Below are 288,358 nucleotides of genomic sequence, written 5' to 3'. Positions count from 1 at the left end.
ATTATAGTAGATAAATGGCTTCTTCAGCAGTCAAAAACGTCCACGATCGGGATTATTAGCTGGTCAGATCATGCTCCCATTACAACTAGTTTTCTTGAAGAATACAATACCCCTCAAGTTTTTCAGTGGAGACTCAATAACTCCCTTTTATCCGATGTTCTCACAAGTTGGACCATAGAACAAAAGTTACAAGATTATTTTCAATTAAATTCCTTATCAGATACTAATGTTTTTACTCACTGGTGTGCCCATAAGGCAGTGTTAAGAGGGGAGTGTATTAAAGTAGCATCTCAGCAAAAAAAAAGATGAGATCCCAAAAAATCCTGTCTCTTTCGTCTCAAATTAAACAATTAGAGGACGACCATAAAAGATCCCCTAATAATACACTACTAAAAGACCTACAAACTTTAAGATTCCAACTGTACCAGGCTTTTCATTACAAATTTGACTTCTTTCTTAAAAAGACGAATACCCAATTTTATGGTCAAGGCAATAAGGCGGGCAAGATGCTGGCCAATAAATTTAGGACTAAAACAAACATCCAAAATTTCCCATATTTTTAATAGTAGAGGGGAAAAAGTTATAAATCCTAAGCTAATTGCAAATGCACTAGCAGAATATTATGAAAGATTATACAATTTGAGGTTAGACCCTGATACCCCCCAACCCCAGGAATCGCTGATAGATTGCTTTTTATCAAAACTCGATCTCCCATTTATAGATTCTAATGACTCCGAACTTTTAAATGGCCCCATCTCTGAATCCGAACTAGGTTCGGTCATATCGTCCCTAAAACTAAACAAATCACCAGGAGCCGACGGGTTTACAGGTGAGTATTATAAGAAGTACCAGGATATACTCAGCACACACCTTCCTTTACTGAATCATATCTTTCAGTCGGGTTACATCCCACCTGAAATGCTACAAGCAACTATAATTACGATCCCTAAGCCAGGAAAAATTCCTGAGAGACCGGAAAATTTTCGCCCAATCTCACTTCTCAACGTAGAGTTAAAAATATATTCCAATATTCTAGCCAATAGAATTAATAGTATTCTCCCATCAATAATCAAAAATGTTCAGGTGGGCTTCATTCAACAGAGACAAACAGTAGATGGGACTAGACGGTTCATTAACCTAGTGCACCACGTGGAATCCTGTCGAATACCTTCATTATTATTGACTTTAGACGCTGAAAAGGCATTCGACAGGATCCATTGGGGTTATTTGGGTCGAGTATTATCAAAATTTGGATTCTCCGACAAACTTAGATCTGCGATTATGGCATTATATACTCAACCTTCGGCCTCAGTCTTCACTTCGGGCTTCCTCTCTGATAAATTCCATATAACAAATGGGACCAGACAGGGGTGTCCCCTTTCTCCAATTATTTTTGCCCTAGCGATGGAACCCCTTGCAGAATGTATTAGAATCAACCCGGCAATAGGTGCTACAGAACACCGCATTGGTCTATTCGCAGATGATATATTAATAATATGCAGAGACCCTGTCAATTCCATTCCCAATATTGTTAAGGAGTTAGATAACTTTGGTAAACTTTCCTACTATAAGATTAATTCTTCTAAGTCTGATATTCTCAGCATGGGCCTATCCAATAAAGTAGTAGCCAGACTCAAAGACCTATATCCATTTTCATGGGCGGAGGAATCTATTTCTTATTTAGGCATCAAATTAACATTTCCCACTAGAAAGCTATTCGATTTTAATTATGTCCCTCTGTATAAAGATATAAAAAGACTTTACATCCCAAATGCCTAGTCTGGGAGTGTCGTGGTTGGGTAAAGTTTCGGCCACTAAAATGATGATCCTTCCTAAAATCCTATATACATTCAGAAATGTACCAATTGCTTTGCCTTACCAGTACATTCAGTCTATACAGTCACTTATGAGATACGTGTGGAGAAGAAGAAAATCTAGAATTAAAGCATCTTACTTATATCCATCTCTGAAAAACGGAGGAATAAGCTGTCCTTCTATAACATCTTACTACAAGGCAGTAATTCTGGATCAATTAAAGTCCTTGTGGCTCATAGACAAATCGAAGTTATGGGTAGAGATTGAGCGTTATCAATTGAATCAGACACCTATAGCACACATATTAATTGCTGCTCATTTATTTCACTCTAAGCCCTTCTCCGGTCACCCCATGATTGCCGCCATTTATTCTGTGTGGTCTACTTATATTCTACCACGACATTTATATGACATCGCACACCTGGAGACCCCCTTAGGGGTGCTGGAAGCCCTGGTGCCTCTCATCAGATTAAATACATGGAACCTATTGGGTATAGGTAAATTGGGAGATTTATGGGATGGAACAATGTGTGTACCTTTTGAGGATTTGCACCGCTCATTCTCTGTGTCTAACAGGGACTTCTATACATTTCTCCAGATTAGGCACGCCATGAGAACAATCCGGGTACCTATATCTACTGTTAATTCTGAATTACATAAATGGCTCTCTAGGGCGGGATTGCATAAAGGAGGAATATCTTGGTGCTATGATTTCTTAGTCAACAAAAATAACGTAAAAGAGGATGTAAATAGAACTAGATGGGAGCAGGATATGAACATGATGTTCACGGACGACCAGTGGTATGGAGCCCATTCAATTATGCCTAAACTCTCCAGATGTGTCGCTCATTTGGAAACCTCCAAAAAAACGACTTTGTAGGTGGTACATGGTCCCTGACCGTTTAGCTAAGTTTACTTCTTCCTTGGGGGCTTGTTGGAGGTGTGGAGATAGAGGTACATTCTATCACATTTGGTGGCAGTGCTCCAGGCTGAGTGTCGTGTGGAAAAAAGTTGGTAAATTAATCTCAAGCATTTGTGGTCTCCCTGTAATATTAAATCCAGCCCTGGCCTTACTAATATAATATAGACACAGACCAATACTCCTCTTTCCATAGATCTGTAATTTTACGTATACTTATTGTAACTAGATTTATCATTGTTAAATGTCGGAATTCACCTCGTACTCCTACTATTAGGGAAATTATCTCCAGGGTTAATCTTAATGGCTGGCACGAGTATAAGGTGGCTTCGGCTTGTGATAGGGAAAATTTGTTTTTGGCTAGATGGGATATATGGTTGCAAGGCCCTCACAACACAATACAAATATGACTGATAGTGGTTAAAGACTAGAAACCTTAGTAAAACCCGGTGTGCTTATATATTTAATTGGTTCTCTACGACTAGTTGTAGGATAAATGTACCTTTTGGTCCTATTATTTTATGGACAGGACTTGTGTAATGCTTTTGTTACTTTATTATTTTCTATGTGCACTTTATATAAGATGTTCTACCTTTTTTTTTCTTTATGCTCTTGATGTTTTCCTTTTGTATCTTTTAAAACTTTGAATAAAAAGTATTGTTATAAAAAATTTAAAAAATTAATTCGTCAAGAAATCAGAGTATGGCTTACTCTACAAAATCTGGAAATGGGAACCATGGTGACCGACAACGGGAAGAACATCGTGTCTGCGCTGCAAAAAGGAAGTGTGAAACATGCGCCCTGCATGGCACACGTGTTGAATCTGGTTGTCAAGCACTTCTTCAAGTCTTCACCCCATTTGCAAAACATCCTGACAATGGCAAGGAAACTGTGCATGCACTTCAGCCACTCGTACACTGCAAAGCACACCAGCACACCCTCCTTGAGCTGAAGCGCCAGAACGGTATCCCACAACATGGTCTTAATTGTGATGTTGTCACACGTTGGAATTCCACCCTCCATATATTGGACAGACTATACGAACAAAGAAAAGCCATCACTGATTTCTTGATGATCCAAGCAGATAGGAGTACTCCCCTGTGTAACTTCAACGTGAACCAGTTGCAGCTCATATGCGACACCTGTCGTTTGCTGAGGCACTTTGAGGAAGCCACATTATTTAAGTCACCGGGATTATGGCATGAACAACGTAATTCCACTCCTACATTTCCTACAACAAATGATTGAAACGATGGCTGGTCACGGCAATGGAGACATTGCGCCTACGTCTCAAGGCTACATGAGCCCTGTGGGGGCTGAACTGGAGGAGGCGGATGAGGGGCAGAGTGGAGCACAGTTTAGGTTGGATGAGATGGCCAGTGTTTCTAGTTATCGGACAGGAGAGGAGGAGCAGGAGCAGCTAGAGGGTTATGAGGAAAGCGAGAGAGAGGACCCAGACACACCGTGGCAGTATGCAGTGGAGATTGAGGCAGGTAGTCCCTCCGAGTCACTGGCGCAAATGGCACGATGCATGCTCAGTTGCTTGCGTAGTGACCCCCGAATTGTCGAAATTCATCAGCGGGATGACTTCTGGCTCTCCACCTTATTTGACCCTCGCTACCGTCCAAGAATGGGGGCCTTTTTTATACCCACTGAGAGCGAGGACAAACTGACCTACTACAGAGAGATCCTACGTAGTCAGTTGGCCGATGCCTATCGGTGACATGGTCCATCCACTCGTAGGTCTGACTCGGGGGGGCCCTCTGCGCTCACCTTCCACTGCCATGGCTGGGGAGGGGAGGGGTGGCAGAAGCAGTACCAGCTCCATCAGCAGAAGCCTGAGTCTACAGAACCTGATGAGTAGCTTTCTTCACCCGCATAGTGAAGCAACTCATCAGCAGCAGGTAGACATGGAGCAGGACCTGAACCAGCAGGTGGTGGCATACCTTGACATGGCCATGCCAACAAACATTGAAGATCCGCTGGACTTCTGGGCAGCCAAACTTGATTTATGTCCGCAACTAGCAGAGTTTGCCCTGGAAAAGCTGTCCTGCCCAGCCAGTAGTGTACCATCAGAGCAGGTGTTTAGTGCGGCCGGGACCATAGTCACCCCAAGGCGAACTCGTCTGTCCACGAAAAATGTGGAGAGACTGACCTTTGTGAAGATGAATCAGGGATGGATCAGCCAGGATTTCCAGCCACCAATGCCAGATGCCTCAGAGTAGATTGACCATGCTGCTACACCAACACTTCACAATTATGGTTATGAAACCCTCTTGGGTTATCAATTAGGGTTATGAAACCATCTTGGGTACTGCGAATGCCTGCTCCTGACTCATCCTGTGCCTTTCAGGAACTACTTGCCTCACTGATGCTTCGGTCCTTGGATGTTTAGCAGTAGCTTAATACATGCTTAATGCAAATTTGAACATTGATCTTTAACTGTAAGGGGTTATGAAACCCTTGGGTGTACTGCTGATGACTGCTCCTGTGTGTTTCAGGAATTACTTGGCCTACTTATGCTTCTGGGCTTGGGCCTTACATTTTTAGATGGTAGCACTACCTAACATGCATCTTCAATAGAGATTTTAACGTTCACCTTTTAATTTTAGGGGTTGTGAACCCCTCTTGTGTACTCATGCTGCTTCCTGCTCCACTATGTCAGCCCATTGGTCCTGTGACAGTGTGCGACTCATCCTCCACTGTGTCCTAAGCCTTCAATGCCCGGACAAGTCTCTGGGGCCCTTCAGCATACCATGTGTGCAGGGCACGGCGTTGTCACGCTGTTCTTCACATGGTTTGCCTTGGCGAAAAAGTCTTGGAAACAATGGCCAGTCAGGTCAATGGAAACGTTGCACCTACATCTCACGGCCACATGAGCCCTGTGGGGGCTTGTTATATTTGGTCCTTTGTACCCACACGCCGGGGTTTGGGACACTCAAAGTTCATTTAAATTTCAAAAAAAAAATATCACATTTCAATGGTCTCCTCATGCATCAACCAACTCCAGGCTGTGTCATTCAGGCAATATATGGTTTACTGATGCCGCTGCTGGGCCTGGGAAATTTAAATTTTATCATAGGTAGCACCCGCTATCCAAAATCTTCTTCAAGAATTTTTTTTTTCTTTTAGGGATTGTGAAGCCCTGGTGTGTACTCACGCATAAGCCAACTCCAGGCTGTGTCATTCAGGCAATATATGGTTTACTGATTCTGCTGTTGGGCCTGGGAATAAAAATTTTGTTATGGTAGGTAGCACCAGCTATCCAAAATCTTCATTTTAAATGTAAAAAATTCTTGTGTTTTTTCTTGGGGATTGTGAAGCCCTGGTGTGTACTCATGCTTCAGCCAACTCCAGGCTGTGTCATTCAGGCAATATATGGTTTACTGATGCCGCTGCTGTGCCTGGGAATAAAAATTTTGTTATGGTAGGTAGCACCAGCTTTCCAAAATCTTCGGTTTAAATTTCTAAATTCATCTTTTAATCTTAGGGATTGTGAAGGCCTAGTGCCTACTCATGCTGCTGACAACTCCGGGCTGTGCCATTCATCCACTATATGGTGTCCTCATGCTGCCAACACCTCCACGCTTTGCCATTTAGCCACTATGGGGGACATTTATCAATGTTTGCTTATGTATTCCTTTTTTAGTAATTTTTTTCTTACGTAGTTCCTCTCGGGCTTCTCCTACTGCTTTGTGACAAAAACTGGTTGCCTCACTGCAGGTGGGCGGGTATATCCTGCCAGGGAAGAGACGACTTTTCTTTTTCCTAGTGTCAGCGCTTCCTAGTGGCAAGAGCATATACCCATCAGTTAGGTGTTTCCCAATGAAGGCTATGAGAAAGAGATTTTACGGTGAGTACAAAAAAAATCCTTTTTTTTTTTTTCTTAATCGCTTAAATAGTCCCCAAAGGAAACTATTTATAGAAATCACTTGATTGCTAATGCTGTTCAGTGCTATGCGTAGGACATAGCACTGATCAGTGTTATGGGTCATCTTCTGCTCTGGTCCTGCGTCATTAAGGGGTTAATCTTTTCCTGCACGCCTGCCAGATACAGGCACTTCAAATAGCCCAGCTTTAAGATATCTCCCATATAAATATATTATACCAAAGAGGAGAGGATTTGTATATTTCTTGAATACCCAGGGCTTTCTAAGTTCAAGCTATGTTTTAGCTGTTTCCTTTCAAGAAGTTAGAAGATATTTTGATATTCACCTTGAGAGCTAGATATCAAATAATCAAAAAGTCCATCTGCTTGACTACTGGCTAGCCAACAACTTTGTGCTGCCAGAAAGTACCTTTTTAATATTTGGAAAAGACCAGCCATCCTTCATGTTCAAAATACATAATTCTAATTTCATTTTAGTTTTTTTTCAACCACACATAGGGAAGATGAACAGGGAGGGAAATTGTTATACAGGGAATTTTTTTTTTTTTGCAACAGCTGGAGGCACCCTGGTTAGAAAAAAAACTTGTTTCCATTATAGCATTGCAGCTCATTTATGAGTCGGGTGGCTGATGTGTGGGAGGGAGGAAAGGGACCTCACACTTACAAACAAGGTATTATGGGACTTTTAGTCAATTTACAAAAGAAACCACTAAGGAGACTTGAACACAAAATCCCTGTGGAAAAATATTTCAGCTTAAAAGTTATTTTCTGTTTAAACACAATTGTGAAATGGAATTTTCTGCTTATGGCTTATTTAGATTGCATGCATCAAAAGTATCAAGAATGAAAGCAGACTCCTTTACCACAGTAAACACAGCTCAGCTTAGTTCTAACTGTCCTGACCAACCTATACATTAATTTTTCATAGTGACAGGCTCCATCTGAAATGCCTGCAACCTGGTGAATGAAAACAAAAGGTTTTGTTCACACTACAGAATTGAGCAAGGAACAAAATGAAAAATTAACTTTACTGGCAAACTCCACCAAAGACTGAACATGTTCAATCTTCCTGTAGAATCCAATTCTTCACTGGATGCTCCACATGAACTAATCAGCATTAGAGATGAGCAAACTTACAGTAAATTCGATTAGTCACGAACTTCTCGGCTCGGCAGTTGATGACTTATCCTGCGTAAATTAGTTCAGCCTTCAGGTGCTCCAGTGGGCTGGAAAAGGTGGATACAGTCCTAGGAAAGAGTCTCCTAGGACTGTATCCACCTTTTTCAGCCCACCGGAGCACCTGAAAGCTGACCTAATTTATGCAGGAAAGTCATCAACTGCCGAGCCGAGAAGTTTGTGACAAATCGAATTTACTGTAAGTTCGCTAATCCAAATGAGATCGAAGGAAGGAATCCCGGTAGTGTGAATGAGGCCTAACACCTCTAAAGTCAGGAATTTAACCCCTAAAGTTTTAGCGTTTCAGTTTTTTGCATTTTTGTTTCTTCCTGCTTACCTTTTAAAGATCATAACCCTTTAAATTTTCCACCTAAAAATCTGTACAATGGTTTATTTTTTTTGCGCCAATTCTACTTTGTAATGACAGTCATTTTACCCAAAAATCTACAGCGAAACAAAAAGAAAAAAATTGTCCGACCAAATTGAAGAAAAAATGCCATTTTGTAACTTTGAGGCTCCCGTTTCTAAGCAGTAGGTTTTTCGTAAAAAATTACGTCTTTATGCTGTAGGTCCATACGATTAAAATGATACCCCTAGATTTTGTCGTACTTCTGGAAAAAAAATAACTACATGCTCGAAAATTTATACGTTTAAAAGTGTCCTTCTGACCCCTATAAACTTAAATTTTTCCGCATACAGGGCGGTACAAAGACTAAGTTTTGCGCGCTGTGATCTGAAGTTTTTATCGGTAACATTTGTTTTGATCAGACTTTTTGAATGCTTTTTATTCAATTTTTATGGTATAAAAAGCTACCAAAAATATGCTATTTTGGACTTTTTACGTGTACGCCATTGACCATGTGGTTCAACCTCTTAAGAACCCATGACGTAAATGTACATCCTGAGTCCGCTCCTGTTCTATGACGCGGGGCCATGGCGTCATAGCGGGTCGGGCTGGGCCTTCGTCTAATGGCCAGGACCCATGGCTAAAAAAGCGTGCGGTGCTGCGCGCTATTAACCCTTTAGACACGGCATTCAAAAGTTGAACACCGTGTCTAAAGTGAAATCGTTGCCAGTTAGCTCAGGGGGCTGTTCGGGATGTCTGCGGCGAAATCGCGGCATCCCGAACAGCTGTAAGACAGCAGGAGGGTTCCCTTACCTTGCCTCCTGGTGTCCGATCGCCGAATGACTGCTCAGTGCCTGAGATCCAGGCATGAGCAGTCAAGCGGCAGAATCATTGATCAATGATTTCTTATGAGAAACCATTGAACAACGTAAAAGATCAGCGTGTGCAGTGTTATAGCCCCCTATGGGAGCTATAACACTGCAAAAAAAAAAAAAAAAAAAAAAAAAAGTGAATAAAAATCATTTAACCCCATTCATAATAAGTTTGAATCACCCCCCCCCCCCCCTTTTTCCATTTAAAAAAAGTGTCAAAAATATGGAAATGTCTGAACATAAAAATATCATTAAAGTGCACGGTCAATGGCATACGCGCAAAAAAAATTCCAAAGTCCAAGTAGAATTTTGGACTTACTGTAAATTCTCTCTCAGAGCTTCTATTGGGGTGCTGCTTGTCACTAGGAGGCTGACACTAGGCAAAAAACAAAAGAAGGCTGGCTCCTCCCGGCAGGATATACCCGCCTCCTGGCTCTGAGCAACTCCGTTTTAGTCCCAAAGCAGGAGAGCCAACCCAGAAAAAAAACTGTTGAACACAACACCCAGAAAAGGGAAAACCGACCAAAAAGGGAGAACCCCCCTGCCCCGAAAGGGCGGAAACCAGCCGGCCGCAAACAAAACAATGGGTGGGTGCTGTGTCCCCCAATAGAAGCTCAGAGAAAAAGAATTTACGGTAAGTCAAAATTCTACTTTTCTTGAGCGCTTCATTGGGGGTAAACTTGGCAAAGATAGGCAGGGACGACCAAGACCAAACCTGCAGGGCAGAGGCACAGTGATAGACCACCCAGGAGGCCCCCACCGCTCGGGTGGAGTGAGCCATCACGTGGAAGGGAGGCACCTGACCCTTACAGCGGTACGCCTCCGAAATGGCGGAACGAATCCACCTGGAGATCGTGGACTTTGAGGCCGGGAGTCCCCTGCGTCTCCCTTCGGGGAGCACAAACAGAGTCACAACGCCGAAAGGTGACCGACAAATAGGTCCGCATGGCCCGGACCAAGTCCAGCTTATGAAGCCGGCGCTCTCTCGGATGGGAGGGGGACGGACAGAATGGGGGCAACAGAATGTCCTCATTCAGGTGGAAGGGAGACACCACCTTGGGCTGGAAAGAGGGCACCAGCCGAAGAACCACCTTGTCCTGGTGAATCATCAGAAAGGGGGCGGCAGGAGAGGGCAGCTAATTCCGAGACACGGCGAAGGGATGTGACCATGACCAGAAAGGCCATCTTCCAAGAGAGGAACCGGAGAGAAACCTGAGCCAGAGGCTCAAACAGAGCGCCCTGAAGGGCATCCAAAACAAGGTTAAGATCCCAAGGCGCAGTGGGGGACCGAAGAGGAGGGGCCTCATGGGCCACGCCCTGCAAAAAGGTGCGAATATGAAGGTCAGACACCAGAGGGCGCTGGAAAAGAACCGACAGGGCCGAAACCTGCCCCTTAAGGGAACTGAGGGCAAGGCGCATCTCCAGTCCAGACTGTAAGAAAGACAGAAGATTTGGCAGAGAGAAGGAGGTGGGAGAAAGGCAACGGGACTCACACCAACGGAAATACGCCCGCTAGGTGCGGTGGTAAATCCTGACAGACGAGGGCTTACGGGCACGGAGCATAGTCCAGATAACGCGGGAGGAAAACCCCCAAGCCTTTAAAACCGCAGTTTCAACCGCCACGCCGTCAAACGCAGCGGAAGTGAATTGGGGTGGCAGAGGGGCCCTTGGGAGAGAAGGTCGGGACGGTTCGGAAGGGAACGTCTGCCGCGAGGCTGACCACGTCTGCATACCACACACGACGGGGCCAGTCCGGAGCCACTAGAATGGCCGAGACCCCCTCCGCCTTGAGAACGACCCGGGGGAAAGAGGTAGGGAAGGGGGAAAGAGGTCCAGGGGACCACCAGGGCGTCCACTGCGAGCGCCAGGGGATCCCAAGACCTGGACAAGAAGAGAGGGACTTTCCTGTTCTGACGTAACGCGAACAGGTCCACGTCTGGAGTTCCCCACCGACGGCAGATCTGATCGAAGACCTCCAGGTGGAGGGACCATTCGCCCGGATCCGCAACTTAGTAAGTCGGCCTCCCAGTTTTCGATTCCGGGAATGTGCACGGCCGAGAGGGCCGGAACCTGAAGTTCCGCCCACCTGAGGAGCTTCGTGACCTCCCTCATGGCCGCCGAGCTGTGGGTGCCTCCCTGGTGATTGATGTATGCCGTGGCGTTGTCCGTCTGCACCCGGACTGGGAGGCCCCGGAGAAGGCGGCTCCAGTGCCGAAGGCATAGGAGGATCGTCCGAAGTTCCAGAACATTGATGGAGAGTTTGGACTCAGACTGTCCTGGGTCGCTGGACTGCGTCGGGTCCCGGAAGACCCCTCCCCAGCCGAGGAGGCTCACGTCCGTTGTCAGGACGTGCCAACGGAGGGGCAGGAAGGAACGACCCCCTCGGGGAAGGTGGGACCGGAGCCACCAAAGAAGGGAGAGGCGCACCTGGGGAGAGAGCCAAATCCTGCAGTGGAGAGACAAGGGGGACTTGTGCCACTGGGACAGGATGGCCCATTGGAGAGGACGGTATCGTAATTGAGCGAAGGGGACCGCCTCCATGGCGGCCACCATCTTCCCCAAAAAGGACATGCAGGTGCGGATAGGAAATGGACCCGGCGCCCGAAAGGAGCGGACCCCCGACAGGAGCTCCCGGAGTTTGTCCTCCGGCAGGGAGACACGAGCAGCCGCTGTGTCGAAGTGGAGCCCCAGAAAAACCAAGGACTGGGATGGGGACAGATTGGACTTCGGGTGGTTGATAATTCAACCGAAACTGGAGAGGGTCTGGAGGGTGATGCTGAGGCTGGCCCGATTCTGCTCCACGGAATGCGCCTTGATGAGCATGTCGCCCAAGTATGGAAGAACCGAAATGCCCCGAGAATGGAGAAGCACCACCACCGCCGCCAACGTTTTGGTAAATACCTGGGGTGCGGTAGCCAACCCGAAAGGTAGGGCGACAAATTAGGAATGTCCCTCGGGGGCAGCGAATCTGAGGAAGCGCTGGTGGGCCAGAAAGATAGGGATGTGTAAGTAAGCATCCCGGATGTCCACGGAGGAGAGGAACCCCCCCTGATCCATGGAGGCGACAACGGACCTCAGAGGCTCCATCCGAAAGTACCTGAGGCGCAGGTGTCGGTTCAGGAGCTTCAGGTCGAGGATCGGGCGAACTGAGCAGTCCTTCTTGGGGACCATGAAGAGGTTTGAGTATAACCCAAAGAAGCGGTCCTGAAAAGGAACCGGCACAATCACGCCCTGGGAAAGTAGAGAGCGGAGGGCCACCTGAAAGGCTACAGCCAGAGCAGGGGAACGGGGAGGGTGGGACTGGAAAAAACGATCCCGGGGCATAGAAGCGAATTCTATGCAATAACCCTGGGAAACCACCTCCCGAACCCAAGCATCCATGCGCCAGCCAAACATCCGAAGAGGGACCGCGACCCCCCCACCCGAGGGAAAGACTCAGATGGGGCGCACCCTCATGCCGTGGGGGGCTTGCGGGTCCCCGACTTGGAAGAGGGGTGGTTGGAACGAGGGCCCGACTTCCAGCAGGGTCGAGCCTTGAAGGACGGAGCCCTCTTCTCCCGAGAGGCCTGGGGCCGGTCCGTGCGGCCCGAGAAACGGAATGGGCGGAAGAAAAAAGTCCTCTGCGGCAGATCCAAACGGCGCGGCCAATTTTGAGGCAAGAGAGAACTTTTGCCCCCCATGGCCTCCGAGATGATCTCGTCAAGGTGCTTGCCGAACAACAGAGATCCCTGGAACGGAAGTTCAGTGAGGGAGCGCTTAGAGGCCGCATCGGCATTCCAAGCCTTAAGTCACACTGAGGGCCACCAAGTTACCCGAGGCGAAGGCCGCGCAGCGGGCCGACTCCAAGGAAGCCCAACAGAGGTAGTCACCTGCATGGGCGACTCAGTTGTGCCAGTGCCGCCAGGTCGCTGGAGGAGGCACCTGCCAAGATCCCTTGGCGCAGCTGACCGGCCCAGATGGACAGGGCTTTAGACACCCAGGTGGCGGCAAAAGCTGGGGACAAGGCCTAACCAGCCGCTTCAAAGGCAAATTTTGCCAGAGTCTCAATGTGCTTGTCCGACGGATCCTTGACGGAAGCCGCATCAGCTAGCAGCAGGATAGTGGACTTGGACAGTCGAGACACAGGAGGGTCCACCGTAGGAGGAGAGGACCACTTGGTAACAAGCTCCTGCTGGAAGTGAAAGAGAGCCCGGAGATTCTTGACACCATGTCCGGGTGCTTCCAGGCCACTTCCAACCTCATCAAATTCAGCGTGGGGACTGAAGACCTGGGGAGTCCGACGAGCGCGGCGGAAGGAGACTTCGGGGACGGCCCTAGGGGCGATTGGGGGACCCGCACCACAGGTACACCACCAGGCGCTGGCTGTTGGCGAGGAGGGGTTAACGGCCCATCCATAATGCACTGTGCCCCTAGCTCGCATGTGGGGGAGCAGTCGGCAACATGCTCCTGTCACCCCACGCTAGTTAAAATAAAAAAAGGAGAGAAAATCTAATTATACTCTAAAACTAGGAAAAAAACAAAAGAATGAAGACCAGGTCTGGAGAGCTCCAGACCTGCGTCTAGCCTCCTCAGACACTAAGCTAAAACTGAGTTGCTCAGAGCCAGGAGGCGGGTATATCCTGCCGGGAGGAGCCAGCCTTCTTTTGTTTTTTGCCTAGTGTCAGCCTCCTAGTGGCAAGCAGCATATACCCATGGTCCTGTGTCCCCCAATGAAGCGCTTGAGAAAGTGTATTTTTGGTCACTTTTTATATCATGAAAAAAATGAATAAAAACCGATCAATAAGTCCAATCAATCCAAAAAAGTACCGCTAAAAACTTCAGATCACGGTGCAAAAAATGAGGGGGTCAGAAGAGGACAATTTTAAAACGTATAAATTTTCCTGCATGTAGTTATGATTTTTTCCAGAAGTACGACAAAATCAAACTTATATAAGTAAGGTATCATTTTAATCGTATGGACCTACAGAATAAAGATAAGGTGTAATTTTTACCGAAAAATGTACTTTGTGGAAATGGAAGCACCCAAATTTACAAAATGGCGTGTTTATTACAAAGTAGAATTGGTGGTGCAAAAAATAAGCCATCATATGGATTTTTAGGTGCAAAATTGAAATGAGTTATGATTTTTTTAAAGGTGTAAGGAGGAAAAAACTAAAATGCAAAAAAACGGAAAAACCCCAGGTCCTTAAGGGGTTAATAATGATATTTTTATATTTCGGACATTTACGCACGCATTGATACTACATGGTCATTTTTGTTATTTACAGTTTTTTTTATGGGAAAAGGGGGGTGATTCAAACTTATTAGGGAAGGGAGTTAAATCACAAACTTTTTTTTTTTGCAATATTGTAGCCCCCATAGGAGATTATAACATACAGTACATTGATTGCAGGCACTGATCAATGCTATGCCATAGCATTGATCAGTGTTATTGGTGGTTGACTGCACAAGCCTGGATCTCAGGCTTGGAGCAATCAAGCGCCGATCGAATGCGCAGGAGGCAGATATGGGACCCAAGGACCCTCCTCATGCATCCCAGCTGTTCGGGACACCGCGGTTTCACTGTGGTGGTCCCGATCAGCCCAACTGAGCTGCCGGGAATGTTTTTTTTTTTTCTTTTTTAAACTTTAGACGGGTCCGACCCGATATCACGTGCAGGTAAACCCTGCGTCCTTAAGAGGTTAAAAATAACCAGATACATTTTTGACATTGATACAATTTTTAACAGACTATTGTAACATAGTATAGCCATCTGACACAATTAGGAAAAAGAAAATCAAGAGTCAATTTTTCAGAAATTTTTATTTACAAAAACAAAAAAAATGGTACCAATTGTGGAATAAAAGGGGAAAAGCTGCGATTCTCAAGAGACTGCACTCGCAAAATGGCTATGCTATGAGTCACTTTAAAGTAGGGAGAAAAAAAATGTTTAGAAATTTGGGTCAATTTCTACTAATAATGTGAAACCACAGTAGGGAACAGGAACCTACCTTCAAAAATTAGACCTCCAAAACCCACACCCCTTCATCACCCGAGAGGCAGCATTTCAAATGGCAGTTGATCCCTTCATAAAAATTGACTAAGCCAAATAGTTGGCATCCTTGGTATAGCAATGAAATGGGTGGATTGGGTAAATGTACATATGAACTTTGATAATGGCCACTATCAGGATGAATAACAGCTGAAGGAGGGGGACACACATGCTCATACTGAGGATTATTTACCTACCTGGAAAAAAAAAAAGAAAAATCAAAAATATCTTAAAAACAGGAAAATTCTTTTGAACAAAACATCAATACAGCAACAAATGTCTGAATGTTTCATAGATGGAAAATAAGATACATGGGAGGTAAAATGGGATAACTTTACAGGTGAAGGAAATTGACCAACTACCACCTCATCCAGGATGATCTCCCTTTTATAAAAAAAAAAAAAAAAAAAATAGAAAAATGTGGTCCTGAAATCATGTCAGCAGTACTGAAATTGAACATGAGGTATAGTTTAATAAAAAAAAAAAAAAGTACTGTTTTCTCAAATTCAATTTCTTGTTCTTGACCACACAGACCTGAAGGAAAAAAAAAGTATTTTACAAAACTGAAACCAGCTAAAAAACACTGACCCAATTAAAGGCTTACTTTCGAGCTGGTGGGGGTGGAGGTGGGGGAGGGGGTGGGTACTGATAACTAGCTGCTTGATTCATGTAGTTCAACAAAGGAGTACCAGGCGGGGCGAACTGCTGGGACATCAGCGGCTGTGGTGCTTGACCATATGTTGCGGCACCATAGCTGCCAGCTGCCCCTGCTGTAAAAGCGCCCTGCCCGTAGCCATATTGGCTAAGCTGAAAGTTGGAATTTTGCCCTGCATAGCCATATCCCTGACGACCCTGGTCTCTTCCAGTTCCATTGCTAGCAATTACACCATCACGGTTATTCCGCCCATCACGTCTACCACCATCTTTGCCACGCATTCTTCTGTCACATTCTTCTTGGTACATCATGTTTGGGTTATTGTTGGTTGGAATACTGCGGTACCTAGATCGGCCACCTATAGATAACAAGATAGAGATTATTCCATTTATAGGTTTAGCTTTAAAATGGGGGGTGGGGGGGGGGGGGGTGGTGGTGAGTTTGAGCCTAGAGAATTGAGGGCACAAGTTCCTTTGTAGTCACACGTAATAGTTTACTATGAATTAACCATCTTCTTAACACTCCTCCATTTGTAACCTCCAACTCTGCACTCAAGCTTGTAAGATTCTACAAGAATTTTATCTATCCACTGAATGTGCTGGAAGTCCAACTGTTCAAAACGAAAAGCAGTCAGCGTTCCTCTAGTGAATGAAGCAGTACTGCGACTACATATTCGCCACTATAATTACTGCTAAGGAACTGACAGTTCTCAGCTATCACTGTCAGCATGCAGACAAACCCCTCCCCCTTACAAAGGGCACTACAAGACGTCTGTGTCCCAGTAGTCATACCCCCAGAAATCTTTATCATTATGCCAAGAGATGATAAATTATTTTAGCCGCCCAATTTAAAGGGAATATGTAATCAGAAAATTACCTACCGTATATCCCGGCGTATAAGACGACTTTTTAACCCCAAATTTTTCTTCTGAAAAGTCGGAAGTCGTCTTATACGCCGGGTATTGGGGTCCGGCATAGGAATACTTAGGATTATCTGCCCGGGCCGGCACCTGTGTGCGGCTGCAGGCTGGGGCCGGCCAAAGCATGTACAAACTAATAACTGTATACTTAAAAACCAGGGTGCCTCCAGCGGTTGTGAAATTACAACTCCCAGCATGCCCGGACCGGCAAAGGCTGTCCGGGCATGCTGGTAGTTGTAGTTTCACAACAGCTGGAGGCAACCTGCTTTTTAGTATACATTAATTAGTTTTTACATGCTCTGGCTGTCCCCCGCTTGCAGCCGGCCTGGGCAGATAATCATAAGTATTCCTATGCCGGACATCCCTGTGTCCCGAAAAATCTTTTTGGGACATAAGGATGTCTGCGGGTCACTAACCATTTCCCGGCTGCCGCGCATCCTCCTCCGGTCCTCCTGTGGTCTTCCTGCGCTTCACCTCTCTATGGTTGTACGCACGGGACGTCAGTGACGTCCCATGCGTACAACCATAGAGGCGCAGGAAGACGAGCGCCGGCCGGGGCCTGGTGAGTGACCGGCGGCGCGTCATCTACAGTGTTCCGATCACCGCTCCTCCGGTCCCGGGATCGTCCTGGGGGGGGGGGGGGGGGGGGCAGTACAAATACATACAGCCTACAGCCATACACTCTATATGGCTGGAAGTTGTATGTCTGTGGGGGGGAGCTGCCTACTATTGTGGGGGAGGGGGAGCTGCCGACCTAATGTGGGGGGGAGCTGCCTACTATTGTGGGAGGGAAGCTGCCGACCTAATGTGGGGGGGGAGCTGCCTACTATTGTGGGGGAACATGCTGCCTACCTAATGTGGGGAAACTATACTGCCTACTTAATATGGGGGGGGGGGGGAACTACAAGGTACTGTACATCACGGTAGGAGGGGTAGTCTTATATGGCAAGTATATCCCAAGCTCTATATTTTAACTGTAAAAGTTGGGGGTCGTCTTATACGCCGGCATATACGGTATTATATAAATTGTTTTTATGTTAAACATATTTAAAGTGTAGCTGTCGTCAACAAAAACTTTTTATATAATGTAGATAATACCATTATATGTATATTTTTAATATACATTGGTAAAAAATGTGTATATTTATGGGTGAAAAAGTGCTGTCCCTGGAGCTATTGCCTGTGAGGAGTCCAAATACAGGAAGTGAGGGCAGGACAAGTAGGGCTCTGTGCAGGCGCCTGGCTTGTCTATCATCCTTATGTGTGAGCCCGTAACATGTCACAGAGCCTCACTGCACAGAGCCCTGCTTCTCCTCAGTGTACAGAGCCTGCTTGTCCACCCTCACCTCACCTTCCTGTATTTGGACTCCTCAGAGACACACAGGCAATAGCTGCAGGGACAAAAACATACGTTTTTTAACCAACGTGTATTACAAATATATATATATACCTTGCTCAAAAAAATTAAGGGAACACTTAAACAACGCAATGTAACTCCAAGTCAATGACACTTCTGTGAAATCACACTGTCCACTCAGGAAGCAACACTGATTGATAATCAATTTCACATGCTGTTGTGCAAATGGAACAGACAACAGGTGGAAATTATAGGCAATTAGCAAGACACCACCAATAAAGGAGTGGTTCTGCAAGTGATGACCACATACCACTACTCAGTTCTTATGCTTCCTGGCTGATGTTTTAGTCACTTTTGAATACTGGCGGTGCTTTATCTCTAGTGGTAGCATGAGACAGAGTCTACAACCCACACAAGTGGCTCAGGTATTGCAGCTCATCCAGGATGGTACATCAATGCAAGCTGTGGCAAGGTGGTTTGCTGTATCTGTCATAGTAGTGTTCAGAGCATGGAGGCGCTACCAGGAGACAGGCAAGTACATCAGGGGATGTGGAGGAGGCCGTAGGAGGGCAACAACCCAACAGCAGGGGGTTTGTGCAAGGAGCACTGCCAGAGCCCTGCAAAATGACCTCCAGCAGGCCACAAATGTGCATGTGTCCACTCAAATGGTCAGAAACAGACTCCATGAGGGTGGTATGAGGGCCCAACGTCCACAGGTGGGGGTTGTGCGTACAACTCAACACCGTGCAGGACGTTTGGCATTTGCCAGAGAACACAATTCGCCACTGGCGCCCTGTGCTCTTCACAGATGAAAGCAGGTTCACACTGAGCACGTGACAGTCAGGAGACGCCGAGGAGAACGTTCTGCTGCCTGCAACATCCTCCAGCATGACCGGTTTGGCAGTGGGTCAGTAATGGTGTGGGGTTACATTACTTTGGGGGGGACGCACAGCCCTTCATGTGCTTGCCAGAGGAAGCCTGACTGCCATTAGGAACAGAGATGAGATCCTCAGACCCCTTTGTGAGACCATATACTGGTGCAGTTGGCCCTGGGTTCCTCCTAATGCAAGACAATGCTAGACCTCATGTGGCTGGAGGGTGTCAGCAGTTCCTGCAAGAGGAAGGCATTGATGCTATGGACTGGCCCGCTTGTTCCCCAGACCTGAATCCGATTGAGCACATCTGGGACATCATGTCTCGCTTCATCCACCAACGCCACATTGCACCACAGACTGTCCAGGAGTTGGCGGATGCTTTAGTCCACGAAAGGATTTCATACAATTAGTTCATTCATTCAGATCTAGGATGTGTTATCTTAGTGTTCCCTTTATTTTTTTGAGCAGTGTATATAATGGAATTCTCTAAGTTATATAAACATTTTTTGTTGAGGACAGGTACACTAAGAATTGTTGGGAATGTTTTAATATCTATATAATAAAATCACCTTGAAATCATGCAGTTTTCATTCTAAACCCAATCATAAGGTAAAACTTCTTGTTCTCAAGAGATCACTTTGCAGCAGTGTGTTATCACAGACAAGATTACAGTGAAAATTAACACCAAAAAAAATAAAGAATCAGACCATAACAAGTGATGGTCAATGCTCAACCTCCCATCTTCTTTGCATAGGACACAGAATTTGCCTAGTGAATAGGGTCTGTTCCAGCCTATGATGCCTATGCCTAAACACCTTTGAAAACAGATCAGGCTCAAGTTTTTATTATCTGTCTATTGGTAAATAAAAAAAATGTAAGTGAAATGTTCACTTTAAGTGATCAATGATGTAATACATCTTTAAAGAATATGTTTACCCAATCAAAACTGACCTCCACCACCTCCACGTCCATGATCTACCAGCTGCATGAGTTTAGGGTTGATTGTCTGGTTAGCTTCTTGAAGAACCTTGACCAGCTCTCGAGCTTGTTTAAGATTTCCAGGAGTGAAGAAAGTGTATGCTGTGCCTTTGTTTGTGCTACGGGCCGTGCGTCCAATACGGTGCACATAATCCTCTGAGCTATTTGGATAATCATAGTTAATGACGAACTTGACATCTTCCACGTCTGTTCAGTGATCAGGATTATTGAGGTGTTCAGGGAAAGAATACCATTGAGGAGAGGGACAAAAAAAATAGAAAGTTAAAAAATTCTGAAAAAAAAAGGACTAAAGACACTTAGAAAAACACACAAACATTTACAAAGGCAAAAAGAGGTAGAGAGGAAAAAACAAAAAGTACAAACAAATTAACAGACACCTTCACTATGACTACAAATATTAGGACTACTAACAATTACACCTATCTTTGTAAAACTTCATATTTATATATATTTTTTCTACCAAAACATTTTACTGAACTTGTTCAATAATCCTGAGGGATCACTACTTCCCATTTCTGATAAAATGTCTAATTTCTAAGAGAAAGCTACATACATTTAGACAGAGGTTTTTCAATGATACCAGTTTTCAGTTGTATAATAAACACACACATATTGGTAAATTGTTATTTTACAACCTTTCTGTGTTCTTTAATGCTTTTCATCTGCTCTTTTGTCTTCACTAGCCCAGATTCCTGTCCTTTCTGTACACAAGCTCAGAATTCAACCAACTCTATCTCCCACCCCCTACATGGGAGGCTACTGTGGGTGGGGTTATAGTCAAAGTGGTAGGAGACAGTTGGCTGCATTCCCAGCTAAAGTGTACAGGAGGAACAGTCCATTACAGGATGTACACTAGACAGGAAGTAGGTTAATGAAGTGAACTTATTAGACAGTTGAAAATAGGTTTCATTGTCCAAACACCCCTTTAAAATATGTGAATCAACAACTGTAGTTAAGTACAAGAGCTTGATTTTTTTTCTTTTGTTTTTTAAATACAATATTAGTATCAAACTGTATACTATTTAAAGCTAATATGCTCAAACTAAAAGCCTATGAGAAATGAACACAACATTTTAATAAGAGGCACACAATTTCACAATCATTTGGTTCCTTATTATGGAGCTGAAGTCGAATTACTTCATGGGATTCATCCTCGGGTGAGCTTTTGTCCGGACTGATGCACACTCCCTCAGTGAGGTGGGGAACCAGCTGTCGCTAATCCCATCCATTTGGCATTTAGCGGTCCTACCGCCTTCATCTACGGACACACGGCCACCGGAGCAGGGAGCATGCATCAATGGTCCAGGCGCAGCAAGAGGTCCCATCACGTGCACTGGCTTGGCTAGATGCTTCTGTGGGTGAACCACTAGCTCCAGCTCCAACTCCAGCGAGCCTGTTAATATTCGAAGAGAGACCCCATCCTCCACCACTCATCTGTTGTGAAGAGTTAAAACTGAAGTGGAAGCCCCACAGTTTCTTATGCCCACTTAACAGTTGTGAGAAATAACAAAAATGGTGGCCTTGTACAGGTCTGTTTCTTATTACAGAAAGTTCATTTACAAGTGCTGCAGGCTATTTCAGCTTTGGGATATTTACGCTTGTGTAGAAGTGATAAATCCAGTACAATCTGCAGTGGTTTAGGTAAGGCAAATTTATATATACAAAAAGGTTATCAGGCGTAAAAATAACATGAGCTTCTTTAGGCTGGGGGTAAGTAAAATAACGGAAAAAGTCAATATAAATGGCACTTTTTTTTCTTAGGGTCACTAAGTTTAAAGCAGACAATGAAACATACCTTGCAGCATTCTACCTCATTTTAAGATAGAGAGAAGGGCTAAAACATTTTGTAAATGGAGGAAGTCACAGTAGTCTGTAGAAAGACAGCAGAAGGGGCTATTCTTCTGCTTCGAAAGCCAAGAGACTTCCCAAGTCTTCCTTGTTTGGAACTTTCCCACAGCTGCTCAGCAGATAGCACAGTGGAAAGCACCAGGTGATCTCCCTTCTAGAAAGGTGGTCCTTCTATTCAATATGGCATCATACCAGCAGCCATAAAGGGTAAGGGGGTGTAGACCTATCCCAGCTGTCAGGGTGGAAAGCACACAATTTGCACCCCGATGTGGAGTGGGAAAGTTAGGGGGCGGAGATGCAGACCCAAAAACTGTCTCTTCAGTACAAGACCTTTGCGAGGGAAGAGTGTAAGAAGCCAGTGCCCTTTTAGCGGGGCAGCTTCCAGTGTTCATCCCCCCTCTATTTTCGACAGGCAGCTGGCCCTGTACTGAGAGTGATCTGCAGCTTCTGTCAAAAACAAACAAAAAAAGATAAGATTTAATATTACAATCTACTTTAGGGATTTTATAAAGTATACATATATATATAACTTTTTAAAGTGAGCATAATTATTTCATTAACCAATAATAACTTACCTGTCACCTATTGCAAATAACTGAGGGATATTGCATGTTCAGCAGTTAGCCATGCATTTAAGGGTTCTCACATAATAAAAAGTATAACCACTAAATATAGAAGGCCCAGCATTCGTACTATACGGAAAGTGCTGTGCACTTAATCACTGTAAAAATACACATCCCACACTAGTGAACCACCTTTCCATTGGGGAGAAGGAAACCAGGAAGTTTTCTGTACAGGATATTATTTTGTTAGCCAATGGTGAACTTCCACCTTGAGCAAGCTTTCCAATCCTCAGTAATTCAATAAAACATTCTAAAGGCTTATCCTTCCAGAAAATAGAGCATAAAATGTACTAAATAAAAATGAAAAAGTAAAGTCTGTAAGTAACAAGAAACAGACTGGGTTACTTTTCTTATAATAAAAGCATAGATTGGGCACTGACCAAAAAAGTAGGGACTACACACAAAAAATAAAATAAAATTATCTACATAAAAACATTACTAGGCTTACACACCATAAAGAACACAGCAAAAAAAAAAAAATTTAAAAGTTGTATAGGACGATCATAATTTACTTCTGGCGTTGTAAAATAATTTTAAGTAAACTAATGCTAAGGTATAACCAAAAGATTGCTGTATGGGGTGAGATAGTATCAGTCATTACTGGGTTTTAAAGACATCCTTTAAATGTAGGCTCAGCTCTATAAAATTTCACCTGTTAGGAAGTATAACCAGCTTTATTTAACCCGTAAAGTTACAAACCTAGACCTCGTGAAGCAACGTCTGTAGCGATTAGGATTGGTGCTTTCCCACTGCGAAATTCTGCAAACAAACAAATGAACAGTTAAAAATGTTTATACTTTTACATTTTTCTGTCACTTGAGAGCAGAAATCATAGACACTTTGTTGACTTTGGCGTATACTTATTTTGATCCAGTTTTACTTTGTGATGTTGGTAAGATTGAATGTTAAAAGGAGAAGTCCTGTTCTGGCGCTTACCACCTCCAGGTAGCCATCTTAGCTTATGGCTCATTTAACCCAAGGATAGACATGTGTCTAGTAAAATGTGAAGACTAAATGTGATATGCATTCCATATTTTTCTGCTGATTTGAAAGCCATAGTGAAAAAAAATGTTGCTTATAACTTGTTACTTATCGATGCATTTTTTAAGGGGAAAGCGTTTCAGGTTACCAGGATGCAGTTCAGCCCCACTGAACGGAGGCTAACCAGTGTCTAAAACCTTGGCAATAGAGTGTCCCTTGCATCATTACACATATTGCACTGCACATATTTATGAAAAATATATGTTGGGGAAACAGGGACCAATCCTGGTGACTGGTTTTTCAGTCACCTTTCTATAAAATTCTTGCATTTCTATTGAAAAGGAATGGATGGAATCCAGTCTGGCACTAGTTTGGTGCATGCTGGATATCAGCAGGATTCAGCAGCCCTCAGTAGCCAGGATTAAGGCATTACTGCCATTTAAACAAACTTTTACATGTCACACAAACATATAAAAAAGTAGACCGAGCTGAAATTTTGACATGTCTGTGCCACATGTCAAACGTTGATTTAAATGACAGTAATGCTTTTAGCATTTCACGTTATGAAAATGGAACTGCTAGGTGGTTCCTGGCCTAAATGATTAACTCACCATTCAAGACCCAGTCTCGCTCCTGCTGACTCTTGTCACCATGAATACACATTGCAGGCCATCTAAAAGTATAATGAAACAACTTTAGAAACTGGGGGGGGCACACCACACAACACAAACAAAACAGCAGAAGAAATATTTTGTGGCTAACCCATCACGCCGCATTCTGCGAGTAAGTTCATCACATCGACGTTTTGTTTCTACAAAAATAATTGTTTTGTTTTCTTTTTCTGCCATAATTTCTTCCATTAGCTGGATAAGTCTGAAAAAAAGTGTACATTACTAACTATATCTTATTAACAGAATAAGATATCCTAAACAAATAAAATTGAACTTACTTGTGATCCTTCTCACTCTCTTGGCAAACATCAACGATCTGGAGAATATTGTGATTGGCAGAGAGCTCCAAATTTCCCACATTGATCTGCACATAATCCCTCAAGAAGTCCTCAGCTAGTTGACGCACCTCTTTTGGCCAAGTGGCACTCCACATTAGAGTTTGTCTGTCAGGCTAAATAAAATAGAGGCTTTAAGGGGTATTCAGGGAAATTAAAACATATCCCCCAGCCAAAGCAGTTGGATCCACACCATCAGAAGCTTAAGTTTTATTTTCCTGGAGTACCCCATTAATTTATACATGAATTAAAGTATATTTAATATGTTAGAATTCAAACAATAAAAATAACAAGTGCATTCTGGGGAGATAAAGTTAGTTCCCAATTTTTTTTTTATGGTGTAACATACTTGGGCAGATAAAATCCAGAGCTTTATTGGTTTAAGTAAAAAACACATCATATGCAGAGGACAAAGACCAAAAATACCAACCAGGAAGTCCTTCCTCATGGCTTGAGTAAGGACCTTATGTATGCAAGTCTGAAATACTTCTGCATTTTCTGTCTTTCTGTATTGCATGTACTCACACTTTCGTAAGATGTGCACTGGTATCTTAGTTCTGAGTGCTGTCCCAGCTGCTTTACCTGCTCCTCACTTTGTGGAACAAACATCACCCATTCAGCTCAGGAGTCTCCGCATATTTAGCAAAGCTGAGCTGAAGAAATGTTTTACGTGTGCAGAACAAAGGGAAGTAGCAAAAAGGCTGCAGAGTCGGGGAGTCACACAATAAAAACAGAAGTGCACAGCTTCTTTAGGAAGGGTAAGTAAAATTAGATCACACAGACTTTTTTGTTAATAGAAGCATATTAGGCTGGGTTTCCACTTGGTAGTTTTTAGGGAAAACTCCCACTGCAGTATTTGAGCCAAAGCCAGAAGTGGATCCATGAGGATGGAGAGGTTTAAGTCCTTCCTTTGTATTTTCCATTACTTTTGAAATTACTTCTGGTTTTGGCTCAAAAAAATAAATAAATAAAAAAAAGCTCAGATCGCCTGAATTTGTATCTATGCATGGATTGATACGGACAGATATGGAGCCATTAACTATTATGGGGCTGCGGATCCGATCGTGGTCAGCTAGTGAATACGATCTGGTCATTTTCTCAGGGGATCCGATTTTTGACTCTGACTGAAAATCATGGTCCGACACGATTTTCAGTTGGAGTCAAAAACCGGATCCCCTGAGAAAATGACCAGATCGTATTCACTAGTTGACAACTATCAGATCCGCAGCCCCATAATAGTTAATGGCTCCTTATCTGTCCGTACCTATCCAATGCACAGATACGAATTCAGGCGATTTAAGCATCCGAAATCGTAGCTGTGCATCGGAAGGTCAGATCATGGTGTGAATGGAGCCTAACTATAATGTTATCTTTCTGTAAAACCCCTTTAAATGTAGTTAAAATAGAAAAACATCAATAAACCATTTATACAAGTAAGTACCCTGATTTGGTCCACAATCTTGCGAATCTGCGGCTCAAAACCCATGTCAAGCATTCTGTCAGCTTCATCCAGCACCAGGTAGGTACATCGCTGCAAATTGGTTTTCCCAGCTTCCAGAAAGTCAATGAGCCTGCCTGGAGTGGCAATGCAAATCTCCACACCTTGACAAAAACAAAAAGTGGCATAATTATCTGTTTTGCACTAAACTATCATGCAATCTGGGTATACAAAAAGTGGAAAATAATGGTGGCTAAGGCGAGGTATGCTGCTGCTTGCTTTCTCAGCCGATGTGTAGGCAACGTGTCAAATGTTTTACTAGAAAAGCACCATGTTTCTATCTATATTAAAATTAATTCCTGAAATCTTGCACTTTTTATATTGACCACGGAGCCTCACAGTATACCTACACCTCCTGTTTTTATGTAATGGTCAAAGCTTGCCTCCTCCAACCCCCTCCCCACACAAGTCACATAACATGCATAGAACATTCTCATATAAGAATATCTCTGAAATGCTGCACAGCAGCTCAGGAAAGATGGCTGCTCCCAAATAAAATATACTTTAAATCTTTTTTAGCCACTACACTTTAAATCTCACCTCTTTCAAGATCACGTATCTGTGGACCCTTCGGAGCACCACCATAAATGCACGTACTCTTCAGTCGAGATGTTTTTCCATAATCATCAGCTACTTGCTGTACTTGCTGAGCCAATTCTCTGGTTGGAGCAAGGACTAAACACTGCAAAAAAGAAGAAAAAAAAAAATCTTAAAAAGGATAACATACTATTGCACCACTCACTTTAAAATAATCTCTGTACGTACAATTGGTCCATCTCCTCGCTCTAAGTATGGCTGGTGGTTGATGTGCACCATTGCAGGCAGCAGATACTATAGAAACAAAAAAACTAGTTAAGCAAAAAAATAACAATGCTAGCATAATCTATAACATTTGCTCCTTCTTGAGCCTGATCCCTAAAGCTCTGCCCAGATGTTAATCACCAAACTCTGTATTGTTGTAACATCAAATCATTTCTAATTCGTTTCTCTAAAATAGGCAACAACTACAGCTCTTACATATGAGGATGTTGTTGGTTTCATATATGTTTCAATTTCTATTCTATTTGACAGTATATATTTCATGAAAAATTAGGGCACATAATAATTTTAGTCAGTCTTTTTTTCCGAAACACAGATCAAAAGTAAAAATTATAGCTTTCTCTGTAACGGTGGCTAAAAATGCTGACCTAACTAAAAATGTGTAAATTCAGCTTGCAGCTTTTGAGCAGTCAAAATTGAAAGATAAATACCGCAAGTGTCTTTCCAGATCCAGTCTGGGCAATTCCCACCATGTCTCTTCCACTCAATGCAAGGGGAAATCCCTGGCACTGGATTGGAGTGGGTTCCTTAAATCGTTGATCAATGAGAACGTCCATAACATACTCTGTAGTATGAAAAAAATTAATATATGAGACACAGGTACTATGATTTAGGGGGGGGGGGGGGGGGGGGAGAAAGCACAAGACTGTTAATAGGGAAAATTATTTAACCATTGTTTGACAGGTGATTGCTCAATGAAAGGGACTTTTTCCAAGCACAAAAAATCAAAGGGGTTATCCAGCCAAAAAACAAAAACACCATCGCCTGCACACAGAACAGGGGATAAACATCTGCTTGCGGGGACTGACCTCCTGCGCTCCCAGAGACAGTGCATATAGCGCTCCATGAAACTGGGAGAGTGGGGGCCCTGTTCTGGAGTCTAAGCAATCAGATTCTTAACCCCTTATCCTGTGTGTAGGGGATATATTTAGTTTGGCTGGATAAGGGCTCCTTTATTGTCCTGAACCGTAAGGATTCCAATATTTAGACCCCTCACCACACACATATTGGTAGAATCTCTTAAGGGATATACCCCATTAATATTAAAAGATTAAGGAGGAGATGTAAAAAAAAATATAAAAAAGCATAAGTAAGGGTGGAAGAAAAGCAACTTACGAGGAAAATTTGAATGTAGGAAAGAGGCAACAGGTTTTGGGCAGTTCAACCCTCGGACAGTTATCTCTTTCTTTCTACGCAGTTCTTCAACTTCATGCTTTAGTAAGAGAAGAAAAAAAAAAAAAAAGGATCATTGAGGCATTTACCTTCCTGCACCAACCACAGGGGAAAAGTAGATTTTTATGCTTTCCATTAAATCTTTCTCGGAGGATCCATTGGGGCACACACAGACCGTGGGCATATGCTGCTGCCACTAGGAGGCTAACACTAGGAAGTAGGCCCCTCCTGGCAGGATATACCTGCCCACAGACTCTGAGCTAATCAGTTTAGTCCCAAAGCAGTAGGAGAGGACAGACAGGGAAAGAAAAAAAAAACAGCAACTGTCCGAGGAGACAGTCAAAAAAAAATTACCAAACCAACCACCGGACAGACAATACAAGGACACCAGAACAAATGGGTAGGTGCTGTGTCCCCCAATGGATCACCTCAGAAATTTTTTTTTACGGCAAGCATAAAAATCTACCTCTCTATCGGCTCCATTGGGGACACAGACCGTGGGTGTATTCTGCTGTCTCTAGGAGGTGTGACACTATGGTAATACAAAAAGTTGGCTCCTCCCAGCAGAATATACCCGCCTCCAGGCCCTGAGCTAATCAGTTTTAGCTTAGTTTCTTGCAGGAGGTGGACATGGTCTGGAATTCTCCAGACCAGGTCTTCTGATTTATTGTTGTTTTCCTAGTATAGGGACATGTTAGTTTTTTTATTCCTTTTTCTTTCATGTTTTCAGGTGGGGACTCAGGTTCTCTGTTTCCCCATTGCGAGTAAGGGGGCACAGACATTGCGTATATGCGCTGTTCACCCCCCCTCGCCAACGGTCAGCGCCTGGGTTGGTACCTCATGGGTCCGGGTCCCCCTATTCCCCTGCTCGCCTCGCTCGCGCATAGCAGCTAGTGATGATGCAGGCGACAAAAAGCTGACTGAAGACTTCACGGAAGACTCTATTTGGTAAGTTCTTCTGACGGAGGTAAGTACATTTCCCTTTTCTCCCTTAGGTGCGGACTTGCAACCTCTGGAGACCCTCAGTTTTTGGCAAACCTTTTCAGGTTTATGGGGCTGGCTTATACTGGGGCTTGACTTTTATTCTGGGGCGAGCAGCGGCATCTTAGGGGGCATGCATTCTGTTTTTACACTGTGTGAATGTGTTTTTACTGCTTCACTGTGTGTGTGTGTGTGTGTGTGTGTGTGTGTGTGTGTGTGTGTGTGTGTGTGGCTATGACCGCGGCACCTTATATGCGGCTGACAGCTGCGGCGCTCGTTCTGGCCGGACGCACTGAGCACCGGCTTACTTTCGTTTTCTCCGGCAGCCGCTGCCGGCGTTTGTGCCACCCGCTCACTCCCCCCCGAGCGCATATGCGGCTGACTTGTGCGCTTGGGACAAGGAGCAGGTGCCATTACAGTTTCTTCTCTGCTCTCCTCATAGCTCCGCCCCCCGGGGCTGTCGGAGCTCCCTATAGACGCGAAGTGGCCTCCAAACAGCGCCTGGGCGCGAATTTCAGTGGAAGGGGACAATCAGTTAGTGCCTCTCCCTCAGGCACGCCCCTCTCTGGCTATTGGCTGGCCCGTTTTACACTCTAGCTGCACGGAGCCCAGTTCTCCTCACTGCAGCTGCCAGCGGACACAGACTAGGGTGAGAAAGTTCCTGTCTTTTTCTCATTATGTCCGTACCCAGAGCTGTTCCTCCTCTAAACATAAAACTGGAATGTCTGTGTCTTATTTTGTCTGTAAGCACTGTACTGCTAAGATGCCTGGCTCTACTAAGCCTCCTTGCTTTGCCTGCTCCACTGCTCCCCCAGACCCCCTGGTACCCCGGATACCCTTTCGGTTCCGGTGGATTCAGCCGCCCCTCCAGCCTGGGTTTCTTCTCTGACCCAGTAAATGGCTGACTTGACTCAAGTCTCCCGTTCGGTGGCTGAGTCCTCCCGGGAAGTGGCGTCCGTCTTGAAGGGGTCTGCCCTGCGCCGGCCCTCTATGGGGGCCCGCTCCTCTTCCCCACATACTTCACTCTCTCACAAGCGTACTAGGGGTGCCTCGTCCGACTCTTCCATTGAGTCTTCAGATAGGCGTGGACGCTCCCCCCGTGGGTCCCGCCCCCCCCCATCATCTGGTCACGAACGTCGCTCCTCCAGAGGACGTTCTAGGAGTCGCCGCTCTGCCACGCTAGAGCTGCGTACCCGGTCAGGGTCACCACCCTCCAGGACTGCCTCCACTCATTCACATTCTCCTGGTGAACTGGCTGACGAGGCTTCCGAATCGGCATCTGACTCAGAGGAACGCTCAGGTACAGTTGAAACGGTGAACTCATTGGTCGCAGCCATAAGAGACACCTTTCACTTAGAGGACCCAGGATCTTCGGATGTAACTCCTGAAGTACCCTTTCATCGTGCTAAGCCAGCACCTCAAAGGTTCAGCTCTCACGCTGACTTTGACGCCATTCTGGAAGCTGCATGGAAACATCCAGACAAGAGGTTCCTGGGAATAAAGACGCTTCAAGAATGTTATCCATTTGACAAGGATCTTGTCACTAAGGTGGTTTCCCCTCCTTCAGTGGATCCACCAATCTCCCGAATTTTTAAGGCTACTACACTGCCACTGGCAGATGCAGCTGCCTTCAAGGATTCCACGGACAAGAAGGTGGAGTCCTTGGCGAAGTTTGCCTCTGAAGCAGCTGGCTCTTCGCTTCTTCCCATCTTCACCTCAACATGGGCGTCCAAGGCCCTATCGGAGTGGTGCCTAAAACTCCTTCAGGATATCCTAGCAGGATCCCCCCCAGAGGATCTGTCTGCTCTGGCTCTCTCCAATGCTCTAAGGCTGGGGAATTTCTGTGCAGAGCTTCCATGCAGTCAGCCCGTTGTTCTGCTTCTGCTGTGGGTTACCTAGCTGCTCTCCGCCGTTCTATGTGGCTTAAAGCTTGGAATGCGGATGCCGCTTCAAAAAGGTCTCTCACTGAGCTTCCTTTTACGGGTGGCCATCTTTTTGGCAAGCGCCTTGTCGAGATTATCTCTTAGGCGACGGGGGGGGGGGGGGGGTAAGAGTTCCTTGTTGCCTCAAAATAAGGCGCGCTCAACTTCCCAAAGGAAGTCATCTTCCTTTCAGTCCTTTCGGACCCCTGGCCCCAGCAAGGGGTCTGAGCAGGCGCCTTCGTGGGACAAGAAGGCTCCCTTGTTCCGGGCACGCCCGTCTTGGAAGTCGGACACCAACCGTTCCGGACGGTTTGCAGCCAAATCAGGCAACCGCAAACCCACTTCCGCATGAAGTGAAGCCCCCACCCACAGTTTTTTCTCAGGTGGGAGGTCGTCTCTTACTTTTTCGAGACATCTGGACCACACACATTCAGGACTCCTGGGTCAGGGACGTGGTGTCCAACAGTTACCGAATCAAATTCGCCTCTCTCCTGAGGGATCGCTTTTTTCGATCCCAGGCCCCCCGGTCTCCTCCTCTGGTGAAGCAATTTCGAGAGGCTCTCCAGTCTCTGCTTCTCCAGGGGGTTATCGTTCCCGTTCCTCCAGGGGAATGTTTTTGGGGTTTCTATTCCAATCTTTTTGTGGTCCCCAAGAAGGACGTTCTGTACGACCAAGCCTAGACCTCAAGCGTCTCAACCGTCATCTTCTCATCCACAACTTCCGAATGGAATCTCTCCATTCGGTAGTGGCATCCATAGAACAAGGGGAGTTTCTTTCTTCGGTGGACATCAAGGATGCCTACCTCCATGTGCCAATATTTCCAGGCCATCATCGGTATCTCCGCTTTGCGGTTCCGGAGGGGCATTTTCAATTTGTAGCCCTCCCCTTTGGCCTGGCCACTGCTCCTTGGGTCTTTACCAAGATCCTTGCACCAGTGATGGCCCTGTTGCGGTCGAGGGGAGTCTCGGTGATACCTTACCTGGATGACCTTCTCATCAAGGCTCCCACCAGAGCCCAGACTCTGGAGAATGTGGATGTCACTCTTCACACTCTATAACGCTTTGGGTGGATGGCCAATCGGGACAAGTCAGTCCTCTCTCCCACCCAGTCTCTGATCTTCTTGGGACTTCACTTCAACACGGCCTCTGCCCGAATTTGCCTTCCGCTGGACAAACGTCTGACTCTTATGTCAGGCGTCCGCTCCCTTCGGGCTCAGGTCCCAGTTTCCATCCGCACTTGTATGGAAGTCCTGGGTCAGATGGTGGTGGCCATGGAGGCCGTACCCTTTGCCCAGTTTCATTACCGCCCTCTTCAGCTGGCGATTCTCTCTCGATGGGACAGATCTCCTCTGTCCCTCGATCGCAAGATTGTTCTCCCTCGCAAGATCTGTCAGTCTCTGCTCTGGTGGCTCCGCTCCCCCCTTCTTCAGGGTGGGTCATTTCTTCCCCTTCACTGGCAGGTAGTTTCAACGGATGCCAGTCTGTCGGGCTGGGGCGGTGTGTTCAGGGATTGGACGGTTCAGGGACTCCCCGAGAAGCCCTTCTTCTGATAAACATTTTGGAACTGCGGGCGATTCGTCCTTGTCTTTTTAATTGGGAGTCCCGGCTTCGGTCCCGTCCGCGTCCAGTCGGACAATCCTAAGGCCGTGGTGTACATAAATCGCCAAGGCGGCACTCGCAGCTCGGCAGCCATGGCAGAGGTGACAAAGATTCTAATCTGGGCGGAAAGCAAGGTTCCGGCCATTTCGGCAATTCCCATTCCAGGGGTCTGCGACCTCTGGGGCATTCCAGACGTGGACCTCTTCGCGTCTCGCCACAATCTGAAGATCCTTCCTTTTGTGTCCAAGTCCCGGGACCTTCAGGCTCTAGCCGTGGACGCCCTAGTGATTCCTTGGGTGGGGTTTGCCCTACCCTACCTGTTCCCTCCCCTTCCGCTCCTTCCCAGAGTTCTGAGGAAGCTCAAAGCGGAGGACGTTTCCGCCATTCTGGTAGCTCCAGATTGGCCCCGAAGGTCGTGGTACGCCGACATAGTCAGGCTCCTGGACGACGCTCCGCTGCGCCTTCCGCTTCGTCTGGACCTGCTCTCACAGGGTCCTCTTTGCCACCCCAATTTACAGTCGCTGCATTTGACGGCGTGGCAATTGAGACCGCGGTTTTGAGGGCCCGCGGGTTTTCTTCCCAAGTCATTCACACCATGCTCAGGGCTCGTAAGCCCTCCTCAGCAAAAAATTACCACTGTACTTGGCGGTCTTATTTTCGCTGGTGTGAAGCTCAGGTCCTGTCTCCTGTGACTTTCTCGGTTCCTCGTCTTCTCTCCTTTTTGCAGTCGGGTTTGGAACTGGGGTTGTCTCTCAGTTCACTTAAGGGTCAGGTTTTGGCCTTTTCTATTCTTTTCCAGCATCCTCTGGCTTCTAATTCTCATGCCCGGACCTTCCTTCAAGGAGTAGCGCATGCTGTCCCTCCTTACCGGTCACCCTCTCCCCCTTGGGACTTGAATCTGGTTCTGAGTGCCCTCCAGGGTGGACCCTTTGAGCCCCTTAGAGAGGCGTCTCTGCGCCTCCTTTCTTGGAAGGTGGCGTTTCTTGTTGCTATCACCTCCATCCGGGGGGTGTCTGAATTGGCGGCTCTCTCCTGCCGTTCTCCGTTTCTGGTGGTCCACCAGGACAAGGTTGTTATCCGGCCAGATCCTTCCTTTTTGCCTAAGGTGGTTTCGGCTTTTCATATCAATGAGGACATTGTCCTCCCATCTTTTTGTCCTGCTCCTTCTCATCCTAAGGAGCATTTACTCCACAAACTGGATGTGGTTCGGGCTGTTAGGTCCTATCTCTCTATTACTTCTTCGTTTCGTCAGTGCGATTCCTTTTTCGTCCTCACGGAAGGTCGTCGTAAGGGACAACCTGCTTCCAAGGCCACCATTTCTCGGTGGATTCGGTCCGACATTTCGGAAGCCTATCGCTGTAAAGGGAAGATTCCTCCCTTCATGGTTGTGGCTCATTCTACCTGTTCTGTTGGGGCATCCTGGGCTCTCCAGAACAGAGCCTCGGCCTGGTCGTCTTTGCACACTTTCTCGAGGTTCTACCGGCTTCATACCTTCGCATCGGCTGATGCTAGTCTGGGCCGTAAAGTGTTGCAGGCGGCTGTGGAACGGCCGTCTGCCTGACTGCTTATCTGCCAACCCAAGGGACGGCTTTGGTACGTCCCACGGTCTGTGTGCCCCAGAGAAAAGGAGATTTTTTATTTACTTACCGTAAAATCTCTTTCTCGGAGCATCCATTGGGGGGGACACAGCTCCCACCCTTTGTTGGGGTTTTCTTCGGTTCTCTGTCCGAGGGTGTGTTCAGTTGTATTTTTTCTTCTGGTTCTCGGACAGTTTGGGTCTTCTTTGACCTGTCTGTCCTCTCCTATTGCTCTGGAACTAAAACTGATTAGCTCAGGGTATATCCTGCTGGGAGGAGCCGACTTTTTTTGTTTTATTACCATAGTGTCACACCTCCTAGAGACAGCAGCATACACCCACGGTCTATGTACCCCCAATGGATCCTCCGAGAAAGAGATTTTACTGTAAGTAAATAAAAAATCTCCTTTTTCTGGATAACTTAATTAGATTACATAGAAATGAATGTTATGTCATAGACTGATGATTTCTTTTCGCTCTTTTATGCATTTGCATTGTACTGTTCACAGGAATGTTCACATTTCCCCTTCTGGTCAGGTGTAGGAAGAGCACTGTAACCTTCATCCATCATCTCCCATTATTCATACAAGGCCAGTGGCAAACTTCCCAGTTTTATTCCACCACACTCTTGTCATTGACTTTTGGGTCTAAGCATCCCAACACGTTAATCTACAATATTCTTTCAGGTATATGATGGCAAAAAGTACCGCAATTATAGCATTTTAAAAATTGTGCCACCTGTACTGTATGGGGAGCTGGACTTTCATGCTTATATTTGTCATCTTTTTAGCAGTGCCCTACTATGTTCCAGTAAAAAGTTAAATTTAAAACCAAAACAAGTTCAAATTTCACAAGCTGCTAAAACTGGAGTTTTCTTACTATTGACATGCGAGCTACTTCAGGATGTTCTGAGTAAAAGTTCTTCTCAAATTTTGGAAGCTCGTTTAAGTCCCATCGCTTCTTACGGAGACGTTCTCCAGGGTTACCAAATTTTGGAAAACGATTGCCACCAATCCTAAATAAGCAGACAATGTTAAAACATGGGTTATTAAAGAGAATGTACAATAAACAGGCATCCTGGAATATATATTTGCTAGAAAAAAAAAAAGCTAAAAAACAAAAATATACTATATAGCAGACACTACAGAACACAGCGTGAAAGCAGCCTAAAATTAAACAATATGGACATTGATTTTTTTCCTATTTTAGGATAAATAACATTATTGTATTACATTTTTAAATGCTAAAATATTAGGCTTCCGCAGTGTATTAGTGTAATAAAACAAATTCCTTTATTCCTAACAGAGCATCTACACTTATAAGCTGCTCAAACCAGAAGTTTATAGAATTTTTTTTTTTCTTTCCTGATAACTTTCTTTTGGTGGAAATGGATATTAAAGTAAATATGTCATCAGAAAACGACCTACTGTTTGTATAAAGTTTTAATGCCAACCCCTTCCTGCTATAGAACGTATGCATACATCCTGACGCTCTGCAACGCGCAGCTCAGGAGATCGGCGGCAGGACCCGACAGTCAATCACAGCCGGGGACCCACCGCAGCTGCCGGGGCCGTGATCATGCCGGTCCCGGCAGCATTAACCCCATAGATGTCGTGATCAATCCTGATCTATGGTGTTGAGAAGAGAAGGGTGCTCCCCCTGTTCACCAACGGCAGGACCACGATACGATCGCAGGTCACAGTTGGTTGCTATGACAGCAGGAGATCAGATGATGACCTCCTGTCTGCCAGCTACAGAAGCCTGTGAGATCTAGCCAGGAAGCCTGTGCAATCCGCACAGGCTATAGTGTGTGCAGCTCATCAGGTCATACTGTGCTGCAGTACAAATGTATTGCAGCATAGTATAACCTGTAAAAAGTGTAAGAAAAAAATAAAGTTCTTCTATAAAAGTATAAAAATTTTTATAAATAAATGCCCCTTTTCCAATAAAAGCCCTGTATTATCATAAGAAAAAAAAATCATATACATACTAGGTATTGCAAAATCCATAATAACGTGTACTATAAAGCTATAATGTAAATTCTCCTGCAAGGTGAACGCCGTAAAAGAAAAGTAAAAAGCACAAAATTCGCCAATTTTGGTGCAAATAGCTAAATAAAAAGGTAGCATGTATTGCAAAAATGATACCAATAAAAAGCAAAAATAAGCCCTTACTCAATGGTGTCGGACGAAAAATAAAAAATTTATGCCTGTCGGAAAATGATAACAAAAAAAGGGAAAAACATTTGCACAGAAAAAACATAAAAAGCTATATAAAATGGGTATCACCAGAAATGTACCGACCCACAGAATAAATAACATTACTTTTACCGCACAGGGAATACCATAAATTTTTTTTTTTTTTTTAAGCTAGTAAAGTTCCAGTTTTATCACAAAAAAAAATGCTGCATGTGTCAACAAAAATGCACCACTTTTATAAAGTACAATATGTCACGAAAAAACTCACTCAGAAACTCACTCAGCAGTGGCCATGCTTTTACTGACAGAGTGGGTAGAGGAGACGAGGGGCAGAGGCTGTCCAGTGTCTGCCATCTCCTCAATTGACAACTCTGCAGCCACACATAACTGATAAATACATTGGGGGGGGGGATTAGGATAGGAGTGATGTACTGTCACTGGCATAGAATACCCCTATGTAATCCCTAATTTAGTCTTAAAATGCGCATGGCGCTCTCTCACTTCGGAGCCCTGTCATATTTCAAGAAAACAGTTTAGGGCCACATATGGGGTATTTTGAGGGGCTTTTTCTCCCTTTAACCCTTATGAAAAGGAAAAGTTGGGGGCTACACCAGCCTGTTAGTGTAAAAAAATTACACTAACATGCTGGTGTTGCCCCATACTTTTTATTTTCACAAGCGGTGAAAGAAAAAAAAAAAGACCCCCAAAATTTGTAACGCAATTTCTCCTGAGTACGGAAATACCCCATATGTGGACGTAAAATGCTCTGCGGACGCACAAGGCTCAGGAGTGAGAACGCACTATTAAGCACTACTCATTTGAGGCCTAAATTGGCCATTTGCACAGGGGTGGCTGATTTTAGAGCGGTTCTGACAAACGCAAAAAAATAAATACCCGCATGTGACCCCATTTTGGAGCTACACCCCTCAAGGAATGTAAAAAATGGGTATTGTGCGCCTTAACACCCCACAGGTGTTTTTTCACTAAAATGCTGGTGTTACCCTAAATTTTTCATTTCCACAAGGGAAAATAGGAAAAAAAAAAGCCTCCCAAAATCTGTAACCCCATTTCTTCCGAGTATCAACATACCCCATGTGTGGATGTAAAGTGCTCTGCGGGTGAACTGCAGTGCTCAAGAGAAGGAGCGACATTGGGCTTTTGAAGAGAAAATTTGTCCGGAATTGAAGGCCACGTGTGTTTACAAAGCCCCAAAAGTGCCAGAGCAATGGACACCCCCCCACATGTGACCCCATTTTGGAAACTACACCCCTCACGTAATGTAACAATGGGTACAGTGAGCATTTACGCCCCACAGGTGTCTGACAGATTTTTTGAACAGTGGTCCATGAAAATGCAAAATGTAATTTTTCATTTGCACAGCCCACTGTTCCAAAGATCTGTCAAACGCCAGAGGGGTGTAAATGTTCACTGCACCACTTATTAAATTCTGTGAGGGTGTAGTTTCCAAAATGGTGTCACGTGTGTGTGTGTGAGGGGTCCACTGTTCTGGCACCATGGGGGCTTTGTAAACGCATATGGCCCCGACTTCCATTCCAACTAAATTCTCTCTACAAAAGCCCAATGGCGCTCCCTCTCTTCTGAGCATTGTAGTGCGCCAGCAGAGCACTTGACGTCCACATATGGGCTATTTCCATACTCAGAAGAAATGGGTTTACACATTTTGGGGGGCTTTTTCTCCTATTACCCCTTGTAAAAATGAAACAGCAGCATTTTTGTGAAAAAAAATTATATATACCACATTTTTCATTTTCACATCCAACTTTAGTGAAAATTCGTCAAAGACCTGTGGGGTGCTAAGGCTCACCGTTCGACTTGTTACATTTCTTGAAGTGTGCAATTTCCCCAAATAGTATGCCATGTGTTTTGTTTTTTTGCTGTTCTGGCACCATGGGGGCTTCCTAAATACGACATGCCCCCCAAAAACAATTTCAGCAAAATTCGCTTTCTAAAAGCCCATTGTCGCGCCTTCCCTTCTGAGCCCTCTAGTGCACACGCAGAGCACTTTACATCCACATATGAGGTATTTCCTTATTTAGGAGAAATTAGGTTGCAAATTTTGGGGGACACTTTCGCCTATTACCCCTTGTGAAAGTGAAACATTTGGGGGAACATGTGCATTTTAATGGAAAAAAAAATTGAATCTTTATTTTCACGTCCCATTTTAACGAAAGTTCGTCAAATACCTGTGGGGTGTTTAGGCTCACTGTACCCCTTGTTACATTCATTTAGGGGTGTAGTTTCGAAAATATTATGCCATGTGGGTGTTTCTTTTTTTTTTTTTTTTTGCTGTTCTGGCACCATGGGGGCTTCCTAAATGCAACATGCTCCCCAAAAACCATTTAAGCTAAATTTGCTCTCCAAAATTTCATTGTCGTTCCTTCCCTTCTGAGCCCTCTATTGCACCCACAGAGCACTTTACATCCACATATGAAGTATTTCCTTACTCGAGAAAAATTAGGTTACCAAATTTGGGGTGCTTTTTCTCCTTTTACCCCTTGTAAAAATAAAAAATATGGGTCTACATGAATATGTGAGTGTAAAAAATTAAGATTGTGAATTTTCTCCTTCATTTTGCTGCTATTCCTGTGAAACACCTAATGTCATTTTAAATACTATGAGGGGTGAAAATTTGGAAAATTGCTGCTATACTTTGAAGTCCTCTAATGGGTTCAAAAGATAAGAACATGTCAACTTTATGATGCCAACATAAAGCAGACATATTGGCCCACATTTATCATTGTAGGTGTAAGTGAAGCTTTTTTTTTTTTAAACACCTTTTTTTGTGTGCTGTAATGTGTAGGAGCACCAAATTTATTAAATGGTCACAGAGCATTTGATAAATTTTGTGCAAGTCACATTTTCTGAAATTTCTCTCTTCACATAAACCAAAAAGCTAAGCTAAGTCTGGGCTGGTGTAGTTTTAGAGACTTTTCAGTGGCATTGCGCCTTTTTTGCTCCTTTTCACAAAAAGGCGCAGTTGATAAAACACTTTCATATCATGAGTATTACCAAAATCAGTGGATTGCAACTCAAAATCAGCAGAAATATGTAAACAAAAAGGGGCAAAAAAAGGCGCATATAACCCTGCTTGCTCCTTTTTTTTGCGCCTTTTCTAGACACAAAAAACAGTCTAAAGGCAATGATAAATGTGGGCCATTGTATATGTGAATCGATGTCCCGATGCCGATACTCAGCATTTGCATGGTATCGGGGACTCATTTAATGTCCCCGATACCATGTCCGATACCTGCTGCTGTGCGGCCACTGTCCCGTTCTCCCGATCGCATCATGGCGTTCCATGGAGGAGCATGTGACATACACGTCACTCCTCCTCCCCTGCGCCTAGCGTAACGCTACGGAGGAAGCAGAGTAACGTGTATGTCACATGCTCCTCCATAGGACGCAATGACGCGTTCGGGAGAACGGGAAAGCAGAGCGGCAACACCCGAGGACAGCCGCAGGTGAGCTGTCTATAAGGGGGGCGGCCTGCTGTCTATAAGGAGGGGGGCTGCTCCCTACAAGGGGGGACCCTGCTCCGTCTACAAGGAAGGGGCCCACTGTCTACAAGGGGGGGGGGCCTTCTGTCTGTAAGGGGGAGGGCCTGCTGTCTAAGGGGCGGGGCTTCTCCCTACAAGGGGGGACCCTGCTCCCTGTCTACAAGGAAGGGGCCCACTGTCTACAAAGGGGGGGGCTGCTGTCTGTGAGGTGGACAAGAGGGAGCACTGTCTAGAAGGGGGGGGGGGCCTGTTGTCTACAAGTGGGACACGGGCGCTGTCTACAAGGTAGGGGCTGTGGTCTTCAGGGGGGCTGCTACTAATGTCTGCAGCTATCTATACCAGTGTTTCCCAACCCAGTCCTCAAGGCACACCAACAGTCCAGGATTTTAATTTTCTGTTCTATTCCAATGGAGTAACTGAAAAAAAAACGTAATGTTGGTGTGCCTTGAGGACTGGGTTGGGAAACACTGATCTATACTACCTACAAGGGAATACTACCTACTATTAAAGGCAATCTTACAGCAGAGTCATCTGCACTAACTTCAATTTATATGTAGATAGTGCAGGTGACCCGGTTTCTACCGCTGCTCACCATGTGAACATCAGCACAATCGCTCCGGAGACATCGGTCTCGCCGCCAATGCAAATTCCCTGTTCTGTACAATGGAGAAGAGAGAAATCTTGTCTCATACTACAGCAGCCGCCTCCATTGTACATAACAAGGACTAGGGATCGAGCGATTATCGGTATGGTCGATATTATTGGCCGATAATCACGATTTTGGGCATTATCGGTATCGGCAATTATCTTGCCGATAATGCCCCGCCCCCCTAACCGCGACCGCGTCGCACCCCCCACCGTGATGCTGGGCGGTATACCGGTATGGATTTTTGCCCATACCGCTATACCGGTCGGGCCCCTCCCCCACCCTCTGAGTCAATAAAAAAATTAAACTTACCCGTAATGGGGGTGGTCCGGGCCATCCATCCTTCCTTCCTGTAGTGTCCGGGGGGGGGGGTTCCGGGTGGAGGGTGAACCGGTCCGGGCTGTCCTTCTCCGGCGGTCATCTTCTCCACTCCGGGCAGGCTCCGGCCTAGTACGCTGCATAGACGCTGCGTCGTCAGGTGCGTCGCTGCGCACGGGCGTCACTGCGCAGCGGCGTCTATGCAGCGTACTAGACCGGAGCCTGCCCAGAGTGGAGAAGATGACCGCCGGAGAAGAAGGACAGCCCGGACCGGTTCACCCTCCACCCGGAACGCCCCCGGACACTACAGGAACGATGGATGGATGGCCCGGACCACCCTGACAGGTAGGGGAGAGAAGCGGGTGGCGGCGGCGGCCTATGGCCCCGCAAAAGCCACTGCAGATCATTGATTTAAAGCGCCCGCTTTAAATCAATGATCTGCAGCGGTGTCGCAGGGGGTTAAATAGCCGATAACTTATACCGGAATATCGGTATAAGTTATCGGCTATTGGCCCTAACCTGCACCGATTATCGGTATCGGCCCTAAAAAAAACGATATCGGTCGATCCCTAACAAGGACCCACATATACGTTAAACAGCGCCAGAAACCTCATCACCCTCGTGTCATATTCCCTTTAAAATAAAAGTACTTGTAATTGGTATCGGCGAGTACCAGAATTAAACTATTGGTACTCGGTCTTAAAAAAATTGTATTGGGACATCCCTAATCAGTATATCATTTATTCGGCAGGTTTATTTTCCTTACAAGCAGAGAGTTTCAAAGTTCAAAAAAAGCTAAATTTGCTAATTCATAAATTAACCCCTTAAGGACTCAGGGTTTTTCCGTTTTTGCACTTTCGTTTTTTCCTCCTTACCTTTAAAAAATCATAACCCTTTCAATTTTCCACCTAAAAATCCATATTATGGCTTATTTTTTGCGTCGCCAATTCTACTTTGCAGTGACATAAGTCATTTTACCCAAAAATGCACGGCGAAACGGAAAAAAAAATCATTGTGCGACAAAATCAAAAAAAAACACGCCATTTTGTAACTTTTGGGGGCTTCCGTTTCTACGCAGTGCATATTTCGGTAAAAATTACACCTTATTATTCTGTAGGTCAATACGGTTAAAATGATACCCTACTTATATAGGTTTGATTTTGTCGCACTTCTGGAAAAAATCATAACTACATGCAGGAAAATTTATACGTTTCAAAATGTCATCTTCTGACCCCTATAACTTTTTTATTTTTCCACGTACGGGGCGGTATGAGGACTCATTTTTTGCGCCGTGATCTGAAGTTTTTATTGGTATGATTTTTGTTTTGATCTGACTTTTTGATCACTTTTTATTCATTTTTTAATGTTATAAAAAGTTACCAAAATACGCTTTTTTGGACTTTGGAATTTTTTTGCGCGTACGCCAATGACCGTACGGCTTAATTAATGATATATTTTTATAGTTCGGACATTTACGCACGCGGCGATACCACATATGTTTATTTTTATTTTTTTTTACACTGTTTTATTTTTCTTATGGGAAAAGGGGGTGATTCAAACTTTTATTAGGGAAGGGGTTAAATGACCTTTATTAACACTTTTTTTTTACATTTTTTTTGCAGTGTTATAGGTCCCATAGGGACCTATAACACTGCACACACTGATCTCTCATCCTGATCACAGGCGTGTATTAACACGCCTGTGATCAGCATTATCGACGCTTGACTGCTCCTGCCTGGATCTCAGGCACGGAGCAGTCATTCGTCGATCGGACACCGAGGAGGCAGGTAAGAGCCCTCCCGGTGTCCGATCAGCTGTTCGGGACGCCGCGATTTCACCACGGCGGTCCCGAACAGCCCGACTGAGCAGCCGTGATACTTTCAGTTTCACTTTAGAAGCGGTGGTCAGCTTTGACCGCCGCTTCTAAAGGGTTAATACCGCACATCGCCGCGAAGGGCGATGTGTGGTATTAGCCGCGGGTCCCGGCCGTTGATTAGCGCCGGGACCCACGCGATATGATGCGGGATCGCGGCGCGATCCCGCTTCATATCGCGGAAGCCGGCGCAGGACGTAAATATACGTCCTGCGTCGTTAAGGGGTTAAAGAGTAATAAAGTGTCAGTGGTCAGATTTGCAAACAAAATGCTGCATCCTTAACCCCTTAAGGACGCAGGACGTAAATGTACGTCCTGGTGAGGTGGTACTTAACGCACCAGGACGTACATTTACGTCCTAAGCATAACCGCGGGCATCGGAGCGATGCCCGTGTCATGCGCGGCTGATCCCGGCTGCTGATCGCAGCCAGGGACCCGCCGGCAATGGCCGACGCCCGCGATCTCGCGGGCGTCCGCCATTAACCCCTCAGGTGCCGGGATCAATACAGATCTGCGGGAGTTCGCGATTAAAATGAACGATCGGATCGCCCGCAGCGCTGCTGCGGGGATCCGATCATTCATAACGCCGCACGGAGGTCCCCTCTCCTTCCTCCGTGCGGCTCCCGGCGTCTCCTGCTCTGGTCTGTGATTGAGCAGACCAGAGCAGGAGATGACCGATAATACTGATCTGTTCTATGTCCTATACATAGAACAGATCAGTATTAGCAATCATGGTATTGCTATGAATAGTCCCCTATGGGGACTATTCAAGTGTAAAAAAAAATGTAAAAAAATGTAAAAGTAAAAAAAAAGTGAAAAATCCCCTCCCCCAATAAAAAAGTAAAACGTCCGTTTTTTCCTATTTTACCCCCAAAAAGCGTAAAAAACATTTTTTATAGACATATTTGGTATCGCCGCGTGCGTAAATGTCCGAACTATTAAAATAAAATGTTAATGATCCCGTACGGTGAACGGCGTGAACGAAAAAAAATTTAAAAAGTCCAAAATTCCAACTTTTTTAATACATTTTATTAAAAAAAAAATTATAAAAAATGTATTAAAAGTTTTTTATATACAAATGTGGTATCAAAAAAAAGTACAGATCATGGCGCAAAAAATGAGCCCCCATACCGCCGCTTATACGGAAAAATAAAAAAGTTATAGGTCATCAAAATAAAGGGATTATAAACGTACTAATTTGGTTAAAAAGTTTGTGATTTTTTTTAAGCGCAACAATAATATAAAAGTATATAATAATGGGTATCATTTTAATCGTATTGACCCTCAGAATAAAGAACACATGTCATTTTTACCAGAAATTGTACGGCGTGAAAACAAAACCTTTCAAAATTAGCAAAATTGCGTTTTTCGTTTTAATTTCCCCACAAAAATACCGTATATACTCGAGTATAGGCCGAGTTTTTCAGCACGATTTTTCGTGCTGAAAACACCCCCCTCGGCTTATACTCGAGTGAACTCCCCCACTCGCAGTGGTCTTCAACCTGCGGACCTCCAGAGGTTTCAAAACTACAACTCCCAGCAAGCCCGGGCAGCCATCGGCTGTCCGGGCTTGCTGGGAGTTGTAGTTTTGAAACCTCCGGAGGTCCGCAGGTTGAAGACCACTGCGGCCTTCAACATCATCCAGCCCCCTCTCACCCCCTTTAGTTCTGAGTACTCACCTCCGCTCGGCGCTGGTCCGGTCCTGCAGGGCTGTCCGGTAAGGAGGTGGTCCGGTGAGGAGGTGGTCCGGGCTGCTATCTTCACCGGGGAGGCCTCTTCTAAGCGCTTCCGGCCCGGCCTCAGAATAGTCACGTTGCCTTGACAACGACGCAGATACGTCGCTGTCAAGGCAACGGCTCTATTCCAGGCCGGAAGCGCGGAGAAGAGGCGCCCCCGGTGAAGATAGCAGCCCGGACCACCTCCTCACCGGACCACCTCCTTACCGGACAGCCCTGCAGGACCGGACCAGCGCCGAGCGGAGGTGAGTACTCAGAACTAAAGGGGGTGAGAGGGGGCTGGATGATGTTGAAGGCCGCAGTGGTCTTCAACCTGCGGACCTCCGGAGGTTTCAAAACTACAACTCCCAGCAAGCCCGGACAGCCGATGGCTGCCCGGGCTTGCTGGGAGTTGTAGTTTTGAAACCTCTGGAGGTCCGCATGTTGAAGACCACTGAGGGCGAATGATGAGAAGAGGATAATGAAGGGGGGGGGGGGGGGTGTGGGGATGATGAAGGGGGGTGGGGATGATGAAGGGGGGGGGGTGTGGGATGATGACAAGGGGATGATGAAGGGGGGATGTGTGGGATGATGACAAGGGGATGATGAAGGGGGGATGTGTGGGATAAGGGGATGTGTGGGATGATGACAAGGGGATGATGAAGGGGGGATGTGTGGGATGATGACAAGGGGATGATGAAGGGGGGATGTGTGGGATAAGGGGATGTGTGGGATGATGACAAGGGGATGATGAAGGGGGGATGTGTGGGATGATGACAAGGGGATGATGAAGGGGGGATGTGTGGGATGATAAGGGGATGTGTGGGATGATGACAAGGGGATGATGAAGGGGGGATGTGTGGGATGATGACAAGGGGATGATGAGGATGTTAATGACGGGTCTGGATGATGACAGGGGGGGATGAGGTATTTCCCACCCTAGGCTTATACTCGAGTCAATAACTTTTCCTGGGATTTTGGGTTGAAATTAGGGGTCTCGGCTTATACTCGGGTCGGCTTATACTCGAGTATATACGGTAGTGTTTTTTGGTTGCGCCATACATTTTATGATATAATGAGTGATGTCATTACAAAGGACAACTGGTCGCGCAAAAAACAAGCCCTCATACTAGTCTGTGGATGAAAATATAAAAGAGTTATGATTTTTAGAAGGCGAGGAGGAAAAAATTTAAACGTAAAAATTAAATTGTCTGAGTCCTTAAGGCCAAAATGGGCTGAGTCCTTAAGGGGTTAAAGGTTAAAGTGCACATCTCATGACCTTTTATAATCCTCCCAATTCACTGCCCCCATCATGATAAACCACCCCCTGCCTTTATTTTAATCATTTTTTAGTTTTCTACCTTGATATTGTTCTGTATTTTCTGCCTAGATTCACAGACTGGGAAGAGGCGTTCCTCAGCAGGTGTGATATCATCTGAAGCCATACAGGGGAGAACTTCCTCCCTCACTCTGCAACACACATCCCAAAGCTTTTCAGTGTGAGATGAGCTATGATTGGCTAAGGCTGCACACAAACCCCCCCAGCACTCCAGACTGGCGGAAGCAATTTTGCAGGGGACACAAATATGCACCTCACACCGGCCCAGAGATCACGACAATCAGACATGTTATCCCCTATCCATTGGAGAATGAAACAAGCCACAAAGAAAATCACCAAAATGAACAAAAAGCAATATAATGGCCTGCAGATGGATGTAACTTCCCCCACCCGGACCCTTCAATTTTAGGTAAACACCAAAAGGTGATGCAACCGAGAAAGGAAAAACACAGTCACAACAAGAACAAGGGGGCGAGACACCTCAAGAGAGGGAAAACGGAAGGGATAGAGCAGGGGTCTCCAACCAGCAGACCTCCAGATATTGCAAAACTACAACTCCCAGCATGCCCAGACAGCCAACGACTGTCTGGGCATGCTGGGAGTTGTAGTTTTGCAACATCTGGAGGTCCACAGGTTGGAGACCACTGGGATAGAGGATACAGAAGAGGGTCAGGTCAGCCATCGATTAGTTCTGCCTGCTAGAGCTGTCATTTTGTGGGGATGGAGTGTGCCGTTCGGGCATGCTGGCAGTTAACGTTTTACAACAGCTGGAGACACCTTGGTTGGGAACCACTACTTACATAACTGCGACAGTGAATCTGGAACAGAACCGCAGTTTGGAGTGGATTTCCAAATGTATATATACACATACACACACACACACACACACAGTGACGATAAATGATAATTTCAACATGCGATGGCATCTCAGAGGCCATTGCATGTTGAAGGCAGCATCAACATACGATGCTTTTGTATGTCGGGGCCATCGCATAAACGGCTATCCAGCAGCGCAGACTGCTTCAGCTGCCACCAGATAGCCATTTACGGTGCCCCGTCGATGGTCTCTTACCTGTTAAGGATCCCCTGCATCGCCGTTGCTCTCCTTCGTCGTCATCACGTTGCTGCGCACGCCGTCCCATCATCCTATAGGAGCGGCGTGCGTAGTGACGTGATGGCGGCGACGGAGAGAAACGTTCCCGGCCAGCAGAGACGGTCCGTAGCGTCGGGGACACCCCAGGGATGCGGCAACAGCAATGGAGGGCGATATCCAGGGCAGCGGTGATGGTCCAGAGCGGCGGGGACAGGTGAGTATTACGTCCTATACCTTACATTGCACGGATCCCTCAACATACCATGGTTTCAACAAACGATGGTCCATTTGTAACAGATTACCATTGTATGCTGAGGGATCAGAGTGTGTGTGTATATATATATATATATATATATATATATATATATATATACATACACACACAGTTCTGGTGGCTTTTTTTTTTCTGTGTGAACATAGCATAGGGTTTGCATCACCAAAAAGATTCTTCCTCATTGCACGACCACAGTAAGGTGTTTGAGCAGTGGGGTGGTCACGCATGCGCCCTGCCGCCCCAGCCGTATCTATGGCGCAGACGAAAACAGCCGAGTTCTATACTCGGCAATCTCCGTCATTTCCTATGGAAACAGTGAACGACCTTTGCGAATGGTCTCGCATAGTGAACGGCAGTCACCACAGATTTATTAATACTTCATTCACTGCCGGTCACGAAGATAATTAGTTCGGACTATAAAGCTAAATCAATTCCACACGAGAACAACTGCGCATCACGTAATGTCCTCACCCGCCGCGGTCCCGATCCATAAAGCTTCCCCTCATTCTGCTTCCGCCGCCGTGTAAGAAGTCGCTACTGTGTGTGACAGACTACGAGGTCCCGAGGAGCGGTTATCCTATGTTTCTCCGTGTGAGATGCGGTAATTGAAGAGGCAAACCACCGAACAGCCTGGAGTTCTCCTCAGAAAATGGCCGCCGCCGTCTTCCCTTTCCTCCGTCGTTAACGCGAAATGGAGCTACGCTGTTTACGTGGCGTAGTGTAGGCGAAAACCAATGGGAGCATTTGCCGGTAGGATGCGTAATTGAGTTGTAGAATAGCAGGCGGCCCCTGTAGTGACGTCATTCTTCACTATTGTATTTTTGAAGTAGGCGTGCCTATGGCGATGGTAACCAATCAGGATGACGGGGCGCGTAGTGTAGAGGACGAGGTCACGTGGTGTGAAGGCGGGAAGGCTTATGTAACCGGGCTGCTCAATGTTAAATCCTATATGGATTCTAAAATAAAGAGATACCTTATTATATTTATTTATGAAATGCATCATTCATGTATACGGAATAGTGAGAGGGGTTTAGGAGGACCACCCTGTTTAAGAAGTCAGCCAGTTTGTAAATGTCTGCCATTATTTACCAGACTTTTTACCCTTTTGGCTGGGACTCCACTTGGCTTTTGGATATTTTGGATATCTGCCGCCACTGAATCCACGAGAAAGGAGACGTATAAAGGAAGGACTCAGGGCCTGTTCACACTGTATATTTGCCAAGAAGAATCCCACTGCAGAAAATCTGTTGCAGCAGCTTCCCATAGTTTTCAATGTAATTGTGCTGCACCATTCACACTACGGAATTTTCTAAAATTAAACATGTTAATTCTTCTGAATTCTTTTGGCGGAATACATTTGGAAATGCATGTCTGTCTATGGAAACGCTGCATGCCCGAGAGGTTCTAGTGCAGGCTTGTTCTGCCAGTGCATGCTCTATAGTGTTATGTTTTTTAAGACATTATAAGCTTAGACCTCTATAGATGGGGGAAAAGGCAATGTGTGTATAGATATACACTGCTCAAAAAAATAAAGGGAACATTAAGATAACACATCCTAGATCTGAATGAACTAATCGTATGAAATACTTTCCTCTTTACAGAGTTGAATGTGCTGACAACAAAATCACACAAAAATCAATGGAAATCAAATTTATCAACCCATGGAGGTCTGGATATGGAGTCACACTCAAAATCAAAATGGAAAACCACTCTATAGGCTGATCCAACTGTAATGTAATGTCCTTAACCCCTTAACGATGCTGGATGTAAATGTACGTCCTGGTGAGGTAGTACTTAATGCACCAGGACGTACATTTACGTCCTGAGCATAACTGTGAGCATCGGAGTGATGCTCGGGTCATGCGTAGCAGGTCCCGGCTGCTGATAGCAGCCCGTCACCCGACGGTAATGGCGGACATCGGCAATCGCACGGATGTCCACCATTAACCCCTCAGATGCCGTGATCAATACAGATCACGACATCTGCAGCATCACAGTCACTAAAATGGACGATCGGATCACCCGCAGCGATGCTGCGGCGATCCGATCATCCAGAACGGCAGACTGAGGTTCCCTCACCTGCCTCCGCTGCCTTCCACGGGTCTTCTGCTCTGGTCTGCGATCGAGCAGACCAGAACAGAAGATGACCGATAATACTGATCAGTGCTATGTCCTATACATAGCACTGAACAGTATTAGCAATTGAATGATTGCTATAAATAGTCCCCTACGGGGGACTAAAAGTATAAAAAAATAAAAAATTTGAAAAAAACCCTCCCCCAATAAAAACATAAATTGTCCCATTTTCCCTATTTCACCCCCAAAAAGTGTGAAAAAATATATTTTATATACATTTTTGGTGTCGCCGCATGTGTAAATATCCGAACTATTGAAATAAAATGTTAAAGATACCGTAAGGTGAACGGCGTGAACGTAAAAAAAAAATCCAAAATAGCTGCTTTTTTATAACATTTTATTCCAAAAAAAATTATAAAAAATGTATTAAAAGTTTTACATAAGCAAATATGGTATCAATAAAAAGTACAGATCACAGCGCAAAAAGTGAGCCCTCATACCTCTGCTTATACGGAAAAATGAAAAAGTTATAGGTCTTCAAAATAGGGGGATTTTAAACGTACTAATTTGGTTAAAAAGTTTGCGTTTTTTTTTTTTTAAGCGCAACAGTAATAGAAAAGTATGTTATCATGGGTATCATTTTAATCATATTGACCCAAAGAATAAAGAACACATGTCTTTTTTACCGTAAATTGTACAGCGTGAAAATAAAACCTTCCAAAATTGCGGTTTTCTTTTTGCGGAGTTCCCTACACAAATAGTATTTTTTTGGTTGCACCATACATTTTATGGTGAAGTGAGTGATGGCACTACAATGGACAACTGGTCTCACAAAAAACAAGCCCTTATACTAGTCTGTGGATGAAAATATTAAAGAGTTATGATTTTTTGAAGGCGATGAGGAAAAAACAAAAATGTAAAAATAGTCCTTAAGGGGTTAAAACATGTCAAAATGAGGCTCAGTAGTGTGTGGCCTCCACGTGCCCGTATGACCTCCCTACAACGCCTGGGCATGCTCCTGATGAGGAGGTCCAACTCTTGGACAGTCTGTGGTTCAACGTGGCATTGGTGGATGGAGCGAGACATGACAGATGTGCTCAATTGGATTCAGGTCTGGGGAACGGGCAGGCCAGTCCGCATATGGTATATGGTGTCACATGTGGTCTGAGGATCTCATGTCGGTACCTAATGGCAGTTAGGCTACCTCTGGCAAGCACATGGAGGGCTGTCTGGCCCCCCAAAGAAATGCCACCCCACACCATTACTGACCCACTGTCAAGCTGGAGGATGTTGCAGGCAAACAGAACATTCTCCACGGCATCTCTAGACTCTTTCACGTTGTCACATGTGCTCAGTGTGAACCTGCTTTCATCTGTGAAGAGCACAGGGCGCCAGTGGTGAATTTGCCAATCTTTGTGTTCTCTGACAAATGCCAAACATCCTGCACGGTGTAAGCACAACCCCCACCTGTGGACGTGGGGCCCTCATACCACCCTCATGGAGTCTGTTTCTGACCATTTTAGTGGACACATGCACATTTGTGGCCTGCTGGAGGTCATTTTGTAGGGCTCTGGCAGTGCTCTTCCTTGCACAAAGGCGGAGGTAGCGATCCTGCTGCTTTGTAGCCCTCCTACGGCCTCCTCCACGTCTCCTGATGTACTGGTCTGTCTCCTGGTAGCGCCTCCATGCTCTGGACACTACGCTGACAGACACAGAAAACCTTCTTGCCACAGCTCGCATTGATGTGCCATCCTGGATGAGCTGCACTGCCTGAGCCACTTGTGTGGGTTGTAGACTCCGTCTCATGCTACCACTGAGTGAAAGCACCGCCAGTATCCAAAAGGGACCAAAACATCAGCCAGAAAGCATAGGAACTGAGAAGTGGTCTTTGGTCACCACCTGCAGAACCACTCCTTTATTGGGGGTGTCTTGCTAATTGCTTATAATTTCCACCTGTTGTCTGTTCCATTTGCACAACAGCATGTGAAATTGATTGTCAATCAGTGTTGCTTCCTGAGTGGACAGTGTGATTTCACAGAAGTGTGATTGACTTGGAGTTACATTGTGTTGTTTAAGTGTTCCCTTTATTTTTTTGAGTAGTGTATGTCTTTGTGCGCATTAAGCTGAAAGCGGTGCTCGCTTGCCTGAGCCAAATCTGGTGGCTATGGGTTCAAGACTCAAGGCTTCAGCCCCCTTAGCAATGTGATAGCCTGGGGGTGTAGAGTATATGGGGTGTAGCTGTGCGGTAATTAAAGGGTGTCTGATTAACCCTTTCTATTAGTGCCGCCAGGGTGGGGGCTCCTTTGCAATGCTTGTCCTACCGCCACCCTTCCCAAGAGCGATAGGGAGGTATGGAATAATTGAATGTCCACAACCGGAGAGTTTTCTGAAAACAGTGGGAACTTTTACAGAAGATTTTATGCAAGCTTCATAACCGGAACATTCTCTATACAGGCAAAGTCTCTTAGAGATTGACAGTGGTTGGGACTAGAGATGAGCGAACTTGCAGTAAATTCGATTTGTCACGAACTTCTCCGCTCGGCAGTTGATGACTTTTCCTGCATAAATTAGTTCAGCTTTCCGGTGCTCCGGTGGGCTGGAAAAGGTGGATACAGTCCTAGGAGACTCTTTCCTAGGACTGTATCCACCTTTTCCAGCCCACCGGAGCACCTGAAGGCTGAACTAATTTACGCAGGAAAAGTCATCAACTGCCGAGCGGAGAAGTTCGTGACAAATCGAATTTACTGTAAGTTCGCTCATCTCTAGTTGGGACCTTAAAGGAAATCTGTCATCAGAATCACCCGCACTAAACCTTTTACACAGGCTTGTAGTACGGGTGATCCTGATTAAAAAGCTTCTTACCTCATTAAAAACTGTGCAGCGGTTCACCAGATATCTTCATTTTTAGTTATATGGTATTCCCAGGCTTGGGGCTCAGTGGGAGGTCCGCAGCATCAGCACGAACTCACCTACGTCATTTTCGCCGGGCGGAGCGGCTGCCTGGCTCATGAATATTCATGGCTGCCTCATCGCAGTCTTCCTCCTGGTGTAGGTCACGTGGGTAGCGTCGCGCATGTGCCACGTGCCGTACACCCGGAAGCGGCGTTCTCCTGCATAGATAGATATTCAGGAGAATGCCGCTTCCGGGTGTACGGCACGCAGAGCATGCGCGGCGCTACCCACGTGACCTACACCAGGAGGAAGACTGCGATGAGGCAGCCATGAATATTCATGAGCCGGGCAGCCGATCCGCCCGGCGAAAATGACGTAAGCGAGTCCGTGCTGATGCTGCGGACCTCCCACTGAGTCCCAAGCCTGGGAATACCATATAACTAAAAACGAAGATATCTGGCGAACCGCTGCACAGTTTTTAATGAGGTAAGAAGCATTTTATTCAGGATCACCCGCACTACAAGCCTGTGTAACAGGTTTAGTGCGGGTGATTCTGATGACAGATTTCTTTTAAGCATTTTAGAGTCCGCAGACTGATATGCGCTGTTCCGCTGGATTTAGGGGATTTAGCTGAGGTCCAGCAGTCACGCTAGCTTTAGCGGGGATTTAGTTTAGGACTCACAGTTTGATTGAGGCAGAGGCCGGCAGGCTTCAGGCCTAGAGTGTCTTTGTAAGTTGTGCAGATCCGTCCTGATAGTCCGGCATCCACGAGAGCAGCAACCCAAGAGAGCGATCATTGGCTACAGCTCCCTTATATGGGCAGGGGCTGGGCTTAAGCGGATTGGTCCAGTACTTCTGTCAATCATCTTTACAAAGGGTTATGGGTAATCATGTGACCCAAGGACCTCCAAAGGTCCTCCAACATACCATAGAGGAATTAACATAGTCACATGACCGAAGGTCCTGCGACACTACAAAGGTAAGTATACTAATATGCATTATATTAAATATAACCATTATTAAATATGTACACATAAACATTATAAAATTAGAGAAGGAGGAGGCGACTAGGGGCTGTCCCACCTGGGGGACCCTATCTGAACGTAGTAACTCTGACTTTGGGGACCACCATACAAGGTACAGTATGCAATACGATACAGGGATACCACAGCAACCCCTCCACTTCCCCAGAAGCAATGCAGATTTTGCATGGAATTCCGCATGAAAATTCGGCATGAATTTATAGCCAATACACTTCAATGGGATTCCGCTGCCCCATTCACACAGCAGAATTTCTCCTGAACGAATTTCATTGAATGGGCAACTAATTTCTGTGTAATTTACTGCAGAATTTTCATGCAGAATTCCGTGCAGAAATTCTGCCATGTGAACATAGCCTTAAAGGAGAACATTCACTTCTATGGCAGGGCCGGAGATTGCCGAAGGCAGCACTCCAGCCCTGCCATAGAAGTGTATGGAGGGGGCGTATCGGCCGCAGCTTCGGCTGTGGTCGAAAACGCTCGGCTCCTGCATTGAGCAGGACGAGCCGGGTCTCCGTACAGGAAATCGCAGGGGGCCCCAGCTGTCGGACCCCCCGCGATCTAACACTTATCCCCTATGCTTAGGATAGGGGATAAGTTGTTTTTTCCCACCCATACCGGAGTTCTCCTTTAAGCAGTAAAATGCCCAAATAACAGAGTGCAGAGATACAAACCTGTTTATCCAGATCATTAAAAGTCCTAAAAGTATTTCGTCAGCCAACAATTGTGCAAGTTCTCCCACTTAAAAAGATGAGAGGCCTGTAATTTTCATCATAGGTATACCTCAACTATGAGAAACATCATGAGAAAAAAAATCCATTAAATCACATTGTGTGATTTTTAAAGATTTTATTTGTAAATTATGGTGGAAAATAAGTATTTGGTCAATAACAAAAGTTCATCTCAATACTTTACTCAATGCTTTATACTCTTTGTTGGCAATGACAGAGGTCAAATGTTTTCTGTAAGTCTTCACAAGGTTTTCACACACTGTTGCTGGTATTTTGGCCCATTCCTCCATGCAGATCTTCTCTAGAGCAGTGATGTTTTGGGTCTGTCGCTGGGCAACTCAGACTTTCAACTCTCTCCAAAGGTTTTCTATAGGGTTGAGATCTGGATACTGGATAGGCCACTCCAGGACCTTGAACTTCTTCATTGCCCAGGTGGTGTGTTTGGGATCATCAGAGAAGGAAGGTATCAGTGAGAAATATGGGGAAACAAGTGTCCCTAGGCATTTCTGTGACAAGAGACACCAGGTGTGTGAACTGAAATAGATGTATTAGAAGAGATCTTAGGCCCGAGTAATGAATATGTAAAAGAAGAAATTGTTACAATGGGGAGTCTTTTGGATAACAAGGTTGAATGCTCTTACTCCTAATGGTATTAATGAACAATGCAACTTTAATGCATTTTTGTAATATTGTGCTATTTCATGAAGACTTTACATCTTATGTTTGTATTTAATTATTCTCGTAACTCTCGTGAGAATTGCGGGCTATGTATCGTGGTGGAGGTCGCACTATTGTAGGCTTGACAAAGGGATGTAATCCTGAAACGTTGCCAACGGAGATCACAGGCGTGTGGGCTCTTTTTCTTATCCCCGAAGGAGAGGCTGGAAGAACAGCAAAGAGGACATTTGAAGCTCCGGCTAGAGCAATGGACTTCCATGCATATGCCGCATCCGTAATGTTTCACTAAAGCGACCAACTTGCACCTGGGTGAATATATGTTTTATGTACGTACATGTGATGATACTATACCTGTTTTTGTACTAAAGACTATTGGAGATAAAGCATTGAATTAATAGAAAACTATATCTGTGTCAGTGTACGGCTTGCTATGAATGGGATCATTGTCATGTTGAAAGACCCAGCCACGTTTCATCTTCAATGCCCTGCTGATGGAAGGAGGTTTTAACTCAAAATCTCACGATACATGGCCCCATTCATTATTTCCTTTACACGGATCAGTCGTCCTGGTCCCTTTGCTGAAAACAGCCCCAAAGCATGATGTTTCCAGTTGAGTTTTTACCAAAAAGTTCTACTTTGGTTTTATCTGACCATATGACATTATCCCAATACTCTTCTGGATCATCCAAATGCTCTCTAGCAAACTTTAGACGGGCCCGGACATGTACTGGCTTTACCCCTTAAGGACATGTGCCATAAATGTACATCGTGGCATAGTGTCACTTAGAGCACAGCACCGTACATTTACAGTGCGGCTGTAACGCGAGCGCAGGATATGTGCTCGCTTCATTTCCGGCGGGTTCCGGCGGCTGTCAGCAGCTACGGATCCATCGGTAATGGCGGACATCAGCGATCGTGCTGATGTCTGCCATTAACCCCTCAGATATCGTGATCAATATAGATCACGTTATCTGCGGCAGTGCGGCACTTATAATGGCTGATCAGATCAGCCAAGATGGCGGACGGAGGTCCCCTCACCTGCCTCCATCCGTCTCCCGAGGTCTTTTGCACCAGAACAGAAGATCGCCGATAATACTGATCAGTGCAGAAAAGTTAAAAAGTAAAAAAAAAATTTGAAAAAGCCCTTCCCCCAATAGTTTTAAATCACCCCATTTTCCCATATTAATACAAAAAAACGTATAAAAAATAAATAAATAAACATTTGGTATCATTGCATGCGTAAATGTCCGAATGTTAATGATCCTGTACGGCGAACGGCATTAACGTAAAAAAAAAAGTTAAACATTTCAGCTTTTTTGTCACATGAAACTGCTAATTTTTTTTTATAAAAAGCGATCAAAAAGTCACATAAACGCAAATGTGGTACCAAAACAAACTACAGATCACAGCGCAAAAAATTAGCCCTCACACATCCCTGAATACGGAAAAATATGAAAGTTTGAGGTGGTCAAAATAGGGCAATTTTAAACATACTGGTTTTGTAAAAAAAAAAAAAGTTAGATTTTTTTAAAAGCAGTACAATAATAGAAATGTAAATAACCATGGGTATCATTTTAATCATATTGACCCAGAGAATAAAGAAAACATGTAATTTTTACCACAAAGTGTACAGGGTTAAAATGAAACACCCCATACATACATTTTAGGGTAAAATGGGTGATGTCATTAGAAAGTACTTCTGGTCACACAAAAAACAAGCCCTCATATGGGTCTGGAAATGGAAATATAAAAGAGTTATGAATTTTAGAAGGCGAGGAGGAAAAAACGAAAACGTGAAAATAAAATTGGCTGTGTCCTTAAGGTCAAAATGGGCTGTGTCCTTAGGAGGTTAAGCAGGGGGACACGTCTAGCAATGCATGATTTGAGTCCCTGGCGGTGTAGTGTGTTACTGATGGTAGACTTTGTTACTTTGGTCCCAGCTCTCTGCAGGTCATTCACCGTTCTTGTGATCATTTTGACACTACGGGGTGAGATCTTGCGTGGAGCCCCAGATCGAGGGTCTTGTATGTCTTCCATTTTCTAATGATTGCTCCCACAGTTGATTTCTTCACACCAAGCTTATATGAACCGTCCCTACTTTCAACATCCAATATTGCTTTTTTCTCCTTAGTAATTTTACATCCCTTACAAGAACGGCATGGATGAAAGCCAGGTTTCTGGAAGAATATAGATTTGAATATTTTTGTAGTGGGTGCTATTCTGTTTCCAATATTAGATGTTTTCTGAAAAATGAAGATGGGTGCCTTTGGTAATGTCTCGCCCACTACCCTATCTCCTCGCAAAATCTCCCAGTGTTTACGCACAATTTTACGAAAAGCAGAGCTTTGACTGTTGTACGCTGTAATCATAGGAACCATAATTTGATCTTGTTTATTTTTATCCTGTTTTGTCCTTGTCAGCCAGTAGTAAATCTCTATCAATTTTCTGGACCTGTTTGTGTCCTCTAGAGCGTCCCTCTTATATCCTTCCTCAAGGAATGTTTTCTTGTAGTTCCATGGCTTCCTTTTTGTACTCCTCAATTTGTGTACAATTTCTATGAAGGCGGATAAACTGGCTTCTGGGGATATTATTAAGCCATGCAGGCAAGTGACAGCTATTAAGATCAATATAGCTATTGCTATCTGTTATTTTTGTGTAGGTTTTGGTGTGGATTCCATTATCCTTAATAAAAATGATGAGGTCTAAAAAATGTATCTCTGTTTGACTAATGGTAGGTGTAAAAGAGAGATAAAAATCATTTTTATTTAAATTATTTAAAAACAACTGCAACCCATGTTCAGACCCCTTCCAGATAAAAATGATGTCATCAATGAAGCGATGCCAGAGGACCAGGTCTGATGCCGGACCCATGGTAGGGAGGATATTCAACTCCTCCCAATGACCCATGTCAGGTTTGAATAACCCGGCGCAAATCTGGTCCCCATAGCGGTGCCCCACGTCTGCAGAAAAAATTCACCTTCATATAAAAAATAATTTTGATTTAAAATAAAAGATATGCACTCCCCAATAAAATCAATTTGGTCAAGGGGTAATGTGTTGTCCTTCCTCATAAAATGTTCCGCTGCTTCTCTTCCCTTCTTGTGCTCTATTATCGTATATAAAGATGTGACATCCAATGTACCTAATATGTACTCCGGATGCCACGTCAACCCTTTCAATACTTGAAGAATATGTTTTGTATCCTTCAAATAGGCAGGTAACTGCACCACATATTTCTGTAGCTGTGTGTCAACATACTTAGACATATTCGAAGTTAGACAATTAATGCCTGATATAATAGGACACCCTGGTGGGTTAGTGGTGGACTTGTGGATCTTTGGGATATGATAAAATACTGCGATCTGTGGGTTCCTAATGTGGATGAATTCAGCTTCTTTTTTTTTTTTATCAAGAATGCCTTTGTTTGTCCCAACTTGGATCAAATCCATAAGTTGCTTCTTAAAGGGGGCTGTAGGGTCACCCGGGAGTTTCTGATAAATTTTTCCATCCTGCAGCACACGCATTAATTCTTCATGGTAATCCTTGGTGTTCTGTATTACTATACTGCCTCCTTTGTCGGCAGGCCTTATTATGATGTCATTATTATCCTGTAGAGCTTGTATGTGTTTTTTTTTTGTAAGATTTCTGGTATCGCGTTTTATAGCATCTGATATCTCTAGTAACTACATTTTCAAATACTCGGAACGAGTCCGAGTATTCATTATATGGATGGAATGTTGATTTGTTTTTTATTGTAGCTTGTTGATACCTAGATGGACTACTGGTGTTACTGCTTATTGGGTATATTTTTTTATAGATAGGTTCCGCATAAACATTTTTATCCCTATATATGCCTCGAACGTGTTGAAGGTACTCGTCAGAGCAAATTTAAGGCCTTTATGTAGTAATTTGGTTAATTTTTTCTCCAAAGTATAGGTACTAAGATTGTAAAAAAATTTTTTTTTACAGGTAACGAGTGGAGGACAGAGGAGACTCTTACCCCTTAAGGACCACCTGTTTTTCCGTTTTTGCGCTTAAATTTTTTCCTCCTCACCTTTTAAAAAGCATAACCCTTTCAATTTTGCACCTAGAAATCCATATGATGGCTTATTTTTTGGGCCACCAATTCTACTTTGCAGTGACATCAGTCATTTTACCCAAAAATCGACGCCGAAACAAAAAAAAATAATTGTGCTACGAAATTGAAGAAAAAACGCCATTTTGTAATTTTGGGGGCTTCCGTTTCTACGCAGTACATTTTTTGGTAAAAGTGACACCTTATCTTTATTCTGTAGGTCCATATGATTAAAATGATGCCCTACTTATATAGGTTTGATTTTTTTTTTTATATTCAAAACACAACTTTATTAAAGGTTATAAAAGATAAGAAGATAAAAACAGGGCAGTGCAGTACAATGTCAGCAACATAAACAGTCAGGAGAGCACAATTCAGGAGTGTCACATCTACCATTTCTACTGGTAATGGGTAGCAGCGACGATCCAAGCAAGGAATGGTTCAGGAAGGTCAGGATTTGCGCTCTCGGTTGTGCATAGTAAGTTGTAGCACAAAGAGTGTGGAAGTAAAGAGTGTGAGTGAAGCTCTGATCGTCAGTAGGAACACTGAGTCGGGCAGACAGAGGAGCTCCAAACAGTGAAAACAGAATAAGAAGGTAGAAGGAAAAGGGTAACAGAAAGAGGGAAAACAGGGAGAGAAAACAAATACAAATCACAATAAAGAAAAAACATGAACAACGTCACTGACCTGATCTTGACCAAACCACTCGTCCTTCAGAAACTGAATGAGAGCTAGGGGTGTATGAGCCAGGAGCTGTAGCCGGAGAAGAGAAGCTCACTATCACCGTGACTCAATCTGCCCTGTACAGAGGGGATTCCAGGAAGGTCAGCCAGGGGCCCCATGTCGCACTATAACTGTCGGTTGTCCCCCTTGAGTCTGACATCAGTTCCTCCATACGACAGATAAAAATAATTTCCCTATACCAGTCAGACACTGTCGGAGGGGTGCTATTTTTCCAGCGCCGGGGGATCATCGACCTGGCCGCTACCAACAGGAAGCGCGCTAGTTTTTTGGCCGGAGTCCAGCAGGACGACAGCAGAATCGACAGCAGCAGAACCTTTGGATCGTTGGGATAGGATACCCCTGTAATATTGAGTATGCGTGAGACTACTGTCACCCAGAAGGGGCCCAGGGATGGACATGACCACCATATTTGGGACATGGTGCCCACATCTCCCCCACATCGCCAGCAAAGTGCCGACACTGTCGGGTACATCTTATTCAGGGCTGACGGCACTCTGTACCATCTAGAGATGATTTTATAATTTGTCTCTTGGGCCCTACAGGAAATTGACATTTTATGGCATAGGGAGAATGCCGCCGTCCAGTCTGAGGCCGCAAAGGTAGTGCCCAGTTCCACCTCCCACGCCCCCGTGTATCGAGGTAGCTCCTGAGCCATCGCGTCAAGCAGAAGGCCATATATCTGTGAGACCGCTCGGGGGACCGGGGAAGTGTAAGTGCACAGCACCTCAAAGGGAAAGAGGGGCCTACTCAGATGAAGGGAACCACCATCGGAGTTGACAAAGTGTCTGAGCTGCATGTATTGCATGTATCTAGCGGGGGATTGTAAGTGGCCAGGTATCAGTTCAGTATATGCACGTAGTTGTGTCCCTGTCAAGAAGACTCTCAGGGGGAGGGTCGGGGGATCAGTCAACCCTAGGAAAGAGGAGCTCGTCAGGCCCGGTGGAAAGCGAGGATTCCCCAACAAAGGGGTGAGGGGGCCATCAGGTGTCAGGAGACCAGTGGTGTGCAGGCAGCGCCGCAGTACAATTAGAAGCTCCCTCGAAACCCAAGGCAGGGCGTTGAGAGTGGATGTTGGAATCCTGTCACGTGGGAGCCAGGGAAAGGCCAAGACCGGGATGAAGTCCAGGTACCGGGCCAAGGAGGCTGCTATGTAGTAGGCTCTACAGTCTGGAACCGCCAGTCCACCCGCCTGCTTCCGCCTCATCAAAACTCTTCTGGATATCCTCGACGGCCGCCCGGCCCAGATGAACCTAGTATACAATCTGTCAAGCCTCCAGAAGTATGAGGCGGGGATAGCAATCGGCACTGTCTGAAACAGGTACAACAACCTGGGGAGAATATTCATCTTGAGGATATTGGTTCTGCCTACCCAGGTGAACGTTCCCCTCGACCACCTCTCAAGATCCCTCTCCACGGTAGATAGCTGGGGAAGGAAATTGAAAGAGTAAGCGTTGGACAGCTTTCTGGGAACCTGAATCCCTAGATACCTAAACGAGTCAGTAGCCCAGCGAAAGGGGTGTTCTCGCTTCAGGCTATTGACCACAGTCTGCGGGAGGGTGATGTTGAGAGCAGTGCTTTTGGACATGTTTATCCGGTGGTTACTGAAGTGAGAATAGAGCTGGAGAACGCGTGTCACTGCTGGTAAGGAGGTGCAAGGGGAGGTCAGATAAAGGAGCAAATCGTCCGCAAAGGCAGAGCAAAGGCGCTCGTCTCCCCCTGGAGAGTACCCTTTAATGGCAGGGTCTTGTCTGAGTGCAGTCAGGAGATGCTCCATGCAGATAACATAAAGCAGGGGGGAGAGCGGGCAACCCTGGCGCGTGCCGTTCCGGATTTTGAAAGGGGAAGACAGTGCACCGTTAACCCTCACTCTAGCCTGTGGATCCCTATACAGGGCAGCCACTCGGGTCAACATTGAGGGACCCAAGCCAATCTGAGCCAACGAGCTCTCCAGAAACTATAGGTTTGATTTTGTTGTACTTCTGGAAAAAATCATAACTACATGCAGGAAAATGTATATGTTTAAAATTGTCATCTTCTGACCCCTATAACTTTTTTATTTTACCGCATATGGGGTGGTATGAGGGCTAATGTTTTGCGCTGTGATCTGAAGTTTTTAGCAGTAAAATTTTTGTATTGATCGGACTTTTTGATCATTTTTTATTCATTTTTTTCATGATTTAAAAGTGACCACAAATATGTTATTTTGGACTTTGGAATTTTTTTGCACATACGCCATTGATCGTGCTGTTTAATTAATGATATATTTTTATAGTTTGGACATTTACGCACTTGGCAATACCACATATGTTTATATTTTAATTTTTATTTACATTTTTTTTATGGGAAAAGCGGGGTGATTTGGACTTTTATTAGGGAAAGGGTTAATCACAAATACCACAAATACGTAATCTTGGACTTTGGAATTTTTTTGCGCATACGCCATTGATTGTGCGGTTTAATTAATTATATATTTTTATAGTTTGGACATTTACACACTTGGCAATAAAACATATGTTTATATTTTTATTTTTATTTACATGTTTTTTTTATGGGAAAAGGGGGGTGATTTGGACTTTTATTAGGGAACGGGTTAATCACATTTATTAACTTTTTTTTATAGTGTTATCGGCGGTCGATTGCTCAAGCCTGCATCTCAGGCTTGGAGCAATCAATCGCCGAAGGGACACGCCGGAGGAAGGTAAGAGGACCTCCTCTCGCGTCCTAGAGATGTATCCAATACATCTCTTTCCTGGTTAATGCTTCAAACCTATTAGGGACTGATAAAGGAATGTTATTTCAACATTTGCTGAATATTTCTAGGCCCCCCTGAATAGGTTGTTATGAAATTTGTATTCTGATCATGTTTAGATGTCTTGCTATTCTGTGTTTTTGTTCCTGTTACCACTCCTTTTTTGTTTTCTTTCAGGTCTGTGGATCCTCGTGGTGCAGAAGACAAACAATGTTCTTGTGAGTGCTTTTGTTCAGAGGATTGTTAATAAGCTCTCTAGGATAACCTTTATCCTCAAATCAATTTTTTAAAAACTTTAGCTTGTTCTACAAAGGAAAAAATGACTAAATTGTTTAAAGATACACCGGGTTACAGTGCGGGTGAACAGGAGACCAAAGCGGGGTCTCAGACTGCTATACCTACCTGCACTCCAGAACCCTGATCCTCCGAAGGTCCCCCTCTTTCAGCGCTGACTTGCGGTCTGGAGGCGGGCACGCTGGCTGGATTTAAATATTCATAAGCATTGGTCACCTGAGCGCTCAGTAGGCACGAGTGCTCACGTGACCATCGCTTAGAAATATTTAAATCCAGCCAGCGGGCCCACCTCCAAAGTGCAAGTCAGCGCTGAAAGAGGGGGACCTTCGGAGGATCGGGGATCCAGACTGCAGGTAGGTATAGCAGTCCGAGACCCCACATCGGTCTTCTGTTCACCCGCACTATAACCCGGTGTATCGGGTTATAGTGCAGGTGAACGGGTGACCGTTTTCCTTTAATGATTTAGAAAACCTCTTATTAGCGGAACTAAGACACAGCATTTCTTACAGTTATATGTTAATGAAAATCTAGCACCGAGAGTTCAACATCTGACTATGGATCCCACATTTCAGAATGATGAGGTATATGAGAAAGAATGGGATCTGCTACTAAATGTTCAGATATGCTGATTTCACACATTAAAAATAAAAGGGAAAAATTACACAATTAATTAATGTGCAAAATAGAAGGCAGACTCCGGGAATTAGAACCCTCCATGTCACACGTTGAATATAATGTTCTTAATAATAAAATATCCACTCGCATACAGAAAATCCAAAGGGAAACGATTATAAAAAAAGCTCAAGAACTGAAAAGAGATAGGAGTGACAGAATCAATTTACAGGAGCTGGCATAAAAGCAATAAAAATAATATGAATAAGGATGAAATAAAAGGTATATCTGAAACATCAAACATTATATCACAAACACCGGCTACAACAACGGCGACATTTCCTAGAAAAGAACATCCAGGAGTTAACAATAGGAACAAGAACCATAAAAATGGGCACAAATATCATCATAATACTGGCACTACTTGGTGAAATTCCAAATATGTACAAAGAAGACACCCGCATCACACACACACGGCTCCCATACTTGCATAAAAGCCCACCGCAAGCTTCTCAAACACCTTCAGTGATTACTCGAACAACAGTCTCACCCCACACACCTAGAGATATGTACCCCAATATCGTTGAACATTTGAATGATCTTAGAAGCACCTTTACTTGTTGGAAAGAAAAACAAAAAAAGAACATTGTGTTCGACGTGGAAGACATTACACCCACCTCTCTGTATCTCTCTCCCTCACCTACCAAACCATCAGAGGTTGCTCTAGACAACTCTCTCCTTACTGTTCACAATTTCAGTCATGAAATCAGTAGCAATCCAATTAACAATCCAAAGGAATCCACTACTGTGATCCACAACACCAAAGCAGGAGATACAGCATTGGCTCCATTCTTACAGCCTCTCCTTATGAAGAAAAACACAGTGACAACAAGAGCTCTAATACATTATGCAGCTGAATCTATTACATAAGCTGCACCTCTGTCTTTAAGCCCATTCTGTATAAAGGGGAACCCTGGATGCTCTTCTAAACAGGACACAGAACAAGATTGCATAGCTCTTGTGATTGTGGTACTTGTGACCGTCTGCAGGCATCCTCCATTGTATGCAATTTTTGCTGGGGATATCGCCCTTAGCAACGGGTGACAAGTGCAGGACCTCCACCCCAGCGAAGGTGCACAATTGCACTTGGGGTTGAGTTTCCTGCTGTAGCCATATCCATGCAAATATAAGCCGGCAAGCGTCTTTTAAGGCTTATACCAATGCACCCTTTTATCTTATTGGGTAGCGTTGGGGGTTTCACCTGTGAGGCCTGCTATATATAAACCAGCAAGGGTGGGGCTTGTAACCTGTCTCCCCCCTCCCATTGTATGTGTGCCTAGTTCACACTGAAGGCGACTGGGGAGCAGTCTGCAAGTTGGACCTTAGGCTGCCTTATATCTGGTTCCTGGTTCTGTGTATCTGGCCAGGTAAAAAAGGTTAGTGGTTAGGTCCCGCATCACATGAGAAACCTTTGCGTGGTGTGCGGGCTCAGGTATGTCCTTCATATAAGGATATACTGGCTAATGTCTCATTTTTACATCAGTTTTGAGGATTAGCTAATGTCATTGTATATATTTACCACAGGATTGAAACCCCACTCTTGTCCATAGGTGCGGGTCCTCTACCCCATTGTATGTGTGCACAATTGCACTTGGGGTTGAGCACCTGTTATCACCTTGAGACTACGTTGTTTTTTTAATTTTTTTATAGCTCTTTCACCCCCTTCAACCACTCCATCTATATCTTTTTTAGGAGTAGAAGCATCAGTACCAGTAAAATTAAAAACAATCACAGATCCCACTCCCCCCCCCCCCACACACACACACACACACCCCCCAAAAGCCATAAAAAGAAAACTAGAAAAGGGAGAAGAAGAGGAACAAGCAACAACACACAGAAAAATAATAAGAAAGCAATAAATGCCACTTCATCCTCCAATAGCATTGTTACAAAAAAGGTAAAAACGAAAAAGGAATCCACTAATAAGATTTTGAATCTATTAAAAAATATTTTGAATGCAGGGGAGACCTCGCTATTACAAAAGGGCTTGTCTTATTGTCCTTACCATAACCCTAAGAAATTTGATACATTTTTGGATCTCCATCAATTTATAAGGCGTCTAAAGCTACAGCGTCATTTCTTACTACCAAGCAATAGTACTCTAAGGAACGCCCCACAAGAAGAACCCCTACCGGGTATACATCCTGATGTGAAATCTAAATCTAGATTTTATCCTATAGCAAGCCAGGGACATTTTCTAAAGTTGTTCCAAGAGTTAGTGGCCAACAAATTTAAGAATTCTCCGAACTCAAGGTCCAACCACTCAAAGGAAGGACGTTTTACAAAAGAGGAACATCAGGCCTTAAGATCACTAAAAGAGAACGAAAATATTGTAATCCGCCCCGCCGATAAGGGGGGCAGGATTGTAATCCAAGATTATCACGACTATGATGGGGAAGCATGGAAAATGTTGGGCGATGTCAATTACTATCGGCAGGTTGACATCGATCCCTTTCCCAAATTTGCAACTGGTAATTTCATCTCTTTTAAATGAAGGCTTTTCTAATCATCTTTCAAAAAAAGAAAGGAAGTTTTTATTTATTTCTAATCTGTCTGTCCCCTTTTACTATCACCTGCCCAAGGTCCACAAAAATGAAAAATATCCCCTGGAAGACTGATTATTTCAGGGATAAATAGTGCCACTTGTAATATCTCCCAGTATCTAGATATGACACTACAGACACATGTACAACTACTACCAAGCTACCTGAAAAATTCAGATGAGCTTATTTCTATTCTAAAAAACTACAAATTGGAAGAAAACATCATGCTACTTACTATGGATGTAACGGAACATTATACAAATATAAAACATGAACTTCGTATCAGGAGCACACAGTCCTTTTTACAAATAGATCCTCATATCCCCCCGGAACAGACATATTTTTTAATTTGATGCCTGAGATTAATTCTGGAAAATATTTTTTTTAAGTTTGACTTTCCATCAAACAAGGGGAACGGCAATGGGGACCCGTGTGGCCCCATCATATGCAAACCTATTCATGGGGTGTTTGAGGAGCAATTTATTACCAACAATCCAATTTTTCGTGACCATGCGATTGTCTAGATATAAAAGATATATTGACGATCTCTTTGTCCTATGGAGGGGACAAATGAACAAATTAATATGTTGGTACAACAGATGAATTCAAACGACTGGGGGATATCACTCACACCCAATTATTCCAGCATTTCCATTGAGTTCACAGAAGTTAAAGAGATCGTCACTTCCATTTATTTTAAGCCATTGGACTTAAATGGTTATGTCCCCTTTTTAAGTGGACATTACCGCAAATGGAAGGAGAATATTTTGTACGGTTAATTCCACAGGGTCAGAAAAAATTACACAAAAGAATCAGTCTTTGTAGAACACGTAAAAGTTTTAAAAAATTGATTTGAGGATAAAGGTTATCCTTGAGAGCTTATTAACAATTCCTTCCTCCGAACAAAAGCACTCACCCAAGAAGATTGTTTGTCTTCTGCACCTCGAGGATCCACAGACCTGAAAGAAAACAAAAAAGGAGTGGTAACAGGAACAAAAACATAGAACAGCAAGACATCTAAACATGATCACAATACAAATTTTATAACAACCTATTCAGGGGCATAGACAAATTCAGCAAATTTAAAAAAAATACATTGGGGTATCCTCAGATTGGACCCCTATTTGGGAACCTTACTACCAGAGAAACCCAGTTTTACTTATCGGAGAGCCCCTTCCTTGAGTAATATTAATGCACCTAACCGCATCAAAAAACAAACCAAAACTCTCCCCGCCACTACCACCATCCCCTCGAAGGTGCCTTCAGATGCGGGAAACCCAGATGTCTGTGTTGCTTTACAATTGAGCATCAAAGTACCATTTTCAAAAGCACATATACTGGAGCAACTCTTCTAATTACATATAACATGACCTGTCAATCTTCATACATCATTTATCTTATAAACTGCAAATGTGGCAAACAGTATGTTGGGCGCACGACCCAGCAACTTCATCAACGTCTCAATCAACATCGGAGCAACATTAAAAAAGGTTTCCTGCACCATGGCCTCTCCAGGCATATCATGGCATCACATAAAGGAGAGTCAAACATGATCTCGGTTATACCAATAGATTACATTCCTTTATCAGTCCCTAATAGGTTTGAAGCATAAACCAGGAAAGAGATGTATTGGATATATACTCTATACTCTTTACAGCCATATGGCCTCAATGAGGCCACCAAAATAATTTGCTAGCTTTACAGGAATTATGTATATCTATTTTATATCAAGCATTGGCATTAGTTCCACAATGATTCTTTTCTTGGTTCTGATTATTATGTTCATATTTATTCATATAAGTTAGCTGGATATTTATATATCTTTTATATATAATCTATGTAACATCTATTATTCATATTTATTCTCTATATCGATTCCATACAAAACAATGCATTTACCCTGATTATGCTACTTACCTGCTTGTTTGTGCATTCCTAATCTGGGCACCCGCATAAGATAACTGTTCCCTCTGTTCTGTTTGTGCCTGCCGTCTCCCATAGCAGCCTCGGCCAGATCTCCAGCTGTTCAGCTCCTTGTACGCTGGCAGAGGGAGTTTCCGGTTGCCAGACTGCTCTGTATGATTATTGGCATGGCTGCTAGTTATGAAGCTAAAGCCCTTCTGTGACATGTCATCACGTTACTCCGGCCCCATGATTGTGATTCATCAGACCCGGAGCAATGTTAGCGGAGTGTTGCATGAAAGATTGCGGGGGTCCCCAGCGGCAGGACACCCGCAATCAGGCATCTCATCCCCTATCCTTTGGATAGGTGATAAGATGTCTTAGGGCCAGAGTACCCCTTTTAGGACAAAATGTGCTGTGTCCTTAAGGGGTTAAGCGTTTTAAATCTGTATTGTTGCAACCATGATGGGAGTTGTAGTTTAGGAACAGCAAGACTTTCATTCCCAGACATGGTGGGCTGGGGGACCACGACGATGACCCGCACCTTATTTATTTTTTATATTAATAAAATGGTTAACGAGGGCTTGTGGGGGAGTGTTTTTTGGAATAAAAGTTTTTTAAACGTGTTGTGTTTTTTTGTTATTTACTTTACAGGCTTAGTAGTGGAAGCTATCTTATAGATGGTATCCATTACGCTTAGCGGTAGCCTCTAAAACAGCTAGTGCTAACCCCCAATTATTACCCCGGTACCCACCGCCACAGGGGTGCCGGGAAGAGCAGGTACCAAACAGGCCCAGAGCATCAAAAACGGTGCTCCTGGGCCTAGGTGGTTACAGGATGGCGTTATTTAGGCTGGGGAGGGCCAGTAACAATGGTTCTCCCCCATCCTGGTAACATCAGGCTAGTGCTGCTTGGTTGGTTGGTATTTGACTGAGAATGAAAATAGGGGGAGCTACCATCAGTAATGCAAAAATTTGTGGGGTTACCCATATTTTCATTCTCAGCCAGATAACAACCAAGCAGCAATAGCCTGACATTACCAGGAAGGGTGAGGAACATTGCTACTTGCCCTCCCCAGCCTGAATAACACCAGCCTGTAACCACCTAGGCCCGGGAGCGCCATTTTTGTCTCTCTGGGCCTGTTGGTACGGGCTCTTCCCAGCACCCCTGTGGCGGTGGGTACCAGGGTAATAATTGGGGGTTAGCACCAGCTGTTTTTGAGGCTAAAAGTAATTTATTGTTTTTTGTTTATGTAAGCCAAATTTATCAACCCCCTGAGATGATAAATATGTCACACTTAAGCAAAACTAAAGCAAAAAATATATAAAAATTTACTTCAGAACCACCAAAGCTAACAATGCTAAATGTCTCCCTAGTGTTTGTTCTTCACACTTAGTAGCATCCCATTCTCATGTCATTTAATGGTTGACCCCCAATTTCTGTATTTGGTCACTGCCACATATGTGTCCTCGGTTAAGATGTAATGTTTTATCAAAACACATGGGGCACTAGTCAGGCCAACTCCCTATGCATAGACCAGTGATGGCAAACCTTTTTGAGCCCGAGTGCCCAAACCGTAATGCACGCCAACTTTCTTAAGTTTAGAAAAAACAACAGTGGGGGGTGATGTGTGTGTGTGGTTGAGGGGTGCTGTGTGTCTAAATGTGCTGTGTGTGGGGGTGCTGTGTGTGTTTGAGGGGTGCTGTGTGTTTGAGGGGTGCTTTGTGTGGGGGTGCTGTGTGTGTGTGAGGTGCTGTGTGTTTGAGGGGTGCTGTGTGTGGGGGTGAAATGTGTGTGTTTGAGGGGTGCTGTGTGTGTCTGTTTGAGGGCTGCTGTGTGTGGGGGGTGCTATGGGTGCTGTGTGGGGGTCTGCTGTGTTTATGTGGGTGTGTGGGATGGGGTGTTGTGTGGGGTAGGTGCTGTGTGTGTGGGGGTAGGGGTGATGTGTGTGTGTGTGTGGGGGGGGGGGTTGTTAGGGGTGCTGCAGATTATTTATTTTTAATACATTTTTAGAAATGCTCATTTATTTATTTTTAACAGTTATCCCCCCCTCCTCTCTTCTTACCTTTGGACAGCAGGCCCCACCCTTGTAGACAACAGGCCCCACCCTTGTAGACAGCAGGTCCCCCTTGTAGACAACGTCCCCATTGTCCCCCTTGTAAACAGCACCGCCCCTTGTCTCCCTTCTAGACAGCGCCCCCCTTGTAGACAGCGTCCCCCCTTGTAGACAGCACCCCCTCTTGTCCCCTTGTAGACAGCACCCCCCTTGTAGACAGCAGACCTTCCATTGTAGACAGGGACCCCCCTTGTATATACAGGGACCTCCCCTTGAAGACAGCGCTCACCTGCGGCTGTCCTCGGGTGTTGCCGCTCCGCTGCCCTGTTCTCCCTTTCTCCCATCCGCATCATAGTGTCCTATGGAGGAGCATGTGACACACACATCACTCTGCTTCCTCCGTAGCATTATGCTGGGCGCAGGGGAGGAGGTGGAGTTACGTGTGTGTCACATGCTCCTCCATTGGACGCCATGACGTGGACAGGAAAATGGGGCAGCGGAGCCGGGCTGCACTGCAGCAGGTATCGGACATGGTATCGGGACATCCCTAATGGCGAACTATGGCCCGCGGGCACGCGGGCCATAGGTTCATATTCACTGGCATAGACCAAGCGGGAACAACAGGATGATCTCCAGTTTCAGAAAATATTAAAACTAAAGTTTGTTAATAGTTAAAATGCTGTACAGGGACTGATAAAAATACAACAGAAACGCTAATAAGATTTAAACTGGTCACACTGAAGGTTTGGAGAGGAATTTCCGCGAGTAATTCTGCTCGCTTATTCCTCTCCAATTCATTCAGCAGTGAAAAACCCCATAGTACGAAATTAAATTTCTGCTCCTCAGTTCACACTGAGGAATTTCCGCTAGCAGAATTCTGTCACTGAATTCCGTTCTGCATGAAGTATGAACACATTCTTTCTTCATGCGGAATTCGCATCCTAACCCCATAGAACTCAATGTAAATTTGCACAAAAAAAACCCCAATGTCTCATATTCCGTGTGGATTCTACACAGATTCTGCACGGAAAAAAACTAATTTCTGAGCGGATTTGTTCAGCGCAAATTCCTCGCACATATTTGTCAGTGTGAACGTACCCTTACAATTCTTATTTGTGGCATGGATGCTTGGTAATGTTTTCCCAGTAAAATATGTTGAATTCAATGGGAAAATGCTAAGCTCCAGTCGAGCCTGGAGGCAGATAAATCACATATAGATAAGACACAGTAGAAGAAGATAGATGTAGCAGAGCTAGATAACTCCTTTAGGGGGGGGGGGGGGTTGGGTTGTTGGAGAAGATCACTTACCAGCTTCATTCCTGGTCCGGGCCTCTTCCTGTAGCCCTGCCTCTAGTGATGACGTTACAAGAGGCAGAGCTACAGAAGAAGACTAACAGCCAGGAACGAGGGTTGTATAATGCATACCACCCCAAGCTGTTAAAAAGTGCTGCTCAGCAGTGCTAGTTAACTCCTTCCTTGCTGGGCCAACGCATAGCGATCAACCCAGCAAGATGTTACAGCAATGCAGCGATCTATAAAGATCGCTGCTTTAACTGTATTGCTAGGTTTGTCCGAGGCAAACCTGGCAATGTTGGCAAGCCACTGTTTCTCCAAAATTCAGGTCAAAACTAGGTCTGACGGATTTGCCTCGGTCAACACTACTTCTCAATCCTCATCACTCTCTGTGCTACTTTTTTTTAACCTATATTATGCTGCCCTTTCTGAGAGCAGATTACATGGGTATAGACATGCTGTTTCCAGCGGTCTGTCCCTGATGCTGCAGTGTAGAGTAGCTCAGTAGCACCTACGCCCGGAAAGTAGCTGTTCACTATCGGTGGCTCCACCCACCTACCAATTATTGATAGGCCCATTATGCACATCGTTGAAAACAGCATGTCTTCCCCTATGTTACGCTGCCCTCAGCAAGGACAGCATAACATAGTTGAAAGGTATTTACATAAAGAGGTACTCTATCGTTTGAAAATGTATTCCCTATGTACAGGATAGGGGATAAGTGTCTGATTTTAATATACTCGTCTTGCATGCTTGCCACCATTCCCATGCTACAGATTTGCTTCTGAATAGCAATTTAGCAGTACAAAACATTTCCACCCCAAATACCAAAGGGAGGGTAAAAGTTGGCCATTTTGGCCTCCATTACTGACATATGCAGCATAGACAGCTGGTTGCAATAAAGTGGCCATTCAAGCTATTAGGGCTCATTCACATTGGCCGATTCAACTGAAAATTTGTAGCAGGCTCTCTTGGCAGATTTTCCTGCAGCGGAACTTTTGCTGTGGAAAATCTGCGGCAGACCCCATTGCCGTGAGTTTGCAATCAAATCAGCCTGTGTGAACGAGCCCTTATACTGCACTGGATGCAGCAAAAGGAGATATACCATGCAGTATATGTCCTTTTGCGATGGAATTGGCTTCCATCATAAGTTGGATGCACACCTCTAGGACTTCCCAACACATATATTCATGGACACTGCTTAACGCAGTGTGAATCTAGCCTAACCATCACTTGTTCCGCACACACAGATAATTATTTTGTAAATTATTTCATTATCGAATGTTATCACTCCTTTGAGGTCACAACAGCAGTAGCAACATTAGTCAATTTACCAAACATTTGCTGGAAAAATGCAAGCATAGAAAGCTAAACAACTAAGGTTAGTTTGACATGTGCCCTGGAGCTTTGTTCGGTGAGGTTAATCACAGAATCTGTTTAATTAGCAGGACCTGAGTGGACAATAAAAAGCTGCAATTTTTGTCCATTCAGATCATACTAAGTAAACTGATACCAGATAGACTACATTAAAGACAATGGGATCCGTCTGTGTCTGTTGTGCAATCGTCCAGTTTTGTCTTCTGTGCCTGAACGAAGTCTATAACAGAGGCTCTGAATGAAGCCTCCTAAGCAGATGTGAACAAGGCCATGAGTGAAAGTGCATGGTTGGGTACACAAAATAATTTCGAAGTCATATATAAATATTACTTTAGAAGTATAAACATTTTTTATTTAATCAAACCAATGAACCAATTCCTAACAATATGTTAAAACATGTCTGCAGTAGTAATAAATAAAACAAATAAACTGCTACAGAACTTTGCAAAACTTTTTTTTGTTGTTTAATAAGATTTATATAGGTCAGGTATCACTCCTTTGCATCATTAATACCGCCTGCAGTTATTGAAAATGTGGCTTCATTTTCCGGCATCTCAGGGCTGAAAAAAATTTTTTATATTTAACATTGATATGTTCTAAATACTTCATAGTTAAGTTATACATTTAAAATGCAATGAAAATGTTTTGATACACTTTTGAATTATTTATTCCTTCAGTGAGTGTAATTCATCTTGGTTCTGAGGAAGCAAATCAGTCCCACACCATGTTTCAAAGTTCGGATGAGCTTTTGGAGTGCAGCATTGTGTGTCCCCAAAGGCTAAAAAAGTTTTTTTTTTTTGCAGTTTGTATTTTACGGCAACTCCGTCAGAGGGCGGGGCCAGATCGTCTCCGTACCAAATGCTGAGGGAGAATATGCCGCAGCATAACCAATCAGTGGGAGATTCTCCCCTAAGAAGGCGGATCAAAAAGAGCACATATGTAGGAAGTAATCCACATAGGCCTCTTGATATGTGGATTACTTCCTACATATGTGCAGCCAATCCTGCTCCAGCCCACCCTCTGACGGAGTTGCCGACGTATAAAGTGATCCTTACCCTGTCATGTGACATGGTTAGGTGACCGCTTTGGGCGTTCTCCGCCCTGCTGCGCTATGTCCTAGCTCCGGCATAGGAACTAGTGTTCTCGATACGACAGATGCACTAAGATTGCGTCACACACCGGCGTGGAGCGCATACAATAGGTATGATTGATTTCAGGTGATTATTATGGGCTGGAGCATGAACTCTGTTTTGCAAGGAGTGGAGGAATAAGCTGCCAATTTGTTATGAGTTGTGTGTGGATTGGCTGATGCTGGATATATATACCCACCTGAAAGGGGTTTAGACACGTCCCCTGATGAAGCACAACGCAAAACGTACGTTGGGGTTGGAGCTGGCAGGTGGCAATATGCATGGCAAGAAGTTTCATTATTGTTAGGCTGGTTTCCTCTTGTTTGCTCATTCAGTCCTTACTGCCCATTGTCCCTTTATAGCAGGCTTATCTGGTATGTTACACTGTTACGCTGTACCACCTTAGTGTGGACTAATTTCTGTGACTAAGCTGCTATTCTCACCTGGACTACTTTTGCCCTGTACTCCATGTATATGTGCCATTTATATCATCTCCACTTATCTGTACTTGTCATCTCTAGCGCCCTTATTTTAATGTTTCCTTATGCAGAGCTGTAGCTATTTTTTTTTGCTCCTGAGGCGAGAACAGAAAATTGTGACCCCCCCACCCCAGTTTGGCTTGGGGCACCCCTTGGAAAAGGAAAAAAGTTAGCGAATATTTTTTTATATGTTGGCTATATGAAGGACCCCTGTAGGTAGGTAGCTTGGCCCCGGTTTCACCCCTTTTACAGGTGTAGAGTATTACATGGGTGAATAGGTGTAGAGAAATGACAGAGGGGTGTACAGTGAGGTGAACAGGAGTGACAGAGGGGTGTATATGGGTGAAAGAGGGGTGTACATGGGTAACAGAGGGGTGTACTTGGGAGACAGAGGGGAAACAGGGTGCAAATGGGTGTCAGAGGGGTGTACAGGAGTGTCAGAGGGTTGTAGAGATGTGATAGAGGGGTGTACATGGGTAACAAGGATGTAAAGGTATGACAGGGGTGACAAAGGAGTGTAGAGAGGTGTACAGGGGTGACAGAGGGATGTACAGGGGTGACAAGGGGTGTAGAGGGGTGACAGAAGGGAGGGGGTTCAGTACCTCTGTCAGGGAGGGACCAGGGAGAATCCAGAGTCTAGAGCTCCTCCATATGAGGGGGAGGATACACAAGGATTGGAGCTGCAGCATCCCCCGTCCCGTCACTGCACACAGACTTCCCTCCCGCCCAGCCTGCACGCCTGTGACTCACAGGTACGCATGCCTGGGCAGGAAAATCTAAAAATTTGGGTGCCATATTTCCCACCAGAGTGTCCTGGCACCCCAGTTGGAAATCAATGCCTCAGTGTAATGTGTGCTGGACTCCCTGTGCAAGCAGGTGCAGCGGCCAGGGCCAATGAAGCCCTGGCCATTGCGCCCCCTTTCAAGAGCGCACCTAAGGCGATTGCATCACTTGCCTCATGGGAGCTACAGCCCTATTTTATGTTTCTGTAAATATAGAACAATAAGTCCAATAAAATTACTCTCTCATTTATTATTCACATTTTTAACTTTCAACAGGGGAGGATCCACCGATCCATCATGGTCCACAATTAATTTAATCCTTTCCCTTCTTCTCTTAGCCCTATATATGCAGATATTTAAAATGGTGATAAAAAATAAGTAAAATCGAAAAAATTAAGAGAGAAAGAGATGAATTTTCTTTTTGGATAGTTTGTCTAACCAATGATTGAGGTCTTCAGTAAAGCTTTTGCAGCCTTCCAGCTTTATGTGTCTAAATTAAACAAATGTTTGAGGTTTTCTAATAGTCACACTTCCAATCTTTCTTAAGAACTGTTTTTTCAGTAGTCAGGTTATGTGTGCCTTTAAAGGCAATCTGTCAGCAGTATTTTCTGCTAAGAGCTGCCGATACAAATGGATTGCTGATAAGGTATAAAAGCAAACTGTATGTTTCCTGGAGCTGATGGTGGTTGTCAAAAAATTCCCCTAAATTTCTCAGGCACATGACAAGGAGGTGGAGCCATGCTGCTCAAATGCCACAGTCAGGCACACTTTCTCACTCGTCTTCACCTCCCAGTTCCCCCTTCATTGACATACATGGCTGTAACCTCTTAAGGACCCATGACGTAAATGTACGTCCTGAGTCTGCTCCAGTTGAACGCCGCGTCTAAAGTGAAAGTAAATCGTAGCCGGTTAGCTCAGGGGGCTGTTCGGGATGTCCGCGGCTAAATCGCGGCATCCCGAACAGTGTAAGACAGCAGGAGGGTCCCTTACCTTGCCTCCTGGTATCCGATCGAAGAATAACTGCTCAGTGCCTGAGATTCAGGCATGAGCAGTCAAGTGGCAGAATCATTGATCAATGGTTTCCTATGAGAAACCATTGTTCAATGTAAAAGATCAGTGTGTGCAGTGTTATAGACCCCTATGGGAGCTATAACATCGCAAAGTGAATAAAGATCATTTAACCCCTTCCCTAATAAAAGTTTGAATCACCCCCCCTTTTCCCATAAAAAAAAAAAAAAAACAGTGTGAATAAAAATAAACATATGTGGTATCGCCGTGTGCGGAAATGTCCGAATTCTAAAAATATATAATTAATTAAACAGCATGGTCAATGGCGTACGAGCGAAAAAATTACAAAGTCCAAAATAGTGTATTTTTGGTCACTTTTTATATCATGAAAAAATGAATAAAAAACGATCAATAAGTCCTGTCAATACAAAAATGGTACTGCTCTCATACCGCCCCAAACGCGGAAAAATAAAAAAGTTATAGGGGTCAGAAGATGACAATTTTAAACGTATAAATTTTCCTGCATGTAGTTATGATTTTTTCCAGAAGTACGACAAAATCAAACCTATATAAGTAGGATATCATTTTAATCGTATGGACCTACAGAATAAAGAGAAGGTGTCATTTTTACTGAAAAATTTACTTTGTAGAAATGGAAGCCCCCAAAAGTTACAAAATGGCGGTTTTTTTTTCAATTTTGTCTCACAATGATTTTTTTTCCATTTCGCCGTATATTTTTGGGTTAAATGACTGACGTCATTACAAAGTAGAATTGGTGGCGTAAAAAATTAGCCATCATATGGATTTTTAGGTGCAAAATTGAAAGAGTTATGATTTTTTTAAAGGTAAGGAGGAAAAAAAGAAAATGCAAAAAATGGAAAAACTCCGGGTCCTTAAGGGGTTAAACATCAACCAAGGAGGGGCTGGGAGGTGAGGGCAAGCAAGATGGCATGACAGGTTCTGACACTTTAGCAGCTCGGGCCTGACTCTTTGGCTGAGAAATAAAAAGGCAGTTTTATAAAACTGGCAACCACCATTAGCTCCAGGAAATATACAGTTTGCATTTATACCTTAACAGCTATCAATGGTGTCTACAACTCTTAGCAGCAAATACAGCTGATATACCGTATATACTCGAGTATAAGCCGACCCGAATATAAGCCGAGGCCCCTAATTTTATCCCCAAAATCCCAGGAAAAGTTATTGACTCGAGTATAAGCCTAGGGTGGGAAATACATCATCCCCCCTGTCATCATCCAGACCCCCGTCATTAACACCCTCATCATCATCACCCTGTCATCATCCCCCATTCATCATCACCGCCTGTCATCATCCCCTTGTCATCATCCCACACCCCCCTTCATCATCCCCTTGTCATCATCCCACAACCCCCCTTCATCATCCCCTTGTCATCATCCCACAACCCCCCTTCATTATCCCCTTGTCATCATCCCACCCCCCCTTCATCATCCCCTTGTCATCATCCCACGCCCTGCCTTCATCATCCCCTTGTCATCATCCCACACCCCACATCATCCCCTTGTCATCATCCCACACCCCCCTTCATCATCCCCTTTTCATCAACCCACACCCCCCCTTCATCATCCCCACCCCCCTTCATCATCCCCTTGTCATCATCCAACACCCACCTTCATCATCCCCCTGTCATCATCCCACCCGCCACTTCATCATCCCCTTGTCATCATCCCACACCCCACCTTCATCATCCCCTTGTCATCATCACCACATGTCATCAGCCCCCCCCACCTTCATCATCACCGCTTGTCAATGTCTGATACAGTGGTCTTCAACCTGCGGACCTCCAGATGTTTCAAAACTACAACTCCCAGCAAGACCGGGCAGCCATAGGCTGTCCGGACTTGCTGGGAGTTGTAGTTTTGAAACCTCTGGAGGTCCACAGGTTGAAGACCACTGCGGCCTTCGACATCATCATCATCCAGCCCCCCCGTTAGGGTGCGCTGGTCCGGTGCTGCAGGACTGTCTGGTGGGGAGGTCGTCCAGTGGGATAGTCGTTCCTGGCTGTCATCTTCACCGGGGGGCCTCTTCTCCGCGCTTCGGGCCCGGAATAGAGGCGTTGCCTTGACGACGACGCAGAGGGACGTTGGTAATGAACGTCCCTCTGCGTCGTCGTCAAGGCAACGTGACTATTCCGGGGCCGGGCCCGAAGCGCGGAGAAGAGGCCCCCCGGTGAAGATGGCAGCCCGGAACCACTATCCCACCGGACGACCTCCCCACTGGACAGTCCTGCAGCACCGGACTAGCGCACCCTAACGTCCCGCCGAGCGGAGGTGAGTACAGAACTAAAGGGGGTGAGAGGGGGGGGGCTGGATGATGTCGAAGGCCGCCGTGGTCTTCAACCTGCGGACCTCCAGAGGTTTCAAAACTACAACTACTGGGAGTTGTAGTTTTGAAACATCTGGAGGTCCGCAGGTTGAAGACCACTGAGAGCGGAGAGTTCACTCGAGTATAAGCCGAGGGGGGTATTTTCAGCACGAAAAATCGTGATGAAAAACTCTGCTTATACTCGAGTATATACGGTATTCTCTTTAATTGGCAAATAAAAATATTCTAATCTATCTCTTTAACTACCTTTTGCCAGTTCTTAACACAGAAGTTTATTAACTTTTTCTGCTCTCTGGATGTTTACTCAAGTTGCTCAATAAAATACACAAACAGTGCAACTGTGTGTCTTTTGTCTAGTTAGAATCAGACAACATGCTATTAATAATCACATACATTTTTTTTGCAACTGAATACACTCCATATATAGAAGAAAACTACGGATGTAAATTTGACAGCCTCCGACTTCACCTGTCATAAATTTTTGCAATACGCAGCTCGCCTCTTCCTTTTCTTAAGCTGATTCTTGTTGTTGAAGCATGTGCTAGTATGTGGCCTCCAATAGGCTTTTTGGGATCTGCCTGAAAGCTAAAGCAAGGCAAAGGAGAACAAGCTTTTGAAGGCTAAGTATAAACAATAATGACTTTATATTGTTGTGTCTTATTTACTGTATTAAACATGTATCACTATTCTCTTCATGTTAGGATGCATTGACACCACGTTTTTGCTATCCGGCAGGAGAATTTAAAAACAGACTGCTTCCATATCCCCACCAGACCTGCGCCGCATCCCATTCATTTGAATAAACCAGATGAAGTCAGATAGTGACTCGGATCAGCTAATTTTTTAACTGTATCAGTTCATAACATACAGACCACGGTTTTCAGTCTGGCAACAAGTTTGGAATTAAAGTATTCCAGGAAAAAAAAACTTTTTTTTATATATATATCAACTGGCTCCAGAAAATTAAACAGATTTGTAAATTATATGAAAGAATGCACTCACCACACTGGTGTCAGGATCCGGACTGGTATGCAGCGAGGACACTGGAGGTGGATCCTCTGTGTCAGTGAGGTGATGGCGTGGGCCGTACCAGGGGAACGGAATCTAAGGGGTTACTGGTTTTCACCAGAGCCCGCCGCAAAGCGGGATGGACTTGCAGCGGCAGGTAACCCCCAGGTCGTTCCCCCCTATAGCGACTCAACCCCACTGACAGCTGAGACAGGCGCAGTACACAGGGACAAGGCAAGAGCAAGGTCGGACGTAGCAGAAGGTCAGGGCAGGCAGCAAGAGTCGTAGTCAGGGGCAACAGCAGAAGGTCTGGGTACACAGGCTTGGGAACACACTAAAACGCTTTCTCAGGGAACTAATGCAACAAGATCCGGCGAGGACAGGAAAGGGAAGTGGGTTTTTATAGGAATGGGAAGTGATAGACACTGATTGGGCCAGGCACCAATTAATGGTGCACTGGCCCTTTAAGTCTCAGAGAGCCTGCGCGCGCGCCCTAGAGAGCGGGGCTGCGCGCGCCGGGACGTGACAGCCGGGGAACGGGACAGGTGAGTGGACTGGGATGCGACCCGCGGGCAGGCGCGTCCCGCTACGCGGATCGCATCCCCGCCGGCAGTGACAGTGCAGCGCTCCTGGTCAGCGGGTCTGACCGGGGCGCTGCAGAGAAGAGAACGCCGCGAGCGCTCCGGGGAGGAGCAGGGACCCGGAGCGCTCGGCGTAACAACTGGTATGGTAGCTGGTCGTCGACTTGGATCTTTATTCAATCTGGGATTGCCAGGTACACAGCTATTCAAGCAATACAAACAGCAGGGATACGGGTGCTTGTGCAGGGGAGGTAATAGACAACAGACTGTTTCTTGTCTCACGGACGCTTCTTCCGGTCTGAATTCTTCACAGGTGAGTGATGCATTTATGCAATTACAAGTGACTAGGTGTGTGAAGGGTTGAAAACATTAAGTAATTCATTAGGATCCTGTGCACACATGACCTCTGCTACAAAAAAAGAGGAAAGATCGTTCTGTTCATTAAGCCCCAATGGGCCCAATGCCTCGAGGTGGCTAATCCATGCGGCTTAGTAATAAAAGGTCACAATCAATTCCTCTTTCTGTAGTTTCTAATTTCTCCATGCCTGCAAATTTTAACAATGCAGGATTTCCTGCATGTATTTCGTGCATATGACTTATAAACCTCATGGCTCCGGATCTTGTTTTGAGAGAATAAAACATGTTCTTTTATACATTTATACATATTTCTAATTGTATTCCCTATATAGAATATCCCACAAGGGCACACCAAACAATAAACTACATGTGTGCTTTTACACGTGATGAATTGTTGCACTCTAATTACATAACCGCCTAATGTGAATACCTTCTTAGCCAAATTCTGCTGACAAATATTGCAATTTCGACAAGGAAATATACCTTGAGGAGCTGTGCAAGCAAGTATTTTTCTTCCTATTATGATTTCTCATTTTATTTTTTATATAACTTGTTTTTCTGTGGGTGATGATAGGTTTTAATTTTGCTGTTTCTTGTAAATCTTTATCGCTCTCTATCATAAACCAGTTCTTATGTATAGCCGATTTTATTGCATTGTTCATGGGGGTGTTCTGGAAAGGAAATTAAGAAAAATTTGATATTGCATTACGAGAGTTCTCACCCAAAACATGTCCGAGATGCAATTCCGTACAGTCAATTCTTGAGAATAAAACGTATCAACAATAATCCCTACCTATATGAACAAGAAGCCCAGGAGTTAACTGAGCGATTATTGCAACAGGGATACCCCAAATCTATTATAGAAAAAGCATCAAACAGGGCCTGGCATAAAAATAGAGTAGAGTTAATTCATAAAAAATCACCCAAAAAACTTACAGAACAACGTTTTTTTTTTTTTTTTTTTCTAGAACACCCCCATGAACAATGCAATAAAATCGGCTATACACAAGAACTGTTTTATGATTTACAAGAAACAGCAAAATTAAAACCTTTCATCACCCACAGAAAAACCACTACAATAGAAAGTTATATAAAAAATAAAATGAGAAACCATAATAGGAAGAAAAATAGACAGTTAGAACAGACAGCTCCTCAAGGTAACTTTCCTTAGCCAAATTCTGCTGACAAATTGCAATTTTGACAAGAAGGTATTCACATTAGGCGGTTATATAATTAGAGTGCAACAATTCATCACATGCAAAAGCACATATGTAGTTTATTGTTTGGTGTGCCCTTGTGGGCTATTCTATATAGGGAAAACAATTAGAAATATGTATAAACGTATAAAAGAACATATTTATTCCCTCAAAACAAGATCCAGAGCCACGAGGTTTATTAATCATATGCACGAAATGCATGCAGGAAATCCAGCATTGTTAAAATTTGCAGGCATAGAAAAATTAGAAACTACAGAAAGAGGAATTGATCGTGACTATTTATTACTAAGAAGAGAAGCCGCATGGATTAGCCGCCTCGAGGCATTGGGCCCATTGGGGCTCAATGAACGGGGCTCAATAAGTGCATCACTCACCTGCGAAGAATTCAGATCGGAAGAAGTGTCCGTGAGACGAGAAGCAGTCTGTTGTCTTGTCTGTTACCCTCCCCTGCACAAGCACCCGTATCCTTGCTGTTTGTATTGCTTGAATAGCTGTGTACCTCGCAATCCCGGATTGAATAAAGATCCAAGTCGAAGACCAGCTACCATACCAGTGTGGTGAGTGCATTCTTTTATATTCTTTTGGACTATTCTATTATTGAAGCTGCTCGAATAAGAATAGCACCCCATATTTATCAAGCATTTTTGTGTTGCTCCACGACTGAGAGTAAGGCTAGCAGTGCCTAGTGACTACATTTCTTCTTCTTACCTACAGATTTGTAAATCAGCTGCTGAAGTTGAGTTGTTCTTTCCTTTCTGACAACAGTGCTCTCTGCTGACACCTCTGCTTGTCTCGGGAACTGTCCAGAGCAGGAGAAAATCCCCATAGCAAACCTCTAATGCTTCGGACAGTGCCAGAGACAAGCAGAGGTGTCAGCAGAGAGCACTGTTGTAAGAAAGAAAAGAACAACTAAATTTCAGCAGCTGATAACTACTAGAAGGATTAAGATTTTTTAATAGAAGTAATTTACAAATCTGTTTATCTTTACGGAACCAGTTAATAAAAAAAGTTTATTTTTTTTTTTTAACTGGAATTCCCCTTTAACGACGCAGGACGTATATTTACGTCCTACGCCGGCTCCCGCGATATGAAGCGGGATCGCGCCGCGATCCCGCATCATATCGCGTGGATCCCGGCGCTAATCAACGGCCAGGACCCGCGGCTAATACCACACATCGCCGATCGCGGCGATGTGCGGTATTAACCCTTTAGAAGCGGCGGTCAAAGCTGACCGCCGCTTCTAAAGTGAAACTGAAAGTATCCCGGCTGCTCAGTCGGGCTGTTCGGGACCGCCGCGGTGAAATCGCGGCGTCCCGAACAGCTGATCGGACATCGGGAGGGCTCTTACCTGCCTCCTCGACGAATGACTGCTCCGTGCCTGAGATCCAGGCAGGAGCAGTCAAGCGCCGATAATGCTGATCACAGGCGTGTTAATACACGCCTGTGATCAGGATGAGAGATCAGTGTGTGCAGTGTTATAGGTCCCTATGGGACCTATAACACTGCAAAAAAAAAAGTAAAAAAAAAAGTGTTAATAAAGGTCATTTAACCCCTTCCCTAATAAAAGTTTGAATCACCCCCCTTTTCCCATAAAAAAAATAAAACAGTGTAAAAAAAAATAAAAATAAACATATGTGGTATTGCCGCGTGCGTAAATGTCCGAACTATAAAAATATATCATTAATTAAGCCGTACGGTCAATGGCGTACGCGCAAAAAAATTCCAAAGTCCAAAAAAGCGTATTTTGGTAACTTTTTATAACATTAAAAAATGAATAAAAAGTGATCAAAAAGTCATATCAAAACAAAAATCATACCAATAAAAACTTCAGATCACGGCGCAAAAAATGAGTCCTCATACCGCCCCGTACGTGGAAAAATAAAAAAGTTATAGGGGTCAGAAGATGACATTTTTAAACGTAAAAATTTTCCTGCATGTAGTTATGATTTTTTTCAGAAGTGCGACAAAATCAAACCTATATAAGTAGGGTATCATTTTAACCGTATGGACCTACAGAATAATGATAAGGTGTAATTTTTACCGAAATATGCACTGCGTAGAAACGGAAGCCCCCAAAAGTTACAAAATGGCGTTTTTTTTTCGATTTTGTCGCACAATGATTTTTTTTTCCGTTTCGCCGTGCATTTTTGGGTAAAATGACTAATGTCACTGCAAAGTAGAATTGGCGACGCAAAAAATAAGCCATAATATGGATTTTTAGGTGGAAAATTGAAAGGGTTATGATTTTTAAAAGGTAAGGAGGAAAAAACAAAAGTGCAAAAACGGAAAAACCCTGAGTCCTTAAGGGGTTAATCTCAATGGGATTTGTGCTGCTCAGTGCACACTACCAAAGTTCTGTAAAAGAACTTCTGACATAGATCTGGATTCCACCTAAGGAGTTAACATGTCCATTCATTCATGGGACTTGCAATGATTGCAAGGGTTATTTTCAGCTGCAAATTCGGGAAGAAATTAAACCTGATTCCAGGCAGCGCAGATTCACTGACAGAATTCAGCAAAGTAATACTGTGTGTAGGTCCTCAAAATTCTAAGAGTTGGAATAAGATTTGTATTTTCTAGAAATTAAAATCAAATTTTAACTTACGTCATTGTTGCTCCTGGATCAGCAGTCATTTGATTTGTGATAAATACAGCAACATTGTACTCTAAAGAAATAAAAGGCTCAATCAGAAGAGCTGAGTTATAGTACTTTTGATTAACTTTTTCCTCACGTCCTCTGCAAAAACATGTGGATGGAGTATGTGTAGCAGTGCAAAGTATGTGTAGCAGTGCAAAGTCCTTTGCAGTAGAAAGGGAGCACTATCAGGACATATAATTTGGAATGGTACTAGTTGAAGTGATTAGTGTGGTCTAAAATAACAAGATCATCTACTGTCAGTAACTGTTTAACAAACTAAATTCTTACCTTCAGAAATTTTCTGAAGTCTAGACAACATCTGAGCTAGTTTTTGCTGTCTTTCAGCCAACTCTCCACGTCCACTGAAGTCCACTCGGAAGAGAGCCATAATAGAATCTATAATCTAATATATTCAGAAGATATACATTCATATATCTATATATTCATACATGCACAGTGGAAAATGCTATTACTGTTAAACATGATTGTTGGATACAGATATAAAGCACAAAGCAGTAGGACATGATTTAAAGAAAACCTGTCAACTATCACTCTCTTCAATTAAATAATGTCTACCTTTTGGCTAAGTTTCCACTTGGTTTTTTTTCTGGCAGTTTTTGGAAAACTGCCACTGCAGTTTTTGATCCAAAGTCAGAAATGGATCCATAAGGGAGGAGAAGTGTCAGTCCTTCCTTTATATGTCCTATTCCTTTTGAATACACTTCTGGCTATGGCTCAAAAACTGCAGTGGCAGTTTTCCAAAAACTGCCAGGAAAAAAAACAAGTGGAAACTTAGCCTTATAGTAGACTATTCTGAGACTAAAAAGCATACAGACTATAAATGTTAGTTAAATATTTGTCTGCACAAAAAAATTTACCAAAAAAAAAAGGTTTTTGTTTTAAATAAATAAAAAGAATTGAGTCTAAATAAACAGATATACACACAGAAAGACAGAAAGATAAATGTACAGGCAGACTGAGAGATCCAGCAAATAGTTAACGTTAAACTTAATGTTTACCAAAAGCTTAAAAACACCAGCTTCTTCATGAAATTTAGCTGCTACGTAATCCAAAAGCTCCATTTGATGTTCACCTGTGGGAAAAACAACAATGCAAGAAAACCTACTAAGGGTATGTTCACACAGGGCTCTATAAAAACCAAACTTTTACACGGTCTAACCACAACTCACTTTGATTGTTTCCATCCTGAAGTATCCTGTTTTGCTTACAGGATACAAATGCTTAGGTTATGTTGTATCTTTTCGTAACCTGATGTTCTTTGTTTAGAAAGATGGAAAGGATTCTTATGATTAATAATTAGATTACTACACTGTGACAACTAGCGCTCCGGCCGTACCCCCTGGCTGTGAGCGCATTGTTCCTCTCCCTTCCCCAGCTGGCGGGGCTGGAATTTACATCGCGGGGATGCTCGCATGCGAACCCCAACCTGTCACTCCCCTCAGTCCTCTGCTTCTTTCTTTAAGCTTCGGCGCGTGTGCCCCCACCTCCTAGGGCTCATGCATGCCGAAGCACTTAGATTTAAAGGGCCAGTGCACCCGTAATTATGGTTTGCACCTGACACACACTTATAAGTTTCTGCACCTCCCACATTCCTCTGCCAGATCTTTGTTTGCCCCAGTGCCTTAGTGAAAGCGTTACACTATGTTTCCTTGCCGTGTACCAGACCTAGTATTCCGTGACCTGACTGTGTACCTTGCTGCCTGCCTACTGACCTTCTGCTACATTCCTGTTTACGCTCCTGTGCCGCCTACCCTGACCTCCTGCTATCTAGACTACATCCTGTCTATTCCCTTCTGTACCTTGCATCACCTCAGCCACCTGTGTGGTCGAGTCGTGCCAGGGGTAGCAACCTGGGTGCCGCCTGCCCCTACAAGACCATCCCGCTTTGTGGCGGGCTCTGGTGAAAACCAGCGGCACCTTAGACTCCGCTCCCTGGCATGGCCCGCATCATCTGCCACACAGGTCCAGTGGATCTATGACCTCTCGTGTTCCAGACTACTGTGGTCCAGTGGATCTACTTCCTCCCGAGTGCTAGTCGACTGCGGTGAGTCTAACAGTAAGATCCGGCCATTGATCCCGCTGAGGTACCTCTGCCAGAGGTTTCAGACCTTCCCTCAATTGTGGTCCGTCAGTCGCAGCAGTTAGCCCGTCAGGCGCAGCAACTAAGTCAACTGTCCGCCATGATGCAACAACTACTGACTATGCAGCAGCAGCAACCACAACCTGTTCCAGCCTCTCCACCCATTTCTGCAGCCCCTTCTGGATAAAATCTTCGTCTTCCCCTTCCCACGAAGTATGATGGTGATCCTAAGTTGTGTAGAGGCTTTGTGACTCAATGCTCCATGCACCTGGAGTTTATGGTGTATCAGTTCCCAATGGAACGAGCGAAGGTGGCGTTTGTGGTCAGCTTCTTGTCCGGAAAGGCCCTAGCCTTAGCTACCCCTTTCTGGGATCGCAGTGACCCAATTTCCTCTAACCTTACGGCCTTCCTAGCTGAATTCCGCAGCGTTTTTTAAGAACCCGCACGGGCCTCCTCTCCCGAGACGGCTCTTCTGAACCTAAGCCAAGGGACTTCCTCCATAGGAGACTATGCTGTTCAGTTTCGCACCCTTGCTTCAGAATTGGCATGGAAAAACTAAGCCTTTTGTGCTACATTTAACAAAGGACTGTCCAGCAGATCCTCCGACTAACCTGTGTGAACTAATTCATTTAGCCACACGTATTTATGTGCATTTTGCCGAGAGGCAGGAAGAACTTCGCATGCAAAGAAAACTTGCCCGAACAAGGCATTTTCCTCGCTTGGCACCCGTGTTCCAACGTCCACCTCTACAGTCTTCTTTGCCTCTTGTCGAAGAGGCTATGTAAGTGGATCGTACTTGCTTAACGCAGCTGTATAGATCCCGACAACGCAATGAGAATTTGTGCCTATACTGTGCCAGTCCAGAGCACTTTCCCAAAGACGTCCGGGAAACGCTCGCACCTAGGGCACGTGGGAGAGGCGTCCCTAGGTGTGAATACTACATCTCCTCGCTTGAAGATATCTGTTCAAATCCACGCATCTGCCAAGACTTCATTCATCGCTTCTGCATTCTTGGACTCCAGTTCCGCTGGCAACTTCATTGATGCCTCTCTGCTACATGAATACCATCTTCCTGTAAGTCGCCTAGCCAAGCCTTTGTTCATTTCTTCAGTCAATGGACAAAATCTGGACTGTAAGGGGTTATTCTGCACAGAGCCTCTCGTCATGCAAGTGGCAGTCTTGCATAAGGAAAAAATTGCTTAATATGCAAAAAAGTTGGAAACACAAAGGGGAAGCGCAACAATGTGCCGTAAATGTATTCAGATAAAAAGAAAAAAGAAGAGGTGAAAGAAACATGCTCACCTTCTGGTGTTGTGCAGTGAGCACAACACCATATCACGCTTGTATCCCATTTCAAAGGGAATAGTAAGATCAGGGGGTGCAGCTCACACCGTGGCGTCCTGGGATTCCTGGACGTCTGGAGGATGCAAGTGATGAAGATCCCCGGGGCTCCGGTTTACGTGGTAAAAAAGGTGTGTTAGAGCGCTCACTTCTGTGGATTAGCTTGACTGGGATCGTAGCAGTATAGAGGTAGCCGGACACGGTTAAGTTTAAGAAATAATAACCGGATTTTATTAGGGTAGACATATATTCATAGTCATGGGTTGTGGGGACCAAGCTCTGTAGCCTCATTTAGCCAATGGATCTACAGACTAGAATCGCTCCAACCCCATGGGCTAAATGAGGCTACAGAGCTTATTCACTGAATGGGTCATCCTGTCCTCTTACCAACTCACTAGCCCAGTAATCAATCAAAGAAAACTTCATGGGAGGATGTGTACAACTGCACATATATATGTGTATATGTGTGGGCATATGAATGCGAATACAGAAAATACACACCATGTGTTTACAGACTTAGAATATATATCTCTGTGTGGTCACACAGAAAATCTGCAGGACTTGCAGAAAATAGAGTTCCGTCATTTTTGCAGTCCATATGTCTGTCATTGGCCCCCACAACCCATGACTATGAATATATGTCTAAATAGCTCACAGAATTTTCTTTAAACCATAGGACTTATACGGGACGCTACGATGACAATTAGCATCGTATTGCACATGATTGCAACATTGTGTGAATATTGTAAATACCTCAACACAATGTTTAATCTAGACCAAAAAAATATGGCTGAATATTATGACATCCCAGAAATATGACTATAGTTCCTGTACCAATTCCCTAACAACAGCATCTATCACTGAAAAAGTGAAACATGGATGGCATATGATAACACTATATCACCCCATGTACAACTAAATCTCAGCTATGGTTCCTGTTTGTTCCTGTTGTCTCCTGTAACCGGATCATTGGCATCACAACATACCCCAACACTATTGCATAAAATATGCTCTACTGTAATGCCGATGTCTGTATATATCAATTTCATCCAAACAGAGGAGATGTGCTTCCACTATCAACTTCATTGTAATTTAGGACGTTTTTCTCCCGGACACCCAGAAGAGGGGTCTCCCATACATGAGAGGACCACGATCCTGCTGTACCTCTATCTTTGAAATGCCGCCGTAACACGGAGAGCAGCGCTTGGAATTTTTTTAACTGCTCCGCTCCCCGAACGGAAGGCCAGGCTAATAGTAGTAACACCTCATTTGATCTGCAACCTAAATACTATTCGTGTTAAATGTAATTTGTTTTAAATTTATGTTTGCTTTGAATTTGAGATACCCTCAGCACCGAGCAAACTGTATTGCACAGATGCATATATTTATTTTATTCTGTACTCGGTAATTGCTGTTAAATTTTGCGGGCTTTTTTTGCATAAATCAGTGGCCTCCCACATCTGCCACATCATTGGATCTGACGAAACGCGTTATCTGTGATCTACCCTAATAAAATCCGGTTATTATCTCTTAAACTTAACCGTGTCCGGCTACCTCTATACTGCTACGATCCCAGTCAAGCTAATCTACAGGAGTGAGCGCTCTAACACACCTTTTTTACCACGTGAACCGGAGCCCCGGGGATCTTCATCACTTGCATAAGGAAAAAATTGAATTCTATGTGCTTTCTTGTCACGATTCGGCTGGCTGGAGGTGGATCCTCTGTACCAGAGAGGGATTGGCGTGGACCGTGTCGGTGGACTGGTTCTAAGTTGCGACTGGTATTCACCAGAGCCCGCCGCAAAGCGGGATGGTCTTGCAGCGGCGGTAGCAACCAGGTCGTATCCACCGGCAACGGCTCAACCTCTCTGACTGCTGAGATAAGCGAGGTACAAGGGAGTAGACAAGAGCAAGGTCGGACGTAGCAGAAGGTCAGGGCAGGCAGCAAGGATCGTAGTCAGGGGCAACGGCAGGAGGTCTGGAACACAGGCTAGGAACACACAAGGAAACGCTTTCACTGACACAATGGCAACAAAATCCGGCAAGGGAGTGCAGGGGAAGTAAGGTATAAGTAGGGAGTGCACAGGTGATGATACTGATTAGGCCTGCTGCGCCAATCAGTGGCGCAGTGGCCCTTTAAATCACAGAGATCCGGCGCGCGCGCGCCCTAAGGAGCGGGGCGGCGCGCTGGGACAACACAGACGGGGAATGGGTCAGGTACGGGAGCCGGGATGCGCATCGCGAGCGGGCGCGTCCCGCGTCGCGAATCCCATCCCGGCTGGGAGTAATATCGCAGCGCACCCGGTCAGCAGGTCTGACCGGGGCGCTGCGAATGAGAGGACGCTGCGAGCGCTCCGGGGAGGAGCGGGGACCCGGAGCGCTTGCGTAACAGTACCCCCCCCTTGGGTCTCCCCCTCTTCTTGGAGCCTGAGAACCTGAGGATAAGACTTTTGTCTAGAATGTTGTCCTCAGGTTCCCAAGATCTCTCCTCTAGGTCACAATTCTCCCAGTCAACCAAGAAGAATTTTTTACCTCTTACTGTCTTGGATGCTAGAATCTCCTTCACCAAGAAGACGTCAGACGAACCGGAAACAGGAGTGGGAGAAACAACTTTGGGAGAGAAGCAGTTAAGGATGAGTGGTTTAAGGAGAGAGACATGGAAGGCATTGGGAATACGGAGAGAAGGAGGAAGAAGGAGTTTGTAAGAGACAGGGTTGATCTGGCACAAGATTTTGAAAGGACCAAGATAGCGTGGTCCCAGTTTATAACTGGGGACACGAAAGCGGACATACTTAGCGGAGAGCCATACCTTGTCTCCGGGAGCAAAAATGGGGGGAGTTCTTCTTTTTTTATCAGCAAATTTTTTCATCCGGGATGAAGCCTGTAAAAGAGAATTTTGGGTTTCTTTCCATATGGTGGAAAGATCTCGAGTCACTTCATCAACAGCGGGCAAACCAGAGGGCATGGGAGTGGGGAGGGGAGGAAGAGGGTGACGGCCGTACACCAAGAAGAATGGGGATTAAGCAGAAGATTCGGAGACTCTGAAGTTGTATGAGAATTCGGCCCATGGTAGAAGATCTGCCCAGTCATCCTGGCGGGAGGAAACAAAATGTTGTAAATAGTCACCCAGGACCTGATTAATTCTTTCTACTTGCCCATTGGATTGGGGATGATAAGAAGAAGAGAAGTTTAATTTGATCTTGAGCTGCTTACAGAGGGCCCTCCAGAATTTAGACACAAATTGAACGCCTCTATCCGAGACGATATGCGTGGGCAACCCGTGAAGGCGAAAAATGTGTATAAAAAATTGCTTTGCCAACTGAGGCGCTGAAGGAAGGCCTGGAAGAGGGATAAAATGTGCCATCTTGGAAAATCGATCAACGACCACCCAAACAACTGTGTTGCCACGGGATAAGGGCAAGTCAGTAATAAAGTCCATACCAATCTGTGACCAAGGTTGTTCAGGAACAGGCAGAGGATGAAGGAGACCAGCAGGCTTCTGGCGAGGAGTCTTATCCCAGGCACAGACAGTACAAGCCCGCACGAAATTAACAACATCAGTCTCCAGAGTAGGCCACCAATAAAATCGAGAGATGAGTTGAAAGGATTTTTTGATGCCCACATGGCCTGCGAGGTGGGAGGAGTGTCCCCACTTGAGAATCCCGAGGCGCTGGCGTGGAGAAACGAAGGTCTTCCCTGGAGGAGTTTGTCTGATGGAAGCTGGAGAAGTGGAGATCAGACAGTCCGGAGGAATGATGTGTTGCGGAGATGCTTCCACTTCAGAGGCATCTGAAGAACGAGAGAGGGCATCGGCCCTAATGTTCTTGTCAGCAGGGCGAAAATGGATTTCAAAGTTAAAACGGGCAAAGAACAACGACCACCTAGCCTGGCGAGGGTTCAGTCGTTGGGCAGACTGGAGATAAGAGAGATTCTTGTGATCAGTGTATATATTAACTGGATATTTGGATCCCTCCAGCAGGTGCCTCCATTCCTCAAGTGCCAATTTTATGGCCAGTAATTCTCGATCACCAATGGAGTAGTTTTTCTCCGCCGGAGAGAAGGTCCTAGAAAAAAACCCACAAGTAACAGCATGCCCGGAAGAATTTTTTTGTAGAAGAACTGCTCCAGCTCCCACTGAGGAGGCGTCTACCTCCAATAAGAAGGGTTTAGATGGGTCAGGTCTGGAGAGTACGGGAGCAGAAGAAAAGGCAGACTTGAGATGTTTAAATGCGTCTTCTGCTTGAGGAGACCAGGACTTAGGATTGGCATTTTTCTTGGTTAGAGCCACGATAGTGTCACGATGCCGGCTGGCAGGTAGTGGACCCTCTGTGCCAGAGAGGGATTGGCGTGGACCGTGCTAGTGGACCGGTTCTAAGCCACTACTGGTTTTCACCAGAGCCCGCCGCAAAGCGGGATGGTCTTGCTGCGGCGGTAGTGACCAGGTCGTATCCACTAGCAACGGCTCACCTCTCTGGCTGCTGAAGATAGGCGCGGTACAAGGGAGTAGGCAGAAGCAAGGTCGGACGTAGCAGAAGGTCGGGGCAGGCAGCAAGGATCGTAGTCAGGGGCAACGGCAGAAGGTCTGGAAACACTGGCAAGGGACACACAAGGAACGCTTTCACTGGCACTAAGGCAACAAGATCCGGCAAGGGAGTGCAAGGGAAGTGAGGTAATATAGGGAGTGCACAGGTGATAACTCTAATTGGAACCACTGCGCCAATCAGCGGCGCAGTGGCCCTTTAAATCGCAGAGACCCGGCGCGCGCGCGCCCTAGGGAGCGGGGCCGCGCGCGCCGGGACAGAACAGACGGGGAGCGAGTCAGGTAGGAGAGCCGGGGTGCGCATCGCGAGCGGGCGCTACCCGCATCGCGAATCGCATCCCGGCTAGCAGCAGGATCGCAGCACCCCGGGTCAGAGGACGTGACCGGGGCGCTGCAGCGGAGGAGGTGAAGCGAGCGCTCCGGGGAGGAGCGGGAACCCGGAGCGCTCGGCGTAACAGATAGGAGCCACAATAGTGGAAAAGTGTGGAATAAATTGTCTGTAATAATTGGCGAACCCCAAAAAACTTTGGATAGCACGGAGTCCGGAGGGGCGTGGCCAATCTAATACGGCAGATAGTTTATCTGGGTCCATTTGTAGTCCCTGGCCAGAGACTAAGTATCCTAGGAAAGGAAGAGACTGACATTCAAAGAGACATTTTTCCATTTTGGCATAAAGTTGATTGTCCCGAAGTCTCTGAAGAACCATGCGGACATGCTGGCGGTGTTCTTCTAAGTTGGCAGAAAAAATCAGAATATCGTCCAGGTAAACTACAACACAGGTATATAGAAGATCACGAAAAATTTCATTTACAAAGTCTTGGAAGACGGCAGGGGCGTTGCAAAGGCCAAAGGGCATGACCAGATACTCAAAGTGTCCATCTCTGGTGTTAAATGCAGTCTTCCATTCGTCCCCCTCCCGGATGCTGATGAGATTATAAGCACCTCTTAAGTCCAGCTTGGTAAAGATGTGGGCGCCTCGTAGGCGGTCAAAGAGTTCCGAAATAAGAGGTAGGGGGTAGCGTTTTTTTACCGTGATTTTATTAAGTCCGCGGTAATTAATGCAAGGGCGTAGGGAGCCATCTTTTTTGGAGACAAAAAAAAATCCAGCTCCGGCAGGAGAGGAGGACTTGCGGATAAACCCCTTTTTTAAGTTCTCCTGGATGTATTCCGACATGGCTTGGGTTTCCGGAGCAGACAGAGGATAGATTCTGCCCCGAGGTGGAGTAGTACCCGGGAGGAGGTCAATAGGACAGTCATAAGGCCTGTGAGGAGGCAAAGTCTCTGCTTGTTTTTTGCAAAAAAACATCAGCATAGGCCTTAGGAAGACCAGATACCGAGGGAACAACAGGGTCTCGACTGTGAGTACTGGGAGCCGGTTTAAGACAGTCCTTGTGGCAAGAAGTACCTCAGTTCTTGATTTCCCCTGTGGTCCAATCAAGGGTTGGGGAATGGCGTTGAAGCCACGGTAATCCAAGAAGAATTTCTGAAGTGCAGTTAGAGAGGACCAAAAATTCTATTTTTTCGTGATGGGGTCCGATGCACATTAAGAGAGGTTCTGTGCGATAAAGCACGGTACAGTCCAATCTTTCATTGTTAACAGAGTTGATGTAGAGGGGTCTGGCGAGACTGGTCACCAGGATGTTGAACCTGTTGATGAGAGAGGCCAAAATAAAATTTCCTGCAGATCCGGAATCCAAGAAGGCCATGGCAGAGAAGGAGAAGGTAGAAGAAGACATCCGCACAGGCACAGTAAGACGTGGAGAAGCAGAGTTCACATCCAGAGCTGTCTCACCTTTGTGCGGAGTCAGCGTGCGTCTTTCCTGGCGAGGAGGACGGATAGGAAAATCCTTCCAGAAATGTTCGGTACCGGCACAGTACAGGCAAAGGTTCTCCATGCGGCGTCGTGTCCTCTCTTGAGGTGTCAAGCGAGACCGGTCAACTTGCATAGCCTCCACGGCGGGAGGCACAGGAACGGATTGCAGAGGACCAGAGGAGAGAGGAGCCGGGGAGAGAAACCGCCTCGTGCAAACAAAGTCCATATCCTGGCGAAGCTCCTGACGCCTTTCGAAAAAACGCATGTCAATGCGGGTGGCAAGATGAATAAGTTCATGCAGGTTAGCAGGAATTTCTCGTGCGGCCAGCACATCTTTAATGTTACTGGATAGGCCTTTTTTAAAGGTCGCGCAGAGGGCCTCGTTATTCCAGGATAATTCGGAGGCAAGAGTACGGAATTGGATGGCGTACTCGCCAACAGAAGAATTACCCTGGACCAGGTTCAGCAGGGCAGTCTCGGCAGAAGAGGCTCGGGCAGGTTCCTCAAAGACACTTCGAATCTTCGTGAAGAAGGAGTGTACAGAGGCAGTGACAGGATCATTGCGGTCCCAGAGCGGTGTGGCCCATGACAGGGCTTTCCCAGACAGAAGGCTGACTACGAAAGCCACCTTATACCTTTCAGTTGGAAACTGGTCCGACATCATCTCTAAATGCAGGGAACATTGCGAAAGAAAACCACGGCAAAACTTAGAGTCCCCATCAAATTTATCCGGCAAGGATAATCGGAGGCTGGAAGCGGCCACTCGCTGCGGAGGAGGTGCAGGAGCTGGCGGAGGAGATGATTGCTGAAGCTGTGGTAGTAGCTGCTGTAGCATCACGGTCAGTTGAGACAGCTGGTGGCCTTGTTGCGACTGCTGGGCGACCACCGTGGTGAGGTCGGCGACAACTGGCAGCGGGACCTCAGCGGGATCCATGGCCGGATCTACTGTCACGATTCGGCTGGCTGGAGGTGGATCCTCTGTGCCAGAGAGGGATTGGCGTGGTCCGTGTCGGTGGACCGATTCTAAGTTGCTACTGGTATTCACCAGAGCCCGCCACAAAGCGGGATGGTCTTGCAGCGGCGGTAGCAACCAGGTCGTATCCACCGGCAACGGCTCAACCTCTCTGACTGCTGAGATAAGCGCGGTACAAGGGAGTAGACAAGAGCAAGGTCGGACGTAGCAGAAGGTCAGGGCAGGCAGCAAGGATCGTAGTCAGGGGCAACGGCAGGAGGTCTGGAACACAGGCTAGGAACACACAAGGAAACGCTTTCACTGGCACAATGGCAACAAGATCCGGCGAGGGAGTTCAGGGGAAGTGAGGTATAAGTAGGGAGTGCACAGGTGATGATACTGATTAGGCCTGCTGCGCCAATCAGTGGCGCAGTGGCTCTTTAAATCGCAGAGACCCGGCACACGCGCTCCCTAAAGAGCGGGACTGCGCGCGCCGGGACAACACAGACGGGGAACGGGTCAGGTACGGGAGCCGGGATGCGCATCGCGAGCGGGCGCGTTCCGCGTCGCGAATCGCATCCCGGCTGGGAGTAATATCGCAGCGCACCCGGTCAGCAGGTCTAACCGGGGCGCTGCGAATGAGAAGACGCTGCGAGCGCTCCGGGGAGGAGCGGGGACCCGGAGCGCTCGGCGTAACATTCCTCACTGTACTTCTCAGCTAGTTCTTGGTCTTCCTTGGCTCAAACGTCATTCTCCGCAACTTGACTGGAAATCAGGAGAGATCACTCGCTTGGGACAGAGCTGTCATTTCTTCCTTTCCTCATATGCCTGGCCTGCATTCCCCTTATCAAGATTATTCTGATGTTTTCTGCGAAAAGCAGGCCGAGACTTTACCTCCACATCATCCTTATGACTGCCCCATTGATTTACCGCCTGTGACTATGCCTCCACGTAGAAGAATCTATCCTTTGTCAGCTCCTGTGTATTGATTATAGGGGCCCCAACAAAATCACAGTCAAAAATCTTTTTCCTCTGATCTCAGAACTTTTTGATCATCTCCGGGGAGATAAGGTCTTCCCTAAGTTTGATTTACAGGGAGCTTATAATTTGATTCGAATCCGAGAGGGAGACGAATGGAAAACGGCCTTTAATACCCGATATGGAGATTTTGAGTATCTTGTGATGCCTTTCGGCCTTTGCTATGCTCCAGCTGTTTTTCAGGAATTCGTCAATGATATCTTCCAAGATCTTCTCTACACCTGTGTGGTCATGTATCTTGATGACATTTTGATTTTCTCTTCCAACTTAGAGGAGCATCGTTCTCATGTTCATCTGGTTCTTCAGTACCTCCGGAGGAATCATCTCTATGCCAAAGTAGAGAAATGCCTATTCGAGAAATCTAGTCTCCCGTTTCTCGGTTACATAGTCTCTCATCAAGGCCTGCAGATGGATCCTGAAAAACTGTCCACGGTTCTGGATTGGCCTCACAAAATCACGGTCAAAAATCTCTATCCTTTTCCTCTGATCCCAGAACTTTTTGATCATCTCCGGGGAGCCAAGGTCTTCCCTAAGTTTGATTTACAGGTAGCTTATAATATGATTCGAATCCGAGAGGGAGACGAATGGAAAACGGCCTTTAATACCCGAGATGGAGATTTTGAGTATCTTGTGATGCCTTTCGGCCTTTGCTATGCTCCAGCTGTTTTTCAGGAATTCGTCAATGATATCTTCCAAGATCTTCTCTACACCTGTGTGGTCGTGTATCTTGATGACATTTTGATTTTCTCTTCCAACTTAGAGGAGCATCGTTCTCATGTTCATCTGGTTCTTCAGTACCTCCGGAGGAATCATCTCTATGCCAAAGTAGAGAAATGCCTATTCGAGAAATCTAGTCTCCCGTTTCTCGGTTACATAGTCTCTCATCAAGGCCTGCAGATGGATCCTGAAAAATTATCCACGGTTCTGGATTGGCCTCGCCCTACTGGCCTACGGGCTATACACCACTTTCTTGGATTTGCCAACTATTATTGTCAGTTCATCCCACATTTTTCTTATTTGGTTGCTCCTATTGTAGCTCTTACCAGAAATAACTCTAACCTTAAGTCATGGCCTCCTGCGGCCAAAGAGGCTTTCTCTCGCTTAAAGTCTGTGTTTGCTTCTGCTCCCGTGCTTTCAAGACTTAATCCGGAGAGACCTTTTGCTTTGGAGGTTGACGCTTCATCCGTAGGAGCTGGTACCATTCTTACCCAGAAAAATTCCAAGGGTAATACTGTAACCTGTGGTTTCTTTTCAAAAACCTTCTCGCTTGCTGAGAGGAACTACTCCATCGGAGATCGAGAACTTCTTGCTATAAAATTTGCCTTAGAGGAGTGGCGACATTTGTTGGAAGAGTCTTCTCATCTGGTCAGTATCTACTCTGACAACAAGAAACTCCTATACCTACAGTCTGCTCAGCGATTGAATCCCCGCCAGGTAAGGTGGTCATTGTTCTTTTCCAGATTACATTTTTTCATTAATTTCCGTCCAGCTAACAAGAATATCAGAGCTGATGGCCTTTCCAGATCCTCTGACGTCGTGGGTTTGGACTCCACACCCAGGCATATCATTCCTCCTGACTGTCTGATTTCTGCTGCCCCTGCTGATCTTCTGTAAGTACCTCCTGGGAAATCCTTTGTACCTGCCAAATTGAGACACAAAGTCCTGAAATGGGGGTCATTCTTCTTTATTATTTAGGTCATCCAGGAGTACGTAAGACCTTACTTTTAATCTCGCAACACGATTGGTGGCCGCATCTGGAATGCCATGTCTCCGAATGTGTCTGTTCCTGTGTCACCTGTGCACGTGACAAGACTCCTCGACAGAAGCCTGCAGGACCCTTACAGCCTTTGCCCATTCCGGAAACTCCATGGTCTCACATTGCTATGGATTTTATTACCGATCTTCCACCATCTCATAATAACACTGTCATCTGGGTCGTAGTTGATCAGTTTTCCAAAATGGCTCACTTCATCCCACTTCCTGGTCTCCCATCTGCTCCTCAGCTGGCAAAGCATTTCTTGCAACATATTTTCCGTCTACATGGTATGCCTGAACATATCGTCTCGGACCACGGAGTTCAGTTTGTATCCAAGTTCTGGCATGCTCTCTGTTCCTGTCATGACATCAGCCTAGACTTCTCCTCTTCCTATCACCCTCAGACCAATGGCCAGGTGGAGAGGGTTAACCAAATTCTGGATACCTATTTACGTCATTTTGTCTCAGCTCATCAGGACGATTGGGTTGATCTTCCTTGGGCCGAATTCTCCTATAACCATAAGGATTCTGAATCCACAAGGAATTCTCCATTCTTTGTTGTCTATGGACATCATCTCCATCCTCCTCTTCCAGTTTCTGATTCCATCGGTGTGCCAGCTGTTGTTGATTTGGTCAGTGACTACTCTTCCATCTGGCAACAGACTCTGTCTCAAGCCTCATCTCGCCTGAAAACCCAGGCTGATGAAAAAAAAGATCTCCTCCTCCATCTTTCTCTCCTGGTGACAAAGTTCCTCCAAGTACATCCCAGTTACAAGTTAGGTCATTTCCTGGATCCGTTTGACGTTCTGCAAATAATTAATCCAGTCTCATACAAGCTCTGTTTGCCTTCTTCTCTGCGAATTCCAAATTCCTTTCATGTGTCACTCCTCAAACCGCTGGTAGTTAACCGTTTTTCTCAAAAGAACACTGCTCCCACTCCTGTTTCTGGTTCCTCGGATGTGTTCCAGGTTAGAGAGATCTTGGCCACTAAGACTATACGAGGAAAAAAATTCTTCTTGGTTGACTGGAGAGGATTTGGTCCTGAGGAGAGATCCTGGGAACTTTTACATCAGTGTGAATGGGTTTCCGCGAGACCCGTTCACACTGAGCAATTTCAGCAGCAGAAAATTCCACAGCTGAAAATGTTCCGCACAGAGAATGAACATGTTCATTGGTGACGGCGCGGTGATGCAGGGTCCTACCGCCTATGGTGGCTGCCAGGCTGAATCTCCGCTCGCTGAATTCTGCGAGCGGAGATTCAGCATTCATTATGTAGTGTGAATGTACCCTAAGGTGGAGATATATCATTGTGTGGCTGTGTGCAGTCATTCCTCCTGCCTTTTTTTTACTGTGTTTTTGGCCTACTTGCGCCGCAGCCAGTGATTGGCTGTGTGGGCCATCTCTCCCGCTTCTCTTCAAGGGTGGGGGACAGAGTGCTCTGAGGAAAGATGAGTTGCTGGATAAGTTGACTTCCCCGGAGTCACCCTTTAAGCTATATTTATAATATAGCTAAATACTGGACATACACACATATATATATGTACCCTGTTAGAAATTGTTTTTTAATCGACTCTTACTTGTATAGGCACGGGCATATAACACATTATCAAGCATTGTGTCATGGTCCACGCCAAATCGATCAGCTATATCTCGAAGACGATCAGGACGACTGCACATACTGTTAAGGAGAATTTCTAAAATAATATTAGTAGCATGATACCAAAGAAATGGAAATAGAATAAGATGTTATGACAAATTTTAAAACTGTAGTAACTCAAGGTTAATACTGTAACTCAAATTTAAAACTGTATTACTTAAAGGGGTTATCCACCATAAGGTGATTTTTGTACAAACTGTACCTGCCAGACAGTAATGGAAATGCTTGGAAAGGATCTGTGCTGGTCTTGGGGCTAATGGCTATGTTGTGAGATTACCATATTGCTGTGGCTATCCTGTTGGAGTTTCCTTCTTTAACTACAAATACCATAGTTCCTTGTTTGTAAGTCAAACACAAATCAGCCACCCCACCCAATGAAACACAAATGAACATTTCATTCAAAAGATCAGTGTTTTCTAACCAGGGTGCCTACAGCTGTTGTAAAAATACAATTAGTTGCAGAATGCTCTCTCTCCCACCCAGTGGTCGCTCCACCTATTGAAGCGGGAAAGGCTCCATCTGAACACCTGACTAGTGATGAAATGTCTCGGCCGCACTGGGAAAAGCTGAGACAACGATCATTTTGTATGCGAGACCACCATCGCACACAGATAGACACTATATAATGAAATACACTAACTTTACAGCCACTGTAGCATAGTCAAATTAAAAAAATCCAGGAAAACCCCTTTAAACATTCTATAATATGCATGAATTCATGCCATAACTGAAAATATATATTTTTTGGTTATTTGATAAAATAAGCCTGAAAATACACTGTGCGAACATAGCCTAACTGTGTTGGATACAAAAGCTTATACATTGACATCAAATGTTGTAATGCATGAAATCCAATGAATAATACAATTCTAACATCATTTATAAATTCCTGGATGTCCTTCAGGCAGCACAACAACAAGGGGTTAAGTACATCCTCAGCCCTATTGGAGAGAACATATATTAGTAACAATAATAATATTAAGCCTTTAATTAGTCTCAGTTCACACTCCTGTAAAGGGAGACCATGTCCTACCATCATTGTGTTTTTTTCTTCTGTCCCTATTGGATCTGAAATCCTTTGTCTTTCAAGCTTTATAAACCACCTCTATTTATAATGGAAGTATGTACTTCTATATCTTAGTGGAATACAGCTGATCTCTGTCCCTCCACTATTGGGAACATATCCTTTCAAGTGAAAGTTTTTTCAGCACCTTTGACCCCATCCCTCCATGTTGGAGTTTTCAGGACATGCAGGACACAGTTGATGCCTGTCCCTCTGCAGCCCATATAGTGTGAGTACAGGGTTGGTGCAAGGATTTTTTCCACCCTAGGCGAAACCTAATTTTGCCACCCCCTTGACCCATGTCTCTGCTCTTTGACATGCCCCACCTTACAAAGTTTCTTGTGGTCGCAGAGCAGCGCCCTCCTTAAGAGGGCGCTATAGGTGGCTGCCTATTTCGCCTATAGGCAGAGCAAGCCCTGTGTGAGTATTAATGCACTCCTATAATTACTTACTATACACTTTTTGCGCTGCCAGTGTATGTTGTATACAGAGCTCTATTGCAGTCTCGGCTATCGCGAGACTACGGCCATCCTCGTCTGTGTTCTCGCATTAGGCGAGAGTTCGGGTGCATTCCTGCAATTGGAGGAGGGGTTTCTCTCAGCTGTGCTGAATAAGCTCCGGCTGTCTTTTTTACAGCCGCCTGGTCTCTGCTTCGGTCTTTCACCACGCCAAGGGAGCAAAACGCTGCAGAGACAAAGGTTGGTGGTAATTCTATTCCTCCCTATACATAGTGGGGGAGATTTATCAAAGCCTGTGCAGAGGTAACATTGTCCAGTTGCCCATAGCAACCAATCAGATTGCTTCTTTCATTTTCCACAGGCCTTCCTAAAAATGAAAGAAGCAAGCTGATTGGTTGCTATGGGCAACTGGGCAATTTTTACTCTGCACAGGTTTTGATAAATCTCCCCCAGTATACTTATGTTGTGATCAGAATCTTACACACACTTTTGTATGTGTATTCTTAGATGCCCATCCAGGATGGGAAAAAGAGAACCAGCAAGTCCAAGCATAGGCTTTGTCTCTCCTGCATTCGACCCCTGCCAGATGATTTTCCTGAAAGCATCTCTACTACCTGTTCTCCACCTAGAGCAGTGGTAGATTGCAAGTTCAAACAAAAAGGAGCAACTTTCTACATCCTTTGATCAAGTTTTGGCTTCTCAATCAAAAAAGAGAAAGAGGATTTTGGCTGGTCCTCCTGTCCCTAATGATTCCTTAAATTTGTCAGAACAAGAAATTGTCTCATCATCTGAGGATGATGAGGATAATGAATATGAGGATGAATCAGATGCTAAAAATATGTATTTGCTTAATCAATCCCAGGCATTTAAGTTAATAAGAGCTGTTAAAGGAAAACCTTCACACGTTGACCCCCACTATAACCCGATACACCGGGTTATAGTGCGGGTGAACAGGAGACTGGTGCAGGGTCTGGGACTGCTATACCTACCTGCAGTCCGGAGCCCCAATCCCCCGAAGGTCCCCCTCTTCCAGCGCTAACTTGCGATTTGAGGCGGGCCTGCCGTCTTTATTTAAATATTCATAAACGCTGGTCACGTGAGCGCTCGTGCCTACTGAGCGCTCACGTGGCCGGCGCTTATGAATATTATAGCAGTCCGAGACCCTGCATCGGTCTCCTGTTCAAACGCACTATTACCTGGTATATCGCGTTATAATGCGGGTGAACAGGTTACCGTTTTCCATTAAAGATACAGTGGAGTCTAAGTCTGATAACATACCTAAAAAAGATCAACTATTTTATTTTCCTGTCAAGGATTTTCCTGTCAAGTTTTAAAGCAATTTATGATCAAAGAATGGGATAAACCTGAAAAGAGAGTGGATTTAGGGGCCCGCTTTAAAGCAATATACAAGCTGGATCCATCTTCTTCTCAGGTTTGGGAGAACCCACCTAAAGTGGACCTTCCAGTGGCTTAATTGGCTGTGAAATCTATCTTCCCATCTGAAGAATCTTCTGCCTTGAAGGAGACCATGGACAGGAAGGCAGATGCATTTGCTAAATGTTCTTATTCTGATTCCTCAGCTATTAGCAACATTTCCCTTTCTGCCATTCCTATAGCTAGATCTTTGAGGATATGGTTGACACATTTGTCACAGGATTTAGAACAAGGTGTGTCTAGACAAGATATTTTTTTTTAAATGTATCCTTTTTAAAAGAAGCTACAGAATTTATTTGTGACACTCATGTAGATACTCTAAGGGTATGTTCACACTGAGGAATTCAAGAGGAATTCACTTGGAATAATTTCGGTCAGGAAATTGTTGCCTTCTGTCATTTTATCCATCAAGAAACCTGCAATATCTGTTCTAAGACATTTATGCTAACTATCAAGGAACATAACACTCAAGCGCTGAATGACCTAAGTATACAAATTGAAAAGACTGAGAGTGAATTGGCAAAAGCACTATCTAATAGTGATTTTGCCACTTTCAAACAAGAACTTGATGAATCCCAAACCATCTGGGAAAAACAGATCGAAGCTGTTAAATCAAAGAAGTTTCTGAGAGACTCTAATGATTTTTTGAATAACAAAGTTTATAAATGGAAACAAGGTACTACTGAGAGGCGACACCGATCTCCGTCAGTATCATCTATAGCATCTATGGGGGCTGAATCGGGTGTCTCCCATACCTCAGTCCGAAGCGACCAAGGCCAAAGGAGACGAACATATTGTGGCCGATCCAAGAACAAAGATCCTATTGGAGAGGGAGTCCATACTAGGAGTAGAAATCCTCCCACACGAAAGGTAATCAATTTATCTAATCTAACCCTCACCCCTGATCAGGAACAGGTCCTTAGCCTTGGACTATCATTCTCACCTGCTGCTAATTTTGACTGCTTAACAGCAGTGAAGGATCTTCAGCTATTTGCCAGAAAGTTATGGTTTAAAAAGATTTTCCACTCATCACAAACCGAGACACCATTTCACACTACTCAAGAAATTGAGGCTGTCCGTACATTGGAGGAGCTACATGCCGAACATTCATCTAACCAAGGTAAGTTCCCGAAACATGTTCTTATACCATCTAAAAACTTTCCACAGTTTACAATGTTTCTAAATATTGACATTTTGTCAAGTTGGTCACAGCTGAGTTTGAGAATATCTCCAATACTCGCAGCTCTGACAATTTGACTCCCAATGGACGCCGGGCACTCATGGATCTGGGCACATTGGACGACATTGTCATCAAACCCTCTGACAAGGGTGGCAATGTCGTCCTATGGCCCAGATCCATGTACGAGAAAGAGGCCAATAGGCAACTACGTGATGGTGCATGTTATAGACGCTTAACATTTAATCCCATGAATAATTTCAAGCAGGAACTTACTGACATTCTAGAACTTGGAGTAGAGAATGGAGTTATTAACAGAAGGCAATTAGAAAGCCTTCTACCCATGTTTCCATCTGTAGCCACCCTGTACTTGCTTCCGAAGGTGCCTAAACAGATTAATTGTCCACCGGGACATCCTATCGTTTCAGGCAACAATTCCCTTACTGAACCAGCTTGCAAATATATCGACCATTTTCTGAAACCCTTGGTGGAAGCTTTACCGTCTCACACCAAGGACACAACAGATATCTTAAAGAGATTAAACGGCATCCAGCTTGATGCAAATACCCTGATCGTTACTTGTGATGTGGAGGCATTATACACCTCAATCCGCCACAATGCTACCCAATTCTTCTTATCTACCTCGGACCTGGACTCTAACACATGTGAGTTTTTACTATCCCTTTTAAAATTTGACCCATAACTTTTTCTATTTTAACCCCTTAAGGACTCAGGGTTTTTCCGTTTTTGCACTTTCGTTTTTTCCTCCTTACCTTTTAAAAATCATAACCCTTTCAATTTTCCACCTAAAAATCCATATTATGGCTTATTTTTTGCGTCGCCAATTCTACTTTGCAGTGACATTAGTCATTTTACCCAAAAATGCACGGCGAAACGGAAAAAAAAATCATTGTGCGACAAAATCGAAAAAAAAACGCCATTTTGTAACTTTTGGGGGCTTTCGTTTCTACGCAGTGCATATTTCGGTAAAAATTACACCTTATCATTATTCTGTAGGTCCATACGGTTAAAATGATACCCTACTTATATAGGTTTGATTTTGTCGCACTTCTGGAAAAAATCATAACTACATGCAGGAAAATTTATACGTTTAAAAATGTCATCTTCTGACCCCTATAACTTTTTTATTTTTCCACGTATGGGGTGGTATGAGGACTCATTTTTTGCGCCGTGATCTGAAGTTTTTATCAGTATGATTTTTGTTTTGATCGGACTTTTTGATCACTTTTTATTCATTTTTTAATGATATAAAAAGTGACCAAAATACGCTTTTTTGGACTTTGGAATTTTTTTGCGCGTACGCCATTGACCGTACGGCTTAATTAATGATATATTTTTATAGTTCGGACATTTACGCACGCGGCGATACCACATATGTTTATTTTTTATTTTTTTTACACTGTTTTATTTTTTTTATGGGAAAAGGGGGGTGATTCAAACTTTTATTAGGGAAGGGGTTAAATGACCTTTATTAACACTTTTTTTAAACATTTTTTTTGCAGTGTTATAGGTCCCATAGGGACCTATAACACTGCACACACTGATCTCTAATGCTGATCACTGGCGTGCATTAACACGCCTGTGATCAGCATTATCGGCGCTTGACTGCTCCTGCCTGGATCTCAGGCACGGAGCAGTCATTCGTCGATCGGACACCGGGGAGGCAGGTAAGAGCCCTCCCGGTGTCCGATCAGCTGTTCGGGACGCCGCGATTTCACCGCGGCGGTCCCGAACAGCCCGACTGAGCAGCCGGGTCACTTTCACTTTCGAAGCGGCGGTCAGCTTTGACCGCCGCTTCTAAAGGGTTAATACCGCACATCGCCGCGATCGGCGATGTGTGGTATTAGCCGCGGGTCCCGGCCGTTGATTAGCGCCGGGACCGACGCGATATGATGCGGGATCGCGGCACGATCCCGCTTCATATCGCGGGAGCCGGCGCAGGACGTAAATATACGTCCTGCGTCGTTAAGGGGTTAAAGGGGTACTCCGGTGAAAAACTTTTTTTTTTTTTTAAATCAACTGGTGCCAGAAAGTTAAACAGATTTGTAAATTACTTCTATTAAAAAATCTTAATCCTTCCTGCACTTATTAGCTGCTGAATACTACAGCGGAAATTCTTTTCTTTTTGAAACACAGAGCTGTCTGCTGACATCACGAGCACAGTGCTCTCTGCTGACATCTTTGTCCATTTTAGGAACTGTCAAGAGCAGCATATGTTTGCTATGGGGATTTCCTTTTACTCTGGGCAGTTCCTGAAATGGACAGAGATGTCAGCAGAGAGCACTGTGCTCATGATGTCAGCAGACAGCTCTGTGTTTCAAACTGAAAAGAATTTCCACTGTAGTATTCAGCAGCTAATAAGTACAGAAAGGATTAAGATTTTTTCGATTTCAACACTTTTTATTAAAAAATTTTCTTCACAAAAACCACACTATTATGTTTACAAAAATAATCATAAAACACAAAAAAAAATAATAATAATAATAACACATAACACGGTTTGTAGAAAAGTCCCATTCTACTCTGTATTTCTGCTTCTATCTCCTTTTATTTCCTTTAATAGAACTTTCCATAGTCTATACTTAAAGGTGAGGATAACCAAATCAACCATCTTTTATTGAAACGGATAATGGACCCTGAACCCCTTGCTAATATATACTCAAAGGCGTATGTTAAATTAAGTCTGTCTATCATCAATTTTTGGTTTTGAATTTTTGTTGATTTCCATAGTTTAGCAATTTTGCCAGTGTATTCAAGATACAGAAAATATCTAACTTTATCAGGGAGATGCTGAATTCCAACTGATAACACCAGCTGTGGGGACCAAATAATTTAACTTTTCATTATTTCCTCCATTAAATCTCTACAATCCTCCCAGAATGGTTGGATTAAAGGGCACTCCCAGAATATATGCGCCATTGTTCCTCTCTGTGCACACCCAGGGCCGGCGTTAGAGGGGGGCATCCTAGGCAGTTGCCTAGGGCGCCCATCCAAAAGGGGGCCCCTGAAAAGTATTAGGGCATTACTAACAATACTGCATTTTGCGCAAAATCGCAGCATTTTTGCCGCGATTTTACCGCGATTTTCAGCAAAATGCAGTATTCAGGGCTTAAGGCACTAACACTCCTCCCCCTGTCCTCAGCATTCTGGAGGAGCACTGCTTGCGCTCCACTAATCAGACGTCACCATGCTCAGGCAGCGCTCCACTAGTAAACCCCCCTCAGTGCTTGCGCTCCACTGCTCGGGGCCCCTGGTGATCGCTGTCAGCACTTTTTTTTTTATTCTATTATGTGTGGCCCTGCAGGGCTGAGGAGGCTAGGGCTGCTGGGAGCCCCTACTGACGTGACCCTGGAGCAGAAGCAAGGCAGCCTCAGCCAACCCGATCTCCAGCAATCACCTCCTGGTGGTAAGAAGAGGCTTTGGGTTGGGGACATGTATTGTATTTGTGTGTATATGATTTTTTTATGTGTACATGTATTATGTGTGCATGATAGATGTATGTGTGATGTGTGTATGTATGAGGTTTGTTACAGTGTGTCACCCTAGTAGTAAGGAGATTACATGAGGAGGAGGTTTGTTACAGTGTGTCACCCCAGTAATAAGGAGATTACATGAGGAGGAGGTTTGTTACAGTGTGTCACCCCAGTAGTAAGGGAATTACATGAGGAGGAGGTTTGTTACAGTTTGTCACCCTAGTAGTAAGGTGATTACATGAGGAGGAGGTTTGTTACAGTGTGTCACCCCAGTAGTAAGGAGATTACATGAGAAGGAGGTTTGTTACAGTGTGTCACCCTAGTAGTAAGGATATTACATGAGGAGGGGGTTTGTTACAGTGTGTCACCCCAGTAGTAAGGAGATTACATGAGGAGGAGGTTTGTTACAGTGTGTCACCCCAGTAGTAAGGAGAGTAAGGATTCATTTCCCCCATCACTATTAAGGACATCCCTGTGTTCCTAAAGATCTTTTCGGGACACAAGGTTGCCCGCATTAACTCTCTGCGGCCCTGCATTAACTTTAAAAACACAGGGGTGCACGCCAGAGATAGAGCACGCCGGGACGTCACTGACATCCCGTGCATGCGCCCCTAGGAACGGAGGCACAGAGCATCGAGCAGGAGGACGCCCGCTGGCCAGCATGGTAAGTCACCAGCGGCATGTCATCTTCAGTGCTCAGACCACTGCTCCTCTGGTCCCTGGACCTACTGCTATGGCCTATAAGCCAGGAGGAGCGGTGATCAAAGCACTGAAGCAGCCATACACTGTATATGGTTGTTGGCTGTATGTCTGTGGGGGAACATATTACCAACCTAATGTGGGGGAACTATAATGCCAACCTAATGTGGGGGGACTATACTGACATCGCTGACCATGCCTGTACGCATGCGTGCTCTGCAATTCAAAACTTTACAACTTTATTGTGACTCCTTCTGCGCACGCGCACAAACTTGCACTTCAGCGCGATGATGGCGGCGGACACATCATTAGGATCCAAGATGGTGGCCGCCATCGCACTAGGAGCCTGTGATAAGGTAACTTCAATCACCTGTTTATTTCTTTTCCTTACTCTGATAGGCCAAAGATATATATATATATATATATATATATATATATATATATATAGACCCATAACCAGTAGTTAGATCACTCCCTGAGGAAGCCTTCACAGCGAAACGGTGTTGGGGTCTGGCGTGCTGCATAGGGGTATGTGTGTACCATGCATCTGATCCGTCACTCTGCTGTGGCAATTTACCTTTCAGCCTACTAGCTGACACTGGGTCTGATGTGGGTTTTGCTCCTTTGTCTTTCCCACCAACATCTTAGGTGTTCCCTTTGCCCAGCTCAGTAACGGATCAGATAAGTGCAGGCTTTTCTATTGTTCTGCCTCCTTCCACTGTGTCACTTTATGTTATGTGCAATATCAATTGGCTGAGGCCATAATATTTACTGTTTACATATTGAAGTGTTTACATTGTCTATATCTATTTTATGCTGCATGTTGGCAGCCTTATAGATTGCATCACTTTAATATAGTATTTATAATTTTTTGTATTTTTGCACACCAATTCTTTTGCACATTGCTAATTACCCACCTATGTAGCAGCCATGATTTGTCCCTCTTGTTGCTGTCCCTTGTTTTAATGTTTTTAATCATGTATGTCTAATAAAGATTAACATTTATTCGTACTCACTGTTCTGGTGTGTTTATGGGAGTTTATTTTATCCATCAAGCGGAATTTGAGCGGAATTCAAGCGGAATTTCCACATGGAAATGAAGAGGAATGAAGGAGGAGGCTATTTAATTCTACTTTTCTGAATTCCGGGTGAATTCCCCTTAAAAACGATGTCGGGCAAAAAATTTTATTACCATTGACTTCTATTGGATTCTGCTCGCGGATTCCGCTTGAAGAATTAACATCTTTCTTCAAGCGGAAAGGAATTCAGCGTCAGAATTCTGCTAGCGCAATTTCCGCAGTGTCAACAGGACAGCGAAAACAACATTAAAGTCAATGGGCATTAAAGGAGATGTGCATTAATTTGGAGCTGAGTATTCAAGAGGAATTACTCGAGTAAATTCCTCTTGAATTACTCAGTGTGAACGCACCCTAAGGTTAGCATCTAAAAGCATGTGCACCTCCAAAGCTACCAGAGGAGCTCTCTGGATAAAACAGTGGTCTGGAGATTCTCCTGCTAAAAATAATTTTTGTACATTACCTTTTGATCCAAATAGTATGTTTGGTCCTGAACTTGAAAAAATTCTTCCTAAAATTAACGATGAGAATGGGCCCCATGTCCCCATCACTAAAAGAAATCAACTTTTTGGCCTTTTCAGACAAATCTCAGAGGATCTCCAAAAACGAGAAAGGGGAGACATGATAAGCAGAGAAATTTTGACAAGAAAATTTTTCAATCCTCTAATAAAAAGAAAAATCGAAATCAAAACAAATCCACAGACCAGTGATACCAGGTTTATTCAGGGGGGGGGGGGGGGGAGTCTTTTTTGCCAAATATGGGAAGAAACTTCTTAAGATGCGTTGGTCAGGTCAGTCGTCCAAAGAGGATACTTACTGGATTTTGTTAAATTTCCAGAAGGAAAGTTTATATTCGACCATGAAAATTGTATAGTTCTTAAGCTAGTAGAAGAATTTCTCATCAAAAAAGCAATAGAAAAGTTCCATCTGCCCAAAAATTCCAAGGAGTTAACTCCAGGATATTTCCTGTACTCAAACCTGGTGGAAAATGGTATCCAATCATAGACCTAACATATTTAAACCAGTATATGGTGAAAAAGATATTCAAAATGGACACAATAGCCTCTGTAATTCCATTTATTCAAGTCCTAGATCATTTTGCTACAATAGACCTGAAAGATGCATATTTGCATATCCCCATAGCTGTTCAACACAAGGAATTTCTCAGGTTCAGCATGCAAACAGAATCTGGCCTTCTTCTTCATTACTAGTTCAGATGTCTGCCTTTTGGTCTGTTATTCTCTCCAAGAGTATTCACAAAAGTATCAGTAGTGGTGGCAGCACTACTGAGGAAACGGCATATTTGTGATACCGTACCTAGACGATCGGTTGGTGAAAGCATCGTTCAGAAGTCCTTTCAATAATCTAGCTACAGTCCTAGAGTGTCTTTCTCATTGTGGATTTTTAATAAATCATGAGAAATGTCCTGTGTTTCCTTCCCAAAAAATTTGATATTTGGGATTCATTCTGGATTCAGTGAACATGAAATTGTCTCTATCTCCAGAAAGGATATCTTCCATCAAAACAGCAGTGAAGAAAGCAATCAGTCCTCCGTATATGATGGTAAGACAAGCCATGAAGCTTTTGGGTCTACTTACTTCATCGGTGGAAACTGTGCCGTGGGCCAGAACCCATTTCAGGAAGCTACAAGCATCTATCCTAAGTCAGTGGTCCAGGAATCCAAGAGGTCTGGATTTGTTAATGAAAATCAACTACAATACTTTCCAAGATCTCAGGAAGAAACCTCAAAATACTCTCACAATGGATGCGCTCAACAAAGGTTGGAGGGAACACTGTGTCCAGAAAACATGGAACACAAAAAATATAAAACACTTTCCTCCAATGTGAGGGAATTGAAGGCCATAATGTTGGCACTTCTACATTTTCAAGATCTTCTTCAATCTCACAATTTTTTACTCCAAACAGACAACATGACATCGGTCTGTTAGCTAAACAGACAAGGGGGTACAAAGAGCAAAGTGCTGGAGAAGGAGTGTGCTCTAATTATGTCTTGATCTCAAAATCATCTCAACTAATTGTCAGTAGTCCATATAAAAGGAACAGTCAACAAAATGGCGGATAGTTTGAGTTCAAAAATGATCTAACCAGGAGAATGGTCATTAAACAAAGAAGTTTTCATTTAGATAACCAAGAAATGGGGGAAACCACTCATAGATGTGTTTGCAAACAAGGAGAATACGCTTCTTCCAACATTTTGCTCCCTCAACAAAAACGATCATCCATATCATCTGGTCGGAATGTCTCTTTCCCGGAAGAAAGAATTTCTTTACCTGTTTCTACCAACACCTCTAATCCCGAAGGTAATTCAGAAAATTTGTCAGAAACAAACAATCGATTTTAATTACCCTATTCTGGCCCAGGAGAATATGGTTGCCTCAACTGTTAAAGATTTCGAAAAAAATAAGAATATTTCAAGCTTCCCCTCAGGCCGGACCTTATTATACAGAATCATGTGTTCCATCCCTATCTGAGCAGTTTGTCTCTCACAGCGTGGAGACTGAGAGGAGGAATTTAGAATCTTCTGAATTTTCAACTACAGTTATCAATATTTTATTATCTGCAAAACGACCGTCTACTATTAAAACATACTCAAGAATAAAAAAAATTTGCATCACTGGTGTATAAGTAACATAATTTCTTTTCCTGGTGTACCTGAAATTTAACTTTTTCTCCAATCTGGTTATGAAGGACTCAAGTACAATACTCTCAAAGTGCATTTGTTTGCATTGTCTGAGACTGAGAGGAGGAATTTAGAATCTTCTGGATTTTCAACTGCAGTTATCAATACTTTATTATCTGCAAAACGACCGTCTACTATTAAAACATACTCCAGAATACAAAAAAATTTTCATCACTGGTGTATAAGTAACATAATTTCTTTTCCTGGTGTACCTGAAATTTAACTTTTTCTCCAATCTGGTTATGAATACTCTCAAAGTGCATTTGTCTGCATTGTCTGATTCTTTCCCTGGTCTGATCTCTAACAATTAATTTGTCAAAAGTTTTTTCAAAGCCGTAAAGAATTTGAGACCCCCAATTTATTCTCCAGTTCTGTCCTGGGATTTAGCCATAGTACTAAAACACCTGGCATCACATCCTTTTGAACAACTGGATAGTGTGGAATTGAAATACTTAACTTGGAAAACTACTTTCCTCATAGCTGTGTCATCATTAAAAAGAGTTAGTGAACTCCAAGCTTTATCTTGTAAACCCCCATATTTGAGAATTCTCCCAGATTGCATTATTCTGAGGACTGTACCTTCCTTTAGACCTAAAGTTCCTTCTCAGTTGGCATACAACCAAGAAATTTCTCTTCCTGCCTTCCTTCATTCTCAAGAAGATCAATCAGTGTCTCTTTTAGATGTTGAAAGATTAGTTCTCACATACATAGAAAGAGTACGTGATTTTAGGCAAGAAGTAATTTACTTCTTCAATACTCTGGTCGCAATAAAGGGAAGAAGGCAAGCAAAGCTTCTATTTCTAGAGGGATCAAATCCACTATTTCTCAGGCCTATGATAGTGAAGGTCTTCCTTGTCCTTTAAATCTACGGGCCCACTCAAAGCAAGCCACTTCTGCTTCATGGGCTGAAGCTAATTTCATTACATTGGATCAAATATGTAAAGCAGCAACGTGATCTTCACCTCTTATGTTTGTAAAACACTATAAACTAGAGGTTATCTCTGTAGCCGGTTCAACCTTGGCCAAAACGGTGCTTAAATCTGCGGCATCTAATCTTCCCATCCAATAAAATATTGCAACTCAAGTTCCTTTGTTATGCTGCCTGAAGGACATCCAGGAAGAGGAAAATTCTTACCTGAAATTTTCTTTTCCTGTAGTCCGAAAGCAGCACAGTAGCCCTCCCTCATATGGATAACATACTGCTATATACAAAACACAATGAGGGAGATTTATCAAAACCTGTGCAGAGGAAAAGTTGCCCAGTTGCCCATAGCAACCAATCAGCATGCTTCTTTCATTTTTACCAAGGCCTCTGCAAAATGAAAGAAGAAATCTGATTGGTTGCTATGAGCGATTGGGCAACTTTTCCTCTGCACAGGTTTTGATAAATCTCCCTCAATGATGGTAGGAGGTGGTCTTCCTTAATAGGAGTGTGAACTGAGACTAATTAAAGGCTTAATATTATTATTGCTACTAATTGGTGTTCTGTCCAATAGGGCTAAGGATGTACTGAACCCTTTGTTGTTGTGCTGCCTTCAGACAACAGGAAAAGAAAATTTCGGGTAAGAATTTTCCTCATATACAAATATACTGTACACAACAATATAATTCCACTTCTATAAAAGGATTCAATGTGTTTTCAGTGTCCACGAAAATGACCTTTCCTCCCGAGTATCCATTATGTCCAGTAAGCTGGGCAGTCACTGGAAGTATTAAAATAACACATTAGTATATTACAGAGGTATAATGAAAGTATCATTTTAGACTTTTTTACACCCTGCTCGGACAATAAGTCAAAATAAAAAAGTTTGGTTCAGAGTAAGCCATTTGCAAAATAGCAATTTTGTAAATAAGGTACCTTTTAACCCCTTAAAGGGGTATTCCATGCAAAAACTTTTTTATATATATCAACTGGCTCCGGAAAGTTAAACAGATTTGTAAATTACTTCTATTAAAAAATCTTAATCCTTCCAATAGTTATTAGCTTCTGAAGTTTTCTGTCTAACTGCTCTATGATGATGTCACGTCCCGGGAGCTGTGCATGATGGGAAAGTTTCCCCATAGGAACTGCACAGCTTTCGGGACGTGAGTAATCATTGAGCAGTTAGACAGAAAACAACAGCTCAACTTCAGAAGCTAATAACTATTGGAAGGATTAAGATTTTTTAATAGAAGTAATTTACAAATCTGTTTAACTTTCCGGAGCCAGTTGAAAAAAAAGTTTTTGCCTGAAATACCCCTTTAACAATGAGCGCCGTAAATGTACATTTACGTCCTAAGCATAACCACGAGCATCCGCGAAGCTCGGATCATCCAGCATTGCAGCCGGAGGTCCCCTCATCTGGCTCCGCTGCATTCCCGGCGTCTTCTGCTCTGATCTGCCTTCCCGTAGATCAGAGCAGAAGATGACCGATAAAACTGATCAGTGCTATGTCCTATACATAGCACTGAACAGTATTAGCAATCGAATGATTGCTATAAATAGTCCCCTATGGGGACTATTAAAGTGTAAAAATAAAAGTAAATAAATAAAGTTAAAAAAATGTGAACACCCCCTCCCCCAATAAAAACGTAAATTGTCCCATTTTCCCTATTTCACCCCCAAAAAGTGTTAAAAAAAATTTTATATACAAATTTGGTATCGCCGCATGCGTAAATATCTGAACTATTAAAATAAAATGTTAATGATACCGTATGGTGAACGGCGTGAACGGAAAAAAAAAGGCCAAAATAGCTGCTTTTTTATAACATTTTATTCCCCAAAAAATTTATAAAAAATGGATTCAAAGTTTTATATAAGCATATATGGAATCAATAAAAAGTACAGATCGTGGCGCAAAAAATGAGCCCTCATACCGCCGCTTATATGGAAAAATGAAAAAGTTATAGGTCTTCAAAATAGGGGGATTTTAAACGTACTAATTTGGTTAAAAAGTTTGCGATTTTTTTTAAGCACAACAGTAATAGAAAAGTACGTTATCATGGGTATCATTTTAATTGTATTGACCCAAAGAATAAAGAACACATGTCATTTTTACCGTAAATAGTACAGCGTGATAACGAAACCTTCCAAAATTAGCAAAATTGCGGTTTTCTTTATAATTTCCCCACACACAAATAGTATTTTTTTGGTTGCGCCATACATTTTATGGTAAAGTGAGTGATGGCATTACAACAGACAACTGGCCGCACAAAAACCAAGCCCTCATACTGTCTGTGGATGAAAATATAAAAGAGTTATGATTTTTTGAAAGCAAGGAGGAAAAAACGAAAACGTAAAAATAAAATTGTCTGCGTCCTTAAGGCCAAAATTTAATTTAATTGGCGCCAGAAAGTTAAACAGATTTGTAAATTACTTCTATTTAAAATCTTAAAGAGGTTATCCACCATAAGGTGATTTTTGCACGTACCTGGCAAGAAGTAATGGACATGCTTAAGAAGGATCTGCGCTTGTCTTGGGGCTAAATGGCTATGTCATGAGATTACCATAACACTGCGGCTAGCTTTTTGTGAACTTGTATTTCCTGTTTGACTTTTCTTTTTCTGACTACAAATCCCACAATTCCATTTTCCTCCCTCCCACACATCAGCCACCCCACCCATTGAAACATAAATGAGCTGCATCCATCAAAAGACCTGTGGTTTTTAATCAGGGTGCATACAGCTGTTGCATTAGTTGCAGTTGATCTCTCTCCCACCAAGTGATCGCTCCACCCATTGAAACAGACAGGCTCCCTGTCATCAACTGACTATTGAGTCAGGTCTCGGCTGCATTGCAAGCTGGGAAAAATCCGAGACAACAGTCATTTTGTATGCTGTTAAAAATAAATAGTGGGGTAAAAATCACAGAAAAACTGTGAGAAAACCGTCACACACAGGTACAGACACTATATTATGAACTACACTAACTTTACAGCCCCTGTAGCATAGTCAAATAAAAAAAAATCCTGGAATACCCCTTTAACCCTTCCAGTATTTATCAGCTACAGTATGATCCACAGGAAGTTCTTTTCTTTTTGAATTTCCTTTCTGTCTGACCACAGTGCTCTCTGCTGACACCTCTGTTCATTTTAGAAACTGTCCAGAGCAGGATAGGTTTTCTATCGGGATTTGCTCCTACTCTGGACAGTTCCTAAAACGGACAGAGGTGTCAGCAGAGAGCACTGTGGTCAGGCATTCTCCTACTGACTAGATCCAAATACTTGAACATGTTACTTTTTACTAATTTGTTTCTGTTTTCTAAATCCTTTTTTGTTTTACACATTTTTGTCCATTATTGTCTTAGCTTCTGTTCTGCTCTGTTAACAGCATTTAGAGGTATACTGTACAGCAGTCATATGGACCATAGGAGGCAAAAGCTTAGAGATACCATATTGACTTAAAATGTCGGAGGAGGGCCCCCTTACCTGCCACCTGCTGCGGATTTGATGATGTAGACTGGCTTAGCCAGGCTATATCAGTGAATCACTGATCTTACTGTGTACTGCTATACTATAGGCATGCTATAGTACAGTAATAGAAAAACTATATAAATTGGGTATTGTTATAATCGCGTTGACCTACAGAATAAAGATAATGTATCATTTGTACCATAAGGTGCACTGCTTAAAAAAAAAAACAAGTTCCAAAATTGCAGTTCTCTTATAAATTTCCGCTCACAAATAATAATTTTTCGGTTTTGCGGTCCATTTTATGGTAAAATTAACCCCTTAGGGACCATTGGTTTTTCTGTTTTTGCACTTTGGTTTTTTCCTCCTCACCTTTTAAAAATCATAACCCTTTCAATTTTGCACCTAAAAATCCCTATGATGGCTTATTTTTTGCACCACCAATTCTACTTTGCAGTGACATCAGTCATTGTACCCAAAAATCTACGGTGAAACGGAAAAAAAATCAATGTGCAACGAAATTGAAGAAAAAACACCATTTTGTAACTTTTGGGGGCTTCCGTTTCTACGCAGTACATTTTTCGGTTTGATTTTGTCGCACTTCTGGAAAAAACTACATGCAGGAAAATTTATACGTTTAAAATTGTCATCTTCTGACCCCTATAACTTTTTTATTTTTCTGCGTATGGGGCGGTATGAGGGCTCATTTTTTTTGCACCGTGATCTGAAGTTTTTATCGGTACCATCTTTGTATTGATCGGTCTTTTGATCGCTTTTTATTCATTTTTTCATGATATAAAAAGTGACCAAAAATATGCTATTTTGGACTTTGGAATTTTTTTGCGCGTACGCCATTGACCCTGCAGTTTAATTAATGATATTTTTTTATAGTTCGTACTTTTACGCGACGATACCACATATTTTTATATTTATTTTTATTTACATGTTTTTAAATGGGAAAAGGGGGGTGATTTGGATTTTTTTTAGGGAAAGGGTTAAATCACATTTATTAACTTTTTTTTACACTTTTTTTTTTTTGCAATGTTATAGCCTCCATAGGGGGCTATAACATTGCATACACTGATTGCCAGCACTGTTCACTGCAAAGCCATAGCTTTGCGTTGATCAGTGTTATCGGCGGTCGATTGCTTTGAACGCCGCGTCTAAAGGGTTAATAGCGCGCAGCACCGCGATCGCTGTCGCGTGCTATTAGCCCTGGGTCCCGGCTTCAATTACATGCTGGGACCGACCCGATATGACATGCAGTCACCGTGTGACCGTGCGTTATATCGCGGGAGTCGGCCACGGATGTAAAGATACGTCCGTGGTCGTTAAGGGGTTAAATATCCCATTTCAAAGTGCAATTGGTCGCACAAAATACAAAAAAGCCCTTCATATGGGTCTGTAGGTGGAAAAAAATAAAAGAGTTATGGATTTTAAAAGGGGAGGAGAAAAAAAAAATGAAATCGCAAAAATGAAAATAGTCTGTGTCCTTAAAGTCAAAATGGGCTATGTCCTTAAAGGGGTATTCCAGGCAAAAAATTTTTTTATATATCAACTGGCTCCCGAAAGTTAAACAGATTTGTAAATGACTTCTATTATAAAATCTTAATCCTTCCAATAGTTATTAGCTTCTGAAGTTGAGTTGCTGTTTTCTGTCTAACTGCTTTCTGATGACTCACGTCCCGGGAGCTGTCCAGCTCCTATGGGGATATTTTCCCATCATGCAAGGGATATTCTCCCATCATGCATAGCTCCCGGGACGTGACATCATCATTGAGCAGTTAGACAGAAAACTTCTATAACCCCTATAACTTTTTTATTTTTCCGCGTATGGGCCGGTATGAGGGCTCATTTTTTGTGCCGTGTTCTGAAGTTTTTATCGGTACCATTTTTGTATTGATCGGACTTTTTGATTGCTTTTTATTCATTTTTTCAAGATATAAAAAGTGACCAAAAATACGCTATTTTGTACTTTGGAATTTTTTTGCGCGTATGCCATTGACCGTGCGGTTTAATTAATAATATATTTTTATAGTTCGGACATTTCCGCACGCGACGATAACACATATGTTTATTTTTATTTACACAGTTTTAATGGAAAAAGGGGGGTGATTCAAACTTTTATTAGGGAAGGGGTTAAATGACCTTAACTTTTTTTTTCACTGATCTTTTAACCTGATCCCTGCAAAGCCACAGCTTTGCATGGATCAGCGTAATAGGGGGTTGATTGCTCAAGCCCGTAGCTCAGGCTTGGAGCAATCAAATGCCGATCGGGGAGGGGACCTCCACTCGCGTCCTAGCTGATCGGGACATCGCAATTTTATCGCGATAGTCCTGATCAGCCCGACTGAGCTGCCGGGAAGCTTTTACTTTTGTTTTTGATGCGGCGATCAACATTGATTGCCGCATCTGAAGGGTTAATAGCGTGCAGCACAACGATCGGTGCCGCGCGCTATTAGCCCAGGGTCCCAGCTATCATAAGCCGCCGGGACCGACCAGGTATGATGCGGGGTCACGGTGTGACCCCTTTTTAAATGCCAGGACCGGGTGCAAGGCGTACAGGTACGCCCTGCGTCCTTAAGAGGTTAAGAATGAGGTTACAAACTCAAAAATTCAATTAGATATAAATATAAGATATAAATGTAAAGAAAAATACATTACAATATGTAGTAGATAAATTACTATATGTTAACAAGGTACAGTGATCCCTTAACATACGATGGTAATTCCTTCCAAATGAACCATCTTTAGTTGAAACCATCGTATGTTGCGGGATCCGTGCAATGATAAGTATAGGAAGTTATACTCACCTGTCCCCGCCGCTCCGGACCATCACCGCTGCCCTGGATGTCGCCCTCCATCGCTGTCGCTGCGTCCCCGAGGTGTCCCCGCCGCTCCGGACCGTTACTATTGCCCGGGATCGTCGCTCTTCATCGCCGTCATCACGTCGCTGCGCACGCCACTCATATTGAAGGGACGGCGTGCGCGGCGTCGTGATGGCGACGAAGGAGAGCGACGGCCATGCAGGGGATCCTGAAGAGGATGGTCCGGAGCACCGTAGACAGGTGGGTGATCATCACTGCAGCACACGGGGCACCTTAAACGGCTATCCGGCGGCAGCTGAAGCAGTCTGCACTGCCGGATAGCCGTTTATGCGATGGCCCTGACATGCAAAAGCATCGTATGTTGATGCTGCCTTCAACATGCAATGGCCTCTGAGAGGCCATCGTATGTTGAAATTATCGTATGTTGGGGCCATCGTAGGTCGGGAGGTCACTGTATAGTGTGATATGACTGATAATAAATATATATATATATATATATATATATATATATAAAATATATCAAAATATAAAATAAATATATAAAAAAATATACTGGAAGAGCAGCACAACCCAGGAAAAGTGCAAAAAATAGGAGGGTGCAGGCAACTACTTGGGCCCGGTTAGAGACCCCAATACAGATACAGTAACAAAAAGTAGAAAAATATAAAGTGGCTTTATACCATCATTACAAATACAGGTGCAACATTTCGTCGGCCAGTGAAGCCTTTTTCAAGCATGAAAAAGGCTGCACTGACAGCCGAAATGTTGCACCTGTATTTGTGAAGATGGAATAAAGCCACTTTATATTTTTCTACTTTTTGGAGTGCTGCGACTATCTCTTGTTGCTGTACAAAATATAAATAATATATAAATATATATATAATAAAATATGAATGGGAAGGAGTGCAGAAAGGGGATTTGCTAGAAACTACAGATGGAATTGTCATAAGGACTAGGTTGCAGGGTCCTTTCAGGCATCGAGTACGCGACCAGGCTCAGAACGGACCATGTATAATTATTTGACACATGGGTTGTGTGCAACACAGTACACTCGGTTGGGATATTTTCTTGATCCATGTTGAGCTCCCACAACCCTATTTCTGTATAATTTACAAATCTGTTTAACTTTTCGGCGAAAGTTGATTTAGAAAAAAATTTTTTTTCCACCGGAGTACCTCTTTAAAGATGTGCCAAATATGTTAAGAGGCTTAAATTTCTTAAAATGGTATTCCGCTGCTCGGCGTTTGGAACAGACTGTTCCAAACGCTGGAGCCGACACCAGGAGCTTGTGATGTCATAGCCCCGCCCCCTCATGATGTCACGCCCCGCCCTCTCAATGCAAGTCTATGGGAGGGGGCGTGATGGCTGTTACACCCCTTCCCATAGACTTGCATTGAGAGGGTGGGGCGTGACATCATGAGGGGGCACCGGCTCCAGTGTTTGGAACAGTGTGTTCCAAGTGCTGAGCAGCGAAATACCCCTTTAATGGATTTGGAAAATCCTTAATCAGTGTTCTTTTCAACATGACTGGCAAAAGGAGCAATGATCTTGATAAATCCCCCGCAAAACCGCCCTAACCCCCATGCTGTTTATTTTTCTAAGGATCATTTTTACAGTATATGGGTACATTCACACGTACAGGATCTGCTGCATATTTTGTGCAGCTGATTTTGCTACCTAACGCAATGGAAATTGTGTAGCTCACTCCACGAGCTGGCTCGAGGTTAACTGGGTAGGTCTATATCCCACAGACCTAAAAACATGTAGGGGATTATATATAAGGAATTATATATGCAAACCAGTCCTCAAGAGTCAGTGGAAAAAGAAAAATAGTGAAGAAAAAAGAAAATTGCTGATTGTGGTATTTTGAACAATAATTTGTGGGGTATATTGTATAAAAAACCTGAATTATGATTGGAAACAATATGTTAGCAATATTAAATAACATTTATTAAATTAAAATACAATACACATCAGTGCAGGGCAATCACGTGTTGGATCGCGCGATCACGGCAGTGGTCCGGAACTGGGGGAGATGCTGCGCAGCAAAGGGCTATACCATAGATATAGGAATGTCCCAAAGGTACTGAGAGTAATGAATATATGTAGCAAAATGTGGCAAAACAGGGCGATATGCGTTTCAAGACCAGGGGTCTCATTCCTCAGTAGCCAAAGCTAAATAATTTAACTTTGGCTACTGAGGAATGAGACCCCCTGGTCTTGAAACGCATATAGCCCTTTTTTGCTACATATTGTAACACTCATGTTTCTGAAGTCAGGAACTCCGGTGTATGTGGATCCGCTGGACCTGTGTGGCAGATGACGCGGAGTCTAAGGTGCCGCTGGTCTTCACCAGAGCCCGACGCAAAGCAGGATGGGCTTGCAGCTGCAGGCGACACCCAGGTCGCTACCCCTGGCACGGCTCGACCACACAGGCGGCTGAGGAGATGCAAAGCACAGGAGGGATGAGACAACTTGTAGTCAGGATAGCTGTAGGTCAGAGCAGGCGGCACAGTAACGTAGTCAGGACGTAGCAGAAGTTCAGCAGGCAGGCGGCAAAGAAGCAAGGTCAAGGTCACAAGAGCAGGAAATCTGGTACAAGGCAAGGCAATACAAAGGAACGCTTTATCTAGGGCACAAGGCAACAAAGATCCGGCAGAGAACTGAGGAGGGTGGAGGAATTTATCAACAAGACACAGGTGGTTACACTAATGAGCGTACTGGCCCTTTAAATCTTAAAACACCCGGAGAGTGACGGACATGGGCTCGCAGCAGAAGGTAAGGGGACCATCCGCTCACAGCCAGCGTGTGAGGCTGGAGCGCATAGCATAACAGTATCTCCCCCCCCCTTTGGTCTCCCCCTCCTTTTACGAGAGAGGAAACTCCTGAGAAGGTCACGGTCCAAGATATTCTCCTCAGATTCCCAAGATCTCTCCTCAGGACCAAGGGAGACGACCTCGTGGACTCGGAATCCTTAAGATTATATGAGAATTCAGCCCAGGGGAGAAGGTCGACCCAATCATCTTGGCGAGCTGAAACAAAATGCCGAAGATAAGTCTCAAGGATTTGAATGACTCTTTCCACCTGACCATTGGACTGAGGGTGGTAGGTCGAGGAGAAGTCCAGATTGATGTCCAGACGGTTACAAAGGGCTCACCAGAACTTAGAGACAAACTGCACACCTCGATCCGAAATGATATGCTGTGGAAGACCATGTAAACAAAAGACATGCGACAAGAAGTACTTTGCCAGCTGCGGAGCAGAAGGAAGACCTGGTAGAGGAATGAAATGAGCCATCTTGGAAAACCGATCTACCACTACCAGATGACCAGTGTTATTATGAGAAGGTGGCAGATCGGTGATGAAATCCATGGCGATATGGGACCAGGGAGTCTCTGGAATGGGTAAAGGCTGTAAGAGTCCTGCAGGTCTTTGCCGAGGAGTTTTGTCATGGGCACAAGTTACACAGGACCGAACAAAATCAGAAACATCACGTTCAAGATGGGGCCACCAGTAGTGCCGGGAAATATTCCAGGATGTCCTGATGTCAAGGAAGAATGACCCCATTTCAAGACCTTGCGTCTCAATCTGGTGGGCACAGAGGATTTTCCCGGAGGAACATGCTGAATCTCGGCAGGAGTGGCAGGAATCAAACGGTCAGGAGGAATAATGTGCCTAGGCGTGGAGTCCAAACCAATGATGTCAGAGGACCTGGAGAGTGCATCAGCCCTGATGTTCTTGTCTGCAGGACGGAAGTGAATGAAGAAGTTGAAACGGGAAAAGAACAGTGACCATCTTGCCTGGCGGGGTTCAAATGCTGAGCAGACTGAAGGTATAGAAGATTCTTATGATCGGAGTAGATGCTGACCGGATGAGAAGAACCTTCCAGTTAATGTCGCCATTCCTCCAAAGCTAGCTTAATAGTGAGGAGTTCACAATCTCCAATGGAGTAATTCCTCTCAGCTGGAGAGAAAGTCTTGGAGAATAACCCACAAGCTACACTCTTGCCTTTTGCATTTTTCTGTGTGAGGACGGCACCTGCTCCAATAGATGAGGCATCAACCTCCAACGCAAAGGGCCTCTCTAGATCAGGTCTTGTAAGCACGGGAGCAGAGGCAAACAGAGACTTTAAACGGGAGAAGGCCTCTTTAGCCTCTCGAGGCCAAGATTTAAGATTGGATACTTTTTTAGTGAGAGCTACAATAGGAGTAACCAAGGATGAAAAATGTGGGATAGACTGACGATAATAGTTAGCGACTCCCAGAAAGCGTTGAATTGCACGTAGGCCCGAGGGACGAGGCCAATCCAAAACTGCAGATAATTTATCTGGATCCATCTGCAGGCCCTGATGAGAGACAATGTAGCCGAGAAACGGAAGACTAGACTTTTCGAATAGGCATTTCTCCAATTTGGCGTAGAGATGATTCTTCCGTAGTCTCTGAAGAACCAGACGAACATGAGCACGATGCTCCTCTAAGTTGGCAAAACAGGGCGATACGCGTTTCAAGACCAGGGGTCTCATTCATCAGTAGCCAAAGCTAAATAATTTATTTAACTTTGGCTACTGAGGAATGAGACCCCCTGGTCTAGAAACGCATATAGCCCTGTTTTGCTACATATTGTAACACTCACGTTTCTGAAGACAGGAACTCCGGTGTATGTGGATCCGCTGAACCTGTGTGGTAGATGACTCGGACTGTGCCAGGGAACGGAGTCTAAGGTGCCGCTGGTCTTCACCAGAGCCCGCCGCAAAGCAGGATGGGCTTGCAGCTGCAGGCGACCCAGGTCGCTACCCCCGGCACGGCTCGACCACACAGGCGGCTAAGGAGATGCGAAGCACAGGAGGGATGAGACAATTCGTAGTCAGGATAGCTGTAGGTCAGGGCAGGCGGCACAGTAGCGTAGTCGGGACGTAGCAGAAGTTCAGTAGGCAGGCGGCAGAGAAGCAAGGTCAAGGTCACAAGAGCAGGAGATCTGGTACACGGCAAGGCAATACAAAGGAATGCTTTCTCTAGAGCACAAGGCAACAAAGATCCGGCAGAGAACTGAGGAGGGTGGAGGAATTTATCAACAAGACACAGGTGGTTACACTAATGAGCGTACTGGCCCTTTAAATCTTAAAGCTCCGGAGCAGAGAGACGGAAGCAGAGGCAGGGAAAACACCCGGAGAGTGACGGACCGGGGCTCGCATGCGGGTGCGTCCCGCAATGCGAGTCCCAGCCCCGTCAGCAGCAGAAGGTAAGGGGACCATGCGCTCATGGCCAGCGTGTGAGGCCGGAGCGCATAGCGAAACACATATATTCATTACTCTCAGCACCTTTGGGACATTCCTATATCTATGGTATAGCCCTTTGCAGCGCAGCAGCTCCCCCAGTTCCGGACCACTGCCGTGATCGCGCGTACACAATCCAACACGAGGACGTCAGCACACTCCCAAGCCCAGGTACCTGATTACACCACTCAGGATTGCTTCGGCCAGACGCACGTCCATGCCCACCTGCACCCCGCCGGGACCGCTGGAGACACCATCCTGAGGCCGGACGCTCCTCCGTGCCATCCTTGCCGCAGCGCATCCTGCTCAAGATCGTGAGTGTTCTCTCCATTGCGGACTGCAGGTATCACTCTGTATAGCCTATTACAGTATCCTGTGAAACATTATCCACACATTGGGAATGACCTGGCATACTGATTCTATCCTCTATTGATGAAGCTATTACCATTTTGCTGCACGGATATCGCTTTCTTTCATACCATAGACTCTAGTCCCATTAGTTCACTTTTAAGAAAAGGTGGCTGACATTATTGTAATATTATAATATTATTTCATCATCATTTATCTGCATATTTTATTGGTTTTAAACACATCTTGTGCAAGGGCCCTGCACTGATGTGTATTGTATTTTAATTTAATAAATGTGATTTAATATTGCTAACATATTGTTTCCAATCATAATTCAGGTTTTTTATACAATATACCCCACAAATTATTGTTCAAAATACCACAATCAGCAATTTTCTTTTTTCTTCACTTTTTTTCTTTTTTTACTGACTCTCCACTGACTCTTGATTTTGCTACCTATTAACTTTAATGGGTAGCCAAACCAGCTACTGAAAATATGCGCAGGATACTGTACGTGTGAATATACCCTATAACTTTATTTTCAAAGATTTTGATTTAAAAAAAAACAAAGCCTACCACAAAGTGTATGGGACATCTGAGTTTTCCCTGTTCTGAATTCTAAAAAGTTACAGAAGAGAAACAAATAAAAAATAATTTGCATGATTACATTTTAATAGTATAATTAGATGTTATTATGATGTTTCTAATATAATACATAAAAAAATTATCTTCCTTTTATAGATATCATGGCTTAAAAAGAGGCCTCTAGGTGTCCCCATTCCATCCATAACATGGTACTGTCTGACTGCAGAATCATCATTGTCCCAGCTGAAGCACAGGCTAGGACAAAGGTACCGTATTTATCGGGGATACCACGCACCGGCCTGTAACACGCACCCTCATTTTACCAAGGATATTTGGGTAAAAAAGTTTTTTACCCAAATATTCTTGGTAAAATGAGGGTGCGTGTGTGTGTCCCGATACGCTGTTTCTGACCCCGCAGAAGCCCCCAGGAAAGGCAGGGGGAGAGAGGCCGTCGCTGCCAGCTTCTCTCCCCCTGCCTTTCCTGGGGTCTAGAGCCCTGCTGCCGCCGCTTCTCTCCCCCTTGCTATCGGCGCCGCTGCCCCTTCTCTCCCCCCGGCTATCGATGCCATTGCCCCATTGCGAGCGCCGATAGCCAGGGGGAGAGAAGCGGCGCCGGCAATGGGGCAGCGGCGCCGATAGCCAGGGGGCGAGAAGGGGCAGCCGCACCCATTGCCGGCGCCGCTGCCCCGTTGCCTCCCCCATCCCCGGTTGTATAATTACCTGTTGCCGGGGTCGGGTCCACGCTGCTTCTGGCCTCCGGTGTGGCGTCCCCTGCATCGTTGATGTGAGCTGCCAGACGTAATGACTCGTCATTGCGCCGCGCCGTGCAGCGCATAGCAACGGCGCATAGGATGCCACACCGGAGGCCAGAAGCAGCGCGGACCCGACCCCGGCAACAGGTAATTATACAACCGGGGATGGGGGAAGCAACGGGGCAGCAGCGCCGGCAATGGGTGCCGCTGCCCCTTCTCTCCACCTGGCTATCGGCGCCGCTGCTCCATTGCCGGCGCTGCTTCTCTCCCCCTGGCTATCGGCGCCGGCAATGGGGCAGCGGCACCGATAGCCAGGGGGAGAGAAGGGGAAGCGGCGCCGATAGCAAGGGGGAGAGAAACGGCGGCAGCAGGGCTCTAGACCCCAGGACAGGCAGGGGCAGAGAAGCTGGCACGTATCTGCACCTGCAAAAGCCGCTGCAGTTCATTGATTTAAAACGCCCACTTTAAATCATTGAACTGCAGCGGCTTATCGGCCTATAACACGCAGATAGACTTTAGGCTAAAAATTTTAGCCTAAAAAATGTGTGTTAGACGCCGTTAAATACGGTACTAGCACTATTCTGTGCTCACTCGGTCCTATCAGACTCCTGTCTGAAAACAGAGAGGAGGGGGTTACAGAGCAGCCTGCAGTGATTGGATGAAGAGACTCAGCACAGCAGACTCATGGAGGAAGTGAATGCATAGTAAATGAGGGTGTGCTTATTGCTTGTCTCGGACAGACCCCTTCCTGAGCAGTGGATGTCAGAATGAGTGAGCAGCAGAACAGAGGGATTTGTGGCCAAATATTGAAGCTAGACAGATAAAAACACATGAAAATAATCTGCATGACCTAGTGAGTAACATATATAAGAATTATTTTTTTCTCTGATATGCAGGTACACTTTAAACGTTTCTCCTTTTTGGATACATTCATAATTTGGCTAAAAATGTAAATCATACTGCAGTCTAATGTACCTAAATCTTTTGAAATTACAAGCAGCTCTTCTTCCACTCATTATTTATTGCATATGAAGTTGTCTGAATGTCATAGAAGTCACCAAATGTACCTACTTTGGCTAAGTGGGCTAAATGGGGTAATATACCGAATATTAACAAGTGTCTTCAGAAGTTTGAGAAATTCTGGTCAAGTTAGAGAGCCATGCTACCATGCATAACAGCAAGAAACTAGGTAGGAAGGCACTTCTCGGGGGTTTGTTTTTTTACAGAAGGAATGCGTGTATACATATATAAAAATTTATGGCAGTTAATGCTATATAAAATAACGGCACCTCCTCTTAAAGGGGTTATCCAGGAATACAAAAACACAGCTGATTTCTTTCAAAAACAGCTTCCCGTCTGTCTCCAGGTTGAGCGTGGTTCTGCAGCTCAGTTCCATTGTAGTGAATGGAGCCAAGTTGTAAAACCACACACAACCTGGAGACAGACGTGGAGCTGTTTTCGAAAGAAATTAGCTGTGTTTTTCTATTCCTGGATAACCCCTTTAAATACTGATAAAAGTGCATAGAATCTGTCATTCAAGCTGATTGTATTTACTCCATGTAAATAAATAAAAATACTGCAATAATGCATGAGTTACAAAATGCACAAAATAATGAGACACTTAGTATAAAAGTATATAGTTATGTATTTAATAGTAAAAAAAAATCTTTACCTCCAAATGTCTCTGTTATTGCCATGCTTTCAACGCCCCCTCCTAATAGCTTGCTAAAGGAAAATATAATTATGAATGTACACAAAACTGTAAGACATGCTGATAGTAAAAAACAGTCCTTAATGACTGCCCATATGTATTTTAATGCTCACCATTAAAGGGGTACTCCACTGGCCAGCGTTTGGAACATTTAGTTCCGAACACTGTGTGTGCGCTGCGATGGTCGGCCACGTCCCCTCGTGACATCACATCACGCCCCCTCAATATAAGTCTATGGAAGGGTATGTGACGGCCGCCACGCACCCTCCCATAGACTTGCATTGAGGGGTCCTGTCTATCAAGAGTGATAAAGCACTGTCGTAAAGCGCTGCAGCCCAAGGGCACCCCTCTTTGACAAATGAAAGCCGAATGAAACTGCAGTTTTTGGCACAAAAATACACTGATAGCTAAAGTAAAGGTTTTACCAGTATCCTTTTGGTTTAGTAGTGGAATACACTGATTTGTGGAGTACTTTGGCCTTATAAAAGCTTTAAATAAACTCCAGTGTTTTTTGAAATTTTTTATACAGTTTTGTGTGTTTTTCTTTGTAGATTTTGTAGGTTTTTTGTGTCGCATGTGTCATGTACCAGAATTTCCCAAAAAAATCGTAAAAACCATACTAACTCCAATCAGAAAACCCTACAAAAGGGTCTACAGCATTTTTCTGAAAAAAATTATTAATGTAAAAATGCTGGAAAAAAAAACACTATTTTTCTGGAAAGCATTATGAGACACCAGCCTAAAATTCCTCAAAGTACAGCAAGTTTTGCATGTGTTTTAAAAAGCCACAAAATCCCAGTGTGTCAGAGGTGGTAAGTCAGTTTAAGGGTAGGGTCACATGTGTCATATTTTGCTGCGTATTTGCTACTGCGTATTTACCCACCCATTGAAGTAAATGGGTAGCAAAATTAGCTGCAGAAAATATGCAGCAATATACAGCATTTGTGACCCTACCATAAAACCCAGGATTAGCAGCTTATTTGTTGCATTTCTTTTTGAGGTTTTCTAGTTACATCTAGGCTGAAAGTATATTATAAAATCAGAAAAAGTCTACAAATATAGGTCCAGATTTATCAACCTGCCTAAAACCAAAACTTTCTGGTTTTGCCTATAACAATCAATTAAAACCAGACAGTTTTGGTTTCAAACAGATTGATAAATGTGGGCCATAGTGTATGCAAAAGTGGCTTTTTAAATAAAGTTTTTAGGGAAAGTGGCACTTTTATCAACATACTAGGGGAATGCAGCTGCATTTTTAAATATAGCTTCAAAAATACCTGTACACTATAAACACATCAATGGTGCTCAAGGCCATGCATATCTCACTAACTCTTGCTGCAGCCAAGACTTTTTATGCTACAGCTGTGTCACATACATGAGTAGAAAGCTTCTTTGTACAGTGCAAACTACTCTAGTAAGGGCATGTATGGACTTTAGCACTGCAGCAATGTTTACATGCAACATCACATCAGTTTAATGGATGCCAGATGTTATAACATTTTTTTTTTTAAAAAGCCCAATATCCCCTTTAAAGACTACTAATTTACTCAAGTTCCTGGCTTCCAGTAGATATATGAAACACCATCTTCCTCTTTACACTGTATTCAAAGGCAGTAAGAAAACCAGGTTCCTAAGGAATATATAAACAATATTATGTCAAATGCATTGTTAAGATTAATATAAATGCACAATTTATCCCTCCGAGATAGATTTACTGGCCCGTATACGTAAGATCCATTCTTTGGAATCACTAATGGCTTCCTTGAATAACTCTATCCCTTTATTTCTCTCTGTCTGGGAACCATGGGACCACTTCTCTGATCGTCTGCCTCTGTGATTTACTCTGCTTTTCTTTCCTATTCTTTCTTTCTTTTTCTTGTCTTTTCCCTTCCCTTACTTGTTTTGTGAATTGTCTATTCGCTTGTCTCCCTGCTCCCCTTCTTATTTTTCCCATCCCCGTTCAAAGCCCCCCCCCGTTTTTTTCTTTGTTTGTGGCCCTCTTGGGCAGGTATACTTGTTACGGCCAGTGTGATACTTCCACGTATATACTCTCTTATGAGCTAGAATGTTTGCTCTACATCCATTATTTCACCTAATTGGAGGACTTGCTTTGCCACCAATTACCCCTGTCAACTTTACGTGGACTATCCTTTATGCTTGACTTCATACCGTTTTGTTGGCAATATGTCCCGTCCTTCTGATGTTATTTTTTTATTTCTCTTTTGTGTTTTGTAAAACTGAAAAATACTTCAATAAACATTACAGTAAAAAAAAAAAAAGCACAATTTAGGAAAGACAAGTGGCTTCTCCTCACATGTCAGAAAATCTTCAGTGTGAAATCTGCAGCGGATTATGTATGCATGTGGGAACATACCCTAGCAAAAGAATCCAGAATAGATTTTTCATGGGGAATACACAAATTCACTAATCCAGAAAGGGCAGGAGAGGTCACAGGTCCTCTTTAACTAAAAATTGTATTCACATAGGGGAACGATCAGGCAAACATGCCTATTATGTTGCAGAATATCAACATAATAGGAAAGAAAGATGTAGAATAGCTGAAAATCCACAGCGACATCTACCCGTCTGAACTTATATATACACATTTTTTAATAAGCACAGCATATAAAACAGCACATAAAAACTAATATGAGCATTAAAAACACATGTTGTAAGTATGTATAGACAATTTTAAATGTTTACAACTCACTTTATGGCACAACTCACTATTAATTTGTTTGCTGCCTCCTTTATTTTGTCAACTTTAGCTTCAGACAGTCCCTTAATATTACACAAAGCTTTTTTCGTTGTCATCTGAATCCCCTTTACAGTGCATATTCCTACAGATTTTAGCTTCTTTATATCTGCAACATTCTATGGAAAAAAATTGTATACATTTTGAAAACCAAAAAAAACGGAGACATTATTATAAAAACATTTCCCGAAGAGAAAAAAGATAACACTGTACCTCAAAACACTAGACCTCAAAATCTTAAATAAAACTTAAGATCATACCACTGAAATAAATATCAATAAAAATCAGGAAAAAAGTTTGGGATGTGTAAGATGGCGCCAAATCCCAAAGAAGACCAATATGGCAAAAATATTTCTTAAAAACAATTTGGCTTTTATTGGCAACGAGGGGTGCAACACAAAGGTTTCGAACCCGTACCGGGTTCTTCATCAGGCATAGAGCATCACAGCTGCACATTTGCAGTGGTTTAACCCCTTAAGGACAATGGACGTACTCCTACGCCCCCGTTTCCGAGTCCTTAAGGACCGAGGACGTAGGAGTACGTCCTGTCCATTCCCGGCCCCCCGCCGCTAGCCGGAGAGGAGCTGGTGCCCGATGCCTGCTGAAATCGTTCAGCAGGCATCGCGACATATCGCCCAGGGGGGTCATTATGCCCCCCCATGTCAGCGATGGCCGCAGATCGCTGGACAATTCAGTCCAGCAATCTGCGGCGATTCCGGGTCAATCGGGTCTCCAGTGACCCGGTGACCAGGAATTACTGGCTGATCGGGGCTGTCAGAGACGGCCTCGAACAGGCATAGCCAGCAGGGGTGAGGTGGCACTGGTGCCACCTCACGATCGCCCTGATTCGTCGGCCGGATTACTGGCCGACCAATCAGGGTGCCTGCTGCGGGTGTCACTCCCGCAACCCGCTCCGCCCCTTTTCCAGAGGACGTGAGCGGGTGCGGGACGTGCACCCCGGGTGCTGGGGACCCCGATCCCCGGCGTTAATGTTGGGCTGGGGGCCCCAGGAGCAGCGGCAGCGGCGAGGGACTGACCTGATGCGGCGTGGAGCAGCAGGAGGAGGTGAGTGACCGCCTCCTGCTGTTGCCTACCAACAGCTCCCAGCATGCAAAAAGGGCATGCTGGGAGCTGTAGTTATGCAACAGCAGGAGGCAGACCACCACAACTCTCAGCATTCACTTATGGGCATGCTGGGACTTATAGTTTTGCAACAGCTGGAGGCACATTTTTTCTATGGAAAAGTGTACCTTCAGCTGTTGTATAACTACAACTCCCAGCTTGCCTGTTGGCTGTCGGTGACTGCTGAGAGTTGTAGTTTTGCAACAGCTGAAGGCACACTGAGTTAAGTAGCAAACCAGTGTGTCTCCAGCTGTTGCATAACTACAATCCCCAGCATCCCCAGCCAAAGTAGTATGCCTTTAGCTGTTGCATAACTACAAGACTCAGCATGCCCTTCCGCTGTCCGTACATGCTGGGGGTTGTAGCTTTTGCAACAGCTGAAGGCACACTGGTTGCAAAACACTGAGGTTGTTACCAAACTCGGTGTTTCACAACCAGTGTGCCTCCAGCTGTTGCAAAACTACAACTCCCAGCATGCACTGATAGACCGTACATGCTGGGAGTTGTAGTTTTGCAACAGCTGGATGTTTCTCCCCCCCAATGTGAATGTACAGGGCACACTCACATGGGTGGAGGTTTACAGAAAGTATCCGGCTGCAAGTTTGAGCTGCGGCATATTTTCTGCCGCAGCTCAAACTGCCAGCGAGAAACTACTGTGAACCCCCGCCCGTGCGACTGTACCCTAAAAACACTACACTACCAAAAAATAAAATAAAAAGTAAAATACACTACATATACACATACCCCTACACAGCCCCCCTCCTCTCCCCAATAAAAATGAAAAACGTCTGGTACGCCACTGTTTCCAAAACGGAGCCTCCAGCTGTTGCAAAACTACAACTCCCAGCATGCACTGATAGACCGTACATGCTGGGAGTTGTAGTTTTGCAACAGCTGGATGTCCCCCCCCCCCCCAATGTGAATGTACAGGGTACACTCACATGGGCGGAGGTTTACAGTAAGTATCCTGCTGCAAGTTTGAGCTGCGGCAAATTTTCAGCCGCAGCTCAAACTGCCAGCGAGAAACTACTGTGAACCCCCGTCCGTGCGACTGTACCCTAAAAACACTACACTACACTAACACAAAATAAAAAGTAAAAAACACTACATATACACATACCCCTACACAGCCCCCCTCCCCAATAAAAATGAAAAACGTCTGGTACGCCACTGTTTCCAAAACGGAGCCTCCAGCTGTTGCAAAACAACTACTCCCAGTATTGCCAGATAGCCACTGACTGTCTAGGCATGCTGGGAGTTTTACAACAGCTGGAGGCACCCTTTTTGGGAATCACTGGCGTAGAATTCCCCTATGTCCACCCCTATGCAAGTCCATAATTTAGGCCTCAAATGTACATGGCGCTCTCACTTTGGAGCCCTGTCGTCTTTCAAGGCAACAGTTTAGAGTCACATATGGGGAATCGCCGTACTCGGGAGAAATTGTGTTACAAATTTTGGGGGGTATTTTCTGCTATTACCCTTTTTAAAAATTTAAAAATTTTGGGAAACCAAGCATTTTAGGTAAAAAAAAATGTTTTTTTTTTACATATGCAAAAGTCGTGAAACACCTGTAGGGTATTAAGGTTTACATTACCCCTTGTTACGTTCCCCGAGGGATCGAGTTTCCAAAATGGTATGCCATGTGTTTTTTTTTTTGCTGTTCTGGCACCATAGGGGCTTCCAAAATGCGGCATGCCCCCAGAGCAAAATTTGCTTTCAAAAAGCCAAATGTGACTCCTTCTCTTCTGAGACCTGTAGTGCACCAGCAGAGCAATTTTCACCCCCATATGGGGTGTTTTCTGAATCGGGAGAAATTGGGCTTCAAATTTTGGGGGGTATTTTCTGCTATTATCCTTTTTAAAAATGTAACATTTTTGGGAAACCAAGCATTTTAGGTAAAATGCCCCTTGTTACGTTCCCCGAGGGGTCTAGTTTCCAAAATGGTATGCCATGTGTTTTTTTTTTTTTTTGCTGTCCTAGCACCATAGGGGCTTCCTAAAGGTGACATGCCCCCCAAAAACCATTTGTCGCTCCTTCCATTCTGAGCCCTCTACTGCGCCCGCCGAACAATTAACATAGACATATGAGGTATGTGCTTACTCGAGAGAAATTGGGTTTCAAATACAAGTAAAAATTTTCTCCTTTTTACCCCTTGCAAAAATTCCAAAATTGGGTCTACAAGAACATGCGAGTGTACAAAATGAAGATTTAGAATTTTCTCCTTCACTTTGCTGCTATTCCTGTGAAACACCTAAAGTGTTAATACACTTACTGAATGTCATTTTGAATACTTTGGGGGGTGTAGTTTTTATAATGGAGTCTTTTATGGGGTATTTTTATTATCATGGCCCCTTCAAATCCACTTCAAACCTGAACTGGTCCATGAAAAATAGAGAGTTTGAAAATTTTGTGAAAATTTTCAAAATTGCTGCTGAACTTTGAAGCCCTCTGGTGTCTTCCAAAAGTAAAAACTCATAAATTTTATGATGCAAACATAAAGTAGACATATTGTATATGTGAACCCAAAAAAAATGTATTTTGAATATCCATTTTCCTTACAAGCAGAGAACTTCAAAGTTAGAAAAATGCAAAATTTTCATTTTTTTAATCAAATTTGGGGATTTTTCACCAAGAAAGGATGCAAGTTACCATAAAATTTTACCACTAAGTTAAAGTAGAATATGTCACGAAAAAAAAATCTCGGAATCAGAATGATAACTAAAAGCATTCCAGAGTTATTAATGTTTAAAGTGACAGTGGTCAGAATTGCTGTTACGCCGAGCGCTCCGGGTCCCTGCTCCTCCCCTGAGCGCTCGCGGCGTCCCTCTCTCTGCAGCGCCCCGGTCAGACCCGCTGACCGGGAGCGCTGCACTGACATTGCCGGCGGGGATGCGATTCGCATAGCGGGACGCGCCCGCTCGCGAATCGCATCCCAAGTCACTCACCTGTCCCGGTCCCCGGCTGTCATGTCCTAGCGCGCGCGGCTCCGCTCCTTAGGGCGCTCGCGCGCCAGCTCTTTAGATTTAAAGGGCCAGTGCACCAATGATTGGTGCCTGGCCCAATCAGCCTAATTAGCTTCCACCTGCTCCCTGGCTATATTACCTCACTTCCCCTGCACTTCCTGGCCGGATCTTGTTGCCCTTGTGCCAGAGAAAGCCTTTCCTTGAGTGTTCCTAGCCTGTGTTCCAGACCTCCTGCCGTTGCCCCTGAATACGATCCTTGCTGCCTGCCCTGACCTTCTGCTACGTCCGACCTTGCTCTTGCCTTATCCCTTGTACCATGCCTATCTCAGCAGTCAGAGAGGTTGAGCCGTTGCCGGTGGATACGACCTGGTTGCTACCGCTGCTGCAAGACCATCCCGCTTTGCGGCGGGCTCTGGTGAAAACCAGTAGCAACTTAGAACCGGTCCACCGACACGGTCCACGCCCATCCCTCTCTGACACAGAGGATCCACCTCCAGCCTGCCGAATCGTAACAATTGCAAAAAACGCTCTCGTCCTTAAGGTGTAAAATGGCCTGGTCCTTAAGGGGTTAAGTACACATAGATCCACTTTCACAGTTAGATTACTGCCGGCTCACAAGGTCAGCAGTACATCTAGTTTGCATAATAATTATAATAGCATTCATTTACATAAAGTGAAAAAGAGATAGTATTCTATGGTTCATAAATTCGTGCATATCATTGCAGCAGGGTATATTCCGGCTAACATCCGTACTCTTTTTAAAACAGACTGCAGCATGTAGCGCTGCATGTTGTTCAAGACACATCGGTCGGCTTTGACAGTAACGGGGTATGTTACGGCTGACAACTGTCAGCTGTGGTAATGCTTGTGAGAAGCAATATACATTCCAGCATTGTGCACTGTTGCAGACCCGTCAGTGGATGGCCAGTGGGGCTGGTGCGCTACTTGGTGTAGTAGTATTGTTGCCAGACTATCAGAAGTTTGCTTGGGCTGGTTCTGTGGGTCCCATATGGGCCCTGGGAGTTTAATGGGACCACTGGGTCGGTGTATAGCCATTTATGATCTTGTAACTCAGGCGGCTATGGAGAAGATGAGATGGTTTGTAGGGCACTTGCAGCGCTGAGATCACCGTCCGGTGCCCACGCTGAGTCCCTGAGTACTATTGGTATCATGCGCACATGTCAATGGTAGAACTACTTTGTATTTGAGCACTTGGGGTAATAAATCTGTGAGTTACAAGTTCATTTGTTCATGACATGCGCCTTTGTAGTCTCGCCTTTGTAGCCTTTGTAGTCTGATCCTGTTACAGGATCAGCGGAATTGCATAGTGGGTCCAGTTAGGACCTAGGGGTAACAATGGGATCACTGGGCCCTTTTTATAAATGTAGGCATTATTGGTTGGGTGGTACTGCGATGACGCGGGTCGTACTGGGGAATCGGTTCTAAGCAGTTACTGGTGTTCACCAGAGCCCGCCGCAAAGCGGGATGGACTTGCTGCGGCGGTAACTACCAGGTCGTGTTCCCCAGTAGCGACTCGACCTCTCTGGCAGCCGAGACTGGCGCGGTACACAAGGACAAGACAGAGGCGAGGTCAGACGTAGCAGAAGGTCAGGGCAGGCAGCGAGGTTCGTAGTCAGGGGCAAATGCAGAAGGTCTGGGTACACAGGCTTGGAAACACACTATAACACTTTCACTGGGCACAAGGCAACAAGATCCGGCAAGGAGAGGAAGGGGAAGTGGGTTTTTATAGGAATGGGAGTGACAGGGAGTGATTGGGCCAGGCACCAATTAGTGGTGCACTGGCCCTTTAAATTTTAGCTAGCCGGCGTGCGCGTGCCCTAGGGAGCGGGGCCGCGCGTGCCAGGAGGAAGCAGATGGAGGCGTGAGGCGAGTGACATGGGGCGGGCACGACCCGTGCCTCGGATCGCATCCCCTCCGGAGACCAGGGAGCAGCGCTCACGGTCAGCGGTGCCGACCAGAGCGCTGCAAGCAGAAGCACGCCGTGAGCCCTCCGGGGAGGCAGTGTGACAGTACCCCCCCCTTGGGTCTCCCCCTCTTTTTGGAACCGAGGAATCTGTAGATGAGTTCCTTGTCTAAGATATTGTCCTCTGGCTCCCAAGACCTCTCTTCGGGACCACAATTCTCCCAATCAACAAGAATTTTTTTTTTTACCTCTGATAACCTTGGAAGCGAGGATTTCTTTAACCGAGAAGACGTCAGAGGACCCCGAGACAGGAGCAGGAACGGTGACCTTGGGGGAGAAGCGGTTAAGAATGAGAGGCTTGAGAAGGGAAACATGAAAGGAGTTAGGAATACGAGGAGAAGGAGGAAGATGGAGCTTGTAAGAGACAGAGTTGATTTGACTTTTGACTTTAAATGGCCCGAGGTAACGTGGACCCAGCTTGTAGCTAGGGGCACGAAACCGAATATATTTGGCAGAGAGCCACACTTTGTCACCAGGGGCAAAGACAGGAGGAATTCTTCTCTTCTTGTCCGCATGTTTCTTCATTCGAGAGGAGGCCAGCGAGAGCGACTTTTGAGTTTCTTTCCAAATTGAGGAAAAGTCCCGGGTCAAATCATCTACGGCAGGAACTCCAGATGAAGTGGGAATGGGGAGAGGGGGAAGCGGGTGATGGCCGTACACCACAAAGAATGGAGACTTGGCGGATGACTCAGAGTTTTTGAAATTGTACGAGAATTCAGCCCAGGGTAACAGGTCGACCCAATCATCTTGGCGGGAGGAGACAAAATGTCGCAGGTAGTCACCAAGCATCTGGTTTACTCTCTCCACTTGTCCATTAGATTGCGGGTGGTAGACGGAGGAAAAATTCAATTTGATCTTCAATTGGGTGCAGAGTGCTCTCCAGAATTTCGAGATGAATTGAACGCCTCTAATCAGAGACGATATGCGTAGGCAGTCCGTGGAAACGAAAAGTGTGAAAAAAGAATTGCTTCGCCAATTGTGGCGCAGAAGGGAGACCAGGAAGCGGAACAAAATGGGCCATTTTGGAGAATCGATCAACGACCACCCAAATGACAGTGTTTCCATGGGATACAGGAAGGTCAGTGACGAAGTCCATCGCTATGTGTGACCAAGGCTGTTCGGGCACAAGCAGAGCAAGAAGTAGACCCGCAGGCCTCTGGGGAGGAGTTTTATCACGTGCACAGACAGTACAGGAGCGTACGAAGTCAGTCACATCTTTTTCAATGGAAGGCCACCAATAGTGTCTGGCAATCAACTGAATGGATTTCTTGATTCCAGCGTGACCCGCCAAGTGGGAGGAGTGACCCCATTTGAGAGTCCGGAGGCGAAGACGTGGGTGGACAAAAGTTTTTCCTGGAGGAACTGGCACCAGAGAAGCAGGAGCAGCAGAGATCAGACACTCAGGGGGAATGATGTGTTGGGGAGAGGTTTCTGCTTCCGTGGCATCAGTGGAATGTGATAGGGCATCCGCCTTGACATTTTTGTCTGCAGGACGAAAATGGATCTGGAAATTGAAGCGGGCAAAGAACAATGACCACCTGGCCTGGCGAGGATTTAAGGGCTGTGCGGACTGTAGGTAGGACAGATTTTTGTGGTCAAAGTAGATGGTGATAGGGTGAAGGGATCCTTCCAGGAGATGTCTCCACTCCTCAAGTGCCAACTTAATGGCCAGCAATTCTCAATCACCAATAGCGTAGTTCCTTTCAGGAGGAGAAAAGGTTTTAGAGAAAAAACCGCAAGTGACGTTTTTTCCTTTAATGGTTTTTTGAAGAAGAACCGCCCCAGCTCCTACTGAAGAGGCGTCTACCTCAAGGAAGAATGGTTTCAGAGGATCGGGCCTAGTCAAGACTGGGGCGGAGGCGAAGGCAGCCTTGAGGCGATAGTGTAGAAGTGGGGGATGAACTGACGGTAGTAATTAGCGAATCCGAGGAAGCGCTGGATAGAGCGAAGTCCGGAGGGGCGTGGCCAATCCAAGACCGCGGAGAGCTTGTCGGGGTCCATTTGAAGACCTTGTCCTGAGACCAGATATCCCAGGAAAGGAAGACAGGTACGTTCAAAGAGGCATTTTTCAATCTTGGCGTAGAGATGGTGAACACGGAGGCGCTGGAGCACTTGACAAACATGGAGGCAGTGTTCCTCTAGGTTGGAGGAGAAGATTAGAATGTCATCTAGATAGACCACCACGCAGGTATACAATAAGTCCCGGAAGATTTCATTGACAAAGTCTTGGAAGACTGCAGGGGCGTTGCAAAGTCCGAATGACATGACAAGGTATTTGAAATGACCATCTCGGGTGTTAAAAGCGGTTTTCCACTCATCTCCTTCACGATTTCTGATGAGGTTATACGCGCCCCTGAGGTCAAGCTTAGTATAAATCTTTGCTCTGCGCAGCAGGTCAAAGAGTTCCGAGATGAGAGGCAGAGGGTAGCGGTTCTTTACAGTGATTTTATTGAGACCGCGGTAGTCAATACAAGGGCGTAGAGACCCGTTCTTCTTGGCAACAAAGAAAAATCCTGCTCCAGCAGGAGAAGAAGACTTCCTGATGAAACCTTTTTTGAGATTCTCCTGAATATACTCCGTCATGGCCTTAGTTTCTGGAGCGGAGAGAGGGTAAATCCTGCCATGGGGCGGTGTGGTACCAGGGAGCAAGTCAATAGGGCAGTCATAGGGCCTATGTGGTGGTAAGGCCTCTGCCTGTTTCTTGCAAAAGTCTTGATAGGCCTTTGGAAGGCCGAGCAATGGAGAAGCAATGGCTGGTAGGTAGCGACTTAAGGCAGCGTGTGTGGCAGGAAGAGCCCCAGGATTTAATGTCCCCAGTGGTCCAGTCGAGGGTAGGAGAATGCCGCTGGAGCCATGGTAAGCCAAGAAGGATGTCAGAGGTGCAGTTTGGCAGGACAAAGAACTCAATCATTTCTTGATGGAGAACCCCCACGGACATGCGTACTGGGTCCATGCGGTAACGCACGGTGGAATTCAGTTGTTCTCCGTTAACTGAGGAAATGAAGAAGGGCTTGCGAGACGGATAAAAGGGATGTTAAACCGGTTGATGAAGGAGGCTTTAATGAAGTTTCCTGCTGAATCAGAGTCCAAGAAAGCCTCCGCAGAGAAGGAGGCTTTATCAGCTGGAGAAATCTGCACTGGAATAAACAGGCGTGGAGAGGAAGAATTTACACCCAGTGACGCCTCTCCCACGTTCACTAGGTGCGAGCGTTTCCCTGATGCTGAGGACAAAGAGGAAAGTCCTTTAGGAAATGTTCAGAGCTTGCACAGTATAAGCATAAGTTCTCGTTCCTCCAGCGAGTCCTCTCTTGCTGGGTCAGGCGAGACAGGTCCACTTGCATGGCCTCCTCAGCGGGAGGCACAGTAACAGGCTGCAAAGGATGCTGGAAGAGAGGAGCCAGGCGTGGGTATCGCCTGGTGCGAACAAGATCTTTCTCCTGGCAGAGCTCCTGACGTCTTTCAATGTAGCTCATATCAATGCGGGTAGCCAGGTGGATGAGTTCAGTCAGGGAGGAGGGTATCTCTCGTGCGGCCAGACAATCCTTAATGTGGCTGGATAAACCTTTTTTAAAGGTCGCGCAGAGAGCCTCATTGTTCCAGGCCAACTCAGAGGCCAAAGTACGGAATAGTATGGCGTATACGCCCACAGTAGAGTCTCCTTGGACAAGGTTCAGCAAGGCAGATTTCACGGATGAGGCACGGGCAGGTTCCTCAAAGACATTGCGGACTTCAGAAAAGAAGGACTGGACGGAGGCAGTGGCAGGATCGTTGCGGTCCCAGAGCGGCGTGGCCCAAGAAAGTAAACTGACGACGAACGCCACCTTAGACCGTTCTGTGGGGAATTGGTCCGACAACATCTCTAGGTGCAGGGAACATTGGGACAGGAACCCCCGGCACTTTTTAGAGTCCCCGTCAAACTTATCTGGGAGAGACAGGCGGACTCTAGCAGAGGTAGCAGCAGCGCGGAGAGGAGGAGATGCTGGAGCTGGCGGTTGAGGCTGTGGAGACAGAAGCTGTTGTATCATGGCGGTCAACTGCGACAGCTGTTGTACTTGTTGAGCAATCTGCTGGGACTGCTGGGCAACCACAGAGGTGAGGTCAGCGAGGCTTGACAGCGGCACCTCAGCGGGATCCATGGCCGGATCTACTGTCAGGGTCCGGATTTGCGGCTGATGAGGACACTGGTGGTGGATCCCCTGTGCCAGAGAGGCGATGACGCGGGTCGTACTGGGGAAATCGGTTCTAAGCAGTTACTGGTGTTCACCAGAGCCCGCCGCAAAGCGGGATGGACTTGCTGCGGCGGTAACTACCAGGTCGTGTTCCCCAGTAGCAATTCGACCTCTCTGGCAGCCGAGACTGGTGCGGTACACAAGGACAAGACAGAGGCGAGGTCAGACGTAGCAGAAGGTCAGGGCAGGCAGCGAGGTTCGTAGTCAGGGGCAACAGCAGAAGGTCTGGGTACACAGGCTTGGAAACACACTATAACGCTTTCACTGGGCACAAGGCAACAAGATCCGGCAAAGAGAGGAAGGGGAAGTGGGTTTTTATAGGAATGGGAGTGACAGGGAGTGATTGGGCCAGGCACCAATTAGTGGTGCACTGGCCCTTTAAATTTTAGCAAGCCGGCGCGCTGGGAGGAAGCAGACGGAGGCGTGAGGTAAGTGACATGGGGCGCGATCCGAGGGCGGGCACGACCCGTGCCTCGGATCGCGTCCCCTCCGGAGACCAGGGAGCAGCGCTCGCGGTCGGCGGTGCCGACCAGAGCGCTGCAAGCAGAAGCATGCCGTGAGCGCTCCGGGCAGGCAGCGGGACCCGGAGCGCTCGGCATGACAATGTTTAAATTTCGCATCTTCGGTACAGTTTTTTCTGACCCGCTTAAATTGGCTGTATGGTACGTTCTTCAGCCATTGCTTGTAGTGTCTACTGCTGTAATCGAGATTGCTGTTTACATCCACAGTTTTGAAATAGGTTGATGTGATGAACCAATGTGGCCAAATGCACAGGTCCCAAAAATTTATTTCTTGACTGCTTTTTTCCATTGTGAACTGGAGTCCCCAGTTATTATTAAGGTTTGTAAGTAGAATTTCAGGAGAATCTACGGGACCATCCCATATGAAAAACAGGTCGTCTATGTATCTGCGGTACATAGTGATGTATGGTGATAGTACCGGGTTATTTGAAATGAATTTGGATTCGAAGGACCCCATGAAGAGATTTGCATACTGAGGTGCGAGCCCATCGCGGTCCCTTTGCATTGTTGGTATATTTTATTGTAGTAGGTGAAGTAGTTGTTAAATAATATGAGCTCCAGTCCATTGATGAGGAATTGCTTCTGAACGGGTGGAATTTCCATATCCTATTCTAGGAAGCCTTGTACACACGCCAATCCTAGTTGGTGCAAGATGTTAATGTATAGTGAGGAGACGTCACATGTAATGAATAGGTATCCCGGTTTCCAGGGTAATTCTATGAGTGTTTCAATTAGTTGTGTTGAATTTCGTAAGTAGCTGGGCAATTGCAGTACTTACTTCTGCAGGAATAAATCGATGTAGTGAGATAAGTTGCTGTTGAGGGAGTTTGTGTTAGATATAATTGGGCGTCCGGGAGGATTACTGATGGATTTGTGTATTTTAGGTAGGAAATAAAAATACGGTTTGTTAGCATTGCTTGTCTTTAACCCCTTAAGGACACATGACGTTCTCATACGTCTCCATTTCCGAGTCCTTAAGGACACATGACGTATGAGAACGTCATGTGTTTTACCGGCCCCCCGCAACCATCTGGAGCGGAGCCGGTCCCCGATGTCTGCTGAAATCGTTCAGCAGGCATCGGGGCATATCGCCCAGGGGGGTCATTATGACCCCCCATGTCGGCGATGGCCGCAGATCGCTGGACAATTCAGTCCAGCGATCTGCGGCGGATTCCGGGTCAATCGGGTCTCCAGTGACCCGGTGACCCGGAATTATTGGCTGATCGGGGCCGTCAGAGACGGCCCCGAACAGCCAGAGCCAGCAGGGGTGAGGTGGCACTGGTGCCACCTCACGATCGCCCTGATTCGTCGGCCGGATTACCGGCCGACCAATCGGGGCGCCTGCTGCGGGTGTCACTCCCGCAACCCGCTCCGCCCCTCTTCCGGAGGACGTGAGCGGGTGCGGGACGTGCACCCCGGGTGCTGGGGACCCCGATCCCCGGCGCCCCTGTTGGGATCGGGGCCCCAGGAGCAGCGGCGGCAGCGAGGGACTGACCTGATGCGGCTGGAACGTTGGAGGTGAGTGACAGCCTTCTGCTGTTGCTTAGCAACAGCTCCCAGCATGCAAAAAGGGCATGCTGGGAGCTGTAGTTATGCAACAGCAGGAGGCAGACCACCACAACTCCCAGCATGCCCTTATGGGAATGCTGGGACTTGTAGTTTTGCAACAGCTGGAGGCACATTCTTTCTATGGAAAAGTGTACCTTCAGCTGTTGTGTAACTACAACTCCCAGCTTGCACAATCAGCTAAAGTGCATGCTGGGAGTTGTAGTGGTGCATCTGGTGGTTGCATAACTACAACTCCCAGCATGCCCGTTGGCTGTCGGTGACTGCTGAGAGTTGTAGTTTTGCAACAGCTGAAGGCACACTGAGTTAAGTAGCAAACCAGTGTGTCTCCAGCTGTTGCAAAACTACAACTCCCAGCATGCACTGATAGACCGTACATGCTGGGAGTTGTAGTTTTGCAACAGCTGGATGTTCCCCCCCCCCCCCAAATGTGAATGTACAGGGTACACTCACATGGGCGGAGGATTACAGTAAGTATCCGGCTGCAAGTTTGAGGTGCGGCAAAATTTCTGCCGCAGCTCAAACTGCCAGCGAGAAACTACTGTGAACCCCCCGCCCGTGTGACTGTACCCTAAAAACACTACACTACACTAACACACAATAAAATAAAAAGTAAAAAACACTACATATACACATAACACTACACAGCCCCCCTCCCCAATAAAAATGAAAAACGTCTGGTACGCCACTGTTTCCAAAACGGAGCCTCCAGCGGTTGCAAAACTACAACTCCCAGCATGCACTGATAGACCGTACATGCTGGGAGTTGTAGTTTTGCAACAGCTGGATGTCCCCCCCCCAATGTGAACGTACAGGGTACACTCACATGGGCGGAGGATTACAGTAAGTATCCGGCTGCAAGTTTGAGCTGCGTCAAATTTTCTGCCGTAGCTCAAACTGCCAGCGAGAAACTACTGTGAACCCCCGCCCGTGTGACTGTACCCTAAAAACACTACACTACACTAACACAAAATAAAATAAAAAGTAAAAAACACTACATATACACATACCCCTATACAACCCTCCTCCCCAATAAAAATGAAAAACGTCTGGTACGCCACTGTTTCCAAAACGGAGCCTCCAGCTGTTGCAAAACAACTACTCCCAGTATTGCCAGATAGCCGTTGACTGTCCATGCATGCTGGGAGTTTTTCAACAGCTGGAGGCACCCTGTTTGGGAATCACTGGCGTAGAATACCCCTATGTCCACCCCTATGCAAGTCCCTAATTTAGGCCTCAAATGCGCATGGCGCTCTCACTTTGGAGCCCTGTCGTATTTCAAGGCAACAGTTTAGGGTCACATATGGGGTATCGCCGTACTCGGGAGAAATTGGGCTTCAAATTTTGGGGGGTATTTTCTGCTATTACCCTTTTAAAAAATGTAAAATTTTTGGGAAAACAAGCATTTTAGGTAAAAAAAATATATTTTTTTTACATATGCAAAAGTCGTGAAACACCTGTAGGGTATTAAGGTTCAAATTACCCCTTGTTACGTTCCCCGAGGGGTCTAGTTTCCAAAATGGTATGCCATGTGGTTTTTTTTGCTGTCCTGGCACCATAGGGGCTTCCTAAATGCGGCATGCCCCCAGAGCAAAATTCGCTTTCAAAAAGCCAAATGTGACTCCTTCTCTTCTGAGACCTGTAGTGCGCCAGCAGAGCACTTTTCACACCCATATGGGGTGTTTTCTGAATCGGGAGAAATTGGGCTTCAAATTTTGGGGGGTATTTTCTGCTACTACCCTTTTTAAAAATGTAAAATTTTTGGGAAACCAAGCATTTTAGGTAAAAAAAATATATATTTTTTTTACATATGCAAAAGTCGTGAATCACCTGTAGGGTATTAAGGTTCACTTTACCCCTTGTTACGTTCCCTGAGGGGTCTAGTTTCCAAAATGGTATGCCATGTGTTTTTTTTTGCTGTCCTGGCACCATAGGGGCTTCCTAAATGCGGCATGCCCCCCAAAAACCATTTGTCGCTCCTTCCCTTCTGAGCCCTCTACTGCGCCCGCCGAACAATTAACATAGACATATGAGGTATGTGCTTACTCGAGAGAAATTGGGTTTCAAATACAAGTAAAAATTTTGTCCTTTTACCCCTTGCAAAAATTCAAAAATTGGGTCTACAAGAACATGCGAGTGTAAAAAATGAAGATTTTTAATTTTCTCCTTCACTTTGCTACTATTCCTGTGAAACACCTAAAGGGTTAATACACTTACTGAATGTTTTTTTGAATACTTTAGGGGGTGTAGTTTTTATAATGGGGTCATTTATGGGGTATTTCTAATATGAAGACCCTTCAAATCCACTTCAAAACTGAACTGGTCCCTGAAAAATAGTGAGTTTGAAAATTTTGTGAAAAATTTCAAAATTGCTGCTGAACTTTGAAGCCCTATGGTGTCTTCCAAAAGTAAAAACTCATAAATTTTATGATGCAAACATAAAGTAGACATATTGTATATGTGAACCCAAAAAATATATATTTTGAATATCCATTTTCCTTACAAGCAGAGAGCTTCAAAGTTAGAAAAATGCAAAATTTTCATTTTTTTCATCAAATTTTGGGATTTTTCACCAAGAAAGGATGCAAGTTACCATAAAATTTTACCACTAAGTTAAAGTAGAATATGTCACGAAAAAACAATCTCGGAATCAGAATGATAACTAAAACCATCCCAGAGTTATTAATGTTTAAAGTGACAGTGGTCAGAATTGCAAAAAACGCTCCGGTCCTTAAGGTATAAAATGGCTCGGTCCTTAAGGGGTTAAGTATTTTTCTTCATCCTTATTAACAATGTTTGCCTGTACTCCTTCCTTTACAAGCTGGTGCAGATTGTATTATCTCTCCCAACACCTATCTCTCCACACAGGGCAATGCTCTGCACTTACCAGATTATTTCAGACACCTATACATGATCGCCATACAGCGGCAGTTTCAAAGAATTTATGTTACTGCCAACCCTAAACAAACAAATTATGTTGCCACTTTCATTATCATGTTGCTACTTTCATCATCAAACCACACATCACTCTCTACTCTTATCCTACTTTCCATCTAATAGACCTTCTTGCTATATTGCGGCCCCCCGGCCATACTCTATCTCATATGTACACGTTAGCTCAGGGTGGGCACTATTCAGAGGTCCCCAGCGCTGCAACTGCACAACCAAGTTGTTCTAGGGTACTCTTACCACCCAACCAATAATGCCTAAATTTACAAAAAAAGGGCCCAGTGATCCCACTGTTATCCCTAGGTCCTAACTGGACCCACTACACAATTCCGCTGATCCTGCAACAGGATCACCGCATTACTTAAGAAAATTCAACTTACCGGCAAGTCCGAGACTACAACGGCGCATATCATGAACAAATGAACTTGTAACTCACAGATTTATAACCCCAAGCGCTCAAATACAAAGTAGTTCTATCATTGACATGTGCGCATGATACCAATAGTACTCAGGGACTCAGCGTGGGCACCGGACGGTGGTCTCCATGGCTGCAAGTGCCCTACAAACCATCTCATCTTCTCCATAGCCGCCTGAGTTACAAGATCATAAATGGCTATACACCGACCCAGTGGTCCCATTAAACTCCCAGGGCCCATATGGGACCCACAGAATCAGCCCAAGCAAACATCTGATAGTCCTGCAACAATATTACTACACCAAGTAGCGCACCAGCCCCGCTGGCCATCCACTGACGGGTCCGCAACAGTGCACAATGCAGGAATGTATATTGCTTCTCACAAGCATTACCACAGCTGACAGTTGCCAGCTATAGCATACCTACTGTCAAAGCCGACCGATGTGTCTTGAACAACGCGCAGCGCTACATACTGCAGTCTGTTTTAAAAAGAGTATGGATGTTAGCTGGAATATACCCTGCTGCAATGATATGCACGAATTTATGAACCATAGAATACTATCTCTTTTTCACTTTATGTAAATGAATGCTATTATAATTATTATGCAAATTAGATGTACTGCTGACCTTGTGAACTGGCAGTAATCTAACTGTGAAGGTGGATCTATGTGTACTTAAACCACTGCAAACATGCAGCTGTAATACTCTATGCCTGACGAAGAAACCGGCACGGGTTTGAAACCTTTGTGTTGCACTCCTCTATACGTTGCCAATAAAAGACAAATTGTTTTTAAGAAATATTTTTGGCATATTGGTTTTCTTTGGGATTTGGCACCATCTTACACGTCCCAAACTTTTTTCCTGATTTCTACTTACATTACATCGGTACCTGGAGGTCACATTGAAGGACGCAGAGGCTGCCTCCTACGCATTAGGACTACAAGCACCAGCAAGTCTACAGGCGATTACAGGCATTGTGCCCTCAGCACAACTGTCCACGGTAAGGTGCAACATCTTTGTGCATACCTTGCTCTATCTTAAGAATACTCCATTAGGAGCGCACCTCGGTTTTTTCTTTTCTAATCGTTCCCTGAAATAAATATAGACCTCAAGCCAGAGCTCCTGTAGTGGTGCAGACCTCAGACCAGACCCTTTAAATAATTTAAAACCTGAAATAAATTCAGAATTTCATACAAATAAATCTCTTGACATGTCACACAGACATGTCAAAAGTTTTGATCATTGGGGTCTCAATGATGACCACCACCAATCTCTAGATTGCAGAAGACATTCTCCATTCTAAGTCTATGGAAACTGTCTCCTGAGTCCTGCAATGAAATCAATCGAGGAGTGAGCCGGGGAGTGAAGAGTACAGCCATGTGCGTCTCATCTCTTGCCTATATCTAGTGATTAGTGGGGACATGTCAAAATGTTTTAGTTTTTTTCTAATGAAAATATTACTTTAAGGTTATTTAGAGCCCAGACCCCTAAAAATAGAGATCCCAGGATCTGTAATGACTGCATGGCATAAAAAGCTAATAGTAAGAATGTATTTGCAAGGATAGATTATACATTTCTGACATATCACTTATTTAGGAAGTAAAAATGGTGTCTAGTATAAAGATGCTAGTATGTATAAAGGTCTAGTGGTATATATATATATATATATATATATATATATATATATACATATACACACACAATATTTACCACAAAAGGGACAAACAACCACTATAACGACAGTGAAGTAAAAAGGAGATTTTTTAATACTTACCGTAAAATCTCTTTCTCGAAGGATCCATTGGGGGACACAGACTGTGGGTGTATGCTGCTGTCTCTAAGGAGGTGTGACACCATGGTAATAAAAAAAAGTCAGCTCCTCCCAGCAGGATATACCCGCCTTCAGGCTCTGAGCTAGTCAGTTTAAGTTCCAGAGCAATAGGAGGAGACCGATAGGTCAAAGAGAAACCTAAAACTGTCCGAGGACCAGAAGAAAAAACATAACTGAACACACCCCCGGACAGAAAACCAAAGGAAAAAAACCAAAAAGGGCGGGAGCTGTGTCCCCCAATGGATCCTTTTCTCTATCGGCTCCATTGGGGGACACAGACCGTGGGACATACCAAAGCCATCCCTTGGGTGGGCAGATAAGTATTCAGGCAGACGGCCGATCCACTGCCGCCTGCAACACTTTACGACCCAGACTAGCATAAGCCGATGCAAAAGTATGAACTCGGTAAAACCTCGAGAAAGTGTGCAAAGATGACCAGGTAGCCGCCTTGCAAATCTATGAGGCCGAAGCTCTATTCTGGAGAGCCCAGGATGCCCCAACAGAACGAGTGGAATGAGCCACAACCCAGAAAGGATGAATCTTCCCCTTACAGCTATAGGCTTCCGAAATGGCGGACCGAATCCACCGAGAAATGGTGGCCTTGGAAGCAGGTTGTCCCTTGCGACGACCTTCCGTAAGGACGAAAAAGGAATCACACTAACGAAACGAAGAAGAAGTGATGGAGAGATAAGACCGAACAGCCCGAACTACATCCAGCTTGTGCAGCAAGCTCTCCTTACAATGAGAAGGAGCCGGACAAAAGGACGGGAGGACAATGTCCTCATTGAGATGAAAGGCCGAGACCACCTTAGGTAAAAAGGAAGGATCTGGCCGGAAAACGACCTTGTCCTGGTGGATCACCAGAAACGGAGAACGTCAGGAAAGAGCTGCCAGTTCAGACACCCTCCGGATGGAGGTGATAGCCACAAGAAACGCCACTTTCCAAGAAAGGAGGCGGAGAGACACCTCTCTAAGGGGCTCAAAGTGTGCACCCTGGAGGGCACTCAGAACCAAATTCAAGTCCCAAGGGGGAGAGGGTGACCGATAAGGAGGAACAGCGTGCGCCACTCCTTGAAGGAAGGTCCGGACATGAGAATTAGAAGCCAGGGGCCACTGAAAAAGAACAGCAAGGGCCGAAACCTGACCTTTAAGTGAACTGAGTCTCACGAAAGGTTACCGGGGAGAAGTCCTGAGTCTCACACCAACGAATATAAGACCGCCAAGTACGGTGGTAAATTCTTGCGGAGGAGGGCTTGCGAGCCCTGAGCATGGTGTGAATGACTTGGGAAGAGAACCCGCGGGCCCTCAAAACCGCGGTCTCAATCGCCACGGTGTCAAATGCAGCAACTGTAAATTGGGGTGGCAAAGAGGACCCTGAGAGAGTAGGTCCGGGTGGAGCGGAAGGCGCAGAGGAGCGTCGTCCAGGAGCCTGACTACATCGGCGTACATCTGGAGCTACCAGAATGGCGGGGACGTCCTCAGCACTCTGGGAAGGAGCAGAAGAGGAGGGAACAGATAAGGTAGGGCGAACCCCGCCCAAGGAATCACTAGGGTGTCCACGGCCAGAGCCTGAGGGTCCCGGGACTTGGACACAAACGGAAGAATCTTCCGTTTGTGCCGGGACGCGAAGAGGTCCACGTCCGGAATGCCCCAGAGGTCGCAGAGCTGCGCGAAGAGACCACTCGCCGGGGTCGGAAGAGGACCGACTGAGGAAGTCCGCTTCCCAGTTGAGCACTCCCGGAATGTGAATCGCCGAAATGGCCGGAACTTTGTTCTCCGCCCAGGTGAGAATTTTGGTCACCTCGGCCATGGCTGCCGAGCTGCGAGTGCCGCCCTGACGATTTATGTACGCCACGGCCGTGGCGTTGTCCGACTGAACGCGGACAGGACGGGACAGAAGACGGGACTCCCAATGAAGAAGACAAAGAAGAATCGCCCGTAATTCCAATATGTTTATCGGGAGAAGAGTCTCCGGGGGAGACCCTGAACCGTCCAATCCCTGAACACACCGCCCCAGCCCCACAGGCTGGCATCCGTTGTAACAACCTGCCAGTGAAGAGGAAGAAAGGACCGCCCTTGGAGAAGAAGGGGGGAACGGAGCCACCAGAGCAGAGACTGATGGACCATGCGAGGGAGAACAATCTGACGATCGAGGGACAGGGGAGACCTGTTCCATCGAGAGAGAATCGCCAGTTAAAGGGGGCGGTAATGAAACTGGGAAAAGGGTACGGCCTCCATAGTTGCCACCATCCGGCCCAGGACTTCCATACAAGTGCGGATGGAGACTGACACCTGAGTCCGCAGGGAGCGGACCCCCGCCTGGAGCGCCAGACGTTTGTCCGGCGGAAGACAAATCCGGGCAGAGGCCGTGTCGAATCGAAGTCCCAGAAAGGTTAGAGACTGGGTAGGCCGGAGGACTGACTTGTCCCGGTTGACCATCCACCCAAAGCGAGTCAGAGTGTGCAGAGTGACGTCCAAATTCTCCAGAGTCTGGGCTCTGGTTGGAGCCTTGATGAGAAGGTTGTCCAGATAGGGTATAACCGAGATTCCCCTCGACCGTAATAGGCCCATCACTGGTGCAAGGATCTTTGTAAAGACCCGAGGAGCCGTGGCTAGACCGAAGGGGAGGGCTACGAATTGAAAGTGCCCCTCCGGAACCGCAAAGCGGAGATACCGATGATGGCCCGGAAATATTGGCACATGGAGGTAGGCATCCTTGATGTCCACCGATGAAAGGAACTCCCCTTGTTCCAGGGACGCCACCACCGAGCGGAGAGATTCCATCCGTAAGTGGCGGATATGAAGATGACGGTTGAGACGCTTGAGGTCTAGGATTGGTCGCACAGAACCGTCCTTCTTGGGGATCACAAAAAGATTTGAATAGAAACCCCAAAAACGTTCCCCTGGAGGGACGGGGACGATCACCCCCTGGAGAAGCAGAGACTGGAGAGCCGCTCGAAATTGCTTCGCCAGAGGAGGAGACCGGGGGGGGGGGGCCCGGGATCGAAAAAAAGCGATCCCTCGGAAGGGAGACGAATTCGATCGGGTAACCGTTGGACACCACGTCCCTGACCCAAGAGTCCTGAATGTGTGAGGTCCAGATGTCTCGGAAAAGCAAGAGACGACCTCCCACCCGAAAAGAAACCGCGGGTGGGGCCTCACTTCATGCAGAAGTGGGTTTGCGGTTGCCCGATTTGGGCGCAAAACGGCCAGAGCGGTTGGAATCCGACTTCTAAGACTGGCGAGCCCAGAACTAGGGAGCCTTCTTGTCCTGCGAGGGCACCTGCTCGGACCCTTTACTGGGGCCAGAGGTCCGAAAGGACCGAAAGGAAAAGGACTTCCTTTGGGAAGGCGAGCCTTATTTTGAGGTAACAAGGAACTCTTACCTCCCGTTGCCTCAGAGATAATCTCACCAAGAAGTTTGCCAAAAAGACGGCCGCCCGTAAATGGAAGCTCAGTGAGGGACCGTTTGGAAGCGGCATTCGCATTCCAAGCTTTAAGCCACATAGAGCGGCGGAGGGCTGCTAGGTGACCCACAGCAAAGGCAGAACAACGGGCTGACTGCATGGAAGCTGTGCACAGAAAGTCCCCCGCCTTGGCGCATCTGACAGCTAGAGCAGATAGATCCTCTGGGGGGGATCCCGCTAAGATATCCTGATGGAGCTTTTGGCACCACTCCGACAGGGCCTTGGACACCCGTGTCGAGGCGAAGATGGGAAGAAAAGAAGAGCCAGCTGCTTCAGAAGCGAACTTCGCTAAAGATTCCACCTTCTTGTCCGCGGGATCCTTGAAGCCAGCGGCATCTGCCAGAGGCCGAAGAAAAACTATCATGGCGCACGCTCCTTGTCCCGAGCGTACCTGCCTAGCCGTATATGCGCTCGGGGGAACAGAGCGGGCGGCCAGAACGCCGGCAGAGGCTGCCGGCGAAAGTGAAAGTAAGCCGGCGCTGAAGCGCCCAGCTCGTAGCAGCGCCGCGGCTGTCAGCCGCGTATAAGGAGCTGCAGGCATAAGGAAAGTAAACCGGCGCTGAGAGCGCCCGAAGCAGCGCCACGGCAGACAGCCGCATATAAGGCGCTAGAGTAGTGCACCAAAACACACACACATATTAAAGTGTCCCATACCACATGCCCCATAACTAAGGTGCCTAATAAAATATGCCCCCTCAGGTGCCACTGCTCCCCCAGCATAAGTGCAGCCCCTGTATATCAAGCCCCATAAACTGAAGGTGGGCCAAAACAGGGGGTCTCCAGAGGTTGCGAGTCCTTACCTATGGAGAAAAAAGGGGGAAAGTACTTACCTCAGTCAGAAGAACTTACCTAATGGAGTCTTCAGTGAAGTCTTCAGTCAGCTTTTTGTCCCTGCATCACGCCTAGCTGCTATGCGCGAGCGAGGCGAGCAGAGAAAAGAGGGGGACCCGGACCCATGAGGTACCAACCCAGGCGCTGACCGTTGGCGAGAGGGGGTTAACAGCGCATATATGCAATGTCTGTGCCCCCTTACTGAACCGGAGTCCCTGAGCCCCCACCTGAAAACGGAAAAGAAAAGGAATAAAAAAAACTAACACGTCCCTATACTAGGAAAATAGAAAACAGAAGACCTGGTCTGGAGCATCCAGACCATGTTTACCTCCTTCAGACTCTAAGCTTAAACTGACTAGCTCAGAGCCTGAAGGCAGGTATATCCTGCTGGGAGGAGCTGACTTTTTTTATTACCATAGTGTCACACCTCCTTAGAGACAGCAGCATACACCCACGGTCTGTGTCCCCCAATGGAGCCGATAGAGAAATATAATTTTCTTTATTTAATAAAAAAATGACATACAATTCAAATAAAAAATACAACAGAGGGTATAGAAAAAGAGATGGGTACTGGGGAAGGGGAGTGATACTCATGGCGTTTAGCAAACATATGCCCCAAATGGAACGCATAAAACAAGAGAATATATACATAATAAACCCAAGTGGGAAAAATATGCAATAGTGGTTGGGCACATGAACGGACCTATGTTATCAGACCATGAAAACATAAATTAACCATGTGTCACTGTAAATGCCACATGACCATGAGCCCAATGTACCACCATAAATAACCATACAGTCATAAAAAGAATAAGGTGGCTAGTGCACACACAAAAAAGCTACAAGTGCAGAAAGAAAATACCTGAGGGACAAAATACCAAACATTACAGATTGCATGCAGAGTATACACAGGAGTCAGTGTCTCCAACCCCAGTTACCAACCACACCTAGGGAGCGTTTCGCCGACCAAGCTTTGTCCAAGAGTGAACATTTCTGACTAAGAAAATATTTTTTATTCATCTGAAGAGGGTCGTTCTGCATGAAAAGGGTCGTTCTGCATGAGGTCATTCAGATTAATGGGACCATCACAGAAATGTATGCATCAAAATCTGCTATGTGTGAAACAACCCTAAGGGTATGTTAAAACGTAACTAACCTGCAGCGGAAATTCCACTAGCAGAACTTTTGTTACAGAATTTCACAAGCGGACTTTCCCCAGTGAAAATTAGATAAGATGCCTGACCGCGGGGGTCCCGCCGCTGGGGACCCCCGTGATCTCCCACGCCGCACCCCGTTAGCTTCAGCTCCCGGAGCATGCTCGCTTCGGGTCTGATTACTAGCGATCACAGGGACGGAGCATAGCGACGTCACGGCTCCGCCCCGTGTGACGTCATGCGCCGCCCCCTCAATGCAAGCCTACGGAGGGGGCATCACGCCCCCTCCATAGGCTTGCATTGAGGGGGCGGAGCCGTGACATCACTATGCTCCGTCCCTGTGATCGCTGACGCTCCGGGGGCTGATGCCGACGGGGTGCAGCGTGGGAGATTAAAGGGGTCCCCAGCGGCGGGACCCCCGTGGTCAGGCATCTTATCCCCTATCCTTTGGATAGGGGATAAGATGTCTTAGCACCGGAGTACCCCTTTAAGCTGCGGGCAACTCGCAGTGGATTATTTACATATAAACCTACCCTTAGGGCTAGGTGCTAGAACTGCTCAAAAATGCATAGACTCAATAGACTGGCATACATTTTAGAGCAGATTACACCAAAAGATAATTGAGACTGGAATATCTGCGGTGGATGGTCAGGAAATAGTGTCAATGGTCTAGAAGAATCCCACTGAGTGTGAAGTGAGTGTGTGTGTGTAGTGTGAATGGGCCCTAAATGTTCCTGAAAACTTTTTTCTTTATTTGGGTGATCAGCCTGAAGTTACAAACAAGTGTGTGATTTGATAGCTAATACTTACAATACCATGCTTCTGTAACATATCTATATCTTGAAAAAAAGATTCCTAAATAGATAAATAAAGTGTTAGGATAAGGAGGTTATAATTTAGCTTCACATTGTTTAAACATAATTCTATTGTATTGTAATAATAATAACATTTGCCAAATAAAATCATAGATTAGCATTCTATATATCTAAATACTTGCTTTTATCTGAAGTAAAAAACGTTAACCAAGTTTTCATAAATATCACTAACGCCTTATTCACACATATTGTACTTGGATCCAGTTATAAGTGGTAAAACTGAGGAAGAAGGGCTTTCTTGAAACTTGTTTTTTGCTGTAATTTTTGGAGCCTTTTTATTTGAAAGAACAAGTGTTTCAATGGACCTTCATGAGTACAGTTTTGCATGTATTTTGTTTTACAGAACAGATGTCCTGTGTGGACTATAGAAATGTTTATCATAAGGTTTCTCCGCTTAAGGAAGGGACGCACAGTGTATTATGGCTGCCTGAAATAAGCCTTGTGTCAGGATCCGGACTGGTATGCGGGGAGGACACGGGTAGTGGATCCTCTGTGCCAGAGAGGCGATGGCGTGGGCCGTACCAGGGGAACAGAATCTAAGGGATTACTGGTTTTCACCAGAGCCCGCCGCAAAGCGGGATGGACTTGCTGCGGCAGGTAACCCCCAGGTCGTTCCACCCGGTAGCGACTCAACCTCTGTGGCAGCTGAGCCAGGCGCGGGACACAAGGACAAGGCAAAGGCAAGGTCAGACGTAGCAGAAGGTCAGGGCAGGTGGCAACGGTTCGTAGTCAGGGGCAACAGCAAAGGGTCTGGATACACAGGCAATAGGCTCACAATGAACGCTTTCACTGGCACAAGGCAACAAGATCCGGCGAGGACAGGAAGGGGAAGTGGGTTTTTAAGTGTTGGGAGTGATTTAGGAGCTGATTGGGCCAGACAACAATTGCTCTTTCTGAGTGTTGCTGTGTAAGAGGGGGCGTGAAAGAGGAGTTTCAAAAACTTTGATTATCTGTTGTGCGGAGTGAATCTGTGGAGTGGGTGCGACTGCCTATAGCCCACATTCATATTGTGGGTAAGTTTTTCTCTTTTGCACATAGTGGGATAACTGTTAGAGTTTAAACACCCTTTTTCATTTTTTTTTTTTCTCTGTTCCACCTCTAGGGGGAGGAGGAGTAGATTGGGCACAGGTGTATAAATCTTAGCTTGGGACTCTTATTGAGAGCTTGCTCTTTCTGAGTGTTGCTGTGTAAGAGGGGGCGTGAAAGAGGAGTTTCAAAAACTGGAGTTTGAAAGCAGGAGGTTGAGATCGCTGTGAGTTTTAATTTTTGAACCCACAAGGTCTACAAAAAATTTTAAGTGTAATTTTGACTGTCTGTTTTTTCCTATACATTTGTGAAATCCCCATAATTAGATGGCCTCCATGTTGGAAAATGCAGTCCAATGTACATCCTGTTCAATGTATGCAATCCTTGAACAACAGTTTGAGGGTGCATATTGTTGTGCGAGATGTGTGCTAGTTGTCCGTTTGGAAGCCCAGATCCTGCATCTAGAGGGGCGACTGGCAACAATGAGAAGCATTAACAACATGGAGAGGAGTCACTGAGCAGGCACTCTCGGGAATAGAGGTGGGGGAGGACAGTGGGACGGAGTTGCAGGACAGTCAGGCAGTTAGCTGGGTTACAGTTAGAAAGAGGGGTAGGGGAAAAAGTGTCAGGGAGGCTAGTCCTGAACTGGCACACCCCAACAAGTTTGCCGGCTTGGCAGATGAGGGGGATGCCATTACAGAGCTAGCAGAACTGCAGCAGGATACCGCCTCTGACCGCCAGGGGGGTGTCTGCTCCAGTAAGGAGGGAGGGAGGAGTACAGGGCAGGCCAGACAGGTACTAGTGGTGGGGGACTCAATTATTAGGGGGACAGACAGGGCAATCTGTCACAAAGACCGGGATCGCCGAACAGTGTGTTGTCTGCCTGGCGCACGAGTTCGGCACATCGCGGATCGGGTTGACAGGTTGTTGGGCGGGGCTGGAGAGGACCCAGCAGTCATGGTACATATTGTCACCAATGACAAAGTAAGAGGTAGGTGGAGTGTCCTTAAAAATGATTTCAGGGACTTAGGCCGCAAGCTTAAGGCAAGGACCTCCAAGGTAGTCTTTTCTGAAATACTACCAGTACCACGAGCCGCACCAGAGAGGCAGCGGGAGATCAGGGAGGTAAACAAGTGGCTCAGAAGCTGGTGTAGGAAGGAAGGGTTTGGGTTCATGGAGAACTGGGCTGACTTCGCTGTCGGTTACCGGCTCTACCGTAGGGACGGGCTGGACCTCAATGGGGAGGGTGCAGCTTTGCTTGGGGAGAAGATGGCTAGAAGGGTGGAGGAGTGTTTAAACTAGGGACTTGGGGGGAGGGAACCTACAGCAAAGAGGGGGAAGATAGTGTAGATAGAGAGGTGGGAATTATAAATGTACCTGGGGGTGGAGCGGAGGGAGGGGTTAGAATAGTTAATAGGATTAGGCTTCATAGGAAAATAAAACTTACACCCTTGAATCCCATTAACCCCAATAGCATAAAGGATGGAAATGTAAAGTGTATGTTCACAAATGCCAGAAGCCTGGCAAATAAAATGGGGGAGCTTGAGGCCTTGATACTGGAGGAACATATTGATATAGTTGGGGTCACTGAGACATGGCTGGACTCCTCGCATGACTGGGCTGTCAATCTGCAGGGGTTTACATTGTTTCGCAAGGATAGAATGAACAGAAAAGGTGGTGGAGTCTGTATGTATGTAAGAAGTGGTATGAAAGTCAGTGTGAACGATGCCATAGTGTGTGATGATTTTGAGGAGGTGGAATCACTGTGGGTAGAATTACAAAAGGAGGGAAATACTGAAAAAATAATACTTGGTGTAATCTACAGACCCCCTAATATCACTGAAGAGATAGAAGTTCGGCTTCATAAACAAATAGAGAGGGCCGCCCGGGCAGGTACAGTGGTAATAATGGGAGATTTTAACTATCCAGATATAGATTGGGGTCCGGGGTTGGCTAAAACTACAAAGGGGCGACAATTCCTAAATTTATTGCAGGATAATTTTATGGGCCAGTTTGTGGAGGACCCAACAAGAAGTGATGCCTTGTTGGATCTAATCATTTCCAACAACGCAGAGCTGGTTGGTAATGTAACTGTGCGGGAAAACCTTGGTAATAGCGACCACAATATAGTTACTTTTGACTTAAAATGTAGAAAACAAAGACAGACGGGGAAGGCAAAAACATATAACTTTAAAAAGGCAAATTTCCCTGGGCTGAGGGCTGCACTACAGGACATAGACTGGGGGGAGGGGTTCTCAAATACTGATACAGAAGGTAAATGGGACATCTTTAAATCAACTCTAAATAACTATAAAGCTAAATATATACCAAAGGGGAACAAATATAAACGATTAAAACTAAATCCTACATGGCTGACACATGATGTTAAAAGAGCAATAAACAACAAAAAAATTGCGTTCAAAAAATACAAATCTGATGGGTCAGCTATAACATTTAAACAGTACAAGGAGCTTAATAAAAGCTGTAAAAATGTAATAAAAACAGCAAAAATTCAAAATGAGAGACAGGTGGCCAAAGAAAGCAAAACTAATCCTAAATATTTTTTTAGATATATAAATGCAAAAAAAACAAGGACAGAGCATGTAGGACCCCTTAATAATGATAATGGGGAGGTTGTCACAGGCGATCAAGAGAAGGCGGAGCTACTGAATGGGTTATTTAGTTCTGTATACACTATGGAAAAAGGAGCTGACATTGGCCAGGTCAGTGCTGGTAACACATCATGTAATGTACTGAACTGGCTTAATGTAGAGATGGTACAAGGTAAGTTAAGTGATATAAATGTAAGCAAATCCCCAGGACCGGATGGACTACACCCAAGAGTTCTTAGAGAGGTAAGTTCAGTAATATCTGTACCCCTGTTCATGATATTTAGAGATTCTCTGGTGTCTGGTATTGTGCCAAGGGACTGGCGCAAGGCGAATGTGGTGCCAATCTTCAAAAAGGGCTCTAGGTCTTCCCCAGGAAACTATAGACCGGTAAGTTTAACGTGCATTGTGGGTAAATTGTTTGAAGGACTTATAAGGGATTACATACACGAATACATAGGGGATAATTGTATTATAAGTGATAGCCAGCATGGGTTTACTAAGGATAGAAGTTGTCAAACCAATCTAATTTGCTTTTATGAAGAGGTGAGTAGAAGCCTTGACAGAGGAATGGCTGTGGATATAGTGTTTATGGATTTTGCTAAAGCATTTGATACTGTCCCTCATAGACGTCTGACAGGTAAGTTAAGGTCTTTGGGTTTGGAAATTTTAGTTTGTTACTGGATTGAACACTGGCTCATGGATCGTACCCAGAGAGTGGTGGTCAATGATTCGTACTCTGATTGGTCCCCGGTTATTAGTGGTGTACCCCAAGGTTCAGTACTGGGACCGCTGTTGTTTAATTTATTTATCAATGATATAGAGGATGGTATTAACAGCTCTGTTTCTATCTTTGCAGATGACACCAAGCTTTGTAGCACGGTACAGTCTATAGAGGATGTGCATAAGTTACAAGATGACTTGGATAGACTAAGTGTCTGGGCATCCACTTGGCAAATGAGGTTCAATGTGGATAAATGTAAAGTTATGCATCTGGGTACTAATAACCTGCATGCATCGTATGTCTTAGGGGGGATTAAACTGGCAGAGTCACTGGTAGAGAAGGATCTGGGTGTACTTGTAGATCACAGACTACAGAATAGCATGCAATGTCAGGCTGCTGCTTCCAAAGCCGGCAGGATATTGTCATGTATCAAAAGAGGCATGGACTCAAGGGACAGGGACATAATACTCCCCCTTTATAAAGCATTGGTACGGCCTCACCTGGAATATGCTGTTCAGTTTTGGTCACCTGTCCATAAAAGGGACACTGCGGAGTTGGAAAGGGTGCAGAGACGCGCGACTAAACTAATATGGGGCATGGAACATCTTAGCTATGAGGAGCGATTAAAGGAGTTACAATTGTTTAGTCTTGAGAAGAGACGTTTAAGGGGGGATATGATAAACGTATATAAGTATATTAATAGCCCATACAAAAAATATGGAGAAAAACTGTTCCAGGTTAACCCCCCCCAAAGGACGAGGGGGCACTCCCTCCGTCTGGAGAAGAAAAAGTTTAGTCTCAAGGGGCGACACGCCTTCTTTACCGTGAGGACTGTGAATTTATGGAACGGTCTACCTCAGGAACTGGTCACAGCAGGAACAATTAACAGCTTTAAAACAGGATTAGATACATTCCTGGAACAAAATAAGATTAATGCTTATGAAGAAATATAAAATCTCATCCCTTCCCCAATATCGCGCCACATCCCTACCCCTTAATTCCCTGGTTGAACTTGATGGACATATGTCTTTTTTCGACCGTACTAACTATGTAACTATGTAACTATGTAATGGTGCACTGGCCCTTTAACCCCTTAAGGACACATGACGTTCTCATACGTCTCCATTTCCGAGTCCTTAAGGACACATGACGTATGAGAACGTCATGTGTTTTACCGGCCCCCCGCAACCATCTGGAGCGGAGCCGGTCCCCGATGCCTGCTGAAATCGTTCAGCAGGCATCGGGGCATATCGCCCAGGGGGGTCATTATGACCCCCCATGTCGGCGATGGCCGCAGATCGCTGGACAATTCAGTACAGCGATCTGCGGCGGATTCCGGGTCAATCGGGTCTCCAGTGACCCGGAATTATTGGCTGATCGGGGCCGTCAGAGACGGCCCCGAACAGCCAGAGGCAGCAGGGGTGAGGTGGCACTGGTGCCACCTCACGATCGCCCTGATTCGTCGGCCGGATTAGCGTCCGACCAATCAGGGCGCCTGCTGCGGGTGTCACTCCCGCAACCCGCTCCGCCCCTCTTCCGGAGGACGTGAGCGGGTGAGGGACGTGCACCCCGGGTGCTGGGGACCCCGATCCCCGGCGCCCCTGTTGGGATCGGGGCCCCAGAAGCAGCGGCGGCGGCGGAGACGACGAGGGACTGACCTGTGCGGCTGGATTGTTGGAGGTGAGTGACAGCCTCCTGCTGTTGCTTAGCAACAGCTCCCAGCATGCAAAAAGGGCATGCTGGGAGCTGTAGTTATGCAACAGCAGGAGGCAGACCACCACAACTCCCAGCATGCCCTTATGGGCATGCTGGGACTTGTAGTTTTGCAACAGCTGGAGGCACATTCTTTCTATGGAAAAGTGCACCTTCAGCTGTTGTGTAACTACAACTCCCAGCTTGCACAATCAGCTAAAGTGCATGCTGGGAGTTGTAGTGGTGCATCTGGTGGTTGCATAACTACAACTCCCAGCATGCCCGTTGGCTGTCGGTGACTGCTGAGAGTTGTAGTTTTGCAACAGCTGAAGGCACACTGAGTTAAGTAGCAAACCAGTGTGTCTCCAGCTGTTGCATAACTACAATCCCCAGCATCCCCACCAAAGTAGTATGCCTCCAGCTGTTGCATAACTACAACACCCAGCATGCCCTTCCGCTGTCCGTACATGCTGGGGGTTGTAGCTTTTGCAACAGCTGAAGGCACACTGGTTGCAAAACACTGAGTTTGTTGCCAAACTCGGTGTTTCACAACCAGTGTGCATCCAGCTGTTGCAAAACTACAACTCCCAGCATGCACTGATAGACCGTACATGCTGGGAGTTGTAGTTTTGCAACAGCTGGATGTCCCCCCCCCCCCCCAATGTGAACGTACAGGGTACACTCACATGGGCGGAGGATTACAGTAAGTATCCGGCTTCAAGTTTGAGCTGCGTCAAATTTTCTGCCGTAGCTCAAACTGCCAGCGAGAAACTACTGTGAACCCCCGCCCGTGCGACTGTACCCTAAAAACACTACACAACACTAACACAAAATAAAATAAAAAGTAAAAAACACTACATATACACACACCCCTATACAACCCCCCTCCCCAATAAAAATGAAAAACGTCTGGTACGCCACTGTTTCCAAAACGGAGCCTCCAGCTGTTGCAAAACAACTACTCCCAGTATTGCCAGATAGCCGTTGACTGTCCAGGCATGCTGGGAGTTTCACACCAGCTGGAGGCACCCTGTTTGGGAATCACTGGTGTAGAATTCCCCTATGTCCACCCCTATGCAATCCCTAATTTAGGCCTCAAATGCGAATGGCGCTCTCACTTTGGAGCGCTGTCGTATTTCAAGGCAACAGTTTAGGGCCACATATGGGGTATCGCCGTACTCGGGAGAAATTGGGCTTCAAATTTTGGGGGGTATTTTCTGCTATTACCCTTTTAAAAAATGTAAAATTTTTGGGAAAACAAGCATTTTAGGTAAAAAAAATATATATTTTTTTACATATGCAAAAGTCGTGAAACACCTGTAGGGTATTAAGGTTCAAATTACCCCTTGTTACGTTCCCCGAGGGGTGTAGTTTCCAAAATGGTATGCCATGTGTTTTTTTTTTGCTGTCCTGGCACCATAGGGGCTTCCTAAATGCGGCATGCCCCCAGAGCAAAATTCGCTTTCAAAAAGCCAAATGTGACTCCTTCTCTTCTGAGACCTGTAGTGCGCCAGCAGAGCACTTTTCACACCCATATGGGGTGTTTTCTGAATCAGGAGAAATTGGGCTTCAAATTTTGGGGGGTATTTTCTGCTATAACCCTTTTTAAAATTGTAAAAATTTTGGGAAGCCAAGCATTTTAGGTAAAAAAAATATATATTTTTTTACATATGCAAAAGTCGTGAAACACCTGTAGGGTATTAAGGTTCACATTACCCCTTGTTACGTTCCCCGAGGGGTCTAGTTTCCAAAATGGTATGCCATGTGTTTTTTTTTTGCTGTTCTGGCACCATAGGGGCTTCCTAAATGCGGCATGCCCCCAGAGCAAAATTTGCTTTCAAAAAGCCAAATGTGACTGCTTCTCTTCTGAGACCTGTAGTGCACCAGCAGAGCACTTTTCACCCCCATGCGAGGTGTTTTCTGTATCGGGAGAAATTGGGCTTCAAATTTTGGGGGGTATTTTCTGCTATTACCCTTTTTAAAAATGTAAACTTTTTGGGAAACCAAGCATTTTAGGTAAAAAAAAAATATATATTTTTTACATATGCAAAAGTCGTGAATCACCTGTAGGATATTAAGGTTCACTTTACCCCTTGTTACGTTCCCTGAGGGGTCTAGTTTCCAAAATGGTATGCCATGTGTTTTTTTTTTGCTGTCCTGGCACCATAGGGGCTTCCTAAATGCGGCATGCCCCCCAAAAACCATTTGTCGCTCCTTCCCTTCTGAGCCCTCTACTGCGCCCGCCGAACAATTAACATAGACATATGAGGTATGTGCTTACTCGAGAGAAATTGGGTTTCAAATTCAAGTAAAAATTTTCTCCTTTTTACCCCTTACAAAAATTCAAAAATTGGGTCTACAAGAACATGCGAGTGTAAAAAATGAAGATTTTGAATTTTCTCCTTCACTTTGCTGCTATTCCTGTGAAACACCTAAAGGGTTAATACACTTACTGAATGTTTTATTGAATACTTTAGGGGGTGTAGTTTTTATAATGGGGTCTTTTATGGGGTATTTCTAATATGAAGACCCTTCAAATCCACTTCAAAACTGAACTGGTCCCTGAAAAATAGTAAGTTTGAAAATTTTGTGAAAAATTTCAAAATTGCTACTGAACTTTGAAGCCCTATGGTGTCTTCCAAAAGTAAAAACTCATAAATTTTATGATGCAAACATAAAGTAGACATATTGTATATGTGAACCCAAAAAATATATATTTTGAATATCCATTTTCCTTACAAGCAGAGAGCTTCAAAGTTAGAAAAATGCAAAATTTTCTTTTTTTTCATCAAATTTTGGGATTTTTCACCAAGAAAGGATGCAAGTTATCATAAAATTTTCCCACTAAGTTAAAGTAGAATATGTCACGAAAAAACAATCTCGGAATCAGAATGATAACTAAAAGCATTCCAGAGTTATTAATGTTTAAAGTGACAGTGGTCAGAATTGCAAAAAACGCTCCGGTCCTTAAGGTATAAAATGGCCTGGTCCTTAAGGGGTTAAATCTGAGAGACCTGGCACGCACGAGCCCTAGAGAGCGGGACCGTGCGCGCCGGGACTGAGCAGACGGAGGACGGGGCAGGTGAGCAGAATGGGGCAGATGAGCAGATGCGACCCACGGGCATCCGCTGCGCGGATCGCATCCCCGCCGGGGGAATCAGAGCAGCACTCCCGTTCAGCGAGTCTGACCGGGGCGCTGCGAACAGGAGCCGAAAACCGTGAGCGCTCCGGGGAAGGAGAGGGACCCGGAGCGCTCGGGGTTACAGTACCCTTCCTTAGGTCCCCCCCTCTTTTTGGAACCAAGGAATTTGTGGATAAGCTCCTAGTCCAAAATATTGGCCTCAGGCTCCCAGGACATCTCTTCAGGACCACAATTCTCCCAGTCAATTAGAAAAAATCTTTTACCTCGGACAACTTTAGAGGCGAGGATCTCCTTCACAGAAAATACATCGGAGGAGCCAGAGACAGGAGCAGGAACAGTGACCTTGGGAGAATAACGGTTAAAAACAACAGGCTTGAGCAAAGAAACATGGAAAGAATTAGGGATACGGAGAGAGGGAGGAAGATGAAGTTGATAAGAGACAGGGTTAATTTGTTTTTTGACTTTGAATGGGCCTAAAAATCGAGGGCCCAACTTGTAACTGGGAACCCGGAATCGTATGTACTTAGCAGAAAGCCATACCTTGTCACCGGTGGAAAAAACAGGAGGAACCCTTCTCTTCTTGTCGGCGTGTCTCTTCATACGGGAAGACGCCAATTGAAGAGACTTTAGTGTCACGCCACATAGAGGAAAAATTTTGAGTCAGCTCATCCAGGAACTCCAGAAGAAGTGGGCATGGGGAGGGGGGGGGGGGGGGGGAGAGGGTGACGGCCGTACAGCACAAAAAATTGAGACTTAGAAGAGGATTTAGAGTTTTTAAAATTGTAGGAAAATTTGGCCCAAGGCAGAAGGTCGACCCAATCATCTTGATGGGATGAAACAAAATGTCGCAGGTAGTCACCAAGGATCTGGTTCACTCTTTCCACTTGACCGTTGGATTGTGGGTGCTAAGCAGATGAAAAATTTAATTTGATTTTTAATTGACTGCAGAGTGCCCTCCAGAATTTTGAAACAAATTGAACGCCTCTGTCAGAGACGATGTGCGTGGGAAGCCCGTGGAGACGAAAAATTTGAAGAAAAAATTGTTTCGCCAACTGTGGCGCGGAAGGAAGACCTGGCAGAGGGATAAAATGAGCCATTTTATAAAAACGATCAACGATCACCCAAATGACTGTGTTGCCGTGAGAAGATGGAAGGTTAGTGATGAAGCCCATAGCAATATGGGACCATGGCTGTTCGTGCACTGGCAGAGGAAGGAGAAGACCTGCAGGCTTCTGGAAGGGGTTTTTTCAAGGGCACAAACGGCACAAGCCCGAACGAAATCAGTCACATCCTTCTCCAGGGAACACCACCAATATAGTCGGGAAATTAACTGAATGGATTTTTCGATTCCAGCGTGGCCAGCCAAATGAGAGGAGTGACCCCATTTGGGGATCTTGAGGCGAAGACGTGGAGGGACAAAAGTCTTTCCAGGAGGAATTTGCACCAGAGAGGCTGGGGCAGAGGAGATCAGGCACTCAGGAGGTATAATGTGCTGTAGAGGAGCCTCAGACTCGGAGGCATCGGTGGAACATGATAGAGCATCAGCCCTGACATTCTTGTCAGCAGGACGGAAGTGTATTTCAAAATTGAAGCGGGCAAAAAATAACGACCATCTAGCCTGGCGAGGATTTAACCGCTGGGCGGACTGGAGGTAAGATACATTTTTATAGTTCGTGTAGATGGTGATGGGACGAATGGATCCTTCCAAGAGATGTCTCCAATCCTCAAGCGCCAACTTAATGGCCAAAAGTTCACGGTCTCCAATAGAATAGTTTTTTTCTGCAGGAGAGAAGGTTTTAGAGAAAAAAACGCAAGTGATGTTTTTTTCAGAAGCGTTTTTTTGAAGAAGAATGGCTCAAGCTCCGACCGAGGAGGTGTCAACCTCAAGGAAAAAAAGCCTTCATAGGCCTGGACAGGACCGGTGCCGAGGCGAAGGCGGCCTTGAGTCGGTTAAAAGCTCCATCCGCTTGGGGAGGCCAAGATCTTGGATTCGCGTTTTTCTTAGTCAGTGCCACAATAGGAGCAACGATGGTGGAGAAGTGGGGAATGAACTGACGATAATAGTTAGCGAATCCAAGAAAGCGTTGGATAGCACGGAGTCCAGAGGGGCATGACCAATCCAACATCACGGAGAGTTTGTCAGGATCCATTTGAAGACCTTGACCAGAGACTAAGTATCCCAGGAAAGGAAGGCTGCTGCGTTCAAAAAGACATTTTTCAAATTTGGCGTACAGATGATTTTCACGAAAACGCTGGAGCACTTGACGGACATGGAGACGGTGTTCCTCTAGGTTGGAGGAAAAAATTAGAATGTCATCTAAGTAGACTACAACGCAGGTATACAGCAAGTCCCGAAAAATTTCATTAACAAAATCTTGAAAGACTGCAGGGGCACTGCAAAGTCCAAACGGCATGACGAGATATACAAAGTATAGAAGTAGAGACAAAAAAAAGACAACCGGAAGGCAGCTCCTCGTGTATTACCCTTGGTAGGTGAGGAATCCACAGAACTTACTGGGTAAATACACCCAGGACTTTAGTTAAGATGGCCGCTCACCTTAAAACGAAGAAAAGTGCACATATCGCCCCTCATCCGGGGGAATCAAATGGTTGGGATAAGCTGCCAAGCCTGATGGTCACAGGAGGACGTTGATCTTCCTGTAGGAACTGAAGCAATTGAGTAAAAGAAGACCACTATAATCCAGGCGCTGCTTGATCCAAGGATGCACGGATGCAGGTAGATATTGTTAACCAAATACTTTTATTTATATTACAGCATACAAGTTAGCAAGATCATGACGCGTTTCAGGGTCTGCTACCCCTTCCTCAGATGATCTAAGGTACTACTGACACCAGCAGACCTTATATAGTATCATAATGGAGGTGGTACAGGTCAAGGGGGTGGGCTTGATGTGATGTCACATCCAGTCCACTTACAGGCGACATAATAGAAGATACACAGAGAAATACAGATTCTATGCCAATATAGTATAGCTGTATACATACAGGGTAAAAACCAATGACAATAGGAAAAAAATGCAATAAAATACATAAAAACAGCTTATAGCTGTCACCACATTGGTGGGAAATGCATCCCGGCAGTAATACATCAGAACGAGGCTCCGTTGAGGGAACTGTAGCGATAGTAAACATTGTAACATGTGGAGCCATTTGTAAACATAGAAGCCCCGGTGTACAGAGAGAGCTGACGGGTTCCCCGCACGCAGCACGCGCGAGCGTCTCACTGACAAGCATCTCTATGGACGCATCGCTAGGCCAGCAGCTCTGTAAACACAGAGGCAGCCATTCAGATTTCCGGGGGCGCGGCCTGCGGCGGAGTATCTTCAGCCATACAAGAGATAGGATCACATTCTGTATCCCAGGTGTTATAGCTACGGGGTATCGTTCTAAGAGGAAAGGAAAAAGAAAAAACAGCTATATTAGCAATCAGAGAAGAAAGGAGGGGAATTATTTTGCTATAAGGTGGGATAAGAGAAGCCATCTGGCTGCTCTTTACAATAGAAGGAGTGATGTCTCAGGGCCGTTGCCAAGAGCAACAACAAGGAGTCCTAATCCATATACACTTTTCAGACTGAATAATATGGCCACTAAATTAGTATGTAAGGCACATATTTTTATGGACTATAGGTCCTATTTGGAATAATATATAAGGACATATCTTGTGAAATATAAGTCCCATTCAGGATATATATATCTCATAATGAAAGGGAAAAAAATCAATTGTGTGTATACAGTGTAATTAGATCTCAATTATTATAAAAACAATTTTAACCCGATAACGACCAAGGACGAGTATAGACAGAGGGAGGGGGCTCCCTCTGTCTCCTCTGCAGCACCCCGCAGCGCGATCGCGGGGTGCTGTGTGTGGCCGCATTGCCGGGAGTGAAGTTCACTTCACTCCCGACAGTTTAACCCCTACAGCCGCGGTCAGAAGTGACCGCGCGCTGTAAGGAGTTCTGACAGAGGGAGGGGGCTCCCTCTGTCTCTCCTGCAGCACCCCGCATCGCGATCGCGGGGTGCTGCTGCATACCTGGGCAGCCGGGGGTCCTACAAAGACCCCCAGGTCTGCCCTGGGTATTGCCTGCCAGTGAAATATGCTGCCTGCTAGTGAAAACTGGCAGGCAGCATATAACTACAATGCTTTGGAATACTAAGTATTCCAAAGCATTAAAAAGTGTAAAAATAAATAAATAAAATAAAAGTGTAAAAATGTAATAAAAGTGTAAAAAAAAAAATATGTATTAAATATACATTTATTAAATGAATCTAATTAAAAAAAAAAGCATAATGTGTAGGATCGCATTGGCGGACATCCGCAGCATGTAATATGCTGCGGATGTCCGCCACGTGATCCTACACATTATGCAGCAGTCACGGTAATGAGCTCGCTGCTGCGGCTGGGTAGCTTTGTGCGTCCACTCATAGCGGCGGATTTTCCGCCAGCAGTCATGAGTGGACACACTGAGCTACCCAGCCGCAGCAGTGATGGATATATTCGCCATGAGCGGGTGCTTATTCCCACAACATGGCGGATATATCCATCAGGAGCCTTAACTGTCACAGACAGACGCGTTATACTGCCAGCCGACCAGCCAATAACTTGTAGGGGTGCGGTATATAAATGGGGTCACTTGTGGGGGTACTGTTCTGCCCTGAAAGCCATATGGCGCTCCTCTCCTTCTGAGTCCTACCACGCGGCCAACCATATATGGCCAAAGCGGGGGTATTTCCGAACATGGGACAAGCAGCTAAATAAAATATAGGGTGCATTTCTTTCAATATCAGAAGTGATGTACAAAAAATATGCCCCCCAAATGATGCATTTGTGAAAAATTGCAATTTTCGAATTTTTAACACTGACTTTGTAATAATTCCTGCCAAAAAACTATGGTGTTAAAATACTCACTGTACCCCCTAGCGAATACCTTGAGGGGTCTAGTTTTTAAAATGGGGTCATTTGGGGGGTGTTCCTATGTTCTACTACCTTTTAATTTCTGCAAACCTTGCATAGCACATAAAAAAAAAATATTTTAAAATTTTCAAAATTTCAAGTTAAATTGTTAGGGTTCTAACTAATTTAAAATGTTAATTCAAAACTAAAAAATGACGTCAAAATAAAGTAGACATCTGAAAGTATAAGTTTCATGAACTATTTGGTCAGTAAGTATAAATATATGCAACCAATTAGTGTTAAAATAGCAAAAAATCGTATTTTTGGAAAAAATTTCATGATTTTTTGCATTGTAAAAAAAAACTACAAATGATATCGGCTTACTTTTACTATGTACATGAAGGACAACTTGTGACAAAAAAAACAATGTCAGAATTATCGTGATTGGCAAAACGTTACCAGAGTTATTCTCTAATAAAGACAGACATCCCCGATTTGAAAAAACAGGCCTGGTCTTTCAGGGGCGTACAGGTTTATTTGCATTGGTCCTTAAGGGGTTAATATATATAAATATATGAGGAAATTAATAAGGAAAGGCCATAAAAAGTTAGAGGATATTAAAACGTGTGGTCATTGGAGTATAGGTATATTAACATTTCATCTGAGGGCTAATCCAAAGGAAAAACGGGGGCAGACAATATCACAAAGATAAAAATATATAAAATACATTAATGGAAGATAATCCATATATATTACATCCTTAGATTTTTACAGAGCACTTTCCACCATTTCATTAAGACCTCACGGAACAAGAGTCTGGAGTTTAAAAATTCAAAAATTCTCTCTCCTTCTCAACAGATTAAATCTTTGGGGGTTGTCCAATGCAATATTTTCTATGGCTGCAAGTTTAATGCAGCCAAAATCTGAACAGTGATGAGAAACTAGATGCCGAGACACACTGTGTAATGTAAACCCAAGATTGGTTTTGCTCCGGTGTTTGTTGATCCTGTCTCGAAGGCATTGTGTAGTGCGGCCCACGTATTGCAGGCCGCAAGGGCACTCTAGCAGGTATATGACAAACCTCGTTGAGCAATTAATAAAGGTCTTAATATTAAAAGTCTCATGAGAAATATTAGAGCAGAAACTTTTAGTGCGATTTGTAATTGTGTCACAGCACTTGCATCTCGCATGGCCACATTTGGAAGACCCAACTGTGGTTAGGAAGGTCTGTGTGTTTTTCTTAGGTACCTTTAGTCTACTGGGCGCTAAGATATTCTTGAGTGTCCGGTCCCTTCTAAAGGTAATGCCAGGCTTGGAGGGAAGCAATGGTTTAAGGAAAGGATCTTTGCATAAAATGTGCCAATGTTTATCAAAGATTTTACGAATGGCCTGATTATCTTGGTTGAAGGTAGTTATAAAATTACTAGACCATTCTGGTGTGGATTTCCGCTCCGTGTCGCCTATTTGCGTTCTCGGGGCTAGACACTCCTGCTGAGTTAGAGGTTTAGCTCTATCTAAGGAGGATTTTACCAATTTCGGGGATAAACTCCCTGACTTCCAATTTGTCCCACTATGTGGACCTACTGCTTCAAAAACATGTTCTTTGTCTCAAATCTTTCCTGAAGGACACAGCACAATTGATCAGTAGTGTAGTAGACACACCATGGGAAGACCATTTCCATCTGGTTACCATGGACATTTCATCACTCTATACGGTCATTGATCATGAGTTGGGGGTCAATACTGTCAAACATTTCTTTCTACAAGATACCACCATGCCAGATGCACAGACAGATTTTATTCTAGATAGCTTGATGTTTATTTTAAAGCATAATTACTTTGAATTTCAGAAACAGATATACTCTCAAGACACGGGTACCGCTATGGGTTCCAAAATGGTGCCCAGTTTTGCTAATTTATTTGTAGGGCTGTTCGAAGAGACTATAATTTACACACCCTTTATTTTTACAGAAGATACATTGATGATATTTTTTTCATCTGGGATGGTGGTATCACAGAGCTTGATGAGTTTTTAAATGACCTGAACCAAAACCAATGGGCTTTAAGTTTTACCCAGTCTGTTTTTACTAATTATGCAGAGTTTTTAGATGTGGTGATTTTTCATGATGATGCCAAAAAATTACGCACTAAGACGCACTTTAAAATGGTAGACAGCAACAGTTACCTAGACTTTAGTAGTACACATTTTAAAAAATGGCTTACTAACATTCCTTTTGGACAGTTTAAAAGAATCCGTAGGAACTGTACACTACAGGGTGATTTTGACAAACAGAGCAAAATACTGGAAGCACGCTTTGCTGCTAAAAAATATCCAAGAAAATTGGTAAAACCCTCCTTAGATAGAGCTAAACCTCTAACTCAGCAGGAGTGTTTAGCCCCGAGAACCCAAATAGGCGACACGGAGTGTAAATCCATACCAGAATGGTCTAGTAATTTTATAACTACCTTCAACCAAGATAATCAGGCCATTCGTAAAATCTTTGATAAACATTGGCACATTTTATGCAAAGATCCTTTCCTTAAACCATTGCTTCCAAGCCCGACTATCTTTAGAAGGGGCCGGACACTCAAGAATATCTTAGCGCCCAGTAGACTAAAGGTACCTAAGAAAAACACACAGACCTTCCTAACCACAGTTGGGTCTTTCAAATGTGGCCTTGCGAGATGCAAGTGCTGTGACACAATTACAAATCACACTAAAAGTTTCTGCTCTAATATTTCTCATGAGACTTTTAATATTAAGACCTTTATTAATTGCTTAACGAGGTTTGTCATATACCTGCTAGAATGCCCTTACGGCCTGCAATACGTGGGCCGCACTACACAATGCCTTCGAGACAGGATCAACAAACACCGGAGCAATACCAATCTTGGGTTTACATTACACAGTGTGTCTCGGCATCTAGTTTCTCATCACTGTTCAGATTTTGGCTGCATTAAACTTGCAGCCATAGAAAATATTGCATTGGATAACCCCCAAAGATTTAATCTGTTGAGGAGGAGAGGGAATTTTTGGATTTTTAAACTTCAGACTCTTGTTCCATTAGGTCTTAATGAAATGGTGGAAAGTGCTCTGTAAAAATCTAAGGATGTAATATATATGGATTATCTTCCATTAATGTATTTTATATATTTTTATCTTTGTGATATTGTCTGCCAAGGTTTTTCCTTTGGATTAGCCCTCAGATGAAATGTTAATATACTTATAATCCAATGACCACACATGTTTTAATATCCTCTAACTTTTTATGGCCTTTCGTTATTAATTTCCTATTTATATATTATTTATTTAAAAAAAATAACTTTTTTTTATATATATTTATATATATTATTAAAATTGTTTTTATAATAATTGAGATCTAATTACACTGTACACACACATAATTGATTTTTTCCCTTTTATTATGAGATATATATATCCTGAATGGGACTTATATTTCACAAGATATGTCCTTATATATAATTCCAAATAGGACCTATAGTCCATAAAAATATGTCCCTTATATACTAATTGAGTGGCCATATTATTCAGTCTGAAAAGTGTATATAGATTAGGACTCCTTGTTGTTGCTCTTGGCAACGGCCCTGAGACATCACTCCTTCTATTGTAAAGAGCAGCCAGATGGCTTCTCTTATCCCACCTTATAGCAAAATAATTCCCCTCCTTTCTTCTCTGATTGCTAATATAGCTGTTTTTTCTTTTTCCTTTCCTCTTAGAACAATACCCCGTAGCAATAACACAAGGGATACAGAATGCGATCCTATCTCTTGTATGGCTGACGATACTCCACCGCAGGCCGCGCCCCCGGCAATCTGATTGGCTGCTTCTGTGTTTACAGAGCCGCTGGCCTAGTGACGCGTCCATAGAGATGCTTGTCAGTGAGACGCTCGCGCGTGCTGCGTGCGGAGAACCCGTCAGCTCTCTCTGTACACCGGGGCTTCTATGTTTACAACTGACTCCACATGTTACAATGTTTACTATCGCTACAGTTCCCTCAACGGAGCCTCGTTCTGATGTATTACTGCCAGGATGCATTTCCCACCAATGTGGTGACAGCTATAAGCTTTTTTTATGCATTTCATTGCATTTATTTCCTATTGTCATTGGTTTTTACCCTGTATGTATACAGCTATACTATATTGGCATAGAATCTGTATTTCTCTCTGTATCTTCTATTATGTCTCCTGTAAGTGGACTGGATGTGACATCACATCAAGCCCACCCCCTTGACCTGTACCACCTCCATTATGATACTATATAAGGTCTGCTGGTGTCAGTAGTACCTTAAATCATCTGAGGAAGGGGTAGCAGACCCTGAAACGCATCATGATCTTGCTAACTTGTATGCTGTAATATAAATAAAAGTATCTGGTTAACAATACCTACCTGCATCCGTGCATCCTTGGATCAAGCAGCGCCTGGATTATAGTGGTCTTCTTCTACTCAATTGCTTGAGATATTCAAAGTGTCCATCTCTAGTGTTAAATGCGATTTTCCACTCGTCACCCTCACGATTCGAATGAGGTTATATGCGCCCCTTAGATCAAGTTTGGTAAAAATTTTTGCTCCGCGCAGTCGGTCAAAGAGTTCAGAGATAAGTGGCAGAGGATATCAGTATTTCACTGTGATTTTATTAAGACCGCGGTAGTCTATGCAAGGCGTAGATCCGTCTTTTTTGGCAACAAAGAAGAATCCATCTCCGGCTGGAGAAGAAGATTTCCGGATAAAACCTCTTTTTAGGTTTTCCTGAATGTATTCAGTCATGGCTTGCGTTTCTGGAGCGGAGAGTGGGTAAATCCTGCCACGGGGCGGTGTGGTACCAGGAAGCAAGTCAATAGGGCAGTCGTAGGGTCTGTGTGGTGGTAAGACCTCTGCTTGCTTTTTACAAAAAACATCAGAATAGTCCTGATAGGCCTTAAAAAGGCGTGGCAATGGTGTAGCGATGGAGACTTGGCTGGTAGGAACAGACTTGAGACATCGCTTGTGGCAGGAAGATCCCCAACTTTTAATATCCCCAGTGGCCCAGTCGAGGGTAGGTACGTGACGCTGGAGCCAGGGCAAGCCAAGAAGAATTTCAGAGGTACAGTTGGGCAATACAAAAAATTCAATATTTTCATGATGGAGAACTCCAACGCTCATGAGCAAAGGTTCTGTGCGGTAACGCATGGTGCAGTCCAGTTTTTCTCCATTCACTTATGAAATGAAGAAAGGTTTGACGAGATGGGTAACAGGAATATTGAATCTGTTGATGAGTGAAGATTCAATGAAATTTCCTGCTGAACCTGAGTCCAGAAAGGCCACAGCGGAGAAGGAAGTATTTGCGAGTAGAGAAATCCGCACAGGTATAGTCAGTCGTGGAGAGGATGAATTCACACCTAGTAACGCCTCTCCCACGTTAACTAGGTGTGTGCGTTTCCCTGATGCGGAGGACAAATAGGACAGTCCTTCAGGAAATGTTCGGTACTAGCACAGTACAGGCACAAATTTTCGTTCCTGCGGCGAGTCCTCTCTTGTTGGGTCAGGCGAGACCGATCCACTTGCATAGCCTCCTCGGCGGAAGGCACAGGAACAGGTTGCAAAGGACACTGGAAGAGAGGTGCCAAGCGAGGAAACCGCCTGGTGTGAACAAGATCCTTTTCCTGGCGAAGCTCCTGGCGTCTTTCTGAAAAACGCATGTCAATGCGGGTGGCCAAATGGATGAGTTCAGACAGGGTAGAAGGAATCTCTCATGCAGCCAGAAAATCTTTGATGTGGCTGGATAAACCTTTCTTGAAGGTCGCGCAGAGGGCCTCATTGTTCCAGGCTAGTTCAGAGGCGAGGGTGCGGAACTGTATGGCGTATTCGCCCACTGAAGAGCTCCCTTGGACGAGATATAATCGAGACGTCTCGGCTGAGGAAGCCCGGGCTGGCTCCTCAAAGACACTGCATACTTCAGAGAAGAAGGACTGAATGGTAGCAGTGGCAGGATTGTTGCGGTCCCAAAGCGGTGTGGCTCAGGACAAGGCCTTTCCAGACAGCAGGCTGACCACAAACGCCACCTTAGACCGTTCTGTGGGAAACTGGTCCGACATCATCTCCAGGTGTAGGGAACACTGGGACAGGAACCCACGGCACAACTTAGAGTCCCCATCAAACTTATCAGGTAGGGACAGGCAGAGTCTAGAAGCGGCAACTCGCTGCGGAGGAGAAGCTGGAGCTGGCGGAGGAGATGGTTGCTGCTGTGGAAGCAGAAGCTGCTGTAGCATGGCAGCCGACTGAGTCAGCTGTTGTCCATGTTGGGCGATCTGCTGAGATTGCTGGGCGACCACGGTGGTGAGGTCAGCGATACTGGGCAGCGGCACCTCAGTGGGATCCATGGCCGGATCTACTGTCAGGATCCGGACTGGTATGCGGGGAGGGCACGGGTAGTGGATCCTCTGTGCCAGAGAGGCGATGGCATGGGCCGTACCAGCGGAACGGAATCTAAGGGATTACTGGTTTTCACCAGAGCCCGCCGCAAAGCGGGATGGACTTGCTGCGGCAGGTACCCCCAGGTCGTTCCACCCGGTAGTGACTCAACCTCTCTGGCAGCTGAGACAGGCGCGGGACACAAGGACAAGGCAAAGGCAAGGTCAGACGTAGCAGAAGGTCAGGGTAGGTGGCAATGGTTCGTAGTCAGGGGCAACAGCAAAGGGTCTGGATACACAGGCAATAGGCTCACAATGAACGCTTTCACTGGCACAAGGCAACAAGATCCGGTGAGGACAGGAAGGGGAAGTGGGTTTTTAAGTGTTGGGAGTGATTAGGAACTGATTGGGCCAGACACCAATTAATGGTGCACTGGCCCTTTAAATCTGAGAGACCCGGCACGCAAACGTCCTAGAGAGCGGGACCGCGCGCGCCGGGACTGAGCAGACGGAGGACAGGGCAGGTGAGCAGAACGGGGTGCGACCCGCGAGCAGACACGTCCCGCCGCGCGGATCGCAACCCCACAGGGGGAATCAGAGCAGCGCTCCCGGTCAGACTCGCTGCGAACAGGAGCCGAACACCGCGAGCGGTCCGGGGGAGGAGAGGGACCCGGAGTGCTCGGCGTTACACCTTGTGTAGCCATTTTTATTTTTTTTGTTTAATTTACTGTAAATAGTATTATTAATAAATGTATTTACTGTTTATTGTATTTAAAATTATTACCTCATCATCGTGATATTCTATTTCTTCGTCCATCACTTGGTCCCCCATTGATTTCATAGTGGCAATAGAAGATAATATATTAAATGGTCCTGTACAATATACAAATAATGGAGGAGATTTTTAAGAAAAATGCACAAGAAATTTTGCAGTAACTGCTCCAATAACATGGCAAACAAGCTAAGTACCAAATTTATTATGCAATTAGACACGTTAAGTGTTCCCTTGTTGGTTTAGAGCTAAGTGCAACTGGGCGGAGCTCCACACCAGAGCATTGATCCATGTTCACACTACTGAATTGTTTTGACATTTTGAAAAGGGGCAAAATAAGTAAAATGTCCTTTATTTAATAATAAGTAAAATGCACTGTTAACCCCTTAAGGACTCAGCCCATTTTGGCCTTAAGGACTCAGACAATTTAATTTTTACTTTTTCATTTTTTCCTCCTCGCCTTCTAAAAATCATAACTCTTTTATATTTCCATCCACAGACTAGTATGAGGCTTGTTTTTTGCGCGACCAGTTGTCCTTTGTAATGACATCACTCATTATATCATAAAATGTATGGCGCAACCAAAAAACACTATTTTTGTGGGGAAATTAAAACGAAAAACGCAATTTTGCTAATTTTGGAAGGTTTTGTTTTCACGCCGTACAATTTCTGGTAAAAATGACATGTGTTCTTTATTCTGAGGGTCAATACGATTAAAATGATACCCATTATTATATACTTTTATATTATTGTTGTGCTTAAAAAAAATCACAAACTTTTTAACCAAATTAGTACGTTTATAATCCCTTTATTTTGATGACCTATAACTTTTTTATTTTTCCGTATAAGCGGCGGTATGGGGGCTCATTTTTTGCGCCATGATCTGTACTTTTTTTTTGATACCACATTTGCATATAAAAAACTTTTAATACATTTTTTATAATTTTTTTTTTAATAAAATGTATTAAAAAAGTAGGAATTTTGGACTTTTTAAATTTTTTTTCGTTCACGCCGTTCACCGTACGGGATCATTAACATTTTATTTTAATAGTTCGGACATTTACACACGCGGCGATACCAAATATGTCTATAAAAAATGTTTTTTACGCTTTTTGGGGGTAAAATAGGAAAAAACGGACGTTTTACTTTTTTATTGGGGGAGGGGATTTTTCACTTTTTTTTACTTTTACTTTTTTTTACATTTTTTTTTACACTTGAATAGTCCCCATAGGGGACTATTCATAGCAATACCATGATTGCTAATACTGATCTGTTCTATGTATAGGACATAGAACAGATCAGTATTATCGGTCATCTCCTGCTCTGGTCTGCTCGATCACAGACCAGAGCAGGAGACGCCGGGAGCCGCACGGAGGAAGGTGAGGGGACCTCCGTGCGGCGTTATGAATGATCGGATCCCCGCTGCGGGCGATCCGATCGTTCATTTTAATCGCAAACTGCCGCAGATGCCGGGATCTGTATTGATCCCGGCACCTGAGGGGTTAATGGCGGACGCCCGCGAGATCGTGGGCGTCGGCCATTGCCGGCGGGTCCCTGGCTGCGATCAGCAGCCGGGATCAGCCGCGCATGACACGGGCATCGCTCTGATGCCCGCGGTTATGCTTAGGACGTAAATGTACGTCCTGGTGCGTTAAGTACCACCTCACCAGGACGTACATTTACGTCCTACGTCCTTAAGGGGTTAAAGTACACCTGCTGGTGTCTAACATGTAAGGCTAGATTTACATTGGCATTGTGCTCTGTCCTGATAAGGGCGCATTCGGCTTTTTTTTGTTGTTGTGTGCACTGGTAATTGAGACATCTTTCTTGTAATGTCCATTTACCATATTTATCGGCGTATAACACGCACTGGCAAATGTTAGGAAAAAAATAAATGTAAAATAAATGACTTGGAAGCTCTGAACTAAATGCCTCATCATCCCCCCAACTTTGATTCCCCTTGCTCCTCAGTTTGGTTTGTCCCCCCGTGCCACATCATTCCTCCCCTTTTATCAGCCCCTGTGGCACATTTAACCCCCGCCTCCTTTCCCCTGAGCCCCCTGTTCATCAATTCCTCCCTGCTCATCATTCCCCCCCTGCTCATAATCCCCCCGCTCATCATCCCCCTTGCTCATCACAACCCCCCGCCTCATCACCCACCCTTGCTCACAATCCCGCCCAGCTCATTATTCCCCCTTTGCTCATAATCCCTACCCCCCTGCTCATTATACCCCCCTCCTCTGCACAGCGTCAGGGACATCACTCCTAATTCCCTGCAGCTGCCGCTGGTCAGAGTGGCTGCAGTGCCGCTGCTGGTTTAAGTTTAGCTGGTTTTAGAACAGTCACCTGTGGCGGCTGCAGGGAATGAGGAGTGATGCTGTGCAGAGGAGCCGGCAGGGGACGTCACTCGTCATACTTTACTATCCACACAGCCCACAAGACCCGCTACCTGACCTGAGCCTGCCGGAGCACGACCAGTTAAGGGAATGAAAAAAAAAATTTAAAATCAGGAGCCCGCAGGAGCCGCCGCAGGTCACTGTTTTAAAGTGGCCACGGCCAGGCTGCTGATCTTTAACAAGCAGCTGGTGCTGCTGCCACTTTAAATCAGTGACCAGAACATGTATCGGCGTATAACATGCAGGCAGGGTTTCTGCCCTAAATTTAAGTTTAAAAGTGCGTGTTATATGCAAATAAATACGGTATGTGTATTTTGTATTTTCTGCTTTGGGTCCTGTTCAGACATTAGGTTTGTGTCTGAACAGTTTCTATGTTAATTCTCCCTAGGATGGGAAGAGTTAACCTTCTTGACCTCAGCACTGGGAGAATATATAATACCTCTTCACGTTTTTAGACCTGTATTCTGGCCATGTTGGTGTCATGTCTGGGCAGGGAAGGAGTGCACACTGAACTCACCCACAGTCTCTGTCCCTGCCTACTTACGTACCCGCCCTAGGCAGCGGGTCTGTAACCACGGTGCCAGTCCCTTCCTATATAAGTGAAGGCCATTAACAGTCAACACAATAAACTACAATAATACAGACACAGGTCAGGGTACAGTAGGGAGCAGACAGATTAACAGAAGTAAAACTAACTTACACACACAATAAGTCAACATCCACTATCCGCGTCAAAACCAGAAGTTATCAAAGTACAAAAACGCTACTACCAGAGAGAAGAGTCAGATTGCGGAGCCAAAAGGGTCAAAATGCCAGATATCACAGATACAGTATAAAGCTAGCTAGTAGATAAACAGAGCTCTTCTGCAGGCAAAGATTGGGAATAGACTGCCAGCTTAAATAGGCCGAGGCCAGGTGCTCACATTAGAGATGAGCGAACCGAAGCTGACGAACCCAAATTCCTTACGAATTTCATTAAATATTCAATTTGCAACTATTGCGAATATTGCCGCAATTCTATCGCGCGAATCGCTTCATTATACTCTATTTTACAGCGTTCCAGGCTAAAGGAGACCTAAAATGGCAGATCCACATGTCACTACATGGGGCAGGGGATTATGGGAGGGTGGGAAAGTACAGCGGGTAGGGAGGTAGGCGGGATGACCCGGAATCACATGCGAGCTGCAGCCTATCAACATTCATTGACCCCTGTGATGTCACAGCCCTATATAATCGGCAGCCATCTTGTGGATGCTCATTTCATGCCATATACACTGCAGAGATAGGACGGACTGCGTGTCTGTGTGTGTTACACAGACACGCTGAATTGCTTATACCACAGCGTTCCACAACTGCTAGTCACATCAGCATTGTGGACAGAGAGAAGAAAAGTGCTTTGCTTGTTCTGACTGAGAAGGATTTTACGCCATAAACCTCCTATTCACTTTATTGAGTATTTCATCAGAGAGCTGCCTGAACTTTATGAACCACCTTATCACAGGAGGCAAGAAAGATTTTTCAGCACAATTCTGTGCATTTTTTCCACAAAAATCATCTGCTGCTTATAATTGTGTGTAGACGGTATAAAAACCAGTTCACACCACTCTTAACACTCTGTGACAGAGTGCAATTTAGGGTTTAATCCCTGTTTTTTTTTTTTTTTTTTTTTTTTTTGTGGTGCTGCACTGTTGTGTCCTGCTGCTGTGCAAAAATACATTCTTTCAGCGGACTGTAGTGCAATTCTCTGCCCTCATACGTGCATACCACATACCTACATGAAAGCAGTCTACTATTTTGTATCTGTAACAAGTCTAGATACAGGGAAAGTTCTGGCAAAAGTAATCACCGGCTGGTGTTTTACAAAAATACTGATTTTTTTTTACGTAATGTTGCGCATTTTTTTGTCCTCATACGTGCATACCACATACGTACATCTAATAAGTGTACCATTTTGTACCTGTTAATCTGTCAAGGGCCTACATACTGTGAAAGTCCAAGCAACAGTACTCACCGGCTGGTGTTTTACAAAAATACTGAGTTTTCTTGCGTATTGTTGCGCATTTTGTTGCCCTCATACGTGCATACCACATACATACATCTAATAAGTTTATCATTTTGTACCTGTTAATCTGTCAAGGGCCCACATACTGTGAAAGTCCAAGCAAAATTACTCACCAGCTGGGGTTTTAAAAAAATACAGAGTTTTTAGGCGGATTGTAGCGCATTTTTCTTCCCTCATCAGTGCATACCGCATACGTCCATCTAATTAGAGAACCATTTTGTACCTGTTAATCTGTCAAGGGCCTACATACTGTGAAAGTCCAAGCAACAGTACTCAGCAGCTGGTGTCACGCTGTTCTTCACATGGTTTGCCTTGACAAACGGAGTCACACAGGGGAGGAACTGCTAAAATGTATTTGTCAAGAAATCGGAGTATGGCTTACTCCATGAAATCTGGAGATGGGAACCATGGTGACCGACAACAGGAAGAACATTGTGTCCACGCTGCAACAAGGAAGTGTGAAACATGCACCCTGCATGGCACACATGTTCAATCTGGTTGTCAAGTACTTCCTGAAGTCTTCACCCCATTTGCAAGACATCCTAACAATGGGAAGGAAACTGAGCATGCACTTCAGCCACTAGTACACCGCAAAGCACACCCTCCTTGAGCTGCAGCGTCAGAACGGTATCCCACAACATAGTCTTATTTGTGACGTTGCCACACGTTGGAATTCCACCCTCCACATGTTGGACAGACTATACGAACAAAGAAAAGCCATCACCAATTTCTTGATGATCCAAGCAGATAGGGGTACTCCCCTGTGTAACTTCAATGTGAACCAGTGGCAGCTCATACGTGACACCTGCCGTTTGCTGAGGCCCTTTGACGAAGCCACATTATTTGTAACTCGCCTGGATTACGGGATGAATGACGTAATTCCACTCCTATATTGCCTACAACAAATGATTGAAACAATGGCTGGTCATGGCAATGGAGACGTTGCGCCTACATCTCAAGGCTACATGAGCCCTGTGGGGGCTGAACTGGAGGAGGAGGGTGAGGGACAGAGTGGAGCACAGTTTAGGTTGGATAAGATGGGCAGTGTTTCTAGTCATCGGACATGAGAGGAGGAGCAGGAGCAGCCAGAGTGTTATGAGGAAGGCGAGACAGAGGACCCAGACACAACGTGGCAGTATGCAGTGGAGATGGAGGCAGGGAGTCCCTCCGAGTCACTGGCGCAAATGGCATGATGCATGCTCAGTTGCTTGCGTAGTGACCCCCGAATTGTCAAAATTCGTCAGTGGGATGACTTCACGCTCTCCACCTTATTGGACCCTCGCTACCGTCACAGAATGGGGGCCTTTTTTACACCCACTGAGAGGGAGGACAAACTGAACTACTACAGAGAGATCCTACGTAGTCAGTTGGCCTATGGTCCATCCACTTGTAGGTCTGACTCGGGGGGCTCACCTTCCACTGCCCTGGCTGCTGGGTAGGGGTGGAAGGAGCAGTAGCAGCTCCATTATCAATAGCCTAAGTCTACAGTCGGTGATGAGTACCTTTCTTCACCCGCAAAGTGAAGCTACTCATCATCAGCAGGTAGACATGGAGGAGGACCTGAACCAGCAGGTGGAGGCATACCTTGACATGGCCATGCCAACAAACCTTGAAGATCCACTGGACTTCTGGGTAGCCAAACTTGATTCATGGCCGCAACTAGCAGAGTTTGCCCTGGAAAAGCTGTTCTGCCCGGCCAGTAGTGTGCCATCAGAGTGGGTGTTTAGTGTGGCCGGGGCCATAGTCACCCCAAGGAGAACTAGTCTGTCCACGAAAAATTTGGAGAGACTGACCTTTGTGAAGATGAATCAGGCATGGATCAGCCAGGATTTCCACCCAACAATGCCAGATGCCTTAGAGTAGATTGACCATGCTGCTACACCAACACTTCACAATTATGGTTATGAAACCCTCTTGGGTTATAAATTAGGGTTAAGAAACCCTCTTGGGTACTGTGAATGCCTGCTCCTGACTGATCGTGTGACTTTCAGGAACTACTTGCCTCACTGATGCTTCTGGCCTTCGGCCTTTGTAATTTTTGGATGTTTAGCAGTAGCTAAATACATGCTTAATGCAAATTTCAACATTGATCTTTAAATGTAAAGGGTTATGAAACCCTCTTGGGTACTGCGAATGCCTGCTCCTGAGTCTTTCATGAACTACTTGCCTCACTGATGCTTCTGACCTTGGGCCTTTAATTTTTGGATGTTTGCACTAGCTACATACATGCTTAATTGAAATTTCCAAATTGACCGTGCAATGTAAGGGGTTATGAATGCCTCTTGGGTACTGCTGATGCCTGCTCCTGACTGTGTGTTTCAGGAACTACTTGAATTATTGATGCTTCTGGGCTTGAGACTTAAATTTTTGGATGTTTAGCAGTAGCTAAATACATGCTTAATGCAAATTTCAACATTGATATTTCAATGTAAGGGGTTATGAAACCCTCTTAGGTACCTCTGATGCCTGCTCCTGTGCCTTTCAGGAACTACTTGGCTTACTGATGCTTCTGGGCTTGGGCCTTAACCCCTTAAGGACCAGGCCAATTTTCTCTGTAGGACCAAAGCATTTTTTGCACATCTAACCACTGTCACTTTAAGCATTAATAACTCTGGGATGCTTTTAACTTTCATTCTGATTCCAATACTGTTTTTTCGTGACATATTCTACTTTATGTTAGTGGTAAAATTTTGTCGATACTTTCTTGGTGAAAAATTCTTGGTGAAAAATTCCAAAATTTGATGAAAAAATTGAACATTTTGCATTTTTCTAACTTTGAAGCTTTCTGCTTGAAAGGAGAATAGACATTCCAAATAAATTATATTTTGATTCACAAAAAAAATATGTTTACATTGTTTGCATCATAAAGTTGACATGTTTTTACTTTTGGAAGACATCAGAGGGCTTCAAACTTCAGCAGCAATTTTCCACAAAATTTTCAAAATCTGAATTTTTCATGGACCAGTTCAGGTTTGAAGTGGATTTGAGGGGCCTTCATATTAGTAACAGCCCAAAAATGACCCCATTATAAAAACTGCACCCCTCAAAGTATTCAACATGACATTCAGTAAGTGTGTTAACCCTTTAGGTGTTTGACAGGAATAACAGCAAAATAAAGGAGAAAATTCTAAATCTTCATTTTTTACACTCGCATGTTCTTGTAGACCCAGTTTTTGAATTTTAACAAGAGGTAAAAGGAGACAAATCCTCTCAAAATTTGTAACCCATCTTCTCTCGAGTAAGGAAATACCTCTATGTGTATATCAAGTGTTCGGCGGGCACTGTAGAGGGCTCAGAAGGGAAGGAGCGACAATGGGATTTTGGAGAGTGAGTTTTTCTGAAATGGTTTTTGGGGGGCATATCACATTCAGGAAGCCCCTATGGTGCCAGAACAGCAGAAAAAACCCCACATGGCATACCATATTGGAAACTACATCCCTCAATGCACGTAACAAGGGGTCCAGTGAGCCTTAACACCACACAGGTGCTTGATGACTTTTCGTTAAAGTCGGATGTGTAAATGAAAAAAAAAATTTCCACTAAAGTGCAGTTTTTTCCCCAAATTTACCATTTTTATAAAGGGTAATGGGAGAAAATGCCCCCCAATATTTGTAACCCCATCTCTTCTGAGTATGGAAATACCCCATGTTAGGATGTAAAATGCTCTGCGGGCGAACTACAATGCTCAGAAGAGAAGGAGTCACAATTTTGCTGAAATGGTTTTTGGGGGGCATGTCACATTTAGGAAGCCCCTATGGTGCCAGAAAAGAAAAAAAAACACATGGCATACTATTTTGGAAACTACACCCCTCAAGGAACGTAACAAGGGGTACAGTGAGCCTTAACACCTCACAAGTATTTCACGACTTTTTGTTAAAGTTGGAAGTGTAAATGAAATAAAAATTTTCACAAAAATGCTGGTTTTCCCCAAATTTTACATTTTTACAAGGGGTAATAGGAGAAAATTACCCCCAAAATTTGTAACCCCATTTCTTCTGAGTAAGGAAATACCCCATGTGTGGACGTCAAGTGCTCTGCTGGCGCACTACAATGCTCAGAAGAGGAGGAGCGCCATTGAGCTTTTGGAAAGGGAATTTGTTTGGAATGGAAGTCAGGGGCCAAGTGCATTTACAAAGCCCCCCCGTGGTGCCAGAACAGTGGACCCCCTCCACATGTGACCCCATTTTGGAAACTACACCCCTCACAGAATTTAATAAGGGGTGCAGTGAGTATTTATACCCCACAGGCGTTTGACAGATCTTTGGAACAGTGGGCTGAGCAAATGAAAAATAAAATTTTTCATTTTCACGGGCCACTGTTCCAAAAATCTGTCAGACACCTGTGGGGTGTAAATGCTTACTGTACCCCTTATTACATTACGTGAGGGGTGTAGTTTCAAAAATGGGGTCACATGTGGGAGGGGTCCATTGTTCTAGCACTATGAGTGCTTTGTGAACACACATCGCCTTCAATTTTCTCTTCAAAATCCCAATGGCGCTCCTTCAGAGCACTTTACATCCACATATGGGGTATTTATATATTCAAGAGAAATGGGGTTATAAATTTTGGGGGCCTTTTTTCCATTTTCCCTTGTGAAAATGAAAAATTTAGGGTAACACCAGCATTTTAGTGAAATTTTTATTTTTTTTATTTTCGCATCCAACTTTAACCCCTTAACCCCTTAAGGACACATGACGTACTGGAACGTCATGTGTCCACTCCCGATCTATAACGCGGGGCCACGGCGTGGCCCCGCGTCATAGCGGGTCGGGCCCGGCCTCTAACAACGGCCGGGACCCGTGGCTAATAGCGCGCGGCATTGATCGCTGTGCCGCGCGCTATTAACCCTTTAGACGCGGCGTTCAAAGTTGAACGCCGCGTCTAAAGTGAAACCGAAAGCATCCCGGCTAGCTCAGTGGGCTGTTCGGGATAGCCGCGGTGAAATCGCGGCATCCCGAACAGCTGACAGGACAGCGGGAGGGCCCCTACCTGCCTCCTCGCTGTCCGATCGCCGAATGACTGCTCAGTGCCTGAGATCCAGGCATGAGCAGTCATCCGGCAGAATCGTTGATCACTGGTTTCTTATGAGAAACCAGTGATCAACATAGAAGATCAGTGTGTGCAGTGTTATAGGTCCCTATGGGACCTATAACACTGCAAAAAAAAAGTGAAAAAAAAAAGTGAATAAACATCATTTAACTCCTCCCCTATTAAAAGTTTGAATCACCCCCCTTTTCCAATAAAAAAAAAAACACAGTGTAAATAAAAATAAAAATAAACATATGTGGTATCACCGCGTGCGGAAATGTCCGAATTATAAAAATATATCATTAATTAAACCGCTCGGTCAATGGCGTGCGCGCAAAAAAATTCCAAAGTCCAAAATAGTGCATTTTTGGTCACTTTTTATATCATTTAAAAATGAATAAAAAGTGATCAATAAGTCCTATCAATGCAAAAATGGTACCGTTAAAAACTTCAGATCACGGCGCAAAAAATGAGCCCTCATACCGCCCCATACACGGAAAAATAAAAAAGTTATAGGGGTCAGAAGATGACAATTTTAAACGTATTAATTTTCCTGCATGTAGTTATGATTTTTTCCAGAAGTCCGACAAAATCAAACCTATATAAGTAGGGTATCATTTTAATCGTATGGACCTACAGAATACATATCAGGTGTCATTTTTACCGAAAAATGTACTACGTAGAAACGGAAGCCCCCAAAAGTTACAAAACAGCGTTTTTTTTTCAATTTTGTCGCACAATGATTTTTTTTCCCGCTTCACCATAGATTTTTGGGCAAAATGACTGACGTCATTACAAAGTAGAATTGGTGGCGCAAAAAATAAGCCATCATATGGATTTTTAGGTGTAAATTTGAAAGAGTTATGATTTTTTAAAGGCAAGGAGCAAAAAACGAAAATGCAAAAACGGAAAAACCTCCGGTCCTTAAGGGGTTAAGGATCCAGCCATTTTACACCTTAGGACCCGCCCATTTTTTGAACATCTGACCACTGTCACTTTAAACATTAAAAACTCTGGAATGCTTTTAGTTATCATTCTGATTCCGAGATTGTTTTTTCGTGACATATTCTACTTTAACATAGTGGTAAAATTTTGTGGTAACTTGCATCCTTTCTTGGTGAAAAATCCCAAAATTTGATGAAAAATTTGAAAATTTAGCATTTTTCTAACTTTGAAGCTCTCTGCTTGTAAGGAAAATGGATATTCCAAATAATTTTTTTTTTAATTCACATATACAATATGTCCACTTTATGTTTGCATCATAAAATTGACAAGTTTTTACTTTTGGAAGACACCAGAGGGCTTCAAAGTTCTGCAGCAAATTTCCAATTTTTCACAAAATTTTCAAACTCACTATTTTTCTTTTCAGGGACCAGTTCAGGTTTGAAGTGGATTTGAAGGGTCTTCATCTTAGAAATACCCCACAAATGACCCCATTATAAAAACTGCACCTCCCAAAGTATTCAAAATAACATTCAGTCAGCGTTTTAACCCTTTAGGTGTTTCACAGGAATAGCAGCAATGTGAAAATTCTAAATCTTCATTTTTTACACTCGCATGTTCTTGTAGACCAAATTTTTGAATTTTTACAAGGGGTAAAAAGAGAAAATGTATACTTATATTTGTAGCCCAATTTCTCTTGAGTAAGCACATATCTCATACGTCTATGTAAAGTGTTCGGCGGGCGCAGTAGAGGGCTCAGAAGCGAAGGTGCTACAAGGGGATTTTGGAGAGTACGTTTTTCTGAAATGGTTTTTGGGGGGCATGTTGCATTTAGGAAGCCCCTATGGTGCCAGAACAGCAATAAAAAAAAAAACACATGGCATACCATTTTGGACCCCTTGAGGAACGTAACAAGGAATAAAGTGAGCCTTAATACCCCACAGGGGTTCACGGCTTTTGCATACGTAAAAAAAAAAAAAATTCACTCAAATATGTGCTTACCCCCAAATTTCACATTTTTGCAAGGGTTAATAGCAGAAAATACCCCCCAAAATTTGTAACCCCATCTCTTCTGAGTATGGAGGTACCCCATAAGTTGACCTGAAGTGCACTACGGGCGAACTACAATGCTCCGAAGAGAAGGCGTCATATAAGGCTTTTTGAGAGCAAATTTTGCTCGGGGGCATGTCGCATTTAGGAAGCCCCTATGGTGCCAGGACAGCAAAAAAAAAAACACATGGCATACCATTTTGGAAACTAGACCCCTTGAGGAACATAACAAGGAATAAAGTGAGCCTTAATACCCCACAGGGGTTTCACGACTTTTGCATACGTAAAAAAAAATTCACAAAAATGTGTGTTTCCCCCCCAAATTTCACATTTTTGCAAGGGTTAAAAGCAGAAAATACCCCCCAAAATTTGTAACCCCATCTCTTCTGAGTATGGATGTACCTCATAAGTTGACCTGAAGTGCACTACGGGCGAACTACAATGCTCAGAAGAGAAGGAGTCATATTTGGCTTTTTGAGAGCAAATTTTACTTGGGGGGCCTGTCGCATTTAGGAAGCCCCTATGGTGCCAGGACAGCAAAATAACCCCCACATGGCATACCATTTTGGAAACTAGACCCCTTGAGGAACGTAACAAGGGGTACAGTGAGCATTTACCCCCCACTGGTGTCTGTCAGATCTTTGGAACAGTGGGCTGTACACATTTTTTAATTTGCACAGCCCACTGTTCCAAAGATCTGTCAGACACCAGTGGGGTGTAAATTCTCACTGCACCCCTTATTACATTCCGTGAGGGGTGTAGTTTCCGAAATGGGGTCACATGTGGGATTTTGTTTTATTTGCGTTTGTCAAAACCGCTGTAACAATCAGCCACCCCTGTGCAAATCACCTCAAATGTACATGGTGCACTCTCCCTTCTGGGACTTGTTGTGCACCCCCAGAGCACTTTGCGCCCACATATCGGGTATCTCCTAGTCGGGAGAAATTGCATTACAAATTTTGGGAGGCTTTTTTCCCTTTTACCTCTTGTCAAAATGAAAAGTATAGGGCAACACCAGCATGTTAGTGTAAAAAATTTATTTTTTTACACTAATATGCTGGTTTAGACCCCAACTTCACCTTTTCATAAGGGGTGAAAGGAGAAAAAGACCCCCAAAATTTGTTAGGCAATTTCTCCCGAGTACGGCGATACCCCATATGTGGCCCTAAACTGTTGCCTTGAAATACGACAGGGCTCCGAAGTGAGAGCGCCATGTGCATTTGAGGCCTGAATTAGTGATTTGAATAGGGGTGGACATAGGGGCATTGTACGTCTGATTCCCAAACAGGGTGCCTCCAGCTGTTGCAAAACTCCCAGCATGCTTGGACAGTCAACGGCTGTCTGGCAATACTGGGAGTTGTTGTTTTGCAACAGCTGGAGGCTCCATTGGGAAACAGTGGCATACCAGACGTTTTTCATTTTTATTGGGGAGGGGGGCTGTGTAGGGGTATGTGTATATGTAGTGTTTTTTACTGTTTATTTTATTTTGTGTTAGTGTAGTGTAGTGTTTTTAGGGTACAGTCAGATGGGCGGGGGATTATAGCGAGTTTCCCGCTGCAAGTATGAGCTCCCGCGCAAAATTTGCTGCATTGCAAACTTGCAGCCTGATACTCACTGTAAGCCCCCTGCCCATGCGAATGTACCCTGTATATTCACAGGGGGGGGGGGGGGACCTCCAGCTGTTGCAAAACTACAACTCCCAGTATGCACAGTCTATCAGTGCATGCTGGTAGTTATAGTTTTGCAAAAGCTGGAGCCACACGGGTTGGGAAACACTGAGTTAGGAAACAGACAATGTTTCCCAACCAGTTGCCTCCAGTTGTTGCAAAACCACAACTCCCAAACATTCTCAGGCATGCTGGAAGTAGTAGTTCGGCAACATCTTTAGAGCCAGATGTTGCCGAACTACAACTCCCAGCATGCTTCGAGTTGTAGTTTTGCAACATCTGGAGGACTACAGTTTGCAGACCACTAATACAGTGGTTCCCAATCTGTGCCCTTCCAGATGTTGCAAAACTACAACTCCCAGTATGCCAAAACTGTCCAGGCATGCTGGAAGTTGTAGTTCTGCAACATCTGAAGGGCCAGATGTTACAGAACTACAACTCCCAGCATGCCTGGACAGTAAGGGCATGCTGAGGATGTGTAGTTTTTTGCAACATCTGGAAGGGCACAGTGGTCTCCAAACTGTGGACCTCCAGATGTTGCCAAACTGCAACTCCCAGCATGCCCAGACGCCAAGGGCTATCTGGGCATGCTGGGAGTTGTAGCGTAAGGGGACAAGATGGAGCAGGCCAGATCGCTTTACGGCGGTCTGGACTGCTGCAAAGGTCCCGCAACGCCGCCAAAGATCCTCTCACCTGTCGCCACCGCCGCCGTCTCCACCGCCGGGATCCGGGTCTTAAGGGACGAGGCAAGTACCAGGACCGGGCCCCAGCACTCCCCCGTCGCATCCTCCAATCTTCCTCACGTTCTCTCTGGCCTTCCAGGGGCCGGGCAGGGCGGTAGGAAGTAACCCCCCTGCGATTGGTCGGTTAGCTAACCGAGGAATCGCAGGGGATAGGAGGAGGTGGCAGGCTTGCCACCTCGCTCCTATACTTCAGCATGGTCCTGGCTGTCTGTGACAACCGGGATCATGCAAAATTACCGGGCGGTCGGGTCCCAGAGACCCGATCAGCCCGGTAACGCCGCAGATCGCAGGGGCGATTTCCCTCGCGATTTGCGACGATCGCCGACATTTCCCCCCTCGGCATTTGCCCTGGATGCATGCTGAAGCATTTCAGCAGGCATCCGCTTCCGATCTCTGCCCGGCACGCGGCAGGGACCGGAAAACGCCAGGACGTACGGGGACGTCCTGGGACCTTAAAGCCCAGGGTGCAGGGACGTCCCCGTACGTCCTGGATCCTTAAGGGGTTCTCCGGTGCTTACACATCTTATCCCCTATCTGCCCCCGTGTAACGTCACGCTCTGCCCCTCAATGCAAGCCTACGGGAGGGGGCGATAGCGATCACGCCCCCTCCCGTAGGCTTGCATTGAGGGGCGGAGCGTGACGTCACACGGGGGCGGACGCATGACGCCGCCGGCCCGGTGGTCGCCCGTAATCGGACCCGGAGCGAACACGCTCCGGGGACTGATTACAAATGGGGTGCCGTGTGAATGATCACGGGCATCCCCAGCGGCCAGACTCCCGCGATCAGGCATCCTATCCCCTATTCTTTGGATAGGGGATAAGATGTGTAAGCACCGGAGAACCCCTTTAATGAAAATTCGTGAAACACCTGTGGGGTGTTAAAGTTCACTATACCCCTTGTTACATTCCATGAGGGGTGTAGTTTCCAAAATGAGGTCACATGTGGGTATTTCTTTTTTTTCCGTTTATGTCAGAACCGCTGTAAAATCAGCCACCCCTGTGCAAATCACCAAGTTAGGCCTCAAATTTACATGGTGCGCTCTCACTCCTGAGCCTTGTTGTGTGCCCGCAGAGCATTTTACGCCCACATATGGGGTATTTCTGTACTCAGGAGAAATTGTGTTACAAATTTTGAGGGTCTTTTTTTCCTTTTACCTCTTGTGAAAATGAAGAGTAAAGGGCAACACCAGCATGTTAGTGTAAAAATTTTTTTGGGCTGGTGTAGACCCCAACTTTTCCTTTTCTTAAGGGGTAAAAGGAGAAAAAGCCCCACAAAATTTGTAGTGCAATTTTTCCCGACTACGGAAACACCCCATATGTGGGACTAAACTGTTTCCTTGAAATACGACAGGGCTCCGAAGTGAGAGAGCGCCATGCGCATTTGAGGACTAAATAAGGGATTGCATAGGGGGGACATGGGGGGGGGGGGGGCAGTGTAAGGGGGGGGGACAGTGTAAGGGGGTGTATATGTTGTTTTACCCTTTATTATTTGTTAGTGTAGTGTTTTTAGGGTACATTCGCACTGGCGGAGGTTTACAGTGAGCTTACCGCTAGGAGTTTGTGCTGCGGCGAAAAATTACAACTCCTAGCATGCACTGACAGACCGTGCATGCTGGGAGTTGTACTTTTGCAACAGCTGGAGGCACAGTAGTTGAAAAACCTTCAGTTAGGTTCTGTATTTTCCAACCAGTGTGCCTCCAGCTGTTGCAAAACTACAACTCCCAGCATATACTGATCGCCGAAGTGCATGCTGGGAGATGTAGTTATGCAGCAGCTGGAGGTATGCAACTACAACTTCCAGCATGCCGAGACAGCTGTTTGCTGCTGGGCTTGCTGGGATTTGCAGTTTTGAAACATCTGGAGGGCTACAGTTTAGAAACCACTGCACAGTGGTGGCCCTCCAAATGTTGCAAAACTACAAATCCCAGCATGCCCAGACAGCAAACTGGTATGTGGGCATGCTGTGAGTTGTAGATTTGCAAGATCTAGAGTAGGGATCGACCGATATAATTTTTTTAGGGCCGATACCGATACTCTGTGGAGGTTAGGGCCAATAGCCGATAACTTATACCAATATTCCGGTATAAGTTAGCGGGTATTTATCCCCCCCCCCCCCACACCACGGCGACACCGCTGCAGATCATTGATTTAAAGCGGGCGCTTTAAATCAATTATTCCAAGAGAAGAGAAAGAAATCGGCAACTCACCATTCAGCTGGTATGTTCTTCTTTTATTGAAGCATACTCACATGAATATAACAAAGGGAGAGGGTAGTGGGGGGATAGTGATATGCGACCGAGCTCCTGTTTCGCACACTAAGTGTGCTTCCTCCGGCCATGTCTATTCCTATCTGTGCTCCATATATATACACAGGTGAGTGCAATGATCATCCAATCACGTCTTCGGATCACAGTCATGTGTCCGACTGACGTGAATAGTGTGAAGGTGTGCTCTGACTAAAAACATGCTGATAGTTCAGTCCTATCGTTTAACCCTATGTTGCCTGTTGCGTGCGTCTTTAGTATCCATAGAGTTTCTGCACGCAATAGTTTTTGGTCGGTGCGCTCAAATTTACTTGATTTTACTCGCTCCAAACCCAAAAACCGCAGGACTTCTGCATTATTACCATGCGTTTCTTTTACGTGGGCTTGCAGACGTGATGCACCTGGTCTCCCAGTACGTATTGCATACATATGTTCTCTAATACGTATCTGGAGTTGGCGTTTTGTCTGCCCTATGTAAAAGAAATCGCAGGGACATAGGATAGCATAAATAACATTTTTGGTGCGACAGGTAATGAGGTCCTGTATTGTGTGTTGTACGGGTCCCAATCTTTTATGTTTAGTTTCATCGCTATATTTGCATTGATTGCAATTTTTGCATTTATAATTACCTTTTGGTGTAATTTCATTTAGCCATGTATTTTCTGATGGTTTTTTACTGTTTGTTCTACCTTTATTAATAGTGTCTCCTATAGTGATGTTTCTTTTGTATGTTATACGGGGTTTATGTTTAGCTATCTCTTTCAGATCTTCATCTGCCTCGATCAGAAACCAGTGATACGTGCCGACAAGGGAGGTAGTGTGGTGGTACAATACACCAAAGAATACAATGAGGAAGCTGCTAGACAGTTAGCTGATGCCACCACGTACACCCCCTTGCCGGCAGACCCCACATCTAAGACCCTCACCAAACTTAAATCATTCCTACACAAATATGTAAGCAAAAATGTGCTGTCACAAAAAAACGCTGAGAAACTATTACCAGATAATGTAAAGCCTGCACGATGGTACCACCTACCTAAGGTACACAAGTCGCTGAGCCGACCCCCAGGAAGGCCAATAGTTGCCGGGATTGGCTCAGCGACGGAGTTCCTGTCCCAGTACCTCGACTGGATGCTTAATCCCTTACAGGGATCTTTATTGTCACACATAAAAGACACTAAACATTTGTTGCAGATCCTTAATAGCATGCATATAGAAAAAGATTACAAGCTATGCTCCATAGATGTCACTAGCCTGTATACCCGTATCCCACATAATGCAGGTATACAGGCTATCAGAGAAATATTGAAGTTGGCAGGAGTGTCAGAAAGTATAATAGAGTTCATTGCAGAAGGCTTAGCGTTTATTCTTAATAACAACACATTTCTATCAGGGGAACAGTGGTATAAGCAGGAGACCGGGACCCCGATGGGCACCCCGGTCTCCTGTACTTATGCCAACTTGTTTCTGGGAATCTTTGAAAATACATATGTGTACAGTAACGATACTCCATTTCTCCATCATATTAAATCATACCACAGATATGTGGATGACATCATAATCACATGGCATGGGACAGAAATAGAGTTTAATCAATTTGTCGCTTATTTAAATAACAACACAGTGAACATGCAATTCACCAGCCTCTATGGAGGAAATTGTTTAGAATTTCTAGATTTGAAATTGATAAATAAGGAAGGAACTATAGTCACAGAAAGCTATAGAAAACCTGTAGCTAAGAATACACTGCTACACTTTAACAGCACACATAAGCATAGTGTCAAACACAACATCCCCTATGGACAATTTGTCAGATTAAAACGTAATAATAGTGATGAGACCACCTTTAAAAAGAAAGCAGAGGAATTAGAGAACAGGTTTAGACAGCGTGCCTACCCAGAATATATCATTAAAAAAGGCAGAGAGAAAGCAGATAATCTAAATAGAGCAGAGTTACTAAAAGATAAAAAATCACAAAACAAAGAAGTAGTAACAAGGGAAAGATTCACTTTTGCATTCCAGAACTCACCAATGAACTCCACAGTGGAAAGAGCAATCAGAAAAAAATGGTTTCTGATCGAGGCAGATGAAGATCTGAAAGAGATAGCTAAACATAAACCCCGTATAACATACAAAAGAAACATCACTATAGGAGACACTATTAATAAAGGCAGAACAAACAGTAAAAAACCATCAGAAAATACATGGCTAAATGAAATTACACCAAAAGGTAATTATAAATGCAAAAATTGCAATCAATGCAAATATAGCCATGAAACTAAACATATAAGATTGGGACCCGTACAACACACAATACAGGACCTCATTACCTGTCGCACCAAAAATGTTATTTATGCTATCCTATGTCCCTGCGATTTCTTTTACATAGGGCAGACAAAACGCCAACTCCAGATACGTATTAGAGAACATATGTATGCAATACGTACTGGGAGACCAGGTGCATCACGTCTGCAAGCCCACGTAAAAGAAACGCATGGTAATAATGCAGAAGTCCTGCGGTTTTTGGGTTTGGAGCAAGTAAAATCAAGTAAATTTGAGCACACCGACCAAAAACGATTGCGTGCAGAAACTCTATGGATACTAAAGACGCACGCAACAGGCAACATAGGGTTAAACGATAGGACTGAACAATCAGCATGTTTTTAGTCAGAGCACACCTTCACACTATTCACGTCAGTCGGACACATGACTGTGATCCGAAGACGTGATTGGATGATCATTGCACTCACCTGTGTATATATATGGAGCACAGATAGGAATAGACATGGCCGGAGGAAGCACACTTAGTGTGCGAAACAGGAGCTCGGTCGCATATCACTATCCCCCCACTACCCTCTCCCTTTGTTATATTCATGTGAGTATGCTTCAATAAAAGAAGAACATACCAGCTGAATGGTGAGTTGCCGATTTCTTTCTCTTCTCTTGGAATATATGAATATCTCATTGTGTCAGAGCACCACCAGCAGCATCTAGCTACACCAACGCATATCCAACATGTTTATTTCCACCAATACCGCAGTGCCGTGCTACTTCTTATATGAACTGCTTTAAATCAATTAACTGCAGCGGCTTTTGCGGTGCCAGAGACCACCGCCGCCACCCGCTTCTCTCCCCCTGCCTGTCCTGGGGTCCTGAGTCCTATCATCGCCACTGCGACCGCCCCCCCCCCCCCCCTCACCACCGCGACTGTATAGTGGTCTCAGACAGTAACCCTCCAGATGTTGCTAGGCACCTTACCGGCTTCCGTCGGATCCAGGGAGCCAGCCGCATGACATGCCACCCGCCGATCTCCGACACCGATCTTCACCCGCAGCCTTGCCCGCAGGGTCGTCGTCAGTTCCCCGTTCTTTCCTGCCTATTGTGGGTGGGCAGAACTGGGAAAACTAAAGTTAACCCCCCGCCCCCGATCTGCTATTGGACGTCAATTCTAGACGCCCAATAGCAGGGATAGGAGGGGTGGCACCCCTGCCACCTCACTCCTATGCCTTCAGGGGGATCGTGGGTGTCTTGGACAACCGCGCTCCCCCTTATTTTCCGGGTCACCATAGACCCGTAGACACATTCACTTGCGATTTGCGTCGATTGCCGACATGGGGGGGGGGGGGGTCTGATGACGCCCCTGGGTTTTTACGCGGGGTGCCTGCTGATCGACATCAGCAGTCACCCCGGTCCAGTCCCCGTCCGGCAGGGACCGAAATTCCCACGGGCATACAGGTAAGCCCTTGGTCCTTAAAGGGGTACTCCGGTGAAAACCTTTTTTCTTTTAAATCAACTGGTGGCAGAAAGTTAAACATATTTGTAAATTACTTCTATTAAAAAATCTTAATCCTTCCAGTACTTATTAGCTGCTGAATGCTACAGAGGAAATTCCTTTCTTTTTGGAACACTGATGACATCACGAACACAGTGCTCTCTGCTGACATCTCTGTCCATTTTAGCAACCATGCATAGCAGATGTATGCTAAGGGCAGCATGGTGGCTCAGTGGTTAGCACTGCTGCCTTGCAGTGCTGGGGACTTGGGTTCAAATCCCACTAAGGACAACAATAAACAAAGTGTTATTATTATTATAATAACGTCAGCAGAGAACTGTGGTCGTGATGTCATCAGAGAGCATTACAAAAAGAAAAGAATTTCCTCTGTAGTATTCAGCAGCTAATAAGTACAGGAAGGATTAAGATTTTTTAATAGAAGTCATTTACAAATATGTTTCACTTTCTGCCACCAGTTGATTTAAAAGAAAAAAGGTTTTCACCGGAGTACCCCCTTTAAGTACCAGGGAGCAAAGGCGTACCTGTACGCCCTTGGTCCTTAACAGGTTAAATTTATGGATGTTTTGCACTAGGTTACATACATGCTTAATTGAGATTTCAACATTGATCATTCAAGCTTAGGGGTTATGAAATCCTCTTGTGTTCTGCTGATGCCTTTTTCTGACTGTCTTTCAGGAACTACTTGGCTTACTGAAGCTTCTGGGCTCGGGCCTTACATTTTTGGATGGTTGCACTACTTAACATGCATCTTCAATAGAGATTTCAACATTCACCTTTTACTTTTAGGGGTTGTGAACCCCTCTTGTGTACTCATGCTGCTTCCTGCTGAACTCTGTCAGCCCGTTGGTCCTGTGACAGTGTTCGACTCCACCTCCTCATCCTCCACCATGTCCTCAGCCTCCACTGCCCGGACAAGTCTCAGACTCTCAGTGGCCCTTCAGCATACCATGTGTACAGGGCATGGCGGTGTCACGCTGTTCTTCACATGGTTTGCCTTGGCGAAAAGTGTTGGAAACAATGGCTGGTCAGGGCAATGGAGACATTGCGCCTACATCTCACGGCCACATGAGCCCTGTGGGGGCTTGTTAGATTTGGCCCTTTGTACCCACACACCGGGGTCCGGGACACAAAAACTTGGGAGTTAAAAGTTAAATTTCAGAATCATTAAATTTCAAATTCTTAAATGTAAATAAATAAATCCTACATTTCAATGGTCTACTCATGTTTCAGCCAACTCCAGGCTGTGTCATTCAGGCAATATATGGTTTACTGATACCGCTGCAGGACCTGGGTCTGGGAATAAAAATGTTGTTATGGTAGGTAGCACTAGCTATCCAAATTTTTCATTTTAAATTTCAAAAATTCTTGTGTTTTTGGGGGGGGATTGTAAAGCACTGGGGTCTCCTCATGCTTCAGTCAATTCCAGGCTGTGTCATTCAGGCACTATATGGTTAACTGATACCGCTGCTGGACCTGGGTCTGGGAATAAAAATTTTGCTATGGTAGGTAGCACTAGCTATCCAAAATCTTCGGTTTAAATTTCTGAATTCATCTTTTAATCTTAGGGATTGTGAAGGCCTAGTGTCTACTCATGCTGGTGCCAACTCCTGGCTGTGCCATTCATTCTACTCATGCTGCCAACACCTCCACGATGTGTCATTCAGCCACTAAATGGTCTCCTCATGCTGCCATCACCTCCACCCTGTGTCATTCAGCCACTATATGGTCTCCTCATGCTTCAGCCTCATCCAAGCTGTGTCATTCAGTCACTATATGGTCTCCTCATGCTGCCACCACCTCCACGCTGAGTCATTCAGCCACTATATGGTCTCCTCATGCTTCAGCCTCATTCAAGCTGTGTCATTCAGCCACTATATGGCCTTCTTATGCTGCACACACCTCCACGCTGTGTTATTCAGCCATTACATGGTCTCCTCATGCTGCCACCACCTCCACGCTGTGCATTCAGTCACTATAGTCTCCTCATGCTTCAGCCTCATCCAAGTTGTGTCATTCAGCCACTATATGGTCTTCTAATACTGCCAACACCTCCACGCTGTGTCATTCAACCACTATATGGTCTCCTTATGCTGCCACCACCTCCACGCTGTGTCATTCAGCCACTATATGGTCTCCTCATGCTTCAGCCTCATCCAAGCTGTGTCATTCAGCCACTATATGGTCTCCTCACGCTGCCAAAACCTCCACGCTGTGTCATTTAGCCACTATATGGTCACCTCATGCTGCCAAAACCTCCACGCTGTGTCATTCAGGCACTATATGGTCTCCTCATGCTGCCAAAACCTCCATGCTGTGTCAGTCAGCCACTATATGGTCTCCTCATACTGATGCCACCTCCAGGCACTGTCATTGTGCCGCTCTGCGGCAGTGATTCTAAAAGCGATGCTGGTAATCTGCATGTTGTTATGAATAACGGTATTATTTCACTACCCCAGCACACTCTATATGCATGTTAGAACACAGCAAAGTGTAGGCCAGAAATAGCCATTTTTAATATAGTTTCACCGTAAATAAATTCGGATCAAAAACATTTTTTAGGAAATTTTGGCGAATCGGCCGAATTGAATTTTTGAAAAGTTCGCTGATCTCTAGAAAGAACCATGAGCCAGCTTAGGTCCTTCCTCTGGGCGAGCTATGAGAAGGGAATCATCTCCCGCAAGACTGCAGAGAAATTACTTCCTAGTTTCCCTCGTCACCCAAAATGGTACTATTTACCCAAGGTGCACAAGTCGCAGAGCCAACGGCCTGGACGCCCTATCGTGGCGGGGATCGGCTTTGCGATAGAGTACCTATCTCAGTACATCAAGTGGCTCTTAAAAGCCCCTTTTGCCCTCTACTCCAACGTACGTTAAGGACACTGGAGCTCTTTTGACACACTTACAGGACTTTGGCACGAGACTTACAGACTTGCATCAGTGGATGTTGAGAGCTTGTACACCCGCATCCCTCACGATGCAGGTGTACAGGCTATCTGAGAGGTTTTACAGGAGACCGACTAATGGAGGACTTTATTTATTTTGTTTGTGACACCCTTTCTTTCATTTTGACACACAATGAGTTCCGGAATGGGGAGGATTGGTACCGGCAGGAGACTGGCACGGCCATGGGTACGCTGGTCTTCTGCACTTATGCCAATCTTTTCCTCACCATTTTTGAATGCTGGTACGTTTTCCCATCAGCAATCCCTTCCTATGACACATTAACTTTTTACATTATGTTGATGACATTTTGGTTGTTTGGGACAGCTCAGAGACTTCTTTTTTTGACTTTGTGTGTATGGATGTGTGTCTGGTTGCTTGTCTTTGTTGGATTCCTCTCGGGGCTTCGAAGTGGACTCCTCTGTACCTTGCTGAACCTCCCCAAAAGGTATACCTCATCTCCTCATTGATGGTTATTGGGGTTCACAAGGGCATTCAGGAGGCGCAGTTCTCTCTGTTTTTGTTATCTCGCCAGGACGGTGATGTTTGTTATCTTTACATGCAAAATTTTAATAAATACTTTTTTTTTTAAATTAATAGTGGACTGCAACGAGTTAGGAAACTTGACAGAACCACACTTTTAGAGAAGAAGACTAGGTGTAGAACCTCCCCAAAAGGTTTACTTTTTCCCTCTAAAACTCCAACATGAACCAGACGGTGATAAGTGCTATATGTCGTAACTGGTTGATTTTGGACACTGATCCTGATCTCCACAATGTCACCATGCATCCTCCACTAGTGACGTTCAGAAAGAACGTCACAACAGGAGTCAAATTGAAAAGAACTACTAATCTTACAGATCAAATTGCTTGCCCAAAACCAGGCCTGAGTTGGTTAACAAAGTTGCCCTGAAAGGAAACCACCCTTGCAAATCCTGTTCTTTTTGCACCCATATGCTCACGGGGAGAAATATTAAGATAGGGCTGGTTGAACACTGTGTTAACAATCTCACAATAGAAGAAATGGAAGACGGCACTCCGGTATTGGTGTCCAAATTCAAGAAAAGTGGTTTATTGATCCCAATACATACAAAATGATGCAACATTTCGACCTAACAATAAGGTCTTTATCAAGCACCCATGATAAAGACCTTATTGTTAGGTCGAAACGTTGCATCATTTTGTATGTATTGGGATCAATAAACCACTTTTCTTGAATTTGGACACCAATACCGGAGTGCCGTCTTCCATTTCTTCTATTGGTACGTTTGCCTTGGTCAAGCTTGAGGTCGGGCACCCACTAACCCTTGTAAGGGTTTGAACACTGTGCATCTCTCATCTTTTGTATTGTGTTAACAATCTCATTACCTGCCGGACATCTTACCTTGTATATGCAATGATATGCCCTTGTGGCAGATTCTACGTGGGCAAGGCCATTAGACAGCTCCAGATCCGGTTCCATGAACATCTGCTTTCTATCCGGACTGGAAGCGGGGCCCCCAGGTTTATTGCCCACATGAATCAGGCTCATGGCGGTACTTGTAAAGAGTTGAAATTTTGTGGTTTGGAAAGAGTATTCCCTCCACGATATGGAGGAGACCGTAGCAAGTTGTTGTTACAGAGGGAGGCCCGTATGATTTCCAGATTAGATGCTACTGACCCACTGGGTCTTAATGACCACAATGAGTTCAACATCTTTCTGTAACACTAACTTTATACGAACCTGATTAAGTATATGAACCACATTATATGTCTGCAATGTTTCTATGTTGTTTGTTTGTGTTTTGTCTATCACATGACTGGTCACGTATAACAAGTTGCCAAGCGACAGGGATGCATCCTTCCTATGTATTACGGAGCGGAGCTGCTGCTATTCCGGCTTGAGGAAGTGCATCATACGCACGAAACTGCCAGTTCCGGTTGCCCCCGCTTCCCTAACGCTTGACCTGCCTGTACCTGTTATGCTGCGACAACTCCAATAAAGCAGTTATTTGTGCTGTTTGTGCAATTTATGTTTGGATTGCCTGTGTTTCTTTTATACTGAGCACCACCGTATCAGAGTTCATCTAAGTCAATTTGGACAGCCTTCCACATTGTGTATTCATAGCACTTAGTGACGTAAGTGCCAGATTCCCTTCTTACCTGGTTTCTTACGTAATAATTGCTCTTTATCCATGACCATGCTGCATATTTCACGCTACAGTAAATCCACCGGGCAGTGGGAATAACGCAGCATATTTTACTAAGAGAAAACACAAAGGTCTTCTCCGCCACAGCCCTTTGTGCGCAGTAAGGTTTGGAGGCAGAAAGCCCTGTGTGTCTGCTCATAGTAAAATCCACTGCGTATTTCCCACTGCCTGGCGGATTTCCTGCAATGTGAAATACACATTGTATACGCTACCTGTGACCCTACGCATGCAGCCAAAACCATGCCCTCATGTGTTCATCAATGATCATACCATGGTATTAACAGCAACATTGCATGGCCATTTATGAACGCATAGGGGTGTGGTTTTGGCCACATGCATTTACTGGCATGTGGGAATGCGACCTAATGGGTTAGTAGATTTTTCCCACATGGAGCATTCTAGCTGGCACTATATATGGAGCATTCTACCTGGCACTATACATGGAGCAGTCTTGCTGGCAATATACATGGGGGACCTCTATCTGGCACTACATATGCAGCATTCTGTCTGGCACTACACGTATAGCATTTTGTCTGACACTACACGTGTAGCATTCAGTCTGGCACTACACATGGGAGCACTCTAAATGACACAACACATTAAGTATTCTATCTGGCACTACTTATGCGGCATTCTGTCCGGTACTATACATGGAGGGATTCTTGTTGGCATTACACATGGGGGGATTCTGCCTGGCATTACACATGTGGTGATTTTGGCTGGCATGATACATAGGGATTCTTCCTTGCATTACACATGGTGGGAAATTCTGTCTGGTATTGCACATGGGGAACTCTGACTGGAATTACACATGGGGGAGATTCTGGTTGGCATTACACATGGGGGGAGATTCTGGCTGGCATTACACATGGGGGGAGATTCTAGCTGGCATTACACATGGGGGAGATTCTAGCTGGCATTACACATGGGGGAGATTCTAGCTGGCATTATACATGGGGGAGATTCTAGCTGGCATTACACATGGGGGGAGATTCTAGCTGGCATTATACATGGGGGAGATTCTAGCTGGCATTACACATGGGGGGAGATTCTAGCTGGCATTATACATGGGGGAGATTCTAGCTGGCATTATACATGGGGGAGATTCTAGCTGGCATTACACATGGGGGGAGATTCTAGCTGGCATTATACATGGGGGAGATTCTAGCTGGCATTACACATGGGGGGAGATTCTAGCTGGCATTACACATGGGGGAGATTCTAGCTGGCATTACACATGGAGGAGATTCTAGCTGGCATTACACATGGGGGGGGGATTCTAGCTGGCATTACACATGGGGGAGATTCTAGCTGGCATTACACATGGGGGGAGATTCTAGCTGGCATTACACATGGGGGAGATTCTAGCTGGCATTACACATGGAGGAGATTCTAGCTGGCATTACACATGGGGGGGGATTCTAGCTGGCATTACACATGGGGGAGATTCTAGCTGGCATTACACATGGGGGAGATTCTAGCTGGCATTATACATGGGGGAGATTCTAGCTGGCATTACACATGGGGGAGATTCTAGCTGGCATTATACATGGGGGAGATTCTAGCTGGCATTACACATAAGGGGAGATTCTAGCTGGCATTACACATGGGGGGAGATTCTAGCTGGCATTACACATGGGGGAGATTCTAGCTGGCATTACACATGGGGGGAGATTCTAGCTGGCATTACACATGGGGGGGGATTCTAGCTGGCATTACACATGGGGGAGATTCTAGCTGGCATTACACATGGGGGGAGATTCTAGCTGGCATTATACATGGGGGAGATTCTAGCTGGCATTACACATGGGGGAGATTCTAGCTGGCATTACACATGGGGGAGATTCTAGCTGGCATTACACATAAGGGGAGATTCTAGCTGGCATTATACATGGGGGGAGATTCTAGCTGGCATTACACATGGAGGGAAATTCTAGCTGGCATTACACATGGGGGAGATTCTAGCTGGCATTACACATGGGGGAGATTCTAGCTGGCATTACACATGGAGGAGATTCTAGCTGGCATTACACATGGGGGAGATTCTAGCTGGCATTACACATAAGGGGAGATTCTAGCTGGCATTACACATGGAGGGAAATTCTAGCTGGCATTACACATGGGGGAGATTCTAGCTGGCATTACACATGGGGGAGATTCTAGCTGGCATTACACATGGAGGAGATTCTAGCTGGCATTACACATGGGGGGAGATTCTAGCTGGCATTACACATGGGGGAGATTCTAGCTGGCATTACACATGGGGGGAGATTCTAGCTGGCATTATACATGGGGGAGATTCTAGCTGGCATTACACATGGGGGGAGATTCTAGCTGGCATTACACATGGGGCTACTTTTTACATGTGTATATCCTCACAGAATCATCTAAAGCTAAAATATACAAACATAATTTCCAATAACGTTCAGAATACCTCATGTTGTATCCCTCACCTGAATTACGATAAAGTATCTGACTAATGTGACTGCTAAATTACTATTATTAGTCCTATTATGAACCAGGAGCCCGTCCTGTGCGGTGTCACCGTTCAGCAGGCCTGTGAGAGGAGATGTTTTCCCGCCTCTTTCAGTCAGCGCTGTGATTGGTCTGCCGCGGGTGACGTCACGCCGCCCAGGAATTGACAGAGAAGACGATCTCTTAGGATTGCCAGGTGCTGTAACTGTGTGAGGGAAACAGCGACATTGTAAGGATGGTGGCTGCTGTGGGTATTACCTCAAAGAACTGCCGCTGCTCCTACAGACCGGTATCAATGCAGCACAGTGCACGATGTACAAGGCTGGTCACCCTCCTCCCGCACTCCACAGATCATCGGGCCGGTGTGAGGTGGTTTTTTGAGCCCCCGTGAATCCTTGCGTCGGCTCCTCCCCCAGCTCTAGCTTCGGTAATCTTCGGAGAGCTGGAGGAGGAGCCGACGCAAGGATTCACGGGGGCGCAAAAAACCACCTCACACCGTGCGCACGTCTGCTCCCTCCCCCGACGTGTCCTTCCTGTGCTCCGCACCGTCTTCTGAGGATTCTTAGAGGAAAAGTTCAGCCACAACCCCCGGACATTCCTGGAGCTGGAGCCGCCTGGGCAGAGGAGAGAGAAGACAAGAAACACTGACCTGGTGAGACCCTGTGCCATGTGTCATATGTCTGCAAAACTGTCATGTGTGCAACTGTCTACTGTGCTCTGTATCTAATCCTGTCATGTGTGATACTGTCTGCTGAGTTGTGTATCTAATCCTGTCATGTGTGCAACTGTCTGCTGTGCTCTGTATCTAATCCTGTCATGTGTGATACTGTCTGCTGTGCTCTGTATCTAATCCTGTCATGTGTGCAACTGTCTGCTGTGCTCTGTATCTAATCCTGTCATGTGTGATACTGTCTGCTGAACTGTGTATCTAATCCTGTCATGTGTGATACTGTCTGCTGTGCTCTGTATCTAATCCTGTCATGTGTGATACTGTCTGCTGTGCTCTGTATCTAATCCTGTCGTGTTCAACTGTCTGCTGTGCTCTGTATCTAATCCTGTCATGTATGATACTGTCTGCTGTGCTCTGTATATAATCCTGTCATGTGTGATACTGTCTGCTGAGCTCTGTATCTAATCCTGTCATGTATGATACTGTCTGCTGAGCTGTGTATCTAATCCTGTCATGTGTGATACTGTCTGCTGTGCTCTGTATCTAATCCTGTCATGTGTGCAACTGTCTGCTGTGCTCTGTATCTAATCCTGTCATGTGTGATACTGTCTGCTGTGCTCTGTATCTAATCCTGTCATGTGTGATACTGTCTGCTGTGCTCTGTATCTAATCCTGTCATGCAGGGGCGGACATATCACTTGTTCAGCCGGTTTGGCTGCACAGGGGCCCAGCGTGTTAGGGGGCCCACCTAGTAGCCCAGGTCACAGCCTGGGCCTCACAGTCTGGGCCCCTGCAGGGCTCCCTGCCAGTACTTCATACTATATGCTGCAGCAACAGGTCCCGGACCTGCCGCTGACAGAAGTAATTTACCTTTAAACCGGCCGGGGTAGACAGACAGGCCAGGGGCTGATGGGAACAGACGTGCCCCGCACAGGCATGTCTGTTCCAAGCCCCTGACGTCACGTGTCATGGCCGGCAGAAGCGACAGGAGCAGCAAACCCTCCCGCCTCACACGGCAGCATCGCTGAGCAGATAAGGTGAGGAGAGCGACGATCGGGTGCAGGGCTGTGCGGGGGGGGGGGGGGAGGGGATTGTAATGATGATGAAGAGGACAGAAGGGGTGTTGAAGAGGTTGGTGGTGTAAGGATAAGGAGGATTGGGGGTCTGGGAGAGCGTAGTGTTGATAAGGAGGACCAAAAGGGGGGTCAGGGGGGTAGTGATTAGGGGGTTTAATGTTGATGAGAAGGACTGGGGGGGGTGTCAGCTGTGTAATACTGATGAGGTGCTTAAGGTATATGAGGTGATGAGGAGACTGAGGATGGGGTGCGTGGGGTGTATGGGGGTGATGAGGAGACTGAGGGTGGAGTGCATGGGTTGTATGGGGTGATGAGGATGGAGTGCATGGGGTGTATGGGGGTGATGAGGAGACTGAGGATGGGGTGCGTGGGGTGTATGGGGGTGATGAGGAGACTGAGGATGGAGTGTGTGGGGTGTATGGGGTAATGAGGAGACTGAGGATGGAGTGCGTGGGGTGTATGGGGTAATGAGGAGACTGAGGATGGAGTGCGTGGGGTGTATGGGGTAATGAGGAGACTGAGGATGGAGTGCGTGGGGTGTATGGGGTAATGAGGAGACTGAGGATGGAGTGCGTGGGGTGTATGGGGGTGATGAGGAGACTGAGGATGGAGTGCATGGGTTGTATGGGGTGATGAGGATGGAGTGCATGGGGTGTATGGGGGTGATGAGGAGACTGAGGATGGAGTGCGTGGGGTGTATGGGGGTGATGAGACTGAGGGTGGAGTGCGTGGGGTGATGAGGAGACTGAGGATGGAGTGCGTGGGGTGTATGGGAGTGATGAGGAGACTGAGGATGGGGTGTATGGGGTGATGAGGAGACTGAGGATGGAGTGCATGGGGTGTATGGGGGTGATGAGGATGGAGTGCATGGGGTGTATGGGGTGATGAGGATGGAGTGCATGGGCTGTATGGGGTGATGAGGAGACTGAGGATGGAGTGCGTGGGGTGTATGGGGGTGATGAGGATGGAGTGCATGGGGTGTATGGGGTGATGAGGAGACTGAGGATGGAGTGCATAGGGTGATGAGGAGACTGAAGATGGAGTGCATGGGGTGATGAGGAGACTGAGGATGGAGTGCATAGGGTGATGAGGAGACTGATGATGGACTGCATGGGGGGATGAGGAGACTGATGATGGAGTGGAGTGCATGAGGGGATGAGGAGACTGAAGATGGAGTGCATGGGGTGATGAGGAGACTGATGATGGAGTGCATGGGGTGTATGCGGTGATGAGGAGACTGAGGATGGAGTGCATGGGGTGATGAGGAGACTAAGGATTGAGTGCATGGGGTGATGAGGAGACTGAGGATGGAGTGCATGGGGTGTATGCGGTGATGAGGAGACTGAGGATGGAGTGCATGGGGTGATGAGGAGACTGAGGATGGAGTGCGTGGGGTGAGGAGGAGACTGAGGATGGAGTGCATGGGGTGATGAGGAGACTGAGGATGGAGTGCATGGGGTGATGAGGAGACTGAGGATGGAGTGCATGGGGTGATGAGGAGACTGAGGATTGAGTGCATAGGGTGTATGGGGTGATTAGGAGACTGAGGATGGAGTACATGGGGTGTATGGGGGTGATGAGGAGACTGAGGATGGAGTGCATGGGGGGATGGGGTGCGTGGGGTGTATGGGGGTGATGAGACTGAGGATGGAGTGCATGGGCTGTATGGGGTGATGAGGAGACTGAGGATGGAGTGCGTGGGGTGTATGGGGGTGATGAGGATGGAGTGCATGGGGTGTATGGGGTGATGAGGAGACTGAGGATGGAGTGCGTGGGGTGTATGGGGGTGATGAGAATGGAGTGCATGGGGTGTATGGGGGTGATGAGGAGACTGAGGATGGAGTGCATAGGGTGATGAGGAGACTGAAGATGGAGTGCATGGGGTGATGAGGAGACTGAGGATGGAGTGCATAGGGTGATGAGGAGACTGATGATGGACTGCATGGGGGGATGAGGAGACTGATGATGGAGTGGAGTGCATGAGGGGATGAGGAGACTGAAGATGGAGTGCATGGGGTGATGAGGAGACTGATGATGGAGTGCATGGGGTGTATGCGGTGATGAGGAGACTGAGGATGGAGTGCATGGGGTGATGAGGAGACTGAGGATTGAGTGCATAGGGTGTATGGGGTGATGAGGAGACTGAGGATGGAGTACATGGGGTGTATGGGGGTGATGAGGAGACTGAGGATGGAGTGCATGGGGTGATGAGGAGACTGAGGATGGGGTGCGTGGGGTGTATGGGGGTGATGAGACTGAGGATGGAGTGCGTGGGGTGTATGGGGTGATGAGGAGACTGAGGATGGGGTATATGGGGGTGATGAGGAGACCGAGGATGGGTTGTGTGGGGTGTATGGGGTGATGAGACTGAGGATGGGGTGCGTGGGGTGATGATTAGACTGAGAATGGGTTGTGTGGGGTGTATGGGGGGATGAGACTGAGGATGGGGTGTGTGGGGTGTATGGGGGAGATAAGGAGACTGAGGATGGGTTGCGTGGGGTGTATGGGGTGATGAGGAGACTGAGGATGGAGTGCGTGGGGTGTATGGGGTGATTCAGTGGTGTATCGTGGTTGGCAGTATTATATTCATAGAGTACAGTGGTTGGCAGTATTATATTCAGGGGTACAGTATTTGGCAGTATTATATTCAGGGGTACAGTGGTTGGCAGTATTCAGGGGGTACAGTGGTTGGCAGTATTATATTCAGGGGTACAGTATTTGGCAGTATTATATTCAGGGGTACAGTGGTTGGCAGTATTATATTCAGGGGTACAGTGGTTGGCAGTATTCAGTGGGTACAGTGGTTGGCTGTATTATATTCAGGGGTACATTGGTTGGCAGTATTATATTCAGGGGTACAGTGGTTGGCAGTATTCAGGGGGTACAGTGGTTGGCAGTATTATATTCAGGGGGTACAGTATTTGGCAAGGTTATAATGATTATTGTCATCATACAGAGGATGAGGATCTACTGACAAATTAAGGAACCAATGATGTCCAGGTGTCAGACTCTGCAGAGAAGATGGGAGAAGTCCTGGTGTCTGGACCAGAGGAAGAAGAAAAGTAAAGACAACTGAGAAGACGTCACTCAGGTCAGTGATATCATTGTGTATTTTCCTAACTGTCCCATCAGAGCTGTAGTCACTGATATCATTGTGTAGTCTCCTGACTGTCCCATCAGCTGTAGTCACCTCAGACATGATGGGAGTTGCAGCTTTCCAACATCTGGGGAGCCACTTGTACCAAGGTGATTGGTGGGGGTCCCATGAGTCAGACCCCCACCATAAAAATGGGCTGTTTATTTTAAAATGCCTGGGCCTATTTTTGGTCCCAGTCTGGCCCTGCCTGTAAGTCACTTCTATCACTAAGGATAAGAAGCCAAGGAACCAGGGGGTGCCAAGGGGTGTCGTGCTAAGTCCAGGGGTGCGAATGTTAAGGGGAGCACTGCCCTCTGCCTCCCAGCTAGATACGGGTCAGGCTGACCTGGGGGAGTACTTACTGGGCCGCACACTGAGAGGGACAGGGGCCACCCGGAGCCTACCTCAGGAGTCGTTCCATCCACCTGTGGTGGACAAGGCAAGTACACGCGCGGGGTAAGTGGAGGCCCTCCGGTGGGGTCTAGGTACATGAGGGGGCACAGTGCTGTGGGGGGGGGGGGGGCCCAGGCACATTCTTTGCACAGGGGCCCTCTGCTGTCTGTGTCCGCCCCTGCTGTCATGTATGATACTGTCTGCTGAGCTGTGTATCTAATCCTGTCATGTGTGATACTGCCTGCTGAACTGTGTATCTAATCCTGTCATGTGTGATACTGTCTGCTGTGCTCTGTATCTAATCCTGTCATGTGTGATACTGTCTGCTGTGCTCTGTATCTAATCCTGTCATGTGTGATACTGTCTGATGAGCTGTGTATCTAATCCTGTCATGTGTGATACTGTCTGCTGTGCTCTGTATGTAATCCTGTCATCTGTGATACTGTCTGCTGTGCTTTGTATCTAATCCTGTCATGTGTGATACTGTCTGATGAGCTGTGTATCTGAGCCTTGTATCTAGTCCTATTATGGATGATCTGTCTGCTGAGCTGTTGTATCTAATCTTTACATGGTTGATACTGTCTGCTGAGCCTGTGTATCTAAATCTGTTATGTGTGATACTGTCTGCTGAGCCTGTGTATCTAAATCTGTTATGTGTGATGCTGTCTGCTGAGCCTGTGTATCTAAATCTGTTATGTGTGATACTGTCTGCTGAGCCTGTGTATCTAAATCTGTTATGCGTGATACTGTCTGCTGAGCCTGTGTATCTAAATCTGTTATGCGTGATACTGTCTGCTGAGCCTGTGTATCTAAATCTGTTATGTGTGATACTGTCTGCTGAGCCTGTGTATCTAAATCTGTTATGTGTGATACTGTCTGCTGAGCCTGTGTATCTAAATATGTTATGTGTGATACTGTCTGCTGAGTCTGTGTATCTAAATCTGTTATGTGTGATACTGTCTGCTGAGCCTGTGTATCTAAATCTGTTATGTGTGATGCTGTCTGCTTAGCCTGTGTATCTAAATATGTTATGTGTGATGCTGTCTGCTGAGCCTGTGCATCTAAATCTGTTATATGTGATGCTGTCTGCTTAGCCTGTGTATCTAATCCTATCATGTGTCATACTACTGCTCAGCTTGGGGCTGGACTGGCCATTAAGCATTAGAGGCCACAATAAGGGGCCATGAGCAGAGGAGTCAGGAGGGTTTAGGGGTATGATGGGATCAGAGGGGTCTGGAGGAGGACACAGTGGTCTCGGGACAGAGGGGTCTGGAGGAGGACACAGTGGTCTCGGGACAGAGGGTTCTGGAGGAGGACACAGTGGTCTCGGGACAGAGGGGTCTGGAGGAGGACATAGTGGTCTGGGGGGATAGAGGGGTCTGGAGGAGGACACAGTGGTCTCCGGACAGAGGGGTCTGGAGGAGGACACAGTGGTCTCGGGACAGAGGGGTCTGGAGGAGGACACAGTGGTCTCAGGACAGAGGGGTCTGGAGGAGGACACAGTGGTCTCGGGACAGAGGGGTCTGGAGGAGGACACAGTGGTCTCGGGACAGAGGGTTCTGGAGGAGGACACAGTGGTCTCGGGACAGAGGGTTCTGGAGGAGGACACAGTGGTCTCGGGACAGGGGTCTGGAGGAGGACACAGTGGTCTGGGGGGATAGAGGGGTCTGGAGGAGGACACAGTGGTCTCGGGACAGAGGGGTCTGGAGGAGGACACAGTGGTCTCGGGACAGAGGGGTCTGGATGAGGACACAGTGGTCTCGGGACAGGGGTCTGGAGGAGGACACAGTGGTCTGGGGGGGATAGAGAGGTCTGAAGGAGGATTTAGGGGTGCAGGGGACAGATGGGTCTGTAAGGGATATATTTAGGGGGCACAGTATCTGGCAGGGTTATAATGATTATTGTCTTCTTATGGAGGATGAGGATCTGTGGACAAAGTGACTAACGTATGATGTGCTTGTGTCAGACTCTGCAGAGAAGATGGAGCTGGAAGAAGTCCTGGCATCTGGACCAGATAAAGAAGAAAAGACAACAGAGAAGACGTCACTCAGGTCACTGATATCATTGTGTGTTCTGTCTGACTGTCCCATCAGCTGGAGTCTATTGTAAGTTCTGCAGGGATGATGGGCGATTATGTACTCCAACCTGTGGCTCTGCAGATATTACAAAACTTCAACTCCCATCATGCCTAGGGCTCTCCAGCATAGTCCAAAATGATGGGAGTTGAGAGGTCAGGCAGGCACACTGGGTGGGCACAATCCTTTGTAGTGGACACTATTATGTTTTAAGGGTCTCTTGTATGGTACAGCTATGCACTGAGCACACAGTCTATGTACTACTATACTATGTCATGGCACACAGTGGGTGGCACTAGTATATCCTAGCAGCACAGTGTGTGACATTATTATATCCTGGCAGCACAGTGTGTGACATTATTATATCCACAATAGGCGGAGGGTGGCACTTTCCTAATTTGGTGGTGCACGTGGATGGATCAGGCCCAGAACATAGTAGAGAAGTAATCCCAGCACTCACCATATGTTCAATGATATGCAATAAACTACATTGAATATATGGTAAGTGCTGGATTTACTTCTCTTCTATGATTATATCCATGCAGCACAGTTTGGGGCACTGTTAAAGCCTGGTGGCACAGTGTGCAGCACTGGTATATCTAGGAGGCACAATGTGCGGCACTGTACTTCATGATCATCAAGTACAGTAACGACCCATTAGTGTAATGTAAGTATAATATTTTGTGTGTAGGGGTGAGACATGAGGAGGGATTCGGGTGGAATGGGGGCGTGGCCAGGGCGGAGTCTTGCCAGCGGCCTTTGCTTTATTTGGTCCGGGGGCCCTGAGTGTTGTCAGTCCGCCCATTCGTGTGGTTGAGTTTTATCAAAATTTGTGCAGAGTATAAGTGGACCTGTTGCCCATAGCAACCAATCAGATGGCTTGTTTCGTTTTTTAAAGGATTTTTCAAAAATTAAGGAGGGATCTGATTGGTTTCTATGGGCTACAGGTTAACTTTGCCTCAGCTCACGTTTTGATAAATATCCCCCTCAGATCTTATTTTGTTTCCTGAAAAATTTAGATTAATCTAAATCCGAGCATTTTGGGACTCGATTAGGGTGGCCCTCTATGTCAATTAAGTTGGGCGCCACTGAAAGTACATATGGGGGGGAGGGGGGTTCCTGTTCCCATCATGCACCTTAGAACCCAACAACCAATTCCAGCATATTGACCCATAGCAAATTTCATAACATTTGCCCATGTTAATCCCCGACATATACCCCTTACTGTTAAACCATATAGTGGTATATAACGGCCATTTTTTTTGCAGTGGCCCACTGTATAGGAGAGCTCGTACATACGAACCTTAAATAGACAAGACCCGGACATTTAGGGTGAGTTCACGTTTGAGTATTTTCTTTCAAACTTGAAAGTTTGAAATGGGCGGGCTCTCCACGGAAAATCCACCGCAGACCCCATTACATTCACTAGGGTCTGCGGTGGATTTTTAACAGCGGAGATTCTGCTGTCAAAAATCTGCTGGGTGCGTTCTTACGAGCGTATTTCCTTTCAAACTCGCAGCATGTTTTCAATGGGGTCTGCGGCGGATTTTCTGCAGCGGAAATTCAGCTGCCAAAAATTTGCCACTGACAGCTGGTGGAGAGCCCGCCCCCTTTCAAACTTTCAAGTATGAAAGAAAGTACGCTGGTGTGAAAGAGGATGTCCAGAAATAAAGGCAGTGCCACCTCTGTTCTCAGGTTGTTCATCTTATTACAACTTGTCTCCATTCACTTCAATGGAACTGAGCTGCAATACCACACACAAGCTGAGGACAGGTGTGGTGCTGTTTTTTGGAAGAAATCAGCTTAGTTTTTCTAACCTTTGATATATTGGTATATGTCAGCGTGGTTATAGGATGCAACTGGGTAAAGTATAGCTGACTCAGGTTTACTTATTGTAACATGTTCATGTAATGATCTGTGAAGGGACAGCGCCCGGTCACTTACCTGGTAATTGTAGAAAACTAGGCTAAGAGAATGGAGTCATGTAATGCGAGGTGGTGAGTTCATACAGCGAGTCCTATTATGGTGTGATGTAATACCTCTGTCTGTCTCAGGAACTGTCCAGAGCAGGAGAAGTTTGCTATGGGGATTTGCTCCTGCTCTTGACAGTTCCTGACATGGACAGAGGTGTCAGCAGAGAGCAGTGTGGTCAGACAGATAGGAAATTCAAAATGAAAAGAACTTCCTCTGGAGCATACAGCAGCTAATATGTACTATAGGAAGGACTAAGATTTTTAAATAGAAGTATTTTACATACCTGCTTAACGTTCTGGCACCAGTTGACTTAAAAAATAGTTTTTCACTTGAGTACCCCTTTAAAATGCATATGATTGACTGAAGAAATGAGGGGGGGGGCTTGTAGGGGAAAATCTATTAAAATGCATATGGCAGGGGGATCGGGGGGGGGGGGGTTCATTAAAATGGCACAGGGGGATCAGTTGAAATGACACAGGGGGATCAACTAAAATAGCATTGGAGGATTGAGGGGACTGAAATGGCCCAACGTCCCAATGTCATTTCAATCCCCCCTCTGATCCACGCTGTGCCATTTCAATCCCCCTCCTCTTAACCCCCCCCCCCCCTGATTTTCCCATGTAATTTCAATTGTCCCCTTTAACCCCCTTTGCAATTTTAATCCCCTTCTGATCCCCCTGTACCATTTCAATTCCCCCATCTGATCCCCCTGTACCATTTAAATCCCCCCTACTCTGATCCCCCCCCATTTGATCCCCCCATGCCATTTTAATCCCTTTTTGTTCCATTTTTATTCTCCCCTTTTGATCCCCCTGTGCCATTTTAATCCCCCTCCTCTTATCCCCCCCCCCCCCGTGCCATTTCAATTGTCAATCTCTGATCCCCCTGTGGCATTTTAATTGCCCTCCTCTGATCCCACTGTGGCATTTCAGTTGCCCCCCTCTGATACCCCCCATGCCATTTTAATCCCCTTCTAATCCCCCTGTGCCATTACATGACGTGTATAGGTGGAGCTATAACTAAATAATTAATTATGCAAATTATCATTGCCAGTATTTTTTGGCAATAAAGGTGGCAACCCTAATTGTATCATGACTTTATATTCACAAATCCTTCATATCCCAAACTTCATATCCCACCCTCATATTCTGACATTAAAGGACCACTGTAGTGCTAGACTTTTAACCTCTTCAGGACATAGGGCATATGGATACGCCCTGAATCCCGAGTCCTTAAGGACCGAGGGCATATCCATACGCCCGTGGGAATTCCGGCCCCCACCGCTAGCCGGTTGGGGACCGGAGCCGGATGCCTGCTGAAATCGTTCAGCAGGCATCCCGGCATATCGCCCAGGGGGGTCATTATGCCCCCCATGTCGGCGACAATTCAGTCCAGCGATCTGCGGCGATTCCGGGTCAATCGGGTCTCCAATGACCCGGTGACCCGGAATTACTGGCTGTTCGGGGCCGTCTCTGACGGCCCCGAACAGCCAGAGCCTGCAGGGGTGAGGTGGCACTGGTGCCACCTCACGATCGCCCTGATTCGTCGGCCGGATTACCGGCCGACCAATCAGGGCGCCTGCTGCGGGTGTCACTCCCGCACCCGCTCCGCCCCTCTTCTGGAGGACGTGAGCGGGTGCGGGACATGCACCCCGGGTGCTGGGGACCCCGATCCCCGGCGCCCCTGTTGGGATCGGGGCCCCAGGAGCAGCTGCGGCGGCGGGACTGACCTGCAGCGTCTGGATCGTTGGAGGTGAGTGACAGCCTCCTGCTGTTGCTTAGCAACAGCTCCCAGCATGCAAAAAGGGCATGCTGGGAGCTGTAGTTATGCAACAGCAGGAGGCAGACCACCACAACTCCCAGCATTCCCTTATGGGCATGCTGGGACTTATGGTTTTGCAACAGCTGGAGGCACATTCTTTCTATGGAAAAGTGTACCTTCAGCTGTTGTATAACTACAACTCCCAGCTTGCACAAACAGCTAAAGTGCATGCTGGGAGTTGTAGTGGTGCATCTGCTGGTTGCATAACTACAACTCCCAGCATGCCCGTTGGCTGTCGTTGACTGCTGAGAGTTGTAGTTTTGCAACAGCTGAAGGCACACTGGTTGTGAAACTCAGAGTTTTTTTTTTACCTAACTCAGTGTTTCACGACCGGTGTGCCTCCAGCTGTTGCAAACTACAACTGTCAGCAGTCACCGTACACCATGCACCGTACATGCTGGGAGTTGTAGTTTTGAAACAGCTGGAGGCACACTGGTTGTGAAACACTGAGTTAGGTCACAAACTCAGTGATACATAACCAGTGTGCCTACAGTTGTTGCAAAACTGCAACTCTCAGCAGTCACCGACAGCCAACGGGCATGCTGGGAGTTGTAGTTATGCAACAGCTGGATGTCCCCCCCCCCAATGTGAACGTACAGGGTACACTCACATGGGCGGAGGATTACAGTAAGTATCTGGCTGCAAATTTGAGCTGCCGCAAACTTTCTGCTGCAGCTCAAATTGCCAGCGAGAAACTACTGTGAACCCCCGCCCGTGCGACTGTACCCTAAAAACACTACACTACACTACCACAAAAAATAAAATAAAAAGTAAAAAACACTACGTATACACATACCCCTATACAACCCCCCTCCCCTCCCCAATAAAAATGAAAAACGTCTGGTACGCCACTGTTTCCAGAACGGAGCCTCCAGCTGTTGCAAAACAACTCCCAGTATTGTCGGACAGCCGTTGACTGTCCAGGCATGCTGGAAGTTTTGCAACAGCTGGAGGCACCCTGTTTGGGAATCACTGGCGTAGAATACCCCTATGTCCACCCCTATGCAATCCCTAATTTAGGCCTCAAATGCGCATGGCGCTCTCACTTTGGAGCCCTGTCGTATTTCAAGGCAACAGTTTAGGGTCACATATGGGGTATCGCCGTACTCGGGAGAAATTGTGTTACAAATTTTGGGGGGTATTTTCTGCTTTTACCCTTTTTAAAAATGTAAAATTTTTGGGAAAACAAGCATTTTAGGTAAAAAAAAAAAATTTCTTTGACATATGCAAAAGTCGTGAAACACCTGTGGGGTATAAAGGTTCACTTAACCCCTTGTTACGTTCCCCGAGGGGTCTAGTTTCCAAAATGGTATGCCATGTGGTTTTTTTTTTGCTATCCTGGCACCATAGGGGCTTCCTAAATGCGGCATGCCCCCAGAGAAAAATTTGCGTTCAAAAAGCCAAATGTGACTCCTTCTCTTACGAGACCTGTAGTGCGCCAGCAGAGCACTTTTCACCCCCATATGGGGTGTTTTCTGAATCGGGAGAAATTGGGCTTCAAATTTTTAGGGGTATTTTCTGCTATTACCCTTTTTAAAAATAAAAACATTTTGGGAAAACAAGCATTTTAGGTAACATTTTTTTTTTTTTTTTTTTTTTTACATTTGCAAAAGTCGTGAAACACCTGTGGGGTATTAAGGTTCACTTTATCCCATGTTACATTCCCCGAGGGGTCTAGTTTCCAAAATGGTATGCCATGTGGTTTTTTTTTGCTGTTCTGGCACCATAAGGGCTTCCTAAAGGTAACATGCCCCCCAAAAACCATTTCAGAAAAACGTACTCTCCAAAATCCCCTTGTCGCTTCTTCCCTTCTGAGCCCTCTACTGCGCCCGCCGAACACTTTACATAGACATATGAGGTATGTGCTTACTCGAGAGAAATTGGGCTACAAATGCAAGTAAAAATTTTGTCCTTTTACCCCTTGTAAAAATTCAAAAATTGGGTCTACAAGAACATGTGTGTGTAAAAAATGAAGATTGTGAATTTTCTCCTTCACTTTGCTGCTATTCGTGTGAAACACCTAAAGGGTTAAAACGCTGACTGAATGTCATTTTGAATACTTTGGGGGGTGTAGTTTTTATAATGGGGTCATTTATGGGGTATTTCTAATATGAAGACCCTTCAAATCCACTTCAAACCTGAACTGGTCCCTGAAAAATACTGAGTTTGAAAATTTTGTGAAAAATCGGAAAATTGCTGCTGACCGTTGAAGCCCTCTGGTGTCTTCCAAAAGTAAAAACACGTCAATTTTATGATGCAAACATAAAGTAGACATATTGTATATGTGAACCAAAAAAAAATGTATTCGTAATATCCATTTTCCTTACAAGCAGAGAGCTTCAAAGTTAGAAAAATGCTAAATTTTCAAATTTTTCATCAAATTTACGGATTTTTCACCAAGAAAGGATGCAAGTATCGACAAAAATTTACCGCTATGTTAAAGTAGAATATGTCACGAAAAAACAATCTCGGAATCAGAATGATAACTAAAAGCATTCCAGAGTTATTAATGTTTAAAGTGACAGTGGTCAGATGTGCAAAAAACGCTCCGGTCCTTAAAGCCAAAATGGGCTCCGTCCTGAAGGGGTTAAATATCCCTGTGCCCGGGCCTCAATAATAAACAAAAACAAAATAAACTTTAACTCACCTTCCTACGAGCCCCCGTTGGTCCGACACAGGCCTCACGGTCCATCGGTGTGAACCTCGTTCAACTTCCTGGGAACGGGGACGCCGCAGAGTCGTCGGCTTATCACCGGTGATAGGCTGAGCCCACTGTCATGTAAGGAGCTCTGGCCGGCTTGTGAAATGACAGTGGGCTCAGCCTATCACCGGCCAGGGTGGGACATTGCTGCGGCTGGTTATAAGCCGACGACTCTGCGGCGTTCCCATCCCCAGGAAGTTGAACGAGGTTCACCCCACTGGACAGTAAGGCCTGTGCCGGACCAACGAGGGCTCGTAGGAAGGTGAGTTAAAGTTTATTTTTGAGGCCCGGGCACAGGAATATATAAAAGTCTAGCACTACAGTTGTCCTTTAAATCCTTTCCTCATATCCCGACTTGTTACTTTGTCCTCATATCTCGACCTCATATCCCGACCTCATATCACGTCCTCATATCCCAACCTCATATCTCGTCCTCATATCCTGACCTCATATCCCGTCCTCATATCCCAATCTCATATCCCATCCTCATGTGGGGCTGGTTTGTGATAAAGAGATTGTAGGCCGAAAAAATAAATTGGGCCTTGCTTTGTGATGGGATGGCTTGTGGGAGGGGTTGTGGCTCTATAGTCGGATTGGCACATTCACCCGCAGATGTGGAGGTTGTGGAGTAAGATGGGGCTGGGCTGTGATATAGACATTGGGGGAGATTTATCAAAAACTGTGCAGAGGAAGTGCGGTGCAGTTGCCAATGGCAACCAATCAGATCGCTTCTTTCATTTCTAAAGAGACCTCTGAAAAATGAAAGAAGCAATCTAATTGGTTGCCATGGACAACTGCACAACTCTTCCTTTACACGGGTTTTGATACATCTCCCCCATTGTGTTGAAGAGCCTGTGATGTGGTTGTATGGGGCGAAAATGTTGTTTTGGGGCCTTGAGCTGTTAAAAAATGGCTGAAAATAGAAGAGTTGTAGATTGCTGGAGGGGTGTGGTTTGCAAGCTGGACTGACACACTCACCCGGGGATGCAGAGTGGAGCTGTAGGAGTCCCATAGACTTGCAAGGGACTTTAGTCAAAAACCCAGACCCTCGCAAATGGGTGTAAGTTAGGGTAAATTTAAGTCTACTATATTTTTAGTTGACATAAGTAACATGTGACCAAGTTTCATAGAAATATGTTCAGGCATTTGAAGTTATGCTGGAATATAGACACATAGGGGGAGATTTATCAAACCCTGTGCAGAGGAAAAGTTGCCCAGCTGCCCATAGCAACCAACCAGATTGATTCTTTCATTTGTAAAGAGGCTTGTGAAAAATGAAAGAAGTGATCTGATTGGTTGCTAGGGGAAACTCAGCAACTTTTCCTCTGAACAGGTTTTGATAACTCTTCCCCATAAATACATATGTACACACTCCTGCATTAGGGGAGATGTATTAAAACCTGTGAAGAGGAAGAGAGGTGCAGTTGCCCATAGCAACCAATCAGATTGCTTCTTTATTTTGAAAAAGGAAAGAAGCGATCTGATTGGTTGCTATAGGCAACTGCACCACTCTTCCTCTACATGTGAAGTGATGAATCTCCCCCATTGAGATATATATATATATATATATATATATATATATATATAATTGTGCAGCTCACAGCCACACGTACATGGTTGTCAGCTGGTTTGGCTCAGATACTGTATAAGTAACCGGTCTGCAGTGACACTGATTAAAGTCATATACATTGTACCATCGTTTCACCAGGATTTGTCACAATCGGTAATGTTTACGGAAGAAGCTTCCAAAGAAATGTATTTGCAGTGTTATTGAGTAACACTTGGTATTTCTCAGATTTTATTCTTGATCTGAATATATTGGAAAATGTATAAAAAAAAAAAAAAAGAAATGTATGTTTCTACACAACATGACATTTTCTGTAGTTCTGTATTAATATAGCAATTGGAGGTCACATGTATAATGTAGATACTAAGCCCAGTGCAGATACACATGATACTAAGGATGATATTATCTGTGTGTGGTGTGGCCACGCCCACTGATGTCACACATGTGATGTCATAAATCTATAGAATCTTGGGGCTAACAAAAACGGCTGCAGCCCTGACTTTGTTGAGGGAGTTGTATCACAGCAGTGATGGCGAGCAGTGGAAAGCGAACGGGAAAGCGCAAGTTTGACCAGGTGACCAAGGACACCACCAAACCGGCTATAACATTCCAGCCAACACCGGCCAAAAGATCTCCGCCCGCTTTGGCTCCCAGATCAATCCCGGCTTTAACATCTCAGCCGGAGGACATGGAGGTGGAGGGGAGACAATTCCCTGAGGATATCGACATGTATGATCTGGAGCCAAAGACGAGGAATTTCACCTATGATGCGGATGGATCTTGTGTCATGGCCGATATGAGCTGGATTTGGAAGAGAAGGCGTTAGATCTACTTCTCCAGGAACATCATCTATAACATCTATTGGGGAACTCTCTTGAGGTAAGAACTTTACTGCAATGATCTCCTCTTCTCATACTCTTCTACTATTGCTCAAATACTAAATATTTCTTTATTTCTTTGCTTTCTATGTAGTTTCCCAATAACATCTATAACATTTGAGACTCTCCTGAAGACTCATCCAGTGAGGAGACCTCAGTGTAGTAGATTAGCAGCAGCCGGCACATCTGATACAGCGCCTTCCAGCCTCGCCATAGAGAAGACATCACTGTGCTACGATCTCAGAACATTTGAAGATACAGCGCCCTCCAGCCTCTACGCAGAGATGACATCACTGTGCTCAAATCTCACAACATCTTACATTTTGAGATTTAATAGTAAAAATATATATTTTTTTATCATATGTTATTGTGTTTTATTGCATTATTACCAAGTTCTATACTCAGGGGACAATGTATCTGTCACGATGCCGGCTGGCAGGAGGTGGATCCTCTGTGCCAGAGAGGGATTGGCGTGGACCGTGCTAGTGGACCGGTTCTAAGTTACTACTGGTGTTCACCAGAGCCCGCCGCAAAGCGGGATGGTCTTGCTGCGGCGGTAGTAACCAGGTCGTATCCACTAGCAACGGCTCAACCTCTCTGACTGCTGAAGATAGGCGCGGTACAAGGGAGTAGACAAAAGCAAGGTCGGACGTAGCAGAAGGTCGGGGCAGGCAGCAAGGATCGTAGTCAGGGGCAACGGCAGGAGGTCTGGAACACAGGCTAGGAACACACAAGGAAACGCTTTCACTGGCACGATGGCAACAAGATCCGGCGAGGGAGTGCAGGGGAAGTGAGGTATACATAGGGAGTGCACAGGTGAACACACTAATTAGAACCACTGCGCCAATCAGTGGCGCAGTGGCCCTTTAAATCGCAGAGACCCGGCGCGCGCGCGCCCTAGGGAGCGGGGCCGCGCGCGCCGGGACAGGACCGACGGAGAGCGAGTCAGGTACGGGAGCCGGGGTGCGCATCGCGAGCGGGCGCCACCCGCATCGCGAATCGCATCCCGGCTGGAGGCGGTATCGCAGCGCACCCGGTCAGTGGATCTGACTGGGGCGCTGCAGTAGCGAGGATGTAGCGAGCGCTCCGGGGAGGAGCGGGGACCCGGAGCCCCCGGCGTAACAGTACCCCCCCCCTTGGGTCTCCCCCTCTTCTTGGAGCCTGAGAACCTGAGGACCAGACTTTTGTCTAGGATATTGTCCTCAGGTTCCCAGGATCTCTCTTCAGGACCACAGCCCTCCCAATCGACCAAAAAAAAGGTTTTCCCTCTGACCTTCTTGGAGGCCAGTATCTCCTTTACGGAGAAGATGTCCGAAGAGCCGGAAACAGGAGTGGGAGAAACAAGTTTGGGAGAGAAACGGTTGATGATGAGTGGTTTAAGAAGAGAGACATGAAAGGCATTAGGAATACGAAGAGAAGGAGGAAGAAGAAGTTTGTAAGAGACAGGATTAATCTGGCACAAAATTTTGAAAGGACCAAGATAGCGTGGTCCCAATTTGTAGCTGGGGACACGGAAGCGGACATATTTAGCGGAGAGCCATACCTTGTCTCCGGGAGAAAAAATGGGGGGAGCTCTTCTCTTCTTATCGGCAAACTTTTTCATGCGAGATGAAGCCTGTAAGAGAGAATTTTGGGTCTCTTTCCATATGGTGGAAAGATCACGAGTTATTTCATCCACAGCGGGCAAACCAGAGGGCAAGGGAGTAGGGAGGGGGGGAAGAGGGTGACGGCCGTACACCACGAAAAATGGGGATTTGGAAGAAGATTCAGAGATTCTGAAGTTGTACGAGAATTCGGCCCATGGTAGAAGATCTGCCCAGTCATCCTGGCGGGAGGAAACAAAATGCCGTAAATAGTCACCCAGGACCTGGTTAATTCTTTCTACTTGCCCATTGGATTGAGGATGATAAGCAGAAGAGAAGTTTAATTTAATCTTGAGTTGTTTACAGAGAGCCCTCCAGAATTTTGACACGAATTGGACGCCTCTATCCGAGACGATCTGCGTGGGCAAACCGTGAAGACGAAAAATGTGTACAAAAAATTGTTTTGCCAACTGAGGCGCTGAAGGAAGACCAGGAAGAGGAATAAAATGTGCCATCTTGGAAAATCGATCAACGACCACCCAAACAACAGTGTTGCCACGGGATGGGGGTAAGTCTGTAATAAAGTCCATACCAATCAGAGACCAAGGCTGTTCGGGGACAGGCAGAGGATGAAGGAGACCAGCAGGCTTCTGGCGAGGAGTCTTATCCCGGGCACAGACAGTGCAGGCCCGCACAAAATCAACAACATCCGTCTCCAGAGTCGGCCACCAATAGAAACGAGAGATGAGTTGCAAGGATTTTTTGATGCCCGCATGGCCTGCGAGGTGGGAGGAGTGACCCCATTTGAGGATTCCGAGGCGTTGGCGTGGAGAAACGAAGGTCTTCCCTGGAGGAGTTTGCCTGATGGAGGCTGGAGAAGTGGAGATCAGGCAGTCAGGAGGAATGATGTGTTGCGGAGAGAGCTCTACTTCCGAGGCCTCCGAGGAACGAGAGAGAGCATCGGCCCTAATGTTCTTGTCGGCAGGGCGAAAGTGAATTTCAAAATTAAAACGGGCAAAGAACAGAGACCACCTGGCCTGGCGAGGATTCAGCCGTTGGGCAGACTGGAGATAGGAGAGATTCTTGTGATCGGTGTAAATGATAACTGGAAATTTTGATCCCTCCAGCAGATGCCTCCATTCCTCAAGTGCTAATTTAATGGCCAGTAGCTCTCGATCCCCGATGGAGTAGTTCCTCTCCGCCGGAGAGAAGGTCCTAGAAAAAAAACCACAAGTAACAGCATGCCCGGAAGAGTTTTTTTGTAGAAGGACCGCTCCAGCTCCCACTGAGGAGGCATCAACCTCCAATAGGAAGGGTTTAGATGGGTCAGGTCTGGAGAGCACGGGAGCAGAAGAAAAGGCAGACTTGAGCCGTTTAAAAGCGTCTTCCGCTTGAGGAGGCCAGGACTTAGGATTGGCATTCTTCTTGGTTAAAGCCACGATAGGGGCCACAATGGTGGAAAAATGTGGAATAAATTGTCTGTAATAATTGGCGAACCCCAAAAAACGTTGGATAGCACGGAGTCCGGAGGGGCGTGGCCAATGTAAGACGGCAGAGAGTTTATCTGGATCCATTTGTAGTCCCTGGCCAGAGACCAAGTATCCTAGGAAAGGAAGAGATTGACATTCAAACAGACATTTCTCCATTTTGGCATAAAGTTGATTGTCTCGAAGTCTCTGAAGAACCATGCGGACATGCTGGCGGTGTTCTTCTAAGTTGGCAGAAAAAATCAGAATATCGTCCAGATACACAACAACACAGGAATATAAGAGATCACGAAAAATTTCATTAACAAAGTCTTGGAAGACGGCAGGGGCGTTGCACAGGCCAAAGGGCATGACCAGATACTCAAAGTGTCCATCTCTAGTGTTAAATGCAGTTTTCCATTCGTCCCCCTCCCTGATGCGGATGAGATTATAAGCACCTCTTAAGTCCAGTTTGGTAAAGATGTGGGCACCTTGGAGGCGATCAAAGAGTTCAGAGATAAGAGGTAGGGGGTAGCGGTTCTTTACCGTGATTTTATTAAGTCCGCGGTAGTCAATGCAAGGACGTAGGGAGCCATCTTTCTTGGACACAAAGAAAAATCCAGCTCCGGCAGGAGAGGAGGATTTGCGGATAAACCCCTTTTTTAAATTTTCCTGGATGTATTCAGACATAGCAAGAGTCTCTGGGGCGGACAGAGGATAAATTCTGCCCCGGGGTGGAGTAGTGCCCGGGAGGAGGTCAATAGGACAGTCATAAGGCCTGTGAGGAGGTAAAGTCTCAGCTTGTTTTTTGCAAAATACGTCAGCATAGTCCATATAGACCTTAGGGAGACCGGTTACAGGGGGAACCACAGGGTCACGGCAGGGAGTACTGGGAACCGGTTTAAGGCAGTCTTTGAAACAAGAGGTACCCCAGCTATTGATCTCCCCTGTGGACCAATCAAGGGTTGGGGAATGGCGTTGAAGCCATGGTAGTCCAAGGAGAATTTCGGAAGTGCAATTGGGGAGGACCAAAAACTCAATTTTTTCGTGATGAGGTCCGATGCACATTAGGAGGGGCTCCGTGCGGTAACGTATGGTACAGTCCAATCTTTCATTGTTAACACAATTGATGTAGAGGGGTCTGGCGAGACTGGTCACTGGGATGTTGAACCTGTTGATGAGAGAGGCCAAAATAAAATTTCCTGCAGATCCGGAATCCAAGAAGGCCATAGTAGAGAAGGAGAAGGTAGAGGCAGATATCCGCACAGGCACAGTAAGACGTGGAGAAGCAGAGTTGACATCAAGGACTGTCTCACCTTTGTGCGGAGTCTGCGTACGTCTTTCCAGGCGGGGAGGACGGATAGGACAATCCTTCAGGAAGTGTTCGGTACCGGCACAGTACAGGCAAAGATTCTCCATGCGGCGTCGTGTCCTCTCTTGAGGTGTCAAGCGAGACCGGTCAACTTGCATAGCCTCCACGGCGGGAGGCACAGGAACGGATTGCAGAGGACCAGAGGAGAGAGGAGCCGGGGAGAAAAAACGCCTCGTGCGAACAAAGTCCATATCCTGGCGGAGCTCCTGACGCCTTTCGGAAAAACGCATGTCAATGCGAGTGGCTAGATGAATGAGATCATGCAGGTTAGCAGGAATTTCTCGTGCGGCCAGAACATCTTTAATGTTGCTGGATAGGCCTTTTTTAAAGGTCGCGCAGAGGGCCTCATTATTCCAGGATAGTTCGGAAGCAAGAGTACGGAACTGTATGGCGTACTTGCCAACGGAAGAATTACCCTGGACCAGGTTCAGCAGGGCAGTCTCAGCAGAAGAGGCTCGGGCAGGTTCCTCAAAAACACTTCGAATTTCCGAGAAGAAGGAGTGTACAGAGGCAGTGACGGGGTCATTGCGGTCCCAGAGCGGTGTGGCCCATGACAGAGCTTTCCCAGACAGAAGGCTGACTACGAAAGCCACCTTAGACCTTTCAGTAGGAAACTGGTCCGACATCATCTCCAAGTGCAGGGAACATTGTGAAAGAAAGCCACGGCAAAACTTAGAGTCCCCATCAAATTTATCCGGCAAGGATAGTCGTAGGCTGGAAGCGGCCACTCGCTGCGGAGGAGGTGCAGGAGCTGGCGGAGGAGATGATTGCTGAAGCTGTGGTAGTAGCTGCTGTAGCATCACGGTCAGTTGAGACAGCTGGTGGCCTTGTTGCGCTATCTGTTGCGACTGCTGGGCGACCACCGTGGTGAGGTCGGCGACAACTGGCAGAGGAACTTCAGCGGGATCCATGGCCGGATCTACTGTCACGATGCCGGCTGGCAGGAGGTGGATCCTCTGTGCCAGAGAGGGATTGGCGTGGACCGTGCTAGTGGACCGGTTCTAAGTTACTACTGGTGTTCACCAGAGCCCGCCGCAAAGCGGGATGGTCTTGCTGCGGCGGTAGTAACCAGGTCGTATCCACTAGCAACGGCTCAACCTCTCTGACTGCTGAAGATAGGCGCGGTACAAGGGAGTAGACAAAAGCAAGGTCGGACGTAGCAGAAGGTCGGGGCAGGCAGCAAGGATCGTAGTCAGGGGCAACGGCAGGAGGTCTGGAACACAGGCTAGGAACACACAAGGAAACGCTTTCACTGGCACGATGGCAACAAGATCCGGCGAGGGAGTGCAGGGGAAGTGAAGTATACATAGGGAGTGCACAGGTGAACACACTAATTAGAACCACTGCGCCAATCAGTGGCGCAGTGGCCCTTTAAATTGCAGAGACCCGGCGCGCGCGCGCCCTAGGGAGCGGGGCCGCGCGCGCCGGGACAGGACCGACGGAGAGCGAGTCAGGTACGGGAGCCGGGGTGCGCATCGCGAGCGGGCGCCACCCGCATCGCGAATCGCATCCCGGCTGGAGGCGGTATCGCAGCGCACCCGGTCAGTGGATCTGACCGGGGCGCTGCAGTAGCGAGGATGTAGCGAGCGCTCCGGGGAGGAGCGGGGACCCGGAGCGCTCGGCGTAACAGTATCATGGCATAGAAAAGTGAAATATATTTGCACAAGGCTTGTTTTAAGTGAAAATTTGCAACCTTACCAACTTTTTGTGCGGCTAGAATTGCCACCTGGCTGGTATTTTAGACTCCCTGCTGGTATGTTTTCTATATAAAGACAGGCTATGCAATGGCCGGTATTTTTATAAGCCCTCTGTGCTGTAAAGGAAGAGGAAAGAGCTAACCCCGCCCCCTCCCTTTGCCAGCTGAGCTCTTATTGGTGGAGACTTCTGCCAGCTGAGCTGTGATTGGTGGAGAGTTCTCCCTCTCACACAGGCCTGTCATCTGCCTGCACGGAGCTCAGGACACTCAGTAAAGGAGAAGATTAACCCCCTCCTCGCCACCCTGATCCTACAATAAGTGACTGCAGCCCCTGTAAGTACTCACACAGTGTCTGATAAGGGGAGGGGGTGGCAGAGCAGCAGACTGATGAAAACATTAAAGGGGTACTCCGCTGCGCAGCATTTGGAACAAACTTCAGAACGCTGGAGCCAGCACCGGGAGTTTGTGACATCATAGCCCCGCCCCCTCAATTCAAGTCTATGGGAGAGGGCGTAACGGCAGTTTGTTCCAAATGCTGAGCAGCGGAGTACCCCTTTTAGGGAGGAGGATTGTTTTGTTTTTTCCTTCAGGATCTTCTTCAACTTTAGAACTACAACTCCCATTAAGATCTGTCTGTTTAGCCTGTGCTTCCTCCAACCTTGTGCCTTAGGGGGGCACAGACAGAGCACATTATGAGTTGTAGTACTTTTATAATTTTTACAGTCCCCTATGACTCTGCAGCTTCTGTAGACTTATGAGGCTCAGCCTTGGGGTCAGTTCACGCATCTAATTATGCTGCAGATTTTGGGGCCTATTGAATTCAATGGGCAGCAAAATCTGCCACAGAAAATGCTCACCTGTGAACTGTCCCTTAGGCTGTGTTCACACAAGCAGATTTGTTTTCAAACTCATACCGTGTTTCCCGCTGTGAGTGTGAATGGGGACGAGCTCTCCACAGCAGATTTTCTGTAGCAGAATTTCCTCTGTGGAAAATCCACAACAGACCCTATTGACCCCATTCAAACTCACAGCGGGAAACATGTTATGAGTTTGAAAACAAATCCACCCATGTGAACACATATTTTGCTGCCGTTTGCTGATTTTCTGCAGCTGATTTAGCTGCTGTTTAATTTCAACGGGTATGAAAATTAGCAGCAAAACACAGTAAAATATGTACGTATCAATGTACCCATATGCAAAATTATGGCTTGTATGGCGGTACTGTTCAGTCATGGTGGTGGTGTTATCCAGTCTTGATATGGTGGTATCGCTCCGTTCTGGTATGGCAGTGTTGTGTTATCCATTCTTCGTATGGTGGTATTGTTCAGCTGTTATGGCGGTGTTATCCAGTCATGGTGTGGGGATATTCAGTTACAGTATTATTTAAGGTAGGGTAAATCTTTGTATACAGATGGGGAACTGGGGCACAGTTCACATTAATGACCACCAGGAGTGGGTTGTGCACTAATATGTGGTATATATATTTATCAATCATGCCGATGAAAAGAATATTGTGTAAACTCATATTTGGGGTCAGTATATATTATAACTTCATGTATGGGGTCAGTATACAGTGACCACGGGACCTACGATGGCCCCGACATACGATAATTTCAACATGCGATGGCCTCTCAGAGGCCATCGCATGTTTAATGCGGCATCAACATACGATGCTTTTGTATGTCGGGGCCATCGCATAAACGGCTATCCGTCAGCGCAGACTGCTTCAGCTGCCGCCGGACAGCCATTTACGGTGCCCCCTGTGCTCCGGTGATGGTCTCCTACCTGTCCTTGGGGCTCCGGAGCATCCTCTTCGGGATTCCCTGCATCACTGGCACTCTCCATCGTCGTCATCACGTCGCCGCGTCATCCAATAAGAGTGGCGTGCATAGTGACGTGATGGCGTTGACTTGAGAGCGACGATCCCGGAGAAGCAGAGACGTCCGAAGCCTCGGGGACACCACAGGGACGCGGCGACAGCGATGGAGGGCGACATCCAGCGCAGCGGTGACGGTCCGGAGCGGCGGGGACAGGTGAGTACAACTTCCTATACTTTACATTGCATGGATCCCTCAACATACGATGGTTTCAACAAACGATGGTTCATTTGGAACGGATTACCATCGTATGTTGAGGGACCACTGTATAGTATTCATTCATATATGGGGATAGCATATAGTATAAATTGATAAATGGGGTCAGTTTATAGTATAACTTCATATATGGGGTCAGTATATAGTATTAATTCATATATGGGGATCAATGTATAGTATTAATTCATATATGGGGGTCAGTATATAGTATACATTCAGTTGTGGGGACCAGTAAGGGACCAGTATTTAGTAAATAGAAAAATAGAATGTGTGGGCAGCTAAGAACCATTTTGCCCTTCTAGTCTAACCAATAATCTGAATCCTATCAATAGTCCCTGGCCCTATCTTAAATGAAGGATAGCCTTAGGCTAGGTTCAGACTATGGAATCTCTGGGCAGAAAATTTCCACCCGGAGATTCCGAATATGGCCAGTGCAGACTGAATCAGTCGGCACTAGGACTGCGCGGACACTGCCGTCTCCAATAGACTGCAATGTGTTCCGCGAGTATTTCTGCCTGAAGAATGGAAAGAACCTAAGAGAAGAGTTGTCCTTCCCAGAGAGTTCAAAAATCGTTTTCTCTTTGATGAAAAAGACACAGAATTGTGGAATGAGATCCCAAAAGATGGATGTTCAAGTTACTAAGGTTGTGAAAAAGTTATCATTACCATTCGAGGATTCTTCTCAATTAAGAGATTCTATGGATCGTAAAGTAGATGTTCTCTTGCGGAAAATCTGGGAGGCATCGTCGGCTACGCTTAATCCAAATATTGCGGTTACAAGTGTAGCTAGGGCCTTGTATGTAGGCTTATCTCATCTGGAAGATCATATTGAGAATAAGACCCCTAGGGAAGACCTTCTCTAATCTATTCCCTTGCTGAAACTTGGAAGGAAAAAATTGGAAGGGAGTTAATACTTCTAAATCTAAACTTTGGGCTATTCCCTGCGTAGGAAAAGTGGTGTTTGGTCCTTTTATAAATGATATTATTCTGGAAAAGGCGGCAGACAGGAAAAAGGTTTTCAGGAGGTAAAAACAAAGAAACATCAGAAAACTTTTTGGCCCCAAGGGAACAGGGTCACAAGTTTCAGAGGTAAAGGGAAATCCTGGAGATGGAGTTACCCTAAAGGGGGTAAAGGAAAGGAGTTTATCCTTAACCCCAATCAGACCCGAATAAAACAATGATTGGAGACCGGTAGGAAGGAGACTGAAGTTTTTTCTCTCCCAGTGGAGAGAAATTACTTCAAATGCCTGGATCTTGACCTGATAAATTTCGGATACAAGATAGAATTTTCTTCTCTCCCCCCTCCAAAATATCTAATTACAAGACAGGCATCGCCCATGCTTCAACACAAAATGTTGGAAGGTATTCAGAGTCTCCTGCAATTGGAAGCAATGTCTTGGGTTCCAGAGATGGAGCAAGGTCAGTGTCATTATTCTTCCCTGTTCATGGTACCAAAGCCAAACGGCTCATTCCGCATGACAATAAACTTGAAGCCTCTAAACAAGTTTATTGTATTCAAGAAATTCAAAATGGAATCCTTGAAATCAACAATTCCAATGATTGCAGCGGGGGCTTATTTCCACATCCCCCATTCATTTGGATTTTCGGAAATATCTCAGATTTGCCATTTGTCACAATGGGGAGATCCTGCATTTTAAATATATAGCTCTTCCATTCAGGTTTGCATCTGCCCCCAGACTCTTCACGAAGTTGATGGTCGAAGTAGTGGCATTTCTGAGGTTACAGAACATTGTAATAATTCCATATCTAGACAATCTTATCTCAGCAGAATCAAGGGATCTCTCAGAGTTCCTCAAAATCAGGCGATTTCTTGCTTACAGAATCTAGGTTGGATAATTAATCTTGAGAAATCAGATTTGATTTCCAGCCACAGGAAGATATTTCTGGGCTTAATCCTTGATTCAAGGAAGATGTCCATGTTCCTTCCAAAAGAAAAGATAATATCAATTCAAGAGAAATGTTCAAGCTTCCAAAGGAAAAGGTTGGTGTCCGTGAGGGAAGCAATGTTGGTGTTAGGGTCATGAGCAACAAGAGACAGGAGCCCGCACATACGTAACTTAGCGACACTGTAAGCGAGCATTGCACACAGGACGGGATCCAATCAAAGTCTGCAGTGGAGGTGCGTGGCCAAAGCAGAAAGAACAACACAAGAGCAAAGAAAGACAAGGGCCGCACTCACCAGTCAGGTCTTTTTATTCTATCCAGCCTGCATAGCGGTGTTACAGGCGGGGGAGCGAGGTTGCAGTGGATGCAAGAACTCAAGCAAAGATCAGGGACTGCAATCAGTAATATTTGTAGCCCCCTTTTGGCCAACGAGGGGTTAGTTTTGTCTCCTGAAGAGCCTTGTTATAGATGACCCATTTCATCTTCCATTGAGGCACGATCATCTTCTCCAGGGCTCAGCATTTCATCAAGGCATCCAAAATTTACAGCTCACGGCATGGATCCTGAGGAGCTTCTCTTACATCAAAGGCGACTATCTAAGAAAGTAAAAGTCTACATCCAAAATCTATTTAAAAATCTGGAAGAAGTTTATGGACTGGATTGCTCCAAAATAAATTGATATTTCTAAACCTTATATACCCTGTATTCAGTAAGTACCCTTAAGGTACAGGGGACAGCCTTGGGTGCAGTGTTTGTTTGATAAACCAATTATGGATCACCATATTCTTCAAGAGGGGAACCAAAAGGATTCCCAAAGGGAAGTCCCAAAAGGATTAAAGGCCCATTCTACTAGGGCCATGTCTGCTTCTTGGGCAGAAAGATCTGCTGCGTCCATTGACTAGATTTGCAAGGCCGCCACCTGGTTCAGCTCTCATACATTTTTCAGATATTATAGAGTTGACTTATCAGATTCTCAATCCCTTTCCTTTGTTAGAAAGGTGCTACATGCTATTGTCCCTCCCTAAATTATTTACTTGGTATTTCTCCGGTGGCTGTCATGGTAAATGATTAATAAAGACAGAATTATTATTCTTTTGGATCTCCTGTCCCTATGGGTAATTTGAAATACACTGAGGAGGAGTGGGAGGGAAGGGGCTTTTAACCTCTCTGTTTCCTGTTCCTATTAGGTCCTAGGGGACCATCTCTCCGGAGGCTGTCATGGTGTACTCAAAAAAACCAAATTATCAGTAAGTCATAATTTTTTGACTTTTTGGCCAGTATTGGCTTTTAGGCCCAAAGCCAAATATAAGTCAGAAATGGCAGCTGAAAATATCATAAATGGTGATAAATGCGCAACATCAGGTAGGCGAATGCATTCCACTTCTTTGTATTTGTTTCATCGGGGCCAAGTCCTGCAGCGTGTCCTGAGCCGTATTCAGCAGGGCAGGCTTCTCTATAGTTTCATTCCCTCCTTTACTAGAATTTTCTCTGGGATTATTTCCTCTGTGCTGGATCTGTGACCCCGGAACAGTGAGCGGATTTATGGGATGGACACGAGTCACATGACAGGTTTATAGAGCAGGAGGAACCCCGCTGTGATGGTGAGAGGCCATATAGAGCGCCACAGCGGTTAGAGACATTACTGATAAAAAGGGATGATCCTCCGTCACATTAAGAGAGGGGTCCAGATCCTTGGAAGGGTCTTTCCTCCAATAGGGAAACAATCAGCAGGATCATTCTTAAAGAGTACCTATCAACTAAACTGTCCCTAATCCCCCCTCCCCATCTGTCCCTGACTCTATCCCTGTCTTCATTTGTACTGTAAACAGCCTTTAAATACCTTATTTTTTTCATCCCCTGTGGCTGCTCAAATTCCTGCCGTGAGCTATGGAGGGAGGGGGCATGACCAGGCAGGTACAACGCCATCTGATGCTTGCCGGGGTGCACTTCTGCTCCTTCTTTAGGATATATGAATGATGTGGTGCTGTCCACTATTCTCGGTTAGGTCTCCCAATATTAAAATTGAGAAAAAATGAAAAATAAGGGAACCTTTAAAAATTCACTTTTATTTCGTCTTCATAAAAACTTTAGGTTCAGTACATATACAAAAATAGAAAAATATGAAACTATTGACCACCACCAGTGTAATGAATCCTCTTATCTTCAATAGTGCTGTGATCACCGTCTTCTGTTCACTTTCACAAAGTCTCTGTTAGGGTGTATTCACCCCTTGTTTGTACATACGGGTGCTGGATCCGGTGGGGGGGGGGGGGGAGGGGCTAACCGTGCGCTCCCGTATCCCGGCCGGATCAGCCCGTGACTCCATTTACTTTAATGATCCGACCGAAGTCAAACGGTGACTCCGGTCGGCTCAGTTTTGACCCGTATGCGGTTTTGTACCGGACCTAAAACCGTAGTATACTACGGTTTTAGGTCCGGTCAGAAAACCGCATACAGGTCAAAACTGAGTCGACCGGAGTCACCATTTGACTCCGGTCGGATCATTAAAGTAAATGGAGTTACGGGCTGATCCAGCCAGGGTACGGGAGCGCCCCTCCCCCGCCGGATCTGGCACCCATATGTACAAAACGTGGTGTTAATGCTCCCTTAGATGATGATGTTCAAACCCTTGTTGTTTCAGTTCTGATAACTAGTCCTTCTTCCAGATTTATGGACCAATTCACATTGATAGTTGTTGTTAATGCGTTTTTCCAGATTTGTAGTAGTTGTGCGTCTTTTATAATCACATAAATACATGTATACACGGTGCTTTTATCTTACTTTGTCCATGAATACTTTTCCAGATTTATATTGATAATGCTTCTTTCTTTTAAAGTCACATAGATGCATGTATACATGGTGCTTTTATTTTCCTTTATCCATAATTAAATACCTTGATGATGCTATCCAATATATTAAAAACTATGTCCCGATATTGGTGGAAGGATTTTAGTCGTAGTATTTACACTGATTCACTTGTATACATACGTTAATTAAATAGTGGGCATTTTTTCGGTTTTCCGCTGGGCTGGATGAATATCCTTAATGTACAGGAGGGGAATTCACCTTGTTTCACCGACTGGTATTGTTCACACTAGGTCAGAAAACCAATATGTTTATATAAACCATTCCTTGTTCGTCTCTGAGTGTGTCTCCTTGCACTTTGTGTTCCTATTCCTGTTCTGCATTGTTCATGTAGACTGCATCATATTTAAATTAACCATTTGATAGATTGTTTTGCACCTCACTGGCAACCCCCCGTTCTGCCCGCCCCTGGATGTCGAGGGGCTCTGGAAAGAAGATGGAGGCCATACCTGCAGGAGAAGGTACCCAAATATCCTTGGTAAAATGAGGGTGCGTGTTATAGGCCGGTGCGTGGTATACCCCGATAAATACGGTATATAAATTGTAAATGTTCATGTGATAGCATTCAATTATAGATATTTGTTAGTATAAAGCAAAACCTGATATTGATCATAGGTGCAGTTCATATTGTCCGGTTCAACGCGTTTCTTTTGCCAGTTCTTCAGGAACCTTTTTCAGTCTGTTTTCCCAAGTTGTAAGTCCACGATGAGTTATTGATGTCAGACACTGATGGCGGTCAGCATCAAATGCCGCTATTGCAACTTCCTTATATAAGACGTCATTTCCACTCTCCACCTTAAATGGGCACTGTCACCAACTTTATTTTTTGATATGTTGTAGTACTTATGTACTACAACATATCTCTAATATACTTTTATTATTTATTTTTTCATTAAAAAGGTTTAATTTACATTAAAAAACCGGCCACTGAAAAAGGACTGATTTTGGAGTGGCAATCAGTCCTTTTTCAGTTAGGCTGCACTCGCTCCCTGCCTGTCAATCAGATAGGCGGGAGCGAGCGCATTGGCTCCCCGGCCACTGGCTGGGAGGCAACTCCTCCCGCACATCGCCGCCGCCGCCTCGTTGCCGCCGCTGTCCCTGCACGCCCCCTGCCGTACTCTGCAATAACTGCAAGTGTAATGAGAGAACGGGGTATGCGGGGCGGGGGGGGGGGGGGGTGGACGGGGAGGAGTGAACGGGCTAGTGCCGTAGCGGGGGGGGGGGTGGGGAAACGGGCTAGCAAAAAAAAAAAATAGCATGGTGGGAGCTACCCTTTAACCTACCAGGTTCTACCTATCTCTTCTTCTAACGTCAGTTCTCTGGCGTGTCTATGTACAAGGATGGTCCATATTAAGCCCGGGTATGGATAGGAGTGGATTCAGATATAGGTTAGGGTAAAATTAATAATGTGTTCTAACCATTCTATCAGTATTTTTTGTATGGATTTTTTTGATTGGACTTCATAAGGAATACACTAAAGCGAACGATGTTTCATTATAAAACGCTACATATTATTATAATTATTGTTACGCCGAGCGCTCCGGGTCCCCGCTCCTCCCCGGAGCGCTCACAGCGTTCTCCTATTCGCAACGCCCCGGTCAGACCTGCCGGGGGTGCGCTGCGATAATGTTCCCAGCCGGGATGCGATTCACGATGCGGGACGCGCCCGCTCGCGATGCGCATCCCGACTCGCTTACCAGACCCGTTCCCCGTCTGTGCTGTCCCGGCGCGCGCGGCCCCGCTCCTTAGGGCGCGCGCGTGCCGGGTCTTTGCGATTTAAAGGGCCGATGCGCCACTGATTGGCGCATGAGGTTTTAATCAGTACCTTCACCTGTGCACTTCCCTACTTATACCTCACTTCCCCTGCACTCCCTTGCCGGATCTTGTTGCCATTGTGCCAGTGAAAGCGTTTCCTTGTGTGTTCCTAGCCTGTGTTCCAGACCTCCTGCCGTTGCCCCCGACTACGATCCTTGCTGCCTGCCCTGACCTTCTGCTACGTCCGACCTTGCTCTTGTCTACTCCCTTGTACCGCGCTTATCTCAGCAGTCAGAGAGGTTGAGCCGTTGCTGGTGGATACGACCTGGTTGCTACCGCCGCTGCAAGACCATCCCGCTTTGCGGCGGGCTCTGGTGAATACCAGTATCAACTTAGAATCGGTCCACCGACACGGTCCACGCCAATCCCTCTCTGGCACAGAGGATCCACCTCCAGCCAGCCGAATCGTGACAGTAGATCCGGCCATGGATCCCGCTGAGGTCCCGCTGCCAGTTGTCGCTGACCTCACCACGGTGGTCGCCCAGCAGTCGCAACAGATAGCGCAACAAGGCCACCAGCTGTCTCAACTGACCGTGATGCTATAGCAGCTACTACCACAGCTTCAACAATCATCTCCTCCGCCAGCTCCTGCACCTCCTCCGCAGCAAGTGGCCGCATCCAGCCTCCGTTTATCTTTGCCGGACAAATTTGATGGGGACTCTAAATTTTGCCATGGTTTTCTTTCACAATGTTCCCTGCATTTGGAGATGATGTTGGACCAGTTTCCAACTGAAAGGTCAAAGGTGGCTTTCGTAGTCAGCCTTCTGTCTGGGAAAGCCCTGTCATGGGCCACACCGATCTGGGACCGCAATGATCCTGTCACTGCCTCTGTACACTCTTTCTTCACGGAGATTCGAAGTGTCTTCGAGGAACCTGCCCGAGCCTCTTCTGCCGAGACTGCCCTGCTGAACCTGGTCCAGGGTAATTCTTCTGTTGGCGAGTACGCCATCCAATTCCGTACTCTCGCCTCCGAATTGTCCTGGAATATTGAGGCCCTCTGCGCGACCTTTAAAAAAGGCCTATCCAGTAACATCAAAGATGTGCTGGCCGCACGAGAAATCCCTGCTAACCTGCATGAACTTATTCATCTTGCCACCCGCATTGACATGCGTTTTTCAGAAAGGCGTCAGAAGCTCCGCCAGGATATGGACTTTGTTCGCACGAGGCTCCTCTCTCCTCTGGTCCACTGCAATCCGTTCCTGTGCCTTCCGCCGTGGAGGCTATGCAAGTTGACCGGTCTCGCTTGACATCTCAAGAGAGGACACAACGCCGCATGGAGAACCTTTGCCTGTACTGTGCCAGTACCGAACATTTCTTGAAGGATTATCCTATCCGACCTCCACGTCAGGAAAGATGCACGCTGACTCCGCACAAAGGTGAGACAGCTCTTGATTTGAACTCTGCTTCTCCATGTCTTACTGTGCCTGTGCGGATTTCTTCTTCTACCTTCTCCTTCTCAGCTATGGCCTTCTTGGATTCCGGATCTGCAGGAAATTTTATTTTGGCCTTTATTTTCATCAACAGGTTCAACATCCCGGTGACCAGTCTCGCCAGACCCCTCTACATCGCCTCTGTTAACAATGAAAGATTGGACTGTACTGTGCGTTACCGCACGGAACCCCTCTTAATGTGCATCGGACCCCATCACGAAAAAATTGAATTTCTGGTCCTCTCTAACTGCACTTCGGAAATTCTTCTTGGATTATCGTGGCTTCAACGCCATTACCCAACCCTCGATTGGACCACCGGGGGAAATCAAGAACTGGGGTACTTCTTGCCACAAGGACTGTCTTAAGCCTGCTCCCTGTACTGTCAGTCAAGACCCTGTGGTTCCTCCGATATCTGGTCTCCCCAAGGTCTATCTGGATTATGCTGATGTTTTTTGCAAAAAACAAGCAGAGACTTTGCCTCCTCACAGGCCTTATGACTGTCCTATTGACCTCCTCCCTGGTACTACTCCACCCCGGGGCAGAATCTATCCTCTGTCTGCTCCGGAAACACAAGCCATGTCGGAGTACATCCAAGAGAACTTAAAAAAGGGGTTTATCCGCAAGTCTTCCTCCCCTGCCGGAGCTGGATTTTTTTTCGTTTCCAAAAAAGACGGCTCCTTACGCCCTTGCATAGATTACCGCGGACTTAATAAAATCACTGTAAAAAAACCGCTATCCCCTACCTCTTATCTCGGAACTCTTTGATCGCCTACGAGGCGCCCACATCTTTACCAAGCTGGACTTAAGAGGTGCATATAATCTCATCCGCATCAGGGAGGGGGACGAGTGGAAGACCGCATTTAACACCAGAGATGGACACTTTGAATATCTGGTTATGCCCTTTGGGCTTTGCAATGCCCCTGCCATCTTCCAAGACTTTGTAAATGAAATTTTTCGTGATCTTCTATACACCTGTGTTGTGGTTTACCTAGACGATATTCTGATTTTTTCTGCTAACCTAGAAGAACACCGCCAGCATGTCCGCATGGTTCTTCAGAGACTTCGGGACAATCAATTATATGCCAAAATGGAAAAATGTCTCTTTGAATGTCAATCTCTTCCCTTCCTAGGATACTTAGTCTCTGGCCAGGGACTACAAATGGACCCAGATAAACTATCAGCCGTATTGGATTGGCCACGCCCCTCCGGACTCCGTGCTATCCAACGTTTTTTGGGGTTTGCCAATTATTACAGACAATTTATTCCGCACTTTTCCACTATTGTGGCTCCTATCGTGGCCCTAACCAAGAAAAACGCCAACCCTAAGTCCTGGCCTCCTCAAGCGGAAGATGCATTCAATCATCTCAAGACTGACTTTTCTTCTGCTCCCGTACTCTCCAGAGCTGATCCATCTAAGCCCTTCTTGCTGGAGGTAGATGCCTCCTCGGTGGGAGCTGGAGCAGTACTCCTACAAAAAAATTCTTCCGGGCATGCTGTTACTTGTGGTTTCTTTTCTAGGACCTTCTCTCCGGCGGAGAAAAACTACTCCATTGGTGATCGAGAACTACTGGCCATAAAATTGTCGCTTGAGGAATGGAGGCACCTGCTGGAGGGATCCAAATATCCAGTTATTATATACACTGATCACAAGAATCTCTCTTATCTTCAGTCTGCCCAACGGCTGAACCCTCGCCAGGCTGTGTGGTCGTTGTTCTTTGCCCGTTTTAACTTTGAAATTAATTTTCGCCCTGCTGACAAGAACATTAGGGCTGATGCCCTCTCTCGTTCATCGGATGCCTCTGAAGTGGAAGCTTCCCCGCAACACATTATTCCTCCGGAATTTCTGATCTCCGCTTCTCCAGCTTCCATCAGACAAACTCCTCCAGGGAAGACCTTCGTCTCTCCACGCCAGCGCCTCAGGACTCTCAAGTGGGGACACTCCTCACACCTCGCAGGCCATGCTGGCATCAAAAAATCCATCCAGCTCATCTCTCGATTTTATTGGTGGCCTACCCTGGAAGCTGATGTTGTTGATTTCGTGCGGGCTTGTACTGTCTGTGCCTGGGATAAGACTCCTCGCCAGAAGCCTGCTGGTCTCCTCCATCCTCTGCCTGTTCCTGAACGACCATGGTCTCAGATTGGTATGGACTTTATTACTGACTTACCTTTATCCCATGGCAACACAGTTATTTGGGTGGTCGTTGATCAATTCTCCAAGATGGCACATTTTAACCCTCTTCCAGGTCTTCCTTCTGCGCCTCAGTTGGCGAAACAATTTTTTTATACACATTTTTCGCCTTCACGGGCTGCCCACGCATATCGTCTCAGATAGAGGCGTTCAATTTGTGTCTAAATTCTGGAGGGCCCTCTGTAATCAGCTCAAAATCAAATTAAACTTCTCGTCTTCTTATCATCCCCAATCCAATGGGCAAGTAGAAAGAATTAATCAGGTACTGGGTGACTATTTGCGACATTTTGTTTCCTCCCGCCAGGATGACTGGGCAGATCTTCTACCATGGGCCGAATTCTCGTACAATTTCAGAGTCTCTGAATCTTCCGCTAAATCCCCATTCTTCGTGGTGTACGGCCGTCACCCTCTTCCCCCCTTCCCACTCCCATGCCCTCTGGTTTGCCCGCTGTTGATGAGGTGACTCGGGACTTCTCCACCATATGGAAAGAGACTCAAAATTCTCTCTTACAGGCTTCATCCCGGATGAAAAAACATGCCGATAGGAAAAGAAGAATTCCCCCCATTTTTTCTCCCGGAGACAAAGTATGGCTCTCCGCCAAGTATGTCCGCTTTCGTGTCCCCAGTTATAAACTGGGACCACGTTATCTTGGTCCTTTCAAAATCAAGTGCCAAATTAACCCTGTCTCTTACAAACTCCTTCTTCCTCCTTCTCTCCGTATTCCCAATGCTTTCCATGTCTCTCTCCTTAAACCACTCATCCTTAACCGCTTCTCTCCCAAAGTTGTTTCTCCCACTCCAGTTTCCGGGTTTTTTCGGTGAAAGAAATTCTGGCATCCAAGACGGTCAGAGGTAAAAAAAAAAATTTGGTTGATTGGGAGAATTGCGGCCCAGAGGAGAGATCATGGGAACCTGAGGACAACATCCTGGACAAGAATCGTATCCTCAAATTCTCAGGTTCCAAAAAGAGGGGGAGACCCAAGGGGGGGGTACTGTTACGCCGAGCGCTCCGGGTCCCCGCTCCTCCCTGGAGCGCTCACAGCGTTCTCCTATTCGCAGCGCCCCGGTCAGACCTGCCGACCGGGTGCGCTGCGATAATGTTGCCAGCCGGGATGCGATTCACGATGCGGGGCGCGCCCGCTCGCGATGCGCATCCCGACTCGCTTACCAGACCCGTTCCCCGTCTGTGCTGTCCCGGCGCGCGCGGTCCCGCTCCTTAGGGCGCGCGCGCGCTGGGTCTTTGTGATTTAAAGGGCCGGTGCGCCACTGATTGGCGCATGAGGTTTTAATCAGTACCTTCACCTGTGCACTTCCCTACTTATTCCTCACTTCCCCTGCACTCCCTTGCCGGATCTTGTTGCCATTGTGCCAGTGAAAGCGTTTCCTTGTGTGTTCCTAGCCTGTGTTCCATACCTCCTGCTGTTGCCCTGACTACGATCCTTGCTGCCTGCCCTGACCTTCTGCTACGTCCGACCTTGCTCTTGTCTACTCCCTTGTACCGCGCTTATCTCAGCAGTCAGAGAGGTTGAGCCGTTGCCGGTGGATACGACCTGGTTGCTACCGCTGCTGCAAGACCATCCCGCTTTGCGGCGGGCTCTGGTGAATACCAGTAGCAACTTAGAACCGGTCCACCGACACGGTCCACGCCAATCCCTCTCTGGCACAGAGGATCCACCTCCAGCCAGCCGAATCTTGACAATTATGACAGTATGATGTGCTAAATTTATTTCATTGGGGGGCATTACCTAAGATTACCATGAGGATTTTGAGGTATTATTTTTCATATTTGTTTTGCATTCATTTTTTGTGTTGTTGTTTTAAATCATACTTATATATATATATATATATATATATATATATATATATATATGTATATATATATATATATGTATATATATATTATGTTTTTTTATATTATGTATATATGGAAATGTATTTCTACATGTTGTTTATTACCTTTTATCTAGAAAAAATCTAGATATATTTATGTCAAATGTAAAGAGAACTTTTACATTTTAATGCACTATATGACTTTTGGGGGGACACTAGAACATACCATATTTTGTAGAACATTTATATAAAACTTGAATACGCTATAAATTCATTTAATCCCTTGGGCTTGACTGAGTCCATCCAAAATATCCATTTGGCTTGCACTTGTAAGAGAATCTTATCCCAGTTACCTCCTCTGACTGGGGGACTGACCACTTCTAACAAATTAATTCCCTAGGGTTTGCATCATGGTTTTGGGAAAAGTGCTTTCCCACAGGAGTATCTTTCTGATGCCTTATATTGGCTAAATGCTCTTGTATCCTACTTTTAAGTGTCCTGAATGTTTTTCCCACATAATTCACCGGGCAGGGGCAGCTCAGTACATACACCACCCCTTTCGTGTTACAGTTAGCCCAGTGTTTCAAAGGGAATATCTTATGTGTACTAGCACTTTCACATCGGTTTCCCTTTTTGATGTGTGAGCACACAATGCACCCACTACAAGGGTAGGTGCCTTTAGCCCCCGTTCTTAACCATGTCTCCTGATTTTTTTTCCAGTTCAAAGTTACTCCTTGTGAGCCTATCTTTCAGATTTTTCCTCCTTCGATTTGTTATGGAGGGACTTTGTGATAGAACTGTTGACAACATTTTGTCTGTTCTCAGTACTTCCCAATATCTTCAGAAGATTTCTTTCACTTCCTGGGATTTATCATCAAAGTTACCTATTATTCAGATAACTTCATCTTCCTCCTGTCTCAGGTTTGGGCTTAGCAGTTGGGCCCTCGGACTTTGTAGGGCCCTATGATAGGCTTTCTTCAGTACCTTATTGGGATACCCCCTTTCTCTCAGTCGTTGCCTCAATTCTTTGGCTTTCATTTCAAATTCTGTGAGGCTCGAACAATTTCGCCTCACCCTTAAATACTGTCCTGTCGGTATACCTTTCTTAATGGGGAGGGGGTTGTAACTCTCCCACTGAAGAAGGGTATTAGTAGCTGTGTCTTTTCTATGGAGTGTAGTCTCAATCATATGGTCTTACTTTGATGTCCAAAAATTCAATTCCGTGCTGGCTGATTGTATGCGTAAATGTGAGGTTAAGTGCATTGTCGTTCAAAATTTGTACAAATTGTTCAAATTAGTTTTTTGATGATGTCCAAATCAATAGGACATCATCTATGAATCGTACCCATAAACTTATGTGCTGCGTCCATTCATTCATTTCATCTCCAAAAACGGTTTGGTCCTCCCACCAGCCTAAGTATAAATTAGCGTAACTGGGGACACAAGGGCTCCCCATGGCTGTTAAACGCTGCTGGTGGAAGGAAATAATTTTTTGTGAGAACAAATGATAATAAACGGATAAAAAATTTATTATGCGAGGTGTTTTGTAGTCCCCTTGTTTATAAGAAGGACTCTGTCGCTTTAAGCCCCAGGTCATGTGGAATACTGGAGTACAACGCCTCCACATCCAAAGATGCCAAGTAAGACCCTTCAAGTTCTAGGCCTTCCAGTCTCCTCAGCACATCCATTGTGTCTCACACAAATGACGGTAGCGAGTACACAAAGGGCCTTAATACCTGGTCCACATATTGACTTGGGGCTTCCATCAAATTGTCTACCCCCGACACAATGGGTCGACCCCTTTATGGGGGATACCCCTTGTGTATCTTTGGGATCGTATAAAAACATGCTGATTTTGGCATATCGGGTTTCATATATTCATATTCCACCTCAACTGATCATCTTTGCACTTTTAGCCTCATTTAGAACCTGTAGTAACTCAACACCAAATTTTTTGGTTGGATTTTCTGTCATCCGTGTGTAACATTGTCTGTCATTAAGTAGACTAATACACATCTTTTTATATTCCTCCCTGGCCATCAATACAATGTTTTCCCCTTTGTCCGAGGGTTTGATGACCAGGGAGGAATCTTTTTCAAGAGTTGTCAATGCCTGTCTTTCAGCTCTAGTAAGATTTTGGGGTCTACTCAGCCGAGTGTCCAAAGATCTAAGGGCTTTTGTCACTACATCTGTTAAGACATCTATATTACTATACTCTCCAATAGGGGCCAGTCTCATGCTTTTTTTTATGTAATTGGGTGAAGGGGAGGTAACTGGGATAAGATTCTCCTACAAGTGGAAGCCAAATGGACATATTGGATAGATTCAGTGAAGCCCAAGGGATTAAATGAATTTATATCGTATTCAAGTTTTATATAAATGTTCAATCTCCAAAATATGTTCTAGTGTCCCCCCAAAAGTCATATGGTGCATTAAAATGTAAAAGTTCTCTTTAAATTTGACATAAATATATCTAGTCTTTTTCTAGATAAAGGTAATAAATAGCATGTAGAAATACATTTCCATATATACATAATATAAAAACAAACAAGTATGATGAAAAAAAAAGCAAAACAAATATTACAAATAATACCTAATACTGTCATACTTAGAATAATATGTAGCGTTTTATAATGAAACATCGTTAGCTTTAGTGTATTTCTTATGCAGTCCAATCAAAAAAATCCATACAAAAAATACTGATAGAATGGTTAGAACACGTTATTAATTTTACCCTAACCTATATCTGAATCCTATATCCTATCCATACCCGGGCTTAATATAGACCATCCTTGTACATAGACACGCCAGGGAACTGACGTTAGAAGAAGGGATAGGTAGAACCTGGTAGGTTAAGGTGGAGAGTGGACATAACGTCTTATATAAGGAAGTTGCAATAGCGGCATTTGATGCTCACCGCCATCAGTGTCGGACATCAAAAACTCATTGTGGACTTACAACCTGGGAAAACAGCCTGAAAAAGGTTCCTGAAGAACTGGCAAAAGAAACGCGTCGAACCGGACAATATGAACTGCACCTATGATCAATATCAGGTCTTGCTTTATACTAACAAATATCTATAATTGAATGCTATCACATGAACATTTACAATTTATATAAATGACATTGAGAGCATAGTACAACTAAGTGTGTAAAATGGACTAATATACGTATGGTATCTGAAACATTTAAAAACTACATAAAAGTCTGCACGTGGGTTTTCTGACTTAGGCTAGAATTCCACTGAGATTTTTGCCCTGCAATTCTTTTGGCTTAAAAACGCCAGAAAAACTGCCACAGTTTTTCCCTGCGTTTTTTAATTTTTTTTTTGCGTTTTTACCTTTGTGTGGAATTTGCCTTTTTTGGCCTCTTTGGCATTTTTTTTTACAAAATAGTTGGGTACCAAAAAAAAAAAAAAAAGGATGCAGTAAATGTAAAACATGTATTTAACTACATGTTTATTTTTTTTATAACAAATTTTTAATAAATGTATTTATAAAGTGTGTATGTGTGTGTTTAACTTTTTTTTTCTCCTTTTTTTCTCCATTTTTTATGTAGTACTACTACTCTCAGCATGGAACACACTGTTCCATGATGGTAGTAGTAGTATCTGTACTATAGACATATCGCCCCAGGTGTCAGTCTGACACCCAATATTGTCCATAATATTGCAGAGATGCGGCTGTATACATCGCTCGTATCTCTGCACTGTACTCCGGCCAGTGATGTGAATAGAACATCATTCATATTTTCCGCCTAGAGCTGTGATTGGCCGGATGGTTGCAGCCAATCACAGCTCTGAGGAAAATATCAATGAGTGAGTGGCCGGCGTACAGTGCAGAGATGGGATCGCTACAGTCTACAGACACTACAGTCTGTGCGATCCAGCCTCTAGATGGATCTCACAGGCTTCTGTAGCAGGCATACAGGTGGTCATGATCTGACCTCCTGCTGCCATAGCAACCAACAGCGACCCATGACTGCATCGCGGCGCCGCCGTTGGAGAACAGGGGGAGAGCGCTTCCCCTGTCAACACCATAAATGCCGTGATCAGGATTGATCACGGCATCTATGGGGTTAATGCTGCCGGGACTGGCGCGATCGTGGCTTCGGCAGCTGTGGCGGGACTCCAGCTGTGATTGACAGCCAGGTCCCGTTGCCGTTCTCCTGCGCTGCCCACAGCAGTGCCGGAGATCGCTATGACGTATGCATACGTCCAATTGCGCGAACGTGTCGGATGATTGGACGTATGCATACGTCCTATAGCGGGAAGGGGTTGAGGATATTCATCCAGCCCAGCGGAAAAACAAAAAAAATGCAAACTATTTAATTAACGTATGTATACAAGTGAATCAGTGTGAGTAAAACAAATAAAATCCCTCCACCAATATCGGGACATATATTAAAAACTATCGAATAGCATCATTGAGGTATTTAATTATGGATAAAGGAAAATAAAAGCACCGTGTATACATGCATCTATGTGACTATAAAAGAAAGAAGCATTATCAATATAAATCTGGAAAAGTATTCATGGACAAAGAAAGATAAAAGCCCTGTGTATACATGTATTTATGTGATTATAAAAGACGGACAACTACTACAAATCTGGGAAAACGCATTTACAACAACTATCAATGTGAATTGGTCCATAAATCTGGAAGAAGGACTAGTTATCAGAACTGAAACAACAAGGGTTTGAACATCATCATCTAACAGAGACTTTGTGAAAGTGAACAGAAGACGGTGATCGCAGCACCATTGAAGATAAGAGGATTCATTACACTGGTGGTGGTCAATAGTTTAATATTTTTCTATTTTTGTATATGTACTGAACCAAAAGTTTTTATGAAGATGAAATAAAAGTGGATTTTTAAAGGTTCCCTTATTTTTCTTTTTTCAAAATTTTAACATTGCGAGACCTAACTGAGAATAGTGGTCAGCATCACATCATTCAGATTATATATTTTATAATAATCCTGAAGAAGGGCGGAAGTGCGCCCAGGCAAGCATCAGGTGGCGTCGCACCTGGCTAGTCATGCCCCCTCCCTCCATAGCTCACGGCAGCAATTTGAGTCAGGGACAGATGGGGAGGGGGGATTAGGGACAGTTTAAGAATGATCCTGCTGATTTTTTCCGTTTCGCCATAGATTTTTGCGTAAAATGACTGACATCATTACAAAGTAGCATTGGTGGTGCAAAAAATAAGCCATCATACGGATTTTTAGGTGCAAATAGATATGATTTTTTAAAAGATAAGGAGGAAAAAACGAAAATGCAAAAACAAAAAAACCCTGGGTCCTTAAGGGGTTAAGAATGATCCTGCTGATTGTTTCCCCCATTGTAGGGAAGACCCTTCCAAGGCTGTGGACCCCTCTCTTAATATGACAGAGGATCATCACTTTTTATCAGTAATGTCTCTGTCGCTGTGGTGCTCTGTACGGCCTCTCACCATCACAGCGAGGTTCCTCTGGCTCTATAAACCTGTCGTGTGACTCGTGTCCATCCCATAAATCCGCTCACTGTTCCGGGGTCCCAGATCCAGCACAGAGGATATAATCCCAGAGAAAATTCTAAAGAAGCCTACCCAGCTGAATACGGCTCAGGACAAGCTGCAGGACTTGGCCTTGACCCCCATGAAACAAATATAAAAGAAGTGGAATGCATTCGCCTACCTGATGTTGCGCATTTACCACCATTTATGATATTTTCAGCCGCCATTTCTGACTTCTATTTGGCTTCGGGCCCAGAAGCCAATACTGGCCAAAAAATCTGAATTATGACTTACTGATAATTTGTTTTTTTTTTGAGTACACCATGACAGCCATTAGAGAGATGGTCCCTTAGGACCTAATAGGAACAGGAAACAGAGAGGTTAAAAGCCCCTTTCCTCCCACTCCTCCTTAGTGTATTTCAAATTACCCATAGGGACAGGATATGCAAAAGAATACACAACATAATATAATAAAATATAAGGGAGGGAATTAAGGGGCTGTCATGGTGGACTCAAAAAAAAACGAATTATCGACAAGTCATAATTCTCTTTATTTAATCGTTTACCATGACAGTCCACCGGAGAAATACCAAATAAATAAATAGGGAGGGACAATAGTAACACCTTTCTACCAAAGGAAAGGGCTTGAGAATCTGATAAGTCAACTCTATAATGTCTGAAAAATGTATGAGAGTTGCACCAGGTGGCAGCCTTGCAAATCTAGTCAATGGAGGCAGCAGATCTTTCTGCCTAAGAAGCAGACATGGCCCTAGTAGAATGGGCCTTTAATCCTTTTGGGACTTGTTTCCCTCTTGAAGAATAGGCTTCCGAGATAACTAATTTAAGCCATCTAGCAATGGAGCTCTTGGAGGCTTTTTTGCCCTTGTTTAGACCCTGAAATTGTAGAAGCAAATTGTCATCCTTCCTCCAAGGATTGGATACTTCCAGATATTTAAGAAGACATCTCCTGACATCCAAGGTATTATTATGTCTTTTCTTGCTCATTTTTAGGGTAGTGACAAAAAGATGGAAGTACCATTTCCTGGGTCATGTGGAAACTACCTTTGGCAAAAAAGCAGGGTCTAACCTCAGAGTCACTCTGTCATCAGGTTCCTTTATGGACAGAGCCTGAATTTCTCCCACTCTACGAGCTGTAGTAATTACAATTAACCCGATAACGACCAAGAACGAGTATAGACGTCCAGGTTGGCGGGCGTTCCCGCACCTGGACGTCTATACTCGTCCATTCTTCTCGTGGGTGCTGCCCAGTGCACCCACGAGATCACGGCAGGGACTCGGCTGTATCACACAGCCGGGACCCTGCTGCACTGCCAGGACCGAAGTAAACTTCGGTCCCGGCAGTTTTAACCCTTACAGCCGCGGTCGGAAGTGACCGCGGGCTATAAGTGTTATGACAGAGGGAGGGAGCTCCCTCTGTCACTCCTGCAGCACCCCGCATCGCGATCGCGGGGTGCTGTGTGTGTCCGCGGCTGGCCGGGACCTGCCGCACTGCCGGGAGTGAAGTGAACTTCACTCCCGGCAGTTTAACCCTTACAGCCGCGGTCAGAAGTGACCGCGGCTGTAAGGAGTTCTGACAGAGGGAGGGGGCTCCCTCTGTCTCCTCTGCAGCACCCCGCAGCGCGATCGCGGGGTGCTGTGTGTGGCCGCACTGCCGGGAGTGAAGTTCACTTCACTCCCGGCAGTTTAACCCTTACAGCCGCGGTCAGAAGTGACCGCGCGCTGTAAGGAGTTCTGACAGAGGGAGGGGGCTCCCTCTGTCTCTCCTGCAGCACCCCGCATCGCGATCGCGGGGTGCTGCTGCATACCTGGGCTGCCGGGGGTCCTATAAAGACCCCCAGGTCTGCCCTGGGTATTGCCTGCCAGTGAAATATGCTGCCTGCTAGTGAAAACTGGCAGGCAGCATATAACTGCAATGCTTTGGAATACTAAGTATTCCAAAGCATTAAAAAGTGTAAAAATAAATAAATAAATAAAATAAAAGTGTAAAAATAAATAAAAATGTAACAAAAGTGTAAAAAAAATATATATATTAAATATACATTTATTAAATGAATCTAATAAAAAAAAAAAAAAGCATAATGTGTAGGATCGCATTGGCGGACATCCGCAGCATGTAATATGCTGCGGATGTCCGCCACGTGATCCTACACATTATGCAGCAGTCACGGTAATGAGCTCGCTGCTGCGGCTGGGTAGCTTTGTGCGTCCACTCATAGCGGCGGATTTTCCGCCAGCAGTCATGAGCGGACACACTGAGCTACCCAGCCGCAGCAGTGATGGATATATTCGCCATGAGCGGGTGCTTATTCCCACAACATGGCGGATATATCCATCAGGAGCCTTAACTGTCACAGACAGACGCGTTATACTGCCAGCCGACCAGCCAATAACTTGTAGGGGTGCGGTATATAAATGGGGTCACTTGTGGGGGTGGGGGTACTGTTCTGCCCTGAAAGCCAAATGGCGCTCCTCTCCTTCTGAGTCCTACCACGCGGCCAAGGAACCATATATGGCCAAAGCGGGGGTATTTCCGAACATGGGACAAGCAGCTAAATAAAATATAGGGTGCATTTCTTTCAATATCAGAAGTGATGTACAAAAAATATGCCCCCCAAATGATGCATTTGTGAAAAATTGTAATTTTCAAATTTTTAACACTGACTTTGTAATAATTCCTGCCAAAAAACTATGGTGTTAAAATACTCAGTGTACCCCCTAGCGAATACCTTGAGGGGTCTAGTTTTTAAAATGGGGTCATTTGGGGGGTGTTCCTATGTTCTACTACCTTTTAATTTCTGCAAACCTTGCATAGCACATAAAAAAAATTTACTTTTAAAATTTTCAAAATTTCAAGTTAAATTGTTAGGGTTCTAACTAATTTAAAATGTTAATTAAAAACTAAAAAATGACGTCAAAATAAAATAGACATCTGAAAGTATAAGTTTCATGAACTATTTGGTCAGTAAGTATAAATATATGCAACCAATTAGTGTTAAAATAGCAAAAAATCTTTATTTTTTGTAAAAATTTCATGATTTTTTGCATTGTAAAAAAAAACTACAAATGATATCGGCTTACTTTTACTATGTACATGAAGGACGACTTGTGACAAAAAAACAATGTCAGAATTATCGTGATTGGCAAAACGTTACCAGAGTTATTCTCTAATAAAGACAGACATCCCCGATTTGAAAAAACAGGCCTGGTCTTTCAGGGGCGTACAGGTTTATTTGCATTGGTCCTTAAGGGGTTAAGAAGGTAGTTTTGAAAGTCAGATATTTTAGAGAAACTTCATCCAGAGGTTGAAATAGAGAGCTAGTTAATGCTGACAGTATCCAATTTAGATTCCATGATGGAGTGAGAACTGGAATTTTAGGTTTGATTCTAGATAGCGCTCTGAAAAACCGCTTTATCCAACGGTGATCCGCAATTTGTTGATCAATCACTGCACCCAAGGCTGTCTCCTGGACCTTATGGGTACTTACCGAAAGGCCCTTCTCAAATCCTTCCTGTAGAAAATCAAGAATACAGGGTATATCAGGTTTAGAAATATCAATTTATTTTGGAGCAATCCAGTCCATAAACTTCCTCCAGATTTTTAAATAGATTTTGGATGTAGACTTTTACTTTCTTAGATAGTCGCCTTTGTTCTAAGAGAAGCTCCTCAGGATCCATGCCGTGAGCTGTAAATTTTGGATGCCTTGATGACATACTGGGCCCTGGAGAAGATAATCGTCCCTCAATGGAAGATGAAATGGGTCATCTCTTGCAAGGCTCTTCAGGAGACAAAACCAACCCCTCGTTGGCCAAAAGGGGGCTACAAATATTACTGATTGCTGTCCCTGATCTTTGCTGGAGTTCTTGCAATAAGAGGGATTGGAGGGAAGGCATATGCTAGTGGAAAGTTCCAAGGTTGAGCTAATGCATTGTCACGATGCCGGCTGGCAGGAGGTGGATCCTCTGTGCCAGAGAGGGATTGGCGTGGACCGTGCTAGTGGACCGGTTCTAAGTCACTACTGGTGTTCACCAGAGCCCGCCGCAAAGCGGGATGGTCTTGCTGCGGCGGTAGTAACCAGGTCGTATCCACTAGCAACGGCTCAACCTCTCTGACTGCTGAAGATAGGCGCGGTACAAGGGAGTAGACAAAAGCAAGGTCGGACGTAGCAGAAGGTCGGGGCAGGCAGCAAGGATCGTAGTCAGGGGCAACAGCAGGAGGTCTGGAACACAGGCTAGGAACACACAAGGGAACGCTTTCACTAGGCACAAGGGCAACAAGATCCGGCGAGGGAGTGCAGGGGAAGTGAGGTATACATAGGGAGTGCACAGGTGAAGACACTAATTGGAACCACTGCGCCAATCAGTGGCGCAGTGGCCCTTTAAATCGCAGAGACCCGGCGCGCGCGCGCCCTAGGGAGCGCGGCCGCGCGTGCCGGGACAGGACCGAGGGAGAGCGAGTCAGGTACGGAAGCCGGGGTGCGCATCGCGAGCGGGCGCCACCCGCATCGCGAATCGCATCCCGGCTGGAGGCGGTATCGCAGCGCACCCGGTCAGTGGATCTGACCGGGGCGCTGCCGTAGCGAGGATGTTGCGAGCGCTCCGGGGAGGAGCGGGGACCCGGAGCGCTCGGCGTAACATGCATCCACTGCTTCCGGGCGATCTCTCGGGTCCAGGGAGAAGAATCTCTCTACCTTTGCATTTTTTCGGGACGCAAAAAGATCTGTACAAATCATCCCCCATCGGTTTATTAGTAACTGGAAGACAAGAGGATTAAGAGACCATTCCCCTGGGTCCAGAACTCTCCGACTCAGAAAATCTGCTACTAGATTGCAAGGGCCTTTCAGATGAACTGCAGTGATAGAGGATAGTTTTTTTTTTCTGCCCAGACAAATATTCTTGAGGAAATCGCTTGCAGAGCTAGGTTTTTTGTGCCTCCTTGATGTCTTATGAACGCCACTGCAGTAGAATTGTCTGAATTCACTCTTACATCTTGGTTGGACAGAAGATGTTTGGCTGCCTGTAGGGCTTCCCAGATGGCCCTTAACTCTTTTACCAGGTGTGGAGGCCATTGGCCTTGAAAAAAAATTCTGATTTATGAGGGCTCCCCAACCCCAGGCACTTGCATCTGTTGTAATGATCAACGGATCTGGATACCAAACAACTCCTTTCTTCAGATTTGACTCCTTCAGCCACCAATTCAGGGATCTTCCTACCTTGGGGGGATAGGTGAAATTTCTTCTCTACAGAAAACTGTGTTTTGTCCCAGACCACTAAGGTCTGAGCTTGTAGTAGCCTTGAGTGAAATTGCGCCCATTGTACAGATGGGATGGTGGATGTCATAGACCCTAACACCGACATTGCTTCCCTCACGGACACCAACCTTTTCCTTTGAAAATTTCTCTCAAATTGATATTATCTTTTCTTTTGGAAGGAAAATGGACATCTTCCTTGAATCCAGGATTAAGCCCATAAATATCTTCCTGTGGCTGGAAATCAAATCCGATTTCTCTAGATTGATTATCCAACCTAGATTCTGTAAGCAAGAAATCACCTGATTTTGATGAACTCTGAGAAGATCCCTTGATTCTGCTGAGATAGAATTATTACAATGTTCTGTAACCTCAGAAATGCCACTACTTCGACCATCAACTTCGTGAAGAGTCTGGGGGCAGATGCAAACCTGAATGAAGAACTACAAATTTTAAAATGCAGGATCTCCCCATTGTGACAAATGGCAAATCTGAGATATTTCTGAAAATCCACATGAATGGGGATGTAGAAATAAGCCCCCGCTGCAATCATTGGAATTGTTGATTTCAAGGATTCCATTTTCAATTTCTTGTATACAATAAACTTGTTTAGAGGCTTCAAGTTTATTGTCGTGCGGAATGAGCCGTTTGGCTTTGGTACCATGAACAGGGAAAAATAATGACCCTGACCTTGCTCCAGCTGTGGAACCCAAGAAATTGCTTCCAATTGCAGGAGACTCTGAATGCCTTCCAACATTCTGTGTTGAAGCATGGGCGATGCCTGTCTTGTAATTAGAAATTTTGGAGGAGGGAGTGAAGAAAATTCTATCTTTTATGCGAAATTTATCAGATTCAAGATCCAGGCATTTGAAGTAATTTCTCTCCACTGGGAGAGAAAGAACTTCAGTCTCCTTCCCACCGGTCTCCCGTCATTGTTTTTTTGGGGTCTGATTGGGGTTAAGGATAAACTCCTTTCCTTTACCCCCTTTAGGGTAACTCCATCTCCAGGATTTCCCTTTACCTCTGAAACTTGTGACCCTGTAGCCTTGGGGACGAAAAGTTTTCTGATGTTTCTTTGTTTTTTCTTCTGGAAAACCTTTTTCCTGTCTGCCGCCTTTTCCAGAATGTCATTTAGAAAAGGACCAAACACCACTTTTCCTACGCAGGGAATAGCCCAAAGTTTAGATTTAGAAGTATTATCTCCCTTCCAATTTTTTAACCACAGGGCTCTCCTAGATAAGTTAGGAAGTCCCACAGACTTTGCCGCCATTCTAAATGATTCCAGAGATGCGTCAGCCCAAAAAAAACGCTGCAGTTTGAGCAAGGGAATAGATTAGAGAAGGTCTTACCTAGGGGTCTTATTCTCAATATGATCTTCCAGATGAGATCCATACATACAAGCCCCCAGCTACACTTGCAGTGGCAATATATGGATTAAGCATAGCCGACGATGCCTCTCAGGATTTCCGCAAGAGAACATCTACTGTACGATCCATAGAATCTCTTAATTGAGAAGAATCCTCGAATGGTAATGATAACTTTTTCACAAACTTAGTAACTTGAACATCCATCTTTTGGGATCTCATTCCACAATTCTGTGTCTTTTTCAGCAAAGAGAAAACGATTTTTGAACTCTCTGGGAAGGACAACTCTTCTCTTAGGTTCTTTCCATTCTTCAGGCAGAAATACTCGCGGAACACATTGCAATCTATTGGAGACTGCAGTGTCCATGCAGTCCTAGTGCCGAATGATTCAGGCTGTGCATGCAATACTCGGAATCTCTGGGTGGAAATTTTCTGCCCAGAGATTCCATAGTCTGAATCTAGCCTAAGGCTATCCTTCATATAACATAGGGCCAGGGACTCTTGATAGGATTCAGATTATTGGTCAGACTAGATGGGCCAAATGTTTCTTATCCGCCCACACATTCTATGTTTCAATTTACTAAATACTGGTCCCCACAACTGAATTTATACTATATACTGACCCCCATATATGAATTAATACTATAAACTGACCCTCATATATGAATTAATACTATATACTGACCCCAATATATGAATTAATACTATATACTGACCCCATATATGAATTAATATTATACAGTGGTCCCTCAACATACGATGGTAATCCGTTCCAAATGAACCATCGTTTGTTGAAACCATCGTATGTTGAGGGATCCATGCAACGTAAAGTATAGGAAGTTGTACTCACCTGTCCCCGCTGCTCCGGACAGTCACCGCTGCCCTGGATGTCGCCCTCCATCGCTGTCGCCGCGTCCCCGAGGCTCTGGACGTCTCTGCTTCTACGGGATCGTCGCTCTGACGTCGCCGCCATCACGTCACTACGCATGCCACTCCTATTGGATGACGGGACAGTGTGCACGGCGATGTTATGACGACGATGGAGAGCGCCGGCGATGCAGGTAATCACGAAGAGGACGCTCCGTTGCCCCGAGGACAGGTAGGAGACCATCACCGGAGCACATGGGGCACCGTAAACGGCTTTCCGGCAGCAGCTGAAGCAGTCTGCGCTGCCGGATAGCAGTTTATGCGATGGCCCTGACATACAAAAGCATTGTATGTTGATGCTGCATTAAACATGCGATGGCCTCTGGGAGGCCATCGCATGTTGAAATTATCGTATGTCGGGGCCATCGTAGGTCGGGGTTCACTGTATACTGACCCCATACATGAAGTTATAATATATACTGACCTCATATATAAGTTTACTCAATATCATTTTCATCGGCATGATTGATAAATATATATAGCACATATTAGTGCACAACCCACTCCTGGTGGTCATTAATGTGAACTGTGTCCCAGTTCCCCATCTGTATACAAAGATTTACCCTACCTTAAACAATACTGTAACTGAATATTCCCACACCATGACTGGATAACACCGCCATAACAGCTGAACAATACCACCATACCAAGACTAGATAACACTGCCATACCAGAAGAGAAAAATACCACCATACCAAGACTGGATAACACTACCATACCAGAACGGAGCGATACCACCATATCAAGACTGGATAACACCTCCATACCATGACTGAACAGTACCGCCATACAAGCCATCATTTTGCATATGGGTACATTGACACGTGCATATTTTACTGTGTGTTTTGCTGCTGATTTTCATACCCAATGAAATTAAACAGCAGCTAAATCAGCTGCAGAAAATCAGCAAACGGCAGCAAAATATGTGTTCACATGGGCGGATTTGTTTTCAAACTCATAACATGTTTCCCGCTGTGAGTTTGAATGGGGTCAATAGGGTCTGTTGTGGATTTTCCACAGAGGACATTCTGCTACAGAAAATCTGCTGTGGAGAGCTCGTCCCCATTCACACTCACAGCGGGAAACACGGTACGAGTTTGAAAACAAATCTGCTCGTGTGAACACAGCCTAAGGGACAGTTCACAGGTGAGTCTTTTCTGCGGCAGATTTTGCTGCCCATTGAATTCAATAGGCCCCAAAATCTGCAGCATAATTGTATGCGTGAACTGATCCCAAGGCTGAGCCTCATAAGTCTACAGAAGCTGCAGAGTCATAGGGGACTGTAAAAATTATAAAAGTACTACAACTCCCAATGTGCTCTGTCTGTGCCCCCCTAAGGCACAAGGTTGGAGGAAGCACAATCTGAACAGACAGATCACAATGGGAGTTGTAGTTCTAAAGTTGAAGAAGATCCTGAAGAAAAAAACAAAACAATCCTCCTCCCTAAAAGGGGTTCTCCGCTGCTCAGCATTTGGAGCAAACTGCCGTTACGCCCTCTCCCATAGACTTGAATTGAGGGGGCGGGGCTATGACATCACAAACTCCCGGCACTGGCTCCAGCGTTCAGAAGTTTGTTCCAAATGCTGCGCAGTGGAGTACCCCTTTAATGTTCGCATCAGTCTGCTGCTCTGCCACCCCCTCCCCTTATCAGACACTGTGTGAGTACTTACAGGGGCTGCAGTCACTTATTGTAGGATCAGGGCGGCCAGGAGGGGGTAAATCTTCTCCTTTACTGAGTGTCCTGAGCTCCGTGCAGGCAGATGACAGGCCTGTGTGAGAGGGAGAAATCTCCACCAATCACAGCTTAGCTGGCAGAAGTCTCCACCAATAAGAGCTCAGCTGGCAAAGGGAGGGGGCGGGGTTAGCTCTCTCCTCTTCCTTTACAGCACAGAGGGCTTAGAAAAATACCGCCCATTGCATAGCCTGTCTTTATATAGAAAACATACCAGCAGAGAGTCTAAAATACCAGCCAGGTGGCAATTCTAGCTGCACAAAAAGTTGGTAAGGTTGCAAATTTTCACTTAAAACAAGCCTTGTGCAAATATATTTAACTTTTCTATGCCATGATACATTGTCCCCTGAGTATTAGGTAATAATGCAATAAAACACAATAACATATGATAAAAAAATATATATTTTTACTATTAAATCTCAAAATGTAAGATGTTGTGAGATTTGAGCACAGTGATGTCATCTCTGCGTAGAGGCTGGAGGGCGCTGTATCTTCAAATGTTCTGAGATCGTAGCACAGTGATGTCTTCTCTATGGCGAGGCTGGAAGGCGATGTATCAGATGTGCCGGCTGCTGCTAATCTACTACACTGAGGTCTCCTCACAGGATGAGTCTTCAGGAGAGTCTCAAATGTTATAGATGTTATTGGGAAACTACATAGAAAGCAAAGAAATAAAGAAATATTTAGTATTTGAGCAATAGTAGAAGAGTATGAGAAGAGGAGATCATTGCAGTAAAGTTCTTACCTCAAGAGAGTTCCCCAATAGATGTTATAGATGATGTTCCTGGAGAAGTAGATCTAACGCCTTCTCTTCCAAATCCAGCTCATATCGGCCATGACACAAGATCCATCCGCATCATAGGTGAAATTCCTCGTCTTTGGCTCCAGATCATACATGTCGATATCCTCAGGGAATTGTCTCCCCTCCACCTCCATGTCCTCCAGCTGAGATGTTAAAGCCGGGATTGATCTGGGAGCCAAAGCGGGCGGAGATCTTTTGGCCGGTGTTGGCTGGAATATTATAGCCGGTTTGGTGGTGTCCTTGGTCACCTGGTCAAACTTGCGCTTTCCCGTTCGCTTTCCACTGCTCGCCATCACTGCTGTGATACAACTCCCTCAACAAAGTCAGGGCTGCAGCCGTTTTTGTTAGCCCCAAGATTCTATAGATTTATGACATCACATGTGTGACATCAGTGGGCGTGGCCACACCACACAGATAATATCATCCTTAGTATCATGTGTATCTGCACTGGGCTTAGTATCTACATTATACAGATTATACATGTGACCTCCAATTGCTATATTAATACAGAACTACAGAAGATTTCATGTTGTGTAGAAACATACATTTCTTTTTTTTTTTTTATACATTTTCCAATATATTCAGATCAAGAATAAAATCTGAGAAATACCAAGCGTTACTCAATAACACTGCAAATACATTTCTTTGGAAGCTTCTTTCGTAAACATTACCGATTGTGGCCAATCCTGGTGAAACGATGGTACAATGTATATGACTTTAATCAGTGTCACTGCAGACCGGTTACTTATATAGTATCTGAGCCAAACCAGCTGACAACCATGCACGTGTGGCTGTGAGCTGCACAATTATATATATATATATATATATATATATATCTCAATGGGGGAGATTCATCACTTCACATGTAGAGGAAGAGTGGTGCAGTTGCCTATAGCAACCAATCAGATCGCTTCTTTCCTTTTTCAAAATAAAGAAGCAATCTGATTGGTTTCTATGGGCAACTGCACCACTCTTCCTCTTCACAGGTTTTGATAAATCTCCCCTAATGCATGAGTGTGTACATATGTATTTATGGGGAAGAGTTATCAAAACCTGTTCAGAGGAAAAGTTGTTGAGTTGCCCCTAGCAACCAATCAGATCACTTCTTTCATTTTTCACAAGCCTCTTTAAAAATGAAAGAAGCGATCTGGTTGGTTGCTATGGGCAGCTGGGCAACTTTTCCTCTGCACAGGGTTTGATAAATCTCCCCCTATGTGTCTATATTCCAGCATAACTTCAAATGCCTGAAAATATTTCTATAAAACTTGGTCACATGTTACTTATGTCAACTAAAAATATAATAGACTTAAATTTACCCTAACTTACACCCATTTGCGAGGGTCTGGGTTTTTGACTAAAGTCCCTTGCAAGTCTACGGGACTCCTACATCTCCACTCTGCATCCCCGGTTGAGTGTGTCAGTCCAGCTTGCAAACCACACCCCTCCTGTAAATCCCGCCCCTCCAGCAATCTACAACTCTTCTATTTTCAGCCCTTTTTTAACAGCTCAAGGCCCCAAAACACCATTTTCGCCCCATACAACCACATCACAGGCTCTTCAACACAATGGGGGAGATTTATCAAAACCTGTGTAAAGGAAGCGTTGTGCAGTTGCCCATGGCAACCAATTAGATTGCTTCTTTCATTTTTCACAGGTCTCTTTAAAAATGAAAGAAGCAATCTGATTGGTTGCCATTGGCAACTGCACCGCACTTCCTCTGCACAGTTTTTGATAAATCTCCCCCAATGTCTATATCACAGCCCAGCCCCATCTTACTCCACAAGCTCCACATCTCCGGGTGAATGTGCAGATCCTATTATAGAGCCACCACCCCTTCCACAAGCCATCCCATCACAAAGCAAGGCCCAATTTATTTTTTCGGCCTACAATCTCTTTATCACAAACCACCCCCACATGAGGACAGGATATGATATTGGGATATGAGGACGGGATATGAGGACGAGATATGAGGTCGGGATATGAGGACGTGATATGAGGACAAAGTATGAAGTCGGGATATGAGGACAGGGTTTAAAGGACAACTGCAGTGTTAGACTTTTATATATTCCTGTGCCCGGGCATCAAAAATAAACTTTTAACTCACCTTCCTACGAGCCCTCGTTGGTCCAGCACAGGCCTCACGGTCCAGTGGTGCAAACCTCGTTCAACTTCCTGGGGACGGGGACGCCGCAGAGTCGTCGGCGTATAACCAGCCGCAGCGATGTCCCACCCCGGCCGGTGATATCCTGAGCCCACTGTCATTTAAGAAGCCGGCCAGAGTTCCTTACATGAGCCCCAGCCTATCACCGGCCGGGGTGGGACATCACTGCGGCTGGTGATACGCCGACGACTCTGCGGCGTCCCCGTTCCCAGAAAGTTGAACGAGGTTCGCCTCTGCCGGACCAACGGGGGCTTGTAGGAAGGTGAGTTAAAGTTTATTTTGTTTATTTTTGAGGCCCGGGCACAGGGATATATAAAAGTCTAGCACTACAGTTGTCCTTTAACCCCTTAAGGACCGGGGTTTTTTCAGTTTTTGCATTTTCGTTTTTTGCTCCTTGCCTTTAAAAAATCATAACTCTTTCAATTTTGCACCTAAAAATCCATATGATGGCTTATTTTTTGCGCCACCAATTCTAATTTGTAATGACATCAGTCATTTTGCCCAAAAATCTACGGTGAAACGGGAAAAAAAAATCATTGTACGACAAAATTTAAAAAAAAAACGCTGTTTTGTAACTTTTGGGGGCTTCCGTTTCTACGTAGTACATTTTTCGGTAAAAATGACACCTGATATTTATTCTGTAGGTCCATACGATTAAAATGATACCCTACTTATATAGGTTTGATTTTGTCGGACTTCTGGAAAAAAATCATAACTACATGCAGGAAAATTAATATGTTTAAAATTGTCATCTTCTGACCCCTATAACTTTTTTATTTTTCCGTGTATGTGGCGGTATGAGGGCTCATTTTTTGCGCCGTGATCTGAAGTTTTTAACGGTACCATTTTTGCATTGATAGGACTTATTGATCGCTTTTTATTCATTTTTAAATTATATAAAAAGTGACCAAAAATGCACTATTTTGGACTTTGGAATTTTTTTGCGCGCGCGCCATTGACCGAGCGGTTTAATTAATGATATATTTTTATAATTCGGACATTTCCGCACGCGGCGATACCATATATGTTTATTTTTATTTTTATTTACACTGTTTTTTTTTTTTTATTGGAAAAGGGGGGTGATTCAAACTTTTAATAGGGGAGGAGTTAAATGATCTTTATTCACTTTTTTTTTCCGCTTTTTTTTTGCAGTGTTCTTCATCATTGATCACTGGTTTCTCATAAGAAACCAGTGATCAACGATTCTGCCGCATGACTGCTCATGCCTGGAAGGGGCCCTCCCGCTGTCCTGTCAGCTGTTCGGGATGCCGCGATTAGCCGCGGCTATCCCGAACAGCCCGACTGAGCTAGCCGGGAACTTTCACTTTCACTTTCAGCCGCGCGGCTCAGCTCTGAGCGCGCGGCTAAAGGGTTAATAGCGATCGGCACTGCGCGCTATTAGAGGCGGGTCCCGGCTTCACTATGACGCCGGGCCCGCCGTGATATGACGCGGGGTTACTGTGTAACCCCGCGTTATATCAGAAGAGCAGGACCAAGGACGTACCGGTACGTCCTTGGTCCTTAAGGGGTTAAGGACAATGGACGTACTCCTACGCCCCTGTGTCCGAGTCCTTAAGGACCGAGGACGTAGGAGTACGTCCTGTCCATTCTCGGCCCCCCGTCGCTAGCCGGAGGGGAGCCGGTGCCCGATGCCTGCTGAAATCGTTCAGCAGGCATCGCGGCATATCGCCCAGGGGGGTCATGATGACCCCCAATGTCGGCGATGCCAGGATATGATTAAAATCCTGGCGCGGCGCTATGACGAGTGACGTCATTGCGCCGCGCCGTGCAGCGCATTGCAACGATGCAGGGGACGCACACCGGAGGCCTGAAGCAGCGAGGACCCAACCCCGGCAACAGGTAATTATGCAACCAGGGATGGGGGAGGCAACGGGGCAGCGGCGCCGGCAATGGGTGCCACTGCCCCTTCTCTCCCCCTGTCTGTTGGCGCCGCTGCCCCATTGCTGGCGCCACTTCTCTCCCCCTGGCTATCGGCGCTGGCACCGATAGTCAGGGGGAGAGAACGGGCAGCGGCGCCGATAACCAGGGGGAAAGAAGGGCCGGCAGCAGGGCTCTAGACCCCAGGACAGGCAGGGGCAGAGAAGCCGGCAGTGCTGGCGGTCTCTGCACCTGCAAAGCCGCTGCAGTTCATTGATTTAAAGAGCCCGCTTTAAATCATTGAACTGCAGCGGCTTATCGGCGTATAACACGCAGGTAGACTTTAGGCTAAAAATTTGAGCCTAAAAAGTGCGTGTTATATGACGATAAATACGTTATGTACACTGATGTCACTAGTGGACTGCATATAAAAGGAAGTGAGGTATGCTGTTTAATTGGCTTGAGAAAGGTCTCATTGTGGAGACCAAAACGTAGCACCATTCACATGATGGGTGAATAAACCACAGCTTTTGAAGCTATTTTGGAGTACTGCTTCTTCTTTCATTTGGATTTGATTACCAAGGGATACTGAGTCCTATCTCCAGGAGCAGAGCACCCACTTGGACCGTGAGTCCTATATACAGTGCCGGCCAGGGGCGTAGCTAGAAACCCAAGGGCCCAGGTGTGAAAAATTGCCTTGGGCCCCCCTACCACCTGACGACCCGCTTCCCCAATCTCGGACGACCACTTACTCGGCCGCACAAACATATCAGTGACTACAGCACTGATGGGACACAGTCAGGAGAATACACAACAATATAAGTGACTAACAGGCAGGGCCAGACAGACAAAACAGGAATTTAAGAATAAGCAGCCCATTTTTCTAGTGGGGGTCCAACTGCTGGGACCCCCACCAATCACCCAATCACCCTGGTTCCATTTGCTCTCCAGCTGTTATAAAGCTATAACTCCCATCATGTCTGGAGAGCCTCCGGCATTATAGGAGTTGTAGTTTTGCAACAGCTGGAGAGCCCCAGATTAGGGTACAGCATCACCCATAATCACTGTGGAACTTACAGCTGAGGACAGTCAGGAGAAAACACAATGATATCAGTGACCTGAGTGATGTCTTCTCTGTTGTCTTTTCTTCTTCATCTGGTTCAGACGTCAGGATGTCTTCCAGCTCCATCTTCTCTGCAGAATCTGATGCCCGGACATCATAGGCTCCTCATCCTCTGTATGAAGTCAATAATCATTATTATTCTGCTAAATACTGTACCCCCTGAATATAAAACTACCATCCACTGTACCTCCTGTATATACTACCAACCACTGTACCCCCCAAATATAATACTGCCACCCACTGTACCCCCTGAATATAATACTGCCACCCACTGTACCCCCTGATTATAATACTGCCTCCTACTGTACCCCCTGAATATAATCCTGCCACCTACTGTACCCCTGAATATAATCCTGCCACCCACTGTACCCCCTGAATATAATCCTGCCACCTACTGTACCCCCTGAATATAATCCTGCCACCCAATGTACCCCCTGAATATAATCCTGCCACCCAATGTACCCCCTGAATATAATCCTGCCACATACAGTACATACACACACACCATTCATACATATAGTACATACACACACATAATAGACACGCCGCCTCCGCCCCCCACCCCACACATGCATAATACATACATACATACACATCATGCATACACATATCATACATACACCCGCTGCCACCAGATCACCCCCGCATAATACATCTCCACACATCATACATACATCTTGTTTACACACATCTATCATTCATACATCATAGATACAGGACATACCCAAACATTATTTATACACACACATCATTCATACATCATACATACAGTACATACACGCACACCATACATACACACGCTGCCTCCGAACCCCAAATTCTATGGTCACCTCATGAACAAGCAGATACCATTATTCAGGATGGCTGAACGTGTGCAGCCCACAAATCGCTCCCCCCCCCCCCCTCCCCCCACAGATTCAATACATTTTCTGCTGCAGATTTGCTGTGGTAGATTTTGCTACCCATTGAAGTCAATGGGTAGCAAAATCTGCTGAAGCAAATCTGCAGCAAAAATACGCACATGTGAATGCACCCTTAGGGTAGGGTCACATGTAACAGATCAGTAGTGTATGTTACTCTGCTGATCCATCAATAACTTGACCCTATAGTGTGCCTCCAGCTGTTTTCCCCCGTGTCCTGCTTACAGCAGCAATCCGCCGCTACGAGCCGCTCCATGATGTTTCCGAGTACACAGCATGTGCCCGCGGTGACTCGCAGGTCCCTGTGTGGCTGCTTGTTAGTGGCAGATTGCTGTTGTGAGCAGCACACAAGGGGGAAAACAGCAGGAGGCACTCTATAGAGTCAAGTCATCGGTGGATCCGCAGCGTAAAATACGCTGCGGATCTGTTACATGTAAGGGTGGGTTCACACTACGTTTTGTCCCATACGGGAGCGCATACGGCAGGAGGGAGCTAAAAGCTCACGCTCCCGTATGTAACCGTATGCGCTCCCGTATGCCATTCACTTCAATGAGCCGACCGGAGTGAAACGTTCGGTCCGGTCGGCTCATTTTTGCGCCGTATGCGCTTTTACTACCGGACCTAAAACCGTGGTCAACCACGGTTTTAGGTCCGGTTGTAAAAGCGCATACGGCGCAAAAATGAGCCGACCGGACCGAACGTTTCACTCCGGTCGGCTCATTGAAATGAATGACATACGGGAGCGCATACGGTCACATACGGGAGCGCGAGCTTTTAGCTCCCCCCTGCCGTATGCGCTCCCGTATGGGACAAAACGTAGTGTGAACCCAGCCTAAGGCTGGGTTCACACTATGTTTTTCAACTACGGTTCCCGCATACGTTTTCTATCAAAAACCGTATGGGAAAAAAACGGATGGAACAGTATGGGAAAAAGTAAACCGTATGCGTTTTTAAACAGTATACTGTTTTTAAAAGTGCATACTGTTCCGTCCGTTTTTATAGAAAAAAAAAACCATACCTTTTTGAAAATGTCCATTTTTAATGGGAGGGGTCTTGGGTGGGGACTTTAGGATTCAATAGCTACGCCACTGGTGCCGGCCCTTCCTCCCTGGTTTTTATTAACACATAACGGATTAGGTACACAGGCTCAGCAGACAGTATCACACAACAGATTTAGATACACAGGCTCAGTAGACAGTATCACATATAACAGGATTAGATACACAGGCTCAGCAGACAGCATCACACATAACAAATTTAGGTACACAGGCTCAGCAGACAGTATCACATATAACAGATTTAGGTACACAGGCTCAGCAGACAGTATCACACAAAACGGATTAGGTACGCAGGCTCAGCAGACAGTGTCACACATAACTTATTTACATACACAGGCTCAGCAGACAGTATCACATATAACAGATTTAGGTACACAGGCTCAGCAGACAGTATCACACATAACGGATTAGGTATGCAGGCTCAGCAGACAGTATCAACCATGGAAAGATTAGATACAGCAGCTCAGCAGACATATCATCCATAATAGGACTACGGTAGATACACAGCTCAGCAGACAGTATCATACATGACAGGATTAGATACAGAGCACAGCAGACAGTATCCCACATGACAGGATTAGATACAGAGCACAGCAGACAGTTGCACACATGAAAGTTTTGCAGACATACGACACATGGCACAGGGTCTCACCAGGTCAGTGTTTCTTGTCTTCTCTCTCCTCTGCCCAGGCGGCTCCAGCTCCAGGAATGTCCGGGGGTTGTGGCTGAACTTTTCCTCTAAGAATCCTCAGAAGACGGTGCGGAGCACAGGAAGGACACGTCGGGGGAGGGAGCAGACGTGCGCACGGCACTAATGTCCCAGAAAGCATTGCTGTTTTATAGAGGCAGTGTCCCTGCCCCAGTTGATAGGACTTGGGGCCAGGGGATAGAACTTGGGGCCGGGGGATAGAACTGGAGTGCAGAGAAATTTAGCTGCCGGTGTGAGGTGTTTTTTTGCACCCCCGTGAATCCTTGCGTTGGCTCCTCCCCCAGCTCTCCGAAGATTTCCAAAGCTAGAGCTTGCAACTCCCAGCATACACACACACACACCTAACAGGGACTACAACTCCCAGCATACGCACACACACACACACACACACCTAACAGGGACTACAACTCCCAGCATACATACACACATAACAGGGACTACAATTCCCAGCATACACACACCTAACAGGGACTACAACTCCCGGCATACACACACACCTAACAGGGACTACAACTCTCAGCATATACATGCACACATAACAGGGACTACAACTCCCAGCACACACACACACATAACAGGGACCCCCTCCTCCTCACATAGAAATCATCCCCAGTCAGAGATTTATTCCCAGTCCGTGTACAGTAAAAACAGACAGACAGAGCTCAAGCAGGGGAGATGAGGGAGGGGGCGTGCACTTCTCCCCGTGGAAATCTACGTCCTCAGCTCGGGGAGATGAGGGAGGGGGCATGTACTTCTCCCCGTGGAGATCTACGTCCGTCCTGAGCTCAGGGAGGGGAGAGGAAGGAGGGGGCGTGTACTTCTCTCTCCCCTTGCTCTGCCCTATATAGTGTACACAGTCGTAACTCATCAAGTAGCCCAAATGTCGTACGACATTTGGGCTACTTGATGAGTTACGACTGTGTACACTATATATGCCTCCCTGATGACACCACCGAAATTGGTGGTAGAAACGCGTTGGTGGTATAATTCCATGAGCTTTGATACTGTTATTTTTTTAGCAGTCAATTGCGGTACCGTGTGTGGCTGGGCCCAGCTACACTGAGTCAGCGTATACTCCATTATTCTTGCTTTGCCACCATGCAAATATCATTTACCTACACTATAAATATACCTTTTAAGATATATATAATAATAAAAGTTACGTTTTATGTGTACATCCTGAGAACTCTTCTCCAAAAATTCTTCATTAATAATAAAGTCTACCAGTCCTAGTCCGACGTGTGCATCTAAGTTTATGGCGCTTCAGTGTCATGTTATATACAATAGTGAATATATAGAGCGAGCATTGAATTCCCTAAAAGGTAAAACACAGTGGTGCGTCATCTGGTTCCTATAATCAAGAAAACAATTGGAATCAAAGCTCTGCCACAGGATACTAACAACTGCCCAGTCCTAGCAATAAAGTCGGCTTCAGTCACTAACAAGACCCACGGGAGGGGATCACCTGCACACGCAGGGAGCTGGATGTGTCAAGAGTTAATCTGCACTAATGTAATGATGAAGGTCTAGTGTACGTACACACAAAAGCTGACACTAAACAACCACCTTTGTGCTACATTGTTTTAAAGCATACAAAAAAGAATGTTGCAGCAGCACTCCTGGTCCAAAAAATGGAGGCTCTTAGCGCACTTTTTGATCAAAATCACGCGGAGGTGGCCTCCTTTTGGATGGGACCCTAACACAATTGTTACGCCGAGCGCTCCGGGTCCCCGCTCCTCCCCGGAGCGCTCGCAACATCCTCGCTACGGCAGCGCCCCGGTCAGATCCACTGACCGGGTGCGCTGCGATACCGCCTACAGCCGGGATGCGATTCGCGATGCGGGTGGCGCCCGCTCGCGATGCGCATCCCGGCTTCCGTACCTGACTCGCTCTCCCTCGGTCCTGTCCCGGCGCGCGCGGCCCCGCTCCCTAGGGCGCGCGCGCGCCGGGTCTCTGCGATTTAAAGGGCCACTGCGCCACTGATTGGCGCAGTGGTTCCAATTAGTGTCTTCACCTGTGCACTCCCTATGTATACCTCACTTCCCCTGCACTCCCTCGCCGGATCTTGTTGCCCTTGTGCCTAGTGAAAGCGTTCCCTTGTGTGTTCCTAGCCTGTGTTCCAGACCTCCTGCCGTTGCCCCTGACTACGATCCTTGCTGCCTGCCCCGACCTTCTGCTACGTCCGACCTTGCTTTTGTCTACTCCCTTGTACCGCGCCTATCTTCAGCAGTCAGAGAGGTTGAGCCGTTGCTAGTGGATACGACCTGGTTACTACCGCCGCAGCAAGACCATCCCGCTTTGCGGCGGGCTCTGGTGAACACCAGTAGTAACTTAGAACCGGTCCACTAGCACGGTCCACGCCAATCCCTCTCTGGCACAGAGGATCCACCTCCTGCCAGCCGGCATCGTGACAGTAGATCCGGCCATGGATCCCGCTGAAGTACCTCTGCCAGTTGTCGCCGACCTCACCACGGTGGTCGCCCAGCAGTCACAACAGATAGCGCAACAAGGCCACCAGCTGTCTCAACTGACCGTGATGCTACAGCAGCTACTACCACAGCTTCAGCAATCATCTCCTCCGCCAGCTCCTGCACCTCCTCTGCAGCGAGTGGCCGCTTCAGGCCTACGACTATCCTTGCCGGATAAATTTGATGGGGACTCTAAGTTTTGCCGTGGCTTTCTTTCACAATGTTCCCTGCACTTGGAGATGATGTCGGACCAGTTCCCTACTGAAAGGTCTAAGGTGGCTTTCGTAGTCAGCCTTCTGTCTGGAAAAGCTCTGTCATGGGCCACACCGCTCTGGGACCGCAATGACCCCGTCACTGCCTCTGTACACTCCTTCTTCTCGGAAATTCGTAGTGTCTTTGAGGAACCTGCCCGAGCCTCTTCTGCTGAGACTGCCCTGCTGAACCTGGTCCAGGGTAATTCTTCCGTTGGCGAGTACGCCATACAATTCCGTACTCTTGCTTCTGAACTATCCTGGAATAATGAGGCCCTCTGCGCGACCTTTAAAAAAGGCCTATCCAGCAACATTAAAGATGTTCTGGCCGCACGAGAAATTCCTGCTAATCTACATGAACTCATTCATCTTGCCACTCGCATTGACATGCGTTTTTCCAAAGGCGTCAGGAGCTCCGCCAGGATATGGACTTTGTTCGCACGAGGCGTTTTTTCTCCCCGGCTCCTCTCTCCTCTGGTCCTCTGCAATCCGTTCCTGTGCCTCCCGCCGTGGAGGCTATGCAAGTTGACCGGTCTCGCCTGACACCTCAAGAGAGGACACGACGCCGCATGGAGAATCTCTGCCTGTACTGTGCCGGTACCGAACACTTCCTGAAGGATTGTCCTATCCGTCCTCCCCGCCTGGAAAGACGCACGCTGACTCCGCACAAAGGTGAGACAGTCCTTGATGTCAACTCTGCTTCTCCACGTCTTACTGTGCCTGTGCGGATATCTGCATCTACCTTCTCCTTCTCTACTATGGCCTTCTTGGATTCCGGATCTGCAGGAAACTTTATTTTGGCCTCTCTCATCAACAGGTTCAACATCCCGGTAACCAGTCTCGCCAGACCCCTCTACATCAATTGTGTTAACAATGAAAGATTGGACTGTACCATACGTTACCGCACGGAGCCCCTCCTAATGTGCATCGGACCTCATCATGAAAAAATTGAGTTTTTGGTCCTCCCCAATTGCACTTCCGAAATTCTCCTTGGACTACCGTGGCTTCAATGCCATTCCCCAACCCTGGATTGGTCCACAGGGGAGATCAAGAGCTGGGGTACCTTTTGTTTCAAGGACTGCCTTAAACCGGTTCCCAGTACTCCCTGCCGTGACCCTGTGGTTCCCCCTGTAACCGGTCTCCCTAAAGCCTATATGGACTATGCTGACGTATTTTGCAAGAAACAAGCTGAGACTCTACCTCCTCACAGGCCTTATGACTGTCCTATTGACCTCCTCCCGGGCACTACTCCACCCAGGGGCAGAATTTATCCTCTGTCCGCCCCAGAGACTCTTGCTATGTCCGAGTACATCCAGGAAAATTTAAAAAAGGGGTTTATCCGCAAATCCTCCTCTCCTGCCGGAGCTGGATTTTTCTTTGTGTCCAAAAAAGATGGCTCCCTACGTCCTTGCATTGACTACCGCGGACTTAATAAAATCACGGTAAAGAACCGCTACCCTCTACCTCTTATCTCTGAACTCTTTGATCGCCTCCAAGGTGCCCACATCTTTACCAAACTGGACTTAAGAGGTGCTTATAATCTCATCCGCATCAGGGAGGGGGACGAATGGAAAACGGCATTTAACACTAGAGATGGACACTTTGAGTATCTGGTCATGCCCTTTGGCCTGTGCAACGCCCCTGCCGTCTTCCAAGACTTTGTTAATGAAATTTTTCGTGATCTCTTATATTCCTGTGTTGTTGTGTATCTGGACGATATTCTGATTTTTTCTGCCAACCTAGAAGAACACCGCCAGCATGTCCGCATGGTTCTTCAGAGACTTCGAGACAATCAACTTTATGCCAAAATGGAGAAATGTCTGTTTGAATGTCAATCTCTTCCTTTCCTAGGATACTTGGTCTCTGGCCAGGGACTACAAATGGATCCAGACAAACTCTCTGCCGTCTTAGATTGGCCACGCCCCTCCGGACTCCGTGCTATCCAACGTTTTTTGGGGTTCGCCAATTATTACAGACAATTTATTCCACATTTTCCCACCATTGTGGCTCCTATCGTGGCTTTAACCAAGAAGAATGCCAATCCTAAGTCATGGCCTCCTCAAGCGGAAGACGCCTTTAAACGGCTCAAGTCTGCCTTTTCTTCTGCTCCCGTGCTCTCCAGACCTGACCCATCTAAACCCTTCCTATTGGAGGTTGATGCCTCCTCAGTAGGAGCTGGAGCGGTTCTTCTACAAAAAAATTCTTCTGGGCATGCTGTTACTTGTGGGTTTTTTTCTAGGACCTTCTCTCCGGCGGAGAGGAACTACTCCATCGGGGATCGAGAGCTACTGGCCATTAAATTAGCACTTGAGGAATGGAGGCATCTGCTGGAGGGATCAAAATTTCCAGTTATTATTTACACCGATCACAAGAATCTCTCCTATCTCCAGTCTGCCCAACGGCTGAACCCTCGCCAGGCCAGGTGGTCTCTGTTCTTTGCCCGGTATAATTTTGAAATTCACTTTCGCCCTGCCGATAAGAACATTAGGGCCAATGCTCTCTCTCGTTCCTCGGATGCCTCGGAAGTAGAGCTCTCTCCGCAACACATCATTCCTCCTGACTGCCTGATCTCCACTTCTCCAGCCTCCATCAGGCAAACTCCTCCAGGGAAGACCTTCGTCTCTCCACGCCAACGCCTCGGAATCCTCAAATGGGGTCACTCCTCCCATCTCGCAGGCCATGCGGGCATCAAGAAATCCTTGCAACTTATCTCTCGTTTCTATTGGTGGCCGACTCTGGAAACGGATGTTGTTGATTTTGTGCGGGCCTGCACTGTCTGTGCCCGGGATAAGACTCCTCGCCAGAAGCCTGCTGGTCTTCTTCATCCTCTGCCTGTCCCCGAACAGCCTTGGTCTCTGATTGGTATGGACTTTATTACAGACTTACCCCCATCCCGTGGCAACACTGTTGTTTGGGTGGTCGTTGATCGATTTTCCAAGATGGCACATTTTATTCCTCTTCCTGGTCTTCCTTCAGCGCCTCAGTTGGCAAAACAATTTTTTGTACACATTTTTCGTCTTCACGGGTTGCCCACGCAGATCGTCTCGGATAGAGGCGTCCAATTCGTGTCAAAATTCTGGAGGGCTCTCTGTAAACAACTCAAGATTAAATTAAACTTTTCTTCTGCTTATCATCCTCAATCCAATGGGCAAGTAGAAAGAATTAACCAGGTCCTGGGTGATTATTTACGGCATTTTGTTTCCTCCCGCCAGGATGACTGGGCAGATCTTCTTCCATGGGCCGAATTCTCGTACAACTTCAGAGTCTCTGAATCTTCTTCCAAATCCCCATTTTTCGTGGTGTACGGCCGTCACCCTCTTCCCCCCCTCCCTACTCCCTTGCCCTCTGGTTTGCCCGCTGTGGATGAAATAACTCGTGATCTTTCCACCATATGGAAAGAGACCCAAAATTCTCTCTTACAGGCTTCATCACGCATGAAGAAGTTTGCTGATAAGAAAAGAAGAGCTCCCCCCATTTTTTCTCCCGGAGACAAGGTATGGCTCTCCGCTAAATATGTCCGCTTCCGTGTTCCCAGCTACAAATTGGGACCACGCTATCTTGGTCCTTTCAAAATCTTGTGCCAAATTAATCCTGTCTCTTACAAACTTCTTCTTCCTCCTTCTCTTCGTATCCCTAATGCCTTTCATGTCTCTCTTCTTAAACCACTCATCATCAACCGTTTCTCTCCCAAACTTATTTCTCCTACTCCTGTCTCCGGTTCTTCAGACATCTTCACCGTAAAGGAGATACTGGCCTCCAAAAAGGTCAGAGGAAAAACCTTTTTTTTAGTGGACTGGGAGGGCTGTGGTCCTGAAGAGAGATCCTGGGAACCTGAGGACAATATCCTAGATAAAAGTCTGGTCCTCAGGTTCTCAGGCTCTAAGAAGAGGGGGAGACCCAAGGGGGGGGTACTGTTACGCCGAGCGCTCCGGGTCCCCGCTCCTCCCCGGAGCGCTCGCAACATCCTCGCTACGGCAGCGCCCCGGTCAGATCCACTGACCGGGTGCGCTGCGATACCGCCTCCAGCCGGGATGCGATTCGCGATGCTGGTGGCGCCCGCTCGCGATGCGCATCCTGGCTTCCGTACCTGACTCGCTCTCCCTCGGTCCTGTCCCGGCGCGCCCGGCCCCGCTCCCTAGGGCGCGCGCGCGCCGGGTCTCTGCGATTTAAAGGGCCACTGCGCCACTGATTGGCGCAGTGGTTCCAATTAGTGTCTTCACCTGTGCACTCCCTATGTATACCTCACTTCCCCTGCACTCCCTCGCCGGATCTTGTTGCCCTTGTGCCTAGTGAAAGCGTTCCCTTGTGTGTTCCTAGCCTGTGTTCCAGACCTCCTGCCGTTGCCCCTGACTACGAACCTTGCTGCCTGCCCCGACCTTCTGCTACGTCCGACCTTGCTTTTGTCTACTCCCTTGTACCGCGCCTATCTTCAGCAGTCAGAGAGGTTGAGCCGTTGCTAGTGGATACGACCTGGTTACTACCGCCGCAGCAAGACCATCCCGCTTTGCGGCGGGCTCTGGTGAACACCAGTAGTAACTTAGAACCGGTCCACTAGCACGGTCCACGCCAATCCCTCTCTGGCACAGAGGATCCACCTCCTGCCAGCCGGCATCGTGACAACAATGAGTGCTCATTTTTTGAGCCGTGATATGTACTTTTTATTGATAGCACATTTGCACATATAAAACTTTTAATTAACTTTTTTTATCAAATTTTTTTTTGGAATAAAATGTTAAAAAAAAAAAAAGCAGCAATTTTTTACTTTTTTATTTTCTACATTCATGCCGTTCACCGTACAGGATCATTACCATTATATTTTAATAGTTTGGATATTTACGCACGTGGCGATAATGGCAAATATGTTTATTCATTAATATTTTTTTTACTTTTTGGGGGTAGAATGGGAAAAAGGGACAATTTCCATTTTTATTGGGGGAGGGGATTGTTCCCTTTATTTATTTATTTATTTTACTTTTTCTTTTTACACTTTAATAGTCCCCATAGGGAACTATCTATAGCAATCACTTGATTGCTAATACTGTTCAGTGCTATGCATAGGGCATAGCACTGATCAGTGTTATCGGTCATTTTCTCCTTGATCTCAGACCAGAGCAGAAGACCCCTCGAGAAGGCTGGAGGCAGGTGAGGGGACCTCCGGCCACCATGCTGGATGATCAGATACCATCCGGTAAGTCCGGTGAGTGCGACATTCGCTATTTGGTTCCTGTATTTGGTTCCCACCCTGTCAGCTTGGTCTGCGATCATGCTGCGGGGGGGGGGGGGGGGGGCGATCTACCCCACTGGACCACCAGGGACTGGTTAAAGCTCCCTTTTAATCATCAAACAGTGAAGCTTTATTTAGATAATGAAAAAGTTACATACGAAGGCAATTAAAAAGTAGAACTGGTCCGAAAACCAACCATCAAAACACCACATCAGGAATGGACACGTATGTACAATGAAGAATCCTATTACAATACAATAATGAAGGATCCGGACAGCAGCACAAAAAAAACTACTCGGCATGGTATGGTCAATTATCAGAACGTCATTCACGACTAACAGTGTACAATATGCAGGTTAATAACTCCCGCAGCAATTCCACCAACTAAACGCAATGTGTGGAAGACCTGGACTAAAGGAGGGTTTAGCAAACAGAGGCAGTAAAGGGGAGGGGACAGATTGTAGAGTGAGTTTAAACCGGACCCGACGCCAGAGAGAAAGAGACGTCACGGTGACTTGTGCAGAAGACGGTAGAAAAGAAGAGATAGGAGTAGTAAGCCACATGAGTGCTCTCAAAGAGTATGGACGTACCAATGATTCCTCCAATTCAACCAATCTGGGAGCTCCAACAGGGACATTTATCAACGTGAGTTGTGCAATTCGGGCAGCATTATAATATTTTAAAAGGTTTGGTACCGAAAACCCTCCTAAACATTTATTATAGTACATAACGGACCTTTTAATTCTGGGACGTCTATGGGACCAAATATAGGAAAAGATGTCTTTTTATAAAGAGGCAATGTCAGACTTCGCTGCGTTTATCGGGAGTGAGCGGAAGAGGTACAGTATACGGGGCAGCAGCACCATCCGGATCACATTTATCCTCCCCACCCAGGATATATATAGGGGTAGTCCCACTTTTTAAGATCCTCCCTTAGGGATGTATATAAAGGTGTGTAATTTGCCCTATAAAGACCAGACAAATGGGGAGTCAATTTCACCCCTAAGTACGAAAGACCCTCCGTAGCATCCTTGTAGCCAAAGTTTAGGGTGATAAGATGTCGGACTGCTATAGGGACATTACAATCCATAGCTTCTGATTTATTGACATTGATCCGCAACCCCGATACAGAGGCAACATATTCCAGCTCACTATGAAGATTCGGTAGGGATGTCAACGGTTTTGTAATGGTGAGCAAAAAATCATCGTCGAACAGGCTACATTTATATTCATTATCACCCACCCTCGCTCCACCGATGTCCACACTGTCACGTATACTAAGTGCCAATGGTTCCATCATAAGAGCGAAGAGGGCAGGTGACAGAGGGCAACCCTGCCGCGTGCCCCTCCGTATCATTAGAGACGCAGGAGATGTGGATGGCAATTTAAGATAAGCTTTGGGCTCCGAGTAGATGTGATGTAAAATGGTCACAAATGGGCCTTTAAAGCCAAACTTGTCCAGCACTGCGAACAGATAGGGCCATGTGACATTGTCAAAAGCCTTTTCTATATCTAAGGCTAACGCTACCATCCGAGTCTTCGTAGTATCAGACCAATGTATCAAATTGAGTATTTTCCGAACATTATCCGGGGCCTGCCTGCCGGGGATAAATCCCATCTGGTCACAATGGACCAGAGTAGGGAGATATCTATAAAGACGTTTGGCCAGGATTGAGGTAAGTATTTTAGTGTCAAGATTAAGCAACGTAATGGGCCTATAGTTAGCGGGTTGTAAATGGTCCTTTTTAGGTTTTGGGATGACAGTTATATGTGCGTCCAAAAAATCAGGGGACAGAGGAGTACGCTCATGGAGTGAGTTAAATAATTTGGTAAGGTGCGGGATCAGAATAGAAGAGAACTTCTTATAGTAGGCGGCGGAAAAGCTGTCAGGGCCAGGTGACTTGCCTGTCTTAAGTGTGTCAATAGCGTCCCTCACTTCCTCATGAGTGAATGGCGCATTGAGGAAATCCACAGCGCTAGATCCCAGAGAAGGTAAGGGTACTCGGGATAGGAAGGAAGAAATAGAGGACAGGGAGGAAGGAGAAGAGACAGGGGCAGAATACAACGAGGAGTAGAAGGCATGAAACACAGAATACATTTTATCCGGGTTTGATGTGCGAACACCCGGGCACAGCTGTATAGTATGCACTTTATTAAACGATGCCGTGCCACGCAACATAGAAGCAAGCAGGCGATTGGGTTTCTTGGCGAATCTGTAGTACGTGGAACGCGTCCAACGTATCGCCCTCTCAACTTCAGTAGAGAGGAGGAGATCAAGCTGCACCCAGGTATCGCACACAGCCTTATAGAGATACAAGGATGGGTTCTGTTGATGTGCATAAGATAACCTAGCTAATTTCGATTCCAGATCCTGTCTAGCGGCCGTGCGATCCTTTTTAACCCCTGTGGCTATAGATATTATGCGGCCTCTCATATAGGATTTATGAGCTAACCACAACCATCGAGGGTCACTATCCGGAAGGTCATTAGACAGGTAGTATTGTGATAATTCGCTTTCCAACTGCTCTACTACCCTGGGCATAGCAAGCAAGGATTCATTAAGTCTCCAACTAAAAGGAATCTTCATGGGGCCCACTAAATTAAAGACTGCTTGGACAATATCGTGATCCGACCAGTTACAGAGAACGTGTCTAGCGTAAAGAAGGGTGGACAACAAGTGCGTGCTGGCCAATATCCAATCTATTCTCGTGTAGGAGCGCTGGGATGGGGAGTAAAATGTGTATCCTCTAAGTGAACCATTGTGTTCTCTCCACACATCCGCCAAATTGTGCTCCGCATAAAGGTCCAATAGTCTACGTTGTTGGGTCCCTGATCTGCGTAGAGGGGCACGGTGTGAAAGGTCTAAAGTTGTGTGAAGGGTGAAATTAAAGTCACCCGCCCATATCAACCTATCGCAGACCAGGGAGCCAAGCACAGAGCACAGGGGGGGACATGTATCATTATTTGTGTATGGTAGAAGCATTTTACCCCTTTTCCCGAATTCTAAATTATGTGCAGAAGCGCTAAATTTATCAATCAAGTGCAATGAGCTTCATAAATTGCAGGTAAATATAGTAATCTCCTAAATCCACTCTTTGGAAAATAGAATCAATGATTTAGAGCATCTTGCTATGTTAAGTCCAAGATGGCTTATATTTGCGCCCAAAAAACAGCTCTTGCGGCAAAATTTTTGGTGTAAAAAAAAAGTACGCAGTTAATAAATCCATGTGTACTATAGATGTCACTCCAAGGTACCCTGATTCAGCCACATCTGGAGGACATGCTCTACCAAAACGTGCGCAAAAAAAGGGCTTGCGCAAAATTTTGCGCAAAAAAATACACACAAAACAGGGGTAAAATCTTTGATACATGTCCCCCATGGAGTGGAAGAACAATATAGGATTGTCAGTGGGAGCATATGAGTTAACTACACACATCCTTTTGTCATTAAACATACCCAGCAATATAACATATCTACTATTCGGGTCCACTATTACATCGTCAACCTGCAACGGAAAAGAGTCGTGTAACAGAGTATGGACACCCCTACTTTTACTGGCAAATCTAGAGAAAAAACATCTTCTATAAGTCCTATGAAAAAATTTCGGTTAGGAATCTGCAAACAGATTGGCCCTCATTTACTATTCTAAACCCGACCTCTTTTGTCGGGTTTTTTTTGTCGCATCTTTGTCTGCGCCATGTCACAGACATCGTGCGCCAGTCTGCGACACGATGCAACATTTTTTCCCGACGGACCTGATGTGGATTCTCCCAAACCCGAAAAAGGGGCGTTACCCGACATTTCTGAGCTTTCCCACGTATTTATAAAGGTTTCCAACCCGAATTTGTTGTATTGTTGTGGATTTTTTCCCGACAGCTCAGAGGAGTTGGAAACCAAAACCAACAAAACCCACGTGCGACAAACAGGATGCGACATAATAATAAATACTAGGGGAAAAAAGCAGTCGGGTAAAAAAGCAAGATAGACTTACAACCCGATTTTCTTAGTAAATGAGGGCCATTATGTCTGGTTTCAGTTTTGCATAATCCTTAAAAGCCTTACCCCTCTTAACAGGGGAGTTGAACCCTCTAACATTATGTGAAATTACACTACACATCATGACAATGTACGAGTGCTGCTATATGCTGACGTCTGGAAGCAGAAGTATAAACAGGTTAGATAGTACCATGTCACGTAATGTCCCGTAGCATTCTTCATCCAGCGACAGAACCAACTGCAAAAGTGCCCGGTCAGTGGTAACAAACAACAAGAAATGTACAAAACAGACATACAAATGAACAAACGAAAAACATAAACCATCCGAGGAAAGGTGGGTCGGAGACCCCTCGTTCTTCCTCCCTCCTTGAGAACCAGTAAGACACACTAATCCATACCATGAGCAGCCATAGCAAAAAGAGTGTCCATAGCTCACCCGGAGGCTAACAACAATCAAAAAAGAAAAAATGCAGTATCCTAGGCAAATGGTGAAGGCAAGAATCCAGGTAGTATCGCCTATATCCTCTGGTCATAGTGAGGTCTCTCACAGGTATCCGCAGGTCCATTCAAGTAACCTTGGTGGTTTTCTGCTTCTGGCCCATCGTGGTCCAAGTGCGTTGCGATCGAGGCCCTCTCTGAGGCTGGGGTGGAACATCAACAGGCTGGAGTTTGGCGGTGCGAAGGGCTTCCAGGGATTCCTCCATAGTATGGGCAAAATATGAGCGATTGTTCACTTGAAACAATATGGAGAATGGGAACCCCCATCTATATTTTATCCATTTATTGGACAGGGCCAACTGTATGGGCGGAAATCTCTATGCCGGGCTAGGGTAGAGGGGGCGAGGTCTGAAAACAGCCTGACCGATGGTGGCATACCAGGCAGGATCTGCAGATCTCTAGCGGCCATTAGTAAGACATCCCTCACTTCTGGATAATGTAATTTCAGGACAACATCCCTAGGGAGGGCAGTGTTCTTGGGCTTAGCAAGGGTCCTATGGATTCTATCGAAGCAGAGCAATTCCGGTTCTACCTGAGGAGCCAGTTCAAAAAAAGAGGTCAGTTACTACCTTAGTTAAATCGGTCATCGCCTCTGGCAACCCCCTCAGGCGTAAATTCGCCCTCCTGGATCGATTTTCCAAGTCCTCAAGTTTGTACTCCAGTGTCGTCAGCTTGTGGGCATGCTCATCAAGATCCCTGCGATCTACCTCATCCAGCTTTACCTCTTTGGCCGCCCCCTGCTGGGTAAGTTCTTGTATCTGCCCAGTTATGGCAGAGACCGCCTGAGTCAGTTCCTTCTTAAACATAGTTTGGATAGAGCGAAACATCGCTGCAGGGGTGAGGTCTTCAGCAAGCGGAGTAAATTCATCATCTGAGGGACCCTCCGCAGTAAGGGAGCCGCTGGCGGCCATCTTAGATTTCGTCCCGGCCCTAAAGATGTCAGGAATCGACTGTGATAGACCCTGCGAGAGGGGCTTAACCTTATGCCGGGCCGGTGCGGGAGACACTCATCTCTTGTGGGGAGAGTAGTCCGGTGCTTCGGAGCTATTTAATAGCGCTGATATCGGCTGTTTTCCTCACGGTCGGCACGGAGCTCACATCAGCACGTCCGCCTCAGTGAACCGCGCGCATGCGCCTCCGCTTAAAGCTCCCTTTTAGATGCCACTGTCAGCTTTGACAGCGGCAATCTAAAGGGCTAATAATGGTCAGCTGCGATCGCCACATGTCGGCTCCCAGCTACAGGAATCAGCTGGGGGCCGGCATGGCATGGGCTTGACTCAGGAGCCTGCGCCATACATCAGTCACCATCTCTGGACGAGCCAGCTTGTCCTTAGATGGCAACCGGTTAAAGATGCCTCACCAATAGAGGAGCAAAGCCAATTGACTTAGAGGATAGCCACAGCTGCTGCTTCATTGTAGTGTGGTCTGGCACGGGCCGCATGGCGATTCTAACACTTATGCAGACCGCAGGTCAGATAGTAAGAAAACACATGGAACTCTTTTCTGGAGGAGGTGATCATGGTGAACTCTGTAAAAGCGTTCAAAAGGGGTCTGGATGCATTTTTGGAGAATAATAATATCGCTGGTTATGTATACTAGATTTATAGGGACAGAACGTTGATCCAGGGATTTATTCTGATGCCATATTTGGAGTCGGAAAGGAATTTTTACCTCTAGTATGAGGGTTTTTTGCCTTCCTCTGGATTAACTCAGTAGGGACTCATTAGGGTTATAGATTGAACTTGATGGACTCTGGTCTTTTTTTCAACCTTATGAACTATGTTATTATGTTGCATAAATGATATATATATATAAAACATATCCACATGGAGAAAATTCCTAAATTTATTGCAGGATAATTTTATGGGCCAGTTTGTGGAGGACCCAACAAGAAGTGATGCCTTGTTGGATCTGATCATTTCCAACAACGCAGAGCTGGTTGGTAATGTAACTGTGCGGGAAAACCTTGGTAATAGCGACCACAATATAGTTACTTTTGACTTAAAATGTAGAAAACAAAGACAGACGGGGAAAGCAAAAACATATAACTTTAAAAAGGCAAACTTCCCTGGGTTGAGGGCTGCACTACAGGACATAGACTGGGGGGAGGTGTTCTCAAATACTAATACAGAAGGTAAATGGGACATCTTTAAATCAACTCTAAATAACTATACAGCTAAATATATACCAAAGGGGAACAAATATAAACGATTAAAACTAAATCCTACATGGCTGACAAATGAGGTTAAAAGAGCAATAAACAACAAAAAAATAGCCTTCAAAAAATACAAATCTGATGGGTCAGCTATAACATTTAAACAGTACAAGGAGCTTAATAAAATCTGTAAAAATGTAATAAAAACAGCAAAAATTCAAAATGAGAGACAGGTGGCCGAAGAAAGCAAAACTAATCCTAAATATTTTTTTAGATATAGAAATACAAAAAAACCAAGGACAGAGCATGTAGGACCCCTTAATAATGATAATGGGGAGGTTGTCACGGGCGATCAAGAGAAGGTGGAGCTACTGAATGGGTTCTTTAGTTCTGTATATACTATGGAAGAAGGAGCTGACATTGGCCAGGTCAGTGCTGGTAACACATCATATAATGTACTGAACTGGCTTAATGTAGAGATGGTACAAGGTAAGTTAAGTAAAGTAAATGTAAGCAAATCTCCAGGGCCGGATGGACTACACCCAAGAGTTCTTAGAGAGGTAAGTCCAGTAATATCTGTACCCTTGTTCATGATATTTAGAGATTCTCTGGTGTCTGGTATTGTGCCAAGGGACTGGCGCAAGGCTAATGTGGTACCAATCTTCAAGAAGGGCTCTAGGTCTTCGCCAGGCAATTATAGACCGGTAAGTCTAACGTGCATTGTGGGTAAATTGTTTGAAGGACTTATAAGGGATTACATACAGGAATACATAGGGGATAATAGTATTATAAGTGATAGCCAGCATGGGTTTACTAAGGATAGAAGTTGTCAAACCAATCTAATTTGCTTTTATGAAGAGGTGAGTAGAAGCCTTGACAGAGGAATGGCTGTGGATATAGTGTTTCTGGATTTTGCCAAAGCGTTTGATACTGTCCCTCACAGACATCTGACAGGTAAGTTAAGGTCCTTGGGCTTGGAAACTTTAGTTTGTAACTGGCTTGAACACTGGCTCATGGATCGTACCCAGAGAGTGGTGGTCAATGATTCGTACTCTGATTGGTCCCCGGTTATTAGTGGTGTACCCCAAGGTTCAGTACTGGGCCCGCTGCTGTTTAATTTATTTATCAATGATATAGAGGATGGTATTAACAGCTCTGTTTCTATCTTTGCAGATGACACCAAGCTTTGTAGCACGGTACAGTCTATAGAGGATGTGCATAAGTTACAAGATGACTTGGATAGACTAAGTGTCTGGGCATCCACTTGGCAAATGAGGTTCAATGTGGATAAATGTAAAGTTATGCATCTGGGTACTAATAACCTGCATGCGTCGTATGTCTTAGGGGGGATTAAACTGGCAGAGTCACTGGTAGAGAAGGATCTGGGTGTACTTGTAGATCACAGACTACAGAATAGCATGCAATGTCAGGCTGCTGCTTCCAAAGCCAGCAGGATATTGTCATGTATCAAAAGAGGCATGGACTCAAGGGACAGGGACATAATACTCCCCCTTTATAAAGCATTGGTACGGCCTCACCTGGAATATGCTGTTCAGTTTTGGTCGCCTGTTCATAAAAGGGACACTGCAGAGTTGGAAAGGGTGCAGAGACGCGCGACCAAACTAATATGGGGCATGGAACATCTTAGCTATGAGGAGCGATTAAAGGAGTTACAATTGTTTAGTCTTGAGAAGAGACGTTTAAGGGGGGATATGATAAACGTATATAAGTATATTAATGGCCCATACAAAAAATATGGAGAAAAACTGTTCCAGGTTAAACCCCCCCAAAGGACGAGGGGGCACTCCCTCCGTCTGGAGAAGAAAAGGTTTAGTCTAAAGGGGCGGCACGCCTTCTTTACCGTGAGGACTGTGAATTTATGGAACGGTCTACCTCAGGAACTGGTCACAGCAGGAACAATTAACAGCTTTAAAACAGGGTTAGATACATTCCTGGAACAAAATAACATTAAAGCTTATGCAGAATTATAAAACTACATCCCTTTCCCTTATCCCCTTACATCCTTCCCTTCAATCCCCTGGTTGGACTTGATGGACGTATGTCTTTTTTCAACCATACTAACTATGTAACTATGTAACTATATGCCATCTGACGTGGTACTGTAAAACACTAATATTTTACTGAAGCAAATCAGAGGGATAACTCAGGATCTCCAGAGCAAAAAAAATCTTATCCTGTACTGATCCTGAGTTACATCTGGTGTTATACTCCAGAGTTGTACTCACTATTCTGCTGGTGGGATCACTGTGTACATACATTGCATTACTTATCCTTTACTGATCCTGAGTTATATCTGGTATTCTACTCCAGAGCTGTACTCACTATTCTCTGGTGGGGTTACTGGGGGAGATTTATCAAAACCTGTCCAGAGGAAAAGTTGCTGAATTGCCCATAGCAACCAATCAGATCGCTTCTTTCATTTTTGAAAAGGCCTCTGAAAAATGAAAGAAGCAATCAGAATGATACCCCCCCCCCACTTCACCCAGTGGTCGATCCTTCCATTATAGGAAACAGGCTCCTTTTGAACACCTGATTAGTGATGTAATGTCTCGGGCTGCACTGCAATCTGGGAAAACCTCAGACGACATGCATTTTGTATGCTGCTAAAAATAAACATTTGTAGCTCCCCTTTTTCACACTGACAAACATTTTAGGGTGTATTCACATGTACAGTATCCTGCGCTTATTTTATGCGAAGGATTTAAAGGAGAAATCCAGTGCTAAAAAACGTATCCCCTATCCTAAGGATAGGGGATAAGGTTTCAGATCGCGGGGGGGTCCGACCCCTCGGGCCCCCCTGCGATCTCCTGTACGGGGCCCCGGCAGCCCGCAGGAAGGGGGCGCGTTGACCACCGAACGAAGCGGCAGCTGACACGCCCCCTCAATACAACTCTATGGCAGAGCCTGAGCACTGCCTTTGGCAATCTCCAGCTCTGCCATAGAGACGTATTGAGGGGGCATGTCAGCCGCCGCTTCGTGCGGTGGTCGACACTCGCTATCTGGCCAGCGAGCCAGGGCCCTGTACAGGAGATCGGGGGGGGGGGGGCCCGTGGTCTGACCCCCCACGATCTGAAACTTATTCCCTATCCTTAGTATAGAGGATAAGTTTTTCACCACTGGACTACACTTTTAAAGCTGAAGATTTGAAGCTGTGTTCAGTCATTTAGTTTGCACTAAAATCTTCAGCTTTAAATCCTGCGCATGAAATATGCGCAGCATACTGTATGTGTGAATAGATCCTAAATATGTATTATAACCCTTGATGAAGCGCTGCAGAAATTTTATTCAAAGATAAGAGTTTTTATTTTCAAGTAATATCTTAAAAAAGGTATTCTGATATATACTGTGACATACTGATGGCATGCCCATGGACATAAACATAGTCTACTAGTGACTACTTCTAGTCTGTTTCCTGAATGTATATATCTTATCTGTGGGACCCATGAGTAAACATTTAGTCTAATTCCTTAAGGACCAAGCCCATTTTGGCCTTAACCCCTTCAGGACGAAGCCCATTTTGGCCTTAAGGACCGGAACGTTTTTTTTTTAACATCTGACCACTGTCACTTTAAACATTAATAACTCTGGGATGCTTTTAGTTATCATTCTGATTCCGAGATTGTTTTTTCGTGACATATTCTACTTTAACATAGTGGTAAATTTTTGTCGATACTTGCATCCTTTCTTGGTGAAAAATACGTAAATTTGATGAAACATTTGAAAATGTTGCATTTTTCTAACTTTGAAGCTTTCTGCTTGTAAGGAAAATGGATATTACGAATACATTTTTTTTTAGTTCACATATACAATATGTCTTCTTTATGTTTGCATCATAAAATTGATGAGTTTTTACTTTTGGAAGACATCAGAGGGCTTCAAAGTTCAGCAGCAATTTTCCGATTTTTCACAAAATTTTCTAACTCGATATTTTTCAGGGACCAGTTCAAGTTTGAAGTGGATTTGAAGGGTCTTCATATTAGAAATACCCCATAAATGACCCCATTATAAAAACTACACCCCCCAAAGTATTCAAAATGACATTCAGTCAGTGTTTTAACCCTTTAGGTGTTTCATACGAATAGCAGCAAAGTGAAGGAGAAAATTCAGAATCTTCATTTTTTACACTCACATGTTCTTGTAGACCCAATGAATTTTTACAAGGGGTAAAAGGAGAAAATGTTTACTTGTTTTTGTAGCCCAATTTCTCGAGTAAGCACATACCTCATATGTCTATGTAAAGTGTTCGGCGGGCGCAGTAGAGGGCTCAGAAGGGAAGGAGCGACAAGGGGATTTTGGAGAGTACGTTTTTCTGAAATGGTTTTTGGGGGGCATGTTGCATTTAGGAAGCCCTTATGGTGCCAGAACAGCAAAAAAAAAAAACACATGGCATACCATTTTGGAAACTAGACCCCTCGGGGAATGTAACATGGGATAAAGTGAGCCTTTATACCCCACAGGTGTTTCACGACTTTTGCAAATGTAAAAAAAAAATTATAATTTTTACCTAAAATGCTTGTTTTCCCAAAAATTTTACATTTTTAAAAAGGGTAATAGCAGAAAATACCCCTAAAAATTTGAAGCCCAATTTCACCCGATTCAGAAAACACCCCATATGGGGGTGAAAAGTGCTCTGCTGGCGCACTACAGGTCTCGGAAGAGAAGGAGTCACATTTGGCTTTTTGAAAGCAAATTTTGCTCTGGGGGCATGCTGCATTTAGGAAGCCCCTATGGTGCCAGGACAGCAAAAAAAAAAAACACATGGCATACCATTTTGGAAACTAGACCCCTCGGGGAACGTAACAAGGGGTTAAGTGAACCTTTATACCCCACAGGTGTTTCACGACTTTTGCATATGTAAAAAAAATTAATGTTTTTTTCCTAAAATGCTTGTTTTCACAAAAATTTTAAATTTTTTAAAGGGTAAAAGCAGAAAATACCCCCCAAAATTTGTAACACAATTTTTCCCGAGTACGGCGATACCCCATATGTGACCCTTAACTGTTGCCTTGAAATACGACAGGGCTCCAAAGTGATAGCGCCATGCGCATTTGAGGCCTGAATTAGGGACTTGCATAGGGGTGGACATAAGGTTATTCTACCCCAGTGATTCCCAAACAGGGTGCCTCCAGCTGTTGCAAAACTCCCAGCATGCCTGGACAGTCAACGGCTGTCCGACAATACTGGGAGTTGTTGTTTTGCAACAGCTGGAGGCTCCGTTTTGGAAACCGTGGCGTACCAGACGCTTAAATTTTTATTGGGGAGGGGAGGGTAGGGGAGGGTAGGGGTATGTGTATATGTAGTGTTTTTTACTTTTTATTTTATTTTTTGTTAGTGTAGTGTAGTGCTTTTAGGGTACAGTCGCACGGGCGGGGGTTCACAGTAGTTTCTCGCTGGCAGTTTGAGCTGTGGCAGAAAATTTGCCGCAGCTCAAACTTGCAGCCAGATACTTGCTCTAAACCTCTGCCCATGTGAGTGTACCCTGTACGTTCACATTGGGGCGGGGGGGGGGGGGGACATCCAGCTGTTGCAAAACTACAACTCCCAGCATGCGCTGACAGACTGTACATGTTGAGAGTTTTAGTTTTGCAACAGCTGTAGGCACACTGGTTATGTATCACTGAATTTGTGACCTAACTCGGTGTTTCACAACCAGTGTGCCTCCAGCTGTTGCAAAACTACAACTCCCAGCATGTACGGTGCATGGTGTACATTGACTGCAGAGAGTTGGAGTTTGCAACAGCTGGAGGCTCACCGGTCGTGAAACACTGAGTTAGGTAAAAAAAAAAACCTCTAAGTTTCACAACCAGCGTGCCTTCAGCTGTTGAAAAACTACAACTCTCAGCAGTCACCGACAGCCAACGGGCATGCTGGGAGTTGTAGTTATGCAACCAGCAGATGCACAACTACAACTCCCAGCATGCACTTTAGCTGTTTGTGCAAGCTGGGAGTTGTAGTTATACAACAGCTGAAGGTACACTTTTCCATAGAAAAAATGTGCCTCCAGCTGTTGCAAAACCATAAGTGCAGCATGCCCATAAGGGAATGCTGGGAGTTGTGGTGGTCTGCCTCCTGCTGTTGCATAACTACAGCTCCCAGCATGCCCTTTTTGCATGCTGGGAGCTGTTGCTAAGCAACAGCAGGAGGCTGTCACTCACCTCCAACGATCCTCGCCGCACAGGTCAGTCCCTCGTCATCGCCGCCACCGCCGCTCCTCCTGGGGCCCCGATCCCAACATTGACGCCGGGGATCGGGGTCCCCAGCACCCGGGGTGCACGTCCCGCACCCGCTCACGTCTTCCGGAAGAGGGGCGGAGCGGGTTGCGGGAGTGACACCCGCAGCAGGCGCCCTGATTGGTCGGCCGGTAATCTGGCCGACGAATCAGGGCGATCGTGAGGTGGCACCAGTGCCACCTTACCCTTCAGCCTCTGGCTGTTCGGGGCCGTCAGAGACGGCCCCGATCAGCCAGTAATTCCGGGTCACCGGAGACCCGATTGACCCAGAATCGCCGCAGATCGCTGGACTGAATTGTCCAGCGATCTGCGGCCATCTCCGACATGGGGGGACATAATGACCCCCCTGGGCGATATGCCGGGATGCCTGCTGAAGGATTTCAGAAGGCATCCGGCTCCGGTCCCCAACCGGCTAGCGGTGGGGACCGGAATTCCCACGGGCGTATGGATACGCCCACGGTCCTTAAGGACTCGGAATGCAGGGCGTATCCATACGCCCTATGTCCTGAAGAGGTTAAAGGGGTATTCCAGGCCAAAACTTTTTTATATATATATCAACTGGCCCCGGAAAGTTAAACCAATTTGTAAATGACTTCTCTTAAAAAATCTTAATCCTTCCAATAGTTATTAGCTTCTGAAGTTGAGTTGCTGTTTTCTGTCTAACTGCTTTCTGATGACTCACGTCCCGGGAGCTGTCCAGCTCCTATGTGGATACTCTCCCATCATGCACAGCTCCCGGGACGTGACATCATCATTGAGCAGTTAGACAGAAAACTTCAGAAGCTAATAACTATTGGAAGGATTAAGATTTTTTAATAGAAGTAATTTACAAATCTGTTTAACTTTCCGGAGCCAGTTGATATATAAAAAAACGTTTTTGCCTGGAATACCCCTTTAACCCCTTGGGGACGGAGCCCATTATGACCCTAAAGACGGGAGCATTTTTTGCAAATCTGACCACTGTCACTTTAAGCATTAATAACTCTGGGATGCTTTTACTTATAAATTTAATTCCAAGATTGTTTTTTCGTGACATATTCTACTTTATGTTAGTTGTAAATTTTCGTCGATACTTGCATCATTTCTTGATGAAAAATTCAAAAATTTCATGAAAAATTTGAAAATTTAGCATTTTTCTAACTTTGAAGCTCTCTGCTTGTAAGGAAAATAGACATTCCAAATAAATTATATATTGATTCACATATACAATATGTCTACTTTATGTTTCCATCATAAAGTTGACATGTTTTTACTTTTGGAAAACATCAGAGGGCTTCAAAGTTCAGCAGCAATTTTCAAATTTTTCACAAAATTTTCAAAATCGGAATTTTTCAGGGACCAGTTCAGGTTTGAAGTGGATTTGAAGGGTCTTCTGGTTAGAAATACCCCATAAATTACCCCATTATAAAAACTGCACCCCTCAAAGTATTCAAAATGACATTCAGTAAGTGTGTTAACCCTTTAGGTGTTTCACAGGAATAGCAGCAAAGTCAAAATCTTCATTTTTTACACTCGCATGTTCTTGTAGACCCAGTTTTTGAATTTTTACAAGGGGTAAAAGGAAAAAATCCTCTCAAAATTTGTAACCCATTTTCTCTCGAGTAAGAAAATACCTCATATGTGTATGTCAAGTGTTCGGCGGGTGCACTAGAGGGCTCAGAAGCATAGGAGCAACAATGGGATTTTGGAGAGTGAGTTTTTCTGAAATGTTTTTTGGGGGGCATGTCCCATTTAGGAAGCCCCTATGGTGCCAGGACAGCAACCCCCCCCCCCACATCGCACACTATTATGGAAACTACACCCCTCAAGGAACGTAACAAGGGGTACGGTGAGCCTTAACATCCCACAGGTGTTTGACAACTTTTTGTTAAAGTTGGATGTGTAAATGAAAAAAAAAATTTTTCACTAAAATGATGGGTTTTCCCCAAATTTTACTTTTTTACTAGGGGTAATAGGAGAAAATGCCCCCCAAAATTTGTAACCCCATTTCTTCTGAGTTTGGAAATATCCCATGTTTGGACGTCAAGTGCACTGCGAGCGAACTACAATGCTCAGAAGAGAAGGAGCGCCATTGAGCTTTTAGAGAGATCATTTGTTTGGAAAGGAAGTCGGGGGCCATGTGCATTTACAAAGCCCCCCGTGGTGCCAGAACAGTGGACCCCCCCCCCCCCCCCCACATGTGACCCCATTTTGGAAACTACACACCTCACGGAATGTAATAAGGGGTACAGTGAGCATTTACACCCTACTGGCATTTGACAGATCTTTGGAAAAGTGGGCTGTGCAAACAAAAATGTTTTATTTTTCACTGAACACTGTTCCAAAAATCTGTCAGACACCAGTGGGGCGTAAATGCTCACTGTACCCCTTGTTACATTCCGTGAGGGGTGTAGTTTCCAAAATGGGGTCACATGTGGGTATTTATTTTTTTTGCGTTTATGTCAGAACCGCTGTAAAATCAGCCACCCCTGTGCAAATCACCAATTTAGGCCTCAAATGTACATAGTGCGCTCTCACTCTTGAGCCTTGTTGTGCGCCCGCAGAGCATTTTACGCCCACATATGGGGTATTTCCATACTCAGGAGAAATTGCGTTACAAATTTTGAGGGTCTTTTTTTCCTTTTACCTCTTGTGGAAATAAAAAGTAAAGGGCAACACCAGCATGTTAGTGTAAAACATTTTTTTTTACACTAACAGGCTGGTGTAGACCCCAACTTTTCCTTTTCATAAGGGGTAAAAGGAGAAAAAGTACCCCAAAATTTGTAGTGCAATTTCTTTTGAGTACAGAAATACCCCATATGTGGCCCTAAACTGTTTCCTTGAAATACTACAGGGCTCCGAAGTGAGAGAGCGCCATGCGCATTTGAGGACTAAATTAGGGATTGCATAGGGGTGGACATAAGGGTATGCTACGCCAGTGATTCCCAAACAGGGTGCCTCCAGCTGTTGCTAAACTCACAGCATGCCTGGACAGTCAGTGGCTGTCCAGAAATGCGTGGAGTTGTTGTTTTGCAAGAGCTGGAGGCTCCGTTTTGGAAACACTGCCGTACAATAAGTTTTTCATTTTTATTGGGGGGGGGGACAGTGTAAGGGGTGTATATGTAGTGTTTTACCCTTTATTATGTGGTAGTGTACTGTAGTGTTTTTAGGGTACACTGGCGGGTTACGGTGAGTTTCCCGGTAGGAATTTGCGCTGCGGCGAAAAATTTGCCGCAGCTCATACTTGAAGCAGGAAACTTACTGTAAACCCGCCCATGTGAATATACCCTGTACATTCACATGGGGGGGGGGGGGGGGGGGCAAACCTCCAGCTTTTTCAAAACTACAACTCCCAGCATGTACTGACAGACCATGCATGCTGGGAGTTATAGTTTTGCAACAGCTGGAGGCACACTGGTTGGAAAACCTTCAGTTAGGTTCTGTTACCTAACTCAGTATTTTCCAACCAGTGTGCCTCCAGCTGTTGCAAAACTACAACTCCCAGCATGCACGGTCTGTCAGTACATGCTGGGAGTTGTAGTTTTGCAACAGCTGGAGGCACACTGGTCAGAAAACCTTCAGTTAGGTTCTGTTACCTAACTCAGTATTTTCCAACCAGTGTGCCACCAGCTGTTGCAAAACTACAACTCCCAGCATGTACTGATCACAGAAGGGCATGCTGGCAGATGTAGTTATGCAACAGCTGGAGGTACGCAACTACAACTCCCAGCATGCCGAGACAGCTGTTTAGGCATGCTGCGATTTTCAGTTTTGCAACATCTGGAGTGCTACAATTTAGAGACCACTGAACAGTGATCTCCAAACTGTGGACCTCCAGATGTTGCAAAACTACAACTCCCAGCATGCCCAGACAGCAAACAGCTGTGTGGGCATGCTAGGAGTTGTAGTTTTGCAAGATCTAGAGGGCAGTATAGAGATCACTGTGCAGTGGTCTCTAAACTGTAGACCTCCAGCTGTTGCAAAACTACAAATCCCAGCATGTCCACACAGCAAACAGCTGTCTGGGCATGCTGGGAGTTGTAGTTTTGCAACATCTGGAGGGCTACAGTCTAGAGACCACTAAAGTGGTCTCAGACTGTAGCCCTCTAGATGTTGCTAGGCAACTCACCTGCTTCCGTCACATCCAGGGAGCCGTCCTCTTCTGCCACACGCCGCCCGCAGATCTCCGTCGCCGCCCTCTGATCCCCGTCGCCCGCAGCCTCCGGACGGGTAAGTGATCTTCGGCGCCGCTCCTCTTCGTTTTCCCCGTTCTGGCCTGCCTATTGTGGGTGGGCAGGACGGGGAAAACTAAAGTAAACCCCCCCGCCCCCGATCTGCTATTGGTGGTCGCGTCTAGACCATCAATAGCAGGGATAGGAGGAGTGGCACCCGTGCCACCTCACTCCTATCGCTTCAGGAGGATCTTAGTTGTCTTAGACACCCGCGATCCCCCTTCTATTCCGGGTCACCATAGACCCGTATTGACCCGGAATCGGCGCAAATCGCAAGTGTGAATTCACTTGCGATTTGTGCCGATCGCCGACATGGGGGGGTCTAATGACCCCCCCTGGGCATCTGCACGGGGTGCCTGCTCATAGATATCAGCAGTCACCCTGGTCCGGTCCCCGCCCGGCGCGCAGCGGGGACCGAAATTCCCACGGGCGTATGGATACGCCCTTCGTCCTTAAGTACCAGGACGCAAGGGCGTATGCATACGCCCTTCGTCCCCAACAGGTTAAGGACCAGACCAATGAATTTTTTGTATTTTTGTTTTTTTCTCCTCGCCTTCTAAAAATCATAACTCTTTTATATTTCCATCCACAGACCCATATGAGGGCTTGTTTTTCGCATGACCAATTGTACTTTTTAATGACATCACTAATCTTACCATAAAATGTATGGCGCAACCAAAAAAATATTATTTGTGTGGGGAAATTGAAAAGAAGGCTGCAATTTAACAAATTTTGGAAGGTTTTGTTTTCACGCTGTACATTGTAGGGTAAAAATGACGATTTATTCTGTGGGTCAATACAATTAAAATGATACCCATGGTTACATGCTTTTCTATTACTGTACTGCTTTAAAAACTTACCTCTCCCAATTATTCCAGCTGAATTTTGCTTCCTTGTTGTCCCGTTTCTGTACAGATCTCGCTTCCTGGGACCGTATGAAATTTTCTTGGTTCGGTAGGATTAGTATCATCAAAATGATGCTGCTGCCCCGACTCCTATACTTGCTGCAAACGATCACCTTTCATATTCTATCCGTATTCTGGCTTGGCCTGCAGAGGTGCTTTGGAATGTTTGTGTGGTCCTCATCCCATCCCAAAATCAATAGACAAACTCTCTTGA

The 288,358-nt window shown here is 45.5% G+C and overlaps 2 protein-coding genes and 1 long non-coding RNA gene across 13 annotated transcripts; 1 reads left to right on the top strand and 2 right to left on the bottom strand.

Annotated features, from left to right (window-relative positions):
- Positions 1-14,800: 14,800 nt before the first annotated feature.
- On the bottom strand, positions 14,801-48,064 carry DDX17 (DEAD-box helicase 17). Of its 5 annotated transcripts, none has more exons than XM_056523876.1 (13): positions 47,324-47,835; positions 34,758-34,893; positions 27,745-27,841; positions 27,060-27,193; positions 26,575-26,640; positions 26,350-26,491; positions 25,753-25,913; positions 24,255-24,427; positions 24,068-24,178; positions 23,917-23,978; positions 23,024-23,083; positions 19,806-20,039; positions 14,801-16,061 (listed from the first exon to the last, which is right to left on the bottom strand). In XM_056523876.1, the coding sequence occupies exons 1-13, from the start codon at positions 47,356-47,358 to the stop codon at positions 15,649-15,651; spliced, it is 1,824 nt and encodes a 607-aa protein (XP_056379851.1). In that variant the 5' UTR covers positions 47,359-47,835; the 3' UTR covers positions 14,801-15,648. The 5 variants fall into 5 exon arrangements, 4 of the variants coding, with proteins under 4 accessions (XP_056379851.1, XP_056379852.1, XP_056379853.1 ...); XM_056523878.1 differs by having other exon boundaries at positions 15,924-16,061; positions 19,791-20,039; positions 47,324-48,064; XR_008844861.1 differs by lacking the exon at positions 14,801-16,061 and adding an exon at positions 21,649-22,148 and having other exon boundaries at positions 19,903-20,039; positions 47,324-48,060.
- Positions 48,065-72,294: 24,230 nt separating this feature from the next.
- Positions 72,295-202,642, bottom strand: DMC1 (DNA meiotic recombinase 1). 7 transcript variants are annotated; one of them, XM_056523866.1, is made up of 15 exons: positions 202,503-202,642; positions 202,194-202,420; positions 174,681-174,769; positions 153,319-153,363; positions 129,449-129,595; positions 128,269-128,351; positions 126,683-126,735; positions 124,250-124,291; positions 112,468-112,540; positions 98,656-98,747; positions 84,558-84,631; positions 83,827-83,941; positions 83,506-83,566; positions 78,206-78,322; positions 72,295-72,534 (listed from the first exon to the last, which is right to left on the bottom strand). In XM_056523866.1, exons 3-15 carry the CDS (start codon positions 174,735-174,737, stop codon positions 72,465-72,467), a joined length of 1,029 nt encoding a protein of 342 aa, XP_056379841.1. In that variant the 5' UTR covers positions 174,738-174,769; positions 202,194-202,420; positions 202,503-202,642; the 3' UTR covers positions 72,295-72,464. The 7 variants fall into 7 exon arrangements, with proteins under 7 accessions (XP_056379841.1, XP_056379843.1, XP_056379845.1 ...); XM_056523868.1 differs by having other exon boundaries at positions 202,175-202,420; positions 202,503-202,637; XM_056523870.1 differs by lacking the exon at positions 128,269-128,351 and having other exon boundaries at positions 129,432-129,595; positions 202,503-202,641.
- A 92-nt stretch (positions 202,643-202,734) lies between these two features.
- Positions 202,735-212,292, top strand: LOC130275657 (uncharacterized). The gene is made up of 3 exons (XR_008844859.1): positions 202,735-202,867; positions 209,457-209,541; positions 210,834-212,292. It is a non-coding gene; the product is annotated as an uncharacterized LOC130275657 (long non-coding RNA).
- Positions 212,293-288,358: the final 76,066 nt, after the last annotated feature.

The sequence above is a fragment of the Hyla sarda genome, chromosome 6 (genome assembly GCF_029499605.1).
Source record: "Hyla sarda isolate aHylSar1 chromosome 6, aHylSar1.hap1, whole genome shotgun sequence".
Taxonomy (NCBI): domain Eukaryota; kingdom Metazoa; phylum Chordata; class Amphibia; order Anura; family Hylidae; genus Hyla; species Hyla sarda.
The sequence above is the reverse complement of the archived record's forward strand: the minus strand, read 5'-3'. Positions and strand labels throughout refer to the sequence as shown.

What these genes read in the sequence shown, in the direction of transcription:
- DDX17 (XM_056523876.1), bottom strand. Translation starts at nt 47,358, where the DNA reads ATGAGGGGAAGCTTTATGGATCGGGACCGCGGCGG. An exon ending in AAGTAGCTCGCATGTCAATA is followed by an intron (nt 27,842 to 34,757) that starts GTAAGAAAACTC and finishes CTCTTACTAAAG; the next exon opens with CATGAAGTTGAAGAACTGCG. An exon ending in GCGAGACTGGGTCTTGAATG is followed by an intron (nt 23,084 to 23,916) that starts GTGAGTTAATCA and finishes GTTTGTTTGCAG; the next exon opens with AATTTCGCAGTGGGAAAGCA.
- DMC1 (XM_056523866.1), bottom strand. Translation starts at nt 174,737, where the DNA reads ATGAAATCAATGGGGGACCAAGTGATGGACGAAGAAATAGAATATCAC. An exon ending in AGGCAGCAAACAAATTAATA is followed by an intron (nt 128,352 to 129,448) that starts GTGAGTTGTGCC and finishes TATATTCCTTAG; the next exon opens with GAACCTGGTTTTCTTACTGC. An exon ending in ACTTCAGAAAATTTCTGAAG is followed by an intron (nt 83,567 to 83,826) that starts GTAAGAATTTAG and finishes TTATTTCTTTAG; the next exon opens with AGTACAATGTTGCTGTATTT.